Source organism: Lates calcarifer, linkage group LG7_1 (genome assembly GCF_001640805.2).
Source record: "Lates calcarifer isolate ASB-BC8 linkage group LG7_1, TLL_Latcal_v3, whole genome shotgun sequence".
NCBI classification, from domain to species: Eukaryota; Metazoa; Chordata; class Actinopteri; family Centropomidae; genus Lates; species Lates calcarifer.
In genome coordinates, this window is record NC_066839.1 from 3216833 (window position 1) to 3430604 (window position 213772).

At 41.0% G+C, this 213772-nt stretch overlaps 12 protein-coding genes and 1 non-coding gene across 23 annotated transcripts; 7 read left to right on the forward strand and 6 right to left on the reverse strand.

The window, feature by feature from the left end:
- Positions 1–1199: 1199 nt before the first annotated feature.
- LOC108890442 (triadin) lies at positions 1200–25931 on the reverse strand. 4 transcript variants are annotated; one of them, XM_051071735.1, is made up of 32 exons: positions 25259–25931; positions 19558–19770; positions 17790–17840; positions 16251–16376; positions 16089–16115; positions 15142–15168; positions 12811–14571; positions 12318–12461; positions 11642–11842; positions 11499–11561; positions 11157–11201; positions 10931–10966; positions 10740–10808; positions 10600–10635; positions 10419–10466; positions 10273–10326; positions 10129–10176; positions 9730–10017; positions 9513–9560; positions 9371–9409; positions 9154–9189; positions 8948–8995; positions 8804–8854; positions 8676–8723; positions 8493–8531; positions 8339–8383; positions 8063–8164; positions 7927–7962; positions 7496–7540; positions 7373–7399; positions 6002–6046; positions 1200–5793 (listed from the first exon to the last, which is right to left on the reverse strand). In XM_051071735.1, the coding sequence occupies exons 1-32, from the start codon at positions 25275–25277 to the stop codon at positions 5645–5647; spliced, it is 4014 nt and encodes a 1337-aa protein (XP_050927692.1). In that variant the 5' UTR covers positions 25278–25931; the 3' UTR covers positions 1200–5644. The 4 variants fall into 4 exon arrangements, with proteins under 4 accessions (XP_050927692.1, XP_050927691.1, XP_050927693.1 ...); XM_051071734.1 differs by having other exon boundaries at positions 8339–8386; positions 25259–25929; XM_051071736.1 differs by lacking the exon at positions 17790–17840 and having other exon boundaries at positions 8339–8386.
- A 540-nt stretch (positions 25932–26471) lies between these two features.
- Positions 26472–30053, reverse strand: LOC127142649 (uncharacterized). 2 transcript variants are annotated; one of them, XM_051071739.1, is made up of 6 exons: positions 29899–30053; positions 29658–29680; positions 28605–28796; positions 28024–28250; positions 27883–27907; positions 26472–27417 (listed from the first exon to the last, which is right to left on the reverse strand). In XM_051071739.1, exons 1-6 carry the CDS (start codon positions 30042–30044, stop codon positions 27341–27343), a joined length of 690 nt encoding a protein of 229 aa, XP_050927696.1. In that variant the 5' UTR covers positions 30045–30053; the 3' UTR covers positions 26472–27340. The 2 variants fall into 2 exon arrangements, with proteins under 2 accessions (XP_050927696.1, XP_050927697.1); XM_051071740.1 differs by having other exon boundaries at positions 29806–30025.
- Positions 30054–31464: 1411 nt separating this feature from the next.
- znf512 (zinc finger protein 512) lies at positions 31465–43979 on the forward strand. The gene is made up of 16 exons (XM_018687325.2): positions 31465–32482; positions 33752–33884; positions 34039–34094; positions 34239–34297; positions 35742–36316; positions 36443–36532; positions 36739–36843; positions 37075–37199; positions 37375–37461; positions 37680–37778; positions 37890–38057; positions 38185–38382; positions 38527–38628; positions 38929–38991; positions 39220–39318; positions 39490–43979. The coding sequence occupies exons 2-16, from the start codon at positions 33785–33787 to the stop codon at positions 40249–40251; spliced, it is 2688 nt and encodes an 895-aa protein (XP_018542841.1). The 5' UTR covers positions 31465–32482; positions 33752–33784; the 3' UTR covers positions 40252–43979.
- A 489-nt stretch (positions 43980–44468) lies between these two features.
- gtf3c2 (general transcription factor IIIC, polypeptide 2, beta) lies at positions 44469–63729 on the forward strand. Of its 2 annotated transcripts, XM_018687327.2 has the most exons (21): positions 44469–44770; positions 45459–45565; positions 45906–46491; positions 46574–46707; positions 46834–47045; positions 47408–47493; positions 47685–47762; positions 47997–48098; positions 48317–48544; positions 48640–48751; positions 48847–48964; positions 53375–53406; positions 53618–53747; positions 53962–54106; positions 56783–56944; positions 58080–58158; positions 58390–58518; positions 58663–58941; positions 59325–59432; positions 60537–60763; positions 62477–63729. In XM_018687327.2, the coding sequence occupies exons 2-20, from the start codon at positions 45541–45543 to the stop codon at positions 60735–60737; spliced, it is 2946 nt and encodes a 981-aa protein (XP_018542843.1). In that variant the 5' UTR covers positions 44469–44770; positions 45459–45540; the 3' UTR covers positions 60738–60763; positions 62477–63729. The 2 variants fall into 2 exon arrangements, with proteins under 2 accessions (XP_018542843.1, XP_050927695.1); XM_051071738.1 differs by lacking the exon at positions 62477–63729 and having other exon boundaries at positions 60537–62429.
- A 2271-nt stretch (positions 63730–66000) lies between these two features.
- On the reverse strand, positions 66001–78016 carry slc30a2 (solute carrier family 30 member 2). The gene is made up of 8 exons (XM_018687330.2): positions 77597–78016; positions 71008–71219; positions 70024–70170; positions 68975–69128; positions 68548–68767; positions 68061–68166; positions 67114–67248; positions 66001–66915 (listed from the first exon to the last, which is right to left on the reverse strand). The coding sequence occupies exons 1-8, from the start codon at positions 77677–77679 to the stop codon at positions 66770–66772; spliced, it is 1203 nt and encodes a 400-aa protein (XP_018542846.1). The 5' UTR covers positions 77680–78016; the 3' UTR covers positions 66001–66769.
- Positions 78017–79535: 1519 nt separating this feature from the next.
- On the forward strand, positions 79536–98008 carry si:ch211-243j20.2 (uridine-cytidine kinase-like 1). Of its 4 annotated transcripts, none has more exons than XM_018687317.2 (15): positions 79536–79636; positions 81249–81457; positions 82901–83007; positions 83833–84003; positions 85588–85659; positions 88650–88839; positions 88962–89023; positions 91956–91975; positions 92939–93037; positions 93269–93362; positions 93618–93680; positions 93911–94033; positions 94604–94711; positions 94812–94968; positions 95472–98008. In XM_018687317.2, the coding sequence occupies exons 1-15, from the start codon at positions 79569–79571 to the stop codon at positions 95546–95548; spliced, it is 1620 nt and encodes a 539-aa protein (XP_018542833.1). In that variant the 5' UTR covers positions 79536–79568; the 3' UTR covers positions 95549–98008. The 4 variants fall into 4 exon arrangements, with proteins under 4 accessions (XP_018542833.1, XP_018542832.1, XP_018542831.1 ...); XM_018687316.2 differs by having other exon boundaries at positions 79539–79648; XM_018687315.2 differs by lacking the exon at positions 91956–91975 and adding an exon at positions 90538–90554 and having other exon boundaries at positions 79541–79657.
- A 324-nt stretch (positions 98009–98332) lies between these two features.
- Positions 98333–111527, forward strand: mpv17 (mitochondrial inner membrane protein MPV17). Of its 2 annotated transcripts, XM_018687319.2 has the most exons (8): positions 98347–98558; positions 99406–99486; positions 101181–101296; positions 102109–102201; positions 102950–103045; positions 107609–107641; positions 107723–107775; positions 108104–109070. In XM_018687319.2, exons 2-8 carry the CDS (start codon positions 99414–99416, stop codon positions 108171–108173), a joined length of 534 nt encoding a protein of 177 aa, XP_018542835.1. In that variant the 5' UTR covers positions 98347–98558; positions 99406–99413; the 3' UTR covers positions 108174–109070. The 2 variants fall into 2 exon arrangements, with proteins under 2 accessions (XP_050927700.1, XP_018542835.1); XM_051071743.1 differs by lacking the exons at positions 107609–107641; positions 107723–107775; positions 108104–109070 and adding exons at positions 110886–110968; positions 111380–111527 and having other exon boundaries at positions 98333–98558.
- uts1 (urotensin 1) lies at positions 111387–113147 on the forward strand (the record flags this gene model as incomplete). Its single annotated transcript, XM_051072067.1, is given in 2 exon segments — positions 111387–111450; positions 111453–113147. Coding segments are annotated over 2 exon segments (435 nt in total), but the record flags the coding sequence as incomplete, so codon positions are not given.
- A 2960-nt stretch (positions 113148–116107) lies between these two features.
- On the reverse strand, positions 116108–128582 carry trim54 (tripartite motif containing 54). Its single transcript, XM_018687318.2, has 9 exons — positions 128133–128582; positions 127521–127699; positions 124941–125121; positions 123639–123734; positions 122469–122702; positions 120338–120360; positions 118668–118792; positions 118467–118550; positions 116108–116698 (listed from the first exon to the last, which is right to left on the reverse strand). Exons 1-8 carry the CDS (start codon positions 128322–128324, stop codon positions 118480–118482), a joined length of 1101 nt encoding a protein of 366 aa, XP_018542834.1. The 5' UTR covers positions 128325–128582; the 3' UTR covers positions 116108–116698; positions 118467–118479.
- A 2449-nt stretch (positions 128583–131031) lies between these two features.
- Positions 131032–149600, reverse strand: dnajc5ga (DnaJ (Hsp40) homolog, subfamily C, member 5 gamma a). Of its 2 annotated transcripts, XM_051071741.1 has the most exons (7): positions 149372–149598; positions 140609–140736; positions 140016–140229; positions 138590–138746; positions 137338–137522; positions 136536–136575; positions 131032–136136 (listed from the first exon to the last, which is right to left on the reverse strand). In XM_051071741.1, exons 2-5 carry the CDS (start codon positions 140725–140727, stop codon positions 137341–137343), a joined length of 672 nt encoding a protein of 223 aa, XP_050927698.1. In that variant the 5' UTR covers positions 140728–140736; positions 149372–149598; the 3' UTR covers positions 131032–136136; positions 136536–136575; positions 137338–137340. The 2 variants fall into 2 exon arrangements, with proteins under 2 accessions (XP_050927698.1, XP_050927699.1); XM_051071742.1 differs by lacking the exon at positions 137338–137522 and having other exon boundaries at positions 149372–149600.
- Positions 149601–150347: 747 nt separating this feature from the next.
- Positions 150348–168533, reverse strand: cad (carbamoyl-phosphate synthetase 2, aspartate transcarbamylase, and dihydroorotase). Its single transcript, XM_018687323.2, has 44 exons — positions 168113–168533; positions 167032–167171; positions 166707–166836; positions 166283–166425; positions 166033–166174; positions 165152–165323; positions 164352–164537; positions 164141–164250; positions 163134–163276; positions 162856–162987; positions 162458–162691; positions 162128–162349; positions 161812–162000; positions 161607–161731; positions 161253–161386; positions 160990–161102; positions 160213–160377; positions 160048–160133; positions 159625–159871; positions 159350–159448; positions 159052–159276; positions 158747–158929; positions 158439–158657; positions 158191–158358; positions 157887–158069; positions 157533–157637; positions 157152–157400; positions 156986–157067; positions 156607–156773; positions 156345–156509; positions 155777–155908; positions 155416–155617; positions 155141–155331; positions 154886–155026; positions 154629–154718; positions 154381–154522; positions 153949–154145; positions 153782–153856; positions 153480–153692; positions 152443–152568; positions 152142–152297; positions 151882–151983; positions 151352–151446; positions 150348–151236 (listed from the first exon to the last, which is right to left on the reverse strand). Exons 1-44 carry the CDS (start codon positions 168201–168203, stop codon positions 151137–151139), a joined length of 6711 nt encoding a protein of 2236 aa, XP_018542839.1. The 5' UTR covers positions 168204–168533; the 3' UTR covers positions 150348–151136.
- Positions 168534–170138: 1605 nt separating this feature from the next.
- On the forward strand, positions 170139–170210 carry trnaa-ugc (transfer RNA alanine (anticodon UGC)). Its single transcript has one exon. It is a non-coding gene; the product is annotated as a tRNA-Ala (tRNA).
- A 390-nt stretch (positions 170211–170600) lies between these two features.
- On the forward strand, positions 170601–205840 carry ift172 (intraflagellar transport 172). The gene is made up of 48 exons (XM_018687340.2): positions 170601–170797; positions 171540–171683; positions 172040–172152; positions 172246–172285; positions 172569–172634; positions 172764–172843; positions 172940–173027; positions 173131–173345; positions 173531–173654; positions 173839–173934; positions 174942–175103; positions 176016–176069; positions 176273–176376; positions 177739–177824; positions 179091–179203; positions 180769–180936; positions 182312–182448; positions 183955–184062; positions 184986–185070; positions 185542–185634; positions 185782–185859; positions 186009–186257; positions 186740–186818; positions 187633–187753; positions 188293–188437; positions 191043–191132; positions 191232–191329; positions 191702–191837; positions 194230–194346; positions 195434–195576; positions 195939–196032; positions 196153–196217; positions 196412–196592; positions 196760–196869; positions 197610–197739; positions 200498–200596; positions 200705–200814; positions 200994–201057; positions 201232–201318; positions 201416–201532; positions 201664–201774; positions 201873–201992; positions 202336–202431; positions 202670–202729; positions 203007–203105; positions 203224–203377; positions 203886–203977; positions 204300–205840. The coding sequence occupies exons 1-48, from the start codon at positions 170759–170761 to the stop codon at positions 204387–204389; spliced, it is 5250 nt and encodes a 1749-aa protein (XP_018542856.1). The 5' UTR covers positions 170601–170758; the 3' UTR covers positions 204390–205840.
- The last annotated feature ends 7932 nt before the right edge of the window (positions 205841–213772 follow it).

Here is a 213772-nt window from a genome sequence, read left to right on the forward strand (position 1 = left end):
AAAATGATCAATACACTACTACCTATTCCTCATCAACAGTTTAACCATGAAAACGCAGATAAATATTCAACATTACAGCTGAACCACAACGTTTTAATTAACATTAGAGGCTGAAAATCACAGATAACAATAACCTCGGCGCCGTAAAGTGTCCACAACTCATGTCAGGTTTGCTATGGCCACAGAAACACAAACACACTTTAACCCGCACAAATAAAAACGACGACAAAAAGGAAACGGCCCCAAATGCATCTCTGACAGATAAGGCTAATGCTAACGCTGGTCGCTAATGCAAACGCTGACATCCAGGTGTAAAGCAGCCAGGTACAGAAGTAATATAATACAAAATGACCACAAATGGACACTAAACGATGACAACGACACGATAGACCGATATGTACTGAGTTAAAATGACCAGGTTGAAACACAAAGTTACAAAAAGATGCAAAATGTCGGTAAAATGACCATAAACAATTACAACAGGGATTTAAGCAGACTCATTGTGTTTTCACCCGTCCATGCTGGGGGTCTACAACTCATGTCAGGGACGCCTGAGTCACGAAAACACAAACACACTCTAATTATACGGTTAAAATATTACTTTAAAAGAGGAGGCTGATGCTAATGCTCGCCGCTAACGCAAATGCTAACGCTAGCCGCTAGCTAGTTCGTCTTACCTTCGCGCTGCAGGTGTATTCAGCGTCCAGCTTCACTCATGTTCGACAAAAAGCAGCTCCAAACCTTGTTTTAGCATCTAGGTTTCATCGGGACTTAGGTTTTCTCACAGTATGGACAAACCGAGGTAACGGTTTGAACGCTGGTTTAAATCTACTTTCCGGCTTCGTTTCTCCGCCTCTCTGCGCCCCCTCCCAGAAGATCTGGCCAATGAGAACAGACGACAACAATGACGACACACGCAAGCCGACAACGGCAAAAACCAAGCTCCTCTGATTGGTCCTTATACAATACATCCGCGGGGAAGGTAGGATACTAATAAGGACGTATTATAAGAACTCTAATAAATACATCCCTGATCTCTCAAAGCCAAAGTAGCGGGGTGGTCTGGTGGGTTTGTTTGCGACCGAGCGAACATACCAGGTTGTACAGAGTTTCACACACACAGCAACTACATTAACAGTTGCATGTAAAAAAAAAAAAAAAAACACACACACACACACACACAATAAAGACTTCACACATATCTGCAAATATTTATTCAAATTATGACTCAAAAAACTGCATGGTGATTCTACATATTGCACAGCAGACATTCTCAGAAGCGCCCATCAAACGCCATTTCCACAGGCTTATCAGTCACTTATGAAATTGAATTGGCTGCTAAAATATGACTGAGTCAGGCCTGCCTTCCCACATGATTACATTACAGATGTCTGCTTTATAATACATGCAACAGGTAGTTTATGAAACAGAGTTGAAATAACTGCATTACAGTCTGATGATGCTGAATTAAAACAACACACACAAAATGTTTTTTTCTTTTGGGCAAACCAGTGAATGAATTCGTTTATGTCTTTCAGTGTGAGACACAATGAAGTGAACAGTGTCCAGATGGCAACAAATAAAACAAAGTATTATCTACAGTCTTTATACAGTGTCTGACTGACTTGTGGTTGATGTGTATTTTACACTAAAACTGTTGCTGTCTGTGTTTAAATTCCACCATCATGCATATTACATAAGAAATCATTAACAAGATAAGTGATCCTTCTAAAATAACTAAACAACCTCAAACTGTATTTGTTCAGTGGATAAATTTGCTTCAAAAACAACATTATTGCAGCCCTCACCTTCAGCAATGAATCCACTCATACTGCCACAATTACAACAGTCATCATCTTCCCTCTGTTACTCTAACTTCCATACTAGTGGTAATTGAATTCATTCACAAAAACAATAGCTATGGTACTGTTTGATAGGTAAACATGAGAACATGTGAAGTGAACACAGGGTTTAAAGAGACATTCTCTCTTTACAAATTCCTGTCAAAGGTATACACTGACTGATATGTACTGTAGGTTTCACTCTTTACACTTGCAGCCTTGAATTAATGCAGCAAGCACAGTAAGTTGAGTTGAACGTTTTCATTGTTTTGAGTCTGTTAACCACTTTAAATGGCATGTTGCACTCAGCCACTACTTTCACTGCAAACCTTCATGCTTAAGTCTGTCTTTATGTATTAGATTTTTGTTTGGCTGTTCACACAAAGTTGAACAGTCTGAACAGCTTGTGCTTCGAAACTGACCTCAAAAGAGCAATTACACAGATATCGCATCTGGTTCTGTGTGTGTGGCATCGCAATGACGTAAAAGGAGTAGTTCATCATTCTGGGACCGACGCTCTCAATCCACTTTCTTGCCAAATAATGAGACTATCCTCCCATTTGCCTCTCAGAGTTGTTTCTTTTATCTATGACCGTCCCACAACCTTAACCACGTCTATAATTGTAACCATGACGACGAAGGTCCTCTAACCTTAAGGAAGTACTTGTTTTAACCCAAACTATGATCTTTTCCTAAATCTAGCTAAGTAGTTTTGGTGCGTAAACCTAAGGTTGTATCCAAGGTCGGATATGGTCATTTAAGTTATTCAAAATAAAGAATTTGACTGTGTAACGGTTTATAGCACTGTGTCACACAGAGAAGCTCTGTAAATCTTTCATTTATCACCCTGTTCGATGAATCATTGAATTTTGTTTGTTGCTCCAACAATTACAGTGTTGGTTGGTCAAGTGGATTGTAAGAGGCTGTTCAAAGTAGTGATTTTAGAGCATTAAACAGCATTATCATCCTGAATAAAGTGTTACATTATAAGAGAAAATAAAAAAATCCCTGTCACTGACCCACAAAAATGTCTACAGGAAACCCAGCCCAAGATCTTTTTGCTCAGATGTAGATAAACAAATGCAAACAGAACATGGTCTTTTTGTGACTGTGGTTTCAGAGAAACTACTGACCAAATAATAAAAGAATAAAGGAAAAGACAGCATGACATTCAAGTAAATTCTTTGCTTCGTGCAATCACACTGTACCTTTCAGAAGTGCTGCAGTATGTCACAGACATGCAGAGGAAAATCTCTGCTCTGAACAGCAACATCCAAATACATGTATTTAAACCACACAATCACGGATGTAGTCAAGGTTAGACTCACATGAATATTTATGAAGACTATGAAGCCTGGGGCATGCACCATAGTGAAATTATATAGTTTGTTTTACTGTATAAAAACATAGTTTAGCCTAGTTTAACCCATGTTTGAATACTTAAAACCATAATTACAGCACATGGCTGCAGCTGTATGGTGTAATTACTGCCTGTTGCTATCTTACATTTTTAGGGCATCCAGACAACAAAGAGCCACAACCAGGCTGCTGCCCTATCTCCCTGCTGGAATATGATTCATTAAAAAACAATCCATCTACGAGCTTAAACACCACATTTTAAAACACAGTTCAAAGTGTGTTTTAAAGGCCATTCCAACAACCACAAGCACTCAGTAAGCTGCTACTGTAAATGATTGTCAGATCTCATTTGACCATGAAACATGAAGGGTCTTCTTCATACTTAACATTTCTCAGGCTTGCTAACCTAAACCCTGCAGGGCGACACAAACTTAAAGGCCTGATCTCATTTCATGCTTGTGAACTTATTAACTCCAGAGTTTACATCAAGCCTTGGGTTAAATATTCACTTGAAAATCAGAGCCCGTGTTTAGGATGCTAACAGCAAACAGCTAGCTGAGATTTGATAAGTTCAAGTCTCGATTCACACCAGTGATTTACTTTAAGTGTAGATGGACACCTGGTAGTGAGAGATCACAGACTGAGAAACAGTAACTGTGGATGTTATGGACTGTTCTTGTCCCAGGTTTAAGCCCAGTGTGAAAACCCCTTTTGGTTCTTATCCATATCAGGTTTTCATTCAGTAAGACAACAATAGCAAACTGCTGGTAACGTTCAGCCACAGTTTTGTAGCAGCAACAAAGCAGCCTTGGTGCTAAAGGTACAAAACCAGAGCTATGAACGAGTGAGGTAACTGGAAATATGACGTTTCAGGCTTAATAAATCAGCTGATGATCAACATGACACTAACGTAGCAGACATCACAGCGTCTCATGAGTTGGTCACATCAAAGTTGTCCTGCACAGATTCCCTGTCTCTGAACATGTAACGGAAAAACAGCAGATATTTGTGTCTATGACAGTAACACTGTAAGAGTTCTGAGATCATATCTGTTAAAATACACAATTAATTACTTCATTTTTTTAAGATAAAATCTATAAAAATATAAATCCACTTTGTTGCAATCTTTGGCTTCCATAACTTTTAAAGTTTATAGAAAAACGTTCTAAAGTTATTGCATCTAATACGGCAGCAACAGATGATAAACTCTTTAAATGTCAGTGTGAGTCAATGCTGATATTACAGATATCAGTCCATAGATGAGACGCTGCTTCAGGTCGCTATATTTACACCTGACATTAAAATATATATCTGATAAACATTCTGTTTTTCATATCTTCCCTAATATTTACATCCTACAACACAGACTTAAATAAGAAATATCTGTATCCACACATTTTTCTTTTCTGCTGCCTTTCATTTCTCATGAATCAGTATCTGGGATATTATACCACGTTTAACTGGAGTCAAGTATCTTTAAACTAAGAAAAATGAAGTCTCTTTATGTTACAGTGAATGACGCAGGTGTGGGTGAGCTGGGTAGCGTGGCAGGCAGTTTAATGCAGCTGCAGTTAATGAGCTTCTGCCTCATACATATTAGGTCAAGGAACATGTCTCCTCGCTCATCAGCATGCACTTACATGTTGATGAGACTGATGGATGTTCACACTCATGATCAGAGACAGGGAGGCTGCTGGGATCAACTGTGGGAGCTCCTGGGATTTGACCCTCCAACATTCGCATGCTAAGCAGCAAAATCAAACACAGACTGGGAAAGCTAAGGCTGCGACACGGCTGAATCTGAGGGTGATTTAAAAAAGTGGAAGTAAAAGAAAATGCAAGTTGCAACTTCAGTGCTCTTTTATATAATGAAGTTAAAAGTGGTTTGTGTGGAAATTACTTAGAAATTTCTTAATAAATTTTTCCATTAATACTTCAATGCGAGATATGAAGATATGAAATTATTTGATCCTATTCCAAGTGATCTGTGGCTTAAAAAAATCTTTCAAAACCTAAAAAAGGAATCTGCTGTAAACTGACTCCTCTGTGATGGAGTGGACAGAAAAAACAAAAACAAAAAATGACACGCTAAGGTGTGAATTTTAATCTCAGCCTTATTTATAAATATATGTATTATGTACATTATTTTGAGCTAAGAATATTCACATAAATGCTTCCTTGTTTGGATACTGGTGATGTTAAATCTACAAGCAAGGTATGGAAGTGACAGCTAATGAAGCCAAACACAGCGAAGCATCAACTGAGGGGAAAATATCAACAGAAATCCCAGGAGCTCGACCACCAGGAGAGAAAATAAATACATAAATAAATTAAAGACAAAACAGTTCAGTGTGTCTGTGGCTGTCCTCAGAGTTCCAACACCTCCCCCTGCTGGACTGAGAGTGCACTGCCATCAGATATGAAGTGAGAGAGGTCAGGTTGGTTTATTGCCCCGCCGCCCTGGCTGCTCGCTGCTCCAACATCGACCTGAGTGCAGGGGACATCATGGTGGGGGACATAGCCGGGGTGAAAGGTCGTAAAGGGTACTGTGCATTTTTACCAGGGACATAGACGCACTGGAAGTATCTCTGGCCTGTGAAGACAGAGTAGACAGATCATTGATAATGAGGTGGTTTAAGTTTTGTTTCAGTCCCAGGACTGAAACAAAACTGAGATAGAAACAATTTAACACAACCTTAGGGAGTTTCTGGTTCCCAAAAGTAATACAACTACTCATCATTTAAAGAGAGGAATACCATCGATAACCTTTTCAGTTCTGTTTTTTCCTCAGTAACTTTTACCTGGTTTCTTCTTTTCTGTAGTATTGTCTTCAGTTTGAGACTCTTCTACAAAAAATAGGAAAAAAACAACCTGAGATTTTGGCATCATGTGAAATCCTGCGTGTTTGTGTGGGAGAAAGGAAGAGAGGACAAATAATGAAGGTGAAAGTCTACATGCATGTAAGAAGGGAAAGGAGGAAAGACAGCCTGGAAAGAGGAGAAAAAGTTTTCATCCAACAAACACACTGTGACGTTCTGAATTCTTATTCTACTCTTTAAATTTCCTGTTGATTTTTTGCTAAGAAATAAACATATATCTCTGCTTATTGTCAAAACAAAAATGTTCAGTAGAAATGTGGAGAACTGTATCATGCATATAAATCAGTTTGAGTTTTGGTTGGTATTGTCCATGAAGTTTTACAGAGACATGGATGTTTGTCTTGTCTGGTTTAAACATGTGAAACAACTCATATAAAAAAATCAAAACAGACTTTGAACAGTACTCTAGCAGACAGGAGCTACTGTGTCAGACGTCGATAGTAGAGAAGTGTTGAGTCACTCGGGGCAGTGGGGGAGTGTTGATGCTCCGCTGGATGACTCAATAAGAACAGAACACTAATACCCCAATTTAATGGGTTTTGGTTCATGGATTTAATCAATCCAGCTAAGTATTATTGTTGCCGTATTCATCAAAGGCCATAATCTCCTCCAATAACTCAAGGCAGTTCAGTAGAAGTAATCTCGTCTTAATCAGCTCATCTCATTAAATTCTAATCACTTATGTTCCTAATGTCATTAAGACAGAGTGTCTCTTCATATTGAGTTAACCAGTGGAAAGATGGTGAAAATTAACTGAATACCTCAGGCCTTACAGGAAGCTCTCTTTGCATCTTCTATGAACAACAAGCACATGGTAAAAAGCGTTAGTTTCCAGAAACAACACAGTTAACAGCATCACTGTGTGTGTGTGTAGTTTCAGTCATCAGGTGGTAGAACATCCAGAAGAATGAAGCTGAATTTCTTATTTATTCATCCAAGAGGCTTCAGTTTGTTAAAATGGCAGGAATTTAAACTTGAGGACATTTTAAAGCTGTTTGTTTTATTCATCAGGAGGGCTGATCAGCAGAGGAACTGAAGATACCTGTGGATTTTTGGGGGAAATGTAACTGTTTTAGGTATTTACAGTAAATTTAAGACAAACACTAAAACACTTGGTTAAAGTGTTAACTTTACATCCCACAGGTGACATGACCTTCCCTACTAATTAGTAGAACTGACAAAGTCTCCTGGATAACTCACACCGTCCACCGTTCACAGAAGTGCTAATCATTATTATGTCGACTGGATTTTATTTGCACTGGAGATAAACAGCGTTCATGCTCCCATACTTACTAGTTTGTGGTGGTTGTTTGTCTTTATCTAAAATTTCAGAGGGAGGAAAAAAAAAAGAGAGAAACTGATCAATGTCAACTGTGCACAGCAGATATTATTCACTCTCTAATTGTGAATCCATACCTTGAGCCTCTTTGACAGATTTCTTTTCAGCCTTTTCAGCTTTGCCTGTAACAAGAGAGACAGCCCTATTACAGCCTGCCAAATAACTCTGCATAATTGTGGTGTACATTTAATATTCTAGCGATATTATTCCCCTCTCAGTGTAATACAGCTTGACATGTCCCTAATTAGAACTTTATCATGCATATAACAGCCCATCTAATCACATGATCTGCGACTATGTTTCCAAGAGGTGTCATTTGTTCTGAAAGATGCCTGCAGAGACTTAAAGGATAACTCTGGTATTTTTAAATCTAGTGTGTAAAATTTAGTGTAAATGATTGATGAAGTTATGAATTCCAAATCAATGTGTCAGTGAAGGGGACGCAGGTATCCCTACAGGATAGATAAGAAATACAAGCACACATACATTTATTAAAATGCAAACTTACTTTTCTTCTCTGCCTCTAATTTTGATCTTGTCTTGGCTGAAAATAAAAAGACATGAAAGGCTTCAGTATTAGAGTCCTGCTCAGCTTCACAGAGAAATGCCTGATAGTTGGCACAGACTGCGCTCTGATAATTTACCTGGTTTCTCCTCTTTGGCCTGAGAGGTTACGTTCGCCCTCTTGACAGCTTCTAGTCTCGGCCTCAGTCTGATCGGCTGTGGACGTGGTTCTGCATCTCTGTCTGTTTAAGAAACATTAACACTTCAGTTTAAATTCATGTCACTTGGACCAAATTGTGGTTTAGCATCTGCAAAATCAGAAAAGACAGTCAAGGTGAGAAACTGCGCTGAACAGGCTGATCAAAATCTTAAATCAACTACAAAGTTTCAGTGTTTAGTAAAATGTTCAGTTTTACCTTTCTTTGCTGCAGATGCCTTGGCTTTGCTCCTGACAGCTGATGCTTCTGAGAGAAGCAAAAAATAATTAGTTTCCAATCATCTTTCACATCACTGATGAGAAAGATGATTGACTTTGTGCAAATTAATGAACATAAGCGTGTGTGTAGTTACCTGTCTCTGATTTCCTCTTCTGTTGTGCAGCTGCAGGCTCTAACATGATGAGGAAAGAGTCGTGATTAGTGGCCTGAACAATTTGTTTTCTTAGTAAAATATTATTTGTTCCTTCACATCAAAGAGGTTCTTTGGTTGGTTTTCATATAATTTTTCAACACCTGTGGTTTAATGATGTTTTACCTTTCTTGGCAGCTGCGGCAGTTTGGGTTTTCTTTTTTACAGCTGGCTCTGTGAACACAAATATTGTGGCCAAATTAAATCTATAAAAGAACTTAACACATTCAGTGTGTTTGGTCAATATTCATTACCTTTCTTAGCCACTGTAGGAGTTTTGGTTTTCTCTTTCTTCGCAACTGGCACTGTCACAACAAATACATAATGAGTACATTATAAATGTAAATAAAATATATATTCATTAAGATATACAGAGCCACAGTTAATTAGTTATTCACCTTTCTTTGCTGCGGTTGCTTTGGTTTTGTCTTTTGAAACAGCAGCGTCTAGAGTTAGCAAACATGTTTAATCATGTAATTCATATCTTGCTCAAGTGTGTAAATCTGTCTTTATATTTGCAGCTCAAATTACTGTGTCATTCATAACAACCTTCAAGTGTACAGCAGTGAAAACACCTAATTAGCCGGCTGTAAACATAAATTACCTTTCTTTGTTTTCTCTTTGGCCGCTGCCTCTGCCTCTGAGGGGATAATTTGAGTGGAAAGGCCATGCAGAGTTAATTTTCCATAATGAATGCATTCATACAGCACATTGTGTTATTGAACATCACTAGTAAGTACTGCAGCTGGAGTTTCTTACAGGGAATATTCCACTTAACTGACAAATGAAGGACTTGGGGGATCAGGAGGATCATACAGTACCTTTGTCTGAATCAGCAGCCTTGGTTTTCGTCTTTGCAGCTGGAAATTGTCATATATTTATTAGTGTACCGTTCACTGCCGTAATTAAGAGAAAAATAATTCTGTATGTGAGTTCAAATCATTAATAATTATATATTAATACCTTTCTTAGTGGAGGCAGCCTTCACTTCTTCCTCAACAGTCTCTGGTTCTTTAATAAAAAGAGTTCAGATAAAGAAGGAAATGAAGGTTTTTTTAAACTCATATTTTTATCAACAGTTGTTATCAACAGGTGTGGCTTCAGAAAGATAAGATCTGAAGAGATGTTGACTTTGATATATCTCAGCTTTGATTAAACACACTCCCAGTCTCTTCCTCACCCTGGACCAGAGCTGCAGCTGGCTGAGCTTCAGCAGCTGGAGTCTGGACCTCAGGCTGAACAGGGGCCTCTTGTTCTGGGGCTTCTGGCTGCGCAGGCTGAACCGGTTCAGCTGGCTGAGCTGGTTCTGGTTGAGGCTGCATCACCGGCTGCAGTGGTGGCGGCTGATATGGTTGATATTGTGCGTAGAGCGGCTGCATCGGCGGAGGTGGTTGCTGTTGGTAAAGAGGCTGCATCGGTGGAGCTCCAGGGTGGACGGGATGGGCGGTCAGAACAGGAGCAGACGGAGCTGAAAAAATCCACAATATGTTTTTAGTTAGATTGGTCAAAAACAAATCACAGGAAGAGTCTTTTACTGATTTTATATCACTTATCACTGATATGGTAACAGTGTAAATACCTGACACAGTTGGAGGAGGGTACGGGTTGTCTGTGACGATGTGATGAACTGGAGGTAAACAGAAGAGATCAGCATGTTTGAAGCAGGCTGTCGTTTTCAGTTGTTCTAACTTCTCAAACTGTTTCCAAATTCTTTGCCACTTACCGTACCAGCCAGGTGGAGATGGGCAGTAGACCGGTGCAGGTCTGCAAGGACCAACTAAAGCAGATGAAAGAAAATATATGTTGGTTGTTTGAGTCATCCAAATGAACAGATTGGCTTTTTAAAGCCTAATAAAAATAATGTTTTACCTTCTTGTCCAGATTCTGGGCCCTCCTCTTGTTTTTTAGTCACTGTCTCTGTCAATATAAATGATCAGATGTAAAAATAAGTCACCCTCACATGGTTCACATCCACTGTCTATGATCGCCCACGTATACTTCTGCTGTCTCCTCTCAGAGAATGAGTGTAAATATGACTCGAATCAGTTACCTGGTTTGGAAGCCTTGGCCTTCGCCTCTCTCTTGGCTTTTTATTGTAAATTTAAAAAGAGAAAACATTAATTAAAACTATGAGAAAAGGTTCAGTACTACATGTGACGGACATCAAATATCTGGAGTAAGTCTGAGTACCTCTAAGAAGAGCAGGGCTTCTCCTTATCCTCCTGATTTTTGGCTCTAGTGCTGCAATTCTGGGAAGAGCTGGATACAGCAACATGCACATAATTTCAGTTATTACTTCACAATGAGAAGAAGTATTAATAAATGCAGTTAATTTTGTCGAGACAAAGGTGGTAAAAAGATTTTGCACTGATCAACTTTACCTTTCCTTTTTGGCTCTGTCTTCACAGCTGCACGCTCTAAAATCAAAAATTTTAAAAAGTTAAATTTTACATGGCTAGAAACGTTAGTGTTTAGTTTCAGAGATGCATGTTGCTCACAAACTCGTCATTATTACACATTAACTTTATTTTTATTTTGACTCAAACAAAATGTTTTTTTCTGGTGGCTTTAATGGGAATCCTTTCAGTCAAAACCTGAAATTCTTACCTTTATCTTTTCTCCTCCTCAGAGCTGAAACCCTCCTGGGAGCCTCTGAAAACACAAACATGAGATCACAGACTTAAAGCTACAAACAGGAAGACCAAACACTGATGTTCTCCTGCCAGAGCTTCGTGGGAAGTAGGATTCAAATCTGCATTTATTTCACCCACCTAACGTTTATGTTCTACCACAACCAGTAGATATAAAAGATCATTTTTGTGCAATAACTCAAAGAAAAAAAAAATCTTGAGCCAGCAGTTTCTGCTACTGAAATTAATCTAAATGCATTGGCAGTGGCTGTATTATGGTGAAGACATGATATTTCTGACATTATAGTGTTTCACAAACCTCTTTTCTCTGTGGTCTTGGTGTCAGACTCTTTGGTCTGAGCAGCGTCCACACAGAGACAAGCTGAAATCACAAAGCAGATAATTAAAGTTACTCTGGATTTAAAGACAGTAAAATAACTGTAACTGTCCTCGGCCTCTGACCTGTGGGTTCAGACTTCACTGCTTCCTCCTCAGGTTCAGGCAAAGGCTTGATGACGTCCACTGTCGCCTTCTCTTCATCGTCGTCTTCGTCGTACTCCTCTTTTTTATCCTCTGGTTCATCTACAGATTTCTGTGTTTCAGCCACCGGCTCTTCATCTTCTCCTTCATCCTCCTCCTCAAGAGCAGCAGGCCGACTGGAAACTGAAGGTGAGAGATGATTGATTATGTGGCAAAGAAGTTGTTATAGACCAATAAAGACAGCACCTGAGTGTTCCTACTTCACTTGGAGCGATAGTTTAAAGTTTTACTGTAGATATTTTGTTCCTTTCATTCATGTGGAACAAATATGGGTTTCATGTTTCAGTCTTTTCTCATGCTGGACGAGCTCGAGCTCAGCTGAGGGAAGACAAATCTAAAATGTGTCAGATGCAAAGAAGTTTAACTTTCCAAAACCAGAAGGTGCTGGAAGCAAGAAAAAGCAATGAGAAAAGATCTGATTAAGGTGTTTGTGATTAGAGAAGTTAAGATAATAACTAAAGTGTGGTGAAAGAGCAGCTACTTTACTACTACTGCTCTCCTACATTACAGGAGAGACAGTTAAATGATAAATAAATGACACACGTACATTAGCTGGTTTATCAGTCTGTAAAACACAGCAGCCATAACCGATTCTCACCAGTCTCCTCTGTTTCAGCCTCCTCAGTCTTATCTTCATCATCAGCCTGACTGATCTCCTCCTCCTCCTCCTCATCGTCGTCGTCGTCGTCTGCCTCAGCCTTTACTGCCTCCTCCTGGACAGTGAACGCTGCTGCAGTGGTGGCTACAAACACGCAGAACATTATAAATACTGAGGTTTGAGCTGGATTCCCCAAACTACACTTTGAAAATTCAGATTTATCCTGTTATTGTTTTCATTTTTATTTCTTTTACTGTTGATGTGAATTAATAAAATTTATACTTAAAACATAATAAATATGTACAACATAGTAAACTACACGTCCACATTTACACCTCTCCTTTCCATAGTATATCATTGCATTAATATATTATCAATACTGGTATAAAATTGATTTTAAAAGATCTTTTAATTTGAATGGATACCTGCCAGCCAATCAGAAACTAATCAAACTCAACTCAAAATGAAACTAACCAATGATGCTGCACGATACCTGCGAGCAAGACGTCATCAACGTCATCATCATCCTCCTTATCTTCATCATCATCATCATCATCTTCTTCCTCATCAGCTAAGGACTCAGATGTGATTTCATCTTGAAGTTCGTCTTCGTCTTTTTCAGCATCAACAAATGTTTCTTTGACCTCGTCTTTGTCGTCTTGATCTAAAGTGAACTCAAAAGAGCTGGTATCAATATCTTCGTCGTCGTCATCAGTCGTGTCGTAGGAGACGTCATCACTGAAGACGGTTTCTCCAACAGATTCTTCACCCGTTTTTATGTCGTCATCGTCGTCGTCACCCAAGACTCCGCTGTCTGTGCTCTCCAAAGTAGGGACGTCCTCCTCCTCTTCCTCTTTATCATCATCATCATCGATCTCCTCTTCAATGACATCATCAGGTTTGTCTTCAACATCAAGGTCGAGGTGGACGTCTTTGTCGAGGTCACTGTCGTCTTCATCATCTTCATCATCTGCAAAGTGCTCAGAGGAGGCAACAGAGATGTCCTCATCTGATAGGTCCAGATCATCATCATCATCGGCGTCTTCAGCAACGTTGACGTCTTCTTCCAGGTCTTCGTCGTCGTCTTCGACAGCAGGCAGAGGAGGAAGCTCCTCCTCTTCTGCCACTTTATCGTCGTCAATATCTTCATCTTCGTCATCCTCACTGGAAGCGGCGACAGGAGGAAGATCGAGCTCCAGGTCGTCGCTGTCTTCTGCAACGACATCATCACTGTCAGTTGTTGCGAAACCTTCGTCGTCGTCGTCGTCATCGTCTTGTTCTTCATCCTCATCACTGGAAAGAGGTGCTGATTCGCTGACGTCCGAGGTGTCAGTGAACTCATCATCACTGGCATCGTCTTCGTCATGTTCTTCTTCATCTTTTTCATCATCTTCGTCAGGGAGAGTTGCGTCTTCGTCGCTGTCTTTGACATCAGCGGGTACGTCAGAGTCAGAGTCAGGAGACACGGCCGACCCTTCGTCCTCAGAAGTGGAAACAGGTTCAGGAGAAACTTCTTCGTCCTCATCTTCATCTTCATCAGCAGCATCTTCCTTCTCGTCCTCTGCCTCATCATCTTCATCGTCTCTGTCCTCCTCTTCTTCTGCTGCCTCCTCTTTCAATTCACCTTCATCATCTTCATCATCATCATCATCAGTCTCTGGTGCAGCTGCTTCAGGTTCCTTCTCATCTTCCTCGTCTTCATCATCTTGCTCCACCTCAGCAGCTACCTCCTCCTCCTCCTCCTCCTCCTCTTCTGCTCCTTCCTCCTCCTCCTCCTCCTCCACAACATCGGCCCCCTCCTCCTCCTCCTCCTCTTCTTCCTCTCCCTCCTCCTCCTCCTCCTCATCTTCAACTCCTCCTACGTCCTCCTCTTCTTCGGCTTCCTCCTCCTCCACTCCCTCTTCTTCCTCTTCCACTCCTTCCTCCTCCTCATACTCTCCCTCCTCCTCCTCCTCGTACTCTTCTTCCTCCTCCTCATACTCTTCCTCCTCCTCATACTCTCCCTCCTCCTCCTCCTCCTCCTCCTCCTCCTCGTACTCTTCCTCCTCCTCCTCCTCCTCCTCGTACTCTTCCTCCTCCTCCTCATACTCCTCATACTCCTCCTCCTCATACTCCTCCTCCTCATACTCCTCTTCTGCATACTCTTCCTCCTCCTCCCCAGCAGCCTCTGCTTCTTCCTCCTCCTCTTCCTCCTCCTCTTCCTCCTCCACAACTTCAACCACTGGTGGCGTCTGCTTTGCTTGCATCCCTATAACTGTAATTTAAAAAGCAAAAAAAATATTTTTTAACACTGTGGTAATGAAATCTCATCATCATCTTTGTGTTGTGTACAGTCTGGGCTGTGGGTAATAGGCAGGCCACAGTTTCTTTTGGGACAATGGCAAGACAATAAAACACACCCACACTCATGTGGCCAACTTAAACCTGCTGTAAGTGGTAACTGAATGACAGTGACTGAAGTAACGTCACTCATTTCAATTGTGTCTCATTTGGTGCTGGGTAAGTAGTGTGCAGTGGGTTTATCTGAGCTTTTTATCAGCTCCCTGCTGCTGCTGGAAATGACATTAATTAGAGCAGAGAGAGCGAACAAAACAGAGAAGCTGAGAGTCAGTGAGTTTAATATCGAAATAGTGATCAGTGCAGCTTTAAGTAAAAAGGTTACAACAACAAAGTCATCCCTGAAGCGTGAGAGGATGCTAACACTCGCTATTAAAAGGAAATTAGCATCTAATCTATCTATCCCAGTCAAGAACTGAGATGTTACCCTGTTCTTGTAGACTAGAAGCTAAAATGTACGTGAATGCACCAAACAAAAAGTACAGACCTTTACTTCGAGACGGTAGAAATTCTCCTAAAACACAAAAAGAGAATTTAAGAATCAGCAACAAAATAAAAACACAAGTTTAACTGGTTGAATCATGCTACAGTTCGAATGTTCATTCACATACAGTTAATTATCATTTTTATTAGAAGTTTAACAGATTAGTGGCAGCAGTTAGCATAAAAAGTTAGTGACAAACAAACCTCCTTCTTAAAAAACTTCACTATATTATACAGCTAATAATGAGAAACAGGTTTGATGAAAGTCGAGTTCTGTGATTTCCTGTTGTTGTCTCCATTAGTCTACTGTTACAGGGTGGGGATCAGGACTCATCAGTCATCATCCATGTAGAGTTAATCTACACATTCCCAGAAACAAAGTGTAGAATACCTTTTCCTTTCTTAATCTTCACCTCCACTTCCTCCTCCTCCTCCTCCTCCTCCAACCATCTTGAATCTTTGAGATGGTTCATACATAAAGTCAGTTTAAAACTACCACCACAATAATAATCATCTGGCCATGTTGTCACCTCCATGTATGTCAGCCGCACACTTCCTGTGTGCCTTTAACAAAACATAAACTCATGTCTGTGAAGGCAGCAGCTTCTTACAGTGGCATCACTCTGTATCTTACAGGGATTTTAATCTATAAAGCTTTGGCAAAAGGCAAAGATTTTGGCCTCTTTAAGTCATGCTCATTGTAATAAACTGCATTTGTCTTTAAATGAAGATCAGAGCTTCCTTCAGATAAACTTCAGGTAACTGGGGCACTAGGTGTAGATTTTCCACGAGTACTGGAAGTTAAAAATCACATGTACACTGTAACTCCCCAGAGAAAAACTAATAATAATAAAAAAGAACAGCACATGTAATGAAGCACAGCATGAACAAAGCAGTGCAGCTGTATGATCAATGCAAAAGGAAATAAAATGAAAAGCTGCAGATACAAACCTTTTTTTCTCACTGCGTATAGATTTCCTAGAGAAGATCAGAGGGAAATGAGTCACTGTAACGTGAGCACTAAAATGTAAACGCTGTGATCACATCTGTTTAACAAACTCAGCTTTTTACAGCTTAGCGTGAGTTTTCCCACCACCTGTAGCGTGACTGTACCTTCATCTTCTTCAGGAGCGATCAGGCTGGCAGCAAATTTTAACATTACACTGACCACGTTCGCCGACTCCTCCATGGCATCATTCACCGCCTTCATGGGGTCTGATCCGATCTTGCTGAGGCCTCCTGGTGGAGCAGACACACGAACACACTGGCTGATTTAGTTACTCATTTCATCTGGTTGAGGCTGTTTTGCTGGTTGTTCTTGAACAAACCAAACAAATACAGTTTCAGTAAGAGCTTCTGACCTCTTACTCCTCCATTCCCTCAGTGCAGACAAAGCTCTCATTCCTCTGCATTGAGGAAATGTCCCAAAACATAAAACACTGTAGCAAAAGGTTAAACTGAGGTGGGACAACAAAAACGAAGCTCAAAAAGCTGAAACGTGGATTCCAGGAATTGATCAATGTCACATTTGGAGGAGGAGTAACCCACCATCCAGTTTAACCACTGCAAAAGGCCTTCTATATAGCATCTTGCTGTGCACATTGCATTTGAAAAATCACACTGACCCCCATTCATCAAGTCACTATTCATATATTACCTTATGAATTTTTCTCATCACCTCAAATTTTGGACTTTAAAATTTAAAAGGCTGCAAAATAAGAATTTAGCTTGAAAAAAAGTTCTAAAAATCTCTATGTAAATGGATATACTTGTACTTGAACAAGTTGTGTAGGTTGCATAGTTACTTCACTTGAATATGCTGCTGTTTCCAAAACAATCTGATGAAGACGGGTCAGTGTTCCCAGTGCATATGGATCTGAATATCTGTAAAGATTTTATAGGAAGAAATGGAATATTACATTTTATTGTAGCTATGGTTTGATGTATATAAACTCTGTAATCAATGTATCAGTCGAACATGATTCCTTTTGGTTTCCATCCTTTTTAAACATTTAAAGCTTGAGCTCTTCCATCCATAGCATGTTTTAGCCCTAAACACAACCAGGTCTATTCAAATGGGAAACAGACAAAATAAACACTGGGAATAATTAAAAAAAGAAAAACATAGAAACACAACAGAAAGATATAGCCATAAAATGCCTTTTAAAACGCTTACGTTGAGATTTCAGAAGAGCTTGATTAATCTCATTTTGTAGCAGACAGAATATCAGAACACTGATGTTTGTGGTACGTTACATCAAGCTCACCTGAAGTTCAAACATTCAAAACCAGGTCTTTCTGGTTTTCGTCTTCACACAGAAATATGCAGGTAACATAAAGAAAAATGAAATGAACAAGCTCAGAGATAAAGATACACATCATAGATACCTACAAGATAAACTGCAAACTACCCATAACATTATAGTACTGTGTGTCTGAACACTTTAAATATTGTCAATATCAAGCATGAAGACAGAGACAAAGCAGCTTGTGCTTAGCATCCTTCTACAGATGCACAGACTTGGCTGTGAAGGACTGACCAACACTGACAGCTAATATTAGCAGTCAATGTTAGGTTGTTAGTATTATTGAACCAGCAAGTCTAGAAAAAGCTTCTGGTCTGAGGAGTTAGTAGCAGGTAAGGTGTCTTGCCTCTACGCCCTGAATCCTTTAAAATTTTCCTGACGGGAGGAGGTGGGCGACCTGGTTGGATGAGAAACACAGTGGCAATAAGCAAAGACATTAAGCATAGAGGTGAAGCAAAAAGAGGACACAAGTATTTCTGTGTTCACACTGTGATTACATGATGATGGTGAAGTTGTAACAGCAGACTGCTCTCTGTGATTTGGTAACTGAGGATGAATTTGAATTAATACTGAGACAGAAGGTTTCTCTTAAAATCAATGCACACATTGATTTGTTCTCATGCTTCGGTTGTCCTCTTCAAGATGAAATTGTGAATATGGAGGATATTTAATTAGCAATACTGTAGTCTAGGGAAAATGTATGGAGTGCTATGTTTTGCTGTTGCTAGGTTATTCCAGGTTCTTGCATGGATTTCTATTCATTTACGGTGGAATTACATGTTATAATTTGGGAAATGGAGGAAATGTTCATGTTAGGGTTAGAAAATTGTGCAGAGTTGAACAGAACAGAAATTAATGGAGTATTTGAGCAATTGCTTGTTTTAATGTTATGAAAAGAAATGGTTGCAACTTAGTGATGTCACTGCTAAAGAGAAACATGTGAACAAGTAAAATTAGTAGATTTTATAAAAGATTCATAGGAAAGAAAGAAGAGAGAGAAAGATACAAAAATAACATTTATGATAAAACAAAATGAAAAGCAGAGAGGGCAACAGAGGAAAAGCTCTTCTACCTGTTCTACCTGTGATACAGACAGTATCTGTTGTTGTTGTTGTTTACTGATGCTGCAGTACTCAGTAGTTTACTGTTCTATGGGGTCAAATAGCAAACTAATTGTACAAATTTGTTGGTTTGTACTAGTAATACATTAAAACTAAAACTACATTCAAAGAGAGAGATGTTTTCCACGAGTTTCTGCTAAGGGGGAACACAAAACACCTGTCCAGCTTGAGGATGAACAGCTGACTTTAGGCCAGTTCAAAAACCTGACAGCAAGAAGTAAGTCTTCCTGCTCACATGACAACTATGCAGACACAATTGTCTGAAATCCACTTATAGCTATGGGAGCCACTTTAAACTATTATGTAATTGTCACATTGCTGACCATAAACGCAATATTAGGTTACAAAAGCACCTTCTCCGTACACAGCCACTTGTTCTTGTTGGTACTGTTTCACCCTCCATGTCTATCTCAGAAGAGTAGTTTCCACATCCATACAGCAAGACTACATGAACATGAACAACTGCTGATTTTACAAAACCAGACAAGATTTTCAGATAAACCCTTAAAGAAAGAAGTAGTGTAAGATAATGTGAAGGGTCACTTCACAGTCTGTCCTGATCTGCAAATCAAGTCCATTAAAGCCCTTAATAATTCCATCCTGCACAAAGAATGAACAGCATGTTGCTTCAGTAATTTGCACTTTGCAGTAGAAAACAGGTCTTCTTATGAAAGTCACACCATATGCAGCATATCAGTAGCCAGGTTGCTAAAGTACCTGGACGCTTAACATGTGACTACTGATCTGTTTTTGTTGCAACACTGACCCAAAAGCAAAGCCTCTAACTGGAGCTAAATCTCATTTCAAATCCACCAAAGTTCTGACCCTCAAAACTGAACCAATCTGGTAGCCATATACAGCATGAGCCACAGCCAACCTATATTTGGTCCTGAATAGAGCTGAGTGACAACACTCAGCCACAATCTGCCTGAAACTAAGGAGCTAAGAGTTCATGTTGGGTAGAAGTACAAATGAACAAACACCTTTCCATACCTGAAATGGTCTTGTAGTCCATCAGATCAAACATGATGACAAAAACACAAGACCATGTAATGATGAGAGCCAGCACTAAGATCCAGGCCAGCGGGGAGCTGAAAGTAGCGTGGAGGTCATCCATGAAAGTTTTCTTGGAGGTTCGTACAGATGGTGCCCCAGCGTCTCCACTCTTACTGTCAATGACCATGGTGGTGGTGGTCGACGACCGTGCTGTGGAGTAAGATATGAGAAACCATGGTCAGATAGTGCATCAAATGTGGCCTTCAATATAAGAGTTTTTAATCAATAGGTTTCTACAAATGCACACTGCTTGCTGCCCTTCCCAACCACCATTTTAATATCTGTAGTAACTGCATTAGCAGTGGAGGGTCTATGGGTGTAGTTATACTAAGCTGCTAAATTAGGCGTTTATTAGGTTTATTCGTTTCTGATAATACAGTATTGTGTTCCTTTCAATGTTGTGATTAATTTTGTCGTAAATTATTCCAGAAAAACTGTCTCCCTACCTTTATGTTTGCATTTGACAGCAATTAAGTTTCTATTGTTGCTTTGCAAGGGAACAAATGAATAGGAATGGGCTTACAGTATGGTCAGGGGCATAACAGAGGGTATCATAATAACTAATAAATACATTTATGAATCCAGAACTTTCAAAACAATGTTACAAAAGTGACTAAGGGAAAAGCAGACAACCAGATTCAACAGTAAAACTACAACTGCAGGAAAACAGCAGGTCACAAATAACACAAACAAATAACAACCAGAGTTAACAGCAGGCCAAGAGAGAAGGAGCAAAGCCCAGGTGTAGAGTGATACTGAAGCACAATAAAATAATTAGAGAACTAAATGCTCTGTGGCTCACAGTTAATGTCAAATGTGTTAGCAGTGGTGTTTAGTTTCAAAACAACAACAGCAAGCTAGAAGGGTATTTTGAGAACTGAGGGTCCCCTTTGGAAACTATAACCAAAACCAAGGAGGTGACAGAGAGCAAAACAAGCTAGCTTGACATTACTAGCATAAAGTTGTTACGCTAAGATGTTAGCAAACAGCTGCCCCTCATACTTACATTAGCATTCATTTGAAGTAATGTTGCCGTCAACCTAACAAAAGTAAGTCCAGTATTCACTCTCATTTTAGCTCTGTTTCGGTCCACACCAGCTCACAACTGCAGGCGGTGAAAACGCTCCAGCCTGGGTTGGTGATTTCCTTTACTCTGTATCAGCTGAACATTCTGTTGCTACAGCAACCCCTACCGGCAGAATTCCATGGCAACAACATTTTGGAGTGACGTCTGATCCGCAGTTTTGTTAAATCAGTGACTAATGTTCAAGCGTCTTTTCATCTACTCTCGAAAAGCCCTTGTTGCAGCATTATCTGTAGGTATTACTTTATTATATCTCTTTTAAGATTGTCGATTAGTTGATTTATTTTTTTGCGATCAGTTCACTGCCAACCAAGCTAGCATTCTATCTACAGTTAGCTAGCTGTTGGGCTAACGTTTCGCTATTCTAACTACTGTTAATTTGCTGCTGGGCTAACTGTTGTATATTTTACTCCTTGCACTTTTACACTTGTGTTGGGGCCTTCTTTGTTTGATTGCAACTAACTAGCCTTGCCCTCTGATAGTGTAAGAAAATCAGCCGACTTTCTCAGCACATAAGCACATCCATCCATTTCAATCACGATCATCCACATTTCCAGCTGTATTTCATGCCACAGGACATCATTTGCAGAGTTAAGAAAGATTCTACCTGAACCTGTGTGGAAAGCGGGTCACTACCATTTATGGTCAGAGGATCAACTGTTACATTTCAGACAATTTTCCCAGCAGACTCTTAATACTGACCCAGTCTTGCATAGTCTTGTAATTTGAGTCACTTCCTTAATAAAACCTGTGCAGTCTGTTTTATGTTTCTTGTAATTAGTTAGTAAAGAGGACAAAGTAAGTTAGAAACAACAAGTAATGTACCTGTAAATCAATTTATTGACTTTGCTTCATAAAGATACAGGATAATGGGTTTGTTTTGTCTTATAAAATAAGTCGCAGTGTAGTTGCTAATGTCACTGTGGGTGTGTTGGGTTAGCTCCCACCACCTGTTGACTCTCTTCAGCTCACTGTTGGCAGCTACTGTAGATTCCTCTGTTACTGCTGACTCAAACAGCTTAGCAGCACTCTAAACACACACACCTCTGTCTAACCTCACTACTCTTGATTCCAGCAGGTCGGTTCAAATATGAGTGAAACCTACCAGAGACTGCCATGGGCCTATTGTCATGACACCGGACGGCTGATATAGGTTTGAGTAAATGTGACTAAAATGCAGAAGTAAACACGAGGGTTGGTAAAAGGAAAGTAAGTCTGATTTTAGAAAAGAAGAAAAAATCTGCCTTGCACTATGGCCCAAGGATACTGATGCCAGTCTTTCTGCCTGTCAGAAAAAGATATTTTGACAACTACTGACCCCACTGCAATGAAATTTGGTATGGATTCTCCTGTTCCTCAGATGATGATTCCTGAGGATTTTGTTTACCCCCTAAACATTTATCTAGTGTCACCACCACCATCATGAGACATAAGACATGAGAAGCTCTCATGCACAAAGAAATGAGGAGAGAGGGTACATACTATAATATTCACTGTAGCACATTTCAAATATAATCGGGATAAAGTAATGTGTTGTAGCTAATTAGATTTTTAGATGCATTAAATGTAATGTGACAACAGAAACATCAGTTGCAATGACATGTCATACTTTTTATACTAACAACTGAGGTGCTAGATAGCTAGTGCTAACAAACAACCAGACTAGTAAGAGCCATTAAGAATGTACTTGATTGGTCACATATAGATAGATATTTTATTAGCCAGTGTTAGCAAATGTTTCAGGAATAGGTTTGATGCCTGAATTAGAAATAGTCACATTCAGCTTCAACTTTGCAGTCTTTGAGGTCTTGCAGAAGTTCTGATTTTTTTGAGTAGCTCGCTCTCTACAGAGCTGAAAAACTGCACTTGGAGCTGCCCAGTACAGCCACAGTCTCTGTCTGATAGACAGCAGTTTGATCGTCAATCACTGGATGGATTCACTGGAATCGCTTACTCAGGACATTTCAGTAGCAGTTATTGAGTAAAGACTGAGTTTTGCTTCTCTTTGAGGCTTCTTGGAATAGATTTGACCACGTGCTGTAGTCCCCTGCTGCTGATAGTTTAGTCTGTTCAACACTCTAGAGTAAATACCCTAAAAACAACTGGCCTGTTTGCCATTAAATCTGGGTCCCCATGACCTTCCATCTAGCTCTGTCATGTTTAAATTTGGCCATCTTGTTAACTTTCTTATGTTTCTGGATTTGCATTGTCAGGCAGCACTGAGGCAAAATCCACTCTCTATTTCCTCTTTTAGAGATAGAGCAATATATCACTGAAACTATTTTTTAGTTTTCTTCTGACCCTTTGACCTCTTCCCTAACTGACACCTTCAGGGAAATGAAACAGTCCAGATTGTCATGAAATTTACTCAGTATATCTTTGCCCTCAAAAAGGGTGAGTCACACTATCAAAGGAACCATTTTTTGACATTATTACTGGGCATTTAAATATTAATAATAACTTGCAAATCTTTCCTCCCCCTTCAATCTGATGCCTGTTGGCCACCACTCTCTAGATCCAACTCTAAATGGTTTGACCAACCATCCATGCATGATTCCTCCTTTTATGGCTGACCTGTCTCCACACTGTGGATGACATTTCTGTTGTTGCTCTCACTGAGTATCCATGACTGCTCAGCTCAGAGCAGTCATTAGGAGCTAGTGGCTACCTATTCAGCCAGAATACAGAGAAGTGTTGTCATAACATTTCCTTGATAAGTGCACAGAGCTGAACTAAGCGCAGCAGAGACCTTTACAACACGGCTGGTAAAGCATGTGCTGCTATTAATCGAGTTAGCAGCTTGATTGAAGCTGCTGTAGCTGCTGTGATGTTAATGTGGGCGCTGAAGACTGTCCATTCACACAGTTCAGGATGCAGCAGTGAGTGTGAGGAAATGGATTACAGGTCACCATTAACACTTCAGTACAAAAACCTAACAGTGTCACAGATTTCATGTCTGTCTTTAGAAAACAGTTGAAAACAGACAAATGAATTACAGTCACAAATAAATATTTGATCTGCTCGCTGCCTCTCAGTCATCACTTCACTTCACTAAGTATGAGCTATTTTGTAAACACTTTGTGTATTCTGATTTGTGTATTCACTGAGCTAAGATAGCTCCCATGATCACTCTTTTAACAGACTCGCTGCCAAAAACCATAGAAGAAGACATATATTCAGTAGCTTTTGACATAAATATTGTTTCAAAAGGAAATAAAAGAAGCATTTTAATACATCAGCAGCGAGATCAAGCTGGAAGTTACAGTACATTTTCCTTTTTTGTGCATAAGCCAAGTCGCTAGTACAAGTTTTAAGGTTTGTTATTGTGTCACATCAGAGAGTTCTTCTGTCTGTATGTTTTAAAGGCAGTTGTCTGAGATAACTACTGAAGGATATTGTTATCTTTTACAGGATTATGGGTTTTCACAATTTCACAGTTTGTCCATGTGAGAAAGAGGCACCTCTGAGGAAAACAGCTGAACTTCAAGAGGATGAAGTAAGTAGGTTTTTTACCAACATTTATTTTCTTATAGTAAGGAATAGTTAAGATGGATATCATGAGATAACCAGGTAATGTGTTATTGAGGATTTGATTCTTTCTAAATGTGGTTGTGACAGGTTCATTCTTGACCTTTGGAAATCAGCCAAATGTTTCAGTGTTCATCAGTGAGTCAGTGCCAACTCCACGTGCTGATTAAAACCCTGATGTGAGGAATAACTGAAGAAAACTCTGTCAAACATGATTTTGAACTCTGAGACGATCAATACACTATTTGTGTTATTATCTGAAGAAAACAAATTTTGCTTCAGCTAACTGGATAATTATCAGTTAATTGAAGGAGCTGCACGGCAGTTATTCTGGTTGATTACCTCTCTTCAGCTGAGCAATGCTGAAATAATCAAACCCCGTGTACTGTTCAGAATATATGCTCGTCTTTCTGTGATATGTCAAAATGTCTCCTATGAAAAAGGCCTGTTATAAAGGTGCGAGTTTGTCCCGCCTTCACAAGTGCATTGAAACAAACTGGTGAGTCATGGGGCTGTCAATCAAGTACCTGCCCACACATGAGAGATCCTGCTCAATCATCCAAAATAAGTGAGCACACCTGTATAGGTTCTTCACACCTATACAGGTGTGCTCACTTATTTTGGATGTGTGTAATCTCGAGATAACAAGCCTGAAGTCTTTAATGGCAGCCACAGGTGCTGTGTGCTCTCAGACCCTTCTGTCCTCTCATTTCATCACCCACCGACCAAAAAACATCAATATCAGCTGTGGTTTCATGCAGCAGGAGGCACAGTGTTGATGCTGACTGATCTTATACTGCACTGTAGACGTCACAGGGGTCTTAAAGCTGCATTACAAATAGCAGATACATGATAGCAGCATATTTTTAGATACTTCCAATCATGAAACTCCTCTAAACACCAGACAGCACAACATTACAGGGTCTGTGTGCAAAACAAAACACACCGAGCTTCATATCCACATTATAACAGGCTGCTTCTGTGTAGTAAAATTCAATAGTAATACTTAATGTGATGATACTTTACCTTCAACTGCCTCAGTCATAGTTTCAAAATAAAAGTACTATTCCAACAGTAAATCCTTATGTTGCCATGAAAACATATATTTGCAGTCGATCCTCAGCTCCTCTGTGCGATTTAATCCCAGTCTTTAATTCCAATCCAGCAGCGTCATGTGAATGGCCAGTGCTGAGCATATGTGGAAAACTTGAACCCTTTGGCCACCACTGGTAACTCTACACCTCTTCTTCCATTCTCAGGACTTAAATCTGCACTTTGCTTTCTTGTTCCAGAAGTCAGAAACTCTCAATGGGTCCAGATGACTGTGAGGTGGTCCAGATACCCGACTTCCGTCCCAGTGGATGAGGCTGCGGAGACAGACAGAGACCAAGTTGAGGCGGTCAGTGTCTTTGCCCTTTGCCTGGTTGGGGCTGAGGTGGTAGATAGAGCAGCCTGCCCCCCCTCTCCTCCTCCACCAGCTCTGACAGAATTAGATCGACCACAGGGACTGACGGACGATGCAAAGGAAACAGGGGAGAGAGATTGGGAGAGAGAGGTAACTTTATCCCACCAGGCGATGTGGCTGCTGGAGTCACGTGATTACAGTGTGGACGGTGGTTTCACACTGTTTAAAAACTTAAATAATCTTACCTTAAACATCAAAATCTTTCTCTTTATTTGTTATTTAAAAACTATTTCAAATGCCAACCATAAAAGTCTGAATCTAATTAGGTACTGTTGCATTCACACCGTGTTTCTGAGCCTCGGGCCCTGAGTTATTCTTAGAGCGGCTCGCTGCTGCTGGTATTCTGCTTCGCCTTTTTAGGCCAGAGGCGTGACCTTAACACCCCCGCACCCCACCACCCCCACCCAGCCCAACCCCATGTTAACTAATCCCCCTGAACCAGACCTCCCATGCTCAGTGCAGAGCTGTCATCAAGTGGTGAGAGAGAGAGAAGATCAGAATGACTGAAGTCCTGGCAGTAGATTCCAAGTTAAATCAAATCTGCAGTGATGTCATGGCACTTAAAGTAAACAACAGGAGTCCAGGTCTGTTCGTTAAGGTGTGACTGATGTGACTGAAGCTTGAAGAAGTAAACACAAAGTTATCAAGTTGTCAAACCAAGTGTTTATACCTGCTCCAAGTGACTTCCACACTTGAAGACAGGGCCTGCCATTGTATTCTCCTGGTGTCCTTACACTGTGTTTGTTCTCTGAACATAATGAACTGCACACACTGTCAAACTCAAAGTTATTTATTGTGTTTTTTTTTGAAATTTTTGAAAGGAATCCATCACATTTGTTTAATTTACAGAAGCGAGTTATATAGATATGATACATTATGCGTTCATAAGACCGGAGCGTGTACTACTCTAAACACACATTTAAACATGACGGAAAACTTGTATCTCGAAGGCACAGTTACTTGGGTGAAAGGGTTCCACATCTTCTTAAAACAATTTCAATGAAAGTGATTTTTTTCTTTTAATAAATTCAAAGTTTGGTTAAAGTTAATTTACAGTTTCAGCAATCTGAGTTAGTTACATCGACTGGATATGTTTCAAAGTTAAAGTGTTTTTATCACCAGTTTCTCTTTGTGTGAGTGTCCTCCTTGCTGTCTGACAAGGTAACATCATCATAACACAAAGAAGGTAATAAAAAGACTGAACCTTTGGAATATGTCCACTTGACTTGAAAACTCTGACTGCTGAAGCTTCAGCTGAACCTCTAGATGCATTTTTGCCCAAAAACAGTCTGATTGTTGTCCCCCTATGGAGGGGATTTTTGGACATGAGAAGCAATTACAGCAGCCTGTTTGACTGTATCCACATATGGTCATGTTAGTATTGTTAGATAAGGCCTGAATCTGCAATCATTCCCCTTAGAACTGTGCTTCAGATATAATATAATGCATCAGCCCAACAACATTTACATCAACCTTCATAATACTAATAATAGCGTCCTTCTACAGTCATTACAGACATTACACATACATGATATAGCATATTTATTTTATCTCTTTAAGAATGATTTTCTGTGATTATGAGATATAAACTTGATTCCTTTTGGTTCTATCATGTATGTTAGTGACAGCCGTCACTGTTCTCCTTAATGTTTTTTCAAAAGGTTGAAAACGATCACCGCAAGGATCACCAATATTCCCAGTCCAAAAAGTAACCCTATCCCTAAAATAAAGAAAAACAGAAGAATCATTAAACAGTCCTAAAATGACTTGCCGTACATCATAGAATATTAACACCAGTGTCCTCATTATTCCTTAAAGCAAAGGATACAATATGACAATGATGTCCACTGTGGAGAGCAACACAGGCGATCCACTATCAGATTCTATCATAAAAGCAGCTTATATAGAGGGGAATAAAATGGGACCACACCCAGATAAATCCTGTTGCATTTTACGGTGGGTGAAATTCGAACCAGGAAGTAGCCCTTGAAGCTGTAGTGGATGCTTCATTGGATAGTAATGGTACACTTTTTTTTCGTTTTCACCTCCAAATCAGCAGTTTATTAATATATTTATATGCTGCTTATTTGAAACACTGTCTGACCTGATACTTATGACTACTTATTCATACTGATATGAATAATGGCATATGAAGACTGAAGTTTATGATTAAAGTCACACTTACAAATCCATCGTTGATGAGATAATTGCTGCATGGAGAAAAGACAGAGCAGAACATGAATAATAATAATTAGTAAAAAAAATAATCCTTTATCAACTGTATCACAATATCAGTGAACTCCACATTGATTGTGTATAAACCTGCCTGTATTAGATCAGTCAATCTGCTCCTAACCCGGGGAATTCCGAGAGTCTTCTCGATTTCACCCCATGAGATATCGTTGCGTTTACACTGCAGGAGGTTTTTCTCATAGAACAGATAGTCCACTGTGACAGTGACGTCCTGGTTATCCACCAGTCTCCTGCTCTCAGCTACAACATGGTCACGATCAAAGGTGTGATGCATCACCACCAGAATGATCGGTTTACCAGCTGCGGACACAGAGATACCACAAATAAATTCATCAGAAATAAGTAGAAACATAAGAGTGGAGATGTTTGTTTTTTACTCCATCTGAAGCCTTTTATTCTCCTGTCATTGCACTTTTTATGACCTTTCTATATTTTTGTGATATACAAGCTGTGATTATATAACCACCTTTTAAAGTTAATATGGAGAACCAGTTAGCAAACAACAGCCTGTTCACACATTTAGCAGATACAGACCAACATTAGTATTCATTTGGAGACCTGGTGATTATAAAACCAAAGTTCTCTCCCCTCCCTAAGAATGATATCACTGACTTTATCTGCCAGTGTGAAGCTTTAGCTAAAGACGTTTCTTACCAGGACTTCTTTCCAGGGCCTCGGCAACGTCCGTTCCAACTCGTGAGGCGATTGGACAGAAAACCACACAGTAGTCACAGTGATCATGAGAGGACACCTGAGTAAAACCATAACTTTTCAACTTCCTAACAAAGTCATGATGAGCGTCATTAGTTTTTCCCGCAAGGTGGACATAGAAGTTTTTCATCGATGCTGAAAACAAATGAAGAAGAATGTTTGAGTCATTATTGATGGTCAGTTCAAAAGAACCAAACTAAATGGGTGTGTGTAGTTTGTTTAAGCTGGTGTGAACTACATGATCAATAAATGTTACGACTGAACTAAACAAAACAATTAGAATCAGCATTTTTTTTTTCTGGGGTAGCAGAGTGCATCACTGTCAGCCATCGAGTCTATTTTGATTCTACCACTGGGGGGTGCTACAGTCAGAAATGTAGACAGCTTTAATTTACATATAAGATTCACATTTTAATCATGGCAGCTCCACCAGCTCATAATGCAGCAGATCTGATCTCTAGTTATTTGATTTTCATAACATTATGTTTATGTAGTCACATTTTTACTTCACAGCTCTAGTGGCAGGTACAAAAGTTGCGAGCTGCATTAACTGGTTGTTTCAGTGACCACAAGCTGTAAACACAACGCTAATGTATGAAGCTGATATGGTGAATTTGTCTCTTTTTTACACATCCAGCAGAAATAGAGCAGCATTAACATTCATTGGTATTTGTCGCCACCTGGTGAATATTCAGTAAATTAAAAGTTCACTCACCAGTTTCCTCTGTTTCCTCTTTTTAATATTGAAATAGCTGATAATTGCAGTCTTGAAAGAGCAACACCAATAAATATAATATATAATACACTACAATATCAAAACTAGTTAGCATAACAGTTTGTGTATACATAAATATATATATGTGTGTGTGTGCATGTAACAAGTGCTGTTTAACTCCTCCTACCTTAGGCCATACACACACACACACACACACACACACACACACACACACACACTGTATGTTGTCAACATATAAAAACAGTAAACTTGTTTCTCACTTGTCTGTGCCATGGACGTGTCTCTGAAAAAAAAAAGAGAGGAACCTTTAGTCAAACAAGGCAAAAAGCAGTCGCATGTGCAACACTGGCTCTTTTGTTACAGCTCTGCACAAGCCATCACCCACCCAGAAGACAAATAAAAAAATACCTGAGACGGATATAATTTGCCTTACTCCGATGCATGGTAGAGATTCAGCAGTTCACAGCCTCACAGGGATTATTCAAGTAGAAGTTTACTTACGGAATAGCTTCGTAATTTCTTTCCGAGGTCTCTGGCATGTCTGTGCGACTCTCACCAATACAATAATGACAACTGCTCCCTGTCCTTGCAGCACTTTCACTTTTGGTTTTACCAGTGACCACATAACAGGAAGTGCAGAGAGACATGCAGTTGTGTGAGTGTCTAGAAAGAAACAGGAAGCAGTAGAGCAGAGCACAGCACCACCTGTATAATGCAGAGTCACTGGCAGACGTGTGTTGTTTGAAGATTACAGAATATCTAGTTTGTCAGAGTGGAGGGAGTCTAAACATCAGGGGGAAAGAAACCCAGCTTTATCCAGGTTAGCTGTGGATTAAACCTGTTTTTAGTCTCAGTGAAAACCACAGAGAGGAACTGCTTACGTGTCTTTATGCAGCTATAACCTATGCAGCTTAGCTCAAAGTTCAAGGGACACGATACTGTAGATTTTATCAACCATAGAATATTAACAAAGTGCAGTAAAGCGCTGATACTGTGTTTATATCACCCAGCATGTACAGGTCAGAGGGAGGAGCAACTGCATATTAAACCAGCTTATTTTAGAGCTGCTATATACACTCAGAGGTCACTTTATTAGCTCTGTAAAGATGATGATGATTGCAAAAATCCACCTTGTGCGTGACTCCTGTGGCAAGTGACACTGAAAGCAAAGTTAAAGATCCAGATGAGTACAGGAAATGTTTCCTGTATAACCTATGTTGTTTCATGTTTGCTGGGTGTGTGAGTAACATCTTAGCCATGGAAACAACAAGGCAGGACTGTGTGTTTGTTTATCCACATGTTGTGAACCTCTCCTGCTCCCCAGTGGCCAAAAAAAAAATCTATTAATGCAACATTAAATATTTTCTTTGTTACACGTCAGGACGTCTGCAGAGGGACTGTGTTCATACACTGAGATGTAAACGTGGATAATCTTGATTAAAAAAAATCAATCATTTCACCAAATATACTGTATGACTGCTCCGGTCCTGCTCCCCTGATGCAGCCACCCTCCTCTCACAGGCAGGCTGCTGTCAAGACGACCCGCCCCCCTGGTCCCAGCGCTGCTGACTGCTGCTGCCTTCAGGGTCTGCTTGTAAGCTTGTACAACAAAGTGGGGAGGACTCACATACAACTTGTTGAACCGCTCATTCGATTGATCATTAGAGTTTGGATATTTTTTAATGAGGGAGAGGGAAATAAAAAAGAAACAGTGGAATAAATTCATGAAACAATCCTGATTATATTAATGATGTGACATTGTGGTCACAGCTGCCACGCTCTCAGGTCCCTGAATGCCACATCTCAGAGTTTCAGAGGTGATTAGTGTCTGTCTTTTTATTCCAAACAAACACCACAGCAGCTGGTCTCTCTCCCTCCTGTGTATTTCAGTGTTTGCATTACGCTGTATTACTGACTGTGTCGGCTTGGAATTAAATGCTGTGCAGGCACAGTTCATGATGACTCACAGCTGAAAACACTGTCAGAGAAAATTCATACTTTCCATGCTGTAATTGCTCACATTGTTAGGTCTCATTTGTCTGAGCTAAAGCCTCGAGTGCTCGGTGTAATACTCAGTAACAAGGGCTTGTTAAAGGTTAGAGGATGTAACCAGAGTAACAATCCACATCCGACAAGAAGAATCACATTTTTCATCTGATAAATATACTTGAAACTGTGCTGTTTTTCTAGTCTAGCATACATTTCTCTCTCTCATTTCTTGGTATTTTTGTGAGGAGCAACTCTGGCTGCCCCTGGTTCTGGAAGTAATATTGATTTTTCTCAGACCCATGTCACCCCATGTTACATGACTTGTGGAAGCTCTTCTCCTGCTTGAAATCTGCATGAATCATCAGTCTAAATGAAAACATCCGATCTCTGAACTGCTAACGGTGGCGAGAGCTGAAAACTGAAAACAACAATCTGCAGCTTAAAACAGTTTGCTTTAAATTCTGCACTACAGGAGCCCAGTAGCTCATTTTTGCCCCTGGTCCCCTCAGCCAGTTAATCCGGCCATGCCAGAGAGTACACATCTGGTCTCATGAGGGTTGGAAATTTACCTTTGAAGGTGGGCCACGTTAAGGCAGACTGTGAAATTAACAACTTAGGAGTGTTTTAAATAATGTCAGAAAGTGTGGAAACCCTAGCAGTGCTCTGATTTAACGACATTTCACTTTGATTAATGACAACTACAGTATCTGTGTTTGTATTTTGTCGGGGGGAGTTGCTTTGCCGAAAACATTTCCAAGATAACTCCTCTACTTTCACGTCAGGGAATTTAAAAAGCGGTATTTCCGACAGCACCTGAAGGCAGCAGCAGATGCGGGTCTTATTTGTTCTCTCCAGCAGGAGGGCGTTCCTCTGAAGAAGACACTAACACAGTGTGGTGAATTATGCCGGTGTACCGATTCCTATTTAGATGCTGACCGAGCTGAGGCGGTGTCTCAGAGTTTTTAACACCCGGATCGGGCCTCCCTTGATGTTAGCCTTCCCGGTGGTATCACTGCCGGGGGAAGGGCGACAGAGGAGGCCGGGCTCGAAGACATGGAGGCTAACCGTCCTTGCAGAGGGAGTGAGCTGTAGGACGGTAGGCTCTCTCTCGCATTTCTTCCTCCGTCAAGAGACAATGAAAGGCAGACAGGTCAGGTTATGGTGTCTCTGCCTTTGAGGCGTGTTAGCTGCTTCAGTCCACTTGTTCTGCTTCGGCTGCAGTTTTCCGACGTGTTTTCCAGCCCGTCGTCGTCAAAAGCCAAATGTTATGTTTTTCTTTTTTTTTATCCACACAGACAATAATGATGGTGGGTTGAAGTCCTTTTGCCTCAGTCCTGGAATGGCTGGTTGTGGGGCTTCACTGGACCAAGAGAGAGAAAAAAAAAAACCATCAAACACTTTTTATATTTTTAACAGTTTTAACATTTCCTGTCGTTATTTGATGGATCTGCTCAGTAAGTGGTGGGCAGTGGCCTTCAACGTGACAAACAGGGGCCACATCCACATGCAAACACCCGTTCAAATGTCAAGCATGATGGAAATACAACCAACACACTGTAAACATAACGGGTGCTGCAGCCAACAGAAGCAGGAAAACGGTGCCTCAGGCGTCAACACAACCAGATCTGCAGAACCAATTTCTGTTTCTTTAAAGAGCCGTTTTATCACAGAGTCTGCAGCAACAGACTCAGTTATTCTGCCTTTATGATGCTGCAGAGAAATTACATTTAGCAGTTTTTTCTAACAGTGTCATTACAGAAACTCTTAATGATGATTTCTCCACTTGTACTAACATAAGTCTTGAAGGTTCCACATGTAAACACAGAACCTCTGAGGAAACTTTACTCTGCATCATTTATACATGTGCACATGTATTTCTGTACATGTGAATTACATAATTATGATAATTAAATGTGTTTCTGTTGGAATGGATTAAACTAAACTTGTACAGTCTGGGAGGAGATACAGTGTTAGTGTGGTGTATTTCCTCAGATATAATGATATATTTACAGGATGGTCAAATAATGCATCTATATTAAGACAATAATAAGAAAATAGAAATAAAATAAATTGGCACAAACATAGCTGTGGGAATAGTTATGAATGATGTGATCAAGCTTGTTGTTGTACTTTAAACCCATCACTGGGAGCAGGTAGACGCGTCAGCAGCTTCCTGACACTTAAAATTAAAACCCACAGCCTGAAACTTCAACAGTCACTCTGTCCTGTTTTTTACAGTAACTCTAATGTGCTTTAAAAATTCAGTGGATCATCTGATATGTGATCAAATGGAAGCAGAAACCAGAATTAATTATTGAGACACTGCTGCACACTTTCTGATGTTTTCTCTCTTGTGTGTTTTCAGTGGTGAATTCTTCGGGGTGTGGGCACTCCTAGAATGGACCCCGGCCACATCAGAGGGGATATGTCACCTTTGTACGTGCCAAGAAAAAGAAAGTCTGTCCAGTCACAACCTAAAAGTGGAGTGCCATGTCCAGGTAGAAAAAAGACTTTGTAATCAGTGCACGCTTGTCTGTGAACTGTACTGTCTGTACTGTGTGTGTGTGTAGACAATCGTCACAGTTTTTGTTCTGAAAACTCTGCAGTAACTTTGCAGAAGTGTTTTTAAATCAAATTAATTTTTTCCTACAGTTGTTCAGCGAATGCCAGAAAGAGCCTGTGAGTCAAACACAGTTGGATATCATAAGGTGAGAATGAATATGCAGTGTGAATGATTCAGATACTGTGGATTGTTTTAATGTGGTTATCCATTTCCTTTATTCTAATACTCAGAATCTGTTAACTTTACGCACACCGTCGGCTCTTCACAGTTCTGTACTTGACTGTTTCAGAATGACGAGTCTGAAGCCGAAGACGCTCTGAAGATGAAAAGAACTTACGGTAGAAAAAGGTAAGAGACTGATCGCTCTGTCGACATCTTCATTTGCTCACTTTGTGCGTCTCTTGACATTACACTGACATCTTTAATCAAACACTTATCTTTTAAAAGAGTGCATTTTATTACCCTTTGGAAAATGTAACCAAGGCTGAAAACAATCCTCAAGTCTTTCAGCACCTTTTGTGTCTGTGGAACAGGTTGTATCAGCTGCTTTCATCACTATTGTAACTTAGTGTTGACATGCACTCTGCACCAAATTACAGAGCATTTAATCCTGGCATGTAGCAGATGTTGTTGTGTAGCTGACCAACAACAACATACACAAACACTGTTCATTTAACCACAATGACATTTATAACTCAGAAAACTGTTACAGTCGTCCCATATGTTGAAACACACTGTTGTTACCTGATGGTTCACATTATCGACCTTCATTTTATTCTAACCTGACGGTTTTTTTCTGATTGCGAGCTTGACTGTTGCACGTCTGCACTCCAACACTGTGGGCAGACCCCGAATCTATCACCACTTCAGTGTGAAGCCAGTTCAGCTGTCACACATTAAACTTCACTGACTCTTACTTTCCATCCAAGACAGGGTGACTGACTCGCCCGTGTAGATGTTGAATGAATTCATGCTAAGAATGTTTGAGTTTATTTGAACTTTATTTATTGTGCGATCATATCAACACATACGTCATTGCACTGTTGAGGCTGTATAACTGCAAACAAACCAAGATTTATAATTAATCACACTTTCCTACTTCACATGCAAGAGAAAAACAAACCAGTGATTATTTCAGTGACTAAATTATTCTGCTCTCATTTGTCTCTTCATGGAAAATGACTCTCAGAGAAATAACTGAATATGATCATCAACCGAGACGCACATTTAGATCCTTTTCTCTCATTCTCATTACAAACATCCAGGAGTGGGAACAGTTCCCTCGGGAAAAGAGAGAAAGTGAGATGAAAAGCAAACAGGAAACCTCTCTTGGACCGAGCTCGTGCCATACTCTGCTGTCATCCATTCATCTCCTGGGCTTTGACTCAAGCTGTCACTTGTTGTCCTTTGCTTTCATATGCAGAACTATGTCTGAGCCTCAGATGCTCTAATTGGAAAATCTGCTTCAGTCTTTATTTGCCAAGTATTAATTTCCCAAATGGTTGTAATAAACATCTCTCTCAGAAAGCACCACCTCCTGAGTGTTGATGATAATGAGAATCATAACATTATTAATGTGGAATTTTGTCCAAATTAGAATCAGTTCCAGTTAAGTGCTTCTCACAGGCAGAGGACACGTCTAAGATCGATCAGTTATGTAATAAATTATGCAATAAATATTCATGTATTCATTCATAATGTCTGAGGCCGACAACCCTGACTGTTATTTAGAAAGGTCAGTAACAGTCTAAACACACTGCTGAATAATCTGTGTTTAATGTCTTTATTCCAGGTACGAGGACCTCCAGAGTGTTTCCATAGGAACAGTAGATTACCCAACCACCAGCTGCTCAGTGATGTCATCAGGTGACCTGGCCAATGGGGTGGAACCGGGCTCCATGGCTCCGCCCACAGCGAGGCTGCCTCCGAGACTGGTGGCGAAGGACGCGTGGCCTCAAGGCCCGGAGGCCGGCAGGGAGCAGTCCCAGCCTCAGGACCAGAGCTGGAACCCCGGCAGGGACAGAGGCCCCGATGCCTGGGCCCCGGGTAGAGACCGACCCCAGGAGCAGGTCTGGAACTCCGGCAGAGACCGAGTGGGACACTCCAGTCAAGACCAGACGTGGATAGCGGGCAGGGACAGAGCTCATACAGGACAGGATCAGGCCTGGATGACGGGTCGGGACAGAGGGCCTGAGCAGGGCTGGGCGGCTGGCAGAGACCGAGGCCAGGATCAGGCCTGGAACGCAGGCAGGGATCCAGGAAGAGACCGGGCCTCCTCAGGGCCAGAGCAGACATGGGGATCTGGCCGAAACCAAGACCAAACCTGGAGCAACACGAGCAGAGACCGAGGACACGTCTGGAGACCTGGTACATGCTCAAACAAGGGCTGCAAGTTAGAGTCAACTTGTGAAAGATCCCACTTTAATTTCGCACAGTTGTGTTGTCAGATATGTTACATCGTGTTACATGTGTTTTCCTGTGTCATTTCTGAAGACTTGAACATGAAGAAGGTCCAGAGAGTGGAGATGGAGCGAAGCCCTCCCGTTAATAACTTTCCACAACCGCCAGAGGGCAGAGACTCCTGTAAGTTACCGTCCAGTCTGATGTTTGATGGGTTAAAACAAGTCAGCAGCAGCGTTATAAGACACTTAAATGGTTCGATAGAGCCTTTCAGTGGACCATGTTACCATTTCAGTGATAGCACCATTATTTTCACAATGAACCTGATGTCAGTTTCACCCTTGTTCTCGATTAAAAACTAAGATTACTCATCTAAATAAATATTTCAGGTTCAGATGCAGCCAGTGTTGGTGAGGCCTCGACGGCCCAACCCATCGAGGACCAGAAACCTCCGGTCCTCTCCACCAAGAAGGAGCCTCCTACCTACCCTCCAGGTGAGAGAGAACGACCAGAGCAGCACATGATAAGCACTATTGTTGTTCACACTAGTCTTTCTATCCCCACTGTCTCAACCACAATCACCAGTCCCAGGTAAGAAACGGAATAAAGTCAGTTTTAGTTCAGTTCATAGAGGTTAAGCACTCACTTTAAATTGGCTGCTCCTCCATCTGGAACATCTCCACTGAGTAAAGTAAATAATATCTTTATTTGTCGACATCCACCAGGAAGCCAAGAGGAGCGCTGGCAGCTCCAGATTGTGGCCAAAGGCAGAGTCACCTGTCCAAAATGTAAGAGTGTGAGCAGAAAGACTGTGGAGGGGCTGAAGAAACACATGGAGAACTGCCGACTGGTGAGCACTCAACATTTAAACACGAACTTAGTCTCTCTTAAAATGAGTTTAAAGCATACAGCCGTTTATATACACTGCCTGATGAAGCCCTTACTTATACAGTACAGTAGTAGAATTTAGAGATCACTGAATAAACACTGACACATATGATGCAACTTTAATCTCCTGTGTGCAGCAACCCTTCACCTGTCAACACTGTGGGAAACAGCTGAAGTCTTCAACAGGGATGAAGTATCACATCATGGCTGATCACAGCCATCTGGTAAGACTTTCCATCTCTAATCTCTTCTGTGCTTATCTTCTTTTACCATTTTTAAACTTTACACTTTGAATTAAATCTTTCAGCTGTGTAATTGTGGGGAATGTTGATGATTCTTGTTTTTCTCCTTCATAAATGCAGTGCCGTACAGTAACAGTACTCTTTATGAACTTTAATTTCTACTGGAAGGTTTTGACACTGTTTTATTTTTCTGTTTGTAGCCTTCAGCAGACGATGCCAAGGACCTGGACGATCGTGCCATCAAAGACAAGCTACGTAAAATCCTGAAGAGACTGGGCAAATTAAAATGCTCTAAAGAGGTAAACTGACAAGTCTTATTAATGTAAGAAAGGACAATAAGTAAGACGTGCTAAGAGAAGATGCAGCTTTGATGATGGCACAGTAAAATGTTTTCTGTTTTTCTGTTTCAGGGCTGTAATGCTGCATTCACCAGTATCATGGGCTACGTATACCACATGAAGAAGTGTGGGAAGGAGGAGTCAGAGCTGGAGAAGATGTTGCTGAATTGCTCTCACTGTGGGAAAACATACAAATCCAAGGCTGGTCTGGAGTACCACCTTAAATCAGAGCATGCTCCTGTGAGTCGTGTTTTCTAAATCTGCTAATTCCAGTGACTCAGACCAAAGAAACACTTTAATTAGCACATTTAATACACAAATCCAACGTGCTTCTCTCTCTTAAAATTGTCCCCCTCCTGTTACCCAGACGCCCCAGAAGACTGAAGAAGACGAGGCATTGAAGGCCCAGAGGGAGGCCAACCCGGAGAGGACGCCCAGCGGCAGGGTGCAGCGAGCCTCAGCGCAGGTGGCCAACTTCCACCTGGCTGAAATTGCCAACAACGAGTTGCCCAAAGACTGGCCCAAAAGGAAGTTTCAGTCAGACCTGGTGCCCGATGACAAAAAGGCAAGAAGAGATTATGACTAGCTGGAAGACATATGACAGTATAGACATTCATATATTCCAGTATATTGTTAGTACAGGTTCTGTTTGCCTAAATTGGCCTTTGCATCTTCATTAACCTCCTGTTGTCCATTGTGTCCTTCGTAGTTAAAATACGCCCGACCAGGTCTCCCTGCCTTCAGCCAGGAGGTGCTGAGGAAGTGGAAGAACGAGGTGAAGCTGCAGAGGAAGGTTCAGTGTCCCAACCAGGTACAAAACAACACTTCACTTCCTCAGAGTATTTTTCATGTTAATTCTTTAATAGTTTATTTTTCCCTGTTTAGTTTTGATCAGTGGTGTGTATGAAGGCTCGTTATGGGATAATGCTTTATTGTACTGTATGATATCATATAATATGCAAAATAAGACACACCCAGCAGAAAACTAACTTATTCATCAATTGATTTTCATTATTTCCTCTTTGGTCTTGCTTGCATTCATCTTTCGAGCCAAATAATCTCGTTCTGTGTGTGTTCTTTGTCGGGATAACGTCCTGTCTGTCCTCCTCAGGGTTGTGGCTGCACCTACACCAGTGTATCTGGGCTGAAGGCTCATCTGGGACTCTGCACAAGAGTAAGTCACCTTTTTCTCCTTTCTTTATTTCTGAATAAAAACCCCAACGTCCTGCTAAGATAAATTCATATGCAGACATTGCGCTTATAGGAGTTTGTGGCTAAAAAAATACATAGATTGATAATAAACCAAAAAACACACCATAAAAATAAAACCATAGATATCAAGATCAGTACAGTACAGGGTTTGATGATGAGTTCATGGATCGTTTATGTGATTCTGTTTCAGGGCGACTTTGAAGCTGGAAAATACAGATGTCTCATCTGCAATAAAGAGTTTAACTCTGAGAGTGGAGTGAAATATCACATCAACTCTGTCCATTCACAGGTAATGACATAGATCAGAACAACTTGAACTTTGATTCTTGGTTACGATGAATTGCTTCTCTCGCTGTTTGTGTCACTGTATGCAGACGATACTCAACTTAATGTTCACGACGGCTGACCTGTCCCTGTCCTGTGTTTCCTCTCCTCCTGTCTTTGCCTCGTGTGTCGACAGGACTGGTTCGTGACAAACAAAAAGGCCTCCAAGAAGTTTGAGAAGTTCCTCAAAAACCAGCCCAAGGAGTTTGTCCATAACGTGGACAAGCAGATTGTGGATCAGTACCACCATCACCACGTCCAGCATCATCATCAACAGCATCATCATCAACACCACCACCACCACCACCACCACCATCAGCAGCAGCAGCAGCAGCAGCTGCAGCACCAACCCCTGCAGCACCCTCTGCAGCCGCTGCACCACCTCCAGCACCAAACCCACCTCCTCCACCCAGAGCACCAGAACCTCCCTCCACAGGTGGACACGCAGCTCCAGCAGCCGATGCTCCACTACACCCCTCTAGAGCCCCCTCCGGGACCACTGTGGGTGGATATGGACCGGAGAGGAGCCGTGCCGGGGCCAGAGCAGGCCCCGATCGAGATGGAAATGGCCGACGTCGACAAACGAGTTGAGGACAGCAGCGGGCCGGTGGAGGTTAAAAGGAGAGAGAAGGGGGAGAGGGGAGGGGAGAGGGGGAAGGCTGATGGGAAGCGGAAGGACTGCTTTGCTTTTGGTGGCGGCGGAGGTGGAGGTGGAGGTGGAGGTAGTGGTGGCAGCAGCAGCAGCAGCAGCAGTAGCAGCAGTAACACCGGCAGCTCGTCCAGCGAATCAGAGGTGGAGCAGCAGGATAGGCAGAGACAGATTGACCAGTGGAATCTGAAACGACCGGGCATCATGGAGTCCCACCCTGAGGCTGGAAAACGACAAAGGAACACTTAAAAATCACACTTTTCCTTAACACTTGTCAGATGCTCTCACACATCAGAGCTGATTTTAACGTAGAGGAAGATACCATCTGGTGTCTGTCCACACTCTATTAGCTGAGACAGTGTGACAGACAAAAACAAACCAACCTTTTTCCACAAGACCAACAGGTAAGACGGCAGCTTACGACAGGAAGTTGACAGAAGTGATGATGGAGTAAACCTCGAGGTGTCAGCGTGGATATGAGACTCTATGCTTCCGGTTTAGAGGCTGTTTCTCTGTATTGAAATGGTTGTCACTGTATAGCCCTGAGAAATGTAGTTATACCGTTTATCTGTGTGTTTATATGTAACAGATTCTTTTCACCAACTTTAAATGTGTCTTATTCTTTTAAAAAAGTTTGATAAACACTTTCACGTCTTTTATGTTTACCTTAAAGGGAGAAAGTTACTCTTAACCTGAAGAGAGGACGCTTCACTATAGTGTTTTAGACTTGTCTAGTCGCTCTCTCTCTGAAAACATTTTGTGCCTCTTAAGTATGATCTGTATAACTTCATACTACTCATTATCACTGTTAATTAAAACTGATTGGACTTTTCTGGGCTTAATAAGGTTGGAAGTGTAACTTTTCTGATCGTATTCGATAGAGAAGAGGATCAGGTCTCCCTGGCTTTGATTCCCCTCACCTTCTCTCTTCCTGTACCTGTACTTTCATCTGTGGGATTTATTTTTTTCTAACCGTGTGTTGACCATGAATGTGACTTGGTTCGTGGCTGGCATCAGGCTGCCATCCTTGAACCAAGTCTGCTGGTAACGTCTGGTAAGATGAAAGAATCAGGAGCTCGAACAGACGAATCACGTGAAGAGCAATGAAGCAAAAAGGCAGCAAAGACTTGATAGATACTATTTATTTAACACTTTACTTATGAAAGTGAAAATAAGATCAACATAGTTCGTCCTTCCCTTCAGGACGTCTGTGCCAAGCATCATTAGCTGTAGCGCAGCATTTTGCAAAAAGTTACATTTACCTTTTAAAACCACAAATTGTTGTTGTTACATTTTTGTTTGTGTAGGTATTAAACAAATGAGCTACAGGCTGTTAAGTAGCAAGAGTTAGAAGAAGCAGCTAGCTGTTTCCCCCCTGTGGTTTTGAGATATGTGTTCATGTAGTCTCTTGAAACACATTCAAACTTGAGTGATTGGGCTCCATTGATACACAAACAAAACATCTAAACTAAAGGTCCACTTACTAACTTTATCCCCAGTGGATGGAGTTGATTATAATCACCATCTGACAGTTAGTTTCTAAATTAATCAATGAGTTGTTTCTCTAAAATAATGAAAAATACATAATGACATTTTTGCTTGAAAAAACTCACTAATTGTTTAATTAACTAATTGTTGCAGCTGTAATGTTTGAATTGATGTTCATTAAACAAAATAATATCAGCAGGGAAACAAAGAAAGCACAGAAATATGATGCTTCTTAATGGTTGATCAAGAAACAAGAACATCTGGTGACTTATTGATCATGTTACAGTGCAGATATTTCGGTCAGATGGATATTTTTAATGGCCACGTGAACAGAATTATAGGGCTGCACACGTCCTCTCCACCTCACAGACACAAACACTGACACAGGTGAACTCTTAACGAGGAGTTCAGGTGTTTTTCTTCTCCGTTCATTCTTCAAAGACAGACCTGCTTTTGTCTCACAGAATATTTAACCAATAGCATGTAGCCTAATGTTTATGTACTCTGCATTTTGTATCTACTATAGTGGTGTACGGTTATGGATGGTTGTCATTTGTTTGTGATGTTTTAACACTATTTTGTATTTTTTTTTTTACAACTTTTTTGCATCTATGAATGTATTTGTTTATGTGTTTCCCCTCTGTTGTGCACTTCTGTTTAGCCACTTTCCCTCTGAGGTTAATTCATATCATCGTTTTTTATTTGACACATTCAAAGAGGATTACCCTTTAATCTGTGAATCTGTCGACTGTGTAAAAATATTCACTGTATCTGATTCTGTTTTAAGTGCTTTACCCTTCATTGCCCTCCATCAGATGCCTTTTAGAAGAACGTTAAAGATAGAAAACCTCCTAAGTACATGGGAAGTATTTCAAACAGCCTGAATTATCATTCACTGTGGATCTGAAGGTGCTGGAAAACAAATTCATTATCGCTTACTGATCGCTTACTGTGTCTTCACTCAGAAGTCAAAGCACCAAGGACGTTAGACTCCTGCATCACTGTTTATCATTATATTTTTTCACTGATAAAAGTGGTTGTGCAGCCTAAGCTGGCTCTGTCAGTATTATGTTCCTTGTACTAATCGGTTGTTGCACCGTCTGCCAAGACTTTGACTCTGATTGTGTTTGAATGTTCATTGCAGTGGTGCTTTTTTCTTTCCACTGTAGATGTTGCTGCTGATGCTAAATACTCAGTACTTCCAGATAATAATTATAATAAGATCATTATTATTCATTGCCTTAATCAGTGGGTTCCAACATTAATGGCTTGTGAAACCTTGAAATAAAGCAAAATTTACTTTGAACCCATCAGTTATACCAAGTTACGCTTAAAGGGCTTAAAGAGGGAATATTGTCCAGTAATATAAGAAAAAAGCAGAGATTAGAGGAAAACTGGAAGCTAATTTTGTGTGCATTTTTTATTTTCCCTGCTCTCCTATCCTGTTAGCTTTCTTGCTAACACTTAGATTTATCTTGTGACCTCTTATCGGCTCCTGACCCTGCAAGAGATCATTGACTTACTGTTCCTGTTGCTGCTGAAATACTTCCCATGTCCAGTATGCTTGTGACCAAATCTTTATCACCATGCATGCACTTTGAACTGTTTGATGGCACAAATTGAAGCATTGCTCAGTGTTAAGAGACTCTGAAGTGAAATTAGAGCTCAGAGTCAGACATTTAATGGCTTAAACTTCTTATTCCGTTGGATAAAATACAACAGTCCAGCTCAGACATGTTTTTCCTATGATGAAACCATTAAGGCTTGGACATCTTGTCACAGTACTTTGCACCTTGTCTTCCTGCTGTTACTTTATTTACAGTATTTACAGTAGCATATGTTGTTCTTAATGCTGGAGCACAGCTCGATAATTCAGATTTAGTCAAATTAAAAAGCCCTATCTGTTATTATTTTTGTATTTTGGTGCCAGTCGAGCTGTGAATTATTTTTACCATTTGTGAGGGGCATCAGTATTATTGTGGTTTGAAAGCCAGGTTTAAAGTTTATTGTTGTTTTATCATAAACCCATTAAACCTGGCAGACGCTGTGTAAAATTCGGTCCTGACCTGAACTGAAGTGATTCGGCCGTTCTAGATGTGATGCTGGACATAGAAGTTGTTATTGACCGTACAGTAAAGGAGCTCTGTGCGTTAAATGAAAATAATGAAAAGCTGTTCTCATGTCTCGTGCCCCATCCCCTCCATCCATACAGAAAATATACAGTTATATATTATCTAGGCCAGATTTAAATCAAGAATCCGTTTGTAGCCTTGTACCATTTGTAAACACATAAAGAAAGCACTTATTTTTTTTCTTTTTGTGAGACATGATTTCTATTCAAGTGAAAACAGTTATTGTCTCAGCCAACACTACATTAAAAATCAGTATATTTAATATGTTATTACTTGTTTTTTAGAAGCTATGTGCTGCTATTTCATAGTACCAGCAGTGTTATAACAACAGATAATTAAAAGTTTAATTCATGGTCATTCTGGTCTCTGTGTCCTCTCTAAGTCATGTGTTTACTGCTTTACCTGCTCGCCTGCAGTAGTGGTCCTCTAGGTGCCCCAGATGAGGTCCCACATAGTCCTGGACTCCCCTCCACCATTCTGAATGTTTACTTATTTAGAAGGCGGTAAGTTGTGGTCATAAAGGGATGAACATGATCAGCATCAGTACTCAGACAGACCATAACTGATTGGTATTAAGGGACCACCACCATCAGCCTGGCAGTTGACTCCATATTCTGACTGAATATCTCAAACCAGCTCGTCTGGCACCAACAACCATATTTGATGTGACCATTAACTGACGCTCAGAAATATCTAAACAGACCAGTAGTTACAAAGAAGAAAGACTGTAACAGATGAAATAAATAAGCCATGTTGAATGTATTTACTGACACTCGCTCACTGTCAGGATTGAACCCGTGGCTGCTACAGTAGATACTGGTGTCCTTCCTCTTCCTGCCGGTAGGGGGCGGTGTGGACCACCATGCCTGTACAGTAACATGGCGGTCTGAGGTAAGCAGAATGTGAGTTTCAGTAACCTGAAGCACTGGAAACAGCCCGGGAGATGTTTACTGTTTGCCATCCGTGAAAGAATAACGGCTGGATTTATGTGTCGGATATGTCTTAACGGTCCCGGCGATCTTCTACGGTGTCGTTCCCGGTAGCAGAGTTTGGGATTCGATACCAAGTGACCAGGATCTAGCTTCCCGGGTTTGGTACAAGGCTTTTCAGCCTTCGCCACCGGGGAGGAAGCCTTGGTTCCGCGCTGGGTGAGTTTTTATCGGTGCTAGTTGTCGTGTCGGTAACGTCTGTCTGTTACAGGCCGATTTAAAAAGTACTGTCGTTATTTAACGACAGCGTAAGAATCGTTACACTCCACAGCCACTTTAACCAGTTAGCGTTAGCTGTGTGTGTTAGCTCAGTAGCGTGGCTGGAGGAAGATGTGTCACCGGGAGAACGAGTTGCATAAGTTTATTACTTAAAAAACGTAATATCTCATATGTTTCATATTAAAAAGATGAGCCGAATGAACGAGTAGGTTTAAAATATTAAGGGTGTGAAATATTTATCCATCTATTACGCCTGTCCAGTTGTAAATACGGAAGAGAGTTTAAAATTGTCACATTACTGAATGAGGTTTGGTGCGTCAGTCACAAGACAACGCAATATCGACGTGATATCGGTATAATGCCTGACTCTAACTCCACTTTGCCACGGTAATTACTTTAACGTATCAACTTTACGGCTCCAACTAGTGATTATTTCCACTAATAGTTTATAAAATATCAGAAAATAGTGAAAATATCAATCCCATCCGCCCAGTCCAGGGTGACCTCAGATGTACTGAAAGATGATGAAATATTGCTGTATGTCTACATTTACTCACTGTCATGTCATTTTTACAGATACTGTGAGAGATTTAATGAATATCTCAATTTCTGTTTCTTGTCTGAGCAGCAGTGAAGACGGAGTGAGGAGACACCTGCTCCACACATGAGGAGACACCTGACAAGACCACAGCACAAGAGACCCAGAGCCTATGGATCCCATTGACTCTGGACAAGGTTTGCTGGTTTACCAGCTCTTTGACTAGCTGTTCTATACTGTAATTTATTATTCCTTATAAAGATTATCTGACTTTTTTTCCTTCTCATAGTCAGTGTCAACATGTGTCATAACCCTGGCAGATTACACATTCATTTATTTGATTTTTATGCTACATTGGACAGTTTCTTCATAGTCATGTTTTTTGGTTTAGATTGGATAGAAAGATGGTTGTGTATGTGATAGTTGTGGTGAAGCTATATCCTCTTGCAGTTTAATATATTTTTAATCTTAATTTCTGTTTTCCTCTTGTACACTGTCCTGTACACCTGTGGAATGATATTATCTCTCTCCTCACAGAGGAAGAGAAGCGGTCAGAGCAGCAGTGGGATTTAACACCCAGCTCGAAAGGACGACAGCGGAAGAAAAATTCCAAATATTCTGATTATGAAACTGATGGGGCATTTTTTGTGCAAAAAAAACCTAGAAGGACTTCAAGGGGAAGCGGAGAAGCTTTTAAAACAACTCCGATAAAGACTGAAAAAGTTGAAAATGCTACACAGCAGAATACAGATGGAGAAGAAGAAGCAACTCCTCAAGAGTCTGATGGAAAAACCTCAGAGGAAGCTCCTAAAAAGTCAGTGAGAGCCAGGAAGACCCCGTCAAAAAAGACTCCTGCAAAAAGAACTCCTGGCAAAAAAACTCCCGCCCCAAAAACTCCCACCGCTGATGGGGGCCTCCCAGCTGGAAAGGGTGGAGTTGTAGATGCTCCACAGCAGGAAAATGGGAAACCAAAGCCAAAGAGACAGTATGTAAAGAAGCAGCATCGGCAGACAGCAACACCAGTTACAGAGCCACCATGTGAGGAGGCTCCAGGGGAACATCCAGCTGAACCTGAGGAGGAGATCGAACCAGGTGGCCGCCGCAGGAGAGGTGCTGCTAAAGCGTAAGTCTCATGGCGCCTAGCACTGAATTTACAGTGTAAAAAACAAATAATAATAAAAAATAATGTGAAAAATCTCTTCCAGGGCATTGAAGTACCTCCGCAATTTGGCAAAAGAGGTGCTTTGTCATCCTGGTGATGAGTCAGACTCCGTCTCAGCCAACAGTAAAGTCCACACAGACCCAGTCACAGAGCAGGAAACTCCCAAAGGAAGCAAAGGTACCGTGACAATCCTGCTGGAAATCTTCTCCATCTGACAGATCGTCAGCTCCGCCTCTTTCTGTCAGCTAAGCTAAGGATCACTTTGTACTCCGACATTAACGATTCCTCTTTACGTTCCTGCAGGACGTAGAGGCCGAAAGAGGAAACATCCTGATTTCGACAGTAACGCTGAAGATGATGAGGACTTTGTGCCGGCTGCTGAAGAAGACGAGGTCGAGGAGATGGAGGACGATGAAGAAGAAGAAGATGAAGCAGAGGAGTCAGATTTGGACTTAGACTTCAGCAGAGGTGGACGGCAGAGAAGTCCAGCATATTATCACTTCAACAGGAGCAATGTAAGAAGTTTTCTAATCCTTCCTGTCTGTCTTTGAAACGTGTCCACAGAGGTTACGTATGTTAGAGTCATTCTTACTAATTTTACCTTTCTTTAAATACAAAGAAGTTTTTAATGGATTTCATCTTTGGTCGACACTGAAGAGAAAATAGTTTTCCTTTATTATCTGAATCCCACGTTGTTCGGATTGTTAATTATTCACATTGTTTATGATCACATTTCATCAGGGGCTTCATAACTGTGATTAGAACTGAAACTAAATGAATACTTACTCATTAAACTAAAGTTAAGTGTCCTTTAATACAAAATTAACTGGACTGTAAAGTGAACAACAACTCATTCAAATCTCTTTTTCTCCTGCAGGGAGGCTCCAATGCCAGAACCCCCAACGGACTCACCATGAACGTCATGAAAACTGTTTACGACTCCTTCGAGACGACCAAGAAATTGTAAGTAGCTGCATTTGCTGCTGCAGTCTGGTTGTTCTGATTGTTTCTGCCCACGTTGTTCTACCTTGTTTTTAGAGGTGAAACATTAAACGGCCTCAGATGTTTTAGGACTGAAAAATACTTGTTATTTTCAGCCATTACAAGGAGTCGTGATATGTTTTTGTGACGAATTGTGTTTGGTTTTTTCCCAGCCGGGAGGAGCGTTACAGCAGCTGGGTGTTCCCAGAGTGGGTCCCCTCCACCAGTGACTGGCACCTTGTACCACAGAGGTAGTTGACCTTTAACCTTTATTTGTAATTAGTGAATTAATCCAGTGTTCTGCAATATATGAAATAAAATCAGATGTTAAAAGTATTTTTTGTCTCAAGAAACATAGAAATTTCAGGCAGGTTTCCTTCCTGCCGTTGGTTGTGAAGTATCTACTGCACATGTCTGATGAGACGTCTCAAACGTCTCTGGTGTAAGTTAATAGTCAGATGTTTGTGTGTCTTTGTGTCACTCAGTGACTTGGAGAAGTACCTGCCTCAGGAGCTTCAGTCAGCTGCGTTCAGAGTGTCCAGAGAAGGCCTCAGTAAGGAGGACACACCTTTTCAAAGACTCGACAGGTGCGTCTGTATTTGTAGTTACTCACTGTGATGAACAGAAGGTTTGATTGTTGCTTTGTATCAGGGAACATCTGATATAAAGTAAAAATCTGTTTTGATGTCGTTGCAGTGACATTTAAAAGTGTTTTTGTGAATAGACTGAAGTATTATTTGAGCAAATAGAAAGAACAATCATTAGTTCTTGTTTCTAAATCCTCTCTGTTGATGTAACTGACCAGGTTTGCAGCTGTGCCTCCTCACCCAGAACGCTGGGACATGTTGCTGTACGCCGGGGGACCGGTCTGGGCTATGGAGTGGTGTCCGACACCCGACGGAGCTCCGGCCACCCAGTACATTGCTCTGGCCTGTCATCGAGGGATGGACGACCAGCACTACGTCAACAAGACGTACACAGGATCTGGACTCGTTCAGCTGTGGGACGTGGGCCAGCTGGAGTACAACAGCAGGTACAGACGGGGTCTGACAATAAGATTATTTGGATCAAATAAGGTCTGATATGATGCATCTTACTGGGTCTCTGTCCTCTTCCTCGTCTCTGCAGACCAGAGTCTCCACCGGCCCTGGCCTATGGCTTGGCTCAGGACAAAGGCTTCATCTGGCATCTGAAGTGGTGTCCTGCAGGAGGCTGGGAGCTCCCCAGCTGTGGCAGAAAGGTGAGCAGGCTTCCATCAACATCAGGTTTTAGCAGTTTTGGTCGTGTGTTGTTTGAAGCTCATAACATTCAGAAATTTTAAATCTCCCTCCAAAGGCTCCTTTCCTGCCCAGGCTGGGTCTTCTGGCAGTTGCCAGCTCCACCAGCGTGGTCACCATTTACAGCCTGCCCCACCCTGATGCTCTGCGCTCCAGCAAGAAGCTCCCTGACTCTGGTAAGACTGAATATTCAACACAGCTGGCCACTATTTCCCCCTCACATTTGTTACGGATATGTGTTCAGCAGAGGGCAGTGTTGCCTTTCTAAAGTCAGACTGTAGGATACCTGCTTCCTGCTGTAGCCTGTGAGGACACAGGACTGCAGCAACACGGAGCTTTAGTGGTGATTACTGGATCACAGCAGCATCTTTAAAATGAACAGCTCGATTTGCTCACATCTCGCTAAAACTCGCTGAATACATAAGTGCTCAGACCTTTTTATGAACAGTCTCTGGCTCAGACACTTGCACCCATAGCTCCCATCCTTATTGTGACCACAGGAGTGCAGGAGCAGAGGCTGAGAATAAGAGCTTTTAAGAGTAAATTAAAGATGTGGAGGCTGAGCTGGTGGGATTGTGGAGGTAGAAGAAGTGTCTTCACACAGGTTATCAGGTATGGAAAGGATTGCCAGTAATCATTGTTTTCACTATTGATTTAATCTGCCAATTATTTCTTCAAGTAGCTGGTTAATCGTTGTCTGAAAATGGCTCCAGGATGACGTCTTTAAATTGTGAAAACCTTGCGCTATTAGGTTGACAATGATTTAAATTAGGGAAAAGCAGCAAACCCTCACAAACAAGCTGATACCAATGAACATTAGCATTTCTGTAAGAATAAATGAGTTAAACGATTGATTATTAATCGATCCCATTGAGATGATTTGAGGTTACAGGCCTTCATACAGAACGTGATTAACTCCAACTTAAGCATTCAATCAATCAAGCAGCACCATATCCATCACATCAGCCATGGACGTCTCTAACTGGACCAGATATCATATGTAATAAAAGGACAGGATCCACGAGGACCCTCAGTCTGCACTGGTCTGTGTTTATTCAGTGCTGCGGGGTTTATCAAACTGTTTAATGCAGCTTACACAATGGCACTGACTTGAAAACACACACACACATATATACAGAGTGCTCTCCAGGAGTGTGAGTATATGCTGACATTATGGATGGTGGAGCCTGTGGTCCAGTCTATTCAGATGACTGCGTCAGCTGCCTCTGGGGCTCTGCTGATAGAAGACCGTGTGAATGAGATTAATGGCGAGTTTATCTGCCACATCCATCACACACAGAAACCTGGTTATGTCTACACGTGTGTGTGTTTATCTGCTTGTTTCTGCTCAGCGGCACAGACTGATCTGATTAAACACCACACCAGTCTAAGATCATAGCATTTCAATACAGCAAACACTCACACACTCTGTGTTTATATCCGAGTCAACACAACCTCCTTACATACCATGAAGCCTTATCTTCTGGAGCATATCTTGTCTACAGTGCAGTGTAACATGAGTGTTAGCCGATATGTGTTTGAAGGCTGATAAGGACTTTTTCTTTTGGTGAAGATTGCTGATTGTTTGTCACATAACACCTTAAAATTTAGCCATTTTCTGCAAACATCCAGGACCTGCTGCTGGATTTTACTCCTCTCACAGTCTTAAACCAACATATTCAATTAAATTCTTCGACATAACCTCGTCCTGATTGTTATTTACTCATTTATTTTGATTAAAGACCAACATCAGCTCCATTATTCATCTATAATTCTATGTATCAGACTGATAAGGGCTGGTATAATCAAACACGGAACTGCCTTTACTTTGATTTAAGGGCACCATTACAGAGGAGCTCATGCATAGTCATTCATGTGTTAATATCTAAATGAAATACAGTATATTGACAACAGACGCCACTGTATTACACATGGCTTGGTTTTACAATTAAGAAATATTCTCAGTGCTTTAGTTTGGACATAAAAGCTGACATTTCCATTCTTTTTTGTGTTACTTTTCCCTGTTGCTTCATGGCCCCTGGTTTCCATTTTATTTTGTAGCCATGGGTCATTGGGTCTGGTTTCCAAAGAGCTACTCCATCAGCCCCCTGCTTCCAACCATAGGTTATAGTCATTGGATAGAAAGGTTGCAGAGCGCTCACATTTGAAGATACCGTCTCCTAAACACACACAGACGACTGCAGAGGGAGACTTGGACTTGGACTTGGACTAACACTGAGCTTTTGGAGACGGTTTCCTCTCAGTGTGAAAGTCTAGCGGCTGCCTCAAACTTCTAGGAATTAAAATTCTTGAAAGGAAATACCTTTGAAAATTAATTAGATAAATCTCCTCGTTGGATCAGCACAAACTTTAGCTCACATATTCATATTCCCCAGAGGATAAATCCTGTGACTTAAGTGGTCGCTAGACTTTTCATCTAGCACCACCATCAGGTCAGAATATAAATACGTTTAATACTAGTTTATGACCAAATACCTGCAAAATAATGACAAAATATAATGACCTGTAACAAACTTATGATGGACGGTAAAAAAAAAAGTCAATCAATGCAGCAGAAGCAGAGACTTTATCTTTTTTATTCCACATATTTTTCTGCTTGGCACCTACGTTATCCACAGTGCAGCTCATCTCATTATACAAGTTTTTCACAGATGTAGTTGTGGGAAAACTCTGCTCTCACATGGGAATTTGAGCTGCTGACCTGGAGTTTATTCTACCGGCAGAAAAATACCTTTCATCAGCTCAACAGTCTATTTTGATTTTGTTTTATTTTGAACTGACTCCAGAGAGCTGACACAGGGATGAAGAAGGTAAAGGAACATTTAACCAAGTGAAAAACGAGCAGTGAATTTCTCCTCTCGCTTCCTGACATGACGAGCACTAATTGAATGTAGACTTTCTATCCTGCACGACCGTAGGTGGAAATCATTTCTGTGCTTCGGTATCAGCTTGAAGGGGTTAAAGGTGAAATTGGCTCGGGCGGGGTTAAACAGGGCGTGTGCGCCTGTCTCTCTCCACCAGCCCGGCACGGTTTGCGACAGATAATTATAAATGGCCTTTGTCCGTCCAGTCACCAGAATGAATGAGCGAGTGAATGAGGAGAGGAGGCTGTTCGAGCTGCAGAATTGGAGGGCGGGTTGTCGGGGGGGGGGGCAACGCACGGGAAGAAGAAAAAAGACAACAGGGAGAATGTGAGATTGCGTAGTGAACGCACATAATTTACAGAGCCGTTCTCCATCAGACAAGGATCTATAATTGAAATGACAAAGAAGATGCATCGCTGAGCCAGTTGTTAGTGTTGGAAGCTATGAATTTTAGGTCTAGTAGCTGACACCTCTTGTATCCCTACTCTGTCAATCATCAGGGGCTTACTTGGAATTGGGCGGGGAAGGAGAGGGAGGGGGTCACAGGGAGGCCAAGCAAACCCGCTTAGTATGTGTAGTAGTTTTATTCATTGCAGGAACCAGTCTGCAGTTTAGGGTTAATGCTTTTAATGCAAAGATTATTTTCAGATTTCAAATGTAAGAGTTTTCAGGTAAAGTTTGTATTAATGTTAATTTATTGCCACTGTAACATAAAAACTCTGTGTATGATGCTGACTAATTACCATCATCAGTTACACCAGGCTGATGGTCACAGCTTGCAGCTGTAGAAATCTACATATCACTGCTAAACCACAGAATATACAGGTTGCTTAAATTATTGTGTAGGATTGTTTAGTTTAAGGTCATAATATGTTGTGACTGCATTTTAATCCTGGACAATGATGGAAACATTATGTCGAAATGATTAATCTTAACTGCTTCTGTTTATTTTCTGGTGTTAGGAAACGTAAAGACAGGGTGATTATAATCCTACAGACACTGTGATAATCAGGTAATAGCTGTAATATCTCGTCCTCACTGATGTCAAAGCTAAATATTTCAGACCTGTGTCATATATCCGTCAGGTGCAGGGCGGTGAACGTTGAGTTATTCCTCCTGACGGCAGGCTCAGGTTCATCCCAGGTCTTTTCTTTGGAGAGGTGAAACATTAGGACGTGATTTAGGACTCGTGGGGCTTTTATAAAAGTACTAGTGTGTGTTTTTCTGAAGCAGCGGTGAAGTGATAGAGGGTGTGGAGGAGTGAGGAGGACACTATTGATCTGGACTCTTAGTAATCTAAACTGGAGGAGGAGAGAAAACTAATGATGGGGAACAGTCTGACACCTTTTTTTTGTTATTGGATTTTACATCTATTAAACACAGCAGTGATCGTGAAGGCAGGCGCAGCAGAATTACCTCTTAAGTGGTGTTAAACATCCAGTTATTTTTAACCACTGGTCTGTCCGTCCCACACTTTAGTCCACAGCGTCACATCTTGACAACTTTTTCATCGATTACTGTAAAACTTGACTTGACACAGACATTCATGTTCGCCATGGGATGAATCGCACCCTGACTTTCCAGCTTTTCTTCGAACAGACAGAAAACATCTTTTTATATATGACTGAAACTCTTAGAGAGATTAGTGTTTGGCTTTCATTATCATCACTAATAAACAGTGGTTAAATGTGTTTTCCACAGGAAATGCCAGCCAGCAGCTGCCAATATACCAGGTAGGCTCCTATTAAACTGCTTCTGTCTTTTATAATGTCATTATTCTGTCACAGTCCTCTCTGTTTACATTGACCATCTTCACATAACATTATAAAATAAAGTATGAGTGGCCAACAGGGAAACATACAGCACAACCCAGAGTTTTTCTTATTGTTATTTACTGTTAATTTAGTTGCAGTGATGTTTGTTTTTGCTCCATGTGTTTTTCAGGCAAAAGAAGTATTAACTCTGAAGCTGGGCTCCTTAAAAGCCCCTCGCCAAGAGAGAAGTGGACAAGTCCTGTCTATGGACTGGCTGCCTGAAAAACCACACAACATAATGGCTATTGGATTCTATGATGGTATGAATTGATTTCTTGGAGATGGTCTTGATTAATTTGTTCAGTGTTTGAAAGGAAAAAAATAAATGAGCAGTCTGGATCCCCTCGGGTTCATCTGTATGCATCTCAGACTGTTCTTTCACTGGCATCTGCTGCAAGTTAGACGAGTAATGGAATATATTTGAGTCCATTATTTTTTTGTGAATCACATTCCATCTTTCCTCTCCACCTCCAGGTGTAGTAGGCCTCTGGGATCTGTCCACAAAGTCCACGTTGCTGCGAGTGCGAGAGTCAGGCGGATCACTGACTCTGCTGCCCTATCGATGCATACTTGCTCACGACCACGCTGTCCGGGCCCTGGCCTTCTGTCCTGCCTCCAGGTAAATACTCTCACCCTGATCTCACCTGTGTGCTGAAGCTACATTTACAGCACCACATTTGAAACATCTCTATATATCACTACCAGACTCCATTGACAAAAACAGTAATTTTACCTTGCAGAACACAGGAGCTGCTGGAAAGGATCTGAATTGTTCTTCCACCACTAAAAGTCACATAATAACACAAACAACCTCCTGTTTTCTGCTCTGCAAAATCACAGTTTTTGTTAATGGAGTCTGGTAGTGATATATAGTCATGTTTCTGGTTAAACAAAAATAATCTTACACTTAAATAAAAAGCTCTGTCTCCCTGAGCAATGGAAGAACAACTTTGAAGCATCACAGACACAGAGGTGACAGCTAATTGCTTGGATTTCAGGATATTCTGTTTGCTTGTTTATCTTCCTCTGTCCTTTTTTTTTTTTTGCTCCATCTACTTCAGTTTGGCAGTTTTATTCACAGCCAATTAAAAAAGTGGGTTGAAGGCGGCTCTGGTACTTGCTGCCAAAAGTGGCACAATAAATCCTGAACACTGCACGATGTGCTGAAGTTTGGCAGAGAAGCCCTTACTCCGGTGTGTTCAGGCACTAATTCAGACTGTAGGGAACTACAAGGCCGGGCGTGCAGCCATGTTCTCTCCAAGCTCTCACTATTCACATGAGGTAACCTCACTTATCTCCCTGCTGGTCGACATGCACTGACCTTCAGGCTGCAGCCTTCCTGTGCTCAGATGACCTTGAGTAAGATCTTCTGTAAATTACTCCACTGCTCAAACTTCCCGCTGGGAATATTTATCCATGTTTAGACCTTCAGTGGATACAGCCCAGGAATATTAAATAAGGAAAAACACAGATTTTTAAGAAGATGTTCTCTTTTGAAAGTGTTAGCATCTTAATTATTTAAGGAACAAATAACCTAAAATAATTAATTTTTCTTTCTTTTTTTGACTTTGAAGAGAGTGATCACTGACTTTTGAAAAGATTTTGGGCAACAGAAGCTACTTCTCAGCTCATCCAGTCACTGTTGTGTTGAGGACATGTGTGTAGAGACTCTGTAGGACAGTAGTCAGTGTCACCTGCATGGCTCTCCTCCCTGTTAGCCTCGTAGTTTAAGTCCATACCACATACATACAGTACGTACCAGCCAGTTGAACCAAACTGCAGGTGGAAAATCTCTACTTCAGCTCAGAACAATTGTTCCTAACTTTGCTGATAGAAACTCAGAGGTGAAGACAGACTGTCCAGTGCCTGACATGTAATAAAGGGTCATAGCTCAAGATCTCACTGTAACCCTCATAAGGACTCATCCACCTCATATTCTTTTTCTCTGCTTCATTACTCAGCTGATGTATGTGTATGAGGGGATGGAGGGGTCATTTACATCAGCTGTGTCTGCTACAAGGATTCACTGACAGCACTGATACGCAGTGCAAGTCAGCATAAGGGGGTAAAGCAATATCCTGGGCCAAAATTGGCTTTTTATTAGAAATCTGATATTGGGCAGTCACTGTGTCATCCACCGCTGATGTGAAGGCGTTTCCTCTTTTTTTGACTAAACAGCTTCATGAATGGTAGTCTCCCTAAAATCTGCAGTGACAATAAATCTGCACAGTCACCTTTTAAGGTGCAGACAACCCACCTAAAAATGATTAATATGGCTTTTAGTGTCACGTGATGGAAATGACTTCACAAAGGGTTTTTTTCTGACCTGACATGACCACAGTTTTGGGAGAGTTGCTTAAAAACCGCTCGAGACGACTGAGATGATATAAAAATCTCTGTGTCTATCGTCTGTTATTTTACTGATATTATTTTGTAGCAGTAACCAGGTGCACAGCCCTTACACTAATGTTAATCGTTCTCCTTGGACAGAGCAGTGACCCCTGAGAAAAGTACTAATAGGCTCATTAGATCCAGTCCTAAACAGTCCTGACCCCGACACTGACAGATATAATGCTGTATTCACGCTGCACGGCCCATATACTGTGCAGGACTTTCTCTAGATAATTAACGTTGGCATTAACATCCCTGCGTTTTTGTTCAACTCTTGCCAGATCTGACAGTAATTTGATGAACAGCCGTCCATTCTTTATGGTTTGTCAGTGTCAGCTCTTGGTTTTCTGTGCAGTTTTCAGGCAGATCTAAAAGGTGTGGGCCTAAAGTAAACGTTAAGGTGAATAAGAAGATTAGTGTAGTCTTGGCAGCGATGAGATTCAGGAGTCAGGAGGACACATATCTTGTCTGGATCACTGCTTTTTAATTACACAGCCATGTTGAGGAGATAAACCCCCCCCCCCTCTCTGACTCTGTTCCACTCCTGCTGCGTCTCTTTTCTTTTTTCTCACCTGAACAGTTTGTCATCTTTCCTCCTCTTCCTCCTCCACACTCATACACCACTGTTTTTTGTCACACTGAAGTCTGGTTGTATTGATTGCTCTGTCTTCATTTGTTTTATGACAGACACTGCTGTCAGATTTGATCAATGTTAGAGGGATGATGCATTTCAGTTCACTGTTCAAGCACCGTGCCACAAGCACATTCACATATTCAGTCATTTTTTAAATATTTTCCACTGATGGAAAACCACGGATTGTTTCCCTCCATTAACATGCCTTAAATCAAAAATGGACACTTTTCATCTGTTAAGCTGACGAGCTCTTTCCTCTCTTCGTCTCAGGCACCTGTTGGTGACGGCAGGAGAGGACCGCTACGTGAAGACCTGGGATCTGAGGAGGCTCCACGGTCCAGTCACTGTTCAGAAACGCTATCTGACCAATGAAATCTACTGGCCACTGAATGCACCTGGCCTCATGTTTGCCCAGGAGAACGCCTATGTAGCGTAAGAAAGCTTCTCCTTTTTCAATTCAGACAGACACATTTCCATAAAGACGCTGCTAGAGAACATGTGGAATGTGAGTTTCTGTATGTAGACTGTTTTATCACGCCAAAAATAACTCTTAAATATCTTTTTTAATCAGTTAGTCGTAATTTAGTCCAATACAAACATCCACAGCCTCAAATCCGACCACAGTTTGGTCTTTGCCACTACAGGAACTTAACGACTCTTACTTCAGGGTGCAGCCATTTTCAAAAGTACTAACACGCCTGAAAACACATCACATGACCATTCACGTACACTGGGCATGCACCTGCAGGTGTAAACAGGAAGCAGATTGACCCAATCAGGAAGCAAACATGATTTTAGTTTTCAAAGTAAAAAGGGGCGAGCAGGTTTTCCAACAGTCTCCATTTTAGGGGCTTGAAAACTCTGGAATAACGTGGAGCCGGGTGTAAACGTAGCGATGAGTTTTAAATCTAAAGCGTGTTGCTGTGGATGTAGCCTGGATTTGGGCTCTCCTCAGGAGGTGGTCCAAGATCCAGTTGCTCTTAAGAGAAGAAGTGCTGCAGCAGCTCTGCAGGGTCAGTGGTGAAGCAGCTGGTCTGGAGCCGTACGCACAGTATCCAAAATGTTCTGGTTCATAAACGACATTCAAAAGCCGAGACCTTTTGTTTACAGGTCCAAGTTACAGGACGCTCCAGTTTACAGGTCATTAAGTTTCCATAGTGGGAAAAACCTAAATGTCAAACTTAAACTTAATAGGTTTCTTGGTTCCCTTTATTTTTGAAGAACACTACAGTAATTTATTATGGCACTTCCATAAAGCTGGGGGACTGTTGTGAGAGAGATTAAAATAGAATAGAATAGAATAGTACTTTATTGATCCTTGACAGGAAAGACTCACTCCTACATGCACAGTGTATTACAGATGTTTTAAACTCAACATCCCTCAGGCTTCAACCCAAGATGAGAGACAACATCTGATGACATGAAACGTGTTATTTTCTTATCAAAGACTTTTATTGGACCTTTAAATACACTGGAAGAGACCTGATGTGTCATTATCTCTTTTTCTCCTTCTCTTTCTTTCTGCCTGTCATGTTCAACTCTGTTCTGTTTTCTGTGTTTTATTCAGGAAAGGTTCACAAGGAGTCCATTACTTTGACCATTACATGCAGTCCTACTTTGCAGTCCCCAGGACGGCCACTCTGTGGGTGAGTGTCGTAATCTTCAGCGTCTCCTAACTCAGACATGGAGCACAAAATAGATTCGCTTTAGGAAGTCCTTGAGTTTATTTATTTATTACACAACAGTATGAAAGCAGATACAGCAATAGAAATATGGTGATTGAGTGTGGATGTTGTCTGGTATTATGAGGATTAATACAAGGCTTAAATTTGAGCAGAAAGTCGAGTGCTGATTGGTCTGTTTCTGTTTTATTGCAGTCCATATCTTACACTGATTGGTTAAACAGCCTGGTGACATCAGACAGCCTCGGTGAGGTGATCCTCGCCGTGTTACCTTCGATAGCCATCACTCCTCCATACCTCAAACGCTCAGTAGAGAGACGATTTGTAAGGTTTTTTCTTTTTCTGTATTTATTGAAATATTAAAAACCTGAAATAATAAACTCTTAATTTGGCAGCTTTTAATTTACTTAACATAAACGATTGAATACGACAGACAGGTTAACAGTCCCTTTCACGCTCTGTCTTCAGCCCATCTACTTAACATCTCTGGTGCCTTATGATAAAACTGAAGAAGAAAGTCAAGAGATGGGAGGAGCGGAGGAGGAGAGGGGGGATGCTGCTGAAGAGCAGGAGGGAGGAGGAGAGCGAGAAGAACGGGATGCAGGATCTGAAGGAGCGGATGAGAACGATAATGAAAACGGAAGAGAAGGAGGAAAAGGTAGAAACGACAAAAACCTCCCTCTGCGCTTCCAGACGTACAAAGAGGCTGTGAAGAAATACAGCCTCCTCCACGCAGACTACAATATGGTGGGTAAACTAACATCAACACAAATCAGCTCATAAATAAACTGTAATATCACTTATTCTACTGGTAACAATGAAGGAAAATAGAAGGTTTCAGACAGCTTTTACTTCCACTGATAATTCATCCTCTGTTTGTGTTTCCATCCACCTGTTTTAATGCACATAGAAAAAAAATCCCGAGCATTAAACGCAGGAAATTCTAAAGAAGGAGAAGAGGAAGAACAAGAATATTTCCAAATATTAAGTTTTAAAGCCTGATCGAGGTGTAAAAGTTGGTGTAATGACAAAAACCCATCACAGACTGTTGACAGGAAGTTTGTGAGGCTGGAACCAGTAATATTTTAGCTTAGCATTTTAACACTATAATAATCATCTTCGACTTCCAGCTAACCTTTGCAGGAAGCGAAAAGCGCGCTGGGTGGAAACGCATGAAAAACACAGAGCTGTCGGCAAAGATGAACCTGGACGAGATGCCACTGGCTGCACTACACAAGGTATCTCACACACACACACACACACACACTCAGTGCCAGGCATCATCAGACTCCTCAACATGAAGAAGAAGATAAACACTAGAAAGAAAGAGAAAGGAAACGGGGAAGAGATGAAAGAGGAGCCTCCTCCTCCTCCTCCCTCCTCCTCCCTCCTCTTTCTCCTCCTCTGATGGGCAGCTATAAAGACGGGCTGAATGTAATGATGTGTAAAATGAGAAAAATGTCACCCTCAGTGAAAGGAGGGAGGGGGAGATGGAAAGCAGCCATTTGAGGATTTGATGTGTTTAATTTTAAGAGGGGCAGAGTGGAGGGTGTCGCCGTGCCCTCTGGGATGAGATGATGGACGGACACTTCACGGGACAATCACAAAAAAAACAAAACACCAGTGGGTTTGTCTGAAGGGGATAAATGGATTAAAAAGAGGAAAAGAAAAAATAAAAGAAGAGGCGCACCTGGAGGATTTATAGTGATGAAGAGAGGGATAGATGATCGTCAGTGGAGGAAAGGAAGGAGGAAGCAGTGGTATTGACTTACTGAGAGCTGAGTCATTCACTGAGGAGGGACAAAACTGCACTTAAATAAAAGGTAATGTTAGTTTATTAATTTAAAAATAACTCAGGCAGAAGGAAAGGTAGCAGCTGGACACAAGAGAGGTGACTTAGTCCATCGTAGCAGCCACAGGTTCTTCTCTCATAAATAAATGAAATAAAGCCTCCAGTTTGTCAGTGCCCACTTTATTAGGTACACCTGTAAAATTAAGTACAATCCAATACAAATGTTCAGCCATAAAATTGAGTTTTATAATATCTGTAATGTTCGTTTTTTGATGCTGTCAATGTGTTTTATCATTGAGGTTATAGTTAGCGATGATGCTACATTACATTCAGAGGTGTTCCTAATATTCTGCTCCCTCATATATGTATGATGTAGTCCAGTACAACACCACCTTTAACTACGACCTCTGTAACAAGTATATCATTCAATTTATACATTCCATTAGTGTAGATATGCAGAGGTAACTTCATATGTTCACACCATCATCTGCTGAATTTATTCTGCTTCGACTCCTGGTGCTGACTCTTCCCGTCTTCCTCTTCTCCTCAGGTGCGTTTCAACATGAACATGAACTGCCACACCTGGGTGGTGTCCGCAGGCCAGACTGGGCTGGTCAGACTGAACTGTCTGAGGAGTATGATCAGCACTCAAGTCAAGAAGATGATAAGTGAGAACCAGGCCCAGTTCAACGAACTGTACTCACCAAAAAACCAGACGGACGCCGTCCAGACCGAGACAGAGCAGCTATAGCGAGAGTCAAACGTCAGAATGAGAAGGTGGATCACACTGTCACACAAGTGTCGTCACTGCAAAAAACACAAAGCTGCAAAAAAGTATTTAAAGAGTTTCATTAGCGCATACAGTTTACATTTGCTTTTGGGTTTAATCATGTTTCAAGTGGCCGGCAGCCAAACATCGTTTAAAATAAACTGACCTTATTAACTTGAAATTTCAGTTGGAAAAAGTAAGTGATTGCCCCCCCCCTTTATTTCCACCTGGTGTGTTTCCAGTAGATGCAGCTGCTGTGGCTCTGAGCATCGTGCTAACTCCACATCTACAGGAAATAATCTGGGTTGAATGAAAACAAATTTGCCTGCACACCGACTCCAAATCATTCAAAAAGACAGCACTTCGTCAAGTGTAACGGTGGCAGTAAACGCACCACACAACCACAGAGCTCAGTGTGTACAGACACACACTGCTGACGCTGTATCGCAGCTGTAACACACACTGCGACTCTCATAAACAAAGACTCCACTCAGTCAGTCTCCCTCGTGTCTTGTCGGCTACATCACATCACCATTTTTTAAATATGATGGCAGAGAGGTTATATTTACCCTTTAAAAAAAACAGAAAATATTTCTTTTTGTTGACCTCTAGTGGTTGAAGGTGTCTGTACCACAGTTCTCACCACACCTCGACATCACTGTTACCAGAATGGTGTTTGTAATTCTTTAAAGTGAACACGTTCAGGCGCATGCTTCCTTTTATTTCACTCCCAACATTCAGAACAAACTAAATATGAGAGGCTGGGTGAACCTCCAACCTCTCTGTTCTGTTTCTAATCATTAACACATTCCACTGCGATGCATTTGAATTTCAGTTTTAAGATTGTACAGCTACAAGAACGTTTGTTAACTCGTCCGTTTGGTGGTCGATTAAAACCACTTGTGCGCGTGTTGTTTCCAGACTCTTCACCTTAAGATTCTCTTGACAACATCCTATTTGTTTTTACCTTAAAAATACATTTTCAGATTTTGTTACACTGCCTCCAAAGTCTCCCCCCACCTCACTGTTGATGTTTTAAAACTGCAAACTGTGCTAAGTTTCAGAACATCAGCAACCTCCTGGGAAATATTAGAGTGTATCTTTATTTTTGCTGCTGTATTTTTGTAATGAATCATTTTTCACTTTTATCACGTTCAACAACTCAGGCTATAACTGAGGGGAAATACTTGAATATTTTTTATTGTAAATCTGCTGGATTCAATGTTTATAAATAGATCACTTTTAGGTCTTTTTCTGTCTTTGTTCTCTTTATCTGTTGAATTTATTCCTGTTGTTCTTATTCTGATTATTCAAAGGTTTTGATTCAGATTTTTTAATTTATAACAGCTGAAGTGTTGTGACATGGCATAATTTATTTAAAAAATATATGTAATTACTTACAGACGCAGCGGTCTCTTTTCTTTAGACACGTTTTATTTTTAAGTTCATTTAGGGGTTTTTCTTTTCGTCATTGACAAAAGATGTTTAGTAAACATCATGATAAAGTTGTCAGTCATGAAAAAATAATAACTGACAATGTTATCATTAATTTATGATTCAAGTATCAAACTGTGCAGGACCGGCTCTTTTTCTGTTTTGCTCTGTTGTTATTTTTGAAATGTTGCAGATAATAAATGTTTTTTTAATTAAAAAGAATATTTGCGTAAATAATAACGATGAGAAAATTCATTCTTGACCTTGGCAAAATGATCTCATCACAGGGTCCATCAGTAGCTGTTCTGGAGCTTTTGATCGGATCAGATGAACTTCATCACAGGAACTCATCAGATGGAACAAGTTCACGACAACTGTGCAAACTCCATCTGCAGATGAAGACCAGTGTGATGCAACTGAAAGCCCCAGAACAGTTGTTATTGGAGTTAATGATGAGATTGTTTTTCCAACAGTGTTGGTTGGATCTGGATTAGCAGTCTGAACTGAACTGTGAAGCTTTAAAAAAACCCAAACCCCAAACACAGAGTGGTGTTCAGGTCTAAAGTGATCCAGATTTAAAGGGATCTAATCGCCCTGGTTCATCGTCCTTTTTCTAGTTGGCGTCTCTTAAATAATCCAGCTTCTTTCCATCAACTGCAGTCTTTTATTTCACTTTACAAAAAACTCTTGCCACACATAAAAATTAAATATCAAACATCACAGATGTGACAAGTGGAGTTACATTATCACCAGAACACATAGACAAATAGGACTTTTCAAAGACCGATTGTACAAGGAGAATAAATGTATTTACACAAGTATACACAAAATCATACACAGAAAATTCACAATATTTGACATATTTACAACAGTCACACAAAGTATAATTGTCACAGACAGCAACAGCACAATACAGAGAGCATTCTCAAACATTAGACTTCCATAGTGAACAAACAGAAACAGTGTTTTTCTGGAATGAAATGAACTTTTTCAGATTTTAGCTCCAGTGTAACACTGCAGCCTGTAGAGGAGGATAATGCATATCAAAACTAGTACAGTAAATTCATTACATTCACTTTGTTTAACTTCATAGCTGTTGGGTCCATATATATTCTCATTTTGTGTCATTTCAAAAGGAAAAATGTATTTAAATATACAGGATCTCCTTAAAAATTGGTGAAAATATAGAATTTTAAAGATATTTTTTCTTTGATTAATCCTCCGCATGGTTTATCAACATATTCTGACTGGCAGTTGAACAAGAAACTTCTCACTGTACATGATATTGAGTAACAGCTAACAACCATGCAAGTATTTGGATCAGAATGGATGTTAACTAGGCGTTTACAATGTACAATTGTCCTTTCTTTAAAAGCATCTATCAACATTGAGACTTTATAGTAGCTATGAAACATTACAGGCGTGTTGACTGGCTTGTTGGCTGTTCTTATTGGTGCAAATTATAAAAAATATTCCCTTTACTCAAGTTTAAAGCATTGACCAGTACCAACCAAAGCTGGATTAAACTCCATGAAACATGCTGTTGGTATTTGTGAGGATGAATCCTGATGATCTTGATGACACCATGATGGTTCCACTCATTAAAAGCAACTCTAGGTTTATAAGCCTGTTCCAGCTCCCCAGAAGATGAACCTCCCTTTGTTCACTCACTACACAACCTTTCCCCTCGTGCCTCCATGTAGCCTGATGGTTAGATTTGGTGAAATATAACTAATGACTGTGTTTTCTGTAAAGCTTGTCCCCAGAGGATAAATCCTAAAGTTCTTGTTGAACCTTATCAATTCAGACATTCCCGCAGTCCTTTTTCTAGTCCCATCATTACTGTAAAACATCCATGTACACAAGAAATAATAAATGGCAGTGTGCCATCTATTTTTCTGAGCACATTTGTCCATCGCACACAAGATAACTAATGACAAGATTATTCATTGTCCTTAGAGGATGAATCTTATCATCAAACATTATTGATTTTATGACCTTTTCCTCTAATAATACCAACAGCCAGATTTCTACGTGCACACACAAAATAACAAAATCTAACGGACATGTTGCTTTGAAATCTTCTGAGCTTATTCCTGCTCCCCAGATGATGAATCCTCTCATTTGTCATTTGTCATTCACCTTCTTTTTTGCGTAACTCCAGCATTAGTCTTGGTAATACGACTGGCACTAGCCTTTAATGGCAGCAGGTGATTTTGCAAGTAATTTATAAGTTTTATGTAAGATTTTTGACAGATATTTAAAAAAGTAAACGTTACCTCACGTTCTCAGATCAGTTAACTATAAAAGTAACTGAAATTGCCGCTGTATGACTTGCAAAACTTCATTGGATGAAAGGGCAGACAGACAGATTAGATGAAAGCTTGGGGAACAGAGAGACATGTAGTAGATGGATGGGTAACAACTGAAGCTACAGGAGGAAAGAGAGATAGATGAGATGGATGACAGCATGAAGCTCAAACTAATCGTCCGACTGCAGAACTAAATCACTTTTGCCCTCAGACTTGAATGTCTGCTCAGTGGAAGTAGCTGAATGCTTTTTCAGCCACTTATTCATTTCCCTTCCGCTCAGTCCATATCGATACACTGCCCACTATCAGCTGGCTGTGAGAAATAAAGAATGCCTGCAACACAATAAAATTATCAAAAGAAACACCACCAAAAGTAGCCCTTAATGTGTTTAGCTGTGAGGCTGTCAGTGTCATAAGAAACATCAACTACATATCCTCATATTTCCAACAAATTTTGCTCAAATCAAATGTAAAATAATTACGTTTTCCAACCCTTCCAGCGTGGAGAGACAGAGGTGACTCCTCATCTTTGGCATGATGTGATAAGTACAGTACAGTGGACAGTTTGGTCAAGTCCTTAATTATTAGATGTAACCGACACTTGACCCAGCATGTTATTGTGAAGTATAACACAGTATAATGATTAAAGGGAGCACAAGAACATTTCAGGTAAATTTTGTGACGGACGACTGCACTGACATCGTGAGTATTAGTTGTTGTGTCTGTCAGTCTGTTATTGGTTTTGATAGCTGCTGTTTCAGCTCCACAAATGTTGCAGACTCACCAGACTTTTCCAGTTGTTTATTCCAACTGATCAGTGTATGGTGTGAGCCTGGCTGTTTCTGTGATCTCTCTTTAGAGAGGTATTACTCATGCTTCTCCTCCTTAATACACAGCTGTCAGTGTGCTACAAATTACTGTGATGTTTGCAGTGACTGTGTCAAGAAATGAATAAAACTCTTTGAAAATGTCATCTATGAGCAGCCAGCAGAGCAGATCTCCTGTCTGACCTTTAGTGGAAAGCAGGCTGATGGATCAGAGATGACAGTGGACTGAACAGTGAGAATCTGTAGGTGATCATTTGGTAAATTCAGCGTTGAAACAACAGACATCAAAGTCATCCATGTGTCTCTGGCTGAACATCATCAGGTGCTCCATACTAACCTTTTACCACTCTTGTTAACTGATTGTTTGTTCCACACTAATATTTTGGGATTTGCATCATCATTGTGTGACCGTAGTGTTATTATTAGGGAGGTTAGAGATGAAGAGAAGTAAAGTAACTGAGAACAATATGTGCTCCTACATCTGGCAGTTTCCTTGATTTACATGAAATACTAAAGGCAGTGTTTTCAATCAGCAGCATCACCCACTTGGACAGACTGTACAACTAAAATTAACTTCTCTCCTGAAGTAGTTGCATAAATACAGTAAACACATCACTGCACTATTTAAATCGACTTCTCATACGTCATGTTGAAAGTTTCATGTTGAAATACTCTGTCCCTGCATTCTTGTCATTACCACACCACCTTGTCCCATTTTGACTTTTGTGCTTTGAAAGGGTGCTCGTGATGAACCGCTGCAGTTCCTGTTGGTCACATTAATGCAGATTTGACGGCAGCGAATTCCCCCGAGCTGCTCGCATGGACAAATATGGAGAACACATTCAAGCACAAGTAAAATGTTTTTGTTTGTTTTTAACTTTAGCTACAGTAAAAGTTCTGTAACCAGTTTGCAACTACTTTAAACTTGCTACCAAATCTAGTGAACAAATGCACGTATTATAGACTATTTTTATCTGTAACAATAAGGTTATTTCATAAAAAGTGTTGTAATGTGATCTTGTGTTTTTAGTTTTTGTTGCAGATGTACGAGGTCTCGTGGCTCTGTTGCATAATTTTTGGGGCATGGCAGACATTTTGGCAAAACTGTCTTCGGGGCTCCACCTTCTTTAAGATTTCATTATAAGACAGCACCTGATTTACCTGTGTGCATTTTAACATTGTGTAACATTATGACATAGGACTGTTAGCATGGAGCTCCTCGTCAGCACTCGACAGCCACACATGGATGATTTCACTGTCTGATTTCTTGTGACTTAAATGGCGAACACAGCAACCAACCAAAAACTCTTTCTTACTTTTCTTTTTTTAAACAGGAAGCTGCGTCGTGACTACAGCCCGTCAGAGAGAATGAGAATGTGCCTGAGCCGTTCCACGTTTCCCGTTGGGTCCAGTCCAGTTCAGTCCAGTATCAGTATCAGTGTCAGTCACTGGGGTCCTGGCAGTGGGAGCAGTGGCTCATGTCTTCAGAGTAGAGCTCCACCTGGATGGTGATGCTGTGGAAACCGAACTTGGTGTGGAGCAGGTCGGTGGCCTCCTGCAGCACTGACTGAGGGTCGGCACCCTCGTCTGACGTGGAACCAGAAATCAGAAAACAACACAGTGAGTCTGCTGCTCTGGATGTTGTGTTTATTTGATTCTTAATAGATTCTGCTCTGGATTATTCTGTGATACGATCCTCTTGTCCACAGTGAACCCTCTTTACTCTGCTGACCTGTACTCAGTCATCATACTCATATGTGGTAATAGATTAGAACGTTACATTACCTATGGCCAGGTGAACAGAGACCAGCGCCTGGCCCAGGGTCAGAGCCCAGAGGTGCAGACTGTGCATGGACTTCACGGCTTTCACAGACAGCAGCACCTCCTTCACCGAGTTAAACTCTATTCCTTTAGGAGAACCTGAAAAACACAAGGCCACAAATTAAAACACAGCTTGAATTTGTAGCTTGCTATGGAAAGTTTAATTATGGACAAATGTTTACACCACTTTTGCAATCACAGCATATTCTTATTATCTCACTGATAACCTGAAATGTTTTGTTAACTATTTAAATATTAAATCATCATATCTATATACCACTGCTGCCAATGTGAACAAAGCCGTGCCTCAAGTTTGTATATGTATGAAAACTAGAGTGAAATGAACACTGCAGCCATCGAGTCGCTCAGTAACGTTGTAGGGCTCATTCTGTTGTTGCTAAATGTTTGAACAGATGCCTCAGGTTTTACTTCTGGGAAGGTCATTTTCAGTGAATTCAGTGATGTGCAAACAGAATTTTAAAATGTCCCAAAAATCTTAGACGTCCGCAGGATGTGACCATCTGTGCTTTTGTTCTTTGTTCTGCATAAACTTAAAAGTTGAAGTTATAACCAGTGTGGCGTTAACAAAAGCACAGAGGCACAAAATCCTGGAGCATGTGTGAGAATGTAAAGTGGTGAGTCTGTGGAGATGTAGTCAGCCAAGGCAGCATCATTTCCTCCTCTACACTGACATGATGCTCTGACTGAACTCATGTGATGCTGACCTTGTCACATCAGGTCAGAACTTGACAGCTTGATCACAGCTGCAGGCGAGAAAAACAACTGTGTGTGACGGTCCGAGTCACCGCTCCGGCTCATCTTAAAGGACATTTTGGACTTTCACCTTTCTTCTCTGACAACCTGAATATTTTGGAGCGTAAGAAAAACAGTTGATCCCTCGGCTCCCCTACCTTCCATGAGTATCCTGAAGACGTCTCTGAGGATGGTGACGGTGGTGCACAGGACAAAGACGGAGAACAGGAAGGTACAGATGGGATCTGCAACTTTGTACTCAGGCTGGAGAGAAAAAGAGATCATGAGCGAGTAAAGAGACATCAGATGGTGTTTTCCACAGTCATGAGGCGTTCAAACGCTCAGGGCAGAAAAAAGGGAACATCTTGCATGATTAACCCTGTCATCCATAATAAACAAGACTCAGGAATAAATGAAAGCAGTCATGCTTTCCTCTGCCAGTTTTGTACACATTAAATATGCCTGACATCTGTGATTGACGCGACGCCCATTACAGTCACTGTTTTCTATTATAAGATCCATCATACAAAAATATTCTGTTAAAATACAAACACAAAAGCATCATACAGGATGATTGAATCTTTTTTCAAAGGGCCAAACTGACATTTCGGTCTCACCCTAACATGAATGTGATCTATATCTGACCCGAAAGTAGATGATGGTCGCTGCCACCATGACGCCGACGCTCTGTAGCAGGTCCCCGACCACGTGGATGAAGGCGGCGCGGACGCTGGTGTTGCTGTGGCCGCCGAGGAGCGTGTGGGAGTGGCCGTGAGCGACGGGACTCTGGCCGTCCTCGTCGATGTGGTGGTAGCCGCTGCCGTGAGCGTGGAAGGTGGTGGAGTGATGGAGGATGTAGGCCATGCTGCAGAAAGACACACAATATATTTAACTTGGTGTCATGGGAATACAACTCCTTCATCCCAGATCATCTTTAACTCAGGATAAATCTGTTTAAGATGATCTGAACATGGTTAGTGCAGGTTTTATAGCAACATACTTTAAAAACTACCACAAGTTCTAATGTACTCGATTAAACCCATTAAGGCCCATTATGCTCAGAACCACTCACATAATATTGACGATGACAGCACACCCGGAGGTGACCAACATTACATGGCCATCAATCTCATAGTCGTTGCGCACGATCCTTTCGATGGCTAAATAGACCAGAGCCCCCGTAACGATCCAGATGGACATGACTGAGATGAATGCCCCGAGGATCTCTGCGGAGAGAAGAGAGGCAGGAATCTTAATCACTTTAATATAGTAATACACAGACAGGACAAGACAGCACACCTCTATCTGAATACTGTAATAGAACATAAAGTTAAATAACCGGCCATAGCTCAGCTTCAGCCTTTCACTGACGTTAGATAAAGACCAAGGCATCAAATACAGAGACTCACAATAGAGACCCAGAAGTTAGACACATATCATAGATGCCATGCTGCATTAATCCTCACACTCTTTGAATGCAGCTTAATAGGAACTTATCTTTACAGCATGACTGACTCATCACTGTACATAATGTGCTTTAGACAAGTGGTGATTCTCCTCAAAGGGTTTAGTGATGGGAATTACAGCTCTGTGAATGGAGCTGGATCTTACAGCTTTTTTTCTTTTCTTTTAGGCCGGACCACCACAGCAGAGCCAACCCTATAAACACAAATGTCTGTCCCTGACTGACTGATGCTGTGGCACTTTCAAGTTCTCTCCAAACATGTCTCAACTCTGGAATTTCCTTTTCCACCTGAGGTGAGTAAAGACCTGCTCTTCTCTGCCTCTGATCTCCTTGAATGCTCCTGTTTTTTCCTGAAATAAAGGAAGGTAGAGTTGAAGATGCAGATATGCTGATGACGCCCCTGTCAGATAAAGGAAGTAATAGCTGATGCAGTTTGAACACTGCTGCCACCTGCTGCAAAAAATAAAAACTACACTTATGAAACTTTTTGCCTGCAGGTGGCACAACAGTCAAAGTTGGCTGTAGGCGGCACAGGTTGGACTGAAAATTGTGTGTTATATCAATAAAAAAATGCACTAAAATGTTCATGCAGTCATTTATCCATCCTTTAAAATGTCCATTCGTCCATTTGGAAGTGTCTGATGTCTGGTTCTGACCTGATCTGTGCCAACCAAAGTTCATGGTTTTGGTGGGCGGTCTGGAGGAGATCCACAGGGAGAACAGGCTCACCATCATGCTGCCAAAGTCTGTCAGGAGGTGGGCGGCGTCAGTCATGATGGCCAGGCTGTGGGCCAGGTAACCTCCTGTGGAAAACCAGATAAGAACTGATTGGCACATTGTGTAAGACAGGTGTGTTGATCTGTCTGAGTCTGCAAAACAAAGAACAGATAAAACATTGTGTGGCAACAAGGGATTAGAGCTGAAGGAATAAGTCAATTAATTCATTAGTTAATAAATAAAAATGAAATCAGTCAATAATTCAGATTATTAATGAATTGTTAAAGTGATTTGTCAAGCAGGGAGGATTCCCAAAGGAAAGGATTGTCCATTTTTCTGTTTTAAATCGTTATTGTTAAGCAGGTGAAAAGGTGAAAATTCAACTGTTTCTTTATTGTGTGATGTATATTTACCACAATAATTAATTTAGTGAACTTCTGTGGTGATTTGAGCAGAGTTACTGGTCTAGTGTGCAAAGTCTATGATATGAAAACCGATGTTAAAAAGTTGCTGATAAGGAGTGTGTGGCCGACTGTGAGAGCAGTAACACCCTCTTTAATTACAAATATCTGAGCCATTTAGAGGAAGATAAAACCTGTGAATTAAAAAAACTACAAACCGTGATACTCTGAATTAACACTGAAGCCCTCAGGTTAAAGAGTTGTGATATTCTTTTATATCATCATAAAGATCTGGGCAATCAGCCAAAGAATCACTGCTTTATACTCCTGGTAATAAAAAAAAGTTTTGACCAAAAAAAAAAACCCTAACTCCTTAAAAACTTTGTTCACTGTGGTTTCTTTGTTTAGGGAGAAATGAGGAGTTGATCATTTTCTCTCAGTGTCATTTCTGTGACACAGAAATGCAAATGTCTGACCTTCTCTTCTCTTTAATTCCTGAGGTTTGAGTTCCTAAACTTTTACCTATAACCTCGCCGATCATGAAGACGAGGCAGACGGCCGAGGCGATGTAGAGTTTCTTCTTGGCCAGCAGCTTGTCCACGCTCTCCTCACACGGCGGGGCTTTGGTGCCGTGGCAGTGGGCGCCGACGGGTCGTTTCAGCTCGATGGCGCCGGCCATGCCTCCGTTTTTAAAGGGGAAGTCGGGATACTGCTCTTTGGAGTCTGGAAAGGAGCTGCAGGGACACAAAAGGTACGTGTTAATGAAGACAGAGAAAGAGCATCCCTTCCTGTTCCTGTTGAACAGCTTCAGAAACCAAACCTGGCCCTGCATGCAATGGTGGACAAAGGGTTTGGGAACTTTAGTGCATCTGTTGACCCACATGTCTGTTAATACTTGCTGCTATCAGCCTGAGCTACCTCATGCCAGAACAGATGTGACGTCATGCAGGATGTATTGGCACACAGGTGTGTGTTCATCCAGTTACAACAACAGATGTACAGTGTAATTGCTGTTGATTGAATTGATTTCCTGAGTAAATGTTGCAGCCGAGCACATTATTGTTTGGAAGCGCCACAAAGTAGAAATCTGACAAAGCAGCTCACGATCAATGGTGAGACAGAGCATCCAGTGAAGAACCAGCTGAAACAGATCGATGCTGACACTGACGAGAGGTGTGTGTTTGTTAAATTCTGCTTTTTACCCAGGTGACTCATTTCAGAAAACACTGAGGTGGATTTTGTTAGCTTTGGTTCACTGTTTCTCCATGTTACCAGTCTTTATGCTAAGCTAAGCTAACTGGCTGCTGTCTGTAGCTGGTGTCAGTCTCATCTAACTCTCAGGGAGAAAGCAAATGAACATTTACCTGTACACTCCAGTGTAGCACTATTACTTCTACCACACATAATAATGAGGATAATATGTTTAAATTAAGGTTTTTCCAATGAGAATTTCTGTGTTATTCCCAGAAATATAGTAGGTTTTCATCCAAACAGCATGAAGCATGTTTTTAATGTCGCTGCCTGGTTACAGTGACTGAATGGGAATCACACATGTAGAATTATTTCACCTGTGACACAACAAACATGGGACTGGATGATGATCATGTGAACAAAGCGAAACGCTGACTTCTCCATTTTCATCACACACACACACACACACAGAGGCAGGTTGCTGTTCTTGCCATGTGAGGGGGAGCTGCAATGATGTGGCTAATGAGGTGGAAAAAAACAAATCTGGACTCACTTGAGATAACACCACACACACACACACACACACACACTTTATGTCACACACTTCACATAAGAGATTGCCAGTTTACCATGATTAGCCTTTATCACACACACACGTCTGAGGGGATGTCCACGCTGAAAAGAAACCGGCCGAGTGGAAAACAGATTCTGTTCAATTATACCACAGAGACACACACACACCTATATAAACACACACACACACACACAGCCTACATACAGACAATATCACTACGCTCTCCAGCGCTCTGAGGTCTTGAGGATGTTGTGACTGTGCAGATAAAACAAACCGGTGTGGTCGACCTGAAAATGTTTGTACAAATACAGACAAAACAAACGACGATGAGCAGCTACAACAACACACACTAACACACACACACACACACACACAACATGGCCGAAATCTGCAGAGGCTTTGCAGCAGTGCAACCAATGTATTCACCCAGAGTTCCTGCAGGGTTCATCAAGTAGAAAACATTTTAATACCACACAGAATCTCAGTTAACATCTGTTCCACAGTTTCTGATGTTTTAACACTTACTATGTAATTCTACTCAGACAGGTCGTAACATCCATACAGCCCAGTTTAATGAGCAGTAAAATGAGTAAATGTGGCTTTACCTTTGTACACTATTTAATTTCATGTGGTCTGTTTAGTTAAAGGAGGTGATAAGTGAAGACTGCACAGAGGGGGTTGATATGGTCACTGAGCAACACCAATGAATCAGCGACTACTTGGCTAAGTCCTCAAAACTCTGAAGCACTCTTTCTGCCAAAAACTCCACCACCACCTGCAGGAGTTGTAAAATATCCCATTGGTGCTTTTAAATCTCCACTAAATGGAACTGAGGAGTAATATAACGTCATGTAGCGGCAGCTCAAACACAGAGACGTCTGGAGACGTTTAACAGAGACAGACAGAAGATGAAAGTGATGGTGTCCTGTTTGTAGTCCTGCTGTACATTAACACAGAAGCAACACTGACTTAAGTCGTTATTAGCCGTCCTATTACATGCTTGGTTAGCAGAATGAGAGCAGTGAACGCATGCTGGCTCTCCTAAATATTCTGAATATTAGATTTCATTGTGAAATAGACTTCATGTGTTTGTCAATACCCCACAGGGCACAGTCAGTGTCAGCAGTGCACAGACCTGAGGGAATATTCACTGATCTGTGAAATGATATGAAGAGACCTCAGAAGAGCTGTGCACTGAAAAAAATAATAACCATCAAGTATTTAATTACAGTCTGCTTCATCAGAGAGCCATAAACTATTATTTGTAGCTGACATAACAAAGCCTGCAGTGAGAGCACTGCTGCTGGGCACAGATGAACTATGGTTTGTCTCTGAGTGTTTGAAGCGTTCGTCCAGTGACAATAATGATGGTGATGATCTTATTAGTGCTCTTGTTATTTAGCCCTCGTGTTTTTGTAGTCTCGTGTACAGACTGAATTCCCATTTTGTTTCCTGGATAATAGACTGGAAACAGGAGGGAACAGCCGACCTGGCTCCATCTAAAGGTGAATAAATCCACCAAGCAGCAGCTGAACAAGTCGTATCCTCTGTTTAATCAGAAGTAGTCCAGGACATAAGCTAATGAGCAGAGCCAGTTACTCTACATCCACCTGGACTTGGTTGTAGATACTTGAAGATGCTTCACCTCTCATCCAGGAGGCTTCTTCAGTTCTGTCTGACTGGTGGGGAGACCCAGGTGTTAGACCTCTGTGGGGTCGTTATCAAGGCAGCCTACGTCGTTAGTGCTCCTGGCTTCTTGTCGTTAGGACAGGTGTGAATGGTTGTTCTTGGACTCATGAGAAACACCTTCAGGTGTCTTCAGCCAAGTCCAGTTGCCCTTGATTCAACTTTTCTTGGATAACCATGAGTATTTATTTAATACTGATCACCTTAGGTCTTTATATACAACAAGCCCTGATACAGAAAGGTTCTCAGTCCTGCCTACGAAGCTCTGATTGGTTCGGTTGTTTTGCCAATCAGAGAAATATTTTTGACAGTTACTGGATGGGTTGCCTTTAAATTTGGATGTGACGATCCCCTGACTTTGCCTGTAGCTCCAACATGAAATGTCACTACGGTTGAATGGGTTGCCCTAAAATTTGGTACACAGCATTTGCCAATCAACCTTTTCTACAATAACATAAATGTAATCAATACCTATCGTCTCTAGAAAACCTTCACTGAGCAGCCTTACATACTTAGTTTGAGTCAGGAGTAAATATTCTGGTAAGATACGTTTCAAGTTGTTTTTAAAAGCATCCTTTTATTTGGAACACATGAGCAACATTAGCTCTGAGTGTGTTACTGTCCAAGTCATGAGGCACCAGAGGCCGGACTGGTCCATCCGGAGCCGGAGAGGCCTCGCTGGTTATTATCAGAGGAATTTTCTGGAAGCTGCTGCAGCAGTGACAGCATCTTCTGCCAGACTCCCATTAAGCCACAGCCATTCACACAGAAATATCACAATTACGAGTGAGTAAACGAGCCAGTAAATAAGCTCTGGTAAATGCAGCTGGGAGATATCATAAAGACACAGTAATGAATAAGGAATAATGATATGAAGAGGAGTTTGTTGATTTTCTGTTTATTATACCAGCTACAGCAACTCTTCACTCACTTCACTCACTCACTGTTTACCATCATGTTTTCATGTATCTGTGGTTTTCTACAAATGGAGCCTGTGGCAGCTTTCATCATGTCTTCAGATTTAGATTTTTATCCAGACACAAAAAATGGCGTCACGTCTATTATTTCATCTTTAATTGGAGGGTTAAGGCTCGTCTGTTGGTTAGAATTTACCAGGTTTTTGGTCGTGGTTTGGCTTCTTTTTTTAACTGTTAAAATTGGGAGATAAAAGAGAAAAACATGTATTTTTGTATATTCTTGAATTTTCCATGGGAGCTGGCAAAGTTGGTGTTTCCCCAGAGAAGGGAAAGTCCACAGCAGAACTGCAGAGGTCCTGTCTGTGGTCAGTACTGCAGCGTGAGGTTAGTTTACTGGATGTCAAGCTGTGGTTTGATGTTCAGGCTCCTGTCCATCGCTGGTCCTCACTCACAGGTGTTTTTAATCGTAGTTGATCATGAAGACCCCGAAGTCAACAACTGATCTTTAGGAGATGAGCTGCACAACATTCACTTGACCAAGACTGCAGCTAACAATGTTTATTATCAACTAATCTATTTGAATAGTTATGTTGTTATGACTTTTTTCAATATACCAAAGACAACACAATAAAAATAAATAAATGTTGTTTTCTTGTTTGAAAAATGACTGAAACAGCTGCAGATGAATTTTCTGTTTATTGACTGTTCGATTAATCGACTTTGTTTTATCTCCACGCTTGATTATGAATGACTCATGAGTCAGACCAAAGCTGCAGCAGGACGTTAAAACGTCTCGTCTGTAAAATTCTACTGTAAATATTTGAATTCTAAAATATATTTTCCTGCTTTTATTTAGGTCTGAATGTGAAGAAGGACTGAGGCCATTTGCTTATAAAGCACTTTGATGCCAGCTGGGAAAAAATGCTAAAGATGACACGGTAAACACACACACACACACACACACACACGGTGCAAATGGTGCATGAAATCCCAAATGTAGTGCCATATGCACCTCTCTCTCTCTCTCTCTCTCTCTCTCTCTCTCTCTCTCTCTCTCACGCACGCGGGAATAAACACACAGCCTGCACTTGCACATCACCTGGCTTTGAACCTGCAGTTACAATTTCTTTTATTCCTGCAACATCATTTTTGATCTCCATGAACGGGTTTGTTCAGAGACCTTAATGTCTGCGGTAACAGATCATATTTGTAAATGACCATTTAAAGCATTTATACTGTGTATATATATATATATATATATATATAATATATATTTCATATTTTATCAGAATATTTTTTCGGTTTTCTTCTTCTTCTTGCTTTTAAAGCGTAAAATGTCTGTCACTTCACATCTCTTTAAACGCGGTGAATTTGGCGAGTTGCCTCTAAAAAGTGAGAGAGTTTATCAGAGGGATCAATCCTCCTACAGCCTGCGATTAAACCACTTATTGATCAGACGGACGCATCGCGAGGCCTGAACTCACGATCCAGTTTTATGGGATAAAAACGTGAAGCCTGAGAAATAATTTCCCTCCTAAATTCTGCAGGATATTGTCTCTGACTGTGATTGTTTCCCTCCGATATTAAAAATCCACCTGTTTTCAGGTCAGGACGATGAAAACCACCAGGTGTGTTTCTGCAGCAGCTGGTTTGATGTTGAGCAAACAAAGCTGAAGGGGATCAGCTGCGAAATGTTCCAGTCAAATGTTTCACTCAGTTATTTTAGGATTTTTTTTTATATTTTTTTATTATTTGTTCGCGATATTTGGCCCAAGATCATAATCTAAGCATCTGATTTGTTTGGATTTGATTTGTAGCAGTTGACATCATTTGTTTTTATTCTAATGTTTTTATGCTGCAGCTCCAGCAGCCTGCATTAGACGTTTAATAAGACGGATAATTAGTATTTATTCTTAAAACCCTTCAGGTTTATATCTATAAAATGAATCAGACTTGTAATCTGATTTTTCTGTGCATCTTCTCAGAGAAACGCACAGTTTTAATTATTGTTTTTATTCTTTTTTATTTGCATTAAAGGCCAATGATTTATTTTTCATCTCTCATTGAGTCTTTGCCTCATATTTTCTCTCCACTTAGGATTTATTTGTAGTTGCCGATCTGCATGTACCTACATGTATTTACTGTGTGATCACTCTCGGTGATTTCCGTCTCTTTTCGTCCCATGCAGACTGACCGTGCAGGAGCTGCTGCTGCTGCATGCCTCCCTCCATCCTCCTCCTAATGACAGATGATGAGTTTTTAGCATTGCTCAGTGAACTGGGCCCCGGAGCCATTTGTCACAGGCTGTCCAGAAACAAGCCAAGCATGGAAATGAATTTGTTCATTCACATAAAACAGCCCGCAAGAGCGGCAGCCCCTGCTTAACATGCACCACAGTAACAACTGCTCCCACCGCGGCTCCGTAACGTTACACACAACCTCCACAACACACACCCCACACAGCAGCAGCAGCAACACGGGATTCTTCCTGCAGAGCTGCAAAAAAATCTTCACTTTTACTCTTCAAACTGCTGAATTCACTCAGAGGAATCAGCCAGAAACACACGCGCTGCCTTCTCATTGGTCACTTTCTTTAAACTTGGCCTAAACAAAAAGTTTTTCCTCATTATTTTTCAGTTTTTATCAGTTGCATGCAAAATTTAACACTGAGTAAATTATCATCACATCCCCACATGCAGCGTTACTGTTCATCATCATATGAAACGTGACATTTCTTTTCTACCTTTGTAGCTTTAAAGAATACATCTTGGCATTCCTCTCGTGTATCAGGTGAGATTTCTCCGAATTTGCAGCGTTATTATCCATTTATTCAGCCCTGCGGTCAGTCAGTCTGTGTCCAGTCTGAGGAGGGAAACAGAACAAGTAAAGGTGAAAGCCGAGGGTTTTTTTCGTTTTGGAGGATGCTGCAGGAGTTGTCGGTGAGAATCGACAGGTCCGGTTTTCCCTGATCTTCACTCGACGCGGGGAAAAGTCACCTCATCTCTGTGACTTCAGAACAAACGAATAAATTCCTTCATTGCGGTTTTGCAGCAGCAGGAGGAGAAGGAGGAGGAGGAGGAGGAGGAAACCACACGCGCTGTGCTCTGAGGGAGGTTTTTAAATTTGGGAGTTGTAGCCTCGAACACGGAGCAGCAGCAGCAGCAGTGATCAGGGCGCAGCGCTGTCAACACTGCAGCTGCTGTCAGAGCACAGGACAGACACCTCTGATCACACGGTGCGGGCGGGACACCTCCGGTTGGTGACGAACATCAGTGTGAACGAAAATCAATTTTCACATGAGCTTTAAAATAATTCTGCTCTGATTGATTTCAACCAAGGTTTAAATAAATCCTTTTGTTAAATATCCAAAAATATGAATTTACAGCACAGTTCACTGCACAGTTAAACATGTTCATATTCTGCAGGTATTTGTTTCAAATCAGTTTAAACCTCGAATTTAGATTTTTACTTTACGACCTTTCAGATCCTCACATGTCAGCCTGATTTATTTTAATATGAAATTCAGGCTGGAATTAAAAGCGATATCAGTGCAGGACGGTAAATGTTACTACAGATATATACAGATAAAAAAAAGATTTATGGCACTGCGAGAAATAAATAAATATTTGTCTCCGCCTCAGAGGATAACCTCAAGCTATAATCATAAACTGAACTGCACTCTATATCCATCTAAAGAGATAAACAGAAAGTGAGCTGTTTGCAGGATGTCCTGTTTAGGAGTAGGCCTATACAGATGTATGACAATTTCAAAAATACAAATGTAAAATGGCACTGTGCAGCAGTACAAAAAAAAAAAAAAAAAAAAAAAAAACATAAAGCACTGTTTAATTAAAAAAAAAACGTCTACATTTAAATTGGCCTTGTCTAGGATGTTGTATATAAATCTATGTCGTGTTAACAGATAAACACATTGGTGTCAATCTGCCAAGAATCACTTAAAATAAGGTTTTATTTACCCTCGATTGGTGGATGACATCTATGCTAAATCACTTTTCTCTGTATTAAATTATTTCCCATTGCACATTTGTGGCTGTATTTGGCTGAATGTAAACAAGTATACCTTTTAATCATCATCTAAAATCCATATTTGTTGACTAAATTTATAGAAATGATGCATTAAGGGTCAGAAAAATAGCATAATGCGTGTTTCGTGAGGATTTGCAGCTCTTAATACTTGATCAGCCTCACACTGGTTATCATTCAGGAGTGCCGCGCCAATGCTGCGTTCACGTCCGGTGGGATAAACGTATACGTGTTCGATCTTGATCAGTTTTCTTTTTAAATAGTAATTAGGCTACTTCGCATTTATCAAACAAGTATTTTGTAAAAAACATTCAACATTTGTACAACATTTTGTATCGATGGCATTGCAAAGTTGTTTGCTACATGCTGAATAACTGATTAATCGATAGTCAGAAAATGAATTGACTGTTAAGTAGTTTTTGTTTAATGTAAGCATCAATTACATTACAAAGTTGGTTTCCACATGCTGTTATATTAATTTTTTATTTGTAATTACCATATCATTTCAATCTAAAACAAGTAATTTTGTTTACACATTTCCACAAATAATTGTGGATTATCCACACGTAAAGGAACCCTTTTTTCCCGGTTACCATAAATACAGCATCAGCTCACGGCCTCTGACGTAATGACGTTCCCAGTGTTTGGTTTCCGCGCCGCGCCGAGCAGACATGGAAACAACAATCAGCGACAGTAAACCAGACCAGCAGCCGACAGATGAGGGGATGGAGGCGGACAGGTCAGTGTCAAGGTCCGACAGGTAAAATTAATACAATTATAACGGATAAATGTGTGCGGCACGAAGCGTAGCACTGCAGGGGGGAGGGCTCAGGTTAGCTGGCTAACGCAGCTAGGTGGCTAGCTCCCAAACGCATTGTGTTAGCATGGCTGCGGTGAACAAAAGAGAAATAGACCAGGAAAAATACAAAGAACATTAACATGGCAACATGGAGTTCGTGGCTAAATCCTAAAATATATGTCAGAGGTTTCGTTTGTGTTGTCATACCTAGCTTTAGGCGTGTTATCACTAGCTATCTCCTCTGGCTTTACTCCGCTTCTGACTGTCAGTACTATTTTATGGAGGACCTTTCCCCAGACTTCATTAAAAAATCTAACGGTTTGTGCGTTTTCTGTTGTTGGTGAACGGTTATACTCGACAAAACATGATTTTACAGCGTTTCAACGTGGCCTGGTAAATTCGGCATAGCTAACCACCAAGTACAGAGCTAGCTTCATGGGATGTGAACAAATATAGCTCTGATGAAGAGTGGCAGTAATAGCAAAAGCTATACAGGTATTCAACTTGTATTGATAGAAGATTGAGTGCAATGTTTCCCTGCACATCACAGCGGCAGCTAATGTTGTTTTGCAGCTAACACTAACTTATTCAGGACACGTAGCACTGAGGATGTGCAGGAGGGATCAGGTGTCTGCCCGAGCTGGGTGTCCCGACATTTGCATACAGATTATCTGTAGTTGTACAGCTACGTGTTTGAGAGGGACTACCTCTGAAATACCAGATTTCCAAACGGAATTCAGTTTTACATCCCCAAGAAAATAAGAAGTGTAATCTCAGAGAGTAAATAAATAGTCACAAAATGTCCCAGCCAAGTGATGACAGCCTTACTCATGTGAATGTAGTCCCCCACACTGTGTCATGCTGTGTCCAGGGCAGCGGTGTGATTTCCTGGGGAGCGTTGGCAAGTTCCCCCTTCCTCCCCCTCAACCACACCGACAGCAGAGACCTCACTGTGGAGAGAGACAGAGCAGAGGGAGACGCCAGAGTTCAGAGACTCCCTCTCATCTCTCTGCAGGACAGACGAGCATCTGCAGGTCCTCAAAAGTTTTAAAATGGCTTCAAATGATCTAATTTGGGCCAGTTTTTTTAAGTGGGTGCCATTTTCTGACCATTTATAACTTCTCAACTTTGATTGGTTATGATGGAGAGAAAACGGCCTCAGATTTGTAAAACATGTCTTATATTTATCTTTGAGGAACCTTCAGATACTCTGTAATGACTAACTTGCCTGTATTGGAGCAGCAACTGGGGGTCAACTATGAGCTAACAAGGCATCTCTGATGGCAGCTAACACACACACATAAACTGAATGAAGATTAAAGCCAACACACAGACATCGAGTCACAGAGACTAAATGCTTCTCTGTTGTTTAACCTGATATCATTTATTTAGAGCAGACACTGGTGCATCAGATCAAGTGCTGCCTGTTCACAGGTAAACTGTGTGACAGGTGTTTTGTTCTCACACACTCTGTGGTTAGCTTATCTCTGCTTATAGTTGAAGTGCAGTAAACAGAGACTGAGTGAGTTCAACCTGCTGTCTTTAACCTCAGCGGGAGTGGAGACGATTCCTTGGATGGCCTCTCCAACCGTGTCCCCCGCTGCCCTTTGACCCCTTCTTTATCGCCACGGAAACGGACCACGAGCCAGTCGAAGACAGAGCCTCCGCTGCTGAGGACCAACAAACGGACCATCTACACCGCCGGTCGACCACCGTGGTACAACGTCACCGGGACCACCTTCAAAGAGGCTTTTGTTATCGGTGAGAGAACCGTACACCAGCCAGCTGTCCAAAACCAAGAAATACTCACTTCATAATCATATGAATCAGAAAATCCTCCAATTTTAGAAGCTGCTACCTGTAAACAACGATTTGATTCTAAAAATAGTTTTCCTTTTACGTTTTCTTCAACTTAACAAACCATATTGAGATTGAATATTTTTGGTTCCTGTCGCTCTGGTTTCATTGTGAGTATTTTTCAGCACGGCCACCATCTTGCTGATCAGTGCAGTTAAATATCCGCCTCAGGACGAGTCCCAGAAGCAGTAAAATGAACCGTGACACAGAGACCGTGTGTGTGTGTACATATCTGTGCACGCGTGTGTGGTGTGTGTTTGACGTCCGCGGAGCCAATGTTCCGTGGTTAAACACATCAGATCGGCATGAGCGGGAATACGTGGAGGGAGAGGTGGACATTATCTTTAGTAGGCAATCTGTTATTGTCAATGGGCCGCAGGGACTGGTTACAATTTCACACTCGGCTGTACCGTGGTCGATGTGGGTCCGGTTTAAAGGACCAGACTGTGTAACTGCAGGGACCTGGACAAAACCTGAACCTGGGAGGAAAAAAAAAAAACAACCAGAGAGGCTGATAAAGGGAAAATGATTAGGAAGCATGGGAGATAAAAAGATGCAGAGGTAGCCAAAAAAGAAAGATGGATGGATGGATGAGCAAAAAGAGGGTAGAAAAACACTGAAGTGTCATAGACAGCAGAGGTTGCTGCTATCTTACTGTCTGGTTTTATTGCTAATAGAAAAGTTTTATCTGCTGTAACGGGCTGTTTCAGTGGCCAGGCTTCACCGCTGGGTGACACACTCAAAATGTGTCATCTATGCTGAATCTATAGGAACGCAGTAAATAGGATTTTTTTTTTCTGTTTAATACATGAATTTATAAGTCAGAACTGGTGTTTCTATCTGTCCTCTGAAGCTGTAATCATACATAGAAATGAGGAGCGCTGCAGTGTTTTTCCGTCTGTCTCCCAGTCAGCAGTTTTGACCTTGATGGGTCTTATCTGAGCAAAAAACCCATTCCAACACTTTACTGAGAGTTGTTTATAACACAGAAGCAGCTCCGTAGGCTATTTCTGTTCCTACACACACACACACACACACACACAGCCAGCCAGCCAGCATGTAGTTTTGGCCTACTTCCCAGGATTGTTGTCCTGAAGGATTGCTGTTGTGGTCTTTAACCCAGGAGGTCGAGTGAGGTAAAGATGGGGCTGCCGACTTAATTATTTTTACATCTGTGACACTTTGGAAGCCACAACATTAAAACCACCTGACTAATATTGTGTAGCTCTGACCTGTTGAGACGCGTTGAGCATCAGGTTCTTTATATCCTGTGAGTTTCGAGGTGGGGTTTCCGTGGATGGGACTTGTTTTTGCAGTGTTGTGATTGTCCATGTTTTCCTCCTGCAGGTCTGTGTGGAGGAAGTGCTTCTGGTAAAACCACAGTCGCCAATAAGATCATTGAAGCGCTGGACGTCCCCTGGGTGGTTCTGCTCTCTATGGACTCCTTCTACAAGGTCCAAAACTCAGCTCACGTCTCTGAATGTAAAGTGTAATCAGAAATATAAGTAAGAGCTTTGAAGGACACATGAAACTTTACTGACCACTCTTAAATTAAATCAGTCCAGTAATATTTTAGACAACTTGCTCAGTGATTTATGTCCAGGGATCCACATCCAACATCCTCTGTCATCAGTGCTGATTTCAGCACAGTAAGTAAAAGCCTCTGACCAATAACCGTTTAAACACAATAGTTGATATCAATTACAGCCCTCTCTCCTCTGAGACCAGGAGTCGATGGTTCCTCCGTTTCCTCTACTCACTGAATCCAGGAGAGTCAATTATGTCTGCATGTCTCTATGGATCAGTCCTATCTGCTGCTGGTGTTGTTGTAGGTTTTGTTAATTTAACACCAGTGCTGTTCATTCCTAAAGGAAAACTCCACTTTGATTCTTTGCACTTGTCATTGATGTGTTTTTAAAATGACCAGATTTAACCATCAGCAGAGAATCGTTTCTGGCTGGTGATGTGTTGAAGGTGAATGGGAGAGGACGTTTTTGGCAGCAGTACTTTGTATTCTGGTCTTAAAATGTAATTTAACAGATGAGCTGGTGCATATTTCTTTTCTTTTAAAAGTAAAATATGTCTTTATGGAATCGTGGCTTCAGTAGATGACGCTGAAGGGCAGTGTGGGTTGAGGAGTAGATTCTAATTGTGTTGGTTGGTTGGTTTCACTCATGGACTCAGCATTCACAAACGAAAACATATCTGTAACCAAGTGAACATCAATCCATTTATTAACAGCTTTAATCTGGAGTCTGACTTGGTCTTTGTGTTTTCAGGTGTTGAATAAAGAGGAGCAGGAGCTGGCGGCCAAGAACGAGTATAACTTTGACCACCCTGACGCCTTCGACTTTGAGCTGCTGGTCACCGTCCTCAGGAAGCTGAAGAAAGGGAAAAGCATCAAAGTGCCGGTTTACGACTTCACCTCTCACTGCAGACGCAAAGAATGGGTAAGACTTTCTCACCAACTGAACCAGCTCTGTGATGACTGTAGGTGAGTAATTAATAATCAGCTGTAACATGAGACCGCCTCAGATTTCTGATAAAATGCAATTTATGGTAGTTTTATCTTCGTCGTAAAACGTGCAGCACGTTAAACAGAAGTGGTGCAAAACATGCAACATAAAAAGCGAGAACATCGTCACTGCCTCAGTTTGTGTTGGATGGATTCTGTAATACCTGTCATTGTAAATTCATTAAAGACATAACATCCAGCTTCAGTTCAGTTTGTCGGGGATAATGTGTCTTCACTTAGAAAACAATTACATCAGTATTTCTTTAGAGGAGTATCAGTTACAAATGAACTCTCTGAACACCCCTGGGGCCGTATTAGTCATTTGAGCTGATGCCAATTGAAATGCCTGCTAATTTGCTAATTATTAAGGATTTAGTGTACAGGACATTAACCTAAGCGAAAGAGCACAAATCCCCTCCCAAAAGCATTGTGAGGAATCAATCTGGCGGTGTAGTACTCTGACAACTCCTCTCTATTTCTTTGCAATGTAATTTCATGGCTGAAAGGCACAACACCACGCGGGAAATCGCTTATCACGACTCTGTGACTCTGAAATCATTTTATGGGTCTTTTGTACTGCGGTGAATGTAATTAAGCCTCAGGCCCCGAGGGTGCAGAGGGCTGCGAGGGCCAACCAGCAGCAGGCTGTATATACTCTGCGTGTTTATGTGTGTGTGTTTCTATTAGTTATATAGATGAACGAGAGGGCAGAGTTGAGTTTTCTTGCTTCTTCTTCTCTGGTAAAACTGGAGGTCACCCTCTTCCTCCCTCGCTCGCTCGCTCTCCAACACTTCAACATGTTAAAGACTCACTAAATCATCTCTTAGCAAAGAACAGGGAAATGAGCAAATCGATAAACACTCATCTGTTTCTTTAGGATTCACTTTCTCCTCTTCACACACAACCTCGCCTGCTCTCCCTCTCTCTCTCTCTCTCTCTCCTTCGCTTTCTCAAAATCAATACCGAAGTGTCCAGTCCATTGACTTTAGCATGAAGCTGGTCAGAGGAAGGTAATAGGATTGTGACATACTCAGCACCATTTTGTCTTTGATTGAGGCTGTGATTAATCTCTCTCTCACACACACACACACACACACACACACAGTTTCTTGCCTTGCTAGTAAAGCAGGTTCAGAGTGAGGTTCATCAGATAACCGTGAAGAACATGAGAATAGCTGGCTGAGGTTATGCTCTGCTCTATATCTTTGTAAGCAGCTGATGTCCTGTGTCTGCATGTCGATATAAAAATGATTTAAAGATCCGACTGTGAAGTTTTAGACCAGTGGTAGAGTTATAGATTCATGTTTTTACAAAGGAGACACGGTTTTGTTTGATATAACACACATTTCTGCTGTTTTCACACCATCCAACAAACAGAAGTGCATTGACAGAGTTATAAGGGATGATGGAGGTTTTTTTTTTCCCAGGTTCATTTTCCTAATAAGCAACACAGGAAGCTTCACTACATCACCTGAAAAGCCTCTATTTAATCAAATCTACATCTGTTTATTCATGACAGAAAACAGTGTACGGGGCCAATGTTGTCATCTTCGAGGGCATCCTGGCCTTCGCCAACAAGGAGCTTCTGAAGGTGAGAACAGTGTCATCCTCTCCTCTCCTGCACCACTGCAGGGTCACATTAATCTATTACGAGTAAGGTTTACTGTCACCTGAAATGTCTCACACATCGAGTGCCCCATTAGGAATAATATCCAGCAGCCAGTGAAGGCAGCACCATCATTTTTAAGGAGAGATCAGTCCATTATTTCAAAACCAAAAGTGATGAGTGCAGGTTATTTGAATCTGTGAAAATTTGCTGCCAAAAAAAATCAGATTTTTCTTGTTCTGCTCATTCTCTGTTCTGTGTGTCAGACCTGATGAATGACTCCGTCAGCTCAAAGACAAACATTGATTAATTAATAATGAACTAAATGTTCTCATTCTGAGCAGAGAAGTTAAAGTTCTGTGAGTGTCGCTCTCTTGCATTTTATTCTCTGTACTCATTTATTTCTTTTTCTTTCTTTGCTAGTTTATGTTTATAGTAAAATAAGGAGTCCCCACAGTATCACATATGCTGTTATTGTATTAATTAATTATATGTATTAATTTTTCCACCTAAAAATTGTCAAAGCTAAGAATGAGGCATGGTTTATATGAGAATACACACACGAAAATCTACATTCAGTCCAAATTAAAGCCGTCAACAGCTGCATGTGAAGAGCAGAGCTGGTTTATGAGGAGAAAATTAAATCTACTGTGGCTGTAATGATGCTGAGGGTCAGAGGAAATCCATATGCATTTAAAGTCTTCTTTATGGCAGAGCGGTCCCACTGCTGAGAGCTGTTCTCTTCAACCTTTTGTAACCGTGTGTGTGAGTGTGTGTGAGCTGGACCGTGGCGATAAGGCAGGCAGCCTCCCCTGAGACCCAGCTGTGTAGTTGATTACCCTCTGATTCAGTTAATAAGAGCCGTTGTCCGCGGTGATTAATTGTGTTTTGTGTCCATTCTTGGAATTGAAGTCAATTATAGCTGCAGATCTGATATGCTAATGAGGAGGTGTGGTAGGAGGAACTGATGCTGCACACAGACAAACACTCAGTCTGCAGTTTATTAGGAACACCAGCCAAACAGAACAGGTTAAGTTCTTTTGAAACTGATTCATCTGTATGAGTCATTTTGGCCACCCCATTCAAATCAATGAGGGCAGGCTAAATAACAGAAACACCTCTCTGTGTAATGTAATAGAGTTCACACAAACTGCAGCCTCCAGAATCCCTGGAACTGTTTCAACAAAAACGTATAAACTGAATATTATGAGTCAATTGAGCACATTACATTGATTTTATATTATTATATTGACATTATTAAGCTGATATTTTTGTGCAGTTTGTCATCACATGAACTGAACCAATGTGAAAACAATAGAAACCTCAATAGTCCTTAATTTTCCTAAAAATGTTCCAGTTTCCAGGAGAGAACTGTCATTTCATATTAATTGTAAGGAGAGTTCTCTTTAAAGAAATGCAAAATTTAAACCCAAATAAACTTCTTGAATTACAGACCCATAAAACAAAAGTGTTACCATAAACTCACACACATTGTGCTTAAAGGCTTTTTTCAAACTCTAGGTCACCTCTCCTTACTCAGAGGGAGCTTATCCTTCTGAAGTTTCTTCTTCACACACGAGTGCACAGGCATATTGTGAAAACATGCTTATTTGTAGTTGTCAGGACAAGTTGATAAAGCATACTTTACTTAATAAATAGGATGGAAAACGTTTAATAAAAAGAGTCTCGGGTGTAAGTGGAATTTATAAAGCGGAGTTTTCCTGTTGCGCTGTGCTGACAAAAACAAACGGAGTGGCTTCCTGTTAGAGCAGGTTAGAAAATGATCTACAGCCGCAGCCTTGCTCTCTAACCTTTGGAAACAACCTGCTCCTCAGTCACCTCCTTCCACAGGCTGACAGCCGTGCTTATCCAGCAACATGCCATCTTTAGGTCGGTCAGTTTGTCAGATTTACAGCAGACACAGTCCACTGGCTTGTTGTGCTACTGAGTTATACCTGAACCCCCGCTGTCATCCTCATCTAAATCACTCACAAACTCCTTTTTATTTCACGAGTCGTCAATAGTTCTTTTTGTGTGCGAGAGGCCGAAGCCTCTTTGTTGTTCCTCCTCTGTTGTGATGCTGTCTCATTGATTTTTCCTGGTTTTTGCTGAGTTGAGGTTCAGTTTAATGGAGCTTACTGGACGGATCAGCAGCAGACTTTCTCTTTAACAGTGACAACGATAACTGATGTCTCCTCGATTTACACTTCTGATTCTTCAACGTGCCGACATGTCGCAGCTGTAAAAAATGTCAAATCATGGAAGCAGCTCAGAGTGCTTTTTCACTGTCGTCTCTCAGTATGAAACAGAAGGACTGTCAGCTTCTTTGACGGCGCAGAAATATGAAGAATGCTCAGTTTCTGTTTGTTTCCTCCTCATTTCTGTACGTTTACACTGTATTTAATGAACTAGGATTCAGAGCTGAAACTGTAAACACAAATAGGTACGTTCCTAATTCCTCAATCAAAACAATAACAACTTTAACATTTTTAAAGTTTAATAATATTGTGAAGTAGCATGGGATCATGGGAGTTGCTGGGTTTGCTCTGAACTTAAGACCCAGACGCCTCATGACTAAAATCCTTCATCTGGTTAAAATATGTAAGTGTATCCTAAAAATGTGGCTAAAAAAATGGATAAAAAGTCCATTTTAATGCACGTGTAAAGGAAACCAACTGAAATGGACTGTTACCTTGAGGTTTCACGTTGAAATCTCTTAGATTTTGGAGTAAAAACAGATGGGGGTAACCTACATTTTACATTAGAAGATCTAAGTTTGGTGTTGATGGTTGAGCTGTTGTGTTATGTTTTGCTGTACTGGTGTTTGTGCCACCTTATCCACACACTGTTTGTACTTTATACTGGTATTTGAGGTGATTTGTGACGCAGAGGAAAGCTGTGCAACACACACAGCAAATGGAAAAACTTTGTACACAGAATAAATTTACAGAACGTCTTCCCTTCTCTTCTCGTAGCTTCTGGATATGAAGGTGTTTGTCGACACAGACTCGGACATCCGCCTGATACGGAGGCTGAAGAGGGACATTTCACAGCGCGGACGCGACATCAGCGGCATTATCAAGCAATACAATAAGTTTGTAAAGCCGGCGTTCGAGCAGTACATCGAGCCCACGGTGCAGGTCGCTGACATCGTCGTGCCCAGAGGTCGGCGGACGTTTGATTTGCTGAATAGAAACACATCAGTTCTGCTTCCACTATTTTTACTTTAATTAGAAAAAAAAGATTTCTCAGAGGAAAAAATATGTTTATACTTGTTTTCTTTGCAGGTGGGGAGAACTTTGTAGCGCTGGATTTGATTGTTCAGCATGTTCACAGTCAGCTGGAGAAGGTAAGGATTCCTCACAGTTTCTCAATTTGTGTTTCTGTCAGGATTTCACTGATTCAGCTGAACATTTAGTTTATCTTGGTTATTTTCCACACTTAGAGGCTGTTAGTCTTTGTTCAGTGTGAGAGGAAAAAGTGCTGATAAAGAGTATTACAGTTTATTTTCTATAATCTGCAGTTGCAGCTGCTAAAAGAATAGCTCCAGTCACAAAGCGAATGGGCTTCATAATGATCAGAATAATAACTGTCCTTGGCTGCTAAATTCTCTCAACAGTAAACAAAACCTGTGTCACAGCAGCTTGGAGCCTCTTAGCTTTCATTGATCAGCTCACAGAAAATGCAGACCCTGCACAGTAATATGCTAATACTCCTCCTGAAGTTTAGAAAACCTGCTCCTCTCCTCAGTTAACTTAAGACGGAGGAGAAGTGTGGAGGTGTGGACGCGGCCTGTGGTGACGGTCAGTTAACGTTAACGCACAAGACTGAGCTCTAAATTCAAATATAATATTTGCCAAGATTCTTGCGTCACATGAGTATCTGAAAAATACTCTTTAATATCATCAGACATTTCCTGCTTTTTAACATTATTCTATCACTGTAGGACAGGTACAGAGAGATTAAAGCAACAGATGATTTATTCTACCACTGCACAGTATCATCAGCCAGGGTTTTTGGGTGAGGCTTAAGCTTAACCTGGGCTGGTGTTTTGTAGCTGTATACTGCCTGAAACTGATCTGAGGGCTGGGTAGTGTTTACAGTGTTTATTTGTTTTACCACTTCCCCCCTCTGCTGGTTGAAAGAGGTAAATGATGGTCAGGGTTTTTTCTCTGCAGGAGAAAAACTGGAATAAACCATTTGGCTTCACTGTCTGCTAAACATCCTGTCTCATAAGAGTCACATTTCTGCAGGAAATCAAGCAAAAGAAGCCTGATGAAATTACACTAAGAGCAAACTGAAGATGCTGATTTTTTTTCAGCCTCAGTCAGTCAAATAGCTGCCGAAACATTTCTGGATCTGCTCGTCCTCTTCTTCCCTCTCTACGTCATTGAACTTGGTTGGGCAGTTGGAGATTAATGACCCTGTGAAGAGGAGAGCTGTCCTTTATCTTCCCTCACCACACTGTGCCGTCATGCAGCCATTTTATGACCTGTGATTTGTTTCCACCTTTAACGTTTTCATTCACGGCCACTGACAGAACACACGTAACATCTTTCACACACGACGCCCACATTATGTTACATGGATGACTGGACACACACACACACACACAGGTTAGCAGATACTATGATACTGTTGAACTGTTGAGATGAAGATGAGTTTTTAGCTGACAAACATTTTGTTTTAAATGTTTGAAGTTTTACTTTGAGGGTTATATTTTCTCCTGAGTGGCTTATCTTATGTTTTCTTGTGTTTCTCACTGTTTGCACACACTCGTGTGTGTGTGTGTGGTTGGGTGTGTGTCTCCTTGTGCGTGCACGACCCTCCCTTGCCTGGCTGAATGCTGTGTAACCATTCCAGCGTGAGATCACTGTGAGGTATGACTGTCTGTGCTTTTTTTATTACTACATCCTCTCCCTCTGACTTCCTGTCTCTGCTCTGTTATTTTACTCTTTATCCTCAGTCATACTTCAGAGAAAAACAAAGACAAAATGAGCAGTTGTCTTTGTTTTGTGTGGTTTTTACTTTTTAACTGATGAACAATCCAGTCAAACCGTTAGAAGTCTGCCGGCTCTCAACCTGCCATGTTTACTCCACAAATACTTTACCTTTTTGACCAGGACGTCTTCCATCATCTCTGAGATCCTGTTCATACCTGGCATTAACATGTGTCCCTCTCTATACGCTAATAAACACATATATCATTTCTGTTTGCAAAGGCAGAATGTGTTGTTGTTTTTAACCGGTACAGTGCGTTTCCTGTGCCCAGTCTGCTGGAAATTAAAAGAAGAATAGATGAAAACAGCAGAGACTGGGTTTATTCTGTGGTGTGTTCCTGACAGACCAAATCGCCCCAGATCTTTACAGCCCTTTGGAAGTTTTCAGACGTCATCCACAGAGCCAGCTGACGTTACTGAGAGCCAGCTGAATCAGTATGTACCTCCGCTTATGCAGAGGACGTCAGCTGAGCAGGCAGTCCACCTCCAGACCACCTCCTAATGTCGTCTGAGCGATCAGATCTCAGTGCAAACAGCCTTTGAAAAAAATGCAAACAGCCTTCAAATATGAACCCACTGCTACTTCATAAAATCAACATTTACCCACATCTGTTTGTTCCTCTGTTAAAAACTCTCAGTGTGGAGATAGTGAAGAGACATCAAACATGTTAGATGTTTAATACACTGAAGCACTCTGTGGAAAATTACTGGTTAAAAAATGTAAATTGGACAGTAAACCTGGACAGAATAAACGACCGGCAGACACAATGAAAACAAACGAACCAAGTCCTCCACCACTATAAAGGCTCATCAGCCACATGGCTTCTGTATTTATTCTCAAAGTGTCCTCAGAGCTCCACAGGCCACGTCCACACAGCCACACCAAAACACAGCCGAGCAACTAAACTGGGCAAAGTGGGACTTGTGAGATCAGTTCTGATTAATAAATGTGCAGGAATAGAGGCTCTGTTCCTACCTGAGAGCCACTGATCTGTATTTCCAGCCTGTTGGTGTGAGAACGAACCGAGTCGCCTAAAATGAACCCACTTATGAGATAAATTGCAGTGAGCTCGCTGCTCCTCAGCCCCGAGCCTCAGAGGATTTGTTCAGTGTTGCACAGCAGTGATGTAGTGGAGCTGTTTCACTGCTCTAATACTGTTCTCTTCTTTTTTCTCTTCTTGTCCTGTGTATATTCTTTCCTCCTGTATTTCTTTATCTCTTCCCTTCCCCCTGCTTTTAATCACTTTATTTCACCAAATGAATATCTGTCACCTTCTTCAGAGGAAGCTCCGCTGGGATATGTGAGGCTCCGCTTGTGCATCCTCCTTTTAGTTTCGTAGTTTTTAAATCAGTTTTTATGCACACTGGCTTTCTGCTGTGCATTTTTACCTTAATGAATGAATGCCTTCACTGTAGCTACACCAACGTGCTTGATTGCTGTTTTTGCCTTTTGTGAGCAAAATTTGATAAACAACGGTAAAGTTGTTATGACAGAAAAACATTAAACTCATTTACGATTTTCGATGTTAAAGCACAAGCATGCTTTATTGTTTTTAAGGAACAAACAGAGCATGAAGCAAACAAAACATCAGCTGTTTCATAGCAACAGAAGAATAATTTTCATCTTGTTTCGTTGCTCTTTAACGTTGAAAGCATGTGCTTGACAGTGAATGTGCCACATTTGCAAATTTATGGAGTTGCAGTTGTTGTTTTTCACTTGTGGCTTAAGGTAGTTTGCTTTTGCTGTAATATATCAAAAACTTCTGCAGCCTGTTCCTGAATTCCTGTTTGGTATAAATGAGCCAGAAATATGTCTACATATATATATATATATATATATATATAAAATATAAAATGACTCAGTGTACACAGCTGCTTGTCTAACACCAGAATCTGGGGCCAGTTACACAAAGATACAGTATGTTAGCTACGTGAGAGCCAGCTGTTTTTTATTGCTAAAGATTTGTTTATCAGTGCCACCTTCAGACGAAAACAACAAGAAACACGTCTCAGTTTTTACTTTTAGCGATATTATAAAACGAGCAATGAGAAGGAGTCACATCTTTACGCAGCTGAGAAACTTTCAGAAAGTTTTATTCCTTTAAGCCTTAAAGACCTGTCTCCTGCATAAATAGACATTAAACCACACCAAACCAGGATAGTATTTCATTAAGAAAAATAAGCAAGAAATCCAAGTCTGTTCTTCGTCCCTGTTGTCGGCATGCCACTTACTTTGTGTGTATGAATGTGTTTGTTCGCCACAGATCAGCTCTGGCCTCGGCTCACCAGGGTCAGCCTTTACCCAAAACCCTCAGTGTGATGGAGAGCACGCCACAGGTCCGCGGCATGCACACCATCATCAGGTCAGAACACACACACACATTTCACAAGAAACATCTTAAAATTCCCAAAAACTGAATTTCTCTGAAAATATTTTTCCTCCCATAAAAGTCTGGGACTCTCAGGAGGAGCTGAGGCTTAGATATCTGACTTCTATTCACAAGTTTGGGTCAAACCTTTACTATTTTCTCACCGGAGACACAATCTTTTTCATCCTCCTTGCTGCTGCCCTCTGTGTGTGTGTGCCTGTGTAGGAACAAGGAGACTAACCGAGACGAGTTTATCTTCTACTCCAAGAGATTAATGAGGCTCCTGATCGAACATGCCCTCTCCTTCCTACCTCTCAAGGTGAGTTTTTGTGTTTGTGTGAAAGTCTGAAGATTAGTACCTGACCTCCTGAGTCTTGTTGAAATAAACAGCTTTTGTCCTCTACTCATAAAACAACAGCGGCTTTTATTGTGTTGTGTGTTGGTGTAACCTTTAAATAACCCCACATGAATCTGTGTTCTCCTCTAAACATCCAGTTAAAGGTAAAGTTGTGACGGTGGCAGGTGAATTTCAGGATGAAATGACACAATTCTTTCCTTCTCTCTGTCTCTCCAGCCAGTATCTGTGGAGACGCCTCAGGGCGGCGTCTACGAGGGCAAGAGGCTGAGCGGTAAACGAGTAAGTCTGCTTTTAAAAAATTAGAAAATTAAATAATAGTATTGATGTTAAATGAGATTGTTGAAGTCAGAGTTTGGAGGAAATCTGCATGAGCTGCCACAAAGGTGTAACAGTCATCTATGGACAGAAAGGGAAAGTGTTTGAAGAGTTGGTGTGTGTTCCTCACACCAGATGTTTTCGTGCAGATTTATGAAGTCTTCTAAAATCATTAGTCCTCTGTGTTTGTGTAGATCACTGGTGTGTCCATCCTGAGAGCAGGAGAGACCATGGAGCAGGCTCTGATGGCGGTGTGTAAAGACATCAGACTGGGAAAGATCCTCATCCAGACCAACCACGACACTGGAGAACCAGAGGTGTGTGTTTTTAACATCACCCTACATGTGGGGTGTAAAATACAGAAGTAAGTTTTTGTAAGTGTTCTGACATTGAAAGCAATGACATTTAAAGTTTAATAACAAGTGTCAGCAGACTACAGGCAGCCACTGAATCACTGAAGAATTATATCAGGAACATTTCGTCTCTTATGTTTTGCTGTTTCTTTTTTCCTTTTGAGCATAAAACCATAAATTTAACCTGTCCCGAGTATTTGAGAGGATTTAGCGAGAATGGTAAAGACTGAATATGTTTGACAGAGTAAAACAAGATTCAGTGAAGCGTCAAAGCTCCGAGCTTTGGTCGTCCAGGACAATGAGTTCCAGTTTTCTTTTCTTTGCTTTCTCGCTCTTTGGATGGAGTTTCTGGCGCCTCCTCGCTGTTCAGATTTCCAAAATGAATCCTCTCCCTCCCACAGACAGTCCTTTACCTTTGCCATTTTGATGTTTCTTTCAGTGATGTAATGATTTTAGCTGTTAACGTTCAGGTGGTGAATATCAGAATATCTGCACATTCTTTATTTTACTTTCTGTCTCGTTTCCTTCCTCCAGCTTCACTACCTCCGTCTGCCCAAAGACATCAGTGAGGACTACGTCATCCTCATGGACAGCACCGTGTCCACCGGAGCTGCTGCTCTCATGGCTGTCAGAGTGCTGCTGGTAAATATTATGCTGGGAAATCTTTTATTAGCATTGAGGAAATTTGGGAAATGCTTTAATGAGCATCCTCTCTCTCCCCTTCTCTCATTTCCCTGTGAAGGACCACGACGTAGCCGAGGATAAGATCTTCCTGCTGTCCCTCCTCATGGCGGAGATGGGCGTGCACTCGGTGGCCTACGCTTTCCCTAAAGTCCGCATCATCACCACAGCTGTGGACAAGGAGGTCAACGACCAGTTCCACATCATACCGGGCATCGGTGAGGAGGTTTCTCTTTCTCTCTCTGACTCAGTTTATCAGACGTTATGTGCACCAGAGTCAGCCACTGCAAAGCTTTATGAATTACCTTTAACCTTTATTGGCAGCCGGTGGAAGACTGTAACAAAAGGTGATGTATGGATCTATCAGTGGAGCTTTTCAAGTGTAAATCGATGTGGGCAGAAAGCTGCTGCTGCACCGCTCTTCTAGACAAAATCTGGTGACGTCAGAGCAGCTACTTTACTGCGTAAAAAGCACCAGCCACTACTACTTCATGTTTCTCAGAGATGAGAGGATGAAGTAGCTCTGCAGAGGGCGTATTCTAACCTCTTGTCTTGTAAACACAACGGTGGCTGAAGCTGTTTGTTGGTAAATGCTAACGTTAGCGATGTAGCAACAACAAAAACTTTGCACCTTTAAATTGCAGGTCTGACTCATTCTCCTGTCTCTGTGTTTTGGCTCGTTTCACCTGCTACAGTTTTCTTTTCTCTTTGTCCTCCAAAGGTAATTTTGGAGATCGTTACTTCGGCACCGACGCTCCCTCAGACTGGTGTGAAAGTGATGAAGGGATGGACTTCTGAAGACCGGACCAACACAGGGATGTGGAGGGTCGTTACAAAAGCACTTAACCATTTAAAACCCTCCCTCATCCCTCGCTGCTCTGACCTGCTCGGCCCCCGCTCCTCCGTCGACGTCCTCCTGAACCCCTGAGGTGATGCTGTATAAACTGAAGTGTTGGGTCAGTGAGAGGAGCTCAGAGGCAGGTTTCAATCCATTACACACTCATGTTTACAGTTTAGTTAAAGGGGTCAAAGTTCAAAGTGTTACCTCTCCTGCAGGACGCTGGATATTTGTTGGCTTTGACTTCTTTACACACACACACACACACACACACTCTATCCTCCCTGGATCAACAGTTTTCACTAATGCAGTCTCAAGAGGTTGTGCTGCACTGGCTGCCATTTTAAGCTACCTATTTACCTAATGCTTGATTATTATAACGTTACTAATGTTGCCAGTACTGTGTTTTTGGCTGTGAAGCTTTCAGAGTTCATTTAAACTAACGTACTGTCAGTTTACTTGTAGGAGCCTTAAAATCCTGAGCCTCTTTGCCTTCATAAGCCAGATAATGTAAATAAATTAGAGTTGGAGAGGGTTAGCTGGGAGGATTTCACTAGAGCAACGCTCAGTTTCAATCATCAAGTTTAACAGCAGCTATAAAAAGATGCACTTAAAAGTGTTCAATCGATCAATGTGCTACGTGTTTAATCAGTAACAATCTAATTTTGCACAAAGACATGACCTTACTTCTCTTTGGAGACAAGCCTATCATGAATCTTGTTCAGGACTGTTGTTCTGAAGGACATTTACAGAGTTTAATGTATCATCTGTAATTAGTAGTGCAGTGTCATTTTTTTCATAGCTTAAAGCTTTTTGTAATGATTACGTGTAGAACAGCGTTGCTCTGCTGCTGAAGCTGCAGCTGTACTGTACTGTAAAATAGCTTTTACTCAGGCAACTTCCACTGAAAGGGACAACAAAGATTCATACTTGAAGAAGAAGAGCGACTGATTATTAATGGAAGATTTTTTTTGTTTTTATTTGTTTCTACTAGTTTCTTCTCTTTAATTGTTTTTATGTCACTGCCAAACGTTTCTCTGATTTTACTTCAGTAGGTTACAGCAGCAATAACACAGAGCCGTCATGCTGCTCTCATTACATCAATAATTAAAAGTCCCCTTATTTAGCATTTAGAGTCATATTCTGGAATCAATCCTACACGTCTGTCTTTCTCTGTCTCTTGCTGCTTATAACTGTATTATAGTCTGATATAAACCATTTCTTAAATGTTTAAATACTGTTTATAAATGCTGAATAAGAGGACTTAAAGTCTCAACTCCTTAAACCTTTCTAAAGTCGTAGTGATGCTTCTAAACAGCTGCTTTAAGAAACAATATTTAACTCTGCTTTAGCTGCTAACTACATCAGCGTACAGTTACCAAATGCTTTGTGTTGCATTGCTCGTCAAACCACTGATGCGTCGCTCTGTGTGGCCCTTTCATCGCTCGGTGTCAGCAACGTTCACATCTGAGCTCAAAGCAAAAAACCAGGACCATGCGATCGACAGACACCAGGTGTCCTTTCTAAGACAGTGGTCAGATATGATGATTTAAAACAGCACTTGTGTTCACAGAAGTTAGACGAATGAAAAATGACCTTGTCGTGGACTTGAAGCCTCAGTAGCGTCTCGTGTTTAAACCTCTCAGTTTATTTTTCCATCTGTTCAGAGAGGAAATAATGCACAGCCTTGTTGTGTAACCCTGTTTGCTGCTGCTTGTGGCTGTTTTTTAATGTTTTTATTTATTTATTGTGTCGTTTGCAGAGATTCTACATCATGGCAGATTTGTTTTACGTTACATCACAGAAATTTAATCAACAGTCAGACCCAAAATCTTATCGTTTATATCGTTAATGTGCTTTTTTTGGACTCTGTTCTGCTGATACATTCACTGCCCAGGTCATATCAGTCCAACAACAGGTTTACTGTAACAACAGACTTTATCCACTGGACAGTTTGACTCGACCAACACAGGTTTAATTATCATTAATAATGGATTTTACTGCTGCACCTGAATGGAACAGATTTATTTATTTTTGACGGAAAAATAACTATTTCAACAATTATTTTCATAATTGATTAATTGTGCCCAAATGGCAAAGAAAACCCCGCTGTTCTGTTTTTCTCTGTTCTGTATCATGTTACACTGAATATCTTTGAGGTGGTCCGATAAAAGACATTTGACTGAAGTAGTTGTTCGTTGCAGCCATAGGTGTCACTTAACATCACCAGTAATGTTCCCTGTGAACCAGCCTGCACTGGCACACCTGAATAAAATGCAGCCGTGATTAATTGGTTAATTATTCCCACCTGTGTTTGGTGACTCAGCCTGTCCTCTGTGAGAACCGTCGGTCTGTGGCTGATTTGGTTTTTTGTAAGTTTCATTTCACTTGTACAGAATTAAAATATTACCTAAATACAACTTTCACTTTTTGTTCTGTAGTAACTGAACGCTGGATTCACTTGTGTAATGTCGGGGTTTTCTGCTAGAGGGCAGCAAACTTGTTGTTTACAACGGATGTGACGCACACTGCAGTTCTTATGCTGCCTTCCCGCGCCGTAGGAAATAACGACATTTACACTTGTTCTGTTAATAAGGTGATAAAAAAGAAAATACACAACGAGGTAAGTGAAATTTCTTTACCCTTTTCAACAAAAAGACCTGCATATATGAAGCTCACTGTATGTATGATAAGTATTTTCAATGGTTTGTCCACAAATTTAGGACAAAAGTTCAGCTTGAAGTATTTATTTTTGTATCTCTAGCATTTTCTGCTGCAGTTTCATGATTTATTTGTTTTAATTGTTTCTCCCAGGTTCATAAAACTGGTCAGGAGCTTCCCAAAACTCCCTGCTTTACACAGTAAATCCTGTGAACGCCTTTGGAATTGCAGCACTTAAAAGTCGGAGCTAATGCGGAAACGTGAACGCATCACCGGCAGCTCATTCAGAGGAGCCAGGCTCGTAAACAGGTATCTATACATCTTACATAACTTTTTATTTACTGCGCGTTAACAAACATTGACAGCAACACGTTGAGTGACCTGTTGACAGTGATTAGTTCATATGTGACTACAGTTAAATTATATCAGTTACATTCTTGGACAAAAAGTTACAAAAGCGTGTGGTGACACTGGTTTTCAGCATCGTAACTTCACTTTTAACTCTGATTTATTCTGTTTACAAGTTGCTTAAAAGTTGTTAAATGTTGGTTAGGAACCATTTGACTGAAGCACTTTAATAATAATATGCAATATCGTCTGTACAGCCAGGATATTACTTGTAACGTTAGCTTAGCCAGCATGAGACCGAACGTTACGCCGGACTGCATTTAAAAACTTGACAGTTTAAAGCTTATTTTAATATTTGTGAATCTACGCGTCTGCCAGGAAAACATTTCTATACTTTTATAAACTGATTGAAGCCACTCTTCAATTCGGCTTCAACAGAATTGACCGGGAAGGGCACAGGTTAATAAAATGTCAATTTTATATAGTCAGTTTTCACCTAGTGCAGGGTATCCGCTACCGGGAATGCCGCTTCATGATCAGATAGTAATTACAATGCATGTGTAATGTGAAAAGGTTCTTGTTAAGTTTCATAGGATATCATCTCCACAGAGGAAACATTGTTCAACCTACAGCTCAGATTAAATTAAGCTAATCATCAAGCTGTGACTCTGTAACGGAACTTATTAGCAGAGTCGCTTGATTTGAGTCGCGTTGCCTGCCGGTGGTCGGGGTCGATTAGTGGAAAAGTCAGGTTTTCAGAGTTTAATTTGTTGGTTATGTTCACATCATGTTTTTTAAAACTCCACAGCAGGGAGAATGGCCGGGCTGTGGAGATCCTACCAGGCCCTGATGACCAGATACCCCTGGAGAGTGCAGATAGTGACTGCAGGTATGACCCGACACACGTGTGTCCAATTATTTTTTATTTAACTCCCTAAACTCCACCATGTGTCTGGACCGCTCTGATAAGATAGATGTTCTTCTCTCTCTGTGCATAAGCTGACACTGAGGTCAGAGATGATAAAAACGGGGGCATGAGGTCCTAAAATTTCAACCTTTGCACCTCAGTTTAAGTCAACAAAGAAAAAGGTCTTTGAACTGAGTGACCAGGATTATTTTTCCTTGCAGTCTCTGTCTGATCCCTGTCGGCTTAGAGACATACAACAGGCTTTATTAGAGTTAACTTACAATGAATCATACGCTTAGAAACAAGCAGAGAATTCACAGAAGTATATTTCTATTTTCAGAAATATGAAAGTCGCAGCTTCTCAGAATTAAAAGTTTCTTCAATTATTTCTTCAATTATAAATGTGTGAAACACTGAAAAATACTCATTATATTTTCTCAGAGCTGAAGATGACATCTTATATCTTGATGATGAATCTAGACATCTACATGTGAATTGAAAACAGAAAATGTTCTTTAAAAAAAAATGTCCAAACAGTTCAGCAAATGAATGCCAGTGAATGTGTATGTGAGAAGCAGTGATAGTAGCCTGGTGTAGTACAGTTAAATGACCACTAGGTGGAGGCAGCGTCTGATGTTTGTCAGCCAGGCGGTGACTGAGGGCTGAGAATAAAATAAGAAAATAAAACTCACACTCACAATGTTAAGCAGATAAAATAAGCAGCTCCTAGAGAATGTGTTTTTACACATCAAGGCACAAGCACATCCATAAAGTCTTTTCAGGTGCTAACATTTACCTGCACAAAAAACAAACATTTACCTACAATATACATTTATTGTATTTTCTCCAGAGCCCTGATTCTTCATGGGCTCCGTGTGTTTAAGTGGTTTTGATAGATACTGGTTTTATTTTCCTCGTTATAAAGTGAAACATTGATTCGCTCCTGAGCTTTGAGTCCACTCTGTCACTTTGACGTAGACGCCATGATGGACAAAGGAAATACTTGTATTTATTGCTCTCAAGGTGTACAGTTGACATTTTCTTCTCTCCAAGTGTGTGTGTGTGTGTGTACCGTGTCACCCTAACTGCCTTTATTAGTTCTCCCATGACATTTTAAGGAAAGGTTACCTCTTGTTCAGCTGGGTCTGTGTTATTACACTGTGCTGTCAGTTTTAACAGAGGTACAGTATGTCAGCTGTGGTCGGCTGACAGCTTTTTCCACCTGCTTTGATGTCTTTTTATACGAGGTAAAACTAAAAAATCTACTCTAAATGTCAACCATAGAGGAGCTAGGTTAACAGTTGTGGTTTGAAACTGCATTTTGTGCAAAAATTTAAATTCTTTTTGATAATTTTTTGTCACTTAACAGGAGTAAATAGGTTACAAGTCTCTCAGCTCTTCAGCTCATAAATAAAAACACAAAATATTGTCTGTGAGCTTTTATTCTTAAATTCTTAGTGGTGTAACTGTAATTAACCTTCATCTGTGTCTCAAACTATGACATGTCCTTGAATATGAGGCATTGAAAGTCATTGAAAAGTCCTTAAATGTGATGTTTAAGGAGTGGGAACTCTCAGTGAATGTGGCTTCGCTCCCATTTCGCCACCAGTTTGTTGACAGGTGGATGGTATTCCCTGTATCATTAATGCTCAGTCTCCGTCTTCTGTCTCCTCCAGGGTCTTTGGTGGGTGTCGGAGACGTCATCTCCCAGCAGCTGATCGAGAGACGAGGACTGGCTCAACACAACGTGCAGCGGACGGCCAAGATGATGAGCATCGGCTTCTTTTTTGTGGTCAGTGTCTTATTATTACAGATTTGTCGCCACAAAACTTAACAGCTGCAGAACCTCGTGATCATAATAAACCAAGATGATGAAACGTTGACTTGGTTTTTACGTCACACTGAAATGAAAGGATACAGCAGCACGACAACACATGTAAAAATAAACAGCTGTATTTGGATTATTTATATAAAACATGTCTTAAATGCTGCCTGTTTGATTAATTGTTTAATATGAGATGGAAAATAAAAAGCCCAGTGAAGATATTCATGAAAAGAACCAAACGTCATGTTTATACACATGTAGTCTTTGTATGTTTATGAAATCACATATTTCACCAGTCAAGTCCAGTGACAGCTGCACAATCCACCTTCTCTGTGACGAACACAAAGTTTATTTATACGTCCATAATCGTCTTACGCTCGACCAATCGGCTTCCTCGTCATTTTATATCACACAGAGACGATGTATAGATGTTTGCAAGTAGCTCATCAACAACGACACACAGGAGTCAGTTCACAATGGTACACTGGAATGACATGTTTACAGGCGGCTATATTTAACCTCATTCATCTGGAAGGACGCGACTGTTCCATAACTCATGCATCATGTATCATCTCGTCCTCGCGTTAATAATATATTTAGTTTGTTAGTTTTACCTTCGAGTCGTCTGCAGACAGAGTACACGTTTTAAAGGAGCGAAACAATTCACAGAAAACCACTGAATGTCGTCACGTGTCATTTAACATGTTGTGTTTTAACGTGTGACTTTTAGAGATATCAATGGAGATTAATCTATTGATTTATTTGTTTTCATAACAAAGGGTCCAGTAATCGGGAGCTGGTACAAAGTTTTGGACAAACTCGTTGTCGGAGGAACTAAAAGTGCTGCGATGAAGAAGATGCTGGTCGACCAGGTGAGAAACTCATTCAGGAAATAATTCTTCTTCTTCTTCTGCTTCCTGTCTGAACAGGACGAGTCCCAACCACAGTTACATTTTTCTCCCATCAGGCAGCTGTCTTATGACCAATATTCATCCCATAGACGCAGCAGTTTAACTCTTCACTCTGCCCTCTGGTGTTTGTTTGTATAAAACCACAGCAGAACAAATGCAGGTTAAAGTAAAAACCACCACAGGACAGGACTTCAGAGCTTTCACTGTCTCCCTGCGATGAAATATTCACCACAGTAAAGGGTTCACTCCCACGCTTGAACGGTTACGTGGTCACACTGACTCTACGCTGCTCCCTCTGCCTCCGTATACGTAATAACTAAAGTGCCATTTGGCGCCTTGAAAGATTTAAGGCGAAGCAGCTGCGGCGTCTTCCTGCGTGAGACCTGAGTAACAGAGGAGCAGTGTCACTTCACTCCAGTGTCGATGTAAACAAACGAGGACCTCCTGGAGAGATTTCAGATTTCCTCTCGGCCTCCTCTGTGTGCAGAATTCATTAACAGAGAGCGTCCGCTGTAAAGTAAATCTGTGTTTCAGGTCATGGATCAAATCCTCACTTCAGCCTCCGTTAGAACCCTGAGATACTGGACTAGTTTCTGAACAAAAGTCTCTACTGAAATAAATCTATAATTCCTAAATGTGACTTCAGTATGATTATTATTTTCTTTTAATTCAGAAACTGATCTTTTCTTATCTCTGTGTCTCTTTACAGTTGTGTTTTGCTCCGTGCTTCTTGGGAGCTTTCCTCGGTCTCTCCGGGGCTCTGAACGGACTGACGGCGGAGGAAAACATCGCCAAGCTCAAGAGGGTAATTTGATTTTAATTTACAGGACGGCTGGTGTCAGAGTGTAGCAGATCTTTCATGTTTAGTCCACCACTGAAACTAACAGACTGAGGCAGCAGTAGATCTCGTTCTGCTCGGTTAAATTCCTGTTTTTGTCAATGGAGTCTGGTAGTGATAGATAGTGATGTTTCTGGTTAAACAAAAATCATTTACACCCAAAAATACCCCCAGGAAAATAAGCTTTAAAAAATACCAGTTACTCTTTAATACCACATCACAGTCTTACTCTCTCTCTCCTTTCACCAGTGCATGCTGGGAAAAGTTCCACTCCCTCTAAACTGTGAATTAAGCAGAAAATACTCTACCTCCATTCTTATTGTTTTCCTTGCGTGACTTGCTTTGTGTTAAAGTCTCGCACTGTGAAGGATTAAAAATTGAGTGACCTGAAGTTAAACCTGACAAACTCTCAGACTCTGGGTCAAAGTTACCTCCACTTGAGGTAAAGGTTCAGCGTTTGACCTCATCTGTCCTCAGCACATTTTTTATTCATGACTGTTGCATCAAAAGCACGACAGAGTGAACACAGTCCAGAGCCTCATAGCTTTGGGTGCGGACGGTGAACATTACTGGAAATTAAAGTCTGAAAAATTAGAATGAATAACTTGAATTAAGAACAAGGAAACAGAAAAATAGTCGTTTTGTGGTGATGTGTCTTTGCAGCATCATTTCCATACACAGGGTCATAAAAACATTGATTTCAGTTTCCTCAGAATGTTATTTTATAATATGTTTTTTTATGTGATTTGAGCAAAAACTGGCTGTAAAACCTCCAGTTCTGTTGCTCCAGACCTCGGACATTATGGAAAATTCATATTTGTACCTTAAGACTTTTCTATCTGACTAATCCTTCCATCCTTTTTCTGCTGCTGCTCCGTGTGCAGGTTTTATTTAAGGATTAATGAATGATGATGTTAGGAGTTATTGTCATATACAAAATGTGACACAATCATCAACAACCTCCAGGCACTTATAAATAATTGAACACCTTATCATCCCTACTGCTTTTCACTGACATCTTTCATACTTAAAACAGGTGCTAATTTACTTTGTGTTTGGTGTTAAAATGTCTTGAATTTAACGTATAGAAACCTGCACTCACCTCTCCTCTCCCTGCTGCGTGGTAGTTGCATTTTTCAGACAAAATTAGTCATTTTAAGACATCAGCATGACCTTTCTGCCTGAAAACCTTTTTCTTTTTTCTGATTTTAACTTAACCGTAGTGTTCTAAATTTAGACCTGAAACTCGACAATAACCGACTTTGGGACTCACGCGAACCGTACTCGGTCACTTCTCCAGCACAAGAGCAGTATGTTTTCTGTCCGAGCAGAGCACAGGTAAATGAGAGTGCACAGGGAGGAAGTCTGGTTTTCATTGTAGGTGCAGTATCCGACCTCCAACACTCACCTCTCATTATTATTAGAAACTATTTCCTGTGATGGGGGAAGAGACGACAGGGAGAGGGAGGGACTGTGGAAACAGAGTGACTCATACCTTCATATATATATATGTGTGTGTGTGTGTGTGTTTGAGTGTGTATTTGTATGCCAGGTCATTGCAAACTGTCATCTTGTGCCAGCTGCTCAAACGTCCGTCACCGCCTTGCTTACCCAACATGCCGCTGATCATCATCAATTATTTACAAAAGGAGGCGCGGGGACCTGAAAGGCCAGCGCGGTAAATGTCAGAAAGGACAGAAAATAAATGACAAATGTGCTCATTACAACGAGGTCTGGCACTGAGGGGAGTGTGAGAAGAAAATTAATGGAGCCGTTTGACCACAAACAACCGCTCTGAGCGTTACAGTCGGACAGAGTTTCAGTCGAGTCTTCAGCCGTCTTCGTTTTCCAGTTCCTAATCTGTACTGGACTTGAACTGTACCTGCAGGTCGTGAACTCAGTCACGTGTAAACCAACAGGGTTCAGGTGTAGCGTGCTCACAGTGCTAAAGTGATAACACGAAGTATTTTTCATCTTTATGTGACGAGAGATGAGGTGAGAGAGCGAATGACCTTTAACCCCATCAGGGCAGCCTCTTCTTACTCGTTCAAACTGGGTTTTAAAGGAGCAGTGTGTAACATGTACAGGGATCTATTGGCAGAAATGGAATATAATATAACTACGTATGTTTTTTTTTATCAGTGTATAATCAATTAAAACTGATAATAACTTAGAATCAGCCTCAACATTCACACCACTGACAGCTGAAGTGAATAACATTGATCATCTCGTTTCCCAGCAAATTGTATTGTAACGAGATGATATGAAGAAAGAAGAGGGTACATGTCAGCTATACAGTTTTACAGACCAACAACTAAATACATCTCTATAAACAAACCTCTTCACTTGACAGACTAGTCAGTGCAGTAGTTGATGCCATTTTGTCACCTGACAGCCACCGTAGACTCTCCAACACGCTTTGAAAGAGAGGGGACGGTTGCAATCTATGTCCTCGCCACTAGATGTCATTAATCCTGCACACTGCTCCTTTAAGTGTAAAGTATAGATCAGATGAAGGACACTCAGAGATGATCATAATGTGCAGAATGTCTAATGAATGAATCTAATTTATGAAGGACTGACTGGAAGTAGCAGAAACCTCTGGCAGAGGTGACAAAGGTCCTGTTTTTCTCAAGCGTAAGAGGATTTATTTATTCATTTATTTTTTGACGTGCCTCTGACGCAGTGATCAGCGGTGGTAATTTCACCTCAGGTGGCAACTTAGCTTGTTTGGCCATAATTAGAAAACGGCTTCACCCTGAAAAAATCATCAACCAGGAAAAAAAGAAGATTGTAACTGGAACATTGGCTTGTTGTTTTTTATATGTCGAGACATGTTGAGGTGACCTTTTAAGTAGATGACACAGGGAATTTTTGTGTGGTTAGATTGTGTGTGTGTAAACTCTGCTCTTTCATATTTACTGTGGAGCCAAAAAGTCAGCATCCGCCGCCGTGGACCCTTAGTTTCCTCATTTAGCAAAAACCAGTATAATTTTTTAAGCGTCTTAAACGTGTTTACATACATTTTCACTGATTTAAGTTCTGCATTTACTTTAACCGTCTCTGTAACTTTCTGAAAATGACAAGTCTGACATTCACACCTACTTAATGCTGTGATTTGCCAGGTGTGTTGAGGTGAGAATTTCACTTCTCACTTCTTTTATTTTTTCATTCTTCACACAAATATTTCTGTCACTTTTTTTGTGCAGAAACAACAAATCCTTCCAGGAAAGAAGAAATCCAAAAGAGCGTTTGTAACAATCTCTACTCGAGACTTAACACCAGGTTAGAGCAACAGGGGTTACGCAGCTGATACGTTTACAGCCAAAAAACAGAAGAAAAGAACACACTCAACTTGTTGGAAATGTAGAAGTTAGTAATCAGGAGAATGGTTAAATGTACAAGACGAGGAAATTGTGATTAAAAACGTGTCACAAAACCTCAGTGATTTGGACGTGGTTCAGATTCCTACATTTAGACAAACAACAGAGTGATATCTGTTGCACATTTTGCAGCTACCTGTGCCGACAAAGGTGTGAAACACGACTAAATCATAAAAAAACAAAATACAACTTTCAGTTGCGAATGTGTGCAGGATAACGTTGATGTTTTGTGTGGTGAATGTTAAACCACGTGGCTGCAGAGAGCATCAAACAACAACATAATGTGATTTATTTAAGATGCTAAACTGAATATACACAGTGAACAGTACAAGTTATGTGATGCTCATTTTCCAGTGGTTGAATGACTGTATTCTGTTTATCTTCATACTGTGTGCAACCAATCACTCAACAATTACCTGGCCAGCTGCTGAGGTCTTTGGCTTTCTAACTCCATTTCCATCCTGTATTGTTTTGGACTGAAACTCCCCTCCAACTGGAGTTTCACCACATCACCATTTCTCACTTCATCCCCCACGGGCAGATTCAACTGTTCTGTGAAGGGAAATGTTGGACGGTTAAACCTGGTGCCCGAGCAGGAGGCCGGAAGTTTTTAAAAGTTTCCTCACAGACGTTTAAAGTCAAAACAAACTCACATCAGCAACATCTGACACAAAATGTTTTATGAAGCTGGAGGAAAGAGGCTTCATGTGTTTGTCTTATATTCTCGACTTGTGTTACTTCTTTTAATGGCTTTATGTCCCAGTTCAAACACCTCGAGGTGCCTCATTAAGATTTTGCTTTTACTACATTTTTTTCAAATCTGCTGAGAGCAGCTTTCAGTGAGGAGCTCAGACATAACATCAGTGAATTTCCTCTAGAGATGAATCTCCTCTCTGGAGTTAACTCAGATACCACAGCTCCATCCGAAGCTGTGAAGTCCACTGTTTTAATACTTTGTGTCGTAGCTTGTGTAAAATGAAGCGTGTCATGTGACTGATGGCGTCCCGACGTCAGAGATACTTCAGAAAATGCTCCGTTGAGTTTGACATTAAATAAATAAAAAACCTTCTCCTAAGTTAACAGCTACTTTCAGCCTGATTTACTCATTTTGATGCTAATGCAACAACTGTATTTACTTTGCACGCAGGACTACACAGATGCCCTCATCTCAAATTACTACGTAAGTTTCCCCTCTATAGTTTTCTATTTTCTTTTATATAAATGTATGCTCGTAAAGTGAACTGATTGTTCTGTGTTTCAGCTCTGGCCTCCGGTCCAGATCGCCAATTTTTACTTCATTCCCCTGCACCACAGGTAAATTTCTGACTTTATTCACGCACAAAAACCACAATGATCACATGTGAAAGTTTGTGTCGAGTGTGAAGAAAGAGAATCTAAATTTGGTACAGCCTGAGAACTGAAAATGAATTTAAATCTTAAAGTCAGTGCTTGTTTTCCAGATGTGAAATGAATTCACACCTGTATCTTGCAGTTTTCTTAAACCAGGTATTAATTGTGAAATCCTGTTTTATCTCACAGGAACTTAGATTATAATTGTCTTTAAAAGCCTTAGTTTCCTCTCGATGAGACGATCAGACTGGTGAAATGCAAAGTAAACACGTCAGTTTCCTCTTGTCCTCAGGCTGGCCGTCGTCCAGATTGTTGCTGTCGCCTGGAACTCCTACCTGACCTGGAAGGCCAATAAGATGTGAAGGATGATCACAAGTCTGGCCTGTTGTGTTGTTACTGGTGATGATGATGAGGATGATTTTACACTCATTTGCAGTGTGTGTGTGTGTGTGTGACATGGGACGTTCTGGTCGAACTTTCTTTAGGCTACTTCGTCCTCTGATATTTCCAATGTGTAAAACTGTGACTGAGTCACCGGTAAAGGTCGGGAGAAAGTGCTTGTCTACTCTCAATGACACATTCACACTTGAAAGTCAAACTCGCAGAAATGTCTGTGAAAGTTTGTTATTTATGGAAATGAGATTTGGCAGCGCAGTGTAGCCACACATACACACACACACACACACACACACACACACACTCATACATTAACACCTACTGGTTGAAAGGAAACTTTTCTTGTTTTACTCTATTGTTAATCACTTGTCTTTAAGGTTCAGTAGCATCATGTTTTGTTTTGTGATGAAGGAAATTTCTCCTTTTTCATCTCTTTAATCTAATAATGTATCGCAGTTTATATATTTTGTTTATCCTCTTTCTCTTTTAAGACTCGACTGTTGTTCGCACCAACAGTCGAGTCTTAAATACTTTTTGACTTGGTGCTTAATGATACAGAAATTCCTTCAGTATCATGTTACGAAGGCGAGGTTAAATTTCTGCGTATCGATCGTCTTATCAAACACTTGGCAAGGAAGAAAATGTCAATCTACTCCCTTAACACTCAACATTTCTGAATTATTTCATGCCAAACTGCATTGCAGTTTAAATTCACCACTAAAGCACAAAACAGACCCAGGAATCCATAGATACACTGACAATCTCTGCTGGACTGTGGATGTTTCTTTGTTTTTCACCGTACATGTAACATTTATGCTCACTATATGCACATTTTTAGTAAATATATATAAAGTTCTCCATGAGGTGGTGTCAATGGCGTGTTTGACCTCGCTAACTTTTGTAGCTCACTTAGCTGCGGATGGGTGGGGTTTGTTTGGAGAGAGATGTGGAGGCTGCTGAGCTGGGCTGTCAACCAAATTATCTGCACACATTTTTTTTCCCCCACACAAACACACTTGGGCTATATCAGGGAAAAGCAAGCGGAAACGTCTGACGAATCCATTGAAAATCTGCCAAATAGCCTCTTTCCCCCCTGAGGGGGATATGAGCCTCTCCCCAGAAAGCTGGAATTCATTTTTGATTCAGCACCCAGACTCGCTGTGTTTTTAGATTTAAGCCAAGGTAGATACACTTCACTGGCTGGTGGGCGCTCTAACCTGCACCTGAAGCACGATGGAGGTGATATGTGTGTTTAAAAATGTTCAGCGTTCAGGCTGGGGTCATAACTAAACGTAGAATATACAAAAACATTTTTTAATAAGTCATAAATGTTCAGTTTTCACACTGAAATATACTCCTGTCATGTTATAATCAAATCATTTTCACCAGTTGTGTTTGGTCTTAAAGGATAACTCCTTTCTGATTAACCAGAAACATCACTATATATCAATACCAGACTCCATTGACAAAAACAGGAATTTTACCGAGCAGAACACCAGAGCTGCTGGAACACCTCTGCCTCCATCAAATGTTTACTTTTTCTTTTCCTAGCTTCATCTGGATCAGTTTTAGAATCCTGAAAAATGAAAGCACTAAAATAATTTGGTAATTTCTTAGACATAAGCAAAGACTAGTGAGAAGTCTGAGGAAAAAGACTTAACTTTATGCAGCGGAAATATCTTGTGATCCCTTGTGATTAATTACAAAACCTAGCAAATCAGAAATCAACAACCACAAACCTTCTGATGTGACTCTCAGGAAGAAAATGTTCTAATCTAATAATAAGTAGTCGTTTTAATGTGGAATCAGGACCCCTTATATAACAACAGCTCAGAAACTCTGGTCTCATCAACATAAATAATACGCTGCGTGTCATATTTTATCATTAGCTTATTAACTGCAGGTTCAGCACCTCGGACAGCTCCCAGAGTCCTCCATTCAGTCTGACCTGAGAGAAACATTTGTGTTGTTTCTGTTCAAAGCCAAAGTCTGTAAAGGTTGTTTGTTTTTCAGGAGAGGAAACAGAGTTAAATCAGATCATATCAATCTGAAGAGAAAACGAACACTGATTATTCTACCTCTTGTAGCCTCTCAAGTTCCTGTGAAGCTGCTTTTGATTCTTAATTTTCCACTTTAATTTCATCTTAACAAAGTAACATAGCCTCATTTGTGCAGGACATAGTCACGGTTATCAAATCTTCTAAATCACATTTAGCTGAGCGAACATTCAGTTCAGTTTTAAATCAACACAAATACAAACTTGACAAAAAAAAGTTCTTCACAGTAGCCAGTCATGAAGCCCACTAATATCTTATTCATGATCCCTTCACTTGAAAAAACCCTTGGAACTTTCTCAAGGAATCCTCTGAGACCCCCCTCCAACCCCTGCAGCCCCTGTATCTTCCTCTTGTCCCCCTGGGAGGTGCTTCATCCCACCTCATGACCCAGATGGATGGATAGATGGACAGGAAATAAACCTTAAAAAAACCCCGCTCCCTTTTATTTTCTGTCCATCACAGCTTCCCCAGCTGTCCCTCGGGGGGGGGGGGGGGGGACTATATTGCCTTCGCGTCTCGATAGTTGTCCACTTTCCAAACCGGTCTCGGTACTTGCATTGACGTCAAAGGAGCAGGCTGGATGTATAAAACCCTCCGTCCTCTCCCCTTCGCCGCTCACAGGGACTCTTCACACTCGGCTCCGACCTGAAATCTCAGTCACCGGCCGACCACGAAGTTCAGCTGCAGCATCTGGAGAGAATTAAGTGAGTGACCTCCCGCACTTTATTCAAGCGTTTTTAAAGTTTAGTTGACCTGCAGATATGTGTGAGAGATGAAGAGAGAGACGTGAGATCAGACGCTTTCTGTGCTTGTTAGTGAAGTTTAATCTGCTGAGAAGTGATTTAAGGTCTGAGTGAGATTAGATCACATCATCTATTTAAACCTAAAATGGACATTTCACCTGCAGTTCACCAGAATCAGTCTGTCTGTCTGCAGTGGTAAACATCACTGTCGTTAGGAATAAAAGTCTTGATTGAATTTACTGTTAATTATCTATGATATGATTTCAGTGACTTGAACATCTGTCTGTGACTTTGAGCATTTCCACCAACATTTGCTCATTGATTTTCTGCTGAGGTGTCTGACTGTCATCTGAATGGTTCCTCTGGTTGCAGGACATGAAGCCGGTCCCCCTGCTCCTGCTCCTCTCCTCGGTCCTCCTCTCATCACACCTCCGCCCCGCCGCCGGCAGACCGCGCATCCTCCCCGGCTGGCTGGATGGCAGCGGCCGCCTCCAGACGCAGCAACTGGACGAAGTGCTCCTCAGAGCGGCCGCCGCCGGGGACAGCACCGCCGCGGAGCTACTGGGCGACAACATCCTGAGGTTCCTCCAGAGGAGGGACCCGGACCACCTCCACCTGCTGCCGGCAGAGGAGGAGAGCGAGGACGAGGCGGCGGTGAGGACGGCGGCGCAGCTGCTGAAACGGAGCGAAGAGCCGCCGCTGTCCATCGACCTGACCTTCCACCTGCTGAGGAATATGATCCAGATGGCCAAGATGGAGAGCCAGAGGGAGCAGGCGCAGCTCAACCGCAAAGTGCTCGACGAGGTCGGGAAGTAAAGCTCTATTTTTTTTAAACGCCTCATTAAAAACAGCTCAACCGCTGTCTCAGTATTCAAGACCTCTGACATTAGTTTCTGTTCGTGCGCCTGCCTTCCTCTCAGCATCGTTTTACGCACAGATGGTGCCAAATTACGCACCACAGCATCCGCGAGTAAAATGTAAATCCTTAAGTGTTATTTAAAGACTCTGTTGGAAAATATGGAAACGAACCATCCACCCGCCTCACCCCCCTCCCTCACCCTTCAAACACACCGTCCCCGTCCTGTGGGGGACAAAAGGGAGACCGTCAGGCACCACTGGAATTCACACCAAGTGTGGTTTCACTTCTCGGTGTGTTGGACAGTTTAAGGAAATCAACATTTGTGTAAACACTTAAGTACAAAATAAGTGTGTGTATTGGTTCATGTGAGTGTTTGAAGTGTCACCAAACCCACTAACAAGTCATTTACATATTTTAATGAAGCACTCAGTCAAATCAGACTTTATTATTATACTTTATTAACCTGCTCCTCAGCAGCCCGGGCGACCCCACAGTTCACGCTGCAGGTTTTAATTAGAGCTCATGATATTTACTGTTTTGTGGCCTCAGTAAACAAATAATTCAGAATAATAACAGGTGTGTTATGGATCCTGTAACCGCCAAATGACTGAACTGGTTCAGACGCACGAATTAAACAAGACTAAGCTCTGACTTTTAATTGATCTCGCACTGATTCAAACTGCTCCTGATTAGTTTAGAAAAACTACAACAGAGTTTGTCTCCTGAATCACATGTGCACAGAGCTGCAGAAAACACCTCGATGTGTTTGAAGCCTGAAGTTAAGTTTCTGAGGAGAACTAGAAAACTACACTTGTTAATTACAACAAAGACACTCAGTCAGTGTCAGTGTCTCCAGCCACCACGAGCCCAAGATCTGATCCGATCTTTAATCCAGTTCATTTCTGCGTCTCTTTCTTTTTAAATCCACTCGGTCAAACTTGACAGATGGATTTGGATCAGCTTCAACACGGAGCTGAGGCTGAAGGAAAGACAAAGAACACACACACACACACACACTCACACACACCCCATCAGCTCTCACCTTCCCTCCGTCCTCTTTCTGTCCTTTATTTTGAGCGGGAGCACTATCACCTGTACTGTATCGACTGTAGCATGCTAACCTACGACGAAAAAAGGAACAAAAAAAGCTTTATTTTACTGTAAACATTCACGTCTGACACTGATCACATTGTCTTTGTTTTAGCAAATGGAAACAAAAACAGCTTTTTGCCATTTATATTTTGTAATAAAAAAGTTCGAAGTAAAAATAATTGCTTTTGATTCTGTTATAAACGTGTGTTGTTCGATTATGAAATACAACTTTTTGTCTCTCCCATATGGTTCAAGTGTCATCCAATGTTTTTCTGTTTGTAATTACATCCTTCCCAAAGACGAATGACAATACAGGAAACCTATAGAAGCAAATTTCTGTCCATTTAGTGGAAGATGTCCATGTACTTTTGCTCCAGCACCACATACAGGACAAACTCTACACTGCAGGTTTAAAACCAAATCACAGCAGCAACGTTCAGGCGACTTGTTTTGAGTCCTTAAATCTCAAATTAAATTTATCTCAAAAATCCAGAAGATATACGCGCTGGTTTTCCTGTTCTGTTGACACTTAACGTGGCTGGTTTAGCAGGTGTGTTCTGCCTTATTCCCCATGTTTTCAGGAGTAAATCACTGATAGGGACAAAAATCTTTGGGTCTTGAGCAAGAAAAGAAAAGTGTACCCGACCGTCGTTAAAGTACGTCCACTAAAGTTCTTGTTTTTCCAATGACAGGCTGCAAGTTTTATTATTCGTGTTTGACAACATTATGGAAATGATTCCTACAGAGACAGACTTTTTATTAAAGAGTTAGATCCTTTTATTTAAACCTCAGACATCGCTATGTATCACTACCAGACTCCATTGACAAAAACAGGAATTTTACTGAGCAGAAAACAGGAGCTGCTGGAACACCACTGCCTCCATCTGCTAGTTAGTTTGAGTTATTGAGTGACTTTCAGTGGTGGAAGAAGTAAAAGTACCACACAACATGAACAAACTAACAGATGAAGGCAGCGGTAGATCAGCAGCTCCTGTGTTCTGCTCAGTAAAATTACTGTTTTTGTCAATGGAGTCTGGCACTGATATATAATATAATTTTCCATATGATTCAGACTAAAACTACTTAATTAGACTAATTGCTGAACTCTAAAATACTGATAACATTTGGCGGCTGTAATGAAACATGCCTTAAAGCTTGTTGCTGATGGAAGTGACAGTTTATAGTGTCTTGTGTAAGTAAGCTGCAACAGATAAGAGAGAGAGAGGAGGAGAGAAGCAACAAACACAGAAGTCAAAATGGCCTCTGGGCCTTTGTTTCTATGACTCAGTCCAAACTGTGGGTGTGCTGGTGATTCTTCTGCCTTATCACCCTCTGTTTGTGTCTGAGTGTGTTGGTTCAGTTTCATCTCCTTTATTGTGCTTTACAAAATGCTGTTTCACATCACTATGTAGATCCAGGCAGCGACAAGCGCGTCAACACACTTTAAACTTTATTTGTCTAAAAAAAAAAAACAAGACATAACCTGATGCAGAGTCATGTAACACCTTCTAGCAGAGATGATCTACTTTCTATAAAAGCACTAAACCTGTAAAATCACAATTTTTCATCAATGATCATAAATGGTGTCATTTAGAAATTTACATTCAAGTAGTGTTTTTAATTATACACTTCATTTTTACCTCAATTTCCCAAATATCCAGGATGTAAGAGACGTTCTCACCTCACAGACGACCATGTTGTCGCTCTAGTCAAGAAAAGACATTAAAAACAACCATGATTGGCTCGTTAAGGTATTAAAGGATGAATAATTCCATTTAAAATTAGACAATTCTGCTGCTGTTAACTAAAATGAAAGAGGCTTTAATATGTTTGTACTGTATTATTTAGTTTATTTCTCTTTTTATTTCTCCACAGTTGCAGTAAAAAGCCTGATGTACGTATGTTTGCATGTATGCTGCATGTAAATCATATAAAGGAGTAAAAATCACCAAATTAAATAAACGTATTCACAGATGATGTGTTAGTGTATTTACAAAACCAAAGCTTTCACAACAAACGTAACATTTTAAAATATTTTCACAGAAACAAATTGTGCCATCAGTGAAAATAACAAGAAAATAAGTAACATAGGAGCACAGGTGTTAAAAAGAACAACAACAAAATAACATTACACAGGAATTAAAACTGTACGACAAAGCCTGTTATGATACCGAATGTTTTTAAAAAGTAGAACGAGTCTTTGTGTAGTTGGGGAAAGTTTTCCAGAGTCCGAGAGCCCCTCACCACGAAACCAAAAATAAAAATAACTTTTTGACCTAGACACAACCATCAGGGCCGATGAGGGGTAAACAGATCAATAATACATTTTGGAGTGAAGCCTAAAAAGTTAAAAGTACATTTTCTTTAAAAATCAATGCACTGACTCTCACAGGAGAAACATGATCATTTGTCTTTGTTTCAGTGATGATTCATTCGACATAATTAGAAGCAGTGGAAGCAGCTCTGACTGATACCAGTGTCAAAAATAGTCCAGGTGACAAAAATCTAAACTTCTCTCTGTGAGCCTTCAAAAAGGCTCAGTCATGACTTTAAACAGCTGGGAACTGTAGTTTTTAGCAAACAAGAGTATTTGTTACATGTTGGGGACTATTTTCAGCGGCGGATTAATGCATGTTTGGCTTGTTTGTAAGCAGTAACAGCAGCAGGACAGGTGCGTTCACAGGTGGTGTTGCCAGCTTCGCTTCTTTGTCACTACATTTACCAAATTTTCAGCCCCTTTTTTATTTTTTAAAAAGCACCCAGCGACAAATTTAGTGACTTTTTGGACAAACCTCAGCTACTTTCCAGAGAAGACAGTCACCAGTAGTACTGATAACAAAATAAATCTTTTTATGATGTGACAGCTCTGTGGTTAAGGTTTGGTTAGATTTGGACACCACGACACCTGTGAGCTTTTACTCAAACGACTGATGCTGTCGTTTTTCTTGGGGATGTTTCTGGATCCACCTCAGTCTGTTTCAGAAACACCATTTGCAATACTACCTCCAGTAATAAGCTTATCTGCCCACTCTCATTCTTACATCCTGCTCACTGGTATTGTCGCCCTCCTGCATTTATGCATTTTAAAAAAAGGGACAATTCAGCTCCTCTGTTTGTAAGATAATAAGGACAAAAAGCAGTTTGCCCCATTTATCCACAAAATCATTTATTACTCAAACCCCAGTTCTGCTAACTTGCCGTGTTACAGCTGAAACATTCATCTCAATCTCATCGACTTTAATCCCCACCCTCTTCTTTTTATTCACATAACAAGTTAAATGAGTTAGAAAACTGAGAAAATGCAAAACCCCGTCTTTACACAGCTTCTATAAGGGCTTTAAATCCTGAAGAAAAAGACACACATGAACAAAATCTTTTTCCTTTCCCTCCCACAACACAGAGCGCAGTGTTAAATCCACTATATGTTTCCTGTGAGCTATACATGGGGAGATATATTTACACACAATACACTGGCTTTTTTATACTGAACCAAAGGCAACAATGTGGGAGGCGAAAATGTGGCCCAGTCTTCCTGCATCTGGGTAACGTATAGAAACGTCTGATTTCTGACCACACACAGGTTTTATTTTCATGTTGTCGTCGTGTTTCTTTGTTGTTGTTTCATGTCTGTTGTCGAGTTCCCTCTTGAAAACGTTGTGTGTGTGTGTGGATTTTCTTTCTGGAGGATTATGGTAAACCTCCTATTTCCGTCTCTGTTTCCTCAGGACTGCAGCAGGGACCTCGAGTGAAGAACAAAAGACGAATATCATGAGATCAGTGTCATCGTCCCACGTCTACAACAATCACCAACTGCTCGGCCTAATGTCCCCACAACTCCACACAAACACAGCACAGAGGAGGAGGAGGAGGAGGAGGAGGAGGAGGAGGATGCTGTTGTTGTTGTTGTCTTTGACTGAGTCAGCATGAATACACTAACCCCCCCCCCCCCCCAGTGGATGAGGGGAATCCTTCGCTTCTCTGCAGCTCGCTTTACGTAAGTGGTCTCGTTAGATGATTTCACACATCCCCTCCGTACGATACACAGTGAGCTGCTGCTGAGTTTTCCAAATATTACAATTCATCAGCAGGCAACAGGAACATCTATAAACAGGCTCTGACACATGGGCGCTGCTTGAGTTAGAGAGCCGTCGGTACTGTCTCCCTGCAGGAGCTTCAGTGAGACACTTTAAATATGAAGCTGTTTCTATCATGCAAGCTTATTATCAGTTAATTGCTTTGTCTAAAAATATGAAACAGTAGTGAAAAATGGCTGTCATAGTTTCCCAGAGTAAAAAAAGCTGTCTTTAGAAGTCCGACCATGAGTCCAAAACCCAAAGCTACTCCGTTTTTATCCAGTTTTTTTATACAAAACAGAGAAAAGCTGCAAATTCTCATGAGAGGAGCTGAAATCTGAGAATATTTACATTGTTTTTGCTTGAAAAATGATCAAAAATATTCACAAAATAGCTGATTTTTTTGTCATTTGACCATTTAATTCATCAATAAATTGTTATCTGACTTATAAGACACTGCAGGTTTAGCCACAGTGTAACACAGTGTTTATATACAGTAAAGTGCATTAAAAGTAAAGTGAGGATGCTTTTCAAAAACAACATGAAGAATAGTTTTTAGTTATCAGTTCATATAAAGTGCAGTAAAAATGTGATTTGACTTTGTTGTAACCTGAGTCTCTTTTTCAGAGATGGTGTTTGGGATCAGACGTGACAACAGCAACTGAGATGTGTCTGAAATCACCAGAAAGAGTTAGTAAGTAGTCCTTGAAATTAACGTAAAGATTAGAGTAAATTGTAGATTTGATTCTCCCCAACTACACTGTAATAATAACTAACTTTATTGATATATCACGCTTCCAAAACGAGGTGTAGACGGCTCTTTAATTCAAAGAATTTAAATCAAATGTGTTTTTTTTTGTGCCATGAAAACATTTAAAATAATAAAAGGTAACTGTTGTGTTTCTGTAAACTCTCAGCTCCTCTGCAGCTGAATAACTAATGTGAGGAGTCTGATGCTTTTTAAACCAAAATCAAACACACCTCAAGATCAATCAGTCAATCAAACCCCTGATCAATTCATCAATACAGGTCAACAGGTTGATCCAGAACAGAAACAAACATCTTGTCCTTCTACTGGTCTCTACTGGACCTTTTTATTAAAGAGTAAGATTATTTTATTTAACCAGAATCATTTTTCATATCTCACTACCAGGCTCCATTGACAAAAACAGTGATTTTACTGAGCAGAACACTGGAGTTGCTCCTGTGTACTGCTGCCTCAGTCTGTTAGTTTGTTTGTGTTATTGTGTAGTTCTTTAACTTATGTACAGGATCTGAATACGTCTTCCACCACTGAAAGTCACACAGTAACACAAACTAACTAACAGATGGAGGCCGTGGTATTCCAGCAGCTCCTGTGTTCTGCTCAGTAAAATTGCTGTTTTTGTCAATGGAGTCTGGTAGTGATGTATGGGGATGTTGTATTAACAGCTACCTCTGTTTTGGTTTTAATATCTGCTGCCAAAGTCAAGGTCTGACTCCTCTTCCTCAGGATCCTCTTCTCCGTCGTCTCCCACACCTGAAAACACAACAACCTGCTTTACCGTTTCAAACTGTTTTACTCCTACCTCCTCATACTGTCTGTTACTCTATCCGATGATAACACGTTACGTTTGTGTTGTATTTCAGTACACACCAGGACAGAAGTCGATGTTCCTCAACATGTCAGCGAGGTCGTCGGTGTCGATCACAAAGTGGCTCATGTTCTCGTAACCAAGTTCTGGACGCTTCACATTGGAGGCCCTCGCCGTCGCTGCCATGCTGTCAACACACACACAACAGATACAGACTGCAGGAGCGAACAGTGGCAAGTTTCTGTTCTTTTATTACATTTAAAACACTCATCTATGACGACGTATTAGGGCCAATGTAGGTTAAAAAACAGATCATGGAGCTCGGTAACGTTCTGAGAGAAACTCACAATTTCTAAGAAATTTATGAGAAAATACTTGGATATTCTCTAAGATTCTGTGGTAAATTTACTAGAAAAAACATAAATTTAAATTAATTTATAATCTCAGAGAATATTCCATTTTTTTCTCATAATTTGTGAGTTTTTTTTCTTGTAAATGAACCACTTTAATCTCCCAGAATATCCGAGTTTCTTTCTTGTTAATTTACAACTTTAACCTCAGAGATTATCCCAGTTTTTTTCTCTGAACATTACCCTCCTCCCCCGGCAACACTTTAACACTTGATTTTAAAATTAAACTTGAAGAAAGTTTTCAGTTTGGGCATCATTTGTGTACTTTATTATAGTTAGTAATCGAAAATATAAACCAAAACATTCAGTACATACAATCTGAAGAATCAGCAGGAACAACGAAACAGTTTTTTATAGTTGTAATTAAATAATGCACATGTGCGGTTTGTTGTCAGACATTCAGCCAGTACCGATCAGCTCAAAGTGTAACACATAATCTGCAACTTTTCTATCAATAAATTCAGCGATCAATATTTAATCAGGCGAGCTCACATTTTAAAGGTTATTGATGCTGATTTCAAATAAAATGCCAATATTGGTTCGATCGAGCTGCAAAGCAAACAGCCCACAGATGTCAGTCAGTCCCATGTGGCCGGTCGCTGACGCCTGCGCTCAGAACAGATTAGTTTGGTTTTTCGATCTCGTGGCAACAGGTGGATCATCTGCTACATAATGTACATGAAATGACTAAATGTCTGACACAGAGCTGCTGACTGTTTGGACAAAGCAACACAGCGATATTCCTTTTGTTTAACCTGAAATATCACCGTATATCAGTACCAGACTCCACTGATAAAAACAGGGATTTTACTGAGCAGAACATGGGAGTTGCTGGAACACTGCTGCTTCAATTGATCAGTTTGTTTTTGTTACTGTGTGGTACATTTACTTATATAAAGGATGTGAATACTTCCTCCACCACTGAAAGTCACACAATAACACAAACTTACTATCAGATCAAGGCAGTGGGTTTCCAGCAGCTCCCTGTGTTCTGCAAGGTTAAATTCCTGTTTTTTTCAATGGAGTCTGGTAGAGATAAAACAGCTGTTTTCTGGTTAAACTAAAAGGATCTTACTCTGTGATAAAAAGGTCTGTCTCTGTAGGAATCCTATCCATAATGTTGTCAGATACTTATATGTCCCTTTTAATCATTTACACCCAGATACATGGGAGAATAAAGACTTCAAATATCAAAAGTAAAAGTACTCGTTCAAGTAAAAGACATCAGGATTGTGTTAGTAAATGTAAAATGGAATAAGTTAAAGCGTGGCCACAGTTAATCCAAAAATTAAACCCACAAATACAGGAAACACTCGACTTACTTCTCCAGTATGAGTTTGGCGCTCTGCGAGTGAGAGAGTGGAGAGGACAGACAGGAAGGAGGAAAGAGACAGAATTTATCACAACGTGCTTCAGTTCTCGGTGCCAACAACATCTGTCAGAAGTATTTGTCAGACGCGTCACTGTGTGAAATAAAAACATGATTTTGAGAAATACTGCCAGCTGCCAGAATGGCCTCACAGTGTTTACTACCTGCTCCCACTGACTCTATCTTCTTTAACACCTGCTTTGGCAGAGCATGTTCCTGAACATAAAACGGCGACACCTGAGGCTCAGACTTCCTCTCTCTCTCACAACAAACACACACTCTCTCCTCGGTGGAGATGGAGAGTGACGCAGACGTGTTGCATCAGCAGTAAAGAGTCTGGGTTTAGTAACAACCTGCTCGTCTCCTCGAGCGACGCTGGACCGTCCCACTGAGTGAGTTTAGTTTTAATCACTTTTTTTCAGATGTTAACTCTCAGGTCACAAATGGCGTCATAAAACTTTTTATTTTTTTCAAAAAAGTATCTCATGAGGAATCAAACCTGTGGTGAAAACTTTGCCTGTTTATACAGAAAGTTTGATGTTAATAACTTTTGTAGTTTTTCTGTTTCAGGTAAATGAAAATCGTAAGTCAGACGTCATCATCGCTGTCAAAATGGCCGCCGCTGAGCTCCTTCGTGTCAGGGGACTGCACTAACTTCTGGTCTATCTCTGTTATTGAGCAACTGATCGATCACCTGATCAATACAGTGCACTGGAGGGACTGGCCTGCTCTTCATTACCTCTGCAGCCGTATGAATAAATCATGTGTGTGTGTGACGACACTGTGTGTGTTCAGGTATGCGGAGCAGAGACCCAGCTCTCCTCAGGGGAGGTTTGTGGAAGCGGAGCGGCCGACACGGAGGCGTCCCGCTGGGGATTCACTGCTCCGGTTCCCCCATGAAGCCCAGAGGGACCAGACTGAGCAGGAATCTGTCTAATGAAGCTGAGGCTGAGAGACCGAGGAGGGTGTGAAGTGTGAGGTGAGTTTTTTGTTTGTGTTTCTCTCTTTTCCTCTTTCTCCTCATTCCTCTCCCTCTCTCCTTTCTTTCTGTCTCCTCTCTCCTCCCTCTCTCCTCATTCCTCTCCCTCCTCTTCTCTTTCTCCTCTCCTCACTCTCTCTCTGTGTACTTCTCGTCTCCTTTTTCTGTCTCTTCTTTCTTTCCTCTCTCTCTCCTCATCTCTCTTTCCTCTCATCCCTCTCTGTCTCCCCTCTCCCCCTCTTTCTCTCTCTCTGTGCCCCTTTATCTCACCTCTCTTCTTTCTTCTCTCCCTCTCTGTGTATTTCTTGTCTCTCCTCCCTTTCTCTTTCCTCTCTTCATCTTTCTTGTATGTTTCTCTCTTTTCCTCTTTCTTACTGTTTTCTCACCTCTCTTATTTCTTTCGTCTCCTCTCTCCCCTCATCTCTCTTTCCCCCCCTTTCTCATCCCTCTCTCTCTCTCTCTCTCTGTCTCTTCTCTCCTCTCTCACTCATCTCTCTTCTCTCTCCTCATCTTTCCTGTATGTTTCTCTCTTTTCCTCTTTCTTACTGGTTTCTCACGTCTTCTTTCCTCTCTCTCTCTCCTCATCTCTCTTTCCTCTCATCCCTCTCTGTCTCCTCTCTCCTTCCTTTCTCTCCTCATCCCTCTTCCCCTCTTTCTCTCTCTCTGTGCCCCTCTTTATCTCACCTCTCTTCTTTCTTCTCTCCCTCTCTGTGTATTTCTTGTCTCTCCTCCCTTTCTCTTTCCTCTTCTCTTTCTCTTTCCTCTCTTCATCTTTCTTGTATGTTTCTCTCTTTTCCTCTTTCTTACTGTTTTCTTACCTCTCTTCTTTCTTCTCGTCTCTTTCCCCCCTTTCTCTTTCCTCTCCCTCTCCTCTCATCCCTCTCTCTCTCTGTCCCTCTTTCTCTCCTCATCTTTCCTGTATGTTTCTCTCTGTATCTTCCTCTTTCTTACTGGTTTCTCACGTCTTCTTTCTTCTCTCCCTCTCCTCATCCCTCTCTCCCTGTGGCCCTACATGCAGATAACAGTCATCTTTCTGTGTTTCTTTCTTCTCCTCTTTCTTCTCCCCCCCCCCCCCCCCTCTCTCCTCCTTCCCCCTCTCACCCACCTGTATGAACAGAGGCATGTGTGGCTCCTCCATCGACTGAATGGCCGACTCCACCAGCGTGACCGCGGCCTCCAGCTGATCGCTGTGTCGACGAATCAGGGATCGAACGTGTTTCAGTTTGTCGTCCTGTTGCCTGGAAATCAGACCCACCAGCTCCTGCTTCCGCTCCTCCAAGATGGCCACCAGACAGTCGAAGTGGTTCGCCAGCTGCTCTCTCTGCCGCTGACCGTTCTCCTGATGTGAAAATAAACAAGATTCCTCATTTCAGCAAAGTTATCAAGTCACACTTCCCTGTGTTCAATCTGTAAATGAGTTATTAAGAAATTTAACCAAATAAAAACTGTGATTTTAAAACTTCCTGTGTGTTATTGTTGTTTTACTACTCGTGAAATTATCAGAATCAGCTTTATCAGATTTATTAGTCAACTACGACTGAACAATAAAACGCATGCACAGAAACGAGTCACAAACAGCCAGGTTTTAGATTTCATCATAATTTGTTTTTCTACCTCAGATTTGTTGCGTTTGTCACATTCTGACCAAAAAGAAAAGTTTAAAACCACAATTAACCGCCTGGTTTCTTCGACTTTCACTCAGGAACAAAAGTCCGCCTTTAAACTTGAAAGTACTGCTGCGACATTTATCGTGATAATTATCCATATTGGATGAAATGAGATTTTTGTGATAAAACTGTCGACCGTTGTGGGATCTAGTGGTAAGAAGGCGACCAACTGAACACCTGTCCCCTCACCCCTCACCCTCCGAGCGTGTCAGTGACAAAATGGCGTCGTCTATCAAGCATTTTATATGGCTATATTTAGACAATGTATGTAATTGTTGGTCTGTAGTAGTTAACAGCTGACATGTAAGTAGATTTAACAAACTAAAGCGCCAAAGTAAACACAGTTTGGTGCGGTTTGTCCGCTGTAGGCTACTGTAGCAACATGGCGTCGCAACATGGCGGACTCCGAGGAACAGAACTTCGCCCATTCCCAACGAACGCTCACTTAGTTAACATTAGCAGGTGATAATACACTAATAAAAACATATTTATACATATTATACTCCGTTCCTGTTGATAGATGACGGTAAATGTCACTCACTGGTCCGTTAACAGAGACGGAACGGGGGAGTTTAGTGATGTTATGATTGGTGTGTGTTGAGTCTGACCTCCACGGTGCGACACATCTCCTCCATCTGAGAGATGACCGCCTGGATGTGGTCGTTACTGGCGACCAGGTTCGCGATGCCGTCGGTCAGCTCCGTCTGCAAACATACACAACATCAAAACCGGTGATTAGTTAGCTCCAAGCTTTAACATATCAACAGATGTACAACAAATATAAGCCCATAAAGTTAGAGTTAAACAAGTTTCACCTGATTCGTACAATATTTCCTGTATCTCCTGAATACAGAAGACTCATACCAACCCACCTACAGATGGCAGCAACATGAGCAGCATTTATTCTTGAACAGTCATAATATTCCTGGACAAGATTTCAGACATAAAATCCAACCACTTAGCATGATTTCCTGTCAGTACATGTGTTTCTGTGCAGGTCCAGATGTCGACTAAAACTTTATGAACTTTCTCAGACACATTAGAGGACTGTGCAGTGTTGGTGGAGGAATGCACTCCGAGTACTTTCTAATTAGTAAGCCTGTCACCACCTAAAACACAACAACATGAGTCACCAGTGTGCATCTGCTGAGAGTATCATATGACATCATGCACATTTTATAGTGTTAGTTACAGTTTTAGCGTCGTTTAAAAGTGTTATTATCAGCGTAACAAACATCCTCACGTCTGCGTAGAACAAATGAAATCACGTAGACTTTTGTTTTTGAAATTAACCTTTGCATAAAGACGGGGGATCAACAACTTTCCTCTGCCTCATCTAAATTTCAGATGAGTGATTCAGAGACAGAGTGAGAAGATGGAGAGGCCGGCGCTGAAATGTCAACAAAGCCAACTGCTCAATAACACGCCGGACGCTGCTGCCGCCGCCATCTGCATGACAAAACTGCTGCACTTTGTCTTTGTGTGACTTTGTGTGGACAAATAAGAAACTGAAGTGATGTATTCGGTTTGATTCTGCATTAAAACAATGTCTAGTATCACTGTAAGTGACGTGGTGTGCCGGTTACACACCAGATACCATGAACAAAACAGAAATAGAAACGGGAGAGAGTACGGCACATAAAGGCCATCATCCAAAATAAGAAGTGACCCACCCACATGCACAGGCACACACACTCTTTGGAGAAAGATGAGAGTTTTAGACAACTGTATTCACTCTTAAGTTTGTCCTTTGACCTTTAAACGAGCTCTGCTCCTCAAAAACCTGCCAGCTTTACCTCCAGCGCAACCGCACCTCCGACTCTCTGGGCTGAATCTCTTGGTTTTAGTCTGTGTCTTTGCCTGACAGTGAACTGAAGTGAACTGTGAGGCTGTGAGTAAGGAGTCTTTACCTTCTGTCTCATGTAGACGCTGCTGAGCGGAGCCACATCACAGTCCTTGTGTTGTCCAAACACTTTGCACATGGAGCAGGTCGGCGTCTGACATGACAGACAGTAGATGTTGATCTTCTCCTCTTCGTGTTCTTCGCACATGAGCTGCTGCTGCTGCTGCTCAGGTTTTATGTTTACAAGCCTGGAAGAAAGAAGAAAGGTTCATTTACAGGCTTCTTTTACTCTTTTTTGCGATTGTTAAATGACCTTAAACCTTCTCTGGAAGCTCTTCTCCATATGGATTTTGCAGGCCGACAACAAACCAAACTAAAATTATCTGCCTTATAATATCACCTACTGTAAATGAGTCATTCCCACAGTTTGTTGCAAAATGAAAAGTGTAGTAACTCTGAGGCATCTGGTCTGAAGAAGAGAAGCTCATGTTTACACCCTCCCAAACTACACTATGATTAATCCAGGAGCACACCGAGTGCTTGTGGGTTAATCCAGAGAGTGAAGGTTTTATTCTTCCTCAAAAAAAGAGTACAAGAAGTACAGACAGTCTTCTCTGCCATGATTTTAATGCACTTCTAATGCGCTTAAAGGGAAAACTTGGCCAATTTTTAATCTCATTTCCATGCACAAGTGGCCTTGTGTCCACAAGACTTGGCAACACTCGTCTGCATTGTTAAAGCAGCTTAGTTAACTCCTGTTATCTCTAATGTTTATTTTTTGACGTCAAACTACGCGAAAGAGTTTGGCTGAGACGTCTGTTGTTTCTTTGCCACCTGGGAACCAAGAGTGTGTCACTATTCGCTTAAAGCGCAGTCGGCTTCTGTGCCCAGAGACATCATAAATCACGTTCCACCCAGATTTGTCACTGCCAGTGTGTAATATACACAATCCTTCCACAGCCTAACATTTAATTATCATACAGTACATGTTGTTTAATGCAACAAACAGTCCTTTGTCCTCTGATGTAGGTGTCTCTGACAGAAATGATGATTAAGTAATGAGAAATTTTTCCACCCATGAAAAAAAAGAAAAGAATTATGAGAAACTACACGTTACCAAACATTTGTGAACCTCGCTGCGAACAATCACATCTATTTTAGCCCACACAGATAATGAGGGGACTCCTGTCCTTCTGTCTCCAACCAACGCCAACATCTCCCTTCTTTACCAGTGACTCATTTAGCTTCTATTCTGAAGTGAAAGTGACAAATTTACACTTATGATGACTTAAAGATCAGTGTGGAGTTGTAGTAAGTGTGTACACTTACACAACAGGGGCACATGAACTGAAGAGGCTTCTACTTGGAACATTTTATTTATTATGTAAACTCACTTTAAGTTGTAACAGACCTCAGGCAACAGAATGTTTTTAAAGCATTGGTGGGGTGACAATAAACAAATTTATGACCAATTCAGGCAAATTACTGTATGTGTGGGACAGTTAAATTATTAAAGTGAACGCTCTTGAATCTCTGCAGACACAACCCGCCCTAAAGGTCTAAGAAGGTTCACTTACAGATAATAAATCAGCATTATAACATATACAGGTGAGCACCTTTCCAAATGATGTCCAATCAATTGGATTTTGCACAGGTGAAGTCAAATCAAGGTGTACAAACATCTTGAAGACAATCAAGAGAACGAAGAAACCTGAGTTAAAGTTCAAGTTTCATTTTTATTTCAGCATGAAGTTGGACAATAAACAAATGTGAAAAAAGTAAAGGGGTCTGAATACTTTTTGAATGCATGGTAAATGAGTGTCCATCTCTGCTGATGACTGGAAATCTTTTTCATCCTGCACTTTTTCCAGTTTTATCAGTTTCTCTGTCTGTCTCTGTTATACCTCAGTGTCCTGTTCTAAAAACTCATTTGAACAAAAAGGCATTTAATTAAAGTTTTCTTACTTGTTTTATGCTTTTATACTCATTTATTTATTCTTCTGATTTTTCACTGTCCACTTTACATTTCTTCATTGCATTGACACTATGGAAACATGTAATTGTACTGTGTATTTTCTGTTTTTATTCTGTTTTACTGTGAGGTGCTGGCTCCTATGAATTTAAGCTTTAAAATGATTCAGGGAACAGTGCATACAATACGGATACATCAGCTCTACACTGACGCTTCTAAACCTTCAGAGTAAAGTGATACAACACTGCCCTCTGTTGGTAACAACTCACTATTACAATAACACAGTCTCACTCCAGATTTTATATAATGACATTCATTTTATCATAGTTGTATTTACTATATTTCTAAATGATGATTTGATTAAATAAATTGTTTCATTTAATTTTTTTGTTGTGAGATATTTTAAGGTTGTATGTGAATATGTTTATTAATAATTATTATATTATGTATCATAAAATAAGTTTTATATCACATTTTGTTCCTGGTTAATATCAGGAAGTGGATTAACCGACTTTTTGGTGAAACTAACATTTGCTCAGTGGTTGATGAGCTTTCTAACTACTGTTGCTATCAATAATAATAATAATAATAATAATAAATAATAATTCTATACAGCAATGACTGAACAGCCTCCTGCAGCCTCCCTCCCTCCTGCACACTCACTCACTCACTCACCTGGAGGACTCCTGCTGTCTGTAGATGTCGATGATGTTCTCCACCAGCAGGTTCCTCTGCAGGCCGTAGACTCCATGCCGGTCCAGCACCACCTCGTGACGGCAGGACGGGCAGCGGAAACGCCCGCCGCTGGCTGTGATGCTGGAGGAGCTGCGGGACTGCCACAGAGGGTTGGCTGACTGGGTAAAGACAAGAGGGGATTAAACAGGCATCTGAGGACCGAGAGGGTCGTTTAACAACTGTTCCTGCTGTTTGTTAAGATATCTGCAGAATCCTCAAAGACCATTCATGAACAGCACAGTTTGTATACAAACTACAAAGCTAACTGTGCTAGCAACAAACAGAGGCTGCATATCTGTCCGTGTTTGGATAATTAGCATCAGTCAGGGTCAGTGGAGAAGTGGATTGAGCTGCAGCTGAGAGGTTTACATAAACATCTTTATACATCTTTAGTGACGTGAAACTGAGTACAAACTTTTCAGAGGCTCCTTGACCATAAGAGGTGACTAGTTGACACTCAAAAGAAAAGGTTTTGGTGGAGTACACCTTTAAAACTCATTAAAACAAAACAAAAACATCTTGAAATCAGTTGGGACACCACTGGAGTCTCACCTGGAAGATGTCGTTGGCACACTTGCGGCAGAGGTTGTGCTGGCAGGGCAGGATGACCACGGGTTTGGAGAACATCTCCAGGCAGACGGGGCAGATCAGCTGCTTCTCCAGGTTCTCCATGGTGGCTCCGCCGCCGGCGCCGGGCCCAGAACTCCCTGCTGATGGAGGCTTGAAGCTCAGAGCAAAGTTCATCACCTCCAAGGGGCGGTGAGTGAAGTATCAGAAAAGACAGAGGAGGGTAACAAGCAGAAGCTTCCAGAAACAAAAGATGGAGGATATTCTAGCTCTTTCTCCTCAAATTCACTCAGCCTCGTCTTTTCCTGTCATTCCTCCCTCAAAAGACAGTTAGATTTCACAGTTTTAGTCGAGTTTTCTCGCTGTTTTCTGCTCTAGCTGTGACTCCGTCTCCTTCCCCAGCTGTCCATCCAGTTACCGCTCTGCCAGCCTGTCTAACCCCATGATAAGACCCCCCCATACCCCCTGTCTCAGTCCCACAGGAGCCCGACTGTTGACTGTTGGTATTTTTAGCTCCCCAGTTTGTTCTGGCTTGGGTTACTGTCTAAACTACGTTCCACAGCCGGACCATTGGAAAGTCCGGGCGTGGCAGAGGATCACTACTGTGGTTCAAATGATAATGTTTTTATGAACTCTGATACATCAGAGGGGATCCTGCTCACATAATGCAACCTCTGGCGGCCATGTCGAAAGTCATTTGCACTTCGGCATAAACAGGCCGGTCCCGTTTCTCAACTTCTGTTTGTCCCTGCAGAACTCAGTAAACAGTATTTAAAGTGAAAACCTGATACATCTGATTTATTTTGCAATCAAATAATGCCATCTTTGTTTAGCTAGCTACGTCTTTTTAGCTCCTTTATTTATCCTTCCTTCCCCTCATATTATTATTAGCTGATTTGCTGACAGCCTGCTGGGCTGTTATAAAGACACAACAAAGCAAAGAAGCCTCATTTGTTTAAGCTAAAATGTTCTCGGGAAAAATCGAATCTCATACTCAACAAAAAGTATTCATTTACAAAAACTTGGATCTTTACAAAAAGCCTGTAATATCTAGTTATCCCTCAGTTTTAAATTATCCAGATATTGTTCAGTTTTTGGAGGATTATCTTAACTTGAGGCTGAGTGAGACAATTAGTAGATATTTAGTGTTTCCTCATACCACCACCTGACTAATTACCAAAAATAATTTGGTAATAAAACCACCACCTTGTGTTTGTGTGCCTCCACCAACCAGTCCAGTTGCAGCTAATCAGCATGTGATTTTGAACTTTGACCTTTGACCATCAAAATCTAAGCAGTTGATCCTTAAGTTCGAATTAATATTTGTGTAAAGAAATTCGCTCAAGGCGTTACTGAGATATCTCGTTCACGAGAATGAGACAGAAAGACAGACAATTAAATCTATACATATTTGCGATCTACTGGGGCCTGCTGAATTTAGAATGTAAAGGGTTTATGATTGAGTCATCGAGCCAAAGGAGGCAGTTTGAAAATAAAACAGAGACACAGAGTCTGTCAGTAACTGGATCTCAATATAAAATCTGAATGGAAATAAATGCAGGCCAAGCTGGACGTCTCACAACAAACACAGCTCATAGGAATAAATGTAAACTACAATCCAGCATCATACAGAATCATCTTTCTAATGTTAGAGTCAATTTAACATCAAATTAACAGAATTAGAAATGAAATACTCTGCTGTAACTCCTGTCTCCTCCACAGTGTGACCAGTCACTTTCTCCCACTGTCCCTGCCCTCTGACCTTTGTCAACTTCCTGGTAAGCAGAGTAAACAGCAGAGGGGTCAGTTCCTAGCGACCAAACACACAAACTATTTGCTAATCAACAGAATGGAGTCGGCTAAGTAGACTAAGCTACTAATGGGATTACCAGACTATTTATAGGCTCGGGAGCAGAGTAAGCTAAACATACAAACACAGAGCTATTCATGCCTCTCCACTACCAGCAATCATTGTACATCAGTGCCACAAAGACCCCTCTCTTACTGTCAACAAACAACATTAGAGAGACCAAACAGGTATCTTACTCCTCTGTGCCATAGAGCTCAATTTTTGTTCCTTCATTACAATAAAAACAGCCACTGTTCTTTATTTTAACTCAGTCTCACACACACACACTGTCCTGCTTCCAAAAATAAGCACTAGATCACCAAATGCGTATTAATCCACCACTGAAAATAGCCCCCAACAAATGCAACATGTCTATGCTACGTCACCCTGTTTTCAGAAATTGTTGAGCCTATTCCAAAAGCTAAACCACATAATTTAAACTTCTTTTTAAGGTCAACACATTGCTGGTTCTGTATGGAGTCACAGGAGTGCCATAAAGAAGAATACATCTGTAAAAGAATAAGAAAAGAAATGTGGAAATATGCAGGTAAAATGTTCGTCTGGAAGCATCACAGGGTAAATTTTAACACAACCTGTACAACAACAACAACCCTGTTAATACTAAAACATCCACTTCCACCAAAAAAGATTAGCTTGAAACTCAGATTGTGCAGTAACATGTATATTATCAAATATAAACACAAGCAGTCCACACATACTGTACACAGACATGTATACATGCATATATTCTATGTATATAAAGAAACTTATTACATTCAATACATTTATATCACCACACTTTGCACCACTTGTATCCTTGTTTACAACTTTAAGAAACTGTTTGACTTGTAAATAGACTCTGTTGTCCTTTTGGTGTTGCTATACTTTTTTTTTTCTTTTTTTTTTCACCCACTTGAATGTACATAATAGTCATTTGTTTATATTTATTCATCATACTTTGCCAATAAAGCTGATTAAGCTGATTGATAATTTCACAAGCGAGTACAAATACAAGACAAAGTAACAGACAGGAAGTTATAAAATCCCCGTTTTTTTTATTTGGTTGAATTTCAGAATAACTGATTTACAGGTCGTCCACAGGGAACTACAACAGAGACACGCCCCAAAACAAAAAACAAAAAACTACAATGATAAAATTTCTTCCTCATGTTAATATTTTCTTGACACTCTTTAAAGAAAAACAGCAATTTTGGTAGATTGTACCGCTGGAAACCTTCATCATCCATCTATCCCAGGAGGAACGTTAGCTCCACGCTAACTGTTTTTAGCATACATTAGCATAATGTTCACTTAACGCAGTGTATGCTAAAAGGTTAGCATGGAGCATTTCAGCCAGATTTAAAGTAGACACACACATACACACACACACACACAACTTTAGAGTCTGCGCTCCTCATTTAAAAGTTGACCTCCCACCATCGTCACTTTTAGTAATATTACATATAAGTTATGGTTTTTCTGTGTAATATAAATAAAAAATGAAAATAAAAAAATGCATGTACACTGTTTAAACAGACATTAATCCATAAAACATGTCCATTAACAATGAGGAATTTTGTCAGTTATTTTGCCGTTTTGTGAGTTATTTACAACAATTTAAAAAATAATAATAAATAGCATGTCTCTTTTCAGTGCTCCACAGCTTCTTTTATACTGAAGTGGTTTGTTTTAAAAGAACTAAATACCTGAAATGTTACGAGACACTCTTGAAATTACAAATATGTTTTGGCTATTGATGTTAAAAAAAAAAAAAAAGTTTGCAGAGCGTTCCACTGAGAAATAAGAGCTGATATGTAAATTCCATCAAAGACAGAGCCAGTATAGTGTAATGGAGATGTTTGTTGTTGTAATTTTAAAAAAAGGAAACAAAGAGCTTGGTTGCTGGTCCTACATGTAGGTCTACATTAGTTTATTGCAGTTCACCAGGCATTGTTGAAGAGTTTTAGCAGCTGAGAAATGAGTTTAATCTTAGTGTAACAGTGCATTTCATAGACAGACACACTATGGATTTTATTTATCATGTGGGAAAGACAAAAAAAGATTAACCTTTAATTTTCACTCCGTCATTAGAAAAGGAAAACATTTCATTTAAAAACCACAAATATTTACCTACAAGTAACAAAACTCCACACTGGACAATAACTCTCCAAAGCATATCAACTTATCGACTTTCACATGGCTCAAACAAAACGTTACAGGTGCAATTTGGATGTTTGTGCTAACGCAACATAGCCAACGTTAGCATTAACAGCTGTTTAATTACCAGTCTAGAAGAAATGTTTCGAGTTCAGGATCAAAATTTATTCCTTTACACACAGAGAGCTGTTTCAACACCAATGTTAACTTGTTTTGTTTCTATTTCTATTGCTTCTCTTCCTCTACTGAAGTTAGCATGCTAACCAGCTAGCCCCAGCCCATCCCGTCTAATAATACAACTTTGTAATAGTGAGTCACTGTAGCGTCCAGTCTGCATAGGCTGATGCTAACACCAGCTAGGTAGCGTTAGCAAAAACTTACATAGAGCACCTTTAAAGATTTGATTGAATTAAAAGGGACCTAATAACTCATGGCAGCCAAATGTTCCAAGGACGAGACCTTTTTCTTTTCAAATAACTGACTTACTAGTTAGACATTTTGAGAAATTATTTTCTTTCTTGCTGAGAGTTAGATGAGAGGATTGATACCACCCTCAGGTCTGTGCAGTAAATATGAAGCTACAGCCAGAAGGTGATTAGCTTAGCTTAGCACAAAGACTGGAAATAAGGGAAAACAGCTAGCCTGGTTCAGTCCGATGGCAGCAGGTTATTTTCAACATATTTCCCAAAATGTCTAATTATTCCTTTAGAAAACACCCTTTGATAGGCAAATTTGGCTCGACTACTTTTATCTGCAGTTAGAGCAGACATGAGAATTCTTCAGTTTCATGTCACAAGACACGTAAACTCTTTATCCTTCGTTCCAGGCAAGTCAACAAATTAGAAATGAATTAATAACATGAAAGGTGGAGTGAAATTGGCTGAACCCTAAAGTACGTTAAATGATGTTAAGGTGGCACAAATGCTCGCCAAAGTTATATTACAAGATTAATAATGCTTATGTTCCAGATGTAAAGTGCGTTAAATCAATTAGAGTTAATATTACTGAGTACTGTCCACATGATGTTGACTCTTGGCACAGTAAACAGTCAGTGGGAAGAGACAAAATCAAGGGTTTCCTTCCTTGTTTTTGCACCCGAAGTTGACTTCTGACTTTAAATGGAACACAGCCGTGGTGAATTAGAGCAGCAAACTAATATGATTTAATTAAAACTGAGGGGAAAATAAACGTGGCTTTGGGTTAAGAAGACTCTTAACAGCCCTCAAAATTCAGTACCATGCTGCACCAACTGGAACCCTGGTAACAGCTGACCTCTAGTGTCCCTGTGTAAAGGTTCACTGGAGCTGTAACAAGGTGTTGACAGAAAATTTAACAGCAACAATGATTGGTCAATCATTTGAGTCACATGATAATAAACTAACATCCTGTTCATACCTGGTGTTAACACGGGTGATCTGATCTTGAGTGACCACTTGTGATCAGGTCACTTAAGGTACTTGTTAAAACCAGGTATGAACAGGGCCCAAGTCTCTTTAACTTGTGGACAATTGATTGGACATCTGAAGACGAACCTTGGTCATGACAGACATTTTTCGCATGAGACAAAGTTGACCATGTCGACAAATGACCCATGACTGATGGGTGAATACTCCTCTCTAACCAAACCCAAACTGAAAAGGGAAAATGTCAGATAAAACCAACTTAAACCTTCAGTGCACACCCGTAGTAGGAAGAAAACTCTGGCTGTGATCGCCGTGCACTTCAAGGAGCAGAGACACCAAATGCCGATCCAGATTCACTAAAGTTTTGCACAGGGAAGAGCAATTATCAACCAAAATCAGCAAGTGAGGGAACCACGCAAATCACCAAAAAATATACAATGAAAAAAGCTAATGAATAACCAGTTACGGTCATGTACGTAATCTGATGTAAAGACAAGGAACAGCTACAAAATACTTGTGCACATTTACAGGTTTATCTGTTCAGTCACTGCTGCAGTTATTGTTCAAGGCACAGCACTGTCACCATGAAATCAGGGAGAAAAAGAAAAGGATTGAAATTCAAGAAAGATGAGTGAGGAAGGAGATTTACAGTGCGAAGATACAGGACGTAATGGATTAGTCCTCCACTTAAAATCTCCAATAAAGATGGCTGATTGCTTTCTCAGAGCTGCGTCTGTTCAAATGAACAAAACATTCTGTGAATTAAATGAAAAACTCAAAAACCTCAATGCAATCAAATTAGGAGATTGCCCTTGTAATGCAGTCTTAGTGAATCTGGACCTGAGGTTATAAACAATCAAGTAACTTAAAAGTTGATGTAGTTCTGGAAGCAAAAGAAGTACAATAAAAGATCTGCAACCCCAAAAAAAAAAAAAAAAAAGATACTCATATGAAATGGCAACCGACTCGCTTCACAAGGTGCATAGACCTAAATGCATATTATACAAACAACTTTGACAAACAGAACGGTGGCTTACAGAGCAAAATGGCATTTCCAGAGACTATCAGCCTCGACCTGACTCATCGTGGGTTGGTTGGCTAGCTACATGGAGCTGTTAGCTTTGGTCTACGAAAAAACTCTGCAACAAAAGACGGAGCGCAGTAATGTAGATCTGACAAAACATAATCAATTTAAAGTCTTTTCTGCGTTATAACTTCAACGCTTCGTTTGTTTTCCACTGTATGGCATTTGTTGTCGTCCATTTTAGATATAGATAATGCCGGGGGTTATATATTTTTTTGTTTGTTTGTATTTTTTTAAAGCCGAGGGTGGCACACGATGACATAAGGGCTGGTACAGGTGTGTGTTTGTATACAGGATGTGTGTAACCAGAGTTTGCATGTCTGTAAGGTTAGGCCAAGCAGTTCTTCTATGTTCTGTGGTTGTGGGTTCCAGTGCTGTACAGGTAGAGGGGGGGCATGCATCCGGATAAAAATGCATGCACACTGGGGAAGTTAAGCCTCGACTCCTGATCTGAATTCTTCTACCTCCAGGTTTTGGCTCAGACGTTTAAACAAGACATAATCTGTGAGTGTCAGTCCTGCAGTCGCTTTGCAACTCCTTTGCTCTTCCCCCTTCAGATTGTGCGTTCATGTGAAATGTGGTCGTGACCCAATTTTAAAACTTTAATCCACCACACTTGGCATCAAGAGTTAGGGGTGAAAGGATGAACGTTAGAGGGCAGTGACACAACATGTAACTGAAGGCGATGGTTTCTTGAAAGAAGACAGGAGGAAGAAGAAGAGGGAAAAAAGGGTATTCCACACCTCATGTTTTGTTGCTGGCTTCTGATGATTTTTACACATCGAAAATGGCGTCCAATTCCATAAAGGAGTTACTTTACCACCAACGATCGTGGCTTTCTTTTTGGAGATCAAATCCAAAACAAGTAAAAGGGGAAGAAGTGTTTTAACAGAGGGAGATGAGGAGGGATGAGAGAGATAAGAAAGATAATTCCAGTCCTGGTCTGGATAACGGATAAACAATGAGGATCACCTTTCCTTCATGTTCTTTCGCCCTCATATTCCCCTGTTTTTTGCCATCTTCCCGCCCAGTGTCACATCCTTACTGGCTGGAATGGGATGACCGGAACAGATTAGTAAGGAGCTCAGGTATGTTGCTGAGCCTGGCCCGGGATAACTGGACTGCTACCGAGGTCACATCCAGCCCAGGTTTGGACTATGGCAAGCTGGAAGGAGAGAGGCGACTCATCGGAGAACGGCTGAGTTGCCTTGTATTTACTAGTTGGCATGAAATTTTCAGTGAGGGTCTTAGCATTGCCAGAGCCCAGCTAGTCGTTTAATTTACATGAATACCCCTCCCCCTTCCATGGAGGGGGCCCAAGAGCCATTAAGTGCCCACCTTGCAGGTGTTGTCCGGTGGGTAGATCGAGTCGAAGGGGGGTTGAGGATTGAGGCGAGGGCCTGGGCTGGCTGGTGGCTTTGGGCTGGTTGATCTCTGGGTCTCTGGATCTCTGGCAGCAGTCGAATGTGGCTGGGTCATAATAAGGGCTCGAAAGGCTGAAGAGGGAGAGAGGAAGAGATCAGAGTGAAGAGGAGCATCAGATTCAACAGCAGCTGTTTCCAGTAATCACATCACACTTAGAAAAACACTGACAATGATTGCTTTAACTCTACAAATCTGCCTTTGTCACACTTGTTACTATCATGGGGCTTACCCTCCTTATACAAATGATAAATAAGTGATTACATACACACAAAAAATACTTCTTTAAATATGATCAGGAATGTTTTGTGAGAGCGTTTACATTTTCATACCAGTTAAATCTATTGCAAAAAAATAACAAATATATCCTCTCCTTTCAGCACGATCACAGTAAATTCACCTATTTTCCTTGTGTTTAACTCTAAATATGGACAAATAACAATGAAGTATAACACACACTGTATCTAACATACCTGCTTCTGCAAGTTGAGGCTCGTCCACACCGTCACTTTCCTGTAAGAGGAGAAGAAAGCAACCGTGTTATTCCTAATTCATATGCTCAACAATGCAGGAGAAAAGCAAAATAAAAGATCATAAGTCACATCTAATCTCTCCAAATATCTTAATAGACAAACCATCAGATATAAGTTTTCAAAACTTTTGCGACAGGCCTGGACTTGAATTAAAAGAATATTTTTTTAAACAAAAACAGGACTACTTTTGATAAACACGGCTAAAATCTAAAATAAAAAAATCGGAAAATAAAAAGCAGCAAATTCATTTAATTAGAAAAACAACATGAATTTAGATTCATAAAGCAGACAAATGAATATGCAGTTGATTGTCACATTTTTCATTTCAATAAATATCTGCCAGTTTTTCCTTTTTCACAGTTTTAAAGCTAAAAAAAATAGTGTCAAACACAAGTAGTAAATAGCTTGTAATCTGTGACAACAATACGACATAAAAGAAGCAATCAGCTCAGTCATGCTGGTTTTCTGACGGTGCAGTGGTTTAATGTGACAACGAGCATACAGACAGTATGACGAGACATGCAGGTAACAGGACGACCCGAGAGACATGATGAGTGCTGCAGGAAATATGCGTGACAGTGGTGATTAGGCAGCATGGGCGGTTTGTTATGGATGAGTGAAGCAGCAGATCATGAACAGCCAGGCAAGGAGGAAGACTGTTTCTCACACAAGACAAAAAAACAAAAAAACAAAAACGGATGAACGACCATGCGACACATAAATTAGACGACACGGCTCTTACGAGTCATTTTGACTCTGGTAAGGTCTCTCCGGGGTTTTCTGCCCCTGCTGGATTGGCTGAGGTCGGCGACTGGGGCTCAGGTGGAGGCATGGGCATGGGCATGGGCAGGGGGATGGGCTTACTCTGGCCTTCTGGGGTTTCTGGACCCAGATTAGATGTGGGCTGGCCTATGATTACTGTGTTACCTGTAGCATGAGAACAAGAGTCCTGCAGTGTGAGAGCAGTAACAGAACAGCATGGGCTGATTTACGTTTGTCTGTCAACACCATCTTTCCCTCCAGATGTATTAATGAATAGACATGAAGTTAGTCGAGTTACTGTGGCGTTGACAGGATTTAATCCGAGGCTTCGTGAGTAATAAAATTCACCCCGTGACTATGACTTCTCTCTACTTTAGCTACTGGAACATTTTTACAGTGCTACATAATTTCACTTTACAAGAAAAGAGGTAATAAAACTGCATCATCCACTGAGTTTTACAGACTCCAGCGTTGTTGACGTTTATTTTCCTTGGGGCTCCTTGACTGGTCTATGATCCAGCCACATTTCAGCAACAATAACATCCTTATTTTGAATTTAGCTTTGTTGCACTTCATTCTCCTCTCTCCTCGTGCTTCCTGCTTATTTCTGCTATTAACTAAAGAATAAAAGCAAAATTATTAAACTATGATGAACCAGGAAATAATAAAATTTGACATTCATCTACAGGTAAAAGAAAAGACTGCGATTAACTTAAGTATAGAATGATGAATTCTAACCTCTGTAAGATTTAAGATAAGACTGTGATATGTTCAAGATTTTCAGGTATTACAACAAAATACAGCTTCAGATGCTGTAGAAAAACCAGTGAGCCATCAGATACAGAGAGATGAGCCCTGGAAAGCTGCTCTGTTCAAGCTGCAAAAACAGGTTATTGTAACGTATTAAAACCACAAAGGGCCAGGTCTGACCAGCCTCTTATACTTCAACAAGGACTCAGAGATGTTAATATACTGATGAGAAGATGCATATTCATCTTAAAAACAGCGTCTTCAGTAAACAAGAGTTGAAGAACAAGCATTAAATGCATCTCAGTCCGAGGAGCTCGTACCCTGCCTGCATGAATTAATGTTATAGTTATACAGATAATAGGAGGTGATTAATTTGTTGCCCTCTGGGACATTTTACTGCCTCCAAGATGAACAGTCAATCACAAAGAAAAAACGATGTAGTACATCACCACACATCAATGTAACAACCCCAAACCTCTCACCTCCGTCCTGCTCTGCTTTGATTTGAGCCTCCAGGTCTTCAGGGTCGACGTACTGGTAGTTTTCATCGTCGTCGGGTGGTTTACACTTCCCGCAGCAGAAACAACAGCAGCAGCAACAGCAGCAGCAGGTGAACAACGTACAGCACAGTACCAGACCCTGCAGGAGATAAACATGCAAAGAGAAACACTTTTTAAAACAGTTTTCAGGCATGTGACAGCAGACGGTGGAAACTCATAGAACTGTCTTTATCTCCAAATTACTGACCTTTGGAAAATTAAAATTATGAACAGTGAGGATTTTATTTAATCTTGTAAAACAGATTAGTCAAATCAGATCAAGTCAAATCTTATTTATGTATCCCAGTATCACAAAATTGCCTTAAGGGGCTTAAAAGATTATAAACACAGTTTTGTACAGTAAATTGTCCTGGCATATTCAGGACTCGTCTGACACCAGAGCTGTCAAAAATTTGCCATGGAAATTTTTCACTTTATGATTTGGTTAAAGTAATTTTAGAGGATAAGAACAGACCCTTTATGTGCAGCTGGTACAGAAAGAGACAGCAGCACCCTACAGGAAAATACATAACACTATAAACTTAACTATGGTTTCTGATACAGTCACGACAACAACATTATGGGCGTCACAAAGCCGGCATGTGATGCTGACCTGTTGCATTGGACTGGACTGTACAAGTGTGTGTTAGCACCAGTTGCATAGGAACAAATCAAATCCGGGCAAACTGACAAATATGTTGTGGATGTTTCCCAAGAATAAACTATTTAACTTCAAAATAACAGCTGCACTGACTTGTAACAAGGAGAATGGAGCCTCTGTTGTTCCTGAACACCTGTTGTTGCACTGTGTAACTTTGGTTTGGTTCAATCTCCCTCTAACTGAGTGATAGTCGGAATCAGGAATCAGATCCCGCTAGTTTAAGAGTAAAGCTGAACTGTAGATCAGTTACAATCATATAGAAGTCATTAAAAACCAGGGTTCATCTCAGATGAGCCAAGAAATTTTAGAAATATCAAGAATTATAAACAGATTTTGGTCTGTTTGTTACAGCGACAGCACTTCTTGCTCCAGAAGCCGGGGATCATGGGTAATATACACTATGCAGTTGGACCTCCAGGCTGAATTACCACTCATGGCTGCAGAGGGCGCTGCTGCTCAGCAAAAGTTACATTATGTTGCTTTAAGTGTCTGCTAATACAGTAAAACAAGAGTTTTTACTTTGGAAATGTTCAGTATTTAATTTGCAGTTCATGAAAATCCTTCAACCTGAAGTGACTGTAATAAAACATGAGCAACTCTCTCAAAATGGTCAAATGAAATACGTATAAAGTTATACGCAGCTTCAACTCACCTGAAAAAAAAAATCTGTAACAGCCTTTAAAAATATATGCAAACAAGAACACACACCTTAAACCACCATTTGGACATGAGGAAGTAATATTTGACGCTTTCCTCTCCAAACTGTTCAGACACATAAAGGCCCATGGAGCCATATTCATCATAAATCTTCCTCTTGGTCTCATCATTTAAAATAGAGTTGGCGTTGTTAATCTCCTTAAACTTCTCCGCTGCCTCCGGGTTGTCTGGGTTCTTGTCTGGGTGGTACTTCAGCGCTAGCTTTCTGAAAGGAGAGAAGACAGAACTCAGGACACAGAAAATCAAATGATGCAAAGTGAAGCAGAGGAAAATGTTGGGACAGTGTTTCAGTGGAGGACGGAGGAAAGGAGGCAAATGAGGAAACAGGGTCAAATCTGTTATTTGTATCTTTAGTTTGTTAAAGCTTTGCTCTTTAGCAGTATGACTGGTGGAGGAATCAGCACTTGAGCAACGTGGCCACTTTGCCAACACAATCAGGAACAGGATTATAAACGAAGGATTTAGGAAATACCTAAAGTAATAATTACAGCGCGATTACCCTGCCTACTCTGAAGAAACTAATCTCTTCAGAGAGACAGCTTAAAAAGTTGAGAAATAATTCACATTACTGAACGCTGGCTCACCTGTATGCTTTCTTGATGTCCTCAGCTGAGGCTCCTTTCTCCAGCCCTAGCACCTTGTACACGCTCTCCCCAGCGGTGGACATCTTCCTTTGGGGGCGGGAGGAGTTTGGTTCAGCCATGGCTCACCTCTGTTAATGAGGGAAAATAAAAAAACGACTTCACCAAATATCATGAAAAGATTATGAAGTTGCAGCATGTTACGAGATTCAGCACAGTCTAAATACTCTGACCAAGATTATAACATCTAACTCTAAATTCCCAACATGGCTGTTAAACAAAGGAGCAGCCTGAAGTATCTTATGTAGATTGAGTCATTTAGTGCAGAGGATAAAGTTTCAGAAGCATTAAGTGCTATAGGAGGAAATGGAGAATATTAACAACTCATAAACAAATAAAATCCAGCATCACAAAAAGAACATTTCTTAAACATAACAACAAAAAACTCCAGCAATGTCAATATTTCACTGTGAGGAAATAAATCAAGTCAAGACTTGCAGTGGTCTGATATTACAGGCTAGAGGACGTCACCACAGCTGAAACCATTAGTTATTAATCGACTATTTTGATAATCAGTTAAATGTTGAAGCGATTTTCTTGCAAAAATACCAAAAAATCCCTATTCCAACTTATTAATTTTGGGGATTTGCTATTTTTCTTTTATTTATGTGATAGTAAATAAATCATTTCCCTCCTTCCCCATGTCTCAGACTAAGCTTAAAACTTTCCTTTGTGATGAAGCTTACAGTTAGAGCTCAGGTCTTGAACCATCCCCTTGTTATACTGCTATAGGCCTAGACTGCAGGGGCGCCTTCCCATGATGCACTGAGCTCCTCTCTCTTCCTCTCCATCTGTACATATTCATATCCCATAACTGCATGTTACTAACTCAACATCTCCTCTCTCCTGTTGTTTCCTGCAGGTATTTCTGTGGAGTCTGGATCCGGTTCTTGCATGCACCCCTCTGCTCCCATGATGCTGCTCAACACCCACTGCTGCAACTATTATTACTATGGTCTGGTTCTGCTCAAGGTTTCTGCCTCTTAAAAGGAAGTTTTTCCTCTTCACTGTCGTCAAGTGCAAGTACAGTTCCCACCAGTTCATAAATAATATTACAGAGAATATCTGCTGTACATGAAAAGTGCCTTGAGATAACTTCTGTTAACTTCTTCTCTTCTTTAGGAAATTCTTAACAGCTATTCTTCACTGTTTACTGACATTTTATCGACCAAATTGTTGTGTATTATCTTTTAAAATGCACCAGTTTGTACCTGCCTCACATCCAAGTGCATTTATAGATACAGGACAAAACGTCACCACATTTATCTTGTTTATTTACCTTGTTTTCTACTGCTGCTGGTCTCTGCAAGGCATCAAACATTATTTTGTTTTATAAGCCTAAAGTGCCCTGTGTTTTGTTTCAAATAATTAATACATAATAGAGAAGAATAACTGGCAGTTTTATCAATAATGACAATAACTGTTACTTGCAGCCCTATAATAGACCATTACATAAAGCAATACAGTTAATTATATTTCAAATTCAGTTTGTTCACAGGGATGAAACGAAGAAGAAAACATGAAGCCTGGTGACTGAATTAAGTGAAATAAAATATTGATTTAGTCTAATTGTTATTCTGGCAAAGACACAGGAACATCTCTACTGTCTCTATCCAACCTCCTGTTAACAAACACCAGGATTACCATGTTAAATCCCATATAAACCAATTGTACTGCAGTGAGGGGGGTTTCCTAATGAGCCTATAGGACTGACTGAACAGCATCATGAGCAAGATTTTAATCAGCACAGAGCATTATTCTCCATGGTGTTGTCAAGTGCAACCAGCTGTGTGCTCCAGCACAAACATATAATCTGCAACTGAAATATGACTTATCTACTGTAGCTCCTGTTCTCACACTCTATTTATCTGCAGATTATATTCTCGATTTGTACATCGTTTGGTTTGTGAAATGTTAGGAAATTGTGAAAAAAGGCCATTACAATGTCTTGGAAACTCAAGGTGACGTCCTCAAATGTCTCATCTCTCTGAGCAACAGCCTGAAAACCCACAGATATTCACTTTGCTATCACATAAAACAGAAAAGAGTCCAGTAATTTCTTTGAAATGTGAAGAGTTTCTGTTTTTACATCACTGTAAGTAAAACATCTTTGGGTTTTGGACTGTTGGTCCAACAACACAAGACATTTGAAGACGTCAACTTTGGCTTTAAGAAATTGTAAAAGGGAATTTTTGATATTTTAAGAAGCAAACTGATTAATTTAGTCTTAAACAATCTTAGAAATGAATCAGCAGATTCATTGATAATTAAAAAAAGCTCCTCAAGGTACAGGAAACAGTTGCGTGTTTAAACATCCAGCAGATCCAAAACAACAGTATTGTTCATTTGGAGTCGTGTTTCTGGTTTCCTGGAAAATGCAAATCCAATATTCACTCCACCATCTCTTGAGGGAAATATCTGACTCTTTAGCTGCTAAATGCTCAAACTGAGTCTGTCTGTCTGCTGCTCGGTGCTGAGCAGGCAAAATCCCAAAGCTGCAGGTTAAACAACGAGCTGAAACTTGTTATAAATATTCATGTGATAATTTTCTGTAGGTTCATCACTATGAGTGACCCATTTGTGATACATTGTCATTATAAATTATTGCTAATAGCTGCTTTAATTAGACAACTTGTTCTCATTTGTTTATCTGCCGACGTCAGCTGTCAGGCTTTTGGTGCACATCCATCTTTAAAATCAAGTGCAAGAGCGAGCTGTTTCTGTCTTCTCCATCTTTAGCGCTAATGCTAACGCTTCGGTGTTTTGAACAATACATTTCCCCAGCAACACAGGAGTGCAGACCTCACTCCTCATGGTCCCTGGTCTGCAAGCCAAACAGATGAGGGGAGTATCCTCTGGAGTGAGGTGTGTCACTTCCTGTTTTTTAAACTATATTTAACAAGACCTGACCAAGATGTGACTCATGAGGACTGAAGTCTAGAACTGGAACTTTAGGACGAAATATTAAAAACTTAAATTATATTTGTCATTGCTGTTGTTTCATAACTAGAGGCGAGGCAATACAGTAATAATCAACAGCCTGGAAAGAGCTGCTCACATTTAAAATGCACAAAGGGATTTCTATTAAACTATGGCTGCTGTACAAACACACACACACACACACACACCGACTCTTATTCAGCCACACAAATAATGCTGTCCGGGTCGTTGACTAAAGAAGATTACATTTTGCTGATCTCACAGATTACCCGTCCAAGTCCATGTCAGAGAGGGCCAATGTCCTGGTCAGAGTCTGGCTAGACACACATACCACAACGAGCTAAAACAAATAGCCACAGATCTATACCACTGTGTGAAAAACAGGAGGTGCAACACAGTGCTGGAAAGAGAGCAAAGACCGAGGGAGTTATACTGTACAAGGTGTAAATATACTGTACAGCAGCGACTGCCGCTTAACCCAGGACAAAACGCTCTCGTTACGCAATTCCACTTCTGCGTTTGTAATTCTTAATCCCAGGAATCCTTGAAAGTAAATAAATATAAAAACAAACTCCAAACTACTGAGATGTTGATTCACACAGGATTGATCCTGTCAGACATGTCTGCCAGCATATATAGGGCAATTTTCTCTGGATTATTTTTTTATTTTTTATTTTTTTAACTATACACACAAGGCCGATTTGCAAAGGATTAAAAACTCAGATGACTTTTGCAGTTATTACACATAACACAGTGACCCCAGCTAATGCTAATACTAGAGCTCTGTGAATAGGGGTTTTGTTAGTTTAGGTGAGCATAAGATATACATATATAACATTCTTAGTTTATTAAATAAGACTGCAGATGGACTGATCTCTTCTCTATAAAATGTCAGGCAGTTGTGCAAAATGTCCATCGCAGTTTGTCAAGAGTCCGAGGTGATGCTTTACATTGCTTGTTTTGTGCAACTAACAGTCTAAGATATTTACTTTATACTGTTCTAAAACTAAGAAAAGCAGAAACTGTTGAGATTAATTGATCATCAAAATAGTTGATTGATTTTCTGTTGATTGAACATTTGAAACTTCCAATCATTTGATGTCTCCAGCTTCTCAAGTATAAGGATTTGCTGCTTTTCCTTGTCTTACATTATATCATTTATATCGCATTTTCAAGTTTTAAAGACCAAATGATTAATGATTTATTAAGAGAGAAACTAATCTACAGATTAATTCAAATAAAATATCATCAAATAAAATACTTTGGTGTCAAGCGAAAAGCAGAAGCACCTGTTGGGCAGTATTTTGAATTTAAACCCAACGTCTAGAGGGAATAAAATACACACCTTGGCATCGCCCAGGTTTAATCCCTCACAGAAATATCATTAACTTAAGGACTTATCGGGGTCTAAAGGTGAGAAAGGAGAGATCAGAGCATCATTCCACAGTGGTACAGACATATATTCAGAGATACTGCTGCAGATCATCAGGTATATGTATCCAGAACAGGCTGAACAGTGTTGTCACTAGCTTAACTTTTAACATGAACTCTTGTTTATCAAATTTCAATGCTATTTTTCCAGTTATAGGCCTATTTAGTGTTTCAGAGAAAGCAAAACAACCACTCTAACAGTGTCTGCTGTGTTCTTGCCACTCAGACACAAACAGCACTTCACTTTGTTCACATCCAAACTTTTTAATTTGCTAAAATTAGATCCCTGTCCTGAGGGTGTCTTTCAGAGGAGACTTTTCCACATGCAGTGACTGCCGGCCAGATATCTGATCTAACCGCCTCCGCTTACTCACTTTTGTGCTTTAAGGTCATTTTTGCTTTTAACAAGAAAATCCCCTGAATCAGATTCTGTCTCTGCTGCAGTGCACCGGAGCAAGAGAAAGCAGCTTTGCTTCTATTGTCTTTCATCCGATTAGTCAAGAGCCTACTGTTGTGAAAATAAAAATTAAGCTTCACGCTGCTTACATGCATTTGTAATTGCAACAGATGGTACAGTAAACGGACACTATATTTCTTTTTCTTTTACCGAAATCACAAAGTAAATCAGAAAGATTCAGGTCACTTCAGAGTTTTACCAAAGAAGAAAACTTTAAAAAGGAACATTATGTTAAGATTAATTGATCATCAAAATAGTTGCAGATTGATTTTCTGTTGATTGAACATTTGAAACCTCCAAACATTTGATGCTTTCAGTTTCTCAATTGTAAGAATTTGCTGCTTTTCTGTGTCTTACATTATATCACTAATATCACATTTTCCAGTTTTAAAGACCAAATGATTGGTTTATTAATAGAGAAAAAAACTGCAGATTAATTGATAATGATGATCATCATTAGTTGCAGCCTGAGCAGCAGCTATGACACTGACTTTGATCAAATATCCTATGAAAGCATCTGCATGCTCTGGAGTCTATACAACACTAAATTATTGTGTTTAGTGCACAGAGCAACTCAAGAATCTGATCCGGCTCTTGACTGGAATAAACCGTGCAAAAAGGAAATCAAAAAGGCCATTATGTGTCTCAGTGATGGAAACGCTGCAGGGCCAGATGGCGTTCCTGCCGGAGCCAAGAAAGCTGATGTCAATACTTCGCGCACACTCCGAGCACGCTGCACAAACCAGGAGGAAGCAGTTTCCACAGGACATAAAAACAGGCCTTGGACATTTGCATTAGTATTACTGTAAACCTCTGAGACCACTGAGCTGCTGCCAGCGGAGGTCTGCGCTGATCAAAGTGCCACCCTGCAGCTCGCACCGAGGCGATCGATCCAGTATCACTGAGCCAGGTCTATTAGGTTAATTAGCAAACTGCAGTCGCTGTGGTGCAGAGTTTAAAAACTGCCCTGCATACATGCAAATGATTCTCACTTATCACACGAACGGGGGAGCGATGGTATGAAAATGAACCATAACACAACACCAGCACCTGCACAGAATTTAAAACTACAGACAGAAACACAGAGGAGTCTTTTGTTTTCATTTGACTGTGAGCCTTTTGTACTCCGAGCTTTATGAAGTGCAGATATTTGTCTAAGTTTAGCCACTATTCATCTTGATTTTTTAGCTGAAAGGCTGTCAGCTGAGAGACGAGAGAAGAAAACAAGAGCGGCAAAGGATTTTGGCTCAGGATGAAAAACAGACACTGCTGGCCTCAGTAGATCTCACACATTCCCAGTAAAATGAACTGGTTTGTAATAGATCATCACTGCTATATGATGATTTATAGTTTTATATAATGACAGAAAAAGTATATCATACTCAAAGTCACTTGGCAACTTGTTGGGAAAAGTCTCAAAAGTAAAAACTGCTTCATCAAGAGAAACAGGAGTCATAACACTGACTGAAAGACGAGATGTCTGTTCAACAGCACTCTCATCTCCACCTAAAACGGCTGTTTGGAAAAGTGGGATTGAGCATTTTCATCAAAATCACTACAAAGATGATTATAAAAAGATGCCCATTGACAATATTATGACTGTAAACGAATCGGACAATTCCAAACCAATTTCATTTCCAGAAAAAGTGAGCACAGACACAAAAAGACTTGATTTATTACTCAAGTCCATATTTAGAAGTACTTAAATTATGATTTTTAAAAGGCTATTATTAGAAAAAAAAAAAAAAAGTAAACTCTCAAAATGCCTAAATCCTGTGTTGTGTCAGCTCGACAAAGCTTTTTACAACTTGAGACAAGTTTTCTTGTCAAAAACCATAAAAATGCAGAGAATCATTTGAGGACTGAGAGCAACAACTCCTGTGTATATTCTCATTCTCGACTCTTAAGACAGTCTGCACGACTGTTGCTCTTAAAATATCTCTTTTATTGTTAAAAATAACCGCAGCTTTCTGAGGTGTGTGACATGTTAACGAGGCTGAGCGGCAGCCAGACAGGTTAACACACTGAACGTTATAATGACGAGACAAAATGTCCAAAATGACGGGAGTTATGAGCAGAAACAAGAATCAGAATATATTTGGCCTTGTTTCACTAAACGATTAATCAATTATCAAAACAGCTGCCAATTACCTGTCCATATAGCACAATACAACTGAACAGCAACACAAACACCTCTCTGAAACAGTTTCAATAAAACAGAATATTCTAATCTTCATGAAGGAGGGTTTATTGCAGGACTGTTGGATTAGACTGCATTAGTTTCAGCTAGATGTTCCTAATAAACTGCCAAGTGTGTGCAACAGTCTAACACTCACAAGGGTCATCTGTTGTGCATTAACTGCCTTTAATAATTTAAGTACATTTCCTGATTTTACTTAAATACATTTTTGCATCTCTTTGTGGTAGTTTTGTGTCTCTGTCTGGTCGCTTTGCAGCTGTTCCTGGTTGTTTTGCATCTCTTTGTAGATGTTTTACATTTCTTTGTGGTGGTGGACCTGTGCCGGATAGGCTCAGTCAGTAACCTTTTCATGAGTACTTCCTCCGCTACTAATAAATAAGCCATTTTATTTTATTTTAATAATGAGAAGGAAGGAAATCTGGGGTTTGTTTTGGCTTGTAGAAGGTTAACAAAAACCTTTTCTAACCGGAAAAATCTGACTGACCACATTTGCTGGGGGTAGCACATGTTCAGAGACTTATTTCAGGGCACAAAGCCTCGATTTTCATAATTAGGTCGTTGGATCAGGCGTGAATGAACACATACAACCTCACATAGGAGCCTGATGTTCACATATCAGACAAAACAACCACTTCTCCTCCACTGCTTATCCTTTAAACCTCTGTCTCCGTGTTAACTAATCAAACGCATATCTTAACAGACAGGTGAACTGATATATTAAAGATGATATTACACGTTGTTGTGAGAGAAAGAGGCTGATGTTTTGGGATAACTGTCCGGTCTGGTGAAGGAGGAATGCCGCGTGATTGTCGTCTGTTTGTCCTTGTGGAGCTCTAATCCTTTGCTAATCTCCCTGCACATGAGAACTAGTTACTTTCTATTTTTCACCCACATTATTCACGAGTAAATGCTAAGGGGAACATTTTAACAATTTCACTGTTTCTCCTTGTTCTGTCATAAGTTATGTCTCTCTGGTTTTCTTAATCACAGTCAGTCATTCTAGCTCAGGTGTTTGCAGGTAGCTAGCTGTTAGCTAACATAACTTTCAGATAATACATGCGACATATCACCAACAAAACTATTTTATTCAGGTATGAACTTCATAAATAAATGTATGAAAATGTCAAGCTCTACTTGTGGCCCGTTATATTCAGCTACCAGCTAGCTAGAAGTAGCCACTGTAGCATGAAGACAAAGATACGCCGAATTCCACTTACAATTTTGGCAATTTAATAAACCACGAGTACCTCTACACAACATACACATAAAAAAATTCCTCCTAACTTTTTCACGACATTAGTATCAGCAAAGTCATCAATTCGGCGTACACCTAACACATAGCCAATACAGTATTTATTTCAACAGAGGTACAAATCCTCACCAACAGTCGTTTCACAAATGTTCGCTGCCACCGCCCTCCAAATTTACAATGTTAACGTTAAAGAAAAGAAAATACGATATGGTATTTTAACTTATGTCCGAGCAGAAAGTGCATGTTGGCGTTTTACACGATATTTAGATTAATTTTACAGATGCGCGGTAAAGCTACTTTTGCTGAGAAGCAAGTCAACCTTAAATTGGCAGATTTCTGAATGGAGTTTGGCGTACGTGGCCGTGACAGCTACACACAGTTAGCTAACCTTATGCTAGCTAATTTAGAACTGCCGAAATTCCTTACCTTGTGCAAACTGAACACTGTATATCTCGCTGTGAGGTTAGCTGGATCATAGAGGCATCCGGTTTAATGTCTTAACTCCCGGTTAAAGGGTCCGAAACACGGTAACGTTTGCCCGGTAGCGGACAAGCGGTAGCCTGCTGCGGCCGCCGGTTCGCCTGTTCGTGTGTGGCTCTCCCTCCGCCAGAGGACATTGGCTGATTCCTCCTTCCAGGAAAGAAGACGGACGGGATGTTGCTTTCAAGGTTTCGTCTAAAATCCACCTTCCAAGTACAACAGCTAATTCTGAAATCAAATGTTTATTAATTTCACAAAATAACTACTTAATTAATTGATATGCTGCAGCTGGGGAGCACAAAAGGAACAAACCGGAATAAGGCAGTTTTAAGTTTATTATTCACCAAAAGCGGTAAATATCAATACTTTTATAAGGAAATTAGCTTGTGTTTTGCAAATATCCATTGAGTCCAAGAATTAAAACAGAATCACACATTATTCCTACAGGATGTTACACAATAACATGAAAATAAAGGGAATTAAAAGCTATGAAGTGGATCCAATCTGGTCCATGAACGCCTCACCAGCTGCAGCATCACACAGGAGCCAGCAAGTTTATGACCTATTCATTTGTTATTATCAGTTCATCCAACTTGCTCCTGACAGTTTGCTGAGTCACTCATGCACCCTTGTGATTTAGGTATAATTTAGATTTTTCAGACAGTTCCTGAATGCAGCATCTATAGTAAAAAAGGTGTTAACACTGTATTGCTCAGTATGGCCATACAAGTACCAATACAGCTGTGTAAAAATACTCCATTATATGTAAAAGCTCTGCATTTATAATCCTATTTAAACACAAAAATACTAAATACAAAAACATATTCTTTATTTTCATGTGTATTTGAGTTGTATAACTAACATGATTCATTACATCTAAACAAGCTGGACTAGCATGATGGACATTAACGACAACATGAGCTGCAAATGGGAAAATTATTTTTATTATTTATTTCTCCACATAATACAAAGTTATTCACCAACACTTAGTCGACATAAATTCCCATTTTGATTTAAAAAAAAAGAGAAAGTTTGATTCTAAACTGCTACAGTTTAATAAATCACTGACAGTTACAATAATATTACCCCCTACACCACTGAACACTGTGCGGATCCACTTTCAGTTAATGCTACACATTTAAGAAAAAGGAACATTATAGAAGATAGGTTTTTTTCGTACAATAGAAATAACAGTCACCATTTATTGGTCAGAGTAGAGCAGCCTTCACACCTCATTTCTCCCTTTTAACTTCCTAACTGGTCCCTTTAAAGTCACCTACAGCTGAGTGGCTGTTTACTAAGCCAAGATTTATTTCATTCATAGAACGCAGCAATTATCACCAGTATCCTCATTTCAATGTCCACCTTCCTGCTCCTCTAGTTGGCTCACTGATGCACAAATACTGACGGTGTGTTAACCATCAGAAACCAACAAAATATTCTTGCTGGTCCCAAAAACAGTTGGTCAAGAGGAGGTTTTATGGAAAATGTTAATTGTGTTTTAAGACATTAAAAAAGTCTAGCTGAAAGAAAAAAAAAAACATAGTGGTGTGTGTAACAGGAGAAAAGCAGCGTCACGTTACAGCATGATGGTTAAAATCTAGCTAACAGTCCTTTAAGGACCGAGCTGTGGTTATGTGTTATTTCAGGAAAGAACATGAAGCGCCAGACAGTTTAACTATTTGTGCTACAAAATAAGCAGCACGTGGATTTATCTGCCCAGTACGGTGGCCAGCAGGGCCATGCGGATGTACATGCCGTTCTCCGCCTGACGGAAATACGCTGCTCTCGGGTCCGTGTCCACCTCCACACTGTGAGAACAAAGAAGAGAGAAAAAAAGATTTGGAAAATTCAGAGACAGTTAAGAGTCGAATATTGTGTTAATCAGGTGTTAGGATGCGACGGTGCTGAGTGAGAGGGCCTCACCTGATTTCATTGACTCTGGGCAGCGGATGCATCACTACCATCTTCTTTTTGGCCACAGTCATGATGTGGGGAGTGAGGATGAACTGACCGAAACACTGAGGAAAAAAAAAAAAAACAGACATTGATTTTATTGCCTCGTTCAAAACTCCATTGACAAAACCGCTAATTTTACCTCGCAGGACACAGGAGTTGCTAATCTACTGCTGCCTCAATCGGTTAGTTTGTTTGTGTTGTTGTGTGGTACTTTGACATTCAGTTAAGGATATGAATAATTCTTCCACTGCTGAAAGTCACACAATAACACAAACAAACTAACAGATGGAGGCAGCAACATTCCAGCAGCTCCTGTGTTCTGCTTGGTAAAATTACTGTTCTTGTCAATGGAGTCTGGTGGTGATATATAGTGACGTTTCTGGTCAAACAAAAAGGATCTTACGTAGGATCTGTGTGTTTAAAAGAATCATTTATTTAAAGAACATCAGTCTATCCTAATCCAGAGAGACAAAGTAAAAGGCTTTGATGAAACTTACGGCCTTGTACTCCTCCTCAGATGCGAACCGCTCCTTCTGGATCCTGGTCATGTAGAGGACGTCAGTCTCAGGCAGAGCTTCTTCAATACTCTCAAACTCCTCCTGCAAACAGGTAAAAATACATAACACCGTTTACTCTGGGTTAACTGTATCTTCTGTCAAGTCAAACTAAAATAAGATCTTTCAGGAAATGTATTATTTAGATTTTTTAGAACTGTGGAACAGAAATGTCTCTGCGTATTTATACGCTGTGTCCTCACCTGTTTGATGCCCTTCGAGGCCACGTAGCTGATGATCTCTGCTGGCATGTGGAGGTTTTTGGGAGCCACGTAGCGCAGGGTGATGCGGTACTGCGTCAGGAGTTTGGCGAGGGAATGAACCGTGCGGCCGTGTTTCAGATCTCCGACCATAGTTATCTGACAGGAAACACAAGAAAACATTTGTGATTATGGATTTTCTGCGCACAGATTTAATCCAGTTAAGATTTCTAAGGATTTAAGGATCAGGATTTAAATCTAAGGGACAGTTAAGTTGGTGCATGGCATCTTTTCTGCCCCTCACCGTCATGCCGTTGACCGTCCCCAGCTCCTCTCTGATGGTGAAGACGTCCAGCAGGGCCTGGGTCGGATGCTCCCCGACACCGTCTCCAGCGTTGATCACCGGTTTACGGCAATGACGAGACGCACTCTGAAAACATGGCGACAACAGAGGAAATCCTCGTAACTGGTGTGAGCAAGAGTGCGACACTGAAGCTGTGTGATTATAGAAAACACAGCATGATAATAAAACATCTACAGTATTAGATGGTTTCACTGGCTTGGAGAAAAACAAACTTTACTGAGTAGAGAATCGATATTTGAGCAGAGAAAATGCTCCAATTCACGAGTATGAGATGAATTAAATGTCCAGAAAAGTAAGTGGAACTTGATTTGAGATTATTTTGTCATGAAAGTATCTACAGAAATTAAGAAAAACAATAATCAGACACAAAAACAACAGACACATTTACTGTAAAAGAAGCATGTTTCTTCTACACTCTGGGTCTTCATTTATACAATCCCTTAAAGTCCAACAATTACAAATTACACACAAAAATGTTCATTTTAAAATGACTGAATGGGAAGAGGAAGGAGGTCAGATTCTTGCAGGACTGAGTAAACACTGCTGTGTTCAGATCTAGAGGCAAAATACTGTTGAGTTTGGGTAAAAAAACGTCAGAGAAACGTTATAGTAGGTCTGAGTTTTAGGTTAAGTGAGCAGCAGCAGCAGTGTATGAGAGTCTGAGGGCTTTAACCAGGGTCATGTTGGGAGCATGTCAATGATATAAACAGATGCAAGTACAAAAATAGATTTAAAGACAAGTAATAGGTTCTCAAAAGATGCCCTGAAAGTAACAGTAAGAAAGTGTAAATACCCTTAATTCTAGATAAAACTCTGCAGCGGTGTTTGTGATCAGGCTGTAACTTAATAACAGGATTTTTAGGAAGAAGTGGGAGCAGCATATACATATATTTTATGCTCAGCAGCAGGTGGTGAAGGCAGATTACTCTGCTAATCTTTACAGAAAGCCTTAAATCTCCAAACCACCCGAAACCCACCTCAACAGCTCCAGGCGTCGGGTGTCGGAGCACCAGGACGTCAGCGTAGCAGCTCATGGTCTGAACAGAGTCGGCCAGCGATTCTCCCTTCTGCGTGGACGAGGTGGATTCGCTGAAGTGGACGACCGAGCCGCCCAGACGCTGCATGGCCGCAGCGAAGGAGCTGCTGGTGCGAGTGCTGACCTCGTAGAACATGGACGCCATCACCTTACCCTGGACAGCAAAGAAGGCGGTTAACTTGCAGCTCTGTGTGTTTGTAATTTAACAGCAAGAAGATGAGGACCTTTTTGACGACGACCCACCTTCAGGATGTCCAGGCTTCGCTCCTTCTGAACCAACAAACGCAAAGTGTGGGCGACGTTGAAAAGGTGTGAGATCTGAAACAAAGAGAAAAACATCTTTCACCTCAAATAATGTTTTTTATTCAATTAATAAATACATGTGTGTGTGATCTGCTCTGAGTGTGTACCTGTTCTTTGCTGAACTGCCTGACAGACAGGATGTGCTGGCCGACCAGCAGGTGCAGGAGAGGAGAGGTCTGGAAGTGGGACACCTGTCCAGCAGGTATCTGACCCGGTCCTGACTGAGGGGACAGCAGCCTGGACAGAGGAGGAGGGTGGCTGTAACCCATGTCACCGGCACAGACTGGTGGCAGCACGATCATCTCTACAGTGAGCAGAACGACAGCGAATTAATTACAGACAGTAGATTATGATTCATTCTGAAATGATGTATTTAAAACTGTAAAACAGCTCGAGTGTCAACACTAGACAGCAATATATTTAGCTTTTTATATTATTACAAAATTGGGAAAGTAAAAGAGATTTTCTAGGGTTTGTTGTCTTAGTCTAATTACATTGTGAGTAATGGATGTCCCACAGCATTATGGGAGTTGTAGTACCTGGTGGGAGTCCAGGATCAGAGGAGCGGTGGACGCGGGGCGGCAGCAGGTATCGTCCCTCTCCTGCGGAGCGCCGCGGGCTCGGTGCTCGGGTTCGGACCAAGCCTTCGCGGGGAGGAGTGGGACGAGGATGCTCTGGAGTCTGAGCCACAGTAAACACACGATAAATGCATCACATCCATCCATAAAACATTACTTACACAATACATACAGCAGTCATACACACTCTGTCGCAGTGTTATTATTACCATAGGGCTTTCTTTAACAGGCTCCGCAGGGTGAACAGAAGCAGCGGGCCACGTCTTCACATCTTCACCATAACCAGGAGGTACCAACACCTGAGACAGAGACACAGCTTCTGTAAGACAACAGTTTCTCCACCAACAATTAACAGAAAATTAAAATCACTGAAATCAGTGACACAGGTTCTGAGGATTTATCTCCATCTCTAAGTTAATCCTGATAATAGAGCCGCAACTGGAACTGCATGTGTGTTATTACTGACCTGTCCATCGATGTAAGCCACCTCTCCTCGTAGGACCACGCGGCGGACTTTCCCCTTCACCTTCAGACCTTGGAAAGGAGTCCACTTGGACTTGGTGAACTGCATGGCCTGAGGAATGACCCACTCCTGCTCCAAGTCCACCTGAAAGCAAACAACAAGTGCTTAAGTGATCTAAGTCTGAGCTTTATCTGTCTGACTCCTGTGTTAATTTAAGCATCAAAACAACACAAAACCAAGACGTGTGTTTGCGTGTACCTCCACGTAGGTGTTTTCCTGGACAGGCAGGTTGAAGATCTTGCGCGGGTTGTCGTACAGACGTCTGATAATGTCATCCAGAGTCAGACGTCCGTCACTGACGGCGGTCAGCAGCAGCGGCAGCATCGTTTCCAGGCCGGGGTAACCTGGAGGAGGACGCTCCCCGTTCTTCTCCTCCACAGAGTGAGGAGCTAACAACACATAACACAAATAACTTTAAAAATACCAGAATACCTCAGTTTAGCCCTCACTTAGCAGAATGAGTGACTCCTCACCGTGGTCCGTGGCAAAGCAGTCGATGATGTCCAGGTTTTCCCAGAGCGCCTCCATATCCTCGCGTGTGCCCAGCATGGGTCGGACCTGCGCTCGTCCGTCGCCAATCTCAGACACGTTTTCCTCACACAGGAAGAGGTGATGAGGCGCCACCTCACACGTAACCTGGATGCCCTTCTGCTTGGCAGCACGGATGATCAGGATCTGAAAGGAAAAGGTGAGAAACTAGGTCAGCGGAGAACCATAAGTTACAGCGTTATGAGCAAAGACGTTTTATGAGTAGAAAGTAACATTCTGCACTAATTTGGTTTATAAAAGAATCATTAAAAACGTTCAAAAGAAAGAAGAAAAACAGTCCCTCACCTCCTCCTTCTTGGCCACGTGGCAGATGTGGACCGGTCGCTGGTAGAGCTGAGCCACCATCAGGATTGCAGCTACCGTCTGCTTCTCAGCGTGAGCTACGATGGGCATCTGCTTGGGCCACTTCTCAAAGTGCTTTGAACAGAAACAGACATGTTAGTTCACAAACCTCCAGCTGGTCTTAAAGTAGATGCAGCTCATGGCCGCTCGATGCTGCCTGCAAATTCCCAGACTGCACTGGGGTTTCTTTACTGACCTTTCTAGCCAACAGTGTCTGTCCCAGTGTTAAACTATGTGACTTTTAAGTCATATATGAACAGACTAGATGGTCTGTTGGTCCTGTACTGTTTAGTGAACTACTTCATTCAACAGTAAAACATCAGTATTTTAGGGAAAACACTTATTTGCTGATGTAAATCAGTGCAAACAGGTTTTTCTGTTTTAATGAAGAACAGACAGATTTTAATAAAGAACATTAACCATTAAAATCTATGAAAACAACTTGATATTAAACCTATAAGCTACGATAAAGTTGGTTTTCATCTAAAACCTCTGTAGTGACTCAGCCTACCTCCATCCACAGAGAGACGTTGTCCATCTTGAGGGTGGAGTAGGTGTCGTTCAGGTACATCTTCAGGCCGGCAGCCTGGCTAGCGATGGACGGCAGGACGGCGGCGTTGTCTGAAGCAGCGCCCACGTACAGGGCGTAGTCACATCTGCAGCCAGCTTTGGCCAACTGATGATACGACACAGCATAGAATATATTTAAATATGTATTGACCTACTAGCATCATGACAAGGAGGAGCAGATGTTAAAGAACATCTGGGCGTACCTTCTGCACCAGAGCCAGAGTGCTGGGATCAGTGACGGCCGGGGACGTGTTGGGCATCGCACACACCATCGTCACTCCTCCTGCCAGAGCAGCTGCCGTACCAGAGGAGAAGTCCTCCTTATGTGTAGCACCAGGCTCCCGCAGATGAACATGGACGTCGATCAGGCCTGGAAATCAGTCAGAAAAGACATGTTTTTACCGTTTCTGATGTATGACCAACAGAAAAGTCCAGAAAAGTTGACCCTTCAAACATCCCAATTTTCCAGCTTTTTATTTGAAGGACAGAAGGTTTAATGTCTCAAAAACAATCCTACAAGACGAGAAGCAGCACTCGTCACACCATCTGCAATCAGTCAGAAAACAGCCAACAAAGACTCACCGGGGAGACGGACCAGCGTCTGGGACGTCATGCTGTCGATGTGAGTTTTCACTGGTGGAGTGCTGCCGATCTGACGAAGAGCCTGAAACACATCAGAGTGTTTTACTCCAGCTGACTTCAAAGTGTAAAAAAATAAATAACACTGCAAAAAACAGAGTCAACTTACCTGAACAAAGAGCTTAGTGCACTTGATGTCGATGATGAGCGGGACAGAGTAGTCGATGGCCATGCGTCTCGTCCTGTAGCCTTTGGTGACGAAGGAGGAGAGCCTGCGACCGCCGCTGTTCCTCATGGAGAGGTTGATGACCAGGTCAAAGTGGTTTTCTTCCAGGTAGTTCATGATGCTGCGCTGTTTCTCCTTCGTGGGGCATTCGCTGTCTTCCTCCTCCTCGAAGGGCCAATCCACTGCTGTCACCTGGAGAGGAGGAGGAGTTAGACAGAAGAGGAGATGATGCTTTGCAACACACACTGACTCAATTTATTATCTGTGTGTATTCGTACATTACACCTAACTTCCTGAGTTATCACTATACTCCATGTGCGTTACCTTGACTCCGTGTTCTGTGTAGAAATCAGCAGTGCCCAGGCTGGCGTACAGGTCGTAACCCAGAGACTCCAGAGCCTGAACAGTGGGCAGCAGCTCGCTCTTGTTCTACAAAACACACAAATCATAGTAAACAACCTGACTCATGAATAAAAATGATCTGAACTGAAAAGGTTGGGCTGATGCTGCATTCATGACACATCAGAGAACTGGAAATTAGTTAAACGGATGAACAGGTCAGATTTTTAAATCGGAAACTCAACTCACAATATTCTCAACCAACTCTCAGCTTTTAGAAATTCATCAGTGTTTTCATACAAGACACACTGAAGCATCTTTAATGTTAACGTTGTGTACCTTATAGCTGCCAATGGAGAGCAGGATATTCTTCTTGGGGATCTTGAAGCCTGTGGAGAGCATGGCTTTGAGATACGCCTCGTATCTGTTCTCCCCAAAACAAGCGACCTCTCCGGTGCTGGTCATCTCCACCCCGAGCACCACGTCGGCTCCCGCCAGCCGAGAGAAGGAGAACTGAGGAACCTGAAGTACACATGACGCATGGTTAGGAGGAACACATGACGTAGAGTGAGCTGTAGTAATAAATGATGGTCACTATCTAAGATTGAAGTGACAAGAACTCCTCAGAGCTCGCTTGAATTACCTTCACTCCTACGATTCCCTTTCCTCTCATTAGGCCCACAGGCTCCACCTCCTCCCCCATGATGGCCCGCGTTGCCAGGGCAACAAGATCCACACCCAGGGTTTTGGATATAAAGGGGAAGGAGCGGGACACTCGGACGTTGCACTCGATCACCTTCAGTTGGTCGTCCTGTTACAGGGACAGTATGTTATTCTGATGCAGGTAAAGGCCAGAGTTCAGTGGTTGAACTTCCTGGACGTTTTTCTCACCTTGGCGATCAGCTGCAGGTTGAAGGGTCCGGTGACCTGCAGCTCCTGGCCGATGGCGTGCACGATCATCTTGATCCTTTCGATGGTCTTCTGATTGAGATCCTGAGGCGGCGTCACCAGTGTGGCGTCGCCGGAGTGAACGCCGGCGTTCTCCACGTGTTCGGACACGGCGATGGCCATCACCACCCCATCACATGCTACTGCGTCCACGTCTATCTCCTGGAAAAATGAAAAAAATGGAACAGATAAATTTGACAAACTAAAGTGATTCTGATTCTCCAACTACTGTGAGTGTTTTTTTTCCAAACCTTGGCTTCCTGTATGAATTTGGAGATGACAACAGGGTGTTCCTTGGACACAGCGACAGCATTACTCAGGTATTTCTCCAGGTCGCTGTCGCTGTAGGCCACGTTCATGGCTGCTCCGCTGAGAACGTAGGAGGGACGAACGAGGCAGGGATAACCCACTGTCTCACAAAACTTCACAGCAGACTGGAGAGAGCAGAAATGAGAAACAGATGGGTAAACCAAAAGCACAAACTTGTCATCCTACATTTAAAACAGTCTGAAGGGGAAAAACTTGACATTTTTGGATTAAGCCCACTCTGCTGTACCTCAGTGTCAGAGAGCTCCTTCCACTGTGGCTGGCTGATGCCGATGGTGTCGAGCATTCGGGAAAACTTGAACCTGTTCTCGGCGCAGTCGATGAACTCGGGCGAAGTTCCCAAGATGCGACACTGCTGACGGTGCAGCGACATGGCGATGTTGTTGGGCAGCTGGCCTCCCATGGACAGGATCACTCCCTCTGGGTTTTCCCTCTCGTAGATGTCCATCACCACCTGGAATAAGTGACTTATTAAATCACACATCCAGACTAAAAGGAGAAGCAGCGGTCGAGTGATAGAGTCTTACCTCAAAGGAGATTTCATCAAAGTAGAGGCGGTCACACATGTCGTAGTCTGTGCTGACTGTCTCAGGGTTGTAGTTCACCATGATGGTCTTATAACCCATCTGCAATAAACAGGACAACATGGTTTAATATTCATTTTTGTAGCATTTAGTTTTCTGGCTGCCAAACAAAGGAGCTGTAAAGAATTGTCTTATTAATTTTTCTGTATTCAGTCAAATCAAAGTGTATTAATTGCACTGTTCCTGATTAGAAAATAAAAAGATCATGTTGAACCTACCTTCCTGAGCTCTGTGATGCAGCCCACCGCGCACCAATCAAACTCCACGCTGCTGCCGATACGATACACGCCAGAGCCGATCACCATGACGTGCTGGTCGCTAAAGCTCAGGTCGTTCTCCATGCCATGGTAGGTCAGATACAGGTAGTTTGTGTGGGCAGGCCATTCAGCCGCCACGGTGTCGATCTGCTTCACGACAGGTAGGATGGACCAATCGTGACGTAGCTTTCTCACCACCAGCTCTGTGCTACAGGGAGAGAAAAAAAACAGATTTGTTGATTTGATGGCAAACTTACAACAGTTCAGAATCAAAAAAAGAAAGAGACACGGACTGAGGCTCAAGATAATCTGCAGACCCTCTCGACACCGAAGTTTTCTTCCTCTAGTCTACAAATTCAGGTCTGTATTGACTTCCTGACCCACCTCTGCACAGCCAGTGCTATCTGCTTGTCTGAGAAACCCAGCTGCTTGGCCTTTCGCATCACCTCTGGAGGCATGGCGCTCTCATCCTGGTAGAAATACAAAATGTCACTGAGAGGAAAACGGCTGCTTTTAACTGATTTATTTTAACCCTCTTATCGATCTCACCTGGTTGTAAGTTTCCAGCAGCCGCTCGTGGTCGGCGATGTTCTTCATCTTGTGCAGGAACCAGCGGTCGATCTTTGTCAGCTCATACAGCTGGTCCACGGTGTAGCCGGCTCGGAACGCCGCCGCCAACACAAAGATACGCTTGTCTGTGGGAGTCTGCAGTTCCTGGAGAGCAGAAAGGCAAATTTCACACCATTAATGAGATAAATAACATAATATCTTAGAGGTAGTTAATTGTCAAATATACATAATGCCAAGTAATTTAGTAACTGCTGTAACAGCTATGCAGAGTAACAATTAAATGATCAGTTCCTCAATAAACAAAGCTCCCAATCTGTATTTTATTCAATTTTATTGCTGTAATATTCCCATTTAAATGATTTAATCCTGGTTCAATAAAGTCTATTGTATAGTTTGCATCATAAACCGTATCATTACCAGGCGGTACAGTGGCTCAGTGGCCCATTAGCACCATCTACTGGCCCAGTTTAAAATAGCACAGTAGTTGTAATGCAGGATCTCACCAGTAAACAGCAGCGACATGTCATTTTGGGATTTATTTAAATGGAAATGTTCATTTGCAACATTGGAACGAGTGAAGCACAGTACGGCTCCTAAACCCAACCCACCAGTGATGACTGAATCAGCATTTTGATATCATGTAAATAATGGACACTGAGCGATTCACCACGGGTCCAAAGACTAAGGATTGCAGGTATCAGCAGTGGCAGATACCTGTAATCATCATGATAATCCAGTCACAGGTTTGTTGTTTACCTTTTCAGAGACCGGTTTGATCGTGTGGTCAAAGCCCACACAGTTCTCATCCACCATCCTCAGAGCTTTCTGGAAGGCCTCCTCAAAGCTACGGCCGATAGCCATCACCTCACCTGTCGAGAAAAGTATTCAAACACTGACTCATTCATATTGATGAAGATCGACTTGTTCCCACCCTTCTATAAGAAGCAGGCTGAGGTTAGAATCTTGTTTCCAACAAAAACGTGTGAAAATGACATTAAAATTCAGTGACCGCCTCTTACCAACACTCTTCATGGAGCTGCCGATCTTGGTGGAAACCCTGAGGAACTTGCTGAGATCCCAGCGAGGCACCTTCACCACGCAGTAGTCCAGACTGGGCTCAAAGTTCGCTGTCGTCGAGTTGGTAACAGAGTTCCTACAGAAAATACGTTCACAGATTTTTCACCGCTGAATCACAAAGTCTGATGTAATGTGAAAAAAATCCAGAAAGACACAAACAGGAAAATAAAAAATAAACTGAATTTATCCAAACACAATTTGTTGCACAAGAAACTTCCTGTACAACAAACCAAAAACTAAGTAAGGCTGGAAATATGAATAAACATTCAGTAGTAAGTTTACAATACTGGACGTACTTGAGCTGCGGCAGCGGGATCCCCAGGCCAAGTTTAGCCGCCACATAGGCCAGAGGATAACCTGTCGCCTTACTGGCCAGGGCCGAACTCCTCGACAGACGGGCATTCACCTCGATGATGTAGTACTGCGACAACATCACATACACAGGTTATAACATAACTATAACTGCGTGTCTGTGTGTTTAGCTTAAAACACTGTGCGTACCTGTTCCGACTCGGGGTTGAGAGCGTACTGGATGTTACACTCCCCCACGATGCCCAGGTGCCTGATGACTTTGATAGCTGTGTTCCTCAGCATGTTGTACTCGCGGTCGTTAAGCGTCTGACTGGGCGCCACCACGATGGACTCCCCAGTATGGATGCCCAGAGGGTCAATATTCTCCATATTACACACCTAAACAAAAAGAATGAATGTAGACGCATGTATCACAAGATATATACAGTAAAATCTAATTATTTTTGACACAATTTGTAGCTTTTAATTGAACTGTACTTTTAATGTTGTGTCTGTCTTTACTCACAGTGACACAGTTATCGTAGGCGTCTCGGACCACCTCGTACTCGATCTCCTTCCAGCCTTTCAGGGATTTGTCCACCAGAACCTGGGAGGTGTGCGCAAAGGCCGACGTCACCAGAGATGTTAGTTCCTCTTTGTTGTTGGCAAAGCCGGATCCCAGACCGCCGAGAGCGAAAGCTGAGCGAACCAGGACGGGGAAGCCTAGACGTTCTGCAGCTGCCACAGCCTAGAAAAGGTAAAAAAAAAAAGGTAAATTTAGGCAGTAAAGTCTGGATAAAAACTGAATAGAAACCCTATATAGTCTGAGTGTCTTGTTTGATAAACGTGTCCTCACCTGCTCTACAGACAGCGCTGCTTCACTGGGAGCGACATGTTCGTTGATCTCTTCCATTTTCTCCACAAAGATCTTCCTGTCCTCCGTCATTTCGATGGAGGCCACCGGCGTTCCCAGAACTTTCACTTTATACTTCTCCAGGACGCCGAGCTTGGTCAGCTCCACGCCACAGTTCAGAGCGGTCTGACCCCCGAAGGTCAACAGAACACCGTCCGGACGTTCATTTTTTATTACCTGTGGCAGTAAAGTGAGAAGACATGCAGCCATCACACCACATGGAGATGGAGAACAACTTGAATGTCCTAACAGTGTCAATGACCTATTTTCTTTTTAATTTCAAAACCCTGGTATTTCCTCATCAGTAAGCAATCAGTGTTACAACAGAGAGAATTTTGTACCTGAGTGACATACTCCGGAGTGATGGGCAGGAAGTAGACTTTGTCAGCCAGGCCTTTGGACGTCTGGACAGTGGCGATGTTGGGGTTGATCAGCACAGTCTGGATGTTCTCTTCCTTCAGAGCTTTAATAGCCTGGAAAACAAAACAAAACATCAGCTGGAATACTTCAAAGTATTGATTACACTGTAATCTAAACATTTTATAGATTTTGCCTCTGTAACTTTAGCACTATCAGAGCAGCTGCACTACTCTGATAAAAGAGGTCTTCTTTTACAGACCTGTGAGCCGGAGTAATCAAACTCTCCGGCCTGGCCGATGGACAGTCCTCCAGAGCCCAGGATGAGGACCTTCCTGGGTCGGAATACCTCTTCAGGCTTCGGGGAACCCGGGAAGGTGAGGTGATCCATCAGACGCTGCTTGACTGGAAAAATAAAATCACATTTAAGTGTTTTCATTTTGTTGCTGACAACAACAAATGTGTGACAACAGTTTAACAACGTAATACTGATCTGATCGTCTGAGGAAAGCCCTGAATCGATTCTAACATCATAACGAGGCTGGAATATTAAAAAAGTTAGTAATAAATCCTAAATACACAATGACAGAAAGTGGCGAGCATCCAAATCTATCAGCTTGTTAAGTTGTGACATCACAACTGAAGAAAACACCACTTCCGGGTTGAACTTTTCTCGTGGTGTGTCCTGTGTTGTTGTCCAAAAAACTATTCCGTGTCATTCTACTGCTTTCGTTATGACAAGAAAGAGAGAAAATTTTGTGATGCCAGCAGGTGCTAATGCTAACTAGTAGCTCATAAAAGCAGGTACCCCTGGCATAAGCTCTGGGTTTCATAGGGTGTGTCTTGCGATGAGCCCACATCTTTGTGTTTCACAGACTGTATATAAAAAGCAAGGAACATCCTTTAAAACCCATAGCTTACCTCAGGGGTACCTGCTTTTGCCGGCAAGTGCTAATGTTAGCTGTATTAGCTGGTCGTTAAGCTATATCAACTGCAATCATTTCCTGTTCTCGTTCTCGTGACGAGGAAAGCAGTAGTATTCAGACAATGGGGGATGCAGCACTGTGGTATCTTGAAAACAGGAGAGACTCTGACAAGTTGGAAACAGTATTTTGGTTGGTTGTGACGCTACACCTTAGCAAGCAGATCGTAGGTCAACCCTTACAGGTGTAAGATATCATAACAATGCCATTAACACATCAGTTTTTAATGAGAAACTGAAGTTCAAGAATTAAAAATGCACTTGAAAAGCACTGAAATTCTCTTTACCTGATCTTGTAGCGCTGCCCTCCTTGTGGTCTTTCACAGCGTCGAGGAAGACGTCGAACAAGCTGACCAGGTCTGTGGGTCCGGCCATGTGCTCCGGGTGGAACTGAACACTGGAAAAAAGGAATCACAAGGATTTAATCACATATTTTATTCACAAACTGACCAACTAACATTTCTGGTGTGTGTTATCACATCAGCCAGTGTTTCTTACCTGAACAGGGGTTGTGTGTTGTGTACAATGCCCTCACTGCTGTGATCGTTGGCGTTGGTAAAGAGGACGTCCCAGTCTTTCGGCAGGGTATCGGGGTCAACGGCGAAACCGTGGTTTTGACTGGTGATGAAGCAGCGATCTGTTCCCTTGTGGATGCAGGGCTGGTTGTGGCCACGGTTACCGTACCTGAGAGACAAGAGGAAAAATCACTTCAGATTGTTTACAGAATTTCACTTCAATCCCTGTTGTCTGTCCAGATCACTACACAAATTCCAGCAGGCGAATGGGAACATTCCCTGCCCATCCTGGCCTTGACACAGAGCCTGATAAAGCAGCCATTAGCAGAGTCTCAGGGGAACAAAAACTCCCTGACCCCTGTGGAGCTGTAACAGCGAGGAGCGGAGCGCCCTGTCTTGCATGCTGGCTCGTTTGTTTAGTCTTTCTCATAACACGGCAGCTCGGTCCTATACTGCAGTGCTCACACAGGAGAGCGCAGACTGCTGAGAACAGCAAAAACCTGCATTTCACATCACAACTCTCCCAAAAGACAGTGTGTGAGAGTGTGTTTCTAGAAAGTGTGAGAGGGTTTTTGAGGAGGCTCCCTGGCTCAGGTCACTGAGGGAACATTTCTGTCTTTGTCCTGCTCCACACATGAGTTCATGCCAGCAGTACGCTCCGAATTAAATCAAGTTTGACGCTTTGCTTGTTTAAAGATTTATCAACTCATCACAAACTGAGGAAAGTACACAGTTGCAGGAGACTGTGAAATTTAACGGATCTTTTGGTGCAGAGGTACTGACTTCATCTTGTAGGTCTTTGCTCCGATGACCAAAGAGAGCAGCTGGTGTCCGAGGCAGATACCGAAAACCGGCTTCGGGCGATCCACGCAGACCACCTTCCTCACGTTGTTGATGGTGGCCTGACAGAGCTGAGGATCCCCGGGTCCGTTACTGAGGAACAAACCATCAAAATCTAGAAAAGATAAGGGAAAAAAAGGTTGTTGACATATGCCATAATTCTTAACAATTACAATAATAATAACAGAAAGACAGATGCCCTGCACCCGAAGAGTGGGTCAGCCATTAACTGCATGGGTTGGTAGTTCAATCCCCAGTGTGTTTGAGCAAGAAACTGAACCTCAAGTTGCTCCCAAATGTAAGTGACGTAAAAGTGTAAAAGTGTCTGCCAAATAAATTTAATGTGGTAGTTTTATACATTTTTAACATTTGTAACACTGGGGACATTAAAATATTCGCTGAATCCCTGATGTAGAACTGCATAAACTTGTCTAGGATTCTACAGATTTTATCATCTCACTTGCGTCACCAGCTGTGGGAGTTGCTTCAAAACAACTGCATGGATGTGCACCCTGGTGACTCGGTTAGGAAGCATGACACAGAACTGCAACGTCCAAGGTTTGACTCCTGCCACAGGACCTTATCTGAATGTTATTACCCTTTTTCACCCCCTATTTTCTGTCTCACATCTCTGACTATCAAATAAAGGGAATCAGCTAAAAATAGAGATGGCTTATAAATCTGGCTGACAGCAAAGTAAACACTAAATCTTGCAAAATGTCAACAACACAGCGGTCAGTAAATGCAGCTCCTCACTGAACTGACTGGTTTGTGGCAGGCACTGTACAGTTTAATATAAGTAGCAGTAGCTGTGTGTTACTGACCTGTGCTGTCCAATGGGTGGTCCCAGGGCACCACAGTAACACGGGCTCCTCTCTCAGCCAGGCAGCGGATCTGGTTGTATTTGATGCCGCAGTCCACCACTGTGATTCGCAGACTACCACTGGGGTTGAATACTCTCGGCTCCTGACGACAAACAAGAGGAAATGTAACCAGACAAATAAACAGGTTAAAAGCAGCAGAGAACAAGCTCAGTGCTGTCATGTAATTATGCTGTAAATGTGGGTGGGTTACCTTCATGGAGACCTCCTGGACCAGGTTCCTCTGGTCGGGGTTATCGAAGGGAATACTGTCCTCAGGAGTCTCGTCCACCACCAGCTTCCCCAGCATGGTGCCCTTCTCTCGGATCTTTTTGGTCAGACAGCGGGTGTCAATGCCTGGAAAATATTAAAATGCTGTTGTTGGAGCTTTTGCACAGGTATCTCTGATCGTTTTGTACATTAATTCACTTATTTGAATACACATTCTACTAAGTTAGACAAAACTGATTTATTTCCCATTTTAAAACACCTGTATTAAACTTTATTATCTGCTTATCTTTCTGTCTTTTTTTCAAAAGATGGTGCCGCACAGCAGCCTGTTGTGGCAGCTGCAACAATGTAAATTTCCCCACTGTGAGACTAATAAAGGATTATCTTATCTTATCTTATTTTCTGACCTTGTAATCCAGGAACACCTTGCTCTTTGAGCCACTGGTCCAGTGACTTGACTGAACTCCAGTGGCTGGGACTGTCCGACAGCTCTCCGATAATCAGAGCAGCAGCGTGGATCTTGGACGACTCAAACCACTGAGTGAGACGACAACAATAAAACACATCAGGACGTGCTGCTGACATGAGCCTCTTTTTCCATCATACCGTGATCAAAGGTCAAAAAAACTTTCTTAATCCTCTAACACCTGCAGTACAAAGTTTATGAATCGCCTCAGCATATGGTGACCTTGTGTTAATTAAATCTGACTAGTGACAAAAACAGCTGCTCACCTTGCTCAGTCCAAACTCTCCCTCCTCGTCCTTTGGCACCCCATAGTTGCCCACCAAGGGATAAGTGAGGGTGAGCAGCTGGCAGCGGTAGGATGGGTCAGTGAGAGCCTCAGGGTAACCGACCATACCTGTCTGAAACACTGAGAACACAAGTATTCATGCCTGTCAGCAAACATTTTGGTATGCCAAATCCAGACATGGTGCATAAGCTCAATATGAACTAATGTATTTAGAATTGTTTGCAAATGTTTTATTTTTATTAAGATTGTGTCAGGCAGGTGACTTTTAAAACCATGTGTGGTGTGATTGTACTGCAGTGTATTGTATCCTAGTCACTGGTAATTCTGTAGTAAAACTGTGCTTGAGTTATGGCATCCAGATGTGAAGGACTCCATTAAACCTCCAGTAAACATACATTCCACTCTGCTGTGTTTAGTTTGTTCCCGCCAAATCACGCTGAAAATTCCATCACTTTAATGCTGCCTTGCTCATCGGCACAAGCACACGCCACACAGAGCAAAGTTTAGCATTGTACAAAACCCAGTATTGCCTCATCTTTAATTCGGCATGCCTCTGCCATGCTGACCTTATTGCGAAACAGTTCAACTTTCAAAAAGTTGATCTCTCGCCTTCTGCCTCCTTATCTTCATATTCATCTGGCAAAACATACCAGAGGTGGTAAAGCAGCAAGCAGAGTAGTAAAGACATTAAAATGAAGTGTTGTTTGATGGTTCATCTGTACGAGTGGTTTAGAGGAGGATGTCAAAAACCATGTGACATGTGCGCAAGACAGATGACAACGTTAGCTGGCCCAGCCTTTATTTGACAGGTGTTTGAATGGAGTTTGGTGACACGTACCTATGGGGAGAGGGAGAGGTAGGTTTATCGGGGTTTGGCGGTTTACAACTCGGATCCATGACCGTTCATGGAAGCGACATGTAACGTCCAAAACAAACTAAATACATAAAACAAGAAGTCTGGTCTAAAGTCAGCCACTGACACAGGTGGAGTTTGTGTGATTTTGCTAAAGTAGCGGAAATAAATCGAAGTTATAATTAAGCTAATACCTCAAACTACTCACCAACTTCCCCCGACACCGACACGTTTGCTCCAAAAAGGCGGCCTCTGAACGTCGCCCCGTCCTCCAAAATCAAGGTTGCCATCTTTGCCATTTTTTATCCCCAGATAGCTTCTGCTAACGACTGTTACCGGAGAACTGAGGGGTGTTACAGAGCGGTGATGATGAGCCCCGGTCTCCACGTGAAACTCACGCCGCGCGGGGAAGCAGGAGATGCAGATGAGGGGAAAAAACTACCGTTAAACACCAGATTTCACCGCCGAGCAGGTATCCGCCAGCGTCTTAACGAATCCGGTGCAAATGAGGAGAAAATAAACAAGAAAACGAGTTAAATCAAATGATTTGCCGGTTGGTCGGGCGAGAGGATGGAAGAAAATGTGTTCCACACGCTGCCAGCAGTGTGGAAGTCGGCCCGCGAGCTGAACCGGAGAGTTTGACGCGGCGACGCAGCGCGTTTCCGGTGTCGAATTTCATAATAAGAGCCATACTGACTGTGGAGCAGTACAGGAGACGTGGAAGGCATATCATGTTCCAGCTGCAGAAAGACACAAATAGGCTCCAGAAAGATACAAAACAACTAAAAGAGACTCAATTACTACAAAAAGTAACAGAACAACTACAGTGAGCTGCAAAATGACCCCATGGAGACACAAAATGAGCATAGAAAGTCAAAAAACTTATCACAAAGAGACACAAAAGGACTACAGAGAGATATAAAATGATCACAAACACACTAAAGTACCACAAGAGGTGCAAAATTACCACAATAAGACACAAAACAACCTTTAAAAGATATAAAAATCACACTACAGAGACAGAAAGGGACCACAGTAAGACACAAAGTCCTTGCGCATAAGTACGCTTTATTGTGAAGTTAGAGTCTCTTATTTCCGGTACAAACGCTGAACTTTTCTCATAGAATTTACCGCAGTTTTCGTCAACGTGACGTCACCACGCTAGCGGGTGATGATGTGGACGGGGGGGGGGCTGTACCTGCAGCAACAACTTTTCCACAGCTGGTATTCAGGCTGCAGCCAGCAGGAATGCGATGTTGCAGATAAAATAAAATGTTTTGGTCCATATTGCATCTAGAAAGGTGATGCTGATATTCAGGTTTTTAGTTCTTTAAGGTTTAGTGACATAATGAAACCAAACTTGTGCACAAAAATTTCAAAACAGGCTCACTTATTGATGCTTTTGCAGGTGACTGACAAGCTAATGATGACACACTCTCTAAACAATAAAATATTTTGAGACCAACACACACATAAAAAACAGACACGATAAAAGACTAAAAAAATCAAACAAATAAAGGACAATAACAGCATTTTAAATATGAGAGCATTAATTAAGTTAAAAATAGAAATGATGCAATGGAAATAAAACATTATATTCAAGGTTGTGTTACCAAATTCAACAAAAACATGGTACCTTAAGTACCTAAATGTAACCTAAAGACGACCCCTTCATGTTATACATTATCTGGGATGCAGCACATGCAACTTCATGTTTACATATACACTGTAATTTTTGCTATTTTAACATGATATAATATTTTTTTAAGTGTCCTGTTGTTCTCTATTTGTCTGCCCTGTGTTCCATCACCCAGTTCAGTGTGAGGATGCAGTTGCGAGGTTGATTATCAAACACAGCAATAAAAGTGACCTCCTGACCTCAGGCTGTCTGTCTCTGTCACAAGAAGATTCTTTAATTTGGTTGCCTTTGTTTTTATTTATCATTATATTGTTTATTTATCATGTGGAGAAAATTAGATAATAATCAACAGTTAGTCTTTGCAACATACAATAGTGCACATCAGCTATTTAATCTCTCACCTTAAATTGATAACTAGAAGACTATACATTAACATTTGTTTTAAACAATAAATCAATGATTAATTAAGATCCAAATCCAAGCTGAGTGAAATTTATCTATTATTAGTAGTTAACAATACAAACATTATTAGGAGACACAGATACACACTGGTTGCAGGAATAAATAGGCTATGTCATTCCTCTTGAGCATGGAAGGGGATGTAGCTCAGTGGTAGAGCGCATGCTTTGCATGTATGAGGCCCCGGGTTCAATCCCCGGCATCTCCACTCTTTTTCCTCTTCTTTTCTTTTCTCAAGTTGAGATAAAAAGATGTGGTTTCACTTACAGTTTAACTATAACCTGTTTTCTTAGTGACTGTAGAAAAGCAATACATTTAACATTTGTGATTGTTATAGCTCATAGCGCACTAAGCTTCAGATATATCGTGGCTTTGGAAACACGAAGTCTTTTAAAGATTGTATTTCAGATGTTGCTCATACAAAGATTTTAATCCTACATCTACGCATACATGTTAACTATTTGTCTATGATAGCCATAAACCTATAATAAAATGTTTGACAAAAACACATTTGTAACACAAAACAACGTAACAGACTGGCTATAGAGAGAAGATGGTATTTCCCATAGTCTCAAACGCACCATACGTCCCACGGTAACTAAGGAGATCACAGTTATGTTTACTACGAAGATGTCCTCCCTGCTATCTGCTAGCTTGGAGCTACTGGTCCAAAAAATGACCAAAATCTAAACATTCCGCTGTATCTCAGCTCTAATAACACTCTTCCCTGCTCGAGCTTCCTGAAGACTTACGAAAATGCAACTAAAGCATCTAAAGACACTATTAACCCCCCAGGTAAGTTCAGTGACAAGTTAGCTAACGCTAGCTGGTGCTGGAGAGCAACACCAGCTAAAAAGTGTGACTCTGTAACGTTAATGCTAAACAACGCGACTCGAAAGCTGTAACGAAACACAAATTTCTTCTTGTAATTTCGGCATTTAAGTGATTTTACTGATACACGTTTAATTGATGATAAATACAGATTTTTACATGGCTCTTATTTTGCTCGCTAGCCACTGCGGTGTGTTACTCGGTTGAAAAAGTACCAAATTAGCTAAATGAATACTAATAATAGCTTAACTAAATACGCCGTCTTAATGATTCGGACATAATCAAAAGTTATTCTCAGCAGTCGCTACCTTCGGACATCTACATCAAGTGTAACACTTAAAACTGTAAAATTTTCCATGGAGTTTGGCGTGAGCCCTTGTTTTAACGGATTATAACGCAATGTATCTGCACCGATCATGGACAGATTACAAACACGTAAAAGCCCTCACTCTCCTTCTAGGTAGAGGCAAGACACCGCAGACTGAAGGAGGTTGTGTTGTGTCTCTTTATGGTCATTTCACTATTTTTTGTGTCTCTTAGTGTAAGTTTTGTTTTCTCTTGGTGGCCATATTGAATCTTTTTGTGGTCATTTTGATTCACAAGAAGCAGAGGCTCTGGCTCAGGGCCCCCCTGACCCCTGGACCTGCCCAATAATCCTTTCATAGCATCAGCTAGTTATGACTTCTGTTTGTCTTTGCATTCGTAGGAGGGTGCTGCCAAAGTGACATGCATGGCCTGGGCCCCAAACAACACTAAGTTCGCTGTTTGCACCGTTGACAGGGTTGTGCTGCTCTATGATGAGCAGGGAGAGAGGAGAGACAAGTTCTCCACCAAACCCTTGGACGCCAAGGTGAGACATGAGCACAGGTGATGGATATGATTTATTGTGAAACACAAATGTGTACCTACAGTGAATTTCTACTGAGACATTTCAGGGCTTCCATAAAAGCCTCACAGGTATGGAAAGCCTACTATCTGCAAAGAGATTTTAAAGAGTTTAAATTCTTCCTCAGGGTTTTCTCACCTTCCTGACTGTAAATACTGAACTTTAGTGCCCTGTGCTGTTTCCTAAATTATATTTGAGAGGCTGCTCTGCCCTGAAATAACTTTTTTCCTGCAACAATGATGTGTTCAAACTTGGTGGGAATTTTATTGGATTTTTTTCCTGTGTGTCTTATAATAATATTTAAATGTAATCTTTGTCAGTACGGAAAACAAAGCTATGTTGTCAACGACATGGTGTTTTCACCGGACTCCACCAAAATCGCCATCGGCCAGTCTGACAACATCATCTTTGTCTACAGAATCGGAGAGGATTGGTAATTTCCTGTTACCTATTTAACTTTCCACATTAAACCTGATTTTGTTGCATATGTCTAACACATTTTAATCTGTGTTATCTTCTCTTCTAGGGGGGACAAGAAAGCCATTTGCAACAAGTTTGTTCAGACAGTAAGTAAACGTGTAGACATTGTGTTTAGGCTGTGAAGAGTGTGGTTAAAGAGGCAGTAATTTAACAAAGCTGCAAAAAGAAATTCCCAGTTTGAGTTTGTAGTTGTGATGCACAGCAAACTATAAACAGGGAATATTTCTTTGTGTAATGGGAAAATATTGTCACTGATGCAACAGTTAAATTGATGAAAACATAATGAAATATAGGTTATATAGTTGAGGATTGGTAACTTAGTCTTACTGTGATGTAATCTAATATCTAATTTTATTCACTGTGTTGCAGAGCTCTGTGACCCGCCTGCTTTGGCCTGCAGAACACGCAATTGTTTATGGATTAGTTGATGGAAAGGTGAGTCACTTCTGGTTACTGGAGTTAAAGTAACAGTTGTATTTATTGCTGTTGTATTATATGGAAACAGCTCCGTTAGTTCCCATGTTGTATGAATTTTTAAAATTATTTTTCATTTTCTTTTCATAGGTCCGTCTCGCCAACACTCAGACAAACAAGTCCTCAACCATCTATGGCACAGAGTCCTGTGTTGTGTCACTGGCATCCAAGTAAATACATGATACATGTTCATATGTAACTATAACCAGCCAGTGTAAGGTTTTAAAGAAGAGAGTGTTGTTTGTAAAATCTCTGCTCTGTGTCAGTGTTTCTGGTAAAGGCATCCTGTCCGGCCACGCTGACGGGACAGTTGTGCGTTACTTCTTTGATGATGAAGGCTCAGGGGAGTCTCAGGTATCCACAGCCTCACACATTATCATTATTTGTTGTTAGATCTTTTCCTCATGCAGACATTTTTCAACATGTTGCTGCAATATACCACACTCTCTGACAAAAGGGTAAGCTGCTGATGCACCCGTGCCCGCCCTACGCCGTGGCCTGGGGCGCGAACAGCATTGTGGTGGGAGGCTGCGACAAGAAGGTGGTGGCGTACGGCAGGGAGGGTCACATCCTGCAGACCTTCGACTACAGCCGCGACCGGACAGAGAGGGAGTTCACTGTGGCTGCCACCAGCCCCAGTGGTCAGTCTGTGGTGTTCGGCAGCTATGACCGGTCAGTGTACAGTCTATACCATGACTTCTGTCACCTTAAAGGGACAATTCAGGGACCAGTTACAGTATATGAGACTGATCTTTGTTATTCTTGATCATGGGACCTTTCATTCTTCATATAGCAAGTGGTTTCTGGTATCACAGATTATTTGTTTAACACTCAGTTTTACCCCATGCTTCGCCCAGGTTGCGGGTGTTTAACTGGGCTCCAAGGAGAGGTGTGTGGGATGAAGCCAAACCTAAAGAGATCCTCAACCTCTACACCATCACCAGCCTGGCCTGGAAGAAAGACGGATCACGCCTCTGTGCTGTAAATATGTTATTTTAATCCTCAGTGTGACTTTAACCTCCTGTTAGTCTGCCTTTTACTCTCATATTAAACTGCTTATTATGGCATTGAAATCCACTTAAATCCTCTGTTGCAGCAAACTGAAAACACACATCTGTAAATGTTGCTTTTAATATATTTATTTATTGTGTGTGTGTTTTGACAGGGAACACTGTGTGGAGGAGTGGAGCTCTTTGATTGCTGCCTGCGAAGAGCCATCTATAAGAACAAGTTTGAGATGACCTATGTCGGCCTGAGCCAGGTAGAAACAGTCAGCAAACATTAAAAAAAGGAGAATTGAATAGTTGTCTTCACCATATAACTGTGGTTATTTGTAGCTGAACAAAAATAGGACTAAATAAGAAAATCCAGCTCTCACTTGCCAATTAACAGATGATATGAAATTGAAAATAGCTCAGTTGATTGTGGGAGAGCAATAATTTAGATTTAATTAATTCAAGTGCAAAAAAAGGCCAGTATCTAATTAAGAAAGGGACAACAGGAACAATCACCCAGCTTTTTGTTCCAGTGTTTGCCCCAATATCTTCTGATTTTGTAATTAATTAATGTTTACATGGATCAGAAAAGGGTTCAAACCAAACAATCAGAATGAAAATGAGCGACACATCTTACATTCATATTCATTTGGATGGTTTCCAACAACATTTTGTGTAGGAAAGCACCATATCTGCTGGAAATACATACATTTCTTATTTTGTATTAAATCTCTATGTAAATATAGACCTGAGAACAAATACAACATCATCTTATTTCCACTATAAGTCATAAAAACTGGGAGAAAAATAACCAGTGATTTTTGACAATCACTTGTCTTTGGATACAAATTGGCAAAAAAAAAAAATAATGCTGGAAACAAAACTGATTAATAATTGTGGCCAAAACTGAACCTTGAATTTTCTCATTGACGGAAAACTCAGTTATGTTTAATTAAAGCACGACTTCATGCTCTTATTGGTTTGAAAAAATAAGATACAAATTAAAATAGACGAGATGGTGATTGAGAAATTGAGACAGTAGCTGAGGCATAATTAGATTTCCCAGTCAAAGAGTTAATGAACATTTTCCCTCTTAAACAACTTTAAATTTGTTTTCTTGATTGAGTCTGTTGAGCTGATTTTCTACCAGACTGAGTGAACTGGCAGGTGTTTAAAGAGGCAGGAGAATATAAGAACATGGTTTATGTAGTTTTGTTGCTGCATCAGTGAATTTAATTTCTAGGGACTTCCTCACGTGTCCTGTCTCTTCTAGGTGATAGTGAGGAACCTGTCTACAGGAACCCGGGTCGTCCTGAAGTCCTACTACGGTTACGAGATAGAGGAAGTCAAGATCATGGGGAAAGATCGTTTCCTGGTGGCTCACACGTCTGATACTCTGCTGCTGGGAGACCTGCTGACAAATAAACTGAGTGAGGTACGACTTCAAAAAAACACATATTTTCTCAGTAACCCAAGACTTTTTTAAATATCTGCCTCTGATACAACTGAGATGGATCTCATTTCAAATGTGATGCCCAAAGCATTGAGAATAATACACCAACTTCACAGAGAATACTCTTTTTTTTGGTTGTAGGTCAAACAAGCAATCAGTCAGTCAGTTATGATGTGCAGCCATCAGAGTAAATCATAACGGTTGAACCAACAACAAACAAAAATAAAGGTTCTAACAATAATAAATAGAAACAGGGTACAACAAAACTTAAATAAACATAAAAAGTTCCAACTGGTAAAAACAGTGTCTTAGGATAAAATCACAGTGAGTTATTTAAAAACCAGATTGCAGCAGGAACAAAAGAGTTTGTAAATCTATTTGTTCTGCAGTTTGGCAGATTGTACCTGTGACCAGACGGAAGCAAAACAAACTCCCTGAACAGAGGGTGGCTCGAGTCAGCCACAATTTTCTGGACCTTGTTCAGAGCCTTGACCTTATATAGGTCGGGAAGGTTGTTAAGATTTGTCCCTGCAAGCTTACTGCGCATTTTCACGATACCATGTGAAACGGTTCCTGTTCTTTAGTGAAAGTGAGCCAAACCAACTGAAAGAAGAAAAGTAAGAACAGATTCAATAAAACATTTTCAGGAAAGCACAGTCCAACACTGGAAACAGTCGTTTTTTATGACTCTGGACGGCACAAACGAAATCCGTTCACCGCCTCAGATTTGTGTCCCCATCTCTCCAGTTACATATCATACACACATGGTTACTTGTTTCCTTTTCACAGTAAATAAAGGCAGAATGTTCACCCCCTGTATAACTGTATAATTTGTAGTATTGCATCGCTCTAACACTTTGAATTTAAGTGTCGACTGTGCCTCCTCTCTTTCAGGTTCCTTGGCCTGGTTCAGGGGGAAATGAAAAGTTCTTCTTTGAAAATGAATCAGTGAGTACACACAGAAACAAAAGCTGGTGTGAGACCGTTGTTCAGTGATATTAACAAGAAGACGGTATTTTCCAATGGGTACAAAAGGCCTATAATTTTCACTGCTACAGTCGCTCACTCCCCCAAGAAGGTTACCCTTCAGGTCCTGTCACATCTTGTGCTTTACTCTCCCTGTTCAGCTTTTTTTTGCATTTTAATTTCAGGTGTGCATGATTTTTAATGCCGGGGAGCTGAGTCTGGTGGAGTACAGTAACAATGAGATCCTGGGCTCGGTCAGAACTGAATTTATGAACCCTCATCTCATCAGGTAGGTTCAGTTACACATTATTACATAAACACACCTTTTTAACGTGTGAGCAGCACCTCAACAGGTTTTTCTGGTTCCAAAGAACAAACATAGATCAGTCAGACTGCAGTTTTTCATTTGTAAGTAACAAAATATGATTTTGAACATAAACAGGCATTTTATCAAACTAAATTACAAATTTGAGATGCTTCAGTAGGAAGTGTTTCAGCAATGATTTAGGTTCACAGTTTCTTAACACAGCTTGATGAATTAAGTGATGATTTTGCATTTTGACATTGTAAAACTAAGTATATTTATGTTGACCTGCTGACCTGTTATTATTTCAGCAGTTCAAGATAAGTGGAAGGAAAATTTTGTTAGATATAGAAAAATGTTTGATAAATGAATAAATCTTGCTTACGCCAAGGGTAATAATGATTAACTTTATTATTCAGCACCTTTCAAAACACAGTTACTAAGTGCTTTACAAGACAAAATTGAAATTAAGAACAAACAACAGAAAACAATTACAATTAATTTAAAAATTATACAACAGTGGTGAGGAAATATATGTGCTACAAATGAGTTAACACTTCAAAATAATTGCAACAGTAAATAAAATAAGAATCAGGAGAATGACTTGGGATAAAAATAGGATTTAAGAAGTGACTTCAGATGCAAAGCCCTGAGAAAGCAGAGGACAAGGTGCTCACCAGTGCGACGTCCTCAAGGAGGTCGTTCTAAAGAAAAGACCGACGACCTCAAGTCCAGAATGGGCCTTAAAAGTCATCAATAAAATCTTCAGATCAATTCTAAAATTTACAGGGAGCCAATGAAGTAATGTGCTCTTCTGTTTTTGGTTTTGGTGAGAAGTGTAGCTTTGTGTGTTGACTCTGTTGGCTCAGACGTGTAGAGAGAGAGTTACAAACAAGAGGAAATGAAAGTGTGTCTAGATTCCTGCTGAGTAAAACTGAACTGATCTGAAGGGTAAACATAGAAAAATCACAAATTAAAATTCAAGAACAGTATCTGGCAACTCAAATGTGTTCCCAGTTGTGTCCATTAGATGGCAGTATTGAGCCATGCAGAAATGCCAGGTATGGTTACAGTAGAAGAGCCGGTGCCTGATCGACAGCACACGTCCATGTTAATGTATTCAGACCTGTCAAAAGTGTCAGGACTGACAGTCCCTCAGTGACTGACTAATGGTCAACTGCTGTTGAGGTGAGCAGGTTTCAGAGCACTCTGACTGCTCCTCGCCTCTGGCTGGACACTGTAGCATGACAACATCATGATCAGGTGCATCCTGGGATTTCAAGTATGACGAACTGCAGCTTTTTTTTTAGTGCTTTGCTGAAAGTGTGTATATGTCTGTGTGTCTAGTGTGCGACTTAACGAGAGGAAGCAGAGAGGAGTTGAAGACAACAAGAAGCTAGCTTATCTGATTGACATAAAGACCATTGCTATTGGTGAGTATACAGTAAATAAAAGCTCACTTGAGCATTTCACAAAAAAAGCACCCAAACAAACAAATACATACTAAAACTATTTTTTGGTACGCAGCACCCATCTCAACAAGGGTTTGCCGACTGGCTGTGCCGACTGCTATTACAGCCGCTGATGTAATTTAAATTTTGATTTGACACCTAGATTGAAATTTAACAGCCTCTACTTTTAAACAGAAACTGAGGTTTTTAATATTTCTTGCTGGAAAACATGCTTAATAATAAAGTGTTTTTAGACGTAGTACCAGACATTTGCTGTAGTATTTGGGAAATGTCACTCCAACAGGAGTAAACAGTGTATTTGTTGTGGACTGGTATCAGTGGTAGATTAATCTACATTTATAGCTCCGGTGAGTATTCAGAGCAGCAAGATGGTGGATGTGGGAGTGAGTCAAAACAGTGGCCTTGTTAATGGTAATGATGGAAAATGTCACCTAGCTCATCAGTGTAGCTCAGTGATGTGTTTTTGGACAACAGTTAGATAAATATATATCAGACTTTGGATGCTTTTTATGGGATTTTCTGACATTAAGACAAAGCTGTCTTGTAGTCTTGCTTCTGCACTGGGTGATGATTTTTTGTTAAAAACTAAGAACAGCTTGGTGAGGGAAAGTTCTCAGTACCTGACTAAGAAATAGTGAGTCATCAGTTTTGATCAACTTTTTCAGATTTAACATGCCCATTTTGTACGGTGGGGCTGTGAAATGCCTTTGATTGGAGAACAGTTTCAATCTGCAGCTTTTGTTAGTCAACACAGGACGTCTGAACATTGTGAGATGCTGATGATGAGTCATTTAGTTTATCTTGTTTTACACAGGGACTGAGCCGGAGAGCTAATTTTCACAAAGGTCAAGCCTTTGTCTATGATTGCTAACCATAATATTAAACTCCTAAACTGCTACAGCTACACTAATTGGAGTTTATAATCAATCAAATGGTATAATTTCCATCCAAGCTTCCTGCACTGAGTGGACCATATCCCATTTTAATTAAAAAGGCCCCACATATCAGCAGACTAATACCAACTTGATCCCAGTGCAGTTTAGTTTTTAAAGTAGAGAAACTGCTCGCTCTGCTTAACAGAATCATGGGTAATTATAAAATGACTGGTTGATATCTTATCTGGAATAAAAAGCCAATTTTAGACAGATACATTGTCACACCAGCAGTCTGACAGCTGCTCAGTTAACCCATCATTTCTCTTCCTCCCCCACTCATCCACCTCCTCAGTGGACTTGGCCGAAGGCTACAATCTGGGAACCATCAGCCATGACTCCAAGATTGACTGGCTGGAGCTCAACGAAACCGGACGCAAACTGCTGTTCAGGGACAAGAAGCTGCGGGTGAGAATGAAACCTCAGCACGCCCCCGGGGGGCAAAGGAGTGGAAAACAGATCCCTAAAGACAGAGAGGGCAAATTGATAGACAAGACCATGATTAGTAAAGTAGTAAGTAAAGCAGAGAGATCTCTCCTTGCTGGGGGCATGTTGAAAGTTATAGCCACGTCCATCACCCCAAACAGGCCTTGTGGCTTTCTGTGTGGAGCCATCTCGGATGTCCAGGTAGAATGATGGTGAGTCTGGATAAATGTGGAAGCCCTTTGCCTCATGGGAGCGCCATAAATTAACCACGACAGGTGTGAAATTGTATTTTTATGTTGCAGTGGTTGCCAACCATTGTGGCTTTTGACCCCGAAAAAGGAATAGAGGAAGATCTGAAAAACAAATAGAATTTCTTGTTGCATTTTTTCTTCTTTTTTATCATGTCAAGTATTTCGCAGCCCCTCCTCTGGTTCCCACTGCTAGGTTGGAAGTCACTTGATGATTAAACTGATAAAATACAGAGATGAAATGAGAAATACATTTTTTTTTTACCCTAAAGAACAAAATATTTTCAAGCTGCCTTGTCAAAAGCATCTTTTGCCCATAGTAACTAAAGATTTAAGTGAATTTCTACCAGTTTATTTTGTCTTTTTTTAGATTTAGGTCAACAGTCATTCATTTTACTTCTCCCACATTGATACAGAAACTAAAAAAAGGTATAAATATTGTGGTAATTATATGTTTGAGGGGTCATGTGTGCAGGTTGAGAGTGGCAGGAAGCTGTTGTCAGTTGTTGCCCCGGGGTAATGAAACAGTTTGATGTTCGAGCCTTGGGGCAAAGACGTGGAGAACTCTGGTAATTGGGAATCCTTCAGGAACCTTCACCTCAGTACAGATGGTGCATGAGCACATCACAGTGGCGTCCTAACTGGATGAAAATATAATTAAATGTCAATTAATCAATAAGAATCTGAGAAATTTAGACGATTTAATTTCCTTTTTCCCACATTCCACCACTGAGAAATGATAAAAAGTTCAGTTGTGTAACAAATGTTTCTTTAATTTAAACTTGCTTTCAAGTGAACTTATCAACAGGCTGCTCTTCCTCACTGCATTAAAAGTTGGCGAGCTGAGCTCCAGGGTGAAACTATAGATGGAGCATTATTAAAAATGGTGGCAGTGGGGGTGGGGTGGTGGTGGTGGAGATATTAAGGTAGCTGATTACAACAGCGGGCGGTCTCTCATACGCACACACATACATATTAAGTGCTGCGGGAGCCATTGGAGCTTATAGAATCTACATAATCTCAACTCATCAGGAGTATTCACATGGCGCTGGTGGGAATTAATCAACTCGCTTCAAGCCAAAGGAGTTTAAGTATGCTGATGTAAACTTTACTGTTCTGGGACAGAGAATTGGAAAATAAGGACAATCACTGTGTTTACTTGTAAATCTGTCTTGTCTCAGCTAAAGCACAAATAAAATCTGCCTTGTTTCTTTTGGCAACGTTTTTTCTTTAAAGAGCATTGAAGTGGTTCCACTCCAGCAAAATCACACACTTCCTCCTTCTTCCTTTCTTCCTCAGCTCCATCTGTACGACATAGAGAGCGGCGTAAAGACCACAGTGCTGAGTTTCTGCTCCTACGTCCAGTGGGTGCCCGGCAGTGACGTAGTGGTCGCCCAGAACAGGGGAAACCTCTGCATTTGGTACAGTATCGACAGCCCAGAGAGCATCACCATGTTCCCAATCAAGGTGAGGGTTTGTCCTCTTTGTGTGTGTGAGTGGAGGAAATGGAAACATCTCTATGAGGCTGCGTATTTCATCCTTCTCTGCTCCACAATCCCAGTTTAAATAACAATTAACGAGTGGTCAGACCACTCTGGGTGTTTTCAGTCTCTGCACCAACTCCGATGGTTGTTTTGACAAAGTTTGGTGGTGATATTATATATTTTTTAATAGTTTCCGGTTTTTATACCCAAACCACGTTTTGACTTTTACTTTCCTCGAGCTGTGTGTTTCTGTGCTCCCTGTAAAGCCGACTGAGCAAGTGTTTTTTTTCTTTTTTCATGCTGCTGTCCTGGAGCAGTTCGTTGCCCTGGGCAGGCACAAGTTTTGGAAACTTGCTTGTGGAACACTCACTGGTGTTCTCATTAATAATAAAACACCAGGCAGAGCAGGCTCTCACATGGGTGCACTTGGGAAAACGGACAAATTATTGCTGTTGTGCAGTTTACAGTATGTTTTTTTTAAAATGTGTTGATTTTTTTTGCAGTGTGTTTAGTGAGAGTTCACTCATTAGAGCTAATAGCTAACTAATAAATACAACACCCCATGGGTAGAGGAAGTATTCAGACTCTTTACTCAAGTAAAAGTACAAATGCAACACTGTAAAAATGCTTCATTACAAGTAAAACTACTGCGTTGCCTAAGTAAAAGTATGTAAATAACAATCTACTTAAAGTATCAAAAAATATTAATTAGAGATTTGGCCCCTGTGAGTGTTTTATTATTATAAAAAGTGCCCTACCCATATGAGCACATATAATACCCTGAACAATGACCTTGATGGCTACATAACAAATTTTTATATACACACAAACATTGCTCTTCAGGAATGGTGTCTTTCCTGTTTCCAATCCTCTTTATAAACCTTTAATAACTTATATTTAACTGTGTATATCTTACACTATAAGTTATTCCTAAAGATTCAATTCATATCAACAATGGAAAATACTACCGTGACCTCTCGTGACTGTGTCCACGATCCCAGTTAAAGATCTTTTTGGTCAGTTTTCACTCTGACAATTGACCCACAACCTCATCAATTCACCTCTCAGCTCTACGTCCCATATCACCTTCAGTTCTGTCACATGCTGCTGTGTAGTTTAATCTATAAGATGATCAGGTCTTTGTATGTACAATCTTAATCTGTAAAGTAAAAAGTAACTAAAGTTGTTAGTAGCAGCGTAAAAAGTACAAAATGTCCCTCTAAAATACAGTGGAGGAGGAGGAGGATAAAATTTAGTATGAAGTGCAGCACTTCAGTAAATGCACTTAGTTAACCTTCACCTCTGCAGCATGTCTGCCTCTAATTCAGGTTTAAATGAGTTTCACCTGTCTTTGTCAGGGAGACATCGTGGATCTAGAAAGAGCTGACGGAAAGACAGACGTGATCGTGACAGAGGGCGTCAACGCGGTGACGTACACGCTGGACGAAGGCCTCATCGAGTTTGGTACCGCTGTCGATGATGGAGACTACGACAGGTAAGTTTGTGATACAGTCTGAACGTCCGTCCATCCGTCTGTCTTCCTGCTGCCTTTCTGGGTCAGAGTCTCAGCGACAGCAGGGCGAGCAGAACAGGCCAGATGTCCTTTTATCCAGCAGCTTCCTCCAGCTCCTCTCGAGGGTTTCCTGAGCACTCCCAGGCCAGCTGGGAGACTTAATCCATCCCTTCATCGCGTCGTGATCTGAACACCTCCAAAACCGAGCTCTTGTGGAAGCTCCTTATCAGATGCCTAAGTTGTTATAACTGACCTCTCTCATTTTGGAGGAGCAGCAGCTGAACTCTTCACTCTGAACTCTGTCAGACAAAATGAGGCCTCCACCACCTTTCAAGAGGATTTCTGCTGCTTGTATCTTTAATTACATTCTTTCTGATAAGAGAACAACCACAGGTCAGACAGGACATCTGCAGGTCTTAAAGTCTTAAAACTACTGAAGTTAATTTCCTCAAAAAAGCCATAGAAGGTATTAAAAGAGCTTAAATTTAATTTACAAAAGTCTTAAATGTAGACTTCACCACAAACTTAAATGAGGTTTAATGAGTAAATCCATCCGTCCATTTTCTGCAACTTATTTGGATCTAGGTTGCATGAATTCAGTTAATTTTATCACTAGGAATTCTTGTTATATACTGCTGTGAAGTACTGAAAAAATGTGATATAAAAAGTCTAGGTTATATCATTCCTGCTGCTTTTCCAGCTGTTCTTCCATCATACAATCATACTTTAGCTGTTTGGTCCCGACACAGGTGTTAAATCATTTCCTGTGTGGTATTAAAAAGTTCTAACTTGAACTCGGTGAACTGAACTGTCTCTCCACAGTCATGGTGATAACATATTAAGATACCCAGACTTGTCCACTCAGAGTAACTGCCTCCCCTTCACCTCACAGTTCAATTGTATCACAAAATCTGCAAGACTCTAATCTGGACTAGAGTAACCCTAAAGTTATTTAATATACAGCTTCTGATTTGTCAAACCAAACAAAACAGGGTGAGTTCGCCGTTTTTTTTCCCCTCATTCAGACCAGACTAGACGAGCTATAGACCAAAAACCTCTGTAGTTAGACTGGTGATAATAATAAAGTAAAGGTTAAGACATCAATTCAGGTGTAAAACACTACAATAAGTGATCAAAAACCAGTGCCACAAAAACTCTTCCCTGTGATCTCCATAACACCACGTCAACCCTGCTGCTGACTTTTCAGTATCTTATGCCTTCTTGTGTTTTGCCCAAAGGCACTGAGGCAGAGCAGATGTGTGCTGCTGACACTGTAGCTTGAACCCAGGTTTGTGTAATCGATACACAACTCACTGCTGCCGCTCTGCTGCTTTCGGTGAAATCGTCAGTTCTGTCCTGTCTTGTGTTATGGCCTCTCCTGACTCAGCTCCACGGTGTGTGTGTGTGTGTGTGTGTGTGTGTGTGTGTGTGTGTGTGTGTGTGTGTGTGTGTGTGTGTGTGTGTGTGTGTGTGTGTGTGCGCGCACAGAGCCACAGCATTCCTGGAGACTCTGGAGATGTCACCAGAGACTGAAGCCATGTGGAAGACGCTCAGCAAGCTGGCTCTGGAGGCACGCCAGCTGCACATTGCAGAAAGGTCAGCAAGGAGACACACACACACACTCACACACACACACACACTCTCTCTCTCTCTCTCTCTCTCTCTCTCTCACACACACACACACACACACACAAAGCCCTTTCAAACTTATGGTCGTGTCTCTGAACTAATTAAATTCTGTATCAGTCTTCATTGTAACTGAGACTTATCTTCGAGACTGGAGAAAATGGAGACAACAAGGGCACCTTCATCACCTGGAAGGAAGAAAATAAAACACACACACACACACACACACACACACACACACACACACACAGCAGATGGCTTCGTCCCTGCCCGACCTCCCCCTCTAACTTCATTAATCATCAAAGACAGTGTTTTAAAATTTTCTATCATAAGCATTTTCTCTCCCTCTCTCCATCTTTATTTCTCTCTGTTTTGAGAAACTTTTCAAATTTGAATTCTGTGTCATTAATAATGCATACTCTGTTCGTTAGGCATCAGCTTGATTTGCATAAATCATGAAATCGGGGAAAGAAATGGTTTTGTCTGGAGTGGGTAATGTTAATGAGGGAGGGGAAGTGATGTTAATGAGGGCGGGAAGCGAGAAAAAGAGTCAGACAGAGGGAGTTTTTTTTTTTCCTTAACTTTTTTTTCTTTCATGACTTGTTCATTAATCTGATGCAACTGTTCAGAGAGAGTTGGTAATAAAGTGGCCAAACGCTAAGATGTGCCTTTTCATTTCTCAGCCCCTCAGACTGCAGCGTATCTAAAGGCTAATTAGACAAAAGCTCTAATTTATCCCAGTTCATTAAGTGAGCGGTTTTCCAGAGCTTTGACCGACCAGTATTACCTTAAACTTTCACTGCAATGAATGTGTCCTTCACTCTTTCCTCTTTCTCTCCTCTTTAATTGCTCACTCTCTCTCTCTCTGTTTTCCTTTCTCTGTTGTTTTATAGGTGTTTTGCTGCACTCGGTGACGTCTCGACAGTTCGTTTCCTCCACCAAACGAACCAGATTGCCGACAAAGTGTCCGATGAAATGGTGCGTTTCAGATCAGCACAGTCACATCCTGACATCTCCACACTGACTAAATACAAGAGACCAGAAGAGTTTAGAGTGATACTGATTAATAACATTCTCCACTGATATTCAGTTGCTTTAAATTTGACCGTTTTCATGCAGCAGATTCTGAATAATTCATTATTTGTTTTAAAGATTTATGCCTCTCATGGCAGAAATGGAAAATCAATATTAATGAAATTCATTTTAGTTGAATTTCAGCGATTGCTTTACAGTTTACAGAAAGAAATTAGTCACTTGTATTGATCTCTGTGTACAAACTCCAACTCAGATTTTATGTATTATCTGTACTGAAAATGCACAAACACAGCTTCAGATGCTGTAAAACTTTTATGTTTTTGTAATAAACTACAATCTGTTGTTGCACAGAACAAAATGACAGCTCAGTGTTTTGAATGTTTATGTTTTAATCTGTGTGTCTCTTCTGTTTAGGGAGGAGATGGGACAGCGTTTTACCAAGTCCAAGCCCGTGTGGCCATGTTGGATAAGAACTTTAAACTGGCTGAGATGTACTACATGGAGCAGGTCAGTGACACACACTCTGTTTTACATCATGTAAAATAAAATCAGTCTCCTCAGATTTTATTCAACATATGGACGTCACTGTCTCAGATTTTATAACAAACATATAACTAACATTTTTTCAGGATTAACTGAGATATTTTTCTGCAGAATGCCATTGATGAAGCCATAGAGATGTACCAGGAGCTCCACATGTGGGATGACTGCGTTGCTGTAGCTGAAGCCAAGGTAATAATGAACTGACTGTACTCACACTTTTCATCATCGCACACTGCAACGTTTTCAAATGTTTGTAATTTTTGCTAAATAAATGACTGGAATGACTTACAGCTGTAGATTTGAACCTGTATCTAACTTTAAACAACTCCACTCTGCAGGGTCACCCGGAGCTGGACAGCCTGCGTGGGAATTATTACCAGTGGTTGACGGAGACGGGTCAGGACGAGAAGGCCGGCGAGGTGAAGGAGAACGAGGGAGACTTCCAGGGTGCCATCAACCTCTACCTGAAGGCCGGGCTCCCGGCTAAAGCTGCCCGCCTGGCCATCAGCCGGCCGGAGATCACCAACAACAGCGACACTGTCAGTCGCATCGCCTCCAGTCTCATCAAGGGAGAGTTTTATGAGAGGGTGAGTGGACTCTACATAACTCTCTGTCTTCAACTAACAGAGGTTTATATAAAATTTATTCTTTCTCCTCTTCTGTTCTTACTTTTTTACCTCTGTCTTCCCACCTCGGCTCATCTTCCTCCCCTCTCCTAACAGATGCCAGGAGAGGAGAGGTATCAATAGAGGAACAACAGTTTTCTTAGTTTTTTTCAGTTTTACACTCTGTCCCTCTCCATCTGTCTGCTATTTCTCTGTGTCTTTTTCTGTAGCTGTTTGTCTCTGAGAACTCAATTCTCTTTTTTTATAGCCATCTGTGTTTATGTAACAGGTGAGAACAAGGCTTGGAAAGAGACAACAAAACCTCAGAAAAAATTTGTTGCTGTATCCCTGCTGGTGTAGGGTTTCATTAAATTTTGATGTATGAAGGTTGATATAGATGCAGGTTATGAGTGATTTTTTAACTTGCAGTAGCCAAAATTTCTGTTTCTGTCTCCTCTGAGCAGGCGGGAGATCTGTATGAGAAGATCAGGAACAACCAGAGAGCGTTGGAGTGCTACTGCAAAGGAGGTGCCTTCAGGAAAGGTAAATCAGCAGCTCTGTAGCGTGTATACACCTGTTTTCAGTGGCTATTTTTAAACAGTGTTATTATATATTTCCATTGTTGTCAACAAATCTTGAGAAAAAAACAAGAGTTTTACTCCATTTGGTCAAAACTTGTTTGTTGCAGATGTAAATCGTTAAAGAAAAAGTTTTAAAAACAACAGTTTTCTTTTTTAAAGTCTCAAGAACTCCATAAATCAACTGGCTACTATAGTTTTTAGCAAACATTACTGAAAGTGGTGTAATCTGTTGGAGGGTATTTTCAGCTCCAGCAGGACTTGAGATGTGAGACTGAGTCAAAATAAGCTACAATATGTGTGTGTGTGTACCGTGCTTTTCCAGTCACATCGACCGCTCAAAGCACTTTACACTACAGGTCACATTCACGCTTTCACACACATACATTCATACAGCGCTCTAACACACCCACAGTACTCCATTAGGAGCAATCTGTGGTTCAGTATCTTGGCCAAGGACACTTCAGCATACAGACTGGAGAAGCTGGGGATTGAAGCACTGCGATTAGTGGGCAACCTGCTCCACCTCCTGAGCCCAGGAGGAGGTCACTGGTTTGTTTTAGTGGTTTCTGGACAATAATGGAGTTTAAAGACACAGACGAATTAGATATATCATGGATTCCCTGCCCTAAAAGTATCAGATATGCATCTTATCTCAGGCAAAAAGAGATAAGACAACAACTGGATGTTGTTGAGTTGAGTGTAGGTAGTATACTATATGGCAGACATATTGTTTTTATATGTTTGGATATAAAGTTTCTCCTTCCTGCTTCCTGTAGCGGTGGAGCTGGCTCGTCTCGCCTTCCCTGCCGAGGTGGTGAAACTGGAGGAGGCCTGGGGGGACTACCTCGTCCAGCAGAAACAGATGGACGCCGCCATCAACCACTTCATTGAAGCCGGGTATGTAGTGTAGAGGAGGGATGGAGAGAGAGAGAGAGAGAGAGAGGACTGAAGAGACAAAGATATGGACAGATGGAGAGGAGGAAAGATAACACATAAAAAAAAAAAACAGTCCAACAGAGATGGCCAACAATTCTTTAAATCATCACCAGGGCCATGAAAGAGAGATGAGAAGAGACATCTTTAAATGTGGCTTTAGTAATGCCCAAAAAATACCAAATAAAGACAGGTAATCAGCAGCCAGATTTTGATTCTCTCCAAGTTTAAAAAATCCTCTGAAAATGAATATTGACTGTGGGAAGCTAAAACTCTCCATAGACACAAATTAAAAATACTGCAGCTGATAATTTCTACTGCCAGTAAAGTTTTAATCTTTACTTTAATCTTAAATTACTGAATATAACTCAACCAAAGTGCTGTCTGTCCATTTTGTTGTTGTCACTGACACAACATATAATCCACAGTTCAAGAGATATAGCATGAAAATTTACTCACTCATACACAAGCGAAGTGAAATGTACGTGTTGTTTTGTATTTAGCTGCTCCCTGAAAGCCATCGAGGCGGCCATCGCAGCTCGTCAGTGGAAGAAAGCCGTCCACATCCTGGAGTTACAGGAGGATTCGTCGGCAGGGAAATACTACGTGAAGATAGCTCAGTACTACGCCTCCATGCAGGACTATGAGGTGAGAGGGGAGGGCAGCTGCTGGTGGAAGTCCTATCCAGATCAGTTACTTGATCAAAAGTAGCAGTACTACAGTATAGAAATACTCTGTTACAAGTAAAAGTCCTGCATGCACAGTTTTTATTTTAGTATTTAAGTAAATATACTTAGTTACTTTCCAGCACTGGAGTCCCTTTGATAACAGCTTAATATAACTCCAATTTATAAAAACATATTTCCAGAAAAGTGTGTTTTTCTGCTCACCAGGAACAGAAATCTGTGCACCAGATATTTCTGGTTTCTTACCTGTGGTAGTTTAACACATCAGCTGATGTAAGTGTTGGCCACAGTTGCACCAGGAGATTGATTTTTGTTTGGCTCATTCTTATTTTCCACTGAGGGTGGACTTGTTTGGTTAGCTTGTGGAGGACAACAAGAGAAGGAAGATTCAGAAACCTTAGCTGGAAAAGCTGCACAAATCTATCTTTATGTTAACAAGCCATGAGCTCACCGAGAATGATGATCGTTATCACATGACTCTGCAGTTTCCTCTCAGCTCTACAGAGGATTTTAGCATCTTTCAGCTCATTGTTTAGTCGTCAAGTCCACAACTTTCCTGCTCTGGTTCAGTCTCACCACTCATCAGCCACATATCCATCAGCAGCGGTTTCAGAGAAAAAGCTCAGATAAACCAACAGACAGACACAGTTAGAGACCAGGTGGTGAGCATGCATTAGTGTAGCAATCAGCAGCTGAAGAGTAACATATTTTTTTATGTGTAAGGTGCAGACCAAAGACGCAGCTAAATGGAAAGTGAAACTTAGATTTATATTTATCAGGTGACCAGAAACAAGACTCTAAATGAATGATAATGTTGCTCTTTGGTGACTTTTCTTAATTGGCTCTCTGATATAATCACTTTGACTTTTATACTTACCTCATAAAACTACTGTTCTGTATATGCCAGCATGAACACTGGTACATTTGGTTTTGTGGTTCGGTTAACACATGAGGCTGGTTTTGCGCACAGTACCACACAGGACAGCACGATGGAGACAGCCAGAGGGATAAAGTAGGCAGTGACATTTTGCCACTGGCAATTAATTTCTGCACACCTCTCAGGGATATATATATATATATATATACAGTCAGCCATGACACACATATACACACAAAACTCTGTACACACATACACATTATTACCAGAGAGTCAGAGCTCAGGATCAACTTTAGTGCCGTCTCTGTGGAGCAGCGTGGGCTGTTTGCTCAAGGGTGCTTTGGCATTAATGACAAGTTGGACGGCTGTGACAGTCGTTTTAATAGTTGCCTAACTACCAAAAATACAGGATGTGTTGAAATGAGGAAGAGAAGGAGAGAAATCTGGTATAAATACAAAGAATAGGAAAAAGGAAGAGAGATGATAGTGGCGAAGCGCAGTGCGCTCTGCTTATTCTGATGAGCTCAGCTGAGCCAAACAGCCTCCACAGACTGCCAGCCTCTGAAAATAGCAGGCTATTTCAGTCTGTTTGCTCCATGGGCATATTCACAGAAAAAGTAATTAAGATAACAAGCTCTTTGCTCTCCAAAGTTGTGGAAGATGCAGGAAAGTGAAATTTCAGTGCTAAACTAAAACAATGAAGGAAGCTCATACCTGTGTTTTCAATAGAAAAAAATTATCCAGCAAAAACAATGACTAAACGTTTTTTAATCAGAGCAGACGGACCACCAGCACATGCATTTGTTCCACTGACGATGGTGTTATTACAGGTTGAATTGAATATATCTCTTGGCTTTATGCAGCAAAAATCTGTTCACATTGAAGAGGTGACCGCTTCCTTCTTCCTCCTCTCAACAGTTACACACTGTGGCAACAAATCACCCTACACTTTATGTTGTTGCTCATACAGGTGGCTGTTCCAGAGCTCATTTTCTGTGCAGATGGGGGACAAATAAAGGAAAAGAAGGACATTCCTTTATTTGTTTTTTGCTGATGGTGTTGGGGAACACTGTTTAGGTTAAGCTACCTAGAGGACCCCCAAAATCCAAAAAGGCCCACTGGAAACCTTCTGAAGGACAACTACAACCTCTTAAACAACCTTAAAATCCTAGAGGAACTGTAGAACCTCCTCAGTGGCCACTACAACTTCCTAACATCCCCCTGAAGAATCAAAAGGACCTCTAGAACCTTGTCACTGCCCACCAAAACTTCCTAAACTACATGAAAAATCTTCTCACTGACCATCACAATATTGTAAAGGACCTTCTTCTAGAACCTTCTTAATGACTAATAAAACCTAAAACCATCTGTACAACCTCCTCAGTGACCTCTTAAACCTTCTAATAACCCCTAGAACAACCTTAAGGACATCTAGAACCTTCCCATCAACCACTAAAACATCCTAAATGATCCTTATAACCCTTTTTTAAAACCAGTAGGACCTCATAAAGGACTGCTAGAACCCTCTTTAGATTCTGTAAATAGTGCACTGACTTAAGCCTTAATTTGTTACCTGTTTACAAATCCAAAGGTTAACAAGTTTTTTATTTTCAGGCGCACATTCCAAGATTGCAAAATTTCACATTTTATTTTAGATTTTCTGACTGTATGTTGTGTTTGTGGGCTGTAGGTGGCAGAACAACTGTTCGTGAAAGGAGGTCACATTAAAGACGCCATAGACATGTACACTACAGCAGGACGCTGGGAGGAGGCTCATAAGGTCAGAACAATAAGTAAAACTGATTGAGGTGTTATTTAGAAGGGTAATTCAGAGAAATAATGAAGGCTGCTGTTGTTGTTTGATGGTTTTTCTTTACAGTTGGCAGTGAAGTGTATGACAGAGGAGGAAGTTATGGCTCTGTACATCAGCAGAGCTCAGGAGCTGGAGAGAGACGGGAAGTTCAAAGAGGCTGAGAGGTAAATGCAGATCTCTGTATTTATAGTCATTTGTTTCATCATCGGCTGCTGGAGGCATGAAAATGAAGTGAGCTTAGCTAACATGACTATGCTTGGAGTCATCTCTGACCTCAGTTACAGCAAGAGAAATAATGGAAACAGCATCTGACAGTTGACAGGTGGTAATTTCAGCCTCTGTTTTGACTCGGCTGTCTGACTTTCCATTATTTCTAGACTGATTTCCTAATGCAAGGTGGTACCTCAGACCTCAAGTCTTTATAAAGTCCTGTCTCATGTCTTTGACGCCCACATGTCATTAAAAAAAACAGCTCTTCGCTGTGTGTGTGTGTGTGTGTGTGTGTGTGTGTGTGTGTGTGTGTGTGTGCATTACAGGCTGTTTGCCACAGTGAAGCAGCCTGACCTCGCCATCACCATGTACAAGAAGAACCGGATGTTCGACGACGTGATTCGCCTGGTGGCCAAACATCACCCCGACCTTCTGACCGAGACCCACCTCCACCTGGCCAAGGTACAGCACACATCACACAGCAGGAACAGGCTGATGATCGAGTCTAAACACCAGTACTGCAACATCTGAAGTGGTCACTTGAAGCAGTTACATAGAAAACAAAAACAGGAACACTGACACAGGTTTTTCTTGCTGGAGATAAACTTAAGTTAGCTACACGAATCAAGCAGCTATAGTGTTTGTAGTATGACATTTGTTGGACAGTGTTTCCTTGCTGAGCTGCAGAGGAATAGAAATAGAAGTTGCAGTAGGAAGACTGAAACTTTGAAGGACACCCTTCCCTTTGATTGGCCTACTCAGACTACTGGAGCCTTTAATTAGCTTCAGATAAACTTCCAAAAACATTTTCCCACTGAATTAGGAAATAAGCATATTGGAAATATGCTAGTAAGGGATCTCTTATGGCCACTACAAAAAATTATGAACCTGCTCTTTAACATTTTTCACCATAATCTAAGAAATATGTTGCCTGAAGACTTGTTATATCAATTAGTGGACTTACAACAACCTGTGGAGCTGTGTCAAAGTCCTCTTTCTGTTATCGCTACATAGCTAACGTTAGCATTAACAGCTGTTTACTTCTCAGTCTAGAAGAAACGTTGCAAGTTCAGCATCAAACTTCATTCCTTTATTCGCTAAGACCTGTCTCCAGCGGTGGAAAGCAACACCAATGTTTTGCTCCTGGATCTACTACTTCTTTTCTTCTACTGAAGTTAGCACGCTAACCAGCTAGCCCCACTGATAATGAGTCACTGTTGCGTCCAGTTTGCCCTCAGTCCGATAAAGGATGAAGAAGTAGAGCTGCCCAGAGGATATATTCTAACCTCAACGATGGCTGAACCTGTTAATGCTAAGGTAGCGATAGCAGAAACTTACATCTTGCACCATTAAAGTGGTTGACTTGCTGAGTCACTGAATCCCAGAGACGAGGGAAGTGTTGAAGAGGCCTGGAACAAAGCCAAGACTTAAAAGGAAAACCAGAAATGTAACAGGAAGGCTCACTGTGGTGGTCATTTGCATATTTAAATTACATCCACTTAGTTTCTCTGTTTAATTACTTGTAGACAAAACAAAGAACAAATCCCAGTATCTTCAAACTCTGTAGCTCATCTGAGATCAGTTGGAAAGTAGCAGAAGGACCGTTGTCACGGCTCAGCATCTTCATCAGCGATATTCAGGCAGCGATGAATGAGGCTTCTTCATCTGAAAAGCTCTCATGAGCTCAGATAATGCTCCAGTTCTGGCATCCGTACAACTTCATCAGGATTTCGTTATGAGGGCTACATCCAAAGACCATTCTCTGTTTCTTATGTAACAGTAGACAAATCAGTGTGTTCACAGTTATGTGGTTGTCCAATTATCTTATGAGAATTGCCCTGCAGTGCTTTAAACTCTAACAATAATTAGAAATGTCCCTAACTGAGAATTTCACTCTGAATGCTGAAGTTTTAAAGCCTGTGAATTAAAACAAATTTCTCTGATGCGCACACAATTAGACCACACACACTTCTAATGTAACTTTATTAATTCAGTTCATAATTGTGTCCAGATATTGTTGCTTTTAGACTGTAAAGGATGATCTTTTTTCTTTAACCAGAAACATTGCTACATATCAGTACCAGACTCCACTGACAAAAGGAGTAATTTTACAGAGCAGAACACAGGAGCTGCTAGAATACCACCGTTTCAATCTGTTAGTTTGTTTGTGTTATTGTGTGACTTTCAGTGGTGGAAGAAGTATTCATATCTTTTACTTAAGTAAAAAATACCACACAATAACACAAACTAACTAACTAATTGATGCAGCTGTAGATTAGCAACTCCCATGTTCTGGGAGGTAAAATTACTGTTTTTGTCAATGGAGTTTGGTGGCTTTGAGCAGAGAGGTAAAACGGCTGTTTCTGGTTAAACAAAAAGGATTTTACTCTTTAATAAAATATATCTATATATCTCTGTGGAATCTTATCCATAATGTTGTCAGACACAATAACAATCTGAACCTGTTGGTGGCAAAAACAAGCCCTTTAGTGGACGTACTTTGATGTGGGCAGTTGGCCATTGGATTTTTGTCCCTATCAATCATTTACACAAAAACAGGGGAAAATAAGGCCCATATTCAAAAATCCCTGAGTTATCCTTTAAGTCTCTGAGCTTCAGACAGTTGCAGCAAAGATGATTCATGAGAAATTCAGTAGAGTTTCATCATTAAGTGCTTCTTCTTTTGTCAACAGTTTTTCTTTTTGCCGAGTCACAAACTGAGAGGAAGAATGCTGAAAAAGCACCATTATCCCATCCTAACTCTAAATAGTGCTTACATTCATGTGCTGTGTGCTAATGTGTGCTAATGTGCTAATATTATGTTGACTGTGTACGGTGTAAATGTTTCATGTAGGAGTTGGAGGCTGAATCCAGGTTCTCAGAGGCCGAGTATCACTTCATGGAGGCTGAAGAGTGGAAGGCTGCTGTCCACATGTACAGAGTCAATGATATGTGGGAGGATGCATACAGGGTACATACAGTCACATTTGTTTTATTGGCTCACTCGCTGTTAATCCCATTTCCAACACACAGATATGTAGACTTTTGTTTGCCAAACGTCTGAACTGTAATATTATATTTTAAAGCATTAAACCCACACAGCAAATGTTTTTAGTAGCTGTCGCACATCTCTTACACTCCCTGTATATCTACCTTTGACTTGTTGTTGGTGAAGTAAATAACACCACTGATGTGTTGGTTATATAACACTGTAGCTCAGGTAGAGTTATTCCTGACTTACTTACTTATTATTACAAATAAATAACACATAAATTAAAGTGAGGTTAGAGGCACAGTTTCATGTTTTTTTTTTTTATTCCTAGAAGTTGAAAGTAAAAGTTTGAAGGACTATAATTAAAAAAAACAACATTCCTCATTGCCCTCCTAAGTGCTAGCATCAAAAAATGAATTAGATTTAATTAGAAAACAAAAACTTATGCCACCGCTGTAGTATGAAACAAAACATTTTATGTAATTTTACCTGTCAAATTAAAAAAGACCAAACTGTTTTTAACTTGTCTTAAACATGTGATAGTTTTAAGCCGTGTGGTGCACAGTTATTATATAGTTTAGTATTTTAAATCTCCTTATTTATCATTTATAAGCAGTATTTAAACATGTAACAGATATTAGTGTTTATTAATGAATTTGTTAACAACTATAAATAACAACTATGAGTGGAAGCTCAGCTAAACAAATACATAATGAAAATACAGTAAAATACAGTTGTAATAATATAAAATATGTCGTCATAGGAGAAGATGTAATTGTTTACAAATACTGTGCATTAATAAACAGATAAATGTTATGATCCATCTATTAAATGTTCATATACATCTTATAAATGTGAAATGAGGAGACTTAAAGTAAATTATTGATGTTTACAGAGTGGTTTATGAGCACAGATGTTGGGTTCAGAGTGCACTGCAACTTTATAGCCTCCATTAGTTGTTTCTCCCTGGGGTTATCTGTGGTAAAGGAGCCACACCACAGGATGACCCCTATAGTGATAAACAGTATATATAAACATATATTATCTGTTTGTGTTTGTTTGACAGGTGGCGAAGAGTCATGGAGGTGCCGGTGCCCAGAAGCAGGTGGCCTACCTGTGGGCCAGGAGCCTGGGAGGAGAAGCGGCCGTCAAGCTGCTCAACAAGTTCGGCCTCCTGGAACACGCCATCGAGTTCGCCTCAAGTAACTTGTGAGCTGCATTAAAATACATCTAGAGAGTCTAATTTGACACATTTAGAAACTCATCCAGGAGGTTTTATTCGTTGCACTGTCGGGAACGAATAATAAGAATAAAACTCCATGAGTTATTTGGTTCCTAAAATTTGCTGAGAAGACACAGGCATGATTGTCAGTGAGTCCCATTAAAAAAAGAGGGTGAATTGTTGTGAATTTTCTGAGCTAAATATATGAGGAGGAAAGTAAAAGTGACGACTGGAGCAGAATATGTGCTGATTTTAATGAGATGTTTATTTACAGATGTATATAAATCATACTGTAAGTTACTGTAAAGTAAAACCTGAGTTAATCTCATGCTCTCCCTCTCGTCTCCAGCTCATTTGACTTTGCCTTTGATTTGGCCCGTCTGTCATGTAAGGAGAGGATTCCCGAGATCCACCTCAAACACGCCATGTACCTGGAAGATGAGGTAGATCCACCACCGTCCTGACACGCACAGTAACCTGTCTGCTGTCTGTACTGTGGAGGTTATTTTATCTCAACTCCACAACCCACATCACCTCAATTCTGTCACGGTTTCTTCCTCCAGGGAAAGTTTTCTGAGGCTGAGGTTGAGTTCATCAAAGCAGGAAAACCCAAAGAAGCTGTGTTCATGTGAGTACTGAGGATGATGGGACCATGCTAACACATTTAGCTCAGTGATACAGAGTCAGTTATGATGAGAGCTACAAGTCCACGTCTCGTTCCTGGGTCTTGAAACTGACTTTGGATTCTAACTCATCCTAAAAAAGTACATTTTTAGGTTTTGTGTTTTTCAGGCTTGAGTGTGTTTGTGTGAACTGTTTCAGGTACGTCCACAACAAGGACTGGGCCAGCGCGCAGCGGGTGGCTGAGGGCCACGATCCAGAGAGTGTGTCTGAGGTTCTGGCCGGCCAAGCCAAGTTCTGCTTTGAACAGAAAGACTTCCAGAAGGCTGAAGCCTTCCTGCTCCGAGCCCAGAGACCTGAACTGGCTGTTAAATATTACAAGGTAAGTGCGAGAGCCAAACCGGCTTTAGAAACATCAAGAATAGAGTTTATTTTACCGAAACTTTACGTAAGGGATTCATCTGATCGAACACTGCACCTTCCCTGGTTTTTGATTTGATTTATAGACTTGGTCAGTTTTATTTATTCTGTTTGTGTCGTGTTTGTTAGGATGCAGACATGTGGAGTGACGCCATGCGAATCTGTAAGGAGTATCTCCCCAACAAACTCTCCATGCTCCAAGAGGAGTACGAGAGGGAGACCTCCAAGAAGGGAATCCGGTGAGATTCAGATAGAAAAATAAAAGCTCATTTATTTTATTTTAGTCCAGAGAGCTGTAAAAAATGTTATTTAATCTGTGATGTTATCCGACTTAAATGAAGCTTGTTGTGGTCACAGCAGATGCCAAAAAGCCTTGTCAGCGTGATTTATAGTTATCGATCAGACATTGTTTTAAGAGTGGGTTTTAGATTTTGTTGACCTGTTGTGTTAAAAGCCAGAGGGAAACCACAAAAACCCTCTGAATATTTTACAGCCTCTTCCCGCTCACCCACCAGAATAATCTATGCACAAAGAGTCAGTTTGATGCTTTTTTAAAACACTGGCTCGTGTGTTATCCCAAATTGAAACTCCCAACGAGGAACAGCTCGTTAGCCAGCAAACCAGCAGCGTGCGGCTCTTATCCTCCTCCCAGTCGCTTCTCCCTCTTTAATGACCTGCAGGGAGAAAACATCAAAAGTTACCAATGGAAACGAACGAGGAAAAAAGGGGTTAAAGTGAGAAGTTATTCCTGCAGAGTTTACAGCTCAGGCTCTGGATAAGCTCAAAGCTTCCAGTTTCTCGTAGCCGTGATCAGATCTTAGTTTGCTAACAGGTGCACGTGACTCTAATCTCACTGAAATTCAAGCTAATGACAAAGACAGAAATCTGTGCTGCTTTAAAACAGCCCTCGAGTGAAGCTCCAGTGAAATCAGTGTGTTTGTGTCTCTGTATGTGACTGTGTGTTTGTGTGCGGTGTCAGGGGTGTGGAGGGTCTGCTGGAACAGGCCAGAGAGTGGGAGCAGTCGGGTGAATACTCCCGGGCCGTGGAGTGTTACCTGAAGGTGAAGGACGACGCCAACACGGCCCTGATGGAGAAGTGCTGGATGAAGGTAGAAGCAAACCTCCTGTCCGTCTTAATATATTTACAACACGTCCATTTAGCACAAATACAGCTCCCTTTACTCCTGTTCTGAAAATAAACCACTAACTATTCTGATTATTGATTTAAGACGTAGGTTCTTAGCCTGAGGGTCAGGATAAATCGCCACACAATCCACTTTCCTGCTTTTTTCTGTTTTATATCAAAATTAACTGCACATTATTTGGTTTTGGACTGTTGGTGGGACATTATTTTGACTTTTTTTTAACTTGTTTTTCATTATTTTATAAACTTAAATTATCTGTCAAACAAATTCAGATTGATCAGAAATTAAAATAATGTGTTAAACTCTTTTTTTAACAATAGTAGCCCTGTTTCACAACGTGTAATGAATCATTACCAACAGACATATGCAGCCAGTGATGAATGGTCACAAGTAGAAATAGTTTAAGTTACTTTTCAAACACAGTTACCAATTATTCTCTGAATCACCTTCTTCTCTGTGAGGATTTGCTGCATTTTTCTGTTTTACATCAAAATGAACTGCACATTATTCAGTTTTGGACTGTTGGTCAAACAAAACAGGACATTTTTCAAATTTTAGAAACTTAATTGGCTGATCAAACAAATTCAGACTAATCAACACAAAAACTTTTTTTTAATCAAGCCCTGTTTCACGGCATGTAATGAATCATGACTGAATCAGAGAGATCCACAGAAAAGACTCTCTGAGTAGGAAGTGCTGTCGCTGTATCAAACACCAAACTCCATTTAGAATTCATCAAATTTTCAAAGTTTTCTGGCTGGATATCAGAGATGAACGCTGGTTTTTAATGACTTCTAAGTCTTTTTAACTGATCTACAGTTCAGCATTACTCTTTAACTCACTGGATCTGATTCCAGCAGTTTAACTAGCACTCAGTTAGAGGAAGATCGTACCTGAAAAACCAAAGTTACACAGAGCAACAACAGGTGTTCAGGACTGACAGAAACTCCATCCTCCCTGTTACAGGTCAGTGTAGCATCACAATGATTCGGACTGTGCTTTAATGCCTTGTTTAATACTGTATCTCAGTTAAGCAGATACTGACACGAAGCCCCCGAAACAACCTCAGCCAATAATATGATTCATTTCACAGCTGCTGTACTAAAACTCCTTCTCAGCTACTTTATGTGTTAATGTGTAATGACAGGAGTGTTGCTACATCTGATCTGAAGTGTCTGTGAGTGCGATGGCTGTAGGTGTTTTGTTGCCGTAGCCAAAGCGAGGAGCAGGCTGGGCACTAAAAACAGAAACATAAAAACGATCAGATTTCACTAATTAGCTGCTTTTCACATTCAGAGCTGCAGTGGGCGGATGACAGAATAGATGTATAATAGTGGCCAACATTTCCCCTGATGGCAGAGGAAGGAGAGAGGTCACAGTGTCACCGGTATCAATAGACGTCCTTCTGCTGGGAGCATAAAGCTGCGCAGCAAATATTGTTTGTCATTGACTTAAAGTGCAGAGGAGATCAGATCATCTGAAATCTGAATGGTCGTGTTGCTAAAGAAAAGGTCAAGGGGTCTCACGGATCAATAGGTTTTTTGTTTTTTTTCCAGTTCGGTCTCTCTGTGGCGTTCGAGGTAAAGGTCATAAGGTCGAGGAAATCAATAGCTTTCTTCCTGTACGCAGCCTGAGTGTGCACATTAGATTTTATTCCAATTACTTGTTCTGAAAGGAACAGCATGTTGATGCACAGAGGCAATCACTTAACCTCTGCTCCCTCCAGAGAAACACCTGAGAGCTACAGCAGCTCTGCAGCACTCACATCCTCATCCTCCACATCATCTAATTAAATATAATACTGAGTGAAGCGTTGAGCTAACAGTGACTTTATTTTGGCTGTAAAAGCTAATTTAAATGTCAAAGAGCTGATGATCAGTTGATCAACAGAAAAATATTAAACAGAACACCACAAACATTTTCTGTTTCGAGCTTTTCAGATACGAGTCTTTGTTGTTTTTCTCTGTGTTTTATTATTTTAGATTTTAAATTTTGGGTTTATCAGACAAAACAAGATGTTTGACGACGTCACCTTCTCGTTTCATAACCTGTTTTTTGATAATAATACATTTTTAATATTACAATAATATCATAATGAATCTATATATACTCGTTTTATACTGTCCAATATATCACTACTGCCATTTTGCACATTTCTGCCTTTCTTAAATTGCACACTGTATTTCTGATTAATGCTGTTTCTGATGTATTTATTGTGCATTTTTACTTTTATTTAACTGCAGGTTCTTAATGCATATATTGCATATTTACAGTTTTATTTAAATGCTGTTTTTTGATGCATATATTGTTTATTTTTATTCAGTATCTGTTTCTGCAAGTGTGATTTAATTTTTTAATTCTGCTGTTATCTCTATCAGCTGCTGATATCTTCTCTTTTTAATATATATGCTCAAACGTATATTTTTATGTTTAACTGCTTTCACCATCAGACTCAGTTTTGTCTGCTATTTTCTATATTGTTAATGTATTGATATTGTGAGATGATAAGTGAAGCACATTTTTAATTTTTTTATGTTCATAGTTATCTTGACATGTTTTAACATTGGGATGAATTTAATAATATTACCCATAATTCTGTTTCTGGAAATAACACACTCCTTTTTAAATTCTTGTAATATTTACAACCTGTTTGTGGAAAAAGGCAGAGACTAAACAAGTGTGTTGTTTGACACGTGAAATGTGTTTGTGTGTCTGTTTCCAGGCGGCAGAGTTGTCCATCAAGTTCCTGAGTGGAGACCGAGCAGTGGAGGTGATCCAGGTGGTCGGACCACGACTCACACACCTGAGGAAGTACAACGCTGTGAGAGAAAACACACACACACACACCTTACAAAAGCACAAAACCAAAAGCTGCTCACAAAGAAGAAGTAGTTGTTTTTAATTGACCTGATTTTCGTCATGTTCACAGGCTGCTGAGCTCTACCTGAACATGGACCTGATCAAAGAGGCGATCGACGTCTTTATCGAGGGTGAGGAGTGGAACAAGGCGAAGAGGGTCGCCAAGGAGCTGGAGCCGAGGTTGAAAACACACTCTACACACACTCACACACACTCTATACACACTTACACCTGAGTATACCATAGTTACTGCCAGCAGAACAGTGGTGAGGTCAAAGATTGTTGCTGTGAGGGTCAGGAGGGGGCTGGATTGTTATTCGAGAATAACTGGAGTCTCTTGTCCCTCTGATCCTGGGCAGGTATGAGGACTACGTGGACCAGAAGTACAAAGAGCATCTTAAGAATCAAGGCAAAGTGGACTCTGTGAGTACAGTTACACACCAGATCTGTTATCATATTATCAGTCTCACTCATCCCTTTGATTGTTTCCTATGAGGAGATTATAGCACAACACAAGAGTTTTCTGTGTACATCACTCTGAATCTTTTTTCATGCTGTGTTTATTCTATAAAACTGAAACTGTGTTCGTGTGTGCAGCTGGTGGGTGTGGACGTCATGGCAGCTCTGGACATGTACGCAGAAAGAGGCCAGTGGGAGAAATGTCTGGACACAGCATCCAAACAGGTAACAGACAAAGTATTTCAACATTTAAACATCTCAGTTTTGGGACTATGTGCAGGGAAAGTCACTCGCTCTTCCAATCTTTCCCATCGACTGTCAGAACTTTAAGATCCTCCATAAGTACGTCGCTCTGTACGCGACGCACCTCATCAAGGAGGAGGACGCTCCGAAGGCTCTGCAGCTCTACGTGCAGCACGGAGCTCCACCCAACCCACAGGTAAACACAGTATTTAACTCTTTTACTCACAGAACGCTGCTTCCACTCATTCAGCTGATTGTTCTCAAGCTACATCTCTGGGAGCGTCGATGGAAGATGTGACTGATTAATGTGTTTTTTTTTACTCTCAGAATTTTAACATCTACAAGCGTCTGTTCCTGGACCTGATTAACCTCCCTGACACCGATGGATCAGAGTCGTATCGCATGTGGGCCGACCTCCGCAACTTCCTGCTGCAGCTGGTACGACACAACAAAAACTGCATCATGTTTAGACTCGATCTGAAGTAAAAAAAAATATAATTCTGCTTCTATTTAACTGCGTGATTGTGTGTTTTCAGTGTGAGAACATGTCCAAGTCGGCCGAGGCCAACTCTCCAGCTCACGAGGACTTTGAACAGATGCTGCTAATCGCTCACTACTACGCCACACGATCCGCCGCTAAAGGAGTCGAGCAGCTGGTACACGACAAACACAGAAACACAAGAGTTTTTACCTTTTACCTGCAGAGATCGACTCTTTTGTTCGTTTTGTGTACATCTTATCATGCGTGTTTAGAAACTTCAGGGAATGATGCATCTCACCACCAGGTCAAAATATGACTGCTGCATATTTATAACAGGATGATTCATACAATCATCAGGAACTGGAAATGCAGACATGTTTGTCCCTGAGCAAACTTTTTAACATCGGAGCATCAACTCTTTCCTTTTTGCTCCGGAGCTGGTTCTGACAGGTGAACTCTGTTCTTGTTTTCTTACTCATTTTTAAAACCAAACTCCCTCCCTGTTCCTGTGTTTTCAGATCAGCGTAGCTGCCAAGCTGTCGGTGTCTCTGCTGCGTCACACTGAGCTCGTTCCTGCAGACAAGGCTTTCTACGAGGCTGGTCTCGCCTGCAGGGTGGGTCCACTCGTCAGAGACGAGGAGACGGAGCAGCTTTTCCACTTTAGATCAGATTTCATGAGTGTTTCTACTTTTTCTTGGTTGTTTTTGTCTGCAGCCTGATGTTGGTTATGTTCTGTAACTTTCTCTTCTCCATGAAAGTCTTCAGTTCATCACGAGGCTCGATACATGAAGTTTTGGACTTGACTGTAATTTTAATTGTTGTTATAATGGTTTGTTGTTCTTATCGTGGCAGGCTGTCGGCTGGGAGAACATGGCCTTTATCTTCCTCAACCATTTCCTGGATCTGTGTGATGTGAGTGTCCATGTACAGCTCGTCTGTAGACATGAAGAAATCTAAATGCTTCATATTTACACAGCATTTAAAAGCTGGAAAAGAACTGTAGCTGCCTTATAATATGTCCCACGAATACAAACACCAGTCATTTGTGGACATGAGGATTATTTCCCAGTTTTATTCGACTGTTTGACCATGAATTAGTTTTGTTTGCAGATGGAAAGCTGGTAAAGTTTCCACAGTGAGTCAATTTAATGATCTGAAGGAAGAAGTGTGTTTTAATTTCTGACTTCAGGCCATTGACGAGGGGACTCTGGACGCTCTGGACCACTCCGACTTCCTCGACACAGACATCCCGTTTGAAGTTCCAGTTCCCAACAAACTTTGCGTCACCGTAAGAAACACTGATAATCTGCGAGTCTTTAAACGTCACTGAGATGTAGGGTCTGGATATTGGAGAGTAACTCTCTGAGCATCATTTGATGTACTACGTGATGATGTCTTCTATCCAGGACGCCCAGAGGGAGCAGGTCCGTGACTGGGTGCTGATGGTGTCCATGGACCATCGGTTGGAGCAGGTTCTGCCGCGGGACGAGAGGAATTCGTATGAAGCCTCGCTGGTGGCCACAAACACCGGCCTGCGCTCGCTGCCCTGCGTCCTCACCGGTAACACACACACACACACACACACACACACACACACACTACATTAGAAACTGAGTAGAGATCAGAGGGAAAACAAAAAACTGGTTTGTTGCAGCAAAAAAACATTAGAAATTAAAAAAAAGATTCTTTTACATTTTATGAGAAAAATATGAAAGAAAGAATAAAAACACTGTCAAGCACCATGAAGTAAAAAACATTGTGTTGTTGTTGTTGTTTACCTTCTATCAAACCTCCATGCTGTTCACTTTCTGCTCTCTGCATTAATAATTATAATGCACTTTGCAACACACAATAATCAACATGTTTATGTAAAAGACATAAAGAGAAGACAAAGAAATCTAAATGTCAACTCAAACTCAAACATCTTTTATTGTCCATTGTCCATTTGACCACGATGATTAAATAACATAAAAAGTATAAAGATAAAATGTAAAATATGTGATATGTTTGTGTCTGTGTTTAATGAATGAATAGTCCACCTCTCACTCTGCGGTCCTCCTGCCTCCAGGTTACCCCGTACTGAGGAATAAGATCGAGTTCTCGTCTGGCGGCAAAGCGGCGAACAAAGAGGACTGGAACAAATTCCTCATGGCCACAAAGGTGAGAGCAGATAGAGAGACGGACGACAGGAGTTTCTCATGACACAAACACACTTTTATAGCGCCCAACAACTTTAAATACCTTATTTTGTTAATTTAAAACCCCAAAATATTCAATGTACAGCGACATATGACGAAGAGAAGCAGCAAATCTTCTATTTGAGAGGCTGAAATCTGTAAATATCGGACTTTTTTCCCCTGATTTTGCTTGAAAATGACTGAAATGATTATTCAGTGATCAAAATTCGTAGTCCTAGTCAATTCATCAACTGATTTTTTGGTTTTCTGATCGATCATTGTTTGTATTTTTCTTCTCTCTGCAGACCACTCACAGTCCAGAGTGTCAGGACGTCCTGAAGTTCATTAGCCAGTGGTGTGGCGGTCTCCCAGCATCTGGATTCTCCTTCCACTGATACCGGCCCTGCTGCCTCCATCTCTGCTGCAAGATTTGAAAGGTCCAGTTTTTTCATCTGTCCAGGTTCTGTCCATCCTCCTTTTCCTCTTCAAACTACTTTTTCCCCCACAATTTATTTATTTATTCAACTTCTCATTTGTATTTTCTGTAAATTCTATCTCCTTTCATGACGGTCTAACTGTTTCAAAGCCGCCTCTGCACTTAGATATGTAATTCTGGATGAAAATACTCCTTTTATTTTCTTTCAGTCTCTTTTTTGTTTCTTTACAGTCACATTTTAGGCAATTTTAAAAAAAAGAAAGAAAAGAATCCGCCTTTAAAAGCCCAATATGAGGATCTAAATGCCCTTCAAATCCAAAAAAAATATTATCTTGGATGATGGATTTATCGCAGCAAAAACATGATATAAAACACAGTAAAAGTTCAGGGTAGAATATTTCTGAAATGGCGTTTGATCCCAAGAAGCAAAGCTGCTCAATAAAGCTCAAATATTCCACACAACAACACAAACAAAAGATTAAATAGAGACGATGCGTTTGAGTGTCAGTTTACAGACTAACAGCCTCTGAATGAATCCTGTCTGAGCACCATGAATCTAAAATCAAATCTAATTATATCAATTTATTTTATTCTTCAGTGCTTTTTTTGGTTGAAGCCTATTTAAAAGATAAGGCTTCTGGTTTTTAATTTTTTGTTACTGTCAACAAATCCTGTGAAAAACCAACACTAACACCGCGTTCGTCCGCCTCTCAAAACTTCTCCTGCCCTGACTGTGGCTCACTGGTTCCTTCTGAAGATGTAACGGTTTAAAAATGGGTCACAAAGATATGTTTTTTATTTTTAAATAACAGTTAGAAAATCCTCAAACAGCTGGCCACTTTAGTTTTTTGCAAACGTCACTAAAAAAGGAGTAAATACAACATTTGTTTGGGACTATTTTCAGCAGCGGATGAATACACATTTGGTGCTTCAGTGAATATTTTAGAAAACAGGATGATTTTTGTGCGACTGAATCAAAATAAACTTGTTAACCAGTTGTTTTTGATACTTTCTGACAACAGTAGAGCTCTGACACACAGATAAATAAGATATAACAGACTTAAGATCATTTTAATTTTAGTATTTTTATTGGATTTGTTGACAGTAACAAACAGTAGCCGTTCACACATTCCTCCTTTCCTCTCATCTGTGTCTCATCAGAAGGATTTTCTCTCAGGACGGCATCGCTGAATAAAAAAGCCAAAGGTTTCTGTCAGATTGTAGAAATATTATAATACTTATATAAGTTTGACTGGTACCGACAGTTAGAAGGATTATTTACAGTGCACAGCTTTTCTCTCTGTGTCTGTGTGTGTGTTTCAGAAACCGATGCCTTCGCTGTGTGTTTGATATGGAATGTATTTTGTTTAATAAAGTTCAAATAAAAGATCATTTTCAAGCTTTTTACAAGCTCTGTTTTAATCCCCTTTATCATGTGATGCTGTTATTTAAATCTTATTCAATCCAGGATCTTGTCATCAATATTTCTCTAAATTTAAAGTAGAATATTCATGGATTATAAATATATAATGTGTAAAACAAGAAGAAAGACACAAAGCAACACAGTAAATAACTTAATTAATCTGTTTATTTCATCGTTCAGCATGAAGTCATTGGGAACAACAACAAAAAAAAAACACATACAGAAAAAATATATAATTTACCTTATCAGTTCATAACATAGGCCCCATTCTTCACATTAAACTACAATTAAATTTATTTTCTCTTCTGATCAGTTTTACATTTTCTCTTCATAATTAAAACATGGTCATATTTTTTAAGAAATAATGCAAAAAAGTGAAATTTGCAAATAAACATGAGCATACATCTTATTGATCTGGTTACTAGCAGTATATTTAAATAAATAAAATGTGTTTCTAAAGCTAGCTGGGCCATCTGGAAAAAAATAATGAGGTTAAATAATTAAATTAGTGGATTAATTGTCATTTTTATGCCCCTCATAAACATTATTATCATCTGTCACATGTAAATGATTTAAAATTAATTCCAGACAAAGTTTCAATGAGCTGCAGTTGGAAAAAAAAAATCCTTTGTAGCCATTTAAAACCTTTAGATTCAGATTAAGTTTATTCAAATTTCACATTAAAAGTACACTGAATTATAACAGACATACAAAATAGAGCTTTATACAAAGTTCTTCCTTCAATCTGAGCCACACATCAAAACTTTATTTATGAAAAATAATTTAAAAAGAAGTTCTGAGAGTTGAAAACGACGACTGTTAAACTGCAGACTAAGCTTTTAATTCACTCAGCGTTGATGTAATATCCATGCACCTCCACAGTACATACAGTAAAGTACAGTATACAGTATATACAGCCTTGTTTCCCAGCAGAGCTACTGTACATCCGCAATCAATATTAAAGCCTGTGTGTGTGTGTTTGAGGGGAAATACATTAGTAAGTGATAAGTCAGGAGATTTTTCCACTCACCTACAGACTGTCTCAGTGTTTCATATTTACATCACGTTCATTTATTTTACACACAGACGAAGCAAAGGATATCAGACGTTAAACTGCTGTACGTTAGCTTTATTAGGAAGAAAGTGATGAGCATGACGTCAGGAGGAGCTGGGAACAGAGGTGGGTTTAGAAATTCTTGAACGAAGGGGGGCCAAGCCTCCAGTTTAAAGGGTTTAGTGTCTTTGTTGTCGTTTTTTGGGGCCAAAATGATTCACTCTCTCACTTTTCATTTCCTGTTTACAATAGAAACGTGTTTTATTCTACATGGCTGCACATTTTTGTCTCATAAATGTACATAATCATGTTTATATCACCCAGACTGTCTGATACATGCCGGATATAACTCTAAATGATTAAAACAGTTCATCAGATGTTTCAGTCAGGACATTAACTCGGCCTGTGTGTCTGACATTCCCACAAATCTGACCTGAAATCAGTGAGGATATCTCATGATTTATCAACCTGATCGGAGCAGGGTGATGTAAGTGAGAGGCAACGGGGCAGAAACACAAACAGTGATGTTGGTGAGAGTCGTGTGAATGAAGCAACATTTTCTGCTGTTTTCAGAATATGAGGCGAGCTGGTTTCTTTTTTACTCTGGTGTTTTTAATGGAGCTCGTTTGGCAGTTGAAGATTAAAGTAGGGAGGACCTGTGTTGTTTGGCCTCCATGGAGGATCAGATTATTTATGGATGAAGAGAATCTGGATTGCTAAATAATATTAATAAGAGAGTGAAACTTCACTGTAGGGATAATTTAGGACGAGCTTCACACCAGAAACAAATAGTACATGATGTTCTTGTCCTACTTTCATGAACGTACGATGTAACCGAGCAGGGCACTGTTTCTTTTTTATTTCCTTTTGAGATTAAAAAAAACAATCTGACTCTCTGTTGATCGGTCGTATCTGCAGGAAAACACAAACACAGTGAAGCCAGGAGTGTTTTGATACAACCTCAAATAATAACCAGACCCAGAAAGGTTGAATTTTATCCGACATCTGCTGGGACGAAACACCACATCAGACTCTGATTGGCTGAGACACCTGTCAATCGAGAAAATCCTTCCAAAAAAACATCTTAATATCTTTGTAACTGTTCTGTAATTCTTAAAATATCTGAAACTCGCATTTAAAAAGATTAAATTTACCAAATTTCGTATGAGGCACCATCTAGTGGTCGTGAGTGGTACTGCAATTCCTCACAGGCTTTAACTTTAAGGCCACAGTGGATCCCAGATACAAACCAGCTCAGAAATCTGCCATGTTTAATCAAGACAGCCATTTTGATGATTTAGAAATGTGGCCTACGTTCTTGGTTGAGTTGTGGATCTTCGGTTTGTCTTTGATCGCCTGAACGCTCTCGGTTTGAGCTCGGTGTTGATACTCGGGCCGCCCTCTTGGCATTCACCGCGTGCCTTAATTGTATGGACATTTAAATCAAGGTCCGCTGTGAACACGAGGAGAGGCGACCCACATTTCTCTGCCCCTGTCTGATCCAATTCTGTCCAGTTTTCATACATTTTTTTATTCGGCTTTTATTTGAGCTTTGTCTCATTCAACTCAATCCCATTCCCCCTCCACCTCCCAGCACCAGCTCTATCCCACTTTATCCCACTGGGACTTTCTATGTTCTGCTTCGCTGGGCTTTGTCCCAGTCACTTTCACCTTTTTTTCCCCTGCTGTATCCTTCCCAATAGATTTCTCGACCTTCACATGACTCCAGAAATCGAGCTATTGTCATGAGATGCTGTGCTGTTTCTTTTGTTTTGTGCTTAAAAGTGGGAATTGATTGTGAAGGAAATACAAAACATTTCAAACCTATTTAATGGATTTTATACAAGAACATAATGAACAAATGTATCTGTGCTGAGCTTGGAAATCTCTCATGTCACTGCAGATAAAGCGACCAACAACTGGAGTCGTACAACCCAATATTCAGATTACTGTTTATACACAAGATATACCAAAGAATCTATCAGGAAAATGGAGCTGAATACAGTTATTTATGGTGTATTACTGTATTTTATATCAGCTCTGGACCTTTTAATGTTTTTTTCTGCAGTGCTCTGTCTCCTCCTGCAGTCCAAAGACAGACGAGCAGCTCAGGAGGGTTTAAAGATGCTACACTGGTCCATAAGTGTGAGTGTGTTGTGTTTATATGTGATAAACTTAAAGCCAATGACTTAAACTGACAATACAGCTACAGAGTGTATCCACTTCCTACATTAATTGAACGATGCTGACTGAATATTCCACTGTGCATACTAATTACACTGAGAGAAACGAACAATAGCAGCAGTATTTTGCATCTTTTACCCGACCATCTCCCCAAAAATAAGCCACGGCTGCGTTGTTGCACCATCGCTTTGGGATGAGGATACATATGCAGAGACTTGAAGCTGTATTAACTCACAATCTCATTTCCACAGACCAGAGTGGACGTGATTTGTGAGCCGTTCAATCAACTGCTGCATTTTAAGCGTTTCCACAGGCCTGAGAAGGTTAAAGTGTCCAGAGATGCACAAGACAAAGCCACATTTTGATCAATATCACTGTGAATTCTGGAAATATATCATCTCTTTTCCCCCCTCCTCTGCTTTATTATTGGATGCTCTCGCTTCAGATGCAGCCTCCCCAACGCTTCTAACTGCACATCATAAAACGATAATGCAACTTTAACCACATTAAAAGACAGACATGATGTTCACTGAGACTGATTGTCTGGTCTGACTGAAGCAAGTGTGAAGTCTGCAGATTGATTTTCATACCATGAGATGACTGGAAACCAGTAAGTGATGTTTTCCTGGAAGACTGGAGCAAAAAAAAAAAAAAAAAGGGAAAGAAAATGTGAAATAATGCAGCATGCACGGAGAAAATGAAAAGACAGAGATGTAAGTATGGGTAGTTTTTAATCATGCAATGGTCCTTTAAGCAGCACTGCGGACCATTAAAGCATTATCCTCCATTATCCAGCAGCAGCAGCAGCAGCAGTCATGATGCACGTTCTTATACACCACTGCATTAATGACACAGCTGCAGGGGAGGAAGCTGCTGCTGCTGCGATTTTACTCCTCATCCCACATGAGTACACAATCCTGTCAGCTCCAAAAAACAACAACAAAAAGAAGATCGTGACATGTATTCAGCTTCTTTTTCACCCCTTCTTCTTATTTGTGCAGAGGCAGCAGCAGCAGCAGCATCTGTGCTGCTCAACGGCTCCGCGGCAGAGGAGAGGAGACGGACCCATCTGCAGCCTCATTAACCGCTGAAATGCTAATGACCCAGATAGCTCATGTAGGCTAAAAATGCAGAGAGGGGAGGGGGGGTGGCTGCCTTTGTGGGGGTCGGGCGTGTGTGTGTGTGTGTGTGTGTGTGTGTTGTGAGCCTATATTAAAAATGCTACAACACTGAGCGCAGACTCCTACACAAATGAGTCAAATTAGAGCAGGATTAATCGCTCTGTAGGCCCACAGATCGAAATACAGTGAATAATATAATAACGAGTGCGGTGTTTTTGTAATTACAACACATCAATGCACCGTGGGCTGCTACAGTAAAACACTTCATTTGTTTTTAATGTATTTCTAACGGGGGTTGGGTGTGTGTATCCTGGGTGTGTGTGTGCTCATATTTCCAGGAGGGAAAAAAAAGAGACAGAAATAAGAAGTTCCGCAGAGCACGACAGCACACTGCGGCTTTAGCTGGAGCAGGTTTAGCGCAGATGAAAGAGTAAAAGGAGCTGATGGAGGTTTTTTAAAAAAAAGGAAAATACACACACACATAAGGCCTTTAAAATCAGTGGATTAAAATGAATAAACGTTGTACAGATGTGCGTAAAACCGAACAACAATACCTTTCAGCGGCAGGGAGCAGGATAAATGGCGCAGCTTTCTTTTCTTTCTTTTTTTTTTTTTACCAGCAGCGGGCATCAACTTAAGGTTTGATGCCCACACCAACTAAAAAAAAGCAGCACAGCCCTCCCAGAAAATACACCGATGCAGGAGGTGTTAGTGTGTCCGCTGCCGGTCCGCGGTCCTCTGATGGAGGTCCATGCAGGGATGCTGAGGATGCGGAGGAAGCGGAGGGATGTTGCGGGAAATGCGGCGGTCGCATCGTCCTCCTCCTCCTTCTTCTTCTTCTGCAGCTGAATTTAAAAACTGATTGTGTTTGTCTGTGTGTTTTTTTCTTTCTTTCTTCCTCCAGAGAATCTCTTAAAGCACAAATAGTCCAAACCCAGAAGAGAACACCGGAGCCGAGCGATATCCTAAACCCACAAATACCCGGTTTTGTTTGCGCTGGGTGCAGTCGGGAGGTGGATACAGTAGCTGTATGACAGGATGGAGGGAGAGAGAAGTTGGGCGCAGTCAGATGGAGAGAGGAGAGAGAGAGAGAGAGAGAGAGAGGAGAGGGGAGGGGGTGGTCCGCTGAAAGAGAGGGAGTCAGATGAATCCAGGTTTTTCCATCCTCAGCTTCCAGCTCTGTCCTCCCTCTGCTTTTCATCCCTCCGTCCGTCCTCCTCTGAGGGATGGAGGATGGAGGGAGGAGGGGAGAGAAAAAAAAAAGCGAGAGCATCTGCCTCACCAACACAGGCCCCAGTCCCTCTGACTCTAAACTAAACTGACATTAATACAGTGCTTTAATCCAGGAAACAGTGCCGTCTAAAAAGCAACAAACCGGCCTGCGTGGTGTCTGAAGAAAACCACATCACCTGAACGTGACGTTCAAGTCTCATCCGTAATCTGCTGCGATAACAACCTCCCTTTCTCCCGGTATCAGCCTTTCCACCAGATGTTGGACCCTGGCTGCAGGGGCTTGAAGTGAAGGTCCAGCACTGATGCTGGGCGACGAGGTTTCTGCCTGCTTCCAGTTCATTCCCAAAGGTGTTGGATGGGGTTGAAGTCAGGACTCTGTGCAGACCAGACTGGGAAAATCATCACTTCATGGACCTCAAAAGAGCCAGAAACCCAGAGTGCACATTGGGAAACAAACATTTGTCCATTTAACACACAGGGTGCAGATATTGTAGCTGTTTTTTGACTTAAAGTGACGTTTAAAATCTAATTTTGAGCTTGGAAACAAAATAAATCCAGCCTGTACTTGGGCCACATGCTTGTGTTTATTCTGGTCTTGTATCCTCCTGGTTCCACGGCCCGAGCCTGGCCCATTTACAGCATCACAGCCCAGATGCTACACTCCCACATCTGGACCAGTTCTGGTGCACACACAGAAAATCTTCTGGTGGGCCAACGCTGGAGGATAACAGCCGGAATCAGCCCAGATGTGGAGGTACATGGGCCAGACTCAGCCCGACCCATTTGGGCTTCTCATTAACCAGAGACTGTCTCCCTTTGTCTCAGCCCTCTGGGTTTCTTCTTGTTAGTTTAAACACACTTTAGCCAAACAGCGTTTCAGACTTCACTGCATTTTGTGGTTGAGGTCTGAAGGGAGAGCTGCAGTGGAGATAAAAAAGCACCAAATCCCAGTTTAACCATTTTAGGTTGGCAAAAATCTTAATGATGTTTTCATAACATCCAGCTGATTGTTGTGCTCCGGCCGTGACAGGTGTGTCTCCTTTCTGTTTCTCTCAACCATAAATTACATACGACCACAGAGCCACATCTATGTCGCTCTTCTTCTGTGGTGGAATGTAAAACTGTGCACGCCTGCTGAATTATTAATGATTCTCACCTTCATACAGGAACAATCAGACACTGAAATGAATATTTCTCCAACAGGAGCAGCGTTCCTCCCGGGTTCTTCCATATGGCTCGTCATCTGTGCCCCTCCATCCCCCACCCCCCTGCCACCGCCACCGCCGCCGCCGCCGCCCAGCGTACTGGGAACCAGTAGACTGATGGACTCATTTCACTGCACAGACCCTGAAATAATCAGTGGCCTCCATCTTATGGAGCCTCATTAGCTTCACCCAAACAGCTACGAGTTTTATTAGTGTGTCAAAGGTGGAGACTGAGCAATACAACTGGAAAATGTTTCCATTTGTAGACAATTTAATGTGAATTTAATATATATTCATCCATTATTTAGTGTGGTGGTGAATTTCTTTGTCGTTTATCATCAAAACTGAAATGTTGCTGGTCTGTTGTAAATTTAATCAGCTTAGTGTGTTCTGCTGTTGTGCTGACACACATCATATATTAATGCTGTTTCATTTTAGCTCATTTTAGGAAATTAAATCTGAATTATTCTTGACTTTATTCAAGATTCTTGAATAAAGTCTCCTTTCCGCTACATTTATATCTTGTATATACTGTTGAGTAGATTCATCTGTAATAATGCATCATATTTTATAAACTCTTCATATAAAGTGGCAGGAGAGCAAAATACTTCAGTAAAAGTACCTCATATTTGTGCTTAAGTACAGTACTTGACTTAATGTATTAATATCGCTCAATGACAAATGCTTGTTGTAATTTCATAGTATGAACTCATTCTAAACCTCTTGTTAAATTCGTGAATGACACAAAGAAGAAGGGCACAGAAAGTGTGGCTGATCATAGCAAATATTAATTTTGATTTTTTTGTTTGTTTGTTTACTGCTCTTTTTATGAAGCTAATTAATAAATACAAACTAGTCATGGGATTATATTCGAAAGCACTTTACTTTTAATGCCCAAAACCTGTGCACAGTACTGAAGATGCAAGAGTTCTGCAGCACTACTGCAGGAATGGGCCGCCACTACACCGAACTCCATTGAAAACTCTGGCAATTTAGTGTTAATTTACTCATTGGTGACGGTTAACATTTTCAGCGTGCACTCATCAGGTTAACTAAGAAATTACAAGGTAATCTGGTAAATTCGGCGACCATGTGATGTCAATTAAAAGATGGAGGAGCAAA

Excerpts from the sequence above, each read along its gene's own strand:
- mpv17 (XM_018687319.2), top strand. The coding sequence starts at position 99,414 with ATGGCCGGGCTGTGGAGATCCTACCAGGCCCTGATGACCAGATACCCC. Across the intron at positions 99,487-101,180 it reads AGTGCAGATAGTGACTGCAG|GGTCTTTGGTGGGTGTCGGA; the intron begins GTATGACCCGAC and ends TGTCTCCTCCAG. Across the intron at positions 107,642-107,722 it reads CCCTCATCTCAAATTACTAC|CTCTGGCCTCCGGTCCAGAT; the intron begins GTAAGTTTCCCC and ends TCTGTGTTTCAG.
- dnajc5ga (XM_051071741.1), bottom strand. The coding sequence starts at position 140,727 with ATGGCTGAACCAAACTCCTCCCGCCCCCAAAGGAAGATGTCCACCGCT. Across the intron at positions 140,230-140,608 it reads GACATCAAGAAAGCATACAG|AAAGCTAGCGCTGAAGTACC; the intron begins GTGAGCCAGCGT and ends CTCTCCTTTCAG. Across the intron at positions 137,523-138,589 it reads CAAAGCAGAGCAGGACGGAG|GTAACACAGTAATCATAGGC; the intron begins GTGAGAGGTTTG and ends CTCATGCTACAG.
- LOC108890442 (XM_051071734.1), bottom strand. Across the intron at positions 9,410-9,512 it reads GGCTGCCTCCACTAAGAAAG|CTGCAAAGACGAAAACCAAG; the intron begins GTATTAATATAT and ends GACAATTTCCAG. Across the intron at positions 8,532-8,675 it reads TGCCGCAGCTGCCAAGAAAG|AGCCTGCAGCTGCACAACAG; the intron begins GTAAAACATCAT and ends TCATCATGTTAG.
- si:ch211-243j20.2 (XM_018687314.2), top strand. The coding sequence starts at position 79,569 with ATGGAAACAACAATCAGCGACAGTAAACCAGACCAGCAGCCGACAGAT. Across the intron at positions 85,660-88,649 it reads CCAACAAGGAGCTTCTGAAG|CTTCTGGATATGAAGGTGTT; the intron begins GTGAGAACAGTG and ends CTCTTCTCGTAG. Across the intron at positions 94,034-94,603 it reads ACGACACTGGAGAACCAGAG|CTTCACTACCTCCGTCTGCC; the intron begins GTGTGTGTTTTT and ends TCCTTCCTCCAG.
- trim54 (XM_018687318.2), bottom strand. The coding sequence starts at position 128,324 with ATGAACTTTGCTCTGAGCTTCAAGCCTCCATCAGCAGGGAGTTCTGGG. Across the intron at positions 125,122-127,520 it reads AGACAGCAGGAGTCCTCCAG|GCTTGTAAACATAAAACCTG; the intron begins GTGAGTGAGTGA and ends TCTTTCTTCCAG. Across the intron at positions 118,551-118,667 it reads GAACATCGACTTCTGTCCTG|GTGTGGGAGACGACGGAGAA; the intron begins GTGTGTACTGAA and ends TTGTGTTTTCAG.
- slc30a2 (XM_018687330.2), bottom strand. The coding sequence starts at position 77,679 with ATGGATAATAACGCTGCAAATTCGGAGAAATCTCACCTGATACACGAG. Across the intron at positions 68,167-68,547 it reads CGACCATCATCTACTTTCGG|CCTGAGTACAAAGTTGCAGA; the intron begins GTCAGATATAGA and ends TTTTCTCTCCAG. Across the intron at positions 67,249-68,060 it reads CTTCAGGATACTCATGGAAG|GTTCTCCTAAAGGAATAGAG; the intron begins GTAGGGGAGCCG and ends TGTGTTTTTCAG.
- znf512 (XM_018687325.2), top strand. The coding sequence starts at position 33,785 with ATGGACCCCGGCCACATCAGAGGGGATATGTCACCTTTGTACGTGCCA. Across the intron at positions 33,885-34,038 it reads AAGTGGAGTGCCATGTCCAG|TTGTTCAGCGAATGCCAGAA; the intron begins GTAGAAAAAAGA and ends TTTTTCCTACAG. Across the intron at positions 34,095-34,238 it reads ACACAGTTGGATATCATAAG|AATGACGAGTCTGAAGCCGA; the intron begins GTGAGAATGAAT and ends TGACTGTTTCAG.
- cad (XM_018687323.2), bottom strand. The coding sequence starts at position 168,203 with ATGGCAAAGATGGCAACCTTGATTTTGGAGGACGGGGCGACGTTCAGA. Across the intron at positions 158,070-158,190 it reads AGGGAATCGTAGGAGTGAAG|GTTCCTCAGTTCTCCTTCTC; the intron begins GTAATTCAAGCG and ends TGTGTACTTCAG. Across the intron at positions 155,909-156,344 it reads ACGTCTCTCTGTGGATGGAG|CACTTTGAGAAGTGGCCCAA; the intron begins GTAGGCTGAGTC and ends TTCTGTTCAAAG.
- gtf3c2 (XM_018687327.2), top strand. The coding sequence starts at position 45,541 with ATGGATCCCATTGACTCTGGACAAG. Across the intron at positions 47,494-47,684 it reads TTCGAGACGACCAAGAAATT|CCGGGAGGAGCGTTACAGCA; the intron begins GTAAGTAGCTGC and ends GTTTTTTCCCAG. Across the intron at positions 48,965-53,374 it reads CAAGAAGCTCCCTGACTCTG|GAAATGCCAGCCAGCAGCTG; the intron begins GTAAGACTGAAT and ends TGTTTTCCACAG.
- ift172 (XM_018687340.2), top strand. The coding sequence starts at position 170,759 with ATGCAACTAAAGCATCTAAAGACACTATTAACCCCCCAG. Across the intron at positions 201,319-201,415 it reads TGGACACAGCATCCAAACAG|AACTTTAAGATCCTCCATAA; the intron begins GTAACAGACAAA and ends ATCGACTGTCAG. Across the intron at positions 201,993-202,335 it reads CTAAAGGAGTCGAGCAGCTG|ATCAGCGTAGCTGCCAAGCT; the intron begins GTACACGACAAA and ends CTGTGTTTTCAG.
- LOC127142649 (XM_051071739.1), bottom strand. The coding sequence starts at position 30,044 with ATGTCTCTCTGCACTTCCTGTTATGTGGTCACTGGTAAAACCAAAAGT. Across the intron at positions 29,681-29,898 it reads AGAAATTACGAAGCTATTCC|AGACACGTCCATGGCACAGA; the intron begins GTAAGTAAACTT and ends TTTTTTTTTCAG. Across the intron at positions 27,418-27,882 it reads ATCTCATCAACGATGGATTT|GGATAGGGTTACTTTTTGGA; the intron begins GTAAGTGTGACT and ends TCTTTATTTTAG.